Source organism: Notolepis coatsorum (assembly GCF_963971535.1).
Source record: "Notolepis coatsorum genome assembly, chromosome: 4".
In the NCBI taxonomy this organism is placed as follows: domain Eukaryota; kingdom Metazoa; phylum Chordata; class Actinopteri; order Aulopiformes; family Paralepididae; genus Notolepis; species Notolepis coatsorum.
In genome coordinates, this window is record NC_140168.1 from 151,291,752 (window position 1) to 151,580,109 (window position 288,358).

The 288,358-nt window shown below is 44.7% G+C and overlaps 1 protein-coding gene across 1 annotated transcript; it reads left to right on the plus strand.

Moving 5' to 3' along the window:
* Positions 1-4,694: 4,694 nt before the first annotated feature.
* On the plus strand, positions 4,695-180,474 carry LOC311226733 (uncharacterized protein; the record flags this gene model as incomplete). Its single annotated transcript, XM_084312143.1, has 46 exons — positions 4,695-4,847; positions 22,785-22,844; positions 24,636-24,671; positions 25,087-25,158; positions 31,117-31,173; positions 32,020-32,100; positions 51,835-51,894; positions 55,290-55,361; positions 58,954-59,016; positions 59,141-59,212; positions 59,328-59,396; positions 59,945-60,001; positions 60,227-60,298; positions 64,254-64,325; positions 64,821-64,883; positions 64,983-65,048; positions 69,854-69,922; positions 71,651-71,719; positions 73,163-73,219; positions 73,393-73,464; positions 75,140-75,211; positions 87,390-87,455; positions 87,550-87,618; positions 122,194-122,256; positions 123,828-123,896; positions 124,166-124,237; positions 124,331-124,399; positions 124,490-124,558; positions 124,675-124,737; positions 125,881-125,949; positions 126,046-126,111; positions 126,372-126,410; positions 127,128-127,199; positions 127,296-127,367; positions 127,579-127,638; positions 132,096-132,167; positions 132,268-132,324; positions 134,965-135,039; positions 136,220-136,282; positions 138,065-138,127; positions 140,147-140,221; positions 140,333-140,372; positions 140,456-140,507; positions 160,212-160,626; positions 161,297-163,339; positions 180,463-180,474. The coding sequence occupies exons 2-46, from the start codon at positions 22,797-22,799 to the stop codon at positions 180,472-180,474; spliced, it is 5,184 nt and encodes a 1,727-aa protein (XP_084168269.1). The 5' UTR covers positions 4,695-4,847; positions 22,785-22,796.
* Positions 180,475-288,358: the final 107,884 nt, after the last annotated feature.

Genomic DNA, 288,358 nt, shown 5'->3' on the forward strand with positions numbered 1-288,358 from the left:
ATCAGAGAAGACATTGTCCCAGGGACCCCATCAGAGAAGATATTGTCCCAGGGACCCCATCGGAGAAGACATTGTCCCAGGGACCCCATCAGAGAAGACATTGTCCCAGGGACCCCATCGGAGAAGACATTGTCCCAGGGACCCCATCAGAGAAGACATTGTCCCAGGGACCCCATCGGAGAAGACATTGTCCCAGGGACCTGTTATATATGATTTAATCCAGAACTCCACAACGCTATATACTGTAGGTGGAGAGACACCAGAGGAGAGCAGAATAGTCATTCCATAGCCTTTCTCATGGTACTACACCCGTTTAGCTGCGTAACCACTGTCTTAAAGGATAAGATCAGTGTACTATTTTGACATAGGTCCTACAGTTTGACATTCTTGCCTTGATAATTTTTTTCATTTTATCATTACGGTCACATTTAATGAAAATTGCATTTTATCATCAGGGTTGTCACGCTTTGCTCTGTTGTGTTGTTTTTTTTAGGCGTTTAAGGTGTATTTTCACATTTATATTAAAGTATATTTGAACCTGCTGCCAGCCTAGGTTGAATGAAGCCAACGGTTGATGAAAAAACTGGCTACACTTCTTAGTAGTGGGAATAGATGAACAATACTTTTAGACGATTGTATTTAATCACTTACCTTTTGAGACCACTGTTCAAAGAATAAAGTCTATGACGACGGAAGCACGTCAAGACTTTCCATTACATTGCCAGGCGTTATAAATCATTGTGTGTTGTATACGGCATCGGTTGGATGTCTGTTTTGTTTTAATTAATATAATGTATGTTTTGTTTAATGAATGTTTGTTTTTCATTGATTATCTGAATGGGACTGTGTAATTTGTGTGATAGAGATTTGATGTATGAAATGTATCCAAAATTGCTAATAAAAGAAAGGAAAAACATGCTTTTATTCTTTAAATTGAACCTTTATTTTTTTAAGTCATTAAGAATTAAGAAAAGATTGTGTAGGGGGGACACTGTACATTGGAATACTGACAAAGCCATACTTGGTAATTTACTGTACAGCTGGGTTAGGACATTTGTAGGGGCCAGTTTCGAATTGCAGTCTCCCGTAGGTGTTCTTTGAGAGTGTTTTTGAAAGTGGGTAGTGATTCACATTCCTTTACAGCTTTGGGTAGGGCGTTCCACATTGATGTGGCATAATTGCGAAACGTGTTTAGTCCCTTGTTTGAGCCGAATCTGGGTTTAACATGCCCCCCCCGACACTCAACTAACCGCCTCGGACAGTCCTTCATACCAGTGGCCATCAGGCTCCACAACAGTGGGCAGGGACCGCTGGCAGACATCCAACTACTGGGAACTTCCATCACTGAGTGTGTCTGACTCCCACCTTAATGGACTACCTAAACTGACAATATATAACGTATGAAGTATATCACGGCATACATACCTTATGCATACTGCACCCTTTGTGTATACTGTATACTTACTTCATCAGAGCATATATTTAGCATTGTTACCATTTTTTGATTATATATATTAGATTATATTATATATATATATTATTGTAACTATATTTATTGTAGGGCATACATACCCTCATCTTGCACCTTGACATGTTTACACTGCCTACTTGCCCATATGTGCATGTCCAGAGTTAATTATATTGTTTACACTGCCTATTTCTATTTTTACTTGTGCACTGTACTATAATTATATGACCTGTATCGTGTCTCCTACTACCTGTACCTCCCCTCCCCCCTCCTCAAGGGGATCAATAAAGGAATCTCTTATCTTATCTTAGGATGGCAAATACTTCAGTTAATTTCCTTTTACCTGCTACTGTGCCGTTATTCATTCTGACTTTATTTGTTCAATGGCCAGGATATAACCTCATTTGTCATATTGTCCTTCAACAATGTTTACCTTTGCTTAGAGCAGGGGTGGGCAATTATTTTTCCCGGGGGGCCGAATGAGCAACTGAAAATATGTTGGAGGGCCGGGCCAAAATTCCAAACTCAATTATGCATAATATAAATTTTATTTCTATATAAAAAGCAGTAAATGGCATTGTTTTGACCCCTGGTAAGAGTGTATGTTATTATTTGGCAATTAAAAGGTGAGCTTTCAAAAATATAATTTATTCAAATAGAATTTATTTCCAAAATGATAAACAAAATGTGAAACATTAATAACAAAGGGCATGTATGAAAAAGTGCTATACAAATAAAGTTATTATTTTGAGTTTCATATACTATTGAAACAAGGATTTTCTTAGCTTTCTAAAGACATCACATCATCTTATAGCCAAAATAAACAAGACATGAAAATTGTCCCAGTAGCCTTTTTTACTCGACATGCCTATATTAAACATTTAATGTTTTCAGAACTGTGCAAAAAAAAGAAAAAAAAAGATCAAGTGTCCCATTTCACTTGTTATATTTCCACATTTTAGTGTTCTTCAGCTCTTTTTTTTTTTTTCATTCAGTGTGATAAATCCAGTCTCTGTTGAGCTTTAACAAGTCCATCCAAGTCAGGTTGCATGTCTGAGGTGGAGATGCGAAGCACAGCTGCCAGATGTTCATCAGTGAGAGAGGATCTGTACCTGGACTTGGTAAACGTCATGACTGAGAATGTCTGTTCACATATAGGTGGATCCAAAGAGAACCAACATCTTCTGAGCATGTCTCCTCATGTTTGGAAAGTTCTCCTCCTTGAGAGCAGAGTAGAACTCTAGCAGTGATGCTGACTTAAAGTGCTCTTTCAGTAGTGAATCAGACTGCAGGTCAATGAGTTGAAGCTGAACATCAGTGGGTGCACTATCAACACTGCAGGTAAAGGGAGAGGAAACCAGCTGCATTTCATCCTCAATCTTTTTAAAATCTTGAAAACGCCTTGAAAATTCATCATGCAGTGCTCCCAACATTGATGAGTACCTGTGCCGGTGATCAGCTGATGGTTTGACTTCTTTCAGGGTTTTCATGTGTTTGAGATTGTTGCTGCCTAGTTGCCTTGAAATTAATTGCAACTTTGTCATGAAGGCTTTCACATGGCTATGCATTTCATGAGCAAAAATGCCCTTGCCCTGCAGTTGTGTGTTCAGTAGGGATGGGTACCGTTCACATTTGAACCGATACGGTACCGGTACCTGTGAATCGATACCGGTACCCAACGGTACCTTTTTTCTGTACTTTAGTCTCTAAAAATTTAATCTACCTACCTCAGTTGTGAAAAAAGAAATCCAAACTTCAAATAACCACACTTTCGACCGTTTTCGGCTTGCCCCGGCTGCTTTGTTGTTGAATCAAGTCAAATCATAGGTAAGCGTATATTGTGCGTGTGAACGTTGACATGAAAAGAAAAAAGTAAAAAGATTTTTTTTTTTTTATTATCATGTAATCTTTCGCGGGCCGGTCAGAATCATCCAAATTCTGCGGGCCGTACAATGCTCAGGTCTGGCTTAGAGAGTTCCACAATCAGTCTGATTGATTGATTGATTGATTGAAAACTTTATTAACAGATTTCAGAATGCATGGTACAATACAGTACAGCTCAATACACACAATTGTTAAGGGGATGCAGACCAGAGAATGACTTTCGTCTTGTTTACATCAGGGTCCCCCATTTTCAATTCATCATATGACATACATGACATACAGATAGACAGTAGGCTACTGCTACATCTAGCAGTAGGTAAGATATGTACCCATTCTGCAATCTGTTAAATAAAGTTTTCATTCATTCATTCATTCATGTGAGCGTGGCAAGGAAATAATGTACCCTGCTGTAGTAGCAAGCACTTACATGTCTGCAATGGCCACGTTTGACCACAGATTAATTTGTATATCATAACAGTTTACATTCCAGTATTTTAACAAATGTGCTTTACTAAATAGTGACACTGGTTGAGATACCCAGTTGAATGAATGAATGAAAACTTTATTTAACAGATTGCAGAATGGGTACAATACAGTACGGCTCAATACATACAATTGTTAAGGGGATGCAGACCTGAGAAAGACGTTTGTCTTGTTTCCATCAGGGTCCCCCATTTTCAATTCATATAGACATATATGACATACATGACATACAGATAGTCAGTACTGCTACATCTATACATTTATGACATACCAGATTTGCAAATACAGTACTGTTTGTGATACAGAAGGAGTCAAGAAAAGGGAGTATATACATTTGACGTAGAAACTGTACATTGGAGGTTGGGTGGGGGGGGTTGGGTACATTGGGATATTGACAACCATACTGGGTAATTTACATTGGAGGTGGTTGGGGGGGGGGGGGGCGGGGGGCATACTGTATAAACAAGTAACACTGTACATTGGGGGGGGGGGGGAGGAGACACTGTACAAACAAACACAATTGTACATTGAACTATTGACAAAACCATACTAGGTAAAGTTCCCACCCAAGGTTGAGTTTACTCATCCAGTATCCATCTGATGTACGTTTGGTACAGACTCTCACTTCAGGGTTTCCTTAGAACTCGGTGAAATAAAACGACATCCTTTGTTGTTTACAATGAAACCAGCTTTGATGAGTCAGAGTCAGTCACACACAGGTAGGTGAACGAGCTCATAAGTTCCATACAGACAGGTAAGCCTACCCCCGGGCCACGCCCCATTCCAAGACCACGCCCCATCCCCAGGTGAATTCGGACCCACAGAGACTGGTGAGACAACAGAACAGAAGGTGAGACAATAAAAGGCTACTGTACTGTTCTCATATCCTCACTGGCGCTGGCTGGTGGAACGACGTTAGCTGTTATAGCCCAGATCTGATGCGAGCTAGCGATCCTCGGAAACCTTACATTGGGACGAATTTGAAGCCCAGCATCACCATTGTGCCAAAAACGTGCGCAGTTACGCAAATCATTGTTTACTAAGGTAAGAAGAGAGGCGCACATAGCGCGGCTGGGTCTGTTTACAGTAGGGTGTGTGCTGAGTCTTGGTTCGACTTGTAACTCGATGCAGATGTGTTTCCGTGCTCGCAGACTCCGGGGCGGGTGTGGCTAAAAGAAACTCCTGGGAATGTTTGGGGTTTTGACAGAGAAGGAGTTGCCTATCTATGTTACTATGTACGATGGGATTTGTCGACTGGAAATTCGAATAGGATTTAACTTTTGAGTTGTATTATTTTGGTGTAGTAGGTGGGTCTCCCAAGTTTGCCATCATGTTACAAATTGTGAAACAGCTGTACTTACGTTGTGGAGTTCTGTCCCTGAAAAAATCCTATTGCTTGATTGATTGATTGAAAAGTTTATTAACAGATTGCAGAATGGGTACAGTACAGTACAGCTCAATACATACAATTGTTAAGAGGATGCAGACCTGAGAGACTTTCGTCTTGTTTCCATCAGGGTCCCCCATTTTCAATTCATTATATGACACACATGACATACAGATAGACAGTACTGCTACATCTATACATTTATGACATACCAGATTTTCAAATACAGTACTGTTTGTGATACTAAAAAAATCCAGAAGAAGAGTATATACATTTGACATAGAAACTGTGCATTGGGGGAGGTTGGGTAGGTGGGGTGGGGCCAGTGGCGGACTGGGACACAAATTCAGCCCGGGACATTCAGACGCACCAGCCCACACACCAGCCCACACACCGGCCCACGCACCGGCCTCGAAACCGGCCCACACAACGGCCGTTATGAAACACTTGTCCAGGCTGTGGCTAAGGAGTCAACATCAGGGAGACCAAATCTACACACCGCCCCTAGATGTGCACTCATGCACAGTGCACACACACACACAGACACACACACATACATATACCGTTACTTCCTGTCATTGGCATATGTTTTTTTTTACTAACATCTTAGTGCCTCATTAGCCTAGGGATTAAGGATACATGAAGTATTAACTACACCATAATATTATTGAGGTTTTGATCCATAGAAAGTAGGGATGTCCGATATTATCGGCCGATATCGGCATTAAAATGTGATATCGGAAAATATCGGTATCGGTTTTTAAAAAAATTATATTTTTTTTACATTTCTATAACCTTTATTTACCCAGGCAAGCAAGTAAGAACAAATTCTGATTTTATTTATTGTCAAAAGTATGCATAATGTTGTGTTAATTCCACAACAAGAGATATGTAATGTTAATTACCTGAAATTATTCAATTTTTTGGGGCGGGAAACCCTGCATATATCGGTATCGGTTGATATCGGTATCGGAAATTAAGAGTTGGACAATATCGGTATATCGGTATCTGTAACTGAGGGGTACAATTCCCTGACTGTATTGATAAGTATGGTATCATTAAACCACTACCGCTTTATGTACTTTAATTACTGGCCATACAGTACACGATATCTAAGTATGATGAACACTTTCCCACATATGAAATCAGGTCCACACAAAGGTATAAGTCAAATATTTAATATATAGCAAAAGGTACATATAATAATTACTTATTACATTTATGATTTGAATTGAATGCTCTTGTAAGGCAAATGAGTACTCGTAGGCAAATCAACACTGAATGTCCAATATCTGGTTACACAGGAAGCAAGTATACAACCTGGCTCTTAGGGGATTATATCTATGGTCACTTAATGATTATAGCTGGATAATATACTGCAGGGGTCCCGCCGGTTGTAAGCCAGTAGGGGGGGTAGGAGAGCCGTCGGCTGTATCCCGTCTGGTCAACGATTTCCAGGGAGAGTTCAGGTACAGAACACAGTGCCCGTAGAACCTTGATCCGCAGATGAATACACTTGGGCTCTCTTGTAGACGATAGCTGTAGCTGTAGCTGTAGGTCCACAACGGAGAAGAAGCGAGGCGACCTCAGTCTGGTCTGAGCGCCGTCTCACCTTGGCTCCTCTCGGGGTAAATCCAACACTCACCGGTATTGGCGATTATCCGCTCCACAAATCAAAGCACCAAAGCAAATAGATATTCCATGCCGTATAGGGCTCAGCAGTCGTCGGGGTAGGTAATCCAATGTGCAGGTCCACTCGTCCTCGCCCAGAACTCCTCGGATGAAAGCACCACACGTGGTCTGCCCAACCTGGTTAAGACTCTAGATAACGCGAGGAAACGATGGGGGTGCTGCTCACTTTAGAACTCTAACAGAACGATGCACCATACATAATAGACTATTATTACTTAATAGAAATACGGTGCCAAACTCTGGCAATTCAGCTATTAATTCGCATGAGGTCTCACTGCTATTCTAAGGCCAAACAGGCCGTACTACACCGCACGCGGTATCGTGGGGTGAGGCTTCACGTCTTGTTACTTAGTTGGGTAGAAGGGTAAAGGACTAAGAGGAATTCTACATTTCTTGCGCCATATTTATATGCACGGTGGACAAGTAGTGCCGCTCTGCTTTCGGTAGCCGTATTCCTGCGCGGAGCTGAGGCTAGTAAGGGCATGTCTCGTCGGTACCTTTGAACTTGAACGCCAGGGGCTTGTCCCTGGCGCCTGGTCCTTTTGTCCAATAAGAGAATGAACTATTATGGGCTGTAGTAGAATAAAGGGATATTCCGTATATATGTACAAGGAATATACAAGGGATATCAAACGATATACAAATACTATTAAATATATATCCATAAATAAATATATATATTCGGTTTAATCTGATCCTTCACAACAGTATCGGTAAAAAAGCCAATATCGAGCCTCCCTAATAGAAAGGTCTGTGCTACACAATTTCAGTTAGATTGGATTTATTGTCCTTTAATTTGGCACTCATGACATTAGTTGCTTGCCGTTTAATCAACATCGAAAGACCCCCCACTTCCTCCCAGACACCCATTCCAAGAGCCTGTTCTCTCTCTCTCTCTCTCTCTCTCTGTGTATGTGTCTCTCTGTGTGCGTGTCTCTCTCTCTCTGTGTGTCTCTCTCTGTCTCTCTCTCTGTGTCTCTCTCTCTCTGTCTCTCTCTCTGTGTGTCTGTCTGTCTGTCTGGACTGGGCTCTCTCTCTCCCCTCTAAGGTACATCTTATTTAAGCATGTAAAATGGCAACTAATCAATTCAATCAATTAGATTACCAATATTATATCAACATGAACATTTGGAAGGGAACATAATAGTATTTTATTTGAGTATTTACTATTATAATATTAGTAGCCGATTAATTTGCAGCCCGTCCTAGGTTCTGATTGGCTCTCTAGGTTAGCACTTTAACTTCTGATGCTGTGGTGGGCACTAGTCCTAACATTGCTAACTAAACTTTTAGTCAGAGAAAAAACGTCACGAGTCACGACTATTTACGTCCACGTGCTGTAAGGAATCAGGAATACGGAAAGCACATTGTCTTGTAATAGAATGACTGAAATCACTGCAAGAGCTAGTATAGGCTAGCTAGCCCTCATGAACCGGCAGACACCAACAGTAGAATATGCACTAGGCTACTGCACGCACCTGTCATGTTACTGTTGGTTCCTTCCACTTGAACTTCATCATCATTAGCAGCAGCAGCTACTCTAACGCCAGCCCTTCCTCTACTAAACATGTCTGTAATTTTAGAACATTGTTCTGCGTCTTTTACTAGCAATTTAAGTTTTTTAATTCTAGCTTTTTCAGCTCCACCCTTTCTTTTTTTTGCATTCTCCATTTCTGCGCTTCTAGGCCTACTCGCGGTTGGGAGGAAACGTGAATCTCATTCACTGATGTCTCATGTCTCATTCAAGACTGGCTAACAAAAGCATGTCTTTCACTTAACACCAAGAAAACAGTGTGTATGATGTTCACAAAGTCACCAGTAGAGGATGTGTTTCTGGGAGAGGCGGAGCTGGACATTGTACATTAATATTGTACAAAGTATCTTGGGGTCACATTGGACTCTACATTGACCTTCAAAAAGTCATGTGAAGAAAGTGACAAACACAGTCAAGTTTAACATCGAAAAACTTCAGGCAGATCAGGCCCTGCCTGCCAGTTAATGCTGCAAGGATGTTTCTGCATTCAATGATTTTATCACTGTACTTTTATCGAGTACTGTTTTATCAACTGGTCTCTTTCATATGTCACTACTCTTACACCAATAGAATTACTCTACAAAAAAGCCATAAAAGTATTTGATAGGAAACCAATTTATTTATGCGGCACGGTGGTGTAGTGGTTAACACTGTCGCCTCACAGCAAGAAGGTCGAGGGTTCGATTCCCGCTTGGGGACCAGGTTTCCATGATGCCAGTTACCCAGGTGGGGTATCTCCCAGGCCTTTCTGTGTGGAGTTTGCATGTTCTCCCCGTGCTCGCAAGTGTTCCCCCCCCGATAAGATAAACCCAATGGAAAAACATGCACAACAACAAGATCGCTAACGCTGTGGCGTCCTTGACGAAGACGGACAGGAGCACTTGGATTGGTCCCCTGGCGCGGCTCACGTTGACGCCTGTCTGCTCCCGGCTGCCCTTGGGGGGGAAGGGCGACGGGATGGGTTAATCGCAGATACGAATTGCATGCATGCATCGCATGTGTGCCAATTGATGACCTCGGAGCAGGTCCTAAATTATCCTAAATTATCCTTAATTTCATTTCATCACTGTAATGTTTTAGAAAAACATAACATGCTAAGTTTCGAGAATTTCCATGTTTTCAAATATACTTACTTTATGTACAAGGTTCTGCATGGACTTGCCCCTCCCCCATTGAATGGGTTCATCCAACAGAAAGCAGACACTGGCATTACCACCAAGGCCATCAGTAGAGGGGACTGTAAGGTGCCTTTTCGGTATAAAAACTGTGTTCTCTGTTAAAAGTGGTAACTACTGGAATAGCCTACCAGTTGTGATTAGAGAGTGCCCTACATACTCCATGTTCAAGACCCATCTTAAACTGCATCTTAAGGCAAACCAGAACTGTGATCATTTTTAATCTGATTTAGTTTATGCAACTTGTTTATTGTTTTATTGCCGGCCCACACACCGGCCCACATAATGGCCCACACACTGGCCCACACACTACATCGGCCCACACACCGGCCCACATAATGGCCCACACACTGGCCCACACACTACATCGGCCCACACACTACACCGGCCCACACACCGGCCCACATTAGTGGCCCACACACTGGCCCACACACTGGCCCACACACCGGCCCACACACTGGCCCACATTAGTGGCCCACACACTGACTCACACACTGGCCCACACACCGGCCCACACACTGGCCCACACACTGGCCCACACACTGGCCCACACACTGGCCCACACACTGGCCCACACACCGGCCCACACACTGGCCCACATACTGGCCCACATACTGGCCCACACACTGGCCCACACACCCGCCCACACACTGGCCCACATTAGTGGCCCACACACTGACTCACACACTGGCCCACACACCGGCCCACAGACTGGCCCACATACTGGCCCACACACCGGCCCACACACCGGCCCATATACTGGCCCACACACCGGCCCACACACTGGCCCATATACTGGCCCACACACCGGCCCATATACTGGCCCACACACCGGCCCACACACTGGCCCACATTAGTGGCCCACACACTGACTCACACACTGGCCCACACACCGGCCCACAGACTGGCCCACATACTGGCCCACACACCGGCCCACACACTGGCCCACATTAGTGGCCCACACACTGACTCACACACTGGCCCACACACCGGCCCACAGACTGGCCCACATACTGGCCCACACACCGGCCCACACACTGGCCCATATACTGGCCCACACACCGGCCCACACACCGGCCCATATACTGGCCCACACACCGGCCCACACACTGGCCCACATACTGGCCCACATTAGTGGCCCACACACTGACTCACACACTGGCCCACACACCGGCCCACACACTGGCCCACATTAGTGGCCCACACACTGACTCACACACTGGCCCACACACCGGCCCACAGACTGGCCCACATACTGGCCCACACACCGGCCCACACACCGGCCCATATACTGGCCCACACACCGGCCCACACACTGGCCCATATACTGGCCCACACACCGGCCCACACACTGGCCCACATTAGTGGCCCACACACTGACTCACACACTGGCCCACACACCGGCCCACAGACTGGCCCACATACTGGCCCACACACCGGCCCACACACCGGCCCATATACTGGCCCACACACCGGCCCACACACCGGCCCATATACTGGCCCACACACCGGCCCACACACCGGCCCACATTAGTGGCCCACACACCGACTCACACACTGGCCCACACACCGGCCCACACACTGGCCCACATTAGTGGCCCACACACCGACTCACACACTGGCCCACACACTGGCCCACACACTGGCCCACATTAGTGGCCCACACACTGGCCCACACACTGCCCCCCAAAAAAAAAAAGTAAAAAAAAAAGTAATTTTTTTTTTTTTTTTTTTTGGACCAGCCCACTTTGGTTCCGGCCCATCGGGATTCGTCCCGAACGTCCCGATGGCCAGTCCGCCACAGGGTGGGGCTGTACATTGGAGGTGGGGGGGGGGGGGGGGGGGGGTTGGGTAGGGGGGGGGGACACTGTACATTGGAATACTGACATACATTTGACATGGAAACTGTACATTGGAGGAGGTTCGGTAGGTGGGGTGGGGTTGGGTGGGGCTGTACATTGGAATACTGACAAAGCCATGCTTGGTCTTTATTGTACAACTGGGTTAGGTTAGGACATTTGTAGGGAGTGTGATCTGGGAGTGGTGGAGGATGAATATCATTTTGTTTTTTATTGCCCTTTGTACACCACTTTGAGGAGGGCTTTATTTGAAAAAATTCAAATTGCAAACCCAGATTTGTTTTGGCAGTCTGAGAGCTGTATGTTGAGTTGTTTTTTTGTGGAGGACATCTTCGGTTTTGCAGGATTTTTGGAGAAGGCATGGCACCTGAGACAAAACACACTGTATCCTATATAATTGTATTTGAATTCACCTTGTTTTTCTGTTTATTTACATTGAGTACAGCTTGTGTTATATTACGTTTTATTGTATTTTCTTGTATTTTTCTTTTTTTATGGCCATCTTGGTCTATGTCATTTGTTAAGTAATTGGTAAAGTATATTATTATATACTTATTGTTATGTGTCTTGTAAGCCCATATGGGCTGGGCATACATCTGTATGTAAGACACGAAAATAAAAAATATCAAATCAAATAAAAAATGTAGGGGCCAGTTTTGAATTGCAGTCTCCCGTAGGTGTTCTTTGAGAGTGTTTTTGAAGGTGGGTAGTGATTTACATTCCTTTACAGCTTTGGGTAGGGCGTTCCACATTGTTGTGGCATAATTGCGAAACGTGTTTAGTCCCTTGTTTGAGCCGAATCTGGGTTTTACATGATTTGTGGAGCTCCCTCTGGTGTTGTGATCGTGGTATTCACTGACCTTTGGGAAGTATTTTGACATGTACATGGGTACCTTGGTCGTGTAGTGTATCTTGTAGACCAGGCCCATTGCAAGTTGCTCTACTCTGTCGTCTACTCTAAGCCATCCTAGGTTGGCAAAGTGTGCAGGGGTGAGGTGGGTTCTAGGAGTCAGGTCAAGCAGTAGTCTGACTAGTTTGTTTTGAGATGTTTGTAATTTGGTTTTTAGTGCCTTTGAGGTGCTTTGGTACCATGAGGTGCAAGCATAGTCGTAGTACCCTTGAATGAGTGCTCCTGCCAGAGTCTTCAGGGTATTCTTGTTTACCAGGGAGGAGATCCGGTACAAGAATCGAGTTCGTTGATTGACTTTTTTTATTACATTGGATGCCATTTTGTCACAGGAAAGATTAGCCTCTAGGATGGAACCCAGGTAGGTAATTTCATCTTTCCTTGTGACAATATTGTCACCCACTGTAACTGAGAAGCCGTCTGTTTTGCTGAGTTTGTTATTTGAACCGAAGAGAATGGACTCTGTTTTGCCCATGTGTAATGATAGTTTGTTGTCGGCAAGCCATATGCAGATTTTGCCTAGTTCCGAGCTGAGGGTTTTTTCAACCTGTAACTTGTTCTTGTCAGAGACCAGCAGGGCTGAGTCGTCCGCAAACAGGAACAAGTTGCAGTCACAAGCTGACGACATGTCATTTGCATAAATTAGGAACAGTAGTGGTCCTAGTATGCTTCCTTGAGGAACACCACAGTTCACTGTGAGGGGGGGGGGATAGGGTACCGTTTACCTCCACCATCTGTTCTCTCCCCTCCAGGTAGGATTGTATCCAGTTCACTGATAAACTATCAAAACCAATTGCTTTTAGCTTGTCAATCAGAATGGTGTGATTGACAGTGTCGAAGGCCTTTTGTAGGTCTAGCATGACCATGTCGCAGTATTTGCCCGCGTCCACCTCTTGCTTGATGTGGTCGTTCAAATAGAGAAGGCATGTGTCAGTGGAGTGGGATGTTCTGAAGCCAGATTGGAATTCGTAGATTAGATTTTTATCCGTAAGGTACTTTTCGACCTGTTCGTATACTATTTTTTCCATGACTTTCGAGATGGATGTAAGGATAGAAACAGGGCGGTAGTTGCCTGGGTCTAATTTGCTGCCCTTTTTGTGCAGGGGTGTTACTCTCGCTATTTTGAAGTCCTTGGGGACGTGTCCCTGTTTTATGGAGAGGTTTATTATGTGTGTGATGACTGGGGTGATGGCGGCTGCTGAGTCTCTGAGGAATTTGGAGGGGATGTTGTCATGCTCGCATGTACTTCGTCATATTTTGTAGACCTATTGTTTTCACAAGTGTATTTTTGGTACTTCTCCAAATAGTTACAGAAGTGTTTTTTTTGTGTCAGTTTCATTATGAGCTGCCCGTGTATTAGGCTAAGAAGTTATGGTATACTGACACAGTAGGCCTACTGTATGTCATGGATGTCTTGATTATTTGAAAATGGGGGACCCTGATGTAAACAAGACGAAAGATTTTCTCTGGGCTGCATCATCCTTGATTGATTGATTGAAACGTTTATTAACAGATTGCAGAATGGGTACAGTACAGTACAGCTCAATACATACAATTGTTAAGAGGATGCAGACCTGAGAGACTTTCGTCTTGTTTCCATCAGGGTCCCCCATTTTCAATTCATCATATGACACACACGACATACAGATAGACAGTACTGCTACATCTATACATTTATGACATACCAGATTTTCAAATACAGTACTGTTTGTGATACTAAAAAAAATCCAGAAAAAGAGTGTGTATATACATTTGACATAGAAACTGTGCATTGGAGGAGGTTGGGTAGGTGGGGTGGGGCTGTACATTGGAGGGGGGGGGGGGGGGGGGGTTGGGTAGGGGGGGGGACACTGTACATTGGAATACTGACATTTGACATAGAAACTGTACATTGGAGGAGGTTGGGTAGGTGGGGTGGGGCTGTACATTGGAGGTGGGGGGGGGGGGGGGGGGGGTTGGGTACATTGGAATAATGACAAAGCCATGCTTGGTCTTTATTGTACAACTGGGTTAGGACATTTGTAGGGGCCAGTTTTGAATTGCAGTCTCCCGTAGGTGTTCTTTGAGAGTGTTTTTGAAGGTGGGTAGTGATTCACATTCCTTTACAGCTTTGGGTAGGGCGTTCCACATTGTTGTGGCATAATTGCTAAACGTGTTTAGTCCCTTGTTTGAGCCGAATCTGGGTTTTACATGATTTGTGGAGCTCCCTCTGGTGTTGTGATCGTGGTATTCACTGACCTTTGGGAAGTATTTTGACATGTACATGGGTACCTTGGTCGTGTAGTGTATCTTGTAGACCAGGCCCATTGCAAGTTGCTGTACTCTGTCGTCTACTCTAAGCCATCCTAGGTTGGCAAAGTGTGCAGGGGTGAGGTGGGTTCTAGGAGTCAGGTCAAGCAGTAGTCTGACTAGTTTGTTTTGAGATGTTTGTAATTTGGTTTTTAGTGCCTTTGAGGTGCTTTGGTACCATGAGGTGCAAGCATAGTCGTAGTACCCTTGAATGAGTGCTCCTGCCAGAGTCTTCAGGGTATTCTTGTTTACCAGAGAGGAGATCCGGTACAAGAATCGAGTTCGTTGATTGACTTTTTTTATTACATTGGATGCCATTTTGTCACAGGAAAGATTAGCCTCTAGGATGGAACCCAGGTAGGTAATTTCATCTTTCCTTGTGACAATATTGTCACCCACTGTAACTGAGAAGCCGTCGGTCTTGCTGAGTTTGTTATTTGAACCGAAGAGAATGGACTCTGTTTTGCCCATGTGTAATGATAGTTTGTTGTCGGCGAGCCATATGCAGATTTTGTCTAGTTCCGAGCTGAGGGTTTTTTCAACCTGTAACTTGTTCTTGTCAGAGACCAGCAGGGCTGAGTCGTCCGCAAACAGGAACAAGTTGCAGTCACAAGCTGACGACATGTCATTTGCATAAATTAGGAACAGTAGTGGTCCTAGTATGCTTCCTTGTGGAACACCACAGTTCACTGTGAGGGGGGGATAGGGTACCGTTTACCTCCACCATCTGTTCTCTCCCCTCCAGGTAGGATTGTATCCAGCTCACTGATAAACTATCAAAACCAATTGCTTTTAGCTTGTCAATCAGAATGGTGTGATTGACAGTGTCGAAGGCCTTTTGTAGGTCTAGCATGACCATGCCGCGGTATTTGCCCGCGTCCACCTCTTGCTTGATGTGGTCGTTCAAATAGAGAAGGCATGTGTCATTGGAGTGGGATGTTCTGAAGCCAGATTGGAATTCGTAGATAAAATTTTTATCCGCAAGGTACTTTTCGACCTGTTCGTATACTATTTTTTCCATGACTTTCGAGATGGATGTAAGGATAAAAACAGGGCGGTAGTTGCCTGGGTCTAATTTGCTGCCCTTTTTGTGCAAGGGTGTTACTCTCGCTATTTTGAAGTCCTTGGGGACGTGTCCCTGTTTTATGGAGAGGTTTATTATGTGTGTGATGACTGGGGTGATGGCGGAGCTGCTGAGTCTCTGAGGAATTTGGAGGGGATGTTGTCATGGCCAGTGGCCTTGTTCGGTTGGAGGGCGCTCAGTTTATTGAGTACCTCATCTGTAGTTACCATTTCCAGTTTGAAATCGTCTTTGTGGACGCCTAGGTTCTTTTTTTTTTGTATTTTTTTTTTATTATTATTTTTTAAACAAACACATAAACAAACATGACAACACACGATAAGATATACAAGCATTAGTTGACAGTGCACATCCAATGAAATCACATTTTAGTTAATTGTCTTATATAGGATATACCCTTAATACCTGTTATCTAAAAACCTACACACATATGCTCCAGCTTGTACCCCCCCCTCCCGGACCCCCCATTGGATAATCCATCCATTTTCCCTCGCTCCTGACCAGACATTACCATTATATGCTAGCTTTTATTTTCTCCACCACTTCTAACCACAATGTCATTTTGGATTCATTGAGACCCAAAATTCTTGCTGTAGATATTTCTTGATAGATCACATCGAGATATGTAATAATCCAGACCTTTCGGCAAATTTTTTCCGGTTGGAACCATCGTGATGCTATCAGCTTTTTAGCCACTGTGATACCCGATAAAACCAATCTCTTTAGCTGTGGATGTACTGCACACTCAAAAACATCATTCAGCAGTAATACAGAGGGGTGTACAGGTATATTCCAGGTTAAGAGATTTGATAATTGCTGGGTCACCTCTTTCCAGAATATCTTAACTGGTGGGCAGTCCCAGTACATGTGCATAAATGTCCCCTCGTCCCCATTTGTACATAAGGAGCATTTGGAGTCTTGTATAAGACCCATTTTTTTCAGTCTTATAGGAGTCAAGTATGTCCTGTGAATATAGTTAAGATTGATTTGTTGATGGTCCGGGTTCCTTGATGTGAGTCGAACATTTGCCCAGGCTTCTTGCCAATCAAAATCACTTTCCAGGTCTGGTATATCCCTCCTCCAGACGGAGTCTAGGTGGAGGGTTTCATATGAGGACGTTAGTAATTGATGATAAAAATCTGAAACAAAACCTCTTGATGTCTCTCTTTCATAGAAGAATTTGTGGTATCTGTGGTGTTCAATTGGTTCCGTTAAACACCTTGAGTCTTCAAACATAACAATAACTGTATGTAAAAAAGATGTGTGGACTTGGTGAGATTAAATTTTTTCCGTATTTCTTCATAACTACAAAAACCCTGTTTGTTAAAAACATCCCCTAATGAGTGTATGCCTTGCTTTTCCCATATAGGGAATCTTATAGGTTGTTTTCCAATCAAGAGTGCATTGTTCATAAGGGAGTATGATTGTGCCATTTATGTGGGTTAGGATATTTTTTTTGTGTTTCACGCCATATCCGGATCGCATGAGTAATTATGGGGCCAAATTTCCGTTCGCAATGCTTGATTGATAGTTTAGTGTATGCTATGTCCTTCAGTCTATGTGGGGCTACTATGTTTTCTTCTCATTTTCTCCAGGATACTAATGCTTGGGGATCAAACCATGTTGTCAATGGACTTAATGTGTACGCCTTAAAATAGTGGAAAAAATCTGGAAATGCCATGCCACCGTCTGCTTTATTTCTCTGTGCGGTGGATCTTTTTATACGTGGTGGTTTGTTATTCCAAATACATTTTTATGTGAAGGAGTGTAATTTTTTCCAGTAACCCTCTGGAGGAGGTAACGGTAGCATTGAGCTGAAGAAGTTGATTCTAGGTAGTACGTCCATCTTAACTATTGATATCCGTGGACGCCTAGGTCCTTGTAGTATGCTACTTAGTACTATGTGTTCTACCCCATACTGCCCTGAGTGGGAGGGTAGTTTGTTTACCAGTGTTGTGGCTATGTTTGTGAAGAAAGTGTTTTAAGTAATTGGCTACATCCAGTTTGTCTGTGATGAGCGTGTTGTCCGTCTTTATGTTTATGTTTGAGAACCTGGTTTTAAGTTTTTTACTGCAGCCTAGTTGATTATTGAGTAATTTCCAAAGTTCACGTGGTTTATTTTAGTTTTCCTCAGTTTTGTCATTGATGAATTTTTTATTTGCAGTTTTTATCATGGAGTTTACGTCATTTCTTAGTCTGTTTTTTTTTTTTTTTTTTTTTTTTTTTTTTGCGTTTATCGCTTTTCTGGTCAAGCATGACCGACAGAAACCGGTTGAAAATGGGATGTAGAGCAGGGGAAGACATTCTGAGAAATGACGGCGGGTCCGGGAATCGAACTCGTGTCCCCCAGATCCGTGACGAGCACGGTTTTCCCCAACGCAGAAATAGCGCAGAGATATGCGGTGAGCTACGGGAGCTCCCTAGTCTGTTTCTTTCTAGTTTGAGTTCAGTCACGTGGGCTTGGAGTTCACTGCTCGTGCTTTTGGTAAGCTTTGACTGACTTTTACGAAACTCAGAGCATTTTTTGTCTCTGGCTTTCATAGTGGTCAGTATTTCAGTGTGCATCCACGGCTCAGCGCGATTTCTTACCCTGGTGGTTCTTAGGGGGGCCATGTTGTTTAGTATTGTTGAGAATTTGGTTTTGAAGCCAAGCCAGGTTTCTTCAACCAGTGTACCATTGAGTTCATCTGACCAGTCCAGGCTCTCCAGTTCAAGGTTAAAGGCCTCGCTAGAGTAGGTTTTGAGGTCTCTAGATGTGACTGTTTTGTGACGGCCAGCCTTTTGCTTTAGCTTTTTGCGGGTACAGAATATCATATAATCACTTAACCCGCATGCTATAACCCCTTTATTGGAGATCATGGACTTGTCGGAGGTCAGGATGAGGTCAATGGTAGTCTGAGTTGATTCACACACCCTTGTAGGTTGGGTGATTAGCTGGCTGAGGCCGTGCAGATCACAAAGCCTACTGAAGGCCTTGAAGACGGGTGCTGCTTTACGTAGCATGTCCGTGTTCCAGTCCCCAATAAGGATTTTTTCTACGCCCTCCACCCCAGTTAAACACCCATCAAGTGAGTCATAGAAGCCACTGTGTTCTGGCGTTCTATAGATTGTGCCTATTAGTACTGATTTTGCCCTTTCAAATAAGATTTCAATCCATACAGTTTCAATCTCGTCATGGTTAAGGTCAGTACGGTTGCTGAATTTGGTATCTTTGTGTATATACACACAGACACCACCTCCATACTGGTTTCTATCCCTCCTGACGATTGAATAGTCCTCGATTTCTATCTCTGGATCCTGAACAGATGAGCCAAGTTTTGTTTCTGTGAAACAAAATATATTAGCCATACCATTTAAAAACAAATGTCTGATTTCAGCCAGTTTGGGTTTCAAGCTGTTTATGTTTAAGTGAAATATGTGAAGTCCATTTGAATTTGTTATTTCATTAATGTCGTCTAGTTCAAAGTGATTTTCCACTGTGGTGTGTGGTTGATCTTGTGGCGGTAGGTGGGGAGGGGGGGATGGGGTCCTGTGTTCATTGTTGTTAGGAGGGGGGGTGGGGATGATCCTTTGTCCTCTGCTGGTGTCTTTGGTCGGTGTGAAAGCCCGCAACGTGGGGGGGGGGGGGGGGGGGGGGGGGGGGGCCTGGTTGCTGTCCTCCGATGTGTCTGGAGGCCCTCCGTTGTGGGGGAGGGGGGGTGGGTCAGCCCTATGTGCTGGCCCGGTTAGTCTAGCTGTCCTGGCGGGGCTAGCCGAGTCAACCGGAGGGTCCCTGGTGATCACGTCCCGCGCTGATATGAGTCCCCTGATTGCAAGCTCTCTCCCTCTCGCCTCTCGGTTCCTCTGCATGGGCTTCGGTGAGGGGATGTCGCCGCCTGCTGGTCGGTTGGTGCATCCGCTGACTGTTGAGGAGCTGTGTTTTTTTTTTTTTTTTATACTTTGACCAGTCAGCTGGTTCTTTTCACGTTTATCGCTTTTTTCTGGTCAAGTATGACCGACAGAAACAGGTTGAATGGGGGGAAAGACACTCTGAGAAAGTACGGCTTGTCCGGGAGTCGAACTCGCTACCCCAGATCCGTGACGCGCACGGTTGTCCCCGACGCCGAAATAGCGTTCGAGGTACGCGGTGAGCTACTGGAGCTCCCCGAGAGGAGCTGTGTTTATGTAGACGCCGTCCTCGGCCGGCGATGGTGTGAGGATGAGCTGTTTATTCTTCGCCTGTTGGCGTGTTAAAACAGGTCCTGGGTTTTGATGGATGTCTCCAGACAGGAGCAAATACAATAAAAACATCGATTTTCTATCAAACTTGCCTGTCGGGGGTAGTTTCTTTCTTTCGGGATTCGCCGTCAGCAGTCTGTGAATAGTTGCAACTCCAATAGCCGGATGTTTACTCTCCGAGCCATTCAACAGGTAAAAGTCACAATGGGACTGTAGATTTTCGCTTTTGTTGCTTTCCACCGCCGTTTCCTGACGATTCTGTGCTGAATTCAGGCACACGTCTGTAATCCATAGTATGGCGAGCAAGAAATGCGCAAATATTCCCGTATATCTTCTTTTTGCTGATTTTTGTTGTTGGTTTCCATGGGAACAGCAAGAGCTGGATATTCTGCGACCGTTCATGTCGAGAGCCGGAAGCCACCTCTTAACAATTGTGTGTATTGAGCCGTACTGTATTGTACCCATTCTGCAAATCTGTTAATAAAGTTTTCAATCAATCAATCAAACACTGTTAAGGAGGTGGAGATAACAGCCAGAGCAGAATGGAGACAGCAATAACAACAACATTGTGTCTTGAACTCATTATGGAGTCTTCTCAGGGAACAAAATAAGTACCCGCCAATGGCGGGCAGATTTAAGGTTTGGCGACTAACAATGAGAGGTCTGCCCGCCACCTGGCGTGTAGTTCATATCGATACTCTTATTTTGAAAATCCTGTGCGGGTCTCATTTCCTCCCCAAGCGCAGCTCCAGTCATAATATCTATGGCTCCGGCAGCTAGCAATGTTCGGTTCATATGATACTCTTATTTTGAAAAAACCCATGGCAACTCCGCGAGTCATATCCGCCCCAGTCCGTGCTTCTGCTCTCATTAAAGCCCAGCAGCGCTACACAGCAGTGCGGCTATTTTGCGATCCTTTGCATCGTCGCCATTCCTTTATGCCCACATCGCCCGAAATGAGCGTTACGTTAGCGTAAGCCAGTGGTTCTCAAAGTGGGGGGCGCGCCCCCCAGGGGGGGCGCAGAGGCATGACAGGGGGGGCCTTGAGATTTATATATTTTTTTTTATTTCTTTTTTTAATTACAAAAAATTATCACTAAAGTGCTATCTGTTGCAGCTGCACTGTTCTCCATGAAAATACCATATTTGGATAAGTTTGACCATTTCTCAAAATCTGAAAATCATTATTTAATAAAACACAGAAAAGGATCACCAAGTTACTCTCGATAAAAAAAACGTTACAAACAACATTGAGACAAACTTCCTGACACATCTCCATCCAAACTCTTGGAAGAACTAATTGAAATCTCATCTGATACCACCTGGAGAGCTAGTTTCAGAGTGTGGTGCTGAGTACCAAGTATCTCATGATGCAGCAGTTAAGGTGTTGATACCATTCAGCACCACATATCTGTGTGAAGCTGGCTTTTCATCCATGACGGCTCTGAAAACAAAATATAGGGCCAAGTTGAGCCTTGAGGATGACATGCGTGTTGCCTTGTCAAAGACTGATAGCAATAAAGACTGTTTGCTTATTTCCTATGTTCGTTTTGTAAATTCCCAGTCACTGAGTGAAGATCTGCTGTTTTGCAAATATGTCAAAAACATGAGCTCTTCAAAATTATTGACAGTTACCTGACGGAACATGGACTGAAATGGGAGAACTGTGTGGGCTTTTGCTCTGACGGTGCGCAGGCCATGGCAGGGAAAAGGAGGGGGCTACAGGCGCTCATCAAGGGGGTCTCGCCAAACGCGCAATGGACGCACTGTAAATTCACAGAGCGCCAGCGTCAAGACAGCTTAGCCCTGAGCTGAATGAGGTTTTGACAAGTTATAAACGTGGTAAATTTCATCAAAACCCGAGCCCTGAAAGCGCGCCTGTTCTCTGCGCTGTGTGAGGAGATGGGAGCTGACCATTCTGCAGTGCTGTTTCACAGCGAGGCAAGGTGGCTCTCGCGAGGGAAGGTGTTGTCAATTTGAAAGGTCACGATATTGGTGTTATTTCAATAAATTTAAACATGGCCCAAGATATTTTGGTCCACCAAAGGGGGGCCTGACAGAAAAAGTTTGAGAAGCACTGGCGTAAGCTAACAAGCTAATCCTGATCAGAGGCAGAGCCAGAGAACAGCAGACAATGTGGACTGGGGAAAGGGTGTGTGTGTGTGTGTGTGCGTGCGTTTGGAAAGACGATGAAGTCAGTCAGGAGTATATTATAGTAAACTGAGGATTACTGAGGATGGACAGATAATGATATTCAAATATAAAAAAGTTTCGAGAGGAGTGGAAGTTTGAAGACAGACTAGACTACAATATGATGCGGGGGTGGTGAGTTGAAACAGTGTGTGTGAATGAATTAATGAATTAATGAAAACTTTATTTAACAGATTGCAGAATGGGTACAATACAGTACGGCTCAATACACACAATTGTTAAGGGGATGCAGACCAGAGAAAGACGTTTGTCTTGTTTACATCAGGGTCCCCCATTGTGTGTGTCCCAACCGACCCCACTTCTATGTTTCAATAAATTATTTGCATTTAAAACTATTAACGCTGACTCATTCCTTCAGTCCACTCAAAATTATGCTAATATTCCTTATGTTGTTTATGATATTAATTGAAAATAGCATATGAGAGTATTATAGTAATAATAACACATGGCGATATACTAAAAAGCTATTTATAATTTTTGGCTGGTAAAAAATCTGCCTGGCTGGTAGTTTTTTAAATCTACCAGCCAAATGGCTGGTAAGTCAAAAAGTGAAGTTTGTTCCCTGAGTCTTCTTCTCTTCCTGTGTTGTGTTCCAGAGGGGGGGTTAGATGGAGCCATGCACCGTGAAGCCACAGGTGAAGAAGAACACGCCGTTGGTGAGACGACACAGCATACACTTCTGTTAATATCGCTCAGCCTATAGGCAGTGGTAGAAAGTAACTAAGTATTTTTACTCAACTGTACTTAAGTACAATTTCGAGCTACTTGTACTTTATGTAGTATTTTAATTTTAGGTAAATATTGTACTTTTTACGCTACTACATTTATCTGAACCCACCAGTTACTAGTTACTCTGAAGAAAAGGATTTAGCATAGAAAACATCTATATACAAAATAAATAATGTATGAAGATTATATATTTTCACATTTGAAGCCTGTCGACTTCAAGAGTACGTAATCAGAGAGAGCAGCATAACTGGACCACAAACTACTTTAACATAACCTTTAATCAGAGCAGAATAACTGGACCACATACCACTTTAACATCACCTATAGAGGTCAATGGATACACAAACATCATGTAGAATGTGTCCTTTTACTTTAGATACTTAAGTACATTCAATAGCAAATACTTCTCTACTTTTACCTAAGTAGAATTTGAATGGAGGACTTTTACCCCAGTACTTTATCTGAGTATTTCTACTTTTACTTAAGTAAAGGAACTGTGCAGGGATGTGCACAGGACTTTAGAGGGGCAGGTGCTCAAAGGCTGAAAAGGGCACTACACTTGTGTGTATATATTAACCGAGCGCGCAAGCGTGGTTTTTAAGGGCCCTTTTCGGGCGGGGGCCCCCCTTTTTATGCTTTTTGGGGGGTTTTGGTGATCAAATATTGAATATTGAACTATAATAATCAGTGCAGGAGCTCACTTATCCTTGAAAGACACTTTTATCACTGACTTAAAAGGCCCATACATCTCCATAAATGTTCAGGGGGGAGGGAATAAGTGCTTACCCTACAGACCCCAAGAAGTGCTGTATATTCTGTATTGTTTAATATAAATGCATTTTTTATTCCAATCCCGATTTGTATTTGAGATTCCCAAATCCCATCGGACTTGACTTCTTCGTGTCCCTCAGTGAGTGTAATACCAGCATTCAACTGTATGCGCCACAGCGGTTTCTATCATCATCATCATCACCACCCACGCTATGCATAAAATATATAGGTCCGCGGAGAGGCACGCTGAGGAGGCCGTGCAAACTGCAATGGAATATGGAGCATCTCTCTCTCTTTACCTAATATTTTGATTCTATCCTGACATTTTTCAGTTGGAAGGGCAGTCTATATGCGTAACGGTAAAAAAATAAACAATTTCAAAAAGGGCACTTTTTTGACGAGGCTAAAAAAGGCAGGTGCTCAAGCACCCCATGGCCTCTATGTGTGCACGTGCCTGGAACTGTGTACTTCTTCCACCACTGGCTATAGGCTGCAGAGAGCAATGCATCCCCCTCTTCACTGCAATATATTAAAATTAATTCCAAACGCCTTGTGATTAATGAAAACAAATTCTAATGGTGGATGAAAACAAATTTGAAGTCACGTTACTGTAACCTGAATGAATGAATGAAAACTTTATTTAACAGATTGCAGAATGGTACAATACAGTACGGCTCAATACGCACAATTGTTAAGGGGATGCAGACCAGAGAAAGACGTTTGTCTTGTTTACATCAGGGTCCCCCATTTTCAATTCATAGCGACATTTATGACATACACAACATGCATGACATTTATGGCATAGGGACATACATGACATACAGGTATTTAGTACTGTTACATTTGTGACATATACGATATGCAAATATACAGTACTGTTACCCATAGATCCTGACAGAGAGTATATACATACATACAACTTGCTGTTTCTCATTCTCTCTCCATAGCCAAGGACACCTCCAAAGCCCGTAACAACACCTGAGGTACTGTGATCCCAGACCTTTGGTGTGTTGGAGATCTGGTGTGGAGATTCAGTTTTCAAACGAGAATCTTTATATTGTGTTGGAGATTCATGTGAATAGATCAATAGCAAATGTGAAAACAAACAAAAACCCTATGTTTATTATATTAGTTTATTTGATGGGGACAAATCATGAACATTAGCAAACATGACTGTAAATGAATGAATGTTTGTAGATATATCTTTTTCTTCTTTGTTTACACTGTTATTGCAGACTGATGCAGCACTGATAAAGTTCCTAGTAAATATTCCCCTCTGGGACAATAAAGTTTATTCTTATCTTATCTTAAATGTGCCAGAGTTAGCAGATCAAAAGATCAACAACAACAACAACTAGATGGATGTGTAACTATTGTATTCTTACACCATCTTTACAGATAAATGGAAATGTGTCCCCTGAGATGCACGGCCGAGCAACACCAGGCGTCCCTGCACGACCTGCTGATACTGTAAGCGATGTTCATTCTCACTGCTCCCGCGCTCGAAACCTCTAGTTCTCAAGCCCTTTCATGTAAAAAACACACAGATTGATACATAATAAGGACCTGCTATTGATCAGATTTAGTCTCGGGGACCCTCATCTGAGTAGACTTTAGTTGTTAGATATATATTAGTTGGTAGATACGTACCTTATGCATACTGCACCTGTGTATACTGTATACTTACTTACTCATAGTATATATTTAGATTATAGTGTCTATTGTAACTATATTTATTGTAATGCAAATATAACTGATTTACACTTTTACACTGCCTACTTGCTCAGAGTTAATTATATTGTTATATTGTTTACACTGCCTATTTTAACTTTTCTACTGTACTATAATTTTATGACCTGTATCATGTCTTCTACTATTACCATGTACCTGTACCTCCCCTCCCCCACACTGCTATGATGCCAGGACCTTACTTTGAGAACCACTTCTCTGAATTAAACTTAAAAACAACAATTCAGGGACTGGGTCTGTTCGTGCTTAGAGAACTCCATCTACACCTCTTCCCCGTCCTTCCTCATTTTATCATGCATTTCTTTGTCCACCATACAAGAAGGTCCTCTACATACTGTTTTCTATATATCTATTGCATAAGAGCTGTGTGCCAAAGAGAAGGGAGGAGACACAGAGGAAGCAGCTTAGTGTGATTGAGATGTTACGCCATTATAGTAGTGCTTGGAGGCTGGTACACCATTATAAATGGTAAATGGCTGCTTTTTTATATAGCGCTTTTATCCAAAGCGCTTTACAATTTGTTACTCACATTTGACCCATTCACTCATACATTTACACACCGACAGCGGAGGCAACCATGCAAGGTGCCAACCTGCTCATCGGGAGCAATTAGGGGTTAAGTGTCTTGCTCAAAGACACATCGACACGCTGCCCGGGAGGAGCGGGAATCGAACCGGGAACCTCCGGATTGCCAGACGACTGCTCTACCTCCAGAGCCACTGTCGCCCCTATTCTAGTAGCACTTGGAGGCTGGTACACCATTATAGTAGCACTTGGAGGCTGGTACGCCATTATAGTAGCACTTGGAGGCTGGTACGCCATTATAGTAGCACTTGGAGGCTGGTACGCCATTATAGTAGCACTTGGAGGCTGGTACGCCATTATAGTAGCACTTGGAGGCTGGTACGCCATTATAGTAGCACTTGGAGGCTGGTACGCTTATAGTAGCACTTTGAGCCTGCTACTCCATTATAGTAGCACTTGGAGCCTGTTACTCCATTATAGCAGCACTTGGAGCCTGTTACTCCATTATAGCAGCACTTGGAGCCTGTTACTCCATTATAGCAGCACTTGGAGCAGGGGCGGACCTAGCACATTTGGCGCCCTAGGCGAGCTTCACCACTGCGCCCCCCCCCCCCCCCCCCAAAATCAAAACATCTTAACCCATTCACTGCCGCGCTACCAAACGGTTAACCCTTTTCACTGCGACAATACACAGAAGGTTAACCCTTTCACGACCGTCGGTTGTGTGATAGTAAAGGGTTAACCCTCTGTCGTTTGGCAGTAAAGTACTGCACCTTTATTTTTTACAAGCAAGAACAAGAGCTAAGAATAAATGTAAAGTGCACACTAAAGAATTAAAACAAATAAACAACTTGGCTAACACACAATAATAATAATAACAATAACAAACAATAAAAGAATGTGCAAATTTGCTTTCAAAGAAAATTAAGAAGAAATGGAAAGTGCACACTAAAGAATTAAAACAAACAACTTAGCTAACAATCAATAATAATAATAACAAACAATAAAATAACATGCACATTTGCTTTAAAAGAAAATGATGTATTGTAAAATATGTTACACATATATAATCAAAATATAATTGCTAAATAAACAAACAAATAAATAAAAATTACAAATTCACTTTGTCTGAAGAACTATTTACATTCCACTCCCTCTCCCTATCATCACACTTCAAGGTTAGCCTGTAGCTCCTACTGGTTTCCATTTACAGTGCAATCCTTCTGGCCTTTCTCGCTGCAAAGTCATCAATCACATCATCATATGAAATCTGCCCACCAACCTCATGGTTAATACTGATTACAGCCAGACCACTGAGGCGTTCTTGAGCCATGGTTGACCTCAGGTATGTTTTCAAGAGTTTTAATTTGGAAAAACTCCTCTCAGCTGAAGTTTCAAGTTCAAGTTTCTTTAAACTTGTCATACAGAAGTACAGAATACTTTCATACAAAATGCTTCTTACTGTTACGCTCCAGAGACTGTGCTAGACAAGATAGTATCAAATAACATAGTATAGCATGTAAATTAGAAGTAGAAAATGAGGTCACAGTGTTCAGTATAGACATATGTACAATGTTCGATGCAGAATAGACGTAACTGAGTTACCATATAATATACAATACTATGCAGTGTACTAATGTACAATACTATATAGTGCAAAGCAGAAATGGGATGAGGTACAATTTAGGTACAATTTACAGTAAGGTGTACGAGTTGTAGTGCAATCCTTTATCAATAAATATAAAGTGTGGGGAGTGGGTGCTACAGTGTGTTTGTTTAAAGTGAGTGTGTGCTATAAAGTGTGGGGAGTGGGTGCTACAGTGTGTTTGTTTAAAGTGAGTGTGTGCGTGTGGATGTGTGTGCTATGTGCGTTTGATGGTTGTTGTTGTGTAGTGTTCATTGTTCGTTGAGCAGCCTGATGGCCTGGGGATAGAAGCTTCTTCTGAGTCTTTCTGTGCTCGCCTTGAGACTCCGGTATCGCTTGCCTGACCGCAGCAGTTCAAAGAGGCAGTTGTTCGGGTGACTGGAGTCTTTAATGATTCTCTTAGCCTTGCCCCTGCACCGCTTGTTGTAAATGTTCTGGAGGGTGGGGAGCCCCCCTCCGATTGTGCGTTCGGCTGAACGTGTCACTCTTTGTAGTCTGCTTCGGTCTTGTGCAGTGCTATTCCCAAACCAGGAGGTGATGTTGCCAGTCAGGATGCTCTCTATTGTACATGAGTAGAAGTTCTTAAGGATCTTCTGACTGACTTGGAACTTCCTTAGGCGCCTGAGGAAGTAGAGGCGTTGTCGTGCCTTCTTCACAACACTGTCAATGTGTGTGGTCCATGTCAAGTCCTCGGATATGTAGGCTCCGAGGTACTTAAAGCTGTTGACTCTCTCAACCGGTGCCCCGTCGATGCTGAGGGGGCTGTAGTCCTTGACCCCCGACCTCCTGAAGTCCACAATCATCTCCTTTGTTTTGCTGACGTTCAGGGAGAGGCTGTTTTCCTGGCACCATCCCGCCAGGACCTTGACCTCTTCCAGGTAGGCCCTCTCGTCGTTGGCAGAGATCAGGCCCACCACCACTGTGTCGTCAGCAAATTTGATGATTGTGTTGCTACTCCGCTGAGCCACACAGTCGTGTGTGTACAGGGAGTAGAGGAGGGGACTCAGAACACAGCCCTGGGGGGCCCCTATGTTGAGGGTGATGGATGAGGAGGTGCAGTTGCCTGCTCTCACCACCTGGGGTCTGCCCGTCAGGAAGTCCAAGACCCACTGGCAGAGGTCATAGTTCAAGCCCAGGTCCCTGAGCTTGGCTATGAGTTTGGAGGGGACTATGGTATTGAATGCCGAGCTGTAGTCGATGAATAGCATTCTCACATAGTTCCCCTTCCTCTTGTCCAGGTGTGATGCTGCTGTGTGCAGCACATGGGCTATGGCGTCCTCCGTGGACCTGTTGGGGCGGTATGCAAATTGCAGGGGGTCCATGTTGATGGGGAGGGAGGAGCAGATGTAGCCCTTTACTAGCTTCTCAAAGCACTTCATGTCTATGGAGGTGAGAGCTACAGGGCGGTAGTCGTTGAGGCAAGCAGGCTTGGATTTTTTGGGTACAGGGATAATAGTGGACTTCTTCAGGCAGGTGGGGATGACAGCCTGTTCTAAGGACAGGTTAAATATGTCAGTGAATACCGGGGCCAGTTGGTCGGCACAGACTTTTAGGACGCGGCCGGGGATGCCGTCCGGTCCGGCTGCCTTCCTGATATTCACTTTTTTAAAGGTCCGCCTCACCTCATGCTCTGTTACCCTGAACACTGAGTCTCCATCAGCAGCAGACCCCCCCTCCCCCATTGCCGTGGCTTGTGGGCTGGTGTTGTTATTACCAGCATCAAACCTCGCATAGAAGGTATTGAGGTCATTTGCTAAGGAGATGTCACTGTTCAGTTTGAGGGAGGTGCCTTTGTAGTCTGTCATCGTTTTGAGCCCCTGCCACATAGCTCTGGAGTCAGCCTGTTCAAACTGGAGTTCAATTTTATCTCTGTAGCGCCGTTTGGCCTCTGTCACTGTCCTCCTTACGTTGTATCGCGCCACCTTGTGGTCATTCATGTTGCCTGCCACCAGGCCGTCGTTGTATGCTTTGGTGCGCGCTTTCAGAGCTTCACGGACTGATTTGTCTACCCAGGGTTTTTGATTTGGGTAAACTCTAATTGTGGTAGTGGGGATTGTTTCTTCCACCAAAGTACAAACATAGTCCAGCACTGTCTCCGTGTAGACATTAATGTTATCTGTGTCGCGGAACACGCTCCAGTCTGTGCACTCAAACGCAGCCTGGAGCGTCCCCCCCGACTCCACATCCCATTTCTGCACCTCTCGCGAGACTACAGGTGAAGCTACTGTTACTGGTAGCGTTGCACTGATCCACAGAGCAATACACAAGTTGGGATATATTTCTGTGAGCTGCTTTGTGTGTATGAATTTCAACAACTCAAGAGTTGTCATGCTCTTTGATGGCAAGTCAAGTACATTTTCCAACTCCTGAGCCAGCTCCTCATCCAAATCATATTGCCCTCCATGGTTTAAGGTGTGTACAAGTGCCTCTGCTTGCTTCATCAGCTCTTGGTGTGGCAGGTCTTGTAATTTGTACAAAATTGCATACCTTTTACCTTGGCACGTTTCTTTTCTTCTTTTTTTATACTGCGACCCGGATGGCTTTTGTCTCTTCATAGTTCTCTAACATTAGTCTTTCTTTCCTCAACGCTCAATTCTTTTTCTCCTCATTTTCTATTTTTCTCCCATCCCAATTTAGCCGTGCCAATTCTCCCCTCCCCTGACTTTAACGTTGCTCACATGTGCCCCCCACTGGCAGATTGTAGGGAGGATAGAAGCCTGTCACATGTCCCCTCCGATACATGTGGAGGCTGCCTGTCACATCTTTTCACCTGCCAGCGCGGACTCTCATTTTGGCGAGGAGTAACGTGTAGGAGGCTCACACTGCCCCCACCATTTTCCTGTCTCTGCTGTGCAGGCGCCCCAACCGACCTGTAGGAGTCGCTGTTTACAACGTCCAGATTACCACCCATCGACTACCCACCCGCTAACTCTGCCAATTGAGTTAGTATGACGGCCGGCCCAAGCCGGAGGCAACGCCGACAGCCAGATTCGAACCCGGTGTATCTTGCGTTGGTGACGAGCGCAATGTCCGCTGCGCCACCCAGCCGCCGTCGATGCTCAATTCTATAAACACTTGACCGATACCCATCAATGCACAGCGCTCTAGCATGTTCTGACTGTGAACACCTAAATCTGAGGCTCAGACCGACCGACCGTTTTAGATTTTTGGCTCATTTTCCCTTATGTTAGAATTTTTTTTTATGTAAAAATAATGGTTGCAAATGTAGAGGGGGGCGCCAAAACTGGGACAAGCAAAAAAAAAATAAATAAAAAAATATTATATCGCCTGTAGGAAGCTCCGCCCCTGACTTGGAGGCTGGTACGCCATTATAGTAGCACTTGGAGCCTGCTACTCCATTATAGCAGCACTTGGAGGCTGGTACACAATTATAGCAGCACTTGGAGGCTGGTACACCATTATAGCAGCACTTGGAGGCTGGTCCACCAACCCCGGGAGGAAAGAGATGAGATATATTTATTTCTCCCTGACCTTGTGTTTTCTTCCAGGAACTGAGTAGGACCCAGAACCACATCAGGCGGAGGATGGTCATGGAGGTGAACGAGGTAGGCTTGTTTTTTGAATGAGGTAGGCTTGTTTTGTGAATGATGTAGGCTTGTTTTGTGACTGAGGAGGACAGATGGACAGATAGATATTGGATAGGTAGATATGACATTTACTAATAATTATATATATCTGTCTGTCTGTCCAAGTTTCTATATGTGTCTGTCCAGTCAGTCAGTCAAATCAAATGTATTTGTATAGCCTGAGATCACATGGAATAGCCCCCATGGGCTGTACAAGTCAAGAAGAAACCTCACAAAAGATCAAAAACAAAAACCACCATAAAATCCAAATATGCAACACTCCCAGACATTCCCCAATGAAGATAAGGAACGACTCACTAAAAACCTAGCAATAGGAGGGAAAAGCACTAAGTCTATCTATCTGTCTGTGTGTCAGTCACATACTCTCACACACTCACTCGAAGGACATTCATAAAATATATTTAGAAAATAGTGTTTTCCAGGATAAGTTATGGAAAATGATATATGTCCAAAAGGTTTTGGTAATGTTATGGAAATGTGTTAATATTGTGTTTTCAACCGGTCAAATGATACATGTCAAGCTAGTCTGTTGCACACGTGTGTATGCATGTGTATGCGTGTGGATCATCACAGGCAAAAAAGTATTTCAAGAATTCTTCCATTATAAGAGTTCATTGAGGTGTGATGGATTTATCATACTCTAAACACTGAACACTTAAAGAGATTAAAGTCACTACATAACTTTCAAGATATCCAATTCAAATTCAAAGTGTGTGTTCATGGTGTATGGAAGACATTCCACTTGTGCGTGACCTCCTTGAATGTTCTGCTGAGATTAAAACAGCCTATTCCTGCCCCTACCAGGCCAATGGGAACGTGACACAGCCAGAAGCTAAAGGGAGACCGGCGGTGACTCCCAGGGTACCACCGAGACCCACTGACCAGGTACGGTGCACCAGAGTACCACTGAGACCCACTGACCAGGTACGGTGCACCAGAGTACCACCGAGACCCACTGACCAGGTACGGTGCACCAGAGTACCACTGAGACCCACTGACCAAGTACGGTGCACCAGAGTACCACTGAGACCCACTGACTAGGTACAGTGCACCAGAGTACCACTGAGACCCACTGACTAGGTACGGTGCACCAGAGTACCACTGAGACCCACTGACCAGGTACGGTGCACCAGAGTACCACTGAGACCCACTGACCAGGTACGGTGCACCAGAGTACCACTGAGACCCACTGACCAGGTACGGTGCACCAGAGTACCACTGAGACCCACTGACTAGGTACGGTGCACCAGAGTACCACTGAGACCCACTGACCAGGTACGGTGCACCAGAGTACCACTGAGACCCACTGACCAGGTACGGTGCACCAGAGTACCACTGAGACCCACTGACCAGGTACGGTGCACCAGGGTACCACTGAGACCCACTGACCAGGTACGGTGCACCAGGGTACCACTGAGACCCACTGACCAGGTACGGTGCACCAGGGTACCACCGAGACCCACTGACCAGGTACGGTGCACCAGGGTACACCCAGAACCCGCCCCCCAACCAGTTGGTGATTTTATTTTTTATTTTTTTATTCTTTTTTTAAACGTGTGTGTGTGAGAGCAAGAGAGAGAGAGAGAGAGAGATAGTTCTCCAACTTGTGTGAGTTGCAGTGATCTCCTGGTTGTTCCCCACCTAGGTTATCTAACTATTGCGCTGGTGCAACTAGAAACACTGGCCTGGCCGCGTGAATATTAAAGGCAACCAACTTGTGTTCAGCTTTTCTCCGATTGGCCACGACCCCCCGCCCCCTTTTGCCGCGAACGCGGCAGCAGAGGTCCCTGCAAGGTCCCAAATTAAATGAATGAAGCGCGCAGCGAACGCGGCAGCAGAGTGTATAATGTTATTTCGCAGAGTGTATAATGTTATTTCGCGGAGCATAATGTATAATGTTATTTCGCCCGTTTGTAACGTCATAACATCAGTGGAGGCCGTTTCGCCCGCTGGAGGCTGCTGACTGATTAATACGCAGCTCTCTTTATTTCGCGGAGCATAATGTATAATGTTATTTCGCGTTTGTAACGTCTGATGCTGACTGATTAATAATAAGCTCTCTTTATATCTCCAGTGATAAAACCCAGTGCTCTATGATACACAGCGTGGATGGGCTTTCAGAGCATAATGTATAATGTTATTTCGCGTTTGTAACGTCTGATGCTGACTGATTAATAATAAGCTCTCTTTATATCTCCAGTGATAAAACCCAGTGCTCTATGATACACAGCGTGGATGGGCTTTCAGAGCATAATGTATAATGTTATTTCGCGTTTGTAACGTCTGATGCTGACTGATTAATAATAAGCTCTCTTTATATCTCCAGTGATAAAACCCAGTGCTCTATGATACACAGCGTGGATGGGCTTTCAGAGCATAATGTATAATGTTATTTCGCGTTTGTAACGTCTGATGCTGACTGATTAATAATAAGCTCTCTTTATATCTCCAGTGATAAAACCCAGTGCTCTATGATACACAGCGTGGATGGGCTTTCAGAGCATAATGTATAATGTTATTTCGCGTTTGTAACGTCTGATGCTGACTGATTAATAATAAGCTCTCTTTATATCTCCAGTGATAAAACCCAGTGCTCTATGATACACAGCGTGGATGGGCTTTCAGGTGGAGGGAGGCGCATGCATGTACATAATTTCACCATAATCAAATACAGACTAATTGTGGATTATTGTACAATGGTCTTCTTACTGGCAGCAGAAAAGCATGATTTGTTTCTGGAGGCTGCTGACTGATTAATACGCAGCTCTCTTTATTTCGCGGAGCATAATGTATAATTAACCAACATTATACAACGGCATGCAAATTTCTCGATTCTGATTGGCCATTTACACGTCTTTATTGGCAACAATCCACGGTCCTGGGCTCAGGACCCGCCCACAACCGAATCACATATCACTCCCCGGCTCACTCCGGGAGAAAACAAGATCGCGGACAACAAATGGATATGTTGATAGCACCATAACGACTAAATATGAAGCGATTCTGTCAAGGGGAATGTGTTAGTCCTTTAAACAATGTTGGATGATGTAATTGATGGGTCTTGAGTCAATCTAGAACAAAAGAAAAATCGCGGATTGATTGATTGATTAATTGATTGATTTAAATTTCTACTTCCTTCCCACTGACTGCAGCGTTCACTCTCACACTGTCCGACGCTGGCGTACCCACAAACACACACACACACATACACACACACACACACACACACACACACACACACACACTGTGACACACACACACACACACGCACACACGCACACACACACACACACACACACACTCCTGTCTGCAACAGCGGGGGAGTCAGACTGAGAGAGAAGCAGCGCTGTTTTAAGTGAGCATGGTCTATTGAATTGATTGATTGGTTGATTGCTAATTTTATTACTGTACCCCTGGTTTCCAACTGGTTAAGTTTAGGCTAAAAGAAATAAATAAAAAAATAGGGCGAAGAAAAAGTTTTTTTCCTATAGGGCAAAGAAAACGTTTTAATTTGTTTTACCTACTTTATATAGAAGCATCTAAGAATGAAGTTCTATGGAAAGTAGGTCTGCATTCCCTTAACAATTGTGTGTATTGAGCCGTACTGTATTACCATTCTGCATCTGGTAATACAATTTTCAATCAATCATTCCAATAATACACAGTTGGATGTGTTAGTTGGTTGGATGCACTTCAAGCTGCTTCCACATGAGGCAACTTCTCTCAATCATTCCAATAATACACAGTTGGATGTGTTAGTTTGGTTGGATGCACTTCAAGCTGCTTCCACATGGAGGCAACTTGTCTTTTTTGTAGTTGTGGGAACTACTTTTTCTGGCGGATGGTTTTTTCAATAAATCTTCGATTAATGTGTGTTTATTGTATAGAAATAAGGTTGGATGAATCTGGCAGTTGTATAAAAGCTTTACACCACTTGTAGTCGTGATTTGTGACCAATAAACCATGCCTAGGGGGGTCTAACGACCCTCGGCTGCGCCTCGGGCCTAACGACCACCCCTAGGCATGGTTTATTGGTCACAAACCACTCCTGCGCGTGATGTAATGCTTAAACATTAACCAACAACGAGGCACAACGAGGCATTGAGGCATGAACCAACGAGCACCTCTCAGTCAGAGCACCTGGGGGAGCCTCATGCGCATGCGCGGCCGCGGTCACTCTCTGCCGCGTCTCGCTGCCGCGTCCTCTCTGCCGCAGGGCGTGTGCTAGGGCGGTCATGTGGCCGTGCGGCCAATCAGGGAAACGCTGAACGAAAAGCTGAACACAAGTTTGTTGCCTTTAATATTCACGTGGCCTGGCCTGCTTCTAAGTTCAGTGGCCTGGCTGCAAAAAATAAATAATAATAAAAAAATTTTATTATCATCTGGCGACCCCCCCGCGGCGGCTCAAAGGCCGCACCCCCTACCGATTTAAAGTTCCAACGTGCCTGAATACATATGCATAAATGTACCATCATCACCGTTTGTACATAAGGAACATAGAGAGTCTTGTCTAAGTCCCATTCTGTTCAATCTTATAGGAGTCAGGTATGGCCTATGAATATAATTAAGATTAATTTGTTGATGATCCGGGTTGCGTGACGCAATTCGAACGTATCACCCTGTCTGGAGGAGAGCGATACAGGAAAGATTTCAGAGTTAATTTTACCTGTAATAATCATGGCTGATGGGTCTTTGTATAATACTTTTATCATATCAATGAATCCGTTTCCTAACCCCATCCTTTCAAGTACTGCCCATAAATAAGACCATTCCAACCTATCAAAGGCTTTCATCGCATCCAAGGACAACATCGCTATAGGTGGAATGGCATCCTTGCTGGCGTCTAGCACATGTAGTAACCGTCTTATATTATCCGTGATCAGGCGGCCTCTTATGAAGCCAGTCTGATCAGGATGAACTAAAGATGTCATATGCTTTTGAAGTCTGATGGCTAGTACCTTGGAATACAGCTTGATATCGGTTCCGAGGAGGCTCAAGGGTCTATAACTACCACAATCGGTGGGGTCTTTGTCTTTTTTAAGGAGGACAGATATGAGTGCAATATTGTCGATCTTATGGAAATTCCCCTCCTTGATTGAGTATAAAATCATATTAAGTAATAGGGGTCCAATTACATCCCAGCATGAGAGGTACAATTCTGGAGGGATACCATCCCTTCCAGGAGCTTTACCAATTTGCATTTCAGATATAGCCTACCTAAGTTCATCTAGTGTGACAGGTGTTTCTAACTGTTTAGTAGGGCTGACCTTCGAAGCTTTTTTTGGCAATCGAAGCTTCGGGGCCGAGCTTCGATTTTAATTCGAAGCTTCGGGGAAAAAAAATAAATAAAAAAATATATATTTTTTTAATATTTTATTTTTAATATTTTTTTTAAATTTTTTTTTTATCTTATGTTGTGGGACTTGTACAGCACTTTCGTAAACGTTGTTGTTTTTAAATGTGCTCTATAAATAAAGTGGGTTGGATTAATTAATTAAGTAGCCCCTTTCGTGACTGACGCATCCAACAAGGTTTCACTCGGCTGTGTGATTTAATTCAAGGTGGATCGCTGTTGTCGTTTGAACAACTTCAGATTTCATGGGAACTACCAATCCCCCAAATCAAGAATGTTTAAGATGAATGAAGTAAGATTTTGATTATTTGAAATATGGCCTGTGTAGACTAAACTATGCACAGAATTATGTCAGTCTACAAGGTCCGGATTCTACATGGTCCGGCAATGTAGACCTTGTAGACTCCACTACAGACCAATTATCAGTGAATGTTCATGCATTTTTAAGAAGGGCTACTTCCACAAAAAAACAAAGAACTCACCAAAACATCTCAGTAGCACCTTATCTAAATGTTATATTTCATATATGGAGATTCATATTTATTTATGTATTGCATGCATTTCTACATTTTATTTCCTATTTTGTTTATTCATCCCAGTATCTTTCTTTCTTATGTGTGGAATTCTACAAGGTGCGCGCACACACACACACACACACACACCTACACACACACACACACACACACACACACACACACTTACATTTAGTCATTTAGCTGACGCTTTTATCCAAAGCGACTTACAAGTTCTGTACGACAAGACAGCAAGAAGGGTACAACTCTATCAGCTGAGTAACAATGTTCATCAAAGTGTTGCGTGTTACAGTGTAGGTTAGTTTATTAGGACAAGTGCATGACAGTAAGGTTAGTCACGTTTAGATTTTTTTTTTTTATCATTTCAGATAATGGTTGAAGAAGTGAGTCTTTAGTCGACGGCGAAAGATTGGACGGGATTCGGCTGTCCTAACTGGGATGGGTAGTTCACACACACACACACACACACACCTACACACACACACAAATCGAAGTAAAAAAAAAAAAATTAATATATATATATATATATTTTTTTTTAAACTTCGATTTTTTTTTTAATGTTCGAAGCTTGTGCCATCGAATCGAACGTTCGAAGCTTCGAAGCATTTAAGACAGCCCTACTGTTTAGCGTCTTCCTCTGATAGTTTAGGTAGGTTAATTTGATTAAGATATATATCCATTTTGTTTTGATCGAAAGCCATTTCTGATTTGTACAAGTTGGAGTAAAACTCTTTGAATGACTCGTAAATATTTTTGGGGTCTGTAACAAGTCCTTGTTGGACCTTAATAGTAGGGATATCTGCAAATTTTGCGTTGGCTCGTATCTTCATAGCTAGTAGGTGACTTGGTTTAGAACCATGAAAGTAATAATGTTGTCTTGTGCTACGTATTTGAAATTCAGATTGTTGTCTTAAAATGGCGTTAATCTCTTTTTTTAACACATTAATTTGAGATTCCAATTGAACCGAGTAGTTGTATTGTAAAGAGGAAAATAACGATGAGTAAAGCGTTTCCAGCTCTACCAATTTTGAACAACGATTCTTGCGTAGTTTGGAGGCAAAGACCATAGTGAAATCCTTGATAAATCCCTTTACCGACATCCATAATATTCTGGGGTCCTGTACCGAACCCGCATTCTCCAGCAGGAAATTAATAAGTTCATCTTTGAATTGTATAATGAATTCATTGTTTTTCAGCAATATCGAGTTAAATCGCCATCTTGGGGCTCGGGATGACAGTATACCAAATGATCCTTTTAGGAGTAAATAGCTGTGATCTGGGAACCATTTCCACGTCATAGTTATCAAATAGTCTAGGGGATGCAAAAACATAATCTATTCTGGAGAATGTCTTGTGTCTTGTAGATCGACAAGAGTACTCTCGGGCCGTGGGGGTTGAGTAATCGCCATAGGTCATTTACACCTGTATTCTTGGACCAATCCTTTAGTGCATTAGATGCATGTTTCTGATCATTGGAAATGGTGGGATAAGAATTATCCATCCCGGGATCCCAAATGGCATTAAAATCTGCGCCAATTATAAATGAATATTCAGGAAGGTTTAACATTGTTCTGGTGAGTGTAGTGTAGAAGTTAGCATCGTAAAGATTTGGGGCATATGCCGCTACCAACGCTATTTTTCTGTTACTGTATACAATTTTAGCTATGGTTAATCCGACCATCTATATCAGACCATACGTCCTGCAATTCAATATTCAACTTCCGTTTCGCGACTATAGCAACTCCACGGGATCTCGTTTCAAAAGATGAGTGGCTAATGTTATGATATATGTTGTCCGCTAGCATTACTTTGTCATCCACTAAAAGGTGCGTTTCGCTTAAAAGAGCCACATCAACCTGTTTGTTTTTCATCAGTGTAAGCACGCTTTTGCGTTTATGTTGTTTGTTTAGTCCCCCAGTATTCCAAATCATTATATTCAAACTAGCCATAATCTAAGCAAGTTGTTGTGTACTTGTTTGTAATTCGTCTGGAGTACAAATTCACAATGGATATATATCCAATTATTGAGGTTGTTGTGAAGGGCCAGATTAAAGCCGAGAATCTACATTTATTGTTTTATATACATTGTATATTATTTATATATACACGCTATATCCCTTTAAGCCTGCGTGTAAATCATAGTAATATTCACTTCCCTTATAGTAAAGCCCCCTGACGGCGGCGCCAGGCAGTCTCGCACTCAGACAGGTGCAAGGGGCGAGTTTGGGGCAAGTCAGGACATGCCCTTGGCAGTGTATTGATTCAGGGCAAGTGGTTAGGTTTGTAACTAGAAAGCCACTTAAGTATATATGCTGGCGCAGGTGCGCACAGCAGAAGTTCGTCTAAGCAAGCAGTGTGACAAGTTCGGTAACAGTGAAATGAGCAGCAGTGCGTCTAACAGAGCGTTGAGAGCCATGTGCGAATAGAATAGTAAAGTGTCAGAGCTTAATGCAGTAACGTCAAGTTCGACCTAATTTAATGTGAAGTAAATAGTCGTTCCTTTATTGTATGTGCACAGGAGCACCAGCGTCGGCGATTGCAGAACCATTACTGGTTGGATTATATTGATTTGGAACGTGTTACCCTGAGAAGAGCCTCGTTGATTTCCACTATCGTTTGGGATTCAACCTCGTGAGGATTACCACTCGGGCTGGCCTCGTGGTCAGAGGCTGGCTGGCTGTCATCAGTGCTATCGAGCATTTGGATTACAACTATTGCTTTGCTGCTGATCGTGGGATTTACAAGGACCGACTCCTGTACGTGGAGTCTCTTTATTCTTCATTGAATCAGACTGAGTATCCGAACATTCCTCTACCCTCCAGGCCTTACACCCCGGAGGGAACCCATTGTCTCCAGGCGGTACCAGCGTTGCCTTCTATAGTTGCTATTATACGACAGGTGGTGTCAACTTAGACCCATCGTAGGATTCCTGCTATTCTTAGTGACTCATGCTATTGACTGACTTTACGCATATTCTTCGCCATACAAGCGCGACCCTAATTCTCATTCTGTAACCTAATGTTGCATAATAATAAAATACCCTCAAATACTATTTCATTGTCAATGCCGTGTTCTTGTGAGTGTTCACCATCTATATTCGATGTACTGTCTGGCCAGTAATTAAAGTACATACCTAGCAGTGGTTTAATCTATCACAATCTTTAATACAGTCAGGGTTTTGTAACCCCTCAGTTACAGAGGTCCTGTTGAGAGCCGAGCTTAAAAACATACATATATACATATAATCCCCTGAACCCCCCTCCCTTAAAGAGCCATACAAGGTACCTGTGTTCGTTTGACACCCCCTTTGCGTACAGCTCCACCCTCCCTTACACGACCGGTCAGCCCAGAATGAGCCATTTATCCTTAACTTTCCTATGCAAATTGCCATAGGATCTAAAACTTTTTATTCTACCTTAATAGAATGTCACCCGTGGCCTAGCCACTCTCCCGTTAATATAATAAAATAAAAATGAAAAATATGCCTCAATTAGTATATTCATTTAAACTTTCTACTAACATGTATAGGTTAAAACATATCAAAGACAGAAAAAAAATAAAGATGTTTAGAACTAGATTATAGAAATCCCAAAAATTTTAGAACATCTGCTTAAATCTTAAAATAACTTTGCCAAGCTTACACATCTAGATCAGGGGTTCCCAAACTTTTCAGGCCAGTGCCCAGAAAATAAGGCGTCAGAGAGCCGCGGCCCAATGGACATCGTCAGGCCTTTTTTTCTTTTTTTTTTTGTCATGTGACCGATTTTTTAAGCCAAATATCACTTCAATCCTTTTAAGTTAGTTCAAGTTAGTTATTCATTTATATGTGCTATTTATGAGAGGGCTAACTTGTTGCAAAATAATAATGATAATAATAATAGCCTCATTAAAATACTATTGTTGCTTCGGTTGTTTTCAGCGTTTTATGTGCATAATCTGTTATTTAGTTTGAAATGTTCGTTGAAATAAGTAGATTTTTCGTTTTTGTTTATTTATTAAGTTAATATAAAACCATATAGTCACATTTTAGAATACAATAGAATAGAATTTTAGAATACAACTAGAAACACTGTCCTGGCCTGCTTCTAAGTTCAGTGGCCTGACAAAAAAATTTAATAAGCACCCGTGGCTGCTCGCGGCCCACCTTTGGGTCGCGACCCCGACTTTGGGAACCACTGATCTAGATGAAAAGGAGGTTTTTAAATACGTGTATGCAGTTCGTCCCCCGAACATGGGTGGGCAGTAATCCGCTATGAAGGTTGTTGTTCTTCCAGATCTGGTTCATGTGCAGGTCACATACTGATGTTAATGTTCCAGGGCATTCCTTGAAAAAGTCCAGAGTATTCCAGAATGTTAGCAACCGATCATGACTTGCAAAAACTGTTGTTTATGTTCCAGGGCATTCTTCATGCCATAGAGTGATATCATTCTAGTATATTCCAATATGACACAGAGCGTTGAAAAAATCCAGAATATTCCAAAATGTCAACAACAAATCATGACCTGCACAAAACCATAAATCTAACGGGCCCAAACAGCGAACCTTTATATAAATATAGTGTCATAGTGTCTCGTATTAAACTATTTCTACATCAATGTTATCAAAGCTTGTTTGATGCCGTTTTTGGTGTCCGAGCTATAAAAAAGTTATCCAACGAAGATAAAAAAAATATATGAATAAACGTATCCTCCACGTTGTAGTGGAGGCGAATGGAGCCAGACCCTTTTTCCACTTTCATCCATGATGTAAAGATTCGCTGGGTAGCGTAGGGTAGGACGGAATTTTTTTTCAAAGAGCTGAGACATCACAACCTTGTAACGGGCTCGTAGGGTTATAGCCTCCCGGCACATATCCTCGTAGAAAAACACTTGTTTCCCGTTGTGTAGCAGATTTCCCCTCTTCTTTCGTGCCTCCCGGATAATCGTATCTCTTATTCCAGTTTTACGCAGGCTAGCAATAATCACCCTCGCTTTATTGCTGTTGTTGTCTCGGGTGCCAATTCTGTAGCGTTGATCCACTGTCGGCGTTGTAGAGAGGATATCTGGAACTAGAATTTCAGCTAACACTGTAGCGAACGAGTCGTCTGTGCAGTCAACTGATTCATCCAATCCCACTATACGGATATTAAATCTACGGGAGTGATGTTCGATTTTGAATAACTTAGCTGTTATCTTCTCGTTGTTGTCATATATCTTATGCGAAAGCTTCTCGACAACCTCTTCTATCTTCTCCGTTAGTTCCGTGATACCGTCATGTAGAGCCTTATCGCCCTTAGCAAATTTCAGTGTATGTTCGACCAAGGTGGCTTCAACTACAATAGTGCGTTCGGTCTGTACTGCAGCCGCTGCTCTTAAATCTTCGAATTTGGCTTCGATAGATTCTTTGAAAGCGTCAGCCTTAACGTCAGCCTTATCAGCCTTGGCGTCAACCTTATCAACCTTAACGTCAAGCTTATCAACCTTATCGGTTAAGATCTTTATTAGCTTAGCCAGAGACTCGAAATCGGATGATGTATACTCTATATCTGTATCGGGTGCGGTGGCGGGGGCAATGGAAGTGGTGACATTAGCAGTTGTTTTCTTCTCGATCTCTCCTGCCAGTAATGCGTTGGTGATTTCATACCTGGTTGCACTGTGTTTTAATGACGCCACGTGCACGCACGTTCCCGTGCGCATGCGCATACATGTTCCCTTGCGTGCGCACACACTAAAGACAATGCCTAATTGCCTCTAGGAATGGAATGTAACACATTTCATTCACAAGTTTTGTGTGAATGTATCTGAGGACGTGCATCAGTCGAGTGCAGTGCATTCCTGTGCACGTGCTGTGATGTATGTGGCTGTGGGTGTTTGACTACCTCACCATTCCTACTCCTGCCCTCTAGGGGGAGGGCGAGCACTTCTTAACACTTTGGATGCCCAACCCGAGTTTTCTCGGGTTTACCCCCCGCGGGTTGAATGCCCATAACGAGAATATTCGTTTTATTTTATTTTATTAGCGATCTGAATTCATATTTCATCAACCGTGTCTACCGTTGGTAAATCAGCCACTCCAGGCGCTCAGATGTGAAAAAAGTGCCCCCTATCGTCTCCCAGATGGTAATTCACCCTTTTGGATTGGACACAATGAAAAGGCATGAGAAAAAAAGACCCGGACTCCACATTTTACTTCTCACGCATGTGACCGGAGTCGATCAGCTTCATTCTGGACCCTCAGAGCAGCGGTATTATGTGTTGTACAGTATACGCGGTGGATCAATAAAAGGATCGATTTTCGGAATGGCGATCAGGAATTGGAATAATCCATTTGGATACCATCTGATCTCAGGTAAGGAATCTATTTTTAGCAGTATTAGGATAATCAGACCCGTTTTCACGGAGATATAAGCTTTTTCTTTTTTTTTGATATGGCTGTTTGACTCTAAGAGCGATCAGGAACTGAGAGAATCGATTTTCAGCGCGCGGCACTAGCGTGCACACGTACACATATACTATCGATAATCTAGCGTTTATTTGAAAACGATTCATAAATAGGCCGACAAATGACAACGTTCTAGAATATTACAGTACGGGGCGATTATCATGGAATCCTCTTTTTTTTCGTGAAAACGAGGGGTTTTCTAAATGCTATGAAACGGAAATGAACCAATTAAAAAACAATCTGCTTCGACAATGTTGACTGGAAATAGGTAATTGATAATGCGACGGGCAGATTAGACACATAGCCATAATTTAAAACATAGATTAGGCGATATTAATGCTAACATTGAAGTGGATGTGGGCATTCAGGCACTAAATGTGCGCCCCCTGCTGGGCATTCAAAGTGTTAAGGTGACAGCTCAGGCCGCTTTGGGCGTTGTTGTTATGGCAATAAAGCTAGCTACAGCCATGGTCTGTGGTACCTGTGAACAGCGTATTCCGTGTGATTAATATGCTACCATTGTCCGGAGACACATATATAATAAATTGGCGACGAGTACGGTTCATCCAGTGACTGCACTGGTTCAAGATAATCCACGCTAACGCTGGTTTAATGACGGAGCGGGTTGACGAGGAAACCACGCTAACGCCGGCTAGCGAAGGAGCTAACGTCGGCATATCTACGGGGCAATCACACAGAGAGATGGCTGGTATCATCGGGCATATCTTGGCTTTTGATGAATCGACGGAGCAGTGGGCGACTTATGTGGAACGGTTTGAACATTTTGTGGCTGCAAATGACATTTCCAATAAGAAGAGGCTCCTGGTGTTTTTGAGTCTAATAGGATCAACAACATACGGATTACTGCGCAGCTTAATTGCTCCAGATAAACCGGGGGATATAAATTATGCTCAGACTGTGCGAGTATTGCAAGCCCATTTTTCTCCCAAGCCCATTGTGATTGCGGAAAGATTCCGTTTCCATAAAAGACGTCAATCAGAGGGGGAGACAATCGCCCAGTATATTGCAGATTTGAAAAAGCTGTCGGAGCACTGCGAGTTTGGCGCGTACCTGTCAGAGGCTTTGCGATTGGCCAGAAGTGAAGCTGATGGGCTCCACCACAACTACTAAGACTGTTCAAGTGCTGCAGGGGTTGTTCAGTCGTCATGGACTGCCAGAAGTTCTGGTTAGCGACAATGGGCCACAGTTCATTTCATATGAGTTTGCGTCTTTTCTCAAGGGAAATGGAGTGAAGCACATGCGCTCTGCTCCTTTTCACCCGGCCACGAACGGTCAAGCGGAGCGCTTTGTACAGACGCTGTGCAGCACAGACTGGATTTGTTTCTGCTCCGCTACAGAAATGCTCCCCACGCCACGACTAATGAATCTCCTGCTGTGCTTTTCCTTCGCCGCAGACTCCGCTCCCGCCTTGACCTCCTCAAACCCAGTGTGGCGGCGGTGGTGGATCAGGCTCAGACAATCCAGCAGAGCCCAGTTTGCCAGAGACAAGGACTTTGCATCGGGAGACTCTGTGCTGGTCCGTGATTATAGACGGGGAGAGGATAAGTGGATGCCAGGGGTGGTGGTCTCCCAGGAGGGGCCAGTGTCCTACACAGTCGGGGTCGGCTCGCGGCATTGGAAACGCCACACAGAACAGATGCGGGCCTGTGACCCGATGCTACTCACCTCAGGGGAGCCAATACCACCAGCCCCATTGGCTCAAACTGCTACAGTCCTTATGCCAGATCCAGTGACCGTTTCCCCAGCGGGCGGACAAGAGTCCTCCCTAACCGGTCCCCAGTCACGCACACTGAGGCAACTGACTCAGAGCCAGCCAGAACATCCACAGAGACTAGTAGGAGGTACCCGGTGAGGGTAACTAGGCCCCCTGATCGCCTCACATTGTGAGCGGGACATTCTGACAGACTCAGTTGGGCTATGGGGGTTATTGCACTATTGTATTTTGGTGTTATATTATGAGGGGTCATTCCGGGGGACTTTATCACTGTATTAGGTACCGGGTTTGGAAGTGGGGACAGCAATACAATTAAGTGGGGAGGAGTGTGATGTATGTGGCTGTGGGTGTTTGACTACCTCACCATTCCTACTCCTGCCCTCTAGGGGGAGGGAGAGCACTTCTTAAGGTGACAGCTCAGGCCGCTTTGGCCGTTGTTGTTATGGAAATAAAGCTAGCTACAGCCATGGTCTGTGGTACCTGTGAACAGCGTATTCCGTGTGATTAATATGCTACCATTGTCCGGGGACACATATATAATAGCGCGTGCATGTGCGTGCGCGTGCTCACAGAGCCGGTTGCTCGGCGTGCAACCCCGTCCCATGACCAACGCACCCAGAACCCGCCCCCAACAATGCAGTCTTCTGCGACGGCGCTTCTCATTCAGGAAGTGTTTGCTGATTGGCTATCATAGTTGCACTGAATTGAAATGGAAGGTGGGGGGGGGGGGGGGGGTGTTAGGGAAGGTGGGGGTTTTGTGGTGGAAGACTGGTTGATTCAGGGGACACGGGAAGACTGGTTAGATCAGTGGACAATGGGATTGATCACGGGTAGACAGGACGTGGGTATTGGTGGACAATAGTCTGACTATAGTAGGTGTGGGGGGGGTGGATGACAAATGGGAGGAGGGTGGAGACATACAATTTCTACTACACTACTATCCCACCACAGAACAATATCCACCTAACATAATGTCATCCGGTACATCATTTCTTTGTTTGTTTATTTATTTATTATTATTGTATTTTTTTTTTACATTATTATTACCTTTAAGTCCCGACTCAAAACCGACCTGTTCTCCCAAGCATTCAACCTTCCCTACCCATAACCACCCTCCTTCAACCTACCACCTTCCTTTCCCCTGCCCTACTTTCTCTCCGTCTCCTGCCCCCCCTCCCTCCCCTCGGTTTCCCTTACTTACTTCCCTGATTGTCTCCCCTACTTCTTCTGTATTTGTTGTTTGTTACTCGTGATTTTATGTTTTTGTGTATTCATACTGTTCCCTGTTTCCCTGTGGTTCTCTGTTCTTTGTTTTGCCTATTGTCAGCAACTTTGGGTTCTTGAAAAGCGCTATACAAATCAAATGAATTATTATTATTATTTTTATTCTGTCACAACTAGTATTTACAAGAACTCAACTCTGGTTATTCAGTCAGTGGTTCGAAACACCGTAGCATCACACTTTTGATTTTATTTAGCATTTAATTTACCGGTACATAGCAGTAGCTCTGGTTCTGTTAACGGCACTGAGCCGGGCTTTTCAGCTAGACGTGCCGGTCCATGTGTTCCGGGAAGATTTCAATGTCCCGGACAAATGAGAGAGATTCCAGTCAAATATTATCTGTTTATTGAGCTTATAGCAATAACGTCATCATTACCCGATGCTCACTTGTCAATCAAAGCACTGCAGCAGCTCTCTCCTCATAGTATTTTTATTGAATTTTTTTAGACTTTTCTGTATTTGTCACCCATCCCAATTTAGTCGTTATGCCAATTCCCTTCCTGGTCGTTGCACGCATTGCCCCACTGTCTGCCTGGGGAGTTTCACTGGGGAACGTAACACGTGCGGTTCACGCTATTTCCCCCAGATCCCCTCCCTGCTGAACAGGCGCCCCGGCCGACCAGTAGGAGTCGCAGTTTACCACGACCAGGACACACACCCCACCGGCTTCCCACCCGATAACACTGCCAATTGTGTTAGTAGGGATGACTGACCAAGCCGGAGGTACCGCTGACAGCTGGATTAGATCCCAGAGTCTTTGCGGTGGTAGGCGGGTGCTTAGTCCACTGCGCTACCCAGCCGCTCCTTCCTCATAGTATTTCTTGAGAAAAAAGTGTCTTGGTTCAGCCAGGAGTGTGTGGGCCCCTGTAGCATCACTCTGTCGGCCACAACTTCCATATCAATAGTCTATGAACGCTATGCGAATAATACAAATAATAATTATTAAAATAATTGCGAGTCCCTTGTTTGAGCCAAAAATAATAATAAAAAAATTCTATGAATGACTTTAGAAGAAGAGGAGGAGGGGTTGTCTCTTATCTACAGGAGTCATGTGACTTAAAAGGAACATGCCATCATTTTGGGAAATTACCTTACCGTCTTCTCCAGAGAGAGACAAGAAGATAGTTTCCTCTCTGTGCGTTCAGGCATTGTCCAACTAACACTAATACGAAGTGTATTGTGACATGTTGGCACAATTTGGAAAATGCACAAACATGAACCATTGTTTTTATCTTGATAACGATATGGTAACTCTCATGCACACACACACACGCCTCACAAGATTTCAGAGAGATTTGTGTTTGAGTGGACATATACTTGGTAACCAAATAATAATTTAATCACAGGATACTATATCCCTATTCAATATCCCTCTTGAATAATAAGAGGGAATTGTTTTCGCAGGACATTATCAATGGAGAAATTTGAAATACGTGAGACTTACCAGACAGATTAATACCGGATAATTACCGGATAACGGACCCCTGGCATTGAGTACATGATGGTACCAGATTGCCTTCACCTGTACTTGTATTATTAGTTTACAGTAAAGAGCTTGTCATATTAGAGACGTTTACAGTAAAGGACTGACTTGGCAAACTTGAGGTGTCATGTTTCAGTGCTGTTGTCTGTCCTGCCTCCTGGGTGTGGGTGTGTGTGAGAGAAACAAGGGGGGGGGGGTGGTGAGAGAAACAAGAGCGAAGCAGAGAGGGGGGGGGGGGGGGGGGGCAGGTACACGGCTCCACTATAACTCTGTTAGGAGTTCTGGAAAAAAGAACAGAAAAATTCTATGAATGACTATTTAGAAGAAGAAGAAGAGGAGGAGATGTCTCTTATCTGCAGGAGTCATGTGACTTAAAGGAACATGCCAACATTTTGGGAAATTAGCTTACCGTCTTCTCCAGAGAGAGACACGAAGATGGATACCAGTTTCCTCTCTGTGCGTTCAGTAGAAAGCTATCTGGCTGCATGTTAGCCTAGCTTAGCACAATGAATGGAAGCGGACATGGCCGGTTAGCCTTTCGGAGAGGTGTTAGTTGGACAATGCCTAGGCTAACCGGCCATGTCCGCTTCCATTCATTGTGCTAAGCTAGGCTAATGTGCAGCCAGATAGCTTTCTACTGAACGCACAGAGAGGAAACTGGTATCTATCTTCTTGTCTCTCTCCGGAGAAGACGGTACGCTAATTTCCCCAAATGTTGGCGCGTTCCTTTAAGGACACTTGGCCACGCTGCCCGGGAGGAGCCGGAAACTAACCGGGAACGAACCTTCTCATTACCAGACGACCGCTCTACCTCCTGAGCCACTGTCGCACCCGTCATGAGGGTTGTTTCAGTGGATATTGCTTGAGTGGTGATGGTGGTGGAGACTACTTTGATCTGATTTGGACATGGTATATGTTGGACGGGTTAGTCGTTTACTACTGCATTGATGGTTGTAGTTACAGATTTAAAGGGAATGGCACTCAATGTATTATTCTTATTCTTCAATTTCCATCATTATACTGTATTTGTGAACACATAAATACTCTCCCCCAAAACCAGAGGCCAGAGAGCTAAGACTTTAACTTGTGATGTCATCAAGATGTGAAATACGGGGTGTGGCTGGGTAGCACAGTAGACTAAGCACTCGCCTACCACCGCAGAGACTCTGTGATCGAATCCTGCTGTCAGCGGTACCTCCGGCTTGGTCAGTCGTCCCTACTAACACAATTGGCAGTGTTAGCGGGTGGGAAGCCGTGGGAAGCCGGTGGGGTATGTGTCCTCGTTGTTGTAAACTGCGACTCCTATTGGTCGGTTGGGCGCCTGTTCGCGTCAAAACTACCCTCCAGTTCCGCGGTCTGCGATCTGATTGGCCACTGACGTTTCTGGTCATGTGACATCGACATCTGCGCCAATCGTGTGACGCCTGTTTCTATCACCGGTTAAGCTTAGGCACTCTTTCGAAGTTGGTTAAGGTTAGATCTTGTCTTAGAGCAGGGCGATAGAACACCAGCCCTGATTCCAAACTCTAACCAACTTCGAAAGAGTCGCCTAAGTTTAACCAGTGATAAACTAGGCGTTAGGTAAGTTAGTTTGCAGGCTGTTCGAGGCGGAAATAGGCGCAGAAACAGGCGTCACGCGATTGGCGCACATGTCACATGACCAGAAACGTCAGTGGCCAATCAGATCGCAGAACACGAACGCGGAACTGGAGGGTAGTTGGTAAAAGTATTGACGCCGCCTGTTCAGCAGGGAGGGGATCTGGGGGAAATGGCGTGAACCAAGTTCAAGTTTCAAGTTTCAAGTTTCTTTAATAGTTGTCATACAGAAGTACAGAATACTTTTATACAAAATGCTTCTTACTGTTGCGCTCCAGAGACTGTGCAAGACAAGATAAGTATGAAATAAAATAACATAGTATAGCATGTAAATTAGAAGTAAAAAAAAATGAGGTCACAGTGTTCAGTATAGACATATGTACAATGTTCGATGCAGAATAGACGTAACTGAGTTACCATATAATATACAATACTGTGCAGTGTACTAATATACAATACTATATAGTGCAAGGCAGAAATGGGATGAGGTGCAATTTAGGTACAATTTACAGTAGGTGTACGAGTTGTAGTGCAAATCCTGTATCAATAAATATAAAGTGTGTTTGTGTGATCTAAAGTGTGGAGAGTGGGTGCTGCAGTGTGTTGTTTGTTTAAGTGAGTGTGTGCGTGTGGGTGTGTGTGCTGTGTGCATTTGATGGTTGTTGCATAGTGTTTATTGTTCGTTTAGCAGCCTGATGGCCTGGGGATAGAAGCTTCTTCTGAGTCTTTCCGTGCTCGCCTTAAGACTCCGGTATCGCTTGCCTGACCGCAGCAGTTCAAAGAGGCAGTTGTTCGGGTGGCTCGAGTCCTTAATAATTCTCTTAGCCTTCCCCTTGCACCGCTTGTTGTAAATGTTCTGGAGGGTGGGAAGCCCCCCTCCAATTGTGCGTTCGGCTGAACGTGTCACTCTTTGTAGTCTGCTACGGTCTTGTGCAGTGCTATTCCCAAACCAGGAGGTGATGTTGCCAGTCAGGATGCTCTCTATTGTACATGAGTAGAAGTTCCTAAGGATCTTCTGACTGACTTGGAACTTCCTTAGGCGCCTGAGGAAGTAGAGGCGTTGTTGTGCCTTCTTCACAACACTGTCAATGTGTGTGGTCCATGTCAAATCCTCGGATATGTGGGCTCCGAGGTACTTGAAACTGTTCACTCTCTCAACCGGTGCCCCGTCGATGCTGAGGGGGCTGTAGTCCTTGACCCCTGACCTCCTGAAGTCCACAATCATCTCTTTTGTTTTGCTGACGTTCAGGGAGAGGCAGTTCTCCTGACACCACTGTGACAGGTTCTCTACCTCTTCCAGGTAGGCCGTTTCGTCGTTGGCAGAGATCAGGCCCACCACTACTGTGTCATCAGCAAATTTGATGATGGTGTTGTTGTTCCGCTGTGCTACGCAGTCATGTGTGTACAGGGAGTAGAGGAGGGGGCTCACACGTTACGTTCCCCCAGTGAATCTCCTCGCTGTCAGGTGAAAAGAAGCGGCTGGCGACTCCACATGTATCAGAGGACGCATGTGGTAGTTCTACACCCTCCCCAGGCCGACAGTGGGGCAATGCGTGCAACGACCAGGAAGGGAATTGGCATAATGACTAAATTGGGATGGGTGAAAAAATACAGAAAGCTCAAAATATATATATAAAAAAAAAGATGTGAAATTCTTAGTTGCTCCATAGAAAATGACCGGGAGACTGATTTTGTGGACTCCCAGAATGGAAGAGTCAGTATTCAGACCCAAAAGAGCTTTATTCTATCAGCGGCTAGTATGAAGAATAGAATAGAAATACTTATCCAGAGGGAAATTCGGCTACTCTGTATCATCACTCTTATAACAGTAAATGTTCACGTATCCTCAAAAAATAAAAATAAAACAATGCTCCCAGTCACTTCTACCACCATCGCAGCATCACAGGTTATTATCCTAATAATTTGGCTTCTAGCGCTAGGAGGGTCCTTCCACGCTCACAGATACTGGTTGGACTGTCCTTGGAAATAGCATCCATAAACTCTTACTGTAAATTGAACAATATTCCCCTTTAAGTATCCGCTGTCGACTCTATCTCTCTGTCCTTCGGTTTCTGTCCCTATCGCTCTCTCTTTCTATTTCTCTCTCTCTACCCACCAACCCCCCCCCCACCCGCCTCTCTCGTGTTGCAGTGTTGTGATGCGCTGTTGACGGAACGTTCTAGGCTGATATAATTGTTTTGCATTTGTTTTGCCAGGTCAGCAGTGTGGACAGTGATGCTGAGGACGCAGAAGAGAAGGCATCTGAACCCTCCCACGTATGTCCAACAACGCCAACACTCCCCGTTTCCATGGTTACTGTGTAGTTAGACACAGTTAGTTTTGTGTTGCTACCATTTGATTATATTAGATTAAATTGTATTGTCATTGTACGAACTGTACAACAAGTGGCGTCTAACTTTGGACTATCGTTCATTGGACCTTGGCTGAATATTTACAGAATAATTTTGCCTGTAGTTGCACGTATAATAAAAGTATAATATTTTCACAAAATCACATTTTGTCACTGTCTAATTGTATTGTAAATATGTAAATTAGGGAGTTGTAAATGAAAGATCCCCTCCAGATGTATTTAAAAATCTTTAAACATTTTCTATTGGAATCACAATTTATATAAATATGTTTATTTAAAAATCTTTAAACATTTTCTATTGGAATCACAATTTATATAAATATGTTTATTTATTTTTATTGAAATTTTTTTATTTATAAAAATGGATCAATAGAGACTACATAAAATGTCTCGGCAGCATCTCTACACCTTTACCCTCACACTTTCAGTGCCCATGACGTCATAACTCGTTTTATCAGCCCAATGCCTTTTTTATTAGCGATCTGAATTCATATTTCATCAACAGAGTCTCCCGTTGGTACAGCAGCCCCTGTAGGAGCTCAGATGTGAAAAAACCGCCCCCTATCGTCTATCCCTGTGTAACTGCAGGTCAGTCACTTAGACTGACCTGGGATCAGTCGATATGTAGAGGTGGAGCCAGCTGGCTCCTTGAGCTGGCAAGCTGTCTGCTCAACATGGAAGTCATCGCGGGACGGGAATCAGCCTGGAATATATATTCACAGTAGCCAATACTCAATCAATAAGTGTGATCGATATTTGGAATGGCGATCAGGAATTGGAATGATCTTTTTGGAGAACATCTGATCTGAGGTAATGAATCTATTTTACCAGTCTTGGGATAATCAGAGTTGTATTCGCTGAGATCTCAGCGTTTGCCCTATGTGTGATGTGTCTCTGTGTGTGCGATCGCTGATGAGGAAATCAGAGAATCGATTTTTCAGCTTGCGTATCTAGCGTGCATACGTACACATATACTATCGATAATCTAGCGTTTATTTGAAAACGATTCATAAATAGGCCGAAAAATGACAGTTTTTGTGTATTCTAGAATATTCCAGTAAACAGCTTTTATCATGGAATCTTTATATTTTCCTTGAAAACGAGGGCTTTTCAAAATGCTATAAAACGAAAATGAACCGATAAAAAAACAATTCGCTTCGACAATGTTGACTGGAAAACGAGTCATTGATAAGCGACGGGCAGATTAGACACATAGCCATAATTTAAAACATAGATTAGGCGTTTTTAATGCTAACATTGAAGTGGATGGTGGGCATTCAACCGGTAAATCAAGGTTAAGCTTGGGCTCTGAAAGTGTTAACTTAATATACAAGGATCTATGAATATGCTAATTGCCAACAAGCAGCCATTGGTTGGTTACATTTACCAGGAATTCCAAGTCTACAATTTATGTCAATACCTACTCATCGTTTCTGTGTAGCTCAAGCTAAAGGTGTAAAGTTACCACATGTTGGACCATGAGAGGTTTGCCCTATTAGTGATATCACACATAACAATCTGTACAGTCCGTGATGAAGAGGAGTTAACCATAAGTGAAGGGGAACTTTAAAGGCTTACTTCAACTTCCTGTTGGCAATCTGACCACCACTCTCCCCATGTGTTTTTCAATCTGACCGTCACTCTCCCCTGTGTTTTTCAATCTGACCATCACTCTCCCCTGTGTGTTTCAATCTGACCATCACTCTCCCCTGTGTGTTTCAATCTGACCGTCTCTCTCCCCTGTGTTTTTCAATCTGACCATCACTCTCCCCTGTGTGTTTCAATCTGACCGTCTCTCTCCCCTGTGTTTCAATCTGACCATCACTCTCCCCTGTGTTTCAATCTGACCGTCTCTCTCCCCTGTGTTTCAATCTGACCATCACTCTCCCCTGTGTTTCAATCTGACCATCACTCTCCCCTGTGTGTTTCAATCTGACCGTCTCTCTCCCCTGTGTTTCAATCTGACCGTCACTCTCCCCTGTGTTTCAATCTGACCGTCTCTCTCCCCTGTGTGTTTCAATCTGACCGTCACTCTCCCCTGTGTTTCAATCTGACCGTCTCTCTCCCCTGTGTTTCAATCTGACCATCACTCTCCCCTGTGTGTTTCAATCTGACCATCACTCTCCCCTGTGTGTTTCAATCTGACCGTCACTCTCCCCTGTGTGTTTCAATCTGACCGTCTCTCTCCCCTGTGTTTCAATCTGACCATCACTCTCCCCTGTGTTTCAATCTGACCGTCACTCTCCCCTGTGTGTTTCAATCTGACCATCACTCTCCCCTGTGTTTCAATCTGACCATCACTCTCCCCTGTGTGTTTCAATCTGACCGTCTCTCTCCCCTGTGTGTTTCAATCTGACCATCACTCTCCCCTGTGTTTCAATCTGACCATCACTCTCCCCTGTGTGTTTCAATCTGACCGTCACTCTCCCCTGTGTTTCAATCTGACCATCACTCTCCCCTGTGTTTCAATCTGACCGTCACTCTCCCCTGTGTGTTTCAATCTGACCATCACTCTCCCCTGTGTTTCAATCTGACCGTCACTCTCCCCTGTGTGTTTCAATCTGACCATCACTCTCCCCTGTGTGTTTCAATCTGACCATCACTCTCCCCTGTGTGTTTCAATCTGACCGTCACTCTCCCCTGTGTGTTTCAATCTGACCGTCTCTCTCCCCTGTGTGTTTCAATCTGACCATCACTCTCCCCTGTGTTTCAATCTGACCATCACTCTCCCCTGTGTTTCAATCTGACCGTCACTCTCCCCTGTGTGTTTCAATCTGACCATCACTCTCCCCTGTGTTTCAATCTGACCGTCACTCTCCCCTGTGTGTTTCAATCTGACCATCACTCTCCCCTGTGTGTTTCAATCTGACCATCACTCTCCCCTGTGTTTCAATCTGACCATCACTCTCCCCTGTGTTTCAATCTGACCATCACTCTCCCCTGTGTGTTTCAATCTGACCATCACTCTCCCCTGTGTGTTTCAATCTGACCGTCTCTCTCCCCTGTGTGTTTCAATCTGACCGTCTCTCTCCCCTGTGTTTCAATCTGACCGTCACTCTCCCCTGTGTGTTTCAATCTGACCGCCACTCTCCCCTGTGTGTTTCAATCTGACCGTCACTGTGTTTCAATCTGACATCACTCTGACCATCTCTGTTTCAATCTGACCATCACTCTGTGTTTCAATCTGACCGTCACTCTCCCCTGTGTGTTTCAATCTGACCATCACTCTGTGTTTCAATCTGACCGTCACTCTCTCCTGTGTGTTTCAATCTGACCGTCACTCTCCCCTGTGTGTTTCAGGACAAAGGAAATATATTCAGTGGAATGTTCAGGAAATCTCCCAAAACAACAGAAGCTGCACAGATGGAAGAGGTGATCAGTCTTTTTCCTGATAATTGTGGCAGATTATCTCTTATAATATTTGATTATGTCAACATCAGCATCAAACCCAGCCACGCCCCTTTTCACTGGACAAAGTGTCTTAACACATTGAGTGCCACGCCCCTTCCGGGAAGTGCATAGGCCATGCCACCCATTAACCCCATGTAATCGCTTAACTTGTTTGTAGAGCTAAACCTATATTTTATATTATAGCTATGGATCTAATAACGCTGTCTATTGTCAGTGGGTTTCTTCCGGTCAACATGCAAAAAAACAGATAATTTTTTCATCCAAACATTTCCGTTTTATACCGTGGTGAATATGAGTATAGTTGTAGAGTGATCCTGTGTAATCCCAGGGAACTCCGTCAAACAGCCCTTTAGTGAAATTCACTAAACACGTTGCCATTTCTCGCCTGATTATTGAATCATCCTGAAATCAATGCTAGATTATTGGTATTATGTTTCATCATGCATGCACGAAAGGGGACGGGGGGAAACCGGCTCTCCGTGCTTTGATCGCAGCCAACAGCACACACACCAGAGCATGTGAGCGGAGCGGCGCGACCGAGAAATCCGCTCTTCGCTCTAGACGGCTTGTTCCGCTCCGCTAATCGCTCATGTTGATCCCGCCGCCACGCCACTCAGCGCTCCGCTCACCGCTCACCTTCATTTACGAATCGAGCGCTCCACAGCTCGCTCAGCAGAATATTTTTTTTGGAGCATGATGTAAATTAGCTTGATTTGACCAAACTACACCAGTCTACACCCCCTGGGCCCCTTAACAATTGTTTGTATTGAGCCGTATTGTAATTGTACCCATTCTGCAATGTTAAATAACGTTTATCCATTCAACTAGCTCTACTAAGCCATGGTAGCTAGCCTAGCCACAGTGCTATGGTCGATGCCATTCACGTTAGCATGTAAGCTAACAACAACAACAATGGCGGATTATACTTTGGTCTTAGCAGGATGTGAGTGACGGTTCACCCTTCTCATTGGTTGAAAATGGCCTTCATGTTTGTACATCGCCACCTGTTGCTTTGGCATTGTACTACATGTATATTACATCAGTTTCTGAGCGGCCCGGAGAGGAGGAGAACTCTCGCTCCGGAAGTTGCGCCGACCCATTTTAAAACCCGCTCAGTCGCTCACTTCAAAACCACCTGCTCCACTCCCCGCGCCGCTCCCGCGCTGCGCAGCTCACATGCTCTGACACGCGCGCACGCTGCGATCGCAGGAATTTCTTTTTCCGGATCAACGCAAGATTGATAATATATAGTCCTTACCTTGTCTATGATGTACTGCAAAAAGAATAATCCAATGATCTGATCGCCATTCCAAATACTGGTCGCGGTAGTGTGTCCCACGTTATCCAAGAAAATGAAGGGGGGGCGGGGGAGCCTCGTCGATGCATCGTTATGAGCGCTTGCCTTGCTGGAGTGTTTAGACCCCCCCTGCACGCTGCAGCTCGGCCAGGAAAACAAACCACATCGTTTCAAATGGAGTGCAATAGCTGTCGCAAGGCGTTAGGCGGCGGTATCGCACCGTTGCGGTCTCAGACAGAGTGCAACACAGTCCTACACCATAGCAGGATGAATTATGAATGGAATAGTGAATAAAAGAAATAACTATCATAATAACGAGTATACTCGTTGTTGGCGGCCAACGATTGGCGGGCTATAACGAGTTAACTCGTTATTGGCGGCCATTGTGTTAATGACACCCAGTTTGTCGTCAATTAAATGTTCCCTTTTATGTTTTGGCTAAACTGGAAAAATGGATTATGTACAATACCGGTAGAAATCCTTGCCATGGTGGTAGAGGTTTGACTCTTAACGGATGTACTGGTAGAAGGCTACTTTTAGGCTCTTTGAATGTATAAATACTTTGTCACATTTACAAATGTAACACACAATGCAAACAAAGAAGAATAATTAGTTAGAAAGAAAGGTGCCTCATTTCGACGGTTTGGTTTATAAAAAAAAATGGACATTGAGCAGAAAACTATTATCTGCAAGCAAGAGACACGAGCATCGCTAGCTGAAAATTTTTCCAGTGTATGACAAGAAAGCAAGCGGTGGAAGGACATTACAGATTCCATAACGTAGTACCTGTGTAAGGACATAGTGCCAACAGTCGAGCGAACAGGGTTTAAGACGGTCCGAGCATCTAATATCAGTCGTATTTGTGACTAAAATAGATGTGCGCGAACCGGAACAATTATTTAGGAGCACATGTGCAAGTAAAGATAGCTGACAGTTCAATGAGCTAAACAAACGTTAGCTGCTAATGTCAACTAAGCTGGTCCCGAAACAGTTAAACTAACCCTGGAGTTGTTCTTATCGGAGCACTCAGATAGTTAGCAGAGATAGTTACAGTATGATGCGCTCCAGCTCAAATGGAAACGGTGAGGAAGAAAAAACAGGAATGGACTAATAAAGGGGCGGACTGGATTTGATCTGTCATGCACTGTCACTCTTTTTTTTTTTTTTTTTATGATTTATTTTTTGGCGTTTTATCGCTTTATTTCTACTGGGCAGTCCAGTAGGGAGAGACAGATGAGGAATGGGAGACAGAGTGGGGGGAAGACATTCGGCAAATAACGACGGGTTCGGGAGTCGAACCCGGGTCGGCTGTGTCGCGGCTGAGCGCGCTATGTGGTTCGCCACTGGGGCGCCCCGCACTGTCACTTTATTAATGATAATATAAAATATGGACTGGTAGAATCATGCATGAATGAATTGGAATGGAACTGTCTTTTAAAATGACTGCCACATGAACTGCACTACACCTTAGGGGTTGCACAAATGGTTTATAATGACTTAGCTATACTATTAAATGTCTTGCATATTGCACTGTTGTGCCGCCCTTGAGGATACTGCAAATTTCGCTGTACGTTGCTCTGCTGTGTATAATGACAATACACTGAATTTAATTGAATGGGACAGACTGCTGAGCCCAAGATACCAAGATTTTTTGCTATCTCGCTGTACGTTCAATGATTTTAAGAGTCTTGTACTGCTCCCAAAGCATTTTTTATTATTATTATTATTATTATTATTATTATTATTATTATTATTATCATTATCATTATCATTATCATTATCATTATCATTATCATTATCATTATCATTATCATTATAAGAAAAACAAATATACTGTGATATATATATATATACCGTAACTGTCCAAAAAACGAAATATTATGATACGAGTTTTAGGCCATACTTCCCACCCATAATACAATAGTACATTGTATGACATAATAATAATAATAATAATAATAATAATAATAATAATAATAATAATAATAATAATAATAATAATAATAATAATATATTCGATTTGTAGGGGCGCTTTTATATTTGTGGAACAAATCTCAAAGCGCTACAGTGTTGAAGAACATAGAAATTAGCAAGAGAGTAAAAAAGAACATAAAATAACTGAGACTAAAACTAGTAAGGGAGTAAAAGGAACATGAAATGTGAAGGGCTAAAGCTAGTAAAAGAGTAAAAAAAAAAAACATGGTACATTCTATGAAATAAAGCCATTGTATTAAACTAGTTAATCTGGTCTTTCAGGATAAGCAGTCACTTCACAGTGACCTGTCGGGTAGCAGTGACAATCTGTCTGACATCTCTAAGGTGAGGTTCACCTACAGAATTATTCGCCTGGAAAGGAAAAGGATTGTGACGTAGTTGGTGTTTTATAACGGGGGCCATTGATGGTAGATGTAATAAACTGGTTTGCACTGTGTGATGTCACCAGGAAAAGGGGGGGCTTTTCAGCGGAATCCTCCGGAAGTCTCCCAGACCACCTGGAGAGGGGACACCTGCTCAGGTAGCGGGATATTCTTTTTTTGTATTTTGTATTTTATTTGGAAATAAAAAATGTGTTATTCGTTTTTGTGCGTTCACACAGGCTCTGTTGAAAAAAAAGTTTTGTTGGGTTTCAGGACAAGCGGTCGCTACACGGTGAGCCGTCTGCCGGCAAAGACAGCTTGCCAGAGGACAACAACACTAAGGTGAGGCTAAATTACAGACCAGACGGCCTACAGACACGCCGTGAGTCACTGTACAGGTATGGGCTATTGTTGCCCGGGCAACAGCCCGTTTACTCTGATTGGCTGAGTTGCCCCTCTGGAGAGCCTTCCTTTTTACATAAAAGATTAACAAGCAGCTCCGCTGCAAATAGAGGGAGGGGCAAGAATGCACAGCGACACTGCCCCCCCCCCCCCCCCCCCCCCCGGTGACCCCATGGTTGAAAAACGTCACGCTAAAGTGCCCTTTTGAGTGGCAAGAACGAGAGGACCTGCCCTTCCAATGGTCTAAACATGACCATGTGCCCCCACATTTGAAATATGTCACGCTAAAGTGCCCTTTCGAGTGGCGAATATTTTATACTTATATACTTTTATATATAAGGGGGGGGTGCCCTTTTCCCAGAGCAATAGCTCCTCCAAATGTCTGTGCATGGCCCTGTTGAGACCAATACTGATGAAGTATTTTCTTGTGGTGCGTCATCAGTGTAAAGGAAACACTGATGTAGGATACTCTGCTCTGTTCCTGCTAGGAGAAAGCGGCCGTGTTTGGCGTAGTACTCAGGAAGACCCCCAAAGCACAAGAAGAGGTACGGTCGAGTCCCCAAACAGAACACAATGAACTTTGTTTGTTCCATTTGTTTTGACAGTTAAAAGTTAGAAATTCGGTATCGTGTTCTCAAGATTCTTTCAATACCGGGTTGTATCGATATAGATTTTTGGTCGATACATCAGTGACATTCTTTTTTGATACCCGAGACCTAATAGATTTCTAATGATTTTATTTATTTATTTATTTATTTATACATTTTCAGGAGAATCTCTCTACCCAGAAAGAGCTCTCAGACAGTAACGACAGTCTGTCGGACGTCACTACCAGCACAAAGGTGGGTTGTAAGAACAGAAAGAAGGAATAGAAAGGTGTCTATAGTTTTAACTCATCCAGCGGCATCGCTTAACGAGCTAGGGGGCGCTAGAACGCCATCGCTTTAATCAATGGGGAGACTGCGAGATTTGCGAGTGCTTAAAATATATCTTATATTATAGCTATGGGTCTAATACACCCGTCGATTGTCAGTGAGTTGCTTTTTTATTTTTATTTTTTTTTATATACCGTTTTGAATATAAGTATAGTTTTGCTGATTCTTAGTAATCCCAGGAAAATACGTGATAATAGCGTTTTAGTGGAATACACTAAGTAAACACATTGTCATTTTTCGCCTGATTATCGAATCTTCCTGAAATCAACGCTAGATTATCATTATTATCCTTCCTCGTGCATACATGAAATGGCCCTCGTAGCGCGGCACTCCCCCCCCCCCCCCCCCCACCTCCTGCACCCAACGGTAAACAAACAGCCACACACACACACACACGGACAGCTTCGATCGCGGTAGAAAGAAATATCAGATCAACGCAAGATTTAATATATAGAGTCCTTACCTGGTCTCTGATGTAATGCAAAAGAAATAATCCAATTATCTGATCGCCATTCCAAATACTGCTCATGGAGGTCCGTCCCACATTGCCCGGCATTGCATAATGCTGTAAACGCTAGTCCTGCCAGAGTATTTAAACCCTGCCCGCATGGCTCAGATCGGCCCAGAAAAGAAACTACACCATTTCTAATAGAGTGCAATACCGGCTGGAAGGCGTAGGTGGCGGTATTTGCCCTTTTGCGAGCTCAGACCCATTCCCAATGATCAGGCTGGATGGATGAAAATGAATGGATATAGCTAATAAAATAATTAAGCATTACATCATGCGACGGAGTGTGTTATATAAATTAGATCACGCCTATGGGTGGTTGTTAGGCCCGAGGCGCAGCCGAGGGTCGTCAGACCCCCATAGGTGTGATCTAATTTCTATAACACACGACTTCAAGTGGTGTAATACTTTTATACAATGGCCGAATTCATCCAACCTTATTGCTATACAATAAACACACAGTAATTGAAGCATAATGGAGATTTATTCACAAAACCATCCGCAGAAAAAGTAGGTAAAAAAAAAGAAAGAAAAGTTGCCTCCGTGTCTAGAAGCAGCTGGGAGGTGCGGTGCTTGAAAGCATGCCATCTAACAGTGAAGTTACCGGTTGTTATTTGATTGATTGATTGAAAATTTTATTAACAGATTGCAGAATGGGTACAGTACAGCTCAATACACACAATTGTTAACACATTGGTTGCCAACAACGAGATTTCTCGTTATTTCTCGCCATGCGTTGGTTGCCAATAACGAGATTTCTCGTTATTTAATCGTTATTTCTTTTATTAGCGATATCCATACATTTTTCATCCATCCAGCCTGCCGTTATCATTAGGAATGGCTCTGAGCTCGAAAAGGGCAAATACCGCCCCCTATTGTCTCCCGGATGGTATTGCACATCATTGGATTGGAGTCGATGGGACTTGCATCAGAAAAAATAACTCTGGTCCACATTTTACTTCTGGGGCATGCAACCTGATACTAGTGCATTCATTGAGGGGACTGGAAGCAGCATCGATGATCTGTTTTGGACTATAACATTGGATCAATAAACGCGATCGATATTTGGAATGGCGATCAGGAATTTGATTCATCTTTTTGCAGAACATCTGATCTGAGGTAAGGACTCTATGTTACCAGTTTTGGGTTAATCAGAGTTTTTATTCACAGCGTTCACAATGTGTGTGTGTGGCGTTAGGCGCTGAGCGTGGCACGAATAAATGATTTTTCAGCCCGCTTTTGTATCGTGCATAAGAACACAAATACTCTCGATAATCTAGCGTTTATTTGAAAACGATTCATAAATCAGCCGGAAAATGACAACGTGTTTTGTGTATTCCAGTAAATGGCTATTATCGCGGAATCTTTTTTTCTTTCTAGAAATCTCCAAAACTATACTCGTATTCAAAACGGTATAAACGGAAATGTACTGATGAAAAAACATCCGTTTCGTACATGTTGACTGCAAGCAAGTCATTGATAAGCGACGGGTGTATTAGACCCATAGCCACAATTTAAGATATAGTTTAATCGCTCGCAAATGTGCTAGTCCTCCCATTGATTAACGTGCTGGCATCCAAGCGATAATTCGTCATATCCGGCTGGCAACCAAAGTGTTAAGGGGATGCAGACCAGAGAAAGACTTTCGTCTTGTTTATATCAGGGTCCCCCATTTTCAATGCATCATAACATAATATGACATACAGATAGACAGTGCTACATCTATACATAGGTTGCTACAAAGCATGCCATCTAACAGCGAAGTTAGCGGTTGTTATTTGATTGATTGATTGAACATTTTATTAACAGTGAAATGACAGTGTCCTTTTGAAGGAGAGGGAGGTTCTACAACGCATGCCATCTAACAACGCACTTCCCGCAATTTATATTTTGTTTCACAATGAGTCATGACCAACCAATTACATAATCTAACATTGTGTAAGTAACTAACACATTCCACGTGATTTTATCGTTTTTGAATGAGTCGTTATGACTATATCAATACATCCATTCATAAAGATTATTGTCCGCCATCTTGGTTTCATTCCTAAAAACACGAACGGCGGAGTGATTCGGAAACAAAGTAATTTGGTTGTGGGCGGGTTCTGGGATCACGTGGAGTGTGTTATGAAAAATAACAACGTCTGAAAGAAGTGTTTCAGCCAATCAGAATGCCATTGTATAAATAACGATTAAAACCCGACTTTTCTCGTGATTGGCGCTGAACGGTTGGCGAGTTAACCCGACTTTTTCCGTGATTGGCGCTGAATGAGTTAAGTGTCGCATCCTGACTGGTAACATCACCTCCTGGTTTGGGAATAGCACCGCACAAGACCGCAGCAGACTACAGAGAGTGGCCCGTTCAGCCGAGCGCACAATTGGAGGTGGGCTTCCCACTCTCCAGGGCGTTTATAACAAGCCAAGGCTAAGAGAATAATCAAAGACTCTAGTCACCCAAACAACTGCCTCTTTGAACTGCTGCGGTCAGGCAAGCGCTACTGGAGCCTCATGGCCAGTACAGAGAGACTCAGAAGGAGCTTCTATCCCCAGGCCATGCTCAATGACAATGACACTAGCTGGCGGAAGAAAACCTTGTAACTCCAAAAACCCAACTTTTCAGGATATGAAAAAAACGAACACACATTTGAGGGCGAATAGAGTTACAAGGTTTAGACAGATGATCGGTCTAATGCTTTCCCATTGTTTAAACTTTGTAAAACCACACACACATATGGAGGATGATCTACTGAGTTGATTTATAAATAAAAAAAAAATGGGAGTTACGAGGTTTTCTTCTGCCGGCGTCGCTATGTAACAACCCATCATCTACACACACTGCACAGACACATCCACATGTGCACACTCACTTTAAACAAACACTCACCTTACCACTCACTTTATTCACTTTAACACACTTTATATTTATCTATTATTAAAGAGATTTGCACCACATTCATACTTCATTTGCACCCTACCCCAAGTTTTGTACCTCTGCATTCTACCTCACTGTTACTCATTTTACTCTGTATTGTATATTGTATATGTAATAATGTAAAGGTCCAGTCCAAATGTTCTTTTGTGATGTTTATTTAGAAGGTCTGACTGACGTAACCCAGTGAACCCACATTATAACAATCCATATGTATATTGACTTTACTTACTTTTTACTTACTTCTTAATTATTATTATTTTTTTTTTTTTTACTTACTTTATTTGTACTGTATGTAGCACACTCTCAGGGGCTCATACAGAAACAAGCATTTGTATTTTGTTCTGACAAATAATAAACAAACTTGAACTTGAACTTGAGGGTGAGTTAACGTCCTGAAGCTGAACGCTTGCTGTGTGTTTCAGGAGAAAGGAAACGTATTCAGTGGAATGTTCAAGAAGGCTCCCAAACCTGCGGAAGCCGCTCAGACAGAGGAGGTAGGTGGCCGACCTCCTCCTGACCTGCAGTAGTGATTGATGACGTAACATTTGTTAAAGGAACACGCCAACATTTTGGGAAATTAGCTTACCTTCTTCTCCAGAGAGAGACAAGAAGATAGATACCAGTCTCCTCTCTGTGCGTTCAGTAGAAAGCTAATACGTTTTCTCTAATATTTAATGTAAGGATTATCTTATCTGGCTGCCTGTTAGCCTAGCTTAGCACAATGAATGAAAGCGGACAGTGGCGGTTAGCCTAGGCATTGTCCAACTAACACCTCTCTAAGGCTAACAGGCACTGTCCACTTCCATTCATTGTGCTAAGCTAGGCTAATGTGCAGCCAGATAGCTTTCTACTGAACGCACATGGAGGAAACTGGTATCTATCTTCTTGTCTCTCTCTGGAGAAGACGGTAAACTAATTTCCCAAAATGTTGGCGTGTTCCTTTAACATCAACATTGATATCTAACTCGACTGTTTTTATTTCTTCACAGGACAAGCGGTCTCTACACAGTGAGCTCTCGGGCAGCAGAGACAGTCTGACTGAGAATCACAAGGTGAGTGCAAACCCAGTTTGATTATGTTCATGTAGCTTATTCTTAATCGGTTATGTTGAATTTAGAGGTTTTTATTTGAATGTCTTTTTGCCCATCTAGCAGGAAAAGGGGGGCTTGTTTAGTGGACTTCGCAAAAAGATGGCCAAAGCACATGGAGAAGTACAGGTGAATCTGCATTCCATCAAAACACTCATGAACACATACACCTCTTAAACTCTTGAATACACACACAAGACACGTGCACCCTGCACCTTAACTCAATCAGCGCCAGGGGTCGGGGCGCCAGGGGGTGCTAGAATGCCATCGCTTTAATCAATGGGGAGACTGCGAAATTTGCGAGTGCTTAAAATATATCTTATATTATAGCTATGGGTCTAATAGACCCATCGATTGTCAGTGAGTTGCTTCCAGTCAACATGCACAAAACAGATTGTTTTTTCATCCGTACATTTCCGTTTTATACCGTGGTGAATAAGAGTATATTTCTAGAGCATTCTGTCTAATCTCAAGAAACTCGAGCAAACGGCGCTTCAATGTATTTCCTTAGAAATCGTGCCATTTGTCGCTTGATTTATGAATTGTTCTGAAAATAATGCTAGATTATCGGTATTATATGTGTCATCATGCGCGAACAGAAGCGGGGGCTGAAAAATTGCTTCTCAGGCCATGGTTACTGTTACAAAGGGTCAGATTAAACCGAATATATATATTTACTGCTTGAGATCCCTTGTATAATATTTGTATATCATTTGATATCCCTTGTATTCTTTGTATATATACACGGAATATCCCTTTACCTGGGTACAAACCAGACCATAATATTCGTTCTCCTATTGGACAGCGACCCCTAGGCGCCAACGACCATACCCCCAATGGCGAGTTCAAAGGCAACGCCAAGGCATGTCTCAACATGTCCAGGTTTGCGCAGTAATACGAGACAGAACTGAGGTTGGCACTAGATCAGGGGTCAGCAACCTTTTTGACATGGAGTGCCTGTTTGAAATATAGTTGTAACTAGTGTGCCTCAACAATATGCCATGCATCGTAAATTCTTTTTCTCATAATCAGGTCTTTTTAATGATAATTTTTACATTATTACATCATTATTGTTATTGTTATTATTAACAATATTATTATGATGGTTGTATCAACCCTAAATCTGAGTTGGGGGGGGGGATGCAATGCAGACAAACAGCTGCATACAGTGCAACCATTTAACTCACATTTGCCCATTCATTTTTGGACACATCACACACCATTGGTGTGTGTACTGTACGTGTGCTGTCATAGCTCCACCTACAGGCCTAATGGAGAACACCAGGATGTGAATGGAGGGTGAATGTGAGGTATATCGTGTAAATAAGTTTTGATTGATCGCAAGACTACACTGTAAAAAATAAGTTACCAGAACTTAAAAATATTGAGTTCAGTTACTGTGCATTAAGGTTTTCAGTTTTCAATCCATAATAAGTTAACAGAAAAATAAGTACACAACCACATTATTTCAACCTAATAAAACTATGTTTATTGTCATTGTTTTAAGAACACAAGTTGACTTGGTAATACTCACATTTTGAGTAAAAAAAATGGCTTTTAACATGTGCAATGTTCAATGAAATAGAAAAATAAATAATACAATTTGTTGATTAATCCCACTGGTCACAATGGTGGCCGTAATAATGTTTTTGTTATAAGGCTCTGCAAATGTTACTGAATGATGTAGCAATGTATTTCCAGCTAAATTGAAATAATAAACAAATAAAGGGTCTCAATTAAATATGTGGTAGTAAAAAGAACCTGTGGGAGGATTTCAACAAGATAAATGCGACAACAGTGCAAAATATTTCACTATAATATTTCAAAGCAAAAAAAAAAAAAAAAAATTTAAATTATATTTTTTGATGCTGTCCCCTGTGCCTATGCAAATGCCCCCGCGTGCCTAGGGTTGCCTACCCCTGCACTAGATAATTCACCTTACGTATAAATACGGCGCAGGTGGAAACAGCAGCACTTCGTTCAACGTATCGTTCGTTCATTACCAGTAAAGCCTTCACCACGAGTCAACGACCAAGTGAAGTGAGCAACTTTGCGTCTAAATAGAGCACTTAGAACATGTGCGAATAGGATAATAATTGTTAGACTAGAAGTCTTTATTTGTCATGCAGTTTAACACACACACGCGAGATGGGCGACCCACAGGAACACACACACACATGCACTGAGTGTGCACATGCATTGTCGTATATAGGATAGTAAAGTGTCATAGTTTGGTGAAGTAACGGCAAGTTCAACCTAGTTTAATGTGACGGATAGTGCAAAGGAGAACCTACACCGGCGAATGCAGAGCCTTTTCTGGCTGGATTATATTGCTTTGGTACTGTGGCTGCTGGAGCAGAGAACCGTCTACCCCACTGTCGTGTGGGATCTACCCCTGTGAGGAGCACCTTCGAGCCCGCCTCTAGGACCAGAGGCTGGCTAGCTTTCATCCATGCTGTCGAGCATACTTGGATTATAGCTGTTGCTTTGTCTGCCGATCGAGGGGAGTACATGTGTCGACTCCCGTAGCTGGAGCTTCTTTATTCCTCGTTAACCCAGACTTTGCACCCGAACATTCCTCTACCCTGCCGGCTTACAACCGGAGGGAACCCCCTAGTGTCTCCAGCTGACTACGAGTGTGCCTTATGTAATTGCTATGCTACAGGTGGCGTCAGTTATACCCATCTTACTATTCTCATGGACTTACGCTCTTGACCTACTTTAAGTGTTCTTCGCCTTACAAGCGCAAGTATAATTCTCAATCTGTAACCTACCATTGCTTGCTCTAATAATAATAAATCCCTCTAACTAGAACTTTAGGTGTCATTGTCGTATTCTTGTGTGGGTGTTCACCAGATATATTCATGTACTGTATGGCCAGTAATTAAAGTACATAACTAAGTAGTGGTTTAATAATACCATACTCTCAATACAGTCAGGGAATTGTACCCCTCAGTTACAGTTACACTGGGCTAAAACAGCAACGTTCTATTTTCGAATGATTACGTTTGCATGTCCAAGTTAAAAAGAAACACAGTTTTGGCAGGAAACCGCGTTTTTCTAGTGGCAACGCTGAAAGGGTGTTTTCGTTTTGGAAACTCGGCGAAAACTCGCCGACAATGGTGCCATGTAATTTGAGTAGTAGAGACCTGCACGGTTATTTCCAGTGTTTACAGCAGAGCTGTCCCAAGTAGCTGCGGCTACCAATGTGTTGTGAAGTTATTGTTATAAGGAGCCCAGTCCAAAACTACAACAGTCTGCATTCCCTTAACATTTGTGTGTATTGAGCCGTATAGTATTGTACCCATTCTGCAATCTGTTAAATAACGTTTTCATCCATTTCTACTAGCGTTAACGTTACGACGTTAAGAGCCTCGATGCTACTATATACATGGAGAATGCCATTCACATTAGCACATCGGAGATCTTTTTGTGAGACTAAACTATTCGCTCTTGGTGGTAAATTGTGTTGATGTTGGTTATGTTTCATCAACAAATGAGAGGCAGAACACACAGTGAATGTATCCGTTTTGTTTATTGCACTTTTATTGCACTTTCTTTGTTGAAAAATAAATGCTACCTTGGCTAAATGGCTCACGCAAGGTATTTAAAGATGGTGGATTGTTATTTTTTAGCAGGAAGTGTATTGGCACGTTCAACTTTTCTGATTGGTTGAAAATGGCCTTTATGTTTGAACTACATCGCCACCTACTGCTTTGGCATTGTACTACATGTATATACATCACTGTGCTCAGGAGGCAAAACGAAACTGAATCTGAAAACTTAAAACGAAAACTGGCCCTAGTGTAACCGCAGCCTCAGTGCTTTGCCTGCAGCCAACGTCAGAAACACACACACACACGCTCCGATGGTGGCGAAAGAAAGATCGGATTAACCCAAGATTCGTAACATAGAGTCCTTACCTGGTCTTTGATGTCCTGCAAAAAGATTAATCCAATTCCTGATCGCCATTCCAAATATTGATTGCGTTTATTGTTCCAACGTTATATGTCCGAAAGGCATAATCCACGCTGCTCTCAGTCTCCCCAGTCCATGTGTTATAACGATACTGCATGCCCGAGAAGGAAAACCTGAACCGGACCTGTTAGATCAGCGTACAGCCCAAGGGGAAGGGATTTCAATGATGTGCAATAACGGCTGTAAGGCGTAGGCGGCGGTATTTACCCTTTGCGAGCTCAGACCCATTCCCAATGATAACATCAGGCTGGATGGATGAAAAATGAATGGATATAGCTAATAAAAGAAATAACGATTAAAACCCGACTTTTCTCGTGATTGCCGCTGAACGGTTGGCGAGTTAACCCGACTTTTTCCCTGATTGGCGCAGAATGAGTTAAGATGCACATACATTTTTATACAAGACACTTTCTGTACAAATTTACTATTTTATCTTATCTTACCTCGTTTTGATATTTAATTAGATTTTATCGTACTACTTATTGTTATTGTACACACACACACACACCCTGCACTGCACCTTATCATGCACATACACTACACGCAAGACACTCTCTGTATATAATTGACTATTTTATCTCATTTTATATTTAATTCGATTTTACTACTACCACCTATTGTTACCATTCTTGTATTCATTGATGTTTCTTAATTGTGCACTGTTGAGTCTGAGCTCGAAACACAAGAATGTCATTACCTGCAATGCCCCCTGTATTGTTGTGTATTTGACAAATAAAGAACTTGAACTTGAACTCAAGCACTCCAAAGAAGTGTGAGGACAATTGGCTCAGATTGTGACAAAGTACCATTGGGGAAATAGAGTCTCTTTCCATTACAAAAAGGCAGATTATAAATCAAACTTGGCTCGGGTACGAGAAAATAGAAAATTCTTTGCGTGGGTTTTCCATCTCTGACCTAAATAGGTCCCAAATGATTCTACTGTTGTTTTGTTTCAGGAGAATCTGTCCGGTCAGAAGGAACTCTCAGCCAGCAGGGACAACCTCTCAGAGACCACTACCACTAAGGTGAGTTGCTTTGTGAAGTAGCTATGATCCCACTGGAAGCCACTGTTAGAATCAGAATCAGAAAGGTCTTTATTGCCAAGTAGTTTTCACATACAAGCAATTTGCTTTGGTCGTTTTTGGTGCGACATTAACGGACAGACAATAACGGATATTATACAACGGCATGCAAATTTCTCGATTCTGATTGGCCATTCACACGTCTTTATTGGCAACAATCCACGGTCCTGGGCTCAGGACCCGCCCACAACCGAATCACATAACCCTCCCCGGCTCACTCCGGGAGAAAACAAGATCGCGGACAACAAATGGTTATGTTGAAAGCACCATAACGACTAAATATGAAGCGATTCTGTCAAGGGGAATGTGTTAGCCCTTTAAACAATGTTGGATGATGTAATTGATGGGTCTTGAGTCAATCTAGAACAAAAGAAAAATCGCGGTTTGATTGATAGATTAATTGATTGATTTAAATTTCTACTTCCTTCTTTCTACTGACTGCAGCGTTCTCTCTCACACTGTCCGACGCTGGCGTACCCACAAACACACACACACACATACACACACACACACACACACACACACACACACACACACACACACACACACACACACACACACACACACACACACACACACTGTGACACACACACACACACACACACACACACACACACACTCCTGTCTGCAACAGCGGGGGAGTCAGACTGAGAAGGAAGCAGCGCTGTTTTAAGTGAGCATGGTCTATTGAATTGATTGATTGGTTGATTGCTAATTTTATTACTGTACCCCTGGTTTCCAACTGGTTAAGTTTAGGCTAAAAGAAATAAATAAAAAAATAGGGCGAAGAAAACGTTTTTTTCCTATAGGGCAAAGAAAACGTTTTAATTTGTTTTACCTACTTTATATAGAAGCATCTAAGAATGAAGTTCTATGGAAAGTAGGTCTGCATTCCCTTAACAATTGTGTGTATTGAGCCGTACTGTATTGTACCCATTCTGCATCTGGTAATACAATTTTCAATCAATCATTCCAATAATACACAGTTGGATGTGTTAGTTGGTTGGATGCACTTCAAGCTGCTTCCACATGAGGCAACTTCTCTCAATCATTCCAATAATACACAGTTGGATGTGTTAGTTTGGTTGGATGCACTTCAAGCTGCTTCCACATGGAGGCAACTTGTCTTTTTTGTAGTTGTGGGAACTACTTTTTCTGGCGGATGGTTTTTTCAATAAATCTTCGATTAATGTGTGTTTATTGTATAGAAATAAGGTTGGATGAATCTGGCAGTTGTATAAAAGCTTTACACCACGTGCAGTCGTGGTTTGTGACCAATAAACCATGCCTAGGGGGGTCTAACGACCCTCGGCTGCGCCTCGGGCCTAACGACCACCCCTAGGCATGGTTTATTGGTCACAAACCACTCCTGCGTGTGATGTAATGCTTAAATAAGATAAAAAAGGTGGAATAAAATGGAATATGAACTAAATTAAGATAGAAGCACAATAGAATAGAATTATGAAATAAAAATAGGCCAGGGCTGTACAACTGTAAAATAAAAACGTCCTGGCCTATTTTTATTTCATAATTCTATTCTATTGTGAAAGGTATAATAACCAAAAATATTAGATATAGGAAGACATCTCCATGGCTACGAAGGTCACATGTTTCGCGTTTTTGTGCGTTCACACAAGCTCTGTTAAAATAAATGGTTTTGTTGGGTTTCAGGACAAGCGGTCGCTACACGGTGAGCTGTCTGCCATCAAAGACAGCTGGTCAGAGGACAACAGCACTAAGGTGAGGCTAAATTACAGACCAGACGGCCTACAGACACATGAGTCACTCGCTACACCTGGACGTGGGCTTTAGTAAAAATAAACGTATCTCTATAAACTCCAACTCCAACTGGTCCAGAACTACCGCATTATTACTAGAACTCCCTCCATCAACCACATCACTCCTGTTCTCCACCAACTTCACTGGCTGCCTGTTAAGTCACACACTGACTTACTCACTCACCTTCAAGGCCCTCCATAACCTAGCCCCTCCTTATCTCACAGAACTTCTCCAGTCCTACACTCCCTCTCGGTCACTCAGATCCTCCTCTTCCTTCCAACTTGTCACTGCTGTAAAGGAATGTAAATCACTACCCACTTTCAAAAACACTCTGAAAGAACACCTACGGGAGACTGCAATTCAAAACTGGCCCCTACAAATGTCCTAACCCAGTTGTACAGTAAATGACCAAGTATGGCTTTGTCAGTATTCCAATGTACAGTGTACAGTGTCCCCCCTACCCTACCCAACCCCCCCCCCCCCCCCCACACCTCCAATGTACAGCCCCCACCCACCCACCCAACCCCACCCCACCCACCCAACCTCCTCCAATGTACAGTTTCTACGTCAAATGTATATACACTCTTTTTCTGGACACTTTTTGTATCACAAACAGTACTGTATTTGCAAATCTGATATGTCATACATTTATAGATGTAGCAGTACTGTCTATCTGTATGTCATGTATGTCATATATGTTATGATGAATTGAAAATGGGGGACCCTGATGTAAACAAGACGAAACTCTTTCTCTGATCTGCATCCCCTTAACAATTGTGGCATATTTAATTTTAAGTTTATTATAACTGCTCCCCTACTTTGTAACATTGTGTTTATACTGTGTAATTGTATTTGTTTTTAACCCTGTACAGCGACCTTGGGTGCTTTGAAAGGCGCTTTCAAATAAAATTATTATTAAGACTCAAAGTTAACGCGTTCTTTTAAGTTATTTTGTGCATTTGTGCATTTTTTATTTGATGCAAATTTGCAATGCATGAGGGTCATCCTTTTGTGTTAAATGGTTGCATAAAGCAAGACTCATGTTGATAAGAGTATTAAAACTTGAAAAAGTTTAAGGTAGATTTAGCACGGATAAAAAATATGCGATTAATTTGCAATTAATTACGATTAACTATGGACAATCATGCGATTAATCAGATTAAATATTTTAATAGATTGACGGCCTTAATTATTATGATTATTATTAAACTTCGTGAGGGTGTTTCCCTCACACGTTTCCTTCTAAACGTCCTCTGACACAGTGTTTAAACAATGTGATTCTAAAACTGTTGAGACCAATACTGATAAAGTATTTCCATGTGGTGCGTCATCAGTGTAAAGGAAACACTGATGTAGGATATATGGTACGTTTGATTTGAAGCCCCTCTGCTCTGTCCCTGCTAGGAGAAAGCGGCCGTGTTTGGCGTAGTACTCAGGAAGACCCCCAAAGCACAAGAAGAGGTACGGTCGAGTCCCCAAACAGAAACAATGAACTTTGTTTGTTCCATTTGTTTGTTTTGACAGTTAAAAGTTAGAAATTCGGTTTGAATTTTTCAATACCGGGTTGTATCGATTTGATACCTGAGACCTAATAGATTTCTAATGATTTTATTAATTTATTTATACATTTTCAGGAGAATCTCTCTGCCCAGAAAGAGCTCTCAGCCAGTAACAACAGTCTGTCGGACGTCACTACCAGCACAAAGGTGGGTTGTAAGAACAGAAAGAAGGGATAGAAAGGCGTCTATAGTCTTAACACTTTCAGTGCCAGCAGGGGGCGCACGATTTAGTGCTTGAATGCCAACCATCCACTTCAATGTTGGCGTTAATAACGCCTAATCTATGTTTTAAATTATGGCTATGTGTCTAATCTGCCCGTCGCTTATCAATGACTCATTTTCCAGTCAACATTGTCGAAGCGGATTGTTTTTTTATCGGTTCATTTTCGTTTTATAGCATTTTGAAAAGCCCTCGTTTTCAAGGAAAATAAAAAGATTCCATGATAAACGCCCTGTACTGGAATATTCTAGAATACACAAAAACGTTGTCATTTTTCGGCCTATTTATGAATAGTTTTCAAATAAACGCTAGATTATCGATAGTATATGTGTACGTATGCACGCTGGGGCCGCGAGCTGAAAATCGATTACCTAATTTCCTCAACATCACACACACACACACACACACACACACACACATGGGGGACACGTTGATATCTCAGCGAATACAACTCTGATTATCCCAAGACTGGTAAAATAGAATCCTTACCTCAGATCAGATGTTCTCCAAAAAGGTCATTCCAATTCCTGATCGCCATTCCAAAAATGTATCACTACTCTCTACTATCGATTGGCTACTGTGTAAGGTATAATGTATAGCTACGAGGTCATTGTCGCAAAATAATTTACCGACACAGAGTTTAGAACACAGAGGCGCCTCGCCGAGGTGTTTTAAACGTCAGTGAAGGTCAATTATTTTGCGACAATGACCGAGTATAGGCTATACATTATCCCGCTTATTACATGGCATTATCCTGCTTATTACAACTTACTAACAATATACCTAATTCATTTTACACCATCGACAAGACGAGATCAAATGCAGACGCAGTTCTGTTCGGTCGCTCCGCACTCCGGCAGCCGGCAGGTGTGTCTGATTGGCTGCACTGATGCAGTGCGTCAGCTGCGCACAGCGGTCATTATTGCTCGGCAGAGGTCCGTTATCGAGTAATAACGGACCTCTGACGAGCGCTATTGACCAATCACAATCAAGCATTTTGGCGAATGTTAAAACGCCATGTAATAAGAATATATATTCCAGGCTGATTCCCTGAGAAAGGTTGACGTCTTCCACAATAGCTGCTTACGTAGGATCTGCAACATATTTTGGCCAAATAGAATCTCGAATGAGGAACTTTATAAGAAGACAGGCAGCTTGCATATGTCCCTCGAGATAAGGAGACGGAGTTTAAGATGGCTCGGCCATGTATTGAGGATGCCCAATGAAAGGTTACCCAAAGTTGCCTTGAGATGGACCCCAGTTGGGAAGAGAAAGAGGGGTAGACCAAAGAACACCTGGCGAAGGACAGTGATGATGGAGCTGAAGGAGATGGGTCTTTCCTGGGACGAAGCGCAGGCCAAAGCACGAGACAGGATTCAGTGGCAGTGTATGATTGCGGCCTTATGCCCCAACCGGTACGAAGAGGATAAGTAAGTAAGTAAGTAAGTAAGTAAGTAAGTAATAAAATAATAATAATAATTAGCGTCGTGGGCATTCAGGGGGGGGGGGGGGGGCTGATAAAACGTCATATCACGTCGTGGGCACTGAAAGTGTTATGGGTGAGTTACCGTCCTGAAGCTGAACGCTTGCTGTGTGTTTCAGGAGAAAGGAAACGTATTCAGTGGAATGTTCAAGAAGGCTCCCAAACCTGCGGAAGCCGCTCAGACAGAGGAGGTAGGTGGGATCGCCGGACAGGTTGTGTTTGTGATGGATCACGGTTTATGTGGGTTTTATTTTAGTTTATTCTAAGGTGCTTTGGCTTTATTTCGTCTTTCTGTGAGGCACAGCTGTCTATTTAGTCTTTCTGTGAGGGACAGCTGTCAATCACTGGCCTCTGCCGTTAATTGCCATGTGGCATGGCAGGTGTGTGGGCTTGATTGCCACCTGATTGGTGTCAGGTGTGCAGTGCCTTTAAGTAGGTTTGGTTGACTGTGTTTGGATGCTTGTCCATTTCATATTTTTCCCTCAATAGTAGAGGACTGTCCCAAGCTCATGCTTCTAGGGTTTTCTCTGTCTCTAGTGCTGTTGTTTTTCTTGTTGTTTTCAACGACTAGGCAGTGGTGGTTACTTTGAGTTTTTTACCCAGTTATTTTATACTGGTGTTTTGTGTTGCCTACAGTTTAAATTCTTATTTATTTTATTCTTGTGTTTTCCCCCACCCTCTCTCATCGCTCAGCGATTCCAGTGGTTACCCATCTGGGGTAACTTTAAGACTCCCCTTTTTGTGTGTCTGCATGTGTGCCTGCATGTGTGTCTCCAATCGGTGTGACTGGAACCTGCGCTTATCCTATATTCTCCTAGGTGGGGAGTTGCTCAGTAACACCAAGTTTGTTTTATTCATTCCATTCATTCAACCCTTTATTTATTCTCAAAGGACAATTGAGGTCACCCTCATTTTCAATGTCGTCGAGACATTTCAATGCATATATTTTTTATAATATAATAATAATGAATAATAACAACTATCTACATCAATTTGCTGAACAAATTTCTTGGTGAAGCACAAAATTATTATATTATATTATATTATATATTAAATTATATTTTTTAAACATCCCCAACGCTGCAACACCCCCATTCCTCCCAGGTGTCAGGCTCCTCATTCGCTTCCATTCATTTTGGGGACCATGTTTAAATATCATACTTCTGAAGTATAAACAAACTATGCTGCTGTGACGATTTCAATAAAACCATTCTGAGTCAATGGTACAGCTAAACTGTACATTGGAATATGGGTAAACATATCGGTCAATACCATTGTCCCGTGGGATTATGCCCCCTCCCTGCGGCGATATTAATATTTGATTAGAAACGCAAGCAAGGCTTGCCGGCGACTCATGTGGTCCTTGGGGGCTACCTGCCCGCGGGAACCGTGTTGGTGTATTACACACGTAAGGCCACAGCGGGCCAATGAATTCATAATCACTGTAAAATATATATATATTTTAAATGCACTCACCACACAACAGCCAAAGCAGTGACCGATGTCATCTTCCATTGAATATTGCTGCTTCTCCATCGTGACAAGTCCGACTCGAGTCGAGACACGTTCTTTTATCCCATGGAAAGTGTAAACAATTGACCACCCGCCCCCCTCCTCCTCACGAGCTCCATATAACGCGGAAGTGCAGTGATCTATTCCATGTCGCGCAGCTCCTCTCTGATTGAGTCTCAGACCGTCAAGGGCTGTCAATCATTCAACCCGCGTTCGTGAGTAGCGTGAGCAAAGTTGCACGGGCGGGGCTTAGATGACTCAAATAGCCTATTTTGATTGGATAATAGAATAAAAAGATTAACCCATGTGAGGGAAAGTTGCACTTGAGTGATTGAGGAAAACATTTCTAATAAAAAAAAAGAAATAATAATAATAATAATAATAAAACAAAATATATATATATATGTAAATTAATAATAATTATGAATTATGAGTGAATTTGTTTGTGTTTCACGTGTTGTCATGGAATAACTTCCACTGATACTACACTACATAGCACCCTTCACACATAGACCGCAGCCCAAAGTGCTTCACAGCAAGTACCACAAAATGAACATTTTGATATAAATACAACATAAAAATCTGCATACAGTCGACAGAATAAAAACAATGTATAACATGCAGACATAAGAATAGGTATAAAAAGGCGACGTGTAGCGCAGCGGACTAAGCGTCTGTCTACCACCGCAGAGACACTGGTATCTAATCCGGCTGTCAGCGGTGCCTCCGGCTTGGCCGGTCGTCATACTGACACAATTGGCAGTGTCAGCGGGTGGGAAGCCGGTGGGTGGACTCCTACAGGTCAGTCAGGGCGCTTGTACAGCGAGGGAGGGAACTGGTGAAGGTAGTGTGATCCTCCCACGCGTTACACTTCACCAATGAGAGTCCGTGCTGTCGGGTGAAAAGAAGCTGCTGGCTGTCTCCTATGTATCTGAGGAAGCATGTGATAGACTTCAGGGCTCCCTAGACCGGCAAGTAGGGGGAAAATGCGCGCAATGACCAGGAAGGGGAGGGGGGAATTGGCATAACGACTAAATTGGGATGGGAGAAAAATACAGAAAAATAGGAGGAGAAAAAGTAGATAAAAAAAAAGAATAGGTATAAAATAACAGTACTATGAAAAGTACTGTAGGTGTCTGTCATTTGTATTAATCCTATTTAACTGGGCCCTATTTAAACATTTGTCTGGCATGAAGTTGACCGGTACAGGCCATCGTTTTACTGATCGCTTTAGTATCGAGAAGCACTGTGCTGCCTCCTCTAACAGGCTCCAGTCTGTCTTGAAGCTGTGTGTTGCCTCCTCTATTTTCACACAGCTTTTAATGACTTTGTGCTTTCTAGTGTGGATGGGTATAATGCCCTAAATGTAGAGGAGCTTGTTGCACTTTTTAACTCCACTTGCACCAGCATCCTATACTCTATCGCCCCATTGAGGAGCAAACACCCTAGGGCTCCTTCGGAACCATGGATAAATAATGCTATCCGTGTGCTCAGACGCTCACGCTGAGAGAAAGTGGAAGAAGGATAAGTTACATGTCTTGTTTGGGATTCTAAAAGACTGTAAAATGGAGTATCAGAGAGCCATGAAGGCTGCTAAAACTGAGTATATCTCTAATCTTATTTCTAAGAATATTAGTAAACCAAGGGTTTTATTTAATACTCTTGACTCTCTTGTAAACCCTCGTGATACTGCCCCTGTTGTACCATCGCCTGCTCTCTGTAATGATTTTTTAAATGTCTTTGTTGACAAAATCTCATCTCTTCGGTCTGCACCCCCTCTTGCTGCCCCCGACCCCTCGGTTCCACCTGTGTGCCCAGCTGTTTTTGAGGAGTTTAAACCCATATCCTTGTCCTCACTGTCTGATGTTGTTCGTGAGTTGCGCCCCACAAACTGCCTCTCTGACAGTGTTCCCTCTCGCCTTTTAAAAGAGGTTTTTGATTTTAAGTCAGTTGGCTCTTTTATTCTTGTTTTGGTGCATGCTTGTTTTAGTTCAGGAATTTTTCCAACTTCTTTTAAACATGCTATAGTGCAGCCACTAATAAAAAAAAAAAACTTGGACCCTTCTGTTCTCTAAAATTTTAGGCCCATCTCGAAACTGCCCTTTCTGTCCAAAGTGCTGGAGAAAGTAATCTCCATCCAGCTGCAATCTTTTTTTAGAGAAAAACATCTATGAGATGTTTCAGTCGGGTTTTAGACCTTGTCATAATACTGAGACTGCTCTTTTAAAAATGTTCAATGTCCTTATTTTAACACTTTGAGAGCCAGCCGTGTTTTCCTTTTTTACCCCCTTGAATGCCCAAGGCCACTTCAATGTTAACGTTAATATCGCCTAATCTATGTTTTAAATTATGGCTATGTGTCTAATCTGCCCGTCGCATTATCAATGACCTATTTCCAGTCAACATTGTCCAAGCAGATTGTTTTTTTATCGGTTCATTTCCGTTTCATAGCATTTAGAAAACCCGGGGGGCGGAGCTAGGCGTTCATGGAGTAGACGTGTTTCACGAGAGCTCCCTTCTATCGTGCAAAATATACTTTTCTCCCCATTAGTCTTTATTTTATTTTTATTTGTTATTTGTCTGCTTGTTGAGTCGTCGAGTTTCAACTACTTTCGTCGACTTTTTTCAACTTTCTGCGATGTCGGTGGAGACCAGATCCATGAGCACACCAGCCGGCAAACTGCCACCGGATCTACCCTCGACGTCGCCCGGTATCAGTGAGATAAGTGAAGCTGTTCTCTCGGTCATGACCAAACTCCATGCAGACTTTGAGATACGCTTCGCTGAAACACAAAGGAAAGTGCAGGCGGAATTTTTTGATACCCTTCACCGAGAGATGTCAGAGGAAATTAGGTTGGCGGTCGATCCGTTGAGAGAAAAGATGGAGTCGATACATGCTGTCTCCTCGGCTAATGCTAACGAACTAGCCACCCTAACGGCAGAGGCCTCACTACAGGGCGAGAGGCTGGCGGGTCTGGAGACCTCCCTGCTGGCTAGGCAGGCTGAAGTTGCCAAGCTACAGTCGGTAATTGTGGAAATGCAGTCCCGGGAGAGACGCTACAACATCAGGATTGTTGGTGTACCGGAGGGCAGTGAGGGAGGCCGTCTCTCGGAGAACATGCCGGAATTGTTGCAGAAAATACTGGGGAAAGATGTCCTCCCCACCCCTCCCGTATGTGAGTCGGCCTACAGAGCGGGCAAGACCAGTCCTGGAGTGAACAAGGAGCCGAGGCCCATCATTGTCAAGCTAAACAGGCTTCAACAGAGGGAACTCATCATGCGGTCGGCCCGTGCCAGAATGGGTAAACTAGGTCTCGGCGATCACAAAGTGGCCATTTTTGAAGACTTTACGCCGGAGGTTCAAGCACAGAGAGGCGAATACAAAGTGGTCATGACCAGGCTATGGAAACTAGGCCTGAGGCCTACGCTATTCGCTCCTGCGAGATTATCTGTGCTGTGTAAGGGCGATGATCGTCGTTCATTTTGGTCGTTGGCTAAAGCGGAGGAATATCTCGGGGGGATAGCCGAGACTGTAGCTTGATAACTATGTCGGGTGAGTGACTCTGCGATGTGGGCCTGAATACATTGATAGGGCGGACTACTCACAAATGCTTGTTGTCATGCCCAGACAGGCTAACTGTCCACTGCCCATCCAAACTAGCGGGGCATCCCAATGTCTTCTGTTACTTGCTAATGCTGACCTCATGGTCGTACGTGTGTGTCGCCTCTATGAAAGCTAGCGAGCTAGCTGGACAATGTACATAACGGATTCTAGCGTACTAGGTGGGTTCATCACTAGCTTACACGCTAGCATCGGGCTAACTAGCAGGCTGTGTCTATCGCCCGCGCCGAGACATTCGAGACCCGTTAATGTTTACGTATTTTGGTTGTTGTGGCTGTTTAAGTGACATCGGTTTGCACAATTCAACGGTGATCGGGTCCTTAACTAACTTCTTGTATGCTTTACTTTTTATATCCAGGCTGTTTTGAGCTTTGGGCTCCAGTAGTAGAAGGTCGGTTGAATATATATATACAATATATGATAACAGGTTGTGTCAGGTATAGCTTATTACTATCCCCGGGTTAATGAAGGTGTTTAATTCTGTTCTTATATAGGTTTATGTCATTCCAGACTTTGTGCCTGACCAGAGGGGCTGTTACATGCGTGCACCTTGACAATAACCCTTTTTCCCTTTTCTTTTTATTGTTGCTGTCTAAATGACGTCTGTTTGCACAATTTAACTGTGATCCGATCCTGCCTTGGACTATCTGCTGGTATGCTTTAATTATTTTTTCTTTTTTTTTTTTTTTTTCTTTATCCATTTATGCTATAACATTGCGACATTGATACGCAGATTCGGAGGTAGATGGTTACAAGGATGATGTTGAGTTATTATATAATAATGGCTATTTTTTCCCTTATAGTTGTCTCATGTTAGGGCCAAGGCTCACGTGGTTTTCGACCGATATCTTTATTGAATTTAAATTTTTATTTTTATTTGTGTTTATTGGACTAGTGGGGGTTTAAACAGGGGTTTATCTAGAGAGGGGGTCGGAGTGGAGAGCGTCTTATTGGATCCATGATTCCAGTGGGAAATGATAGGAAGATGACCATCCTTAGTGGATGGGGCATAGGGAGGGGATTGGAGAGTGGGTATAGGAGGGTTAATATTAGGACTGGTGGGTTAGGGTTTAGAGTAGAAGGAGGGGGGGTTGTAACTGGGGTGGTATTTTTCTGTGTTTTATGTACTGTTGTCCTATATGTGTGTAATTGTTCCTCCTCTGAACTCCTGGGATTGACCGTCTGGGCCCGCCTGGATCAGCGCCTCTGTCCACGCATTTAGACAAATTCGACCATGGCTAAATTGAATATTTTAATTTGGAACGCAGGGGGTCTTAACGCCCCACACAAGCGTGCCAGTGTCCTTTGGTTATTGAAGAGAAGAAATATTGACATTGCTCTCCTTAGTGAGACGCATTTATTGGTGGGTGATGTGTCAAGGCTAGCAAATCGACAATATCACGTTATCTCCTCATCCTCAGCCGATGATAAGACAAAAGGGGTCGTCATAGTTGCAAGACGTAACCTTGATATCAAAGTCCTGGATGTGTGGTCGGACACAGAGCTAAGGATTACTATAGCAAAAGTTGAGTTCTCTCATAGGAAGATGGCAATAATAGCATTGTATGCCCCTAACACATTTGATTCAGCGTTCTATAATACAATCACGAAGAATATGTTGGAACTTACTGGATACGCTCTCATTGTGGGTGGCGATTTTAATGCATGCTGGGATGCGGAGATGGATGGGTCCGGGTCCTCTGAAACAAGCGACCAAAAACGGTCCTCTAAGGCCCTCAGGATGTGGGCCCAGGACACGGGGCTCGCAGACCTATGGCGCATATCCAATCCCACCCTCAAGGATTACTCTCACCTGTCAGCCAGACACAAAACCTTCTCTCGAATAGACTATGCATTCGCGTCCCCTAATATGTTTGATAGTTTCGACGTCTCATTGCATGTAGTCGATAACAGTAAAGACAATACAGCTCCATCCACAGTTCTGTCTTTGGATGCCATGAAGGCGTTTGACAGACTAGAATGGTCATACCTGTGGAAGGTACTTGAGGTTATGAGTCTTGGAAAGAATTTTATTCATATGATTAAAGTCCTGTATGCCTCGCTGTCGGCAATGATACTGACAGGCAAAAACTGTTCCACACTTTTCCCAGTCTCCAGATCTTCTAGACAGGGTTGTCCTCTGAGCCCAGGACTATTCGCGCTTTCCCTCGAACCATTGGCCCAATTTATTAGGCAATCGGAGGACATCGTCCCCATAATGATCAATAATACACCACACAAAATTGCTCTCTATGCGGATGACCTACTGATTTTTATGGACGACCCTTCCCGGTCGGCCACAAAATTATTGGGAATAATCGAAGACTTTGGTAAATTGTCACTGGATTGTAACTGTAACTGAAACAAATCAGCCTGCCTACCTCTTAATGAACTGGCCAAGGCGGTGCGACTACCAGTTGATATCCCCATAGTGGAACATTTTAAATACTTAGGCATAGAGATATTCCCCACGCTGAGTCAAACTACTAAGTACAACTTCACGGGTACTTATGATAAAATACGCCAGGATCTAGACAGATGGTCGTCCCTTCCTAACTCCTTACAAGCCTGGGCTTCCATAATCAAAATGAACGTCCTGCCTAGGATAAATTGTTAGCTCAATGATCCCCCTGCCCCCTCCAATAGACCACTGGCGCAAGGTACAATCGATGGTATCTAAGTTTATCTGGAATAACAAACGCCCGAGAATCAAAAGAGCTACTACTCAACATAGGAAACAAGATGGGGGCCTCGCAATCCCTGATTTTAAGCTTTATTTCTGGTCCTTTTCACTGAGACCTCTGATGTGCTGGCTAGACCCTGTAGATGCTGTATCTTGGCGCTCCTTAGAAGTGGCGGCGGTCTCACCGCTAAGATTGCAGGATGTGGTGTACTCCACTGTCCCTATTTCGAAATGCCGGCTGAGGTATGGACCGATCATAACTCACGTGATCCAAACGTGGTGTAATGTACAGAAGTCGTGTGGGGTTAAATGCCCATGGCACCTGGACTCTCCAATTTTTAATAACCAGCAATTACTTGTTGGGCACAAGCCGGTTAATATTCCTCAATGGCAGAGGAGGGGAGTTCATACTCTGGAGGATATTTATGATATATAACGGCCTCCGTGCGTTTCAGGACTTAAGAGAATTTTATGATCTTCCCGGCGAGTCCTTCTTTCTTTACCTTCAACTAAGGTCAGCGCTGAGGGCGCATGGCGTGCCGTGGGCTCAAGCTTTGCACCCACACCCCTTCCTCAGGCTCATAGTGGACAGGACGACCTCCAGAGGGTTTGTCTCAGACTTTTATACGCTCTTAATTCAATCCACGTATAAAGATTTATCATTGGATACAATCTGGCGTGTGGATATCCCGGAGTTGGACCCCGAGTTTGACTGGGATGATGTTTGGGCAAATGTGGCATTGTCTTCCCGCAACCCCAATCACCAGCAAATTAATTTTAATTATATTCATAGGACCTATCTTACACCTAGGAAGCTATTTGCTATGGGACTGATAACCGACTCTCGGTGCACTTTGTGCTCTCAAAAGGCCACTGGCACTTATATGCATATGTATTGGGATTGCCCACCAGTGGCCCGCTTCTGGAGGTCAATAACGGACAAACTTTCAGATCTGTGTGGCTTAACTATCCCATTCACAGCTGTTACGCTACTCCTGAACGATATAACAACACTACCCGCGTCCGTACAACTGAAAAGGGTTGTCCTAGCGGGCGTCACAGCAGCGAAGAAGCTAATAGCATTGAGGTGGAAGGAGCCTGAGAAGCTCACAGTGATTAACTGGTCCCTAACACTGTTGGATGTGATTTATCTTGAGATATCCACGGCGCGGGTGATTGGGGTGGGGCAGGCTGGAATTGACCTGTGGTTCGCAGCAGCTGAGAAGGTCAGGACCGCCGTGTGCGGCTGAGCGGGGTTGGGGTGCTTGTTCGGGGGAGTCCGGCGGTCTCATGGGAGGGGGAGGAGGAAATGTCTTGTCTGTCTTGTCTTTTGTTATGTCTTGAATTTAACTGGGGATTTTATTGGGGGGCAGCTATTTAGCTATTTCTTCACTATTTGGTAATTTATTAGATAGCACCCCTTGAAATTTTGAAATTTAAAAAGGTTGAACTCTATTTTCTTTTCTTTTTGTCTTTATAATTTATAAATTGTTATTTCTGTATTATTATTGTTTTTGTTATTTTCCTGTGAAGTTCTGTGTATTGTGATTGTGGTTAATGTGTTGTCTTGTTTCATGTGAATAATAATAAAAAAAAAATGATAAAAAAAAAGCATTTAGAAAACCCCTCGTTTTCACGGAGAAAAAAGAGGTTTCCATGATAATCGCCTTTTACTGGAATATTCTAGAACGTTGTCATTGTTCGGCCTATTTATGAATCGTTTTCAAATAAACGCTAGATTATCGATAGTATTATGTGTACGCATGCACGCTCGTGGCGCGCGCTGAAAATCGATTCTCCTATTTCCTGACGGCGGGCACAGTCAAACAGCGATATCACATAATCACATAAAAGCTTATATATCCGTGAAAACGGGTCTGATTATCCTTAGACTTGTAACATAGATTCCTTACCTGAGATCAGATGGTATCCAAATGGATTATTCCAATTCCTGATCGCCATTCGAAAAAATCGCTCATTTTAGTGATCCACTGTGTATACAGCAAAACACATATTCCCCGCGGCTCCGAGAGTCCAGCATGAAGCTGGTAGATGCCGGCTGCGTGAGTGAGAAGTAAAATGTGGAGTGCAGGTATTTTTTTCTCATTCATTTTCATTGAGTTCAATCCAAAAGGGTGAATTACCACCTGGGAGACGATAGGGGGCGCTTTTTTCCACATCTGAGCGCCTGATGTAGCTGAATTTCCAACGGTAGACTTTGTTGATGAAATATGATTTCAGATCGCTAAAAAAAAAGAAAATTGAAAATACGAGAATTCTCGTGAGTGGGCATTCAACCCGCGGGGGGTAAACCCGAGAAATCTCGGGCGTGGCATGCAAAGTGTTAACTGTGGACTCTGGGTGTGATGCCATTATGGTAACACTGGATTTGACCGCTGCCTTTGATACGCTGGATCATAAGACCCTTTTATCCCGCCTAGAACAGTGTGTTGGCATCAGAGGTGCTGCCCTTATGTTAATTCAGTCGTACCTGACTGATAGGATTTTCTCTGTCCATCTGGGTGAATTCTCCTCAAATGTGGCCCCTCTTTCCTGTGGTGTTCCCCAAGGTTCCATCCTGGGTCCCTTGTTATTTTCTTTATACATGCTGCCCTTAGGTTCTATTCTACGCAAACATAATGTCTCCTTTCACTGCTACGCGGACGATGTCCAAATTTACCTTCCTCTAAAAGTAGAGTGCAATAACTGTCTTGAACCTCTGCTGGCCGCTCTTGCCGACATTAAGATTTGGATGGATCTAAACTTCCCAAATCTTAATGACGGCAAGACGGAGGTAATTGTGTTTGGGCATGTGGACCGCTTGGGAAACTCGGCTGGTGTTTTAGGGCCCCTCGATGCCAAAAAACAAAATTCTATAAAAAGCCTTGGTGTCACTTTTGACAGGGATCTGACATTTATTTTTTTTAAGATTTATTTTTTTAGCGTTATACCAGGGATCTGAAATTTTATAAACGGATTGGGTCTGTGGTTAAAGGCTCCTTCTTTCAACTTAGGCTCCTGGCAAAGATAAAGCCCTACCTATCTCCCAAAGACCTGGAGAGGGTCATCCATGCGTTCATATCGTCAAGGCTGGACTACTGTAATGCTCTATATGTGGGTCTCGACCAGCTCTCCCTACGACGCCTGCAGCTAGTGCAGAACGCTGCTGCACGCCTCTTGACTGGCACTAAGAGGCGTGAGCACATCAGACCAGTGCTAGCTTCCCTGCACTGGCTCCCTGTTCGTTTCAGGATTGATTTAAAAATTGCGATGTTTGTTTTTAAAGCCTTAAATGGTCTGGCCCCTCAGTACCTAGCTGAACTTCTCCATGCTTGCACCCCAGTTAGAGCACTGAGGTCATAAACAAATTACTTTTAGATGTCCCAAGGTCTAGGCAAAAAACAAAAGGTGACCGAGCCTTTGCAGTGGCTGCCCCTAAACTGTGGAACAGTCATCCACTCCAAATTAGGTCTGCTCAGACCCTAGAAAATTTTAAGGCTCAGCTAAAGACTCACCTATTTTCTTTGGCGTTTGAGGCTTAGTAAGCCATATATCCCTGGTCGTGTCGTGATTGTTTTTAATGTATTGCAGCTTCTGATTTTGTGTATACTGTATTTGAATATTTTTGTATTTCTTCGTTTTTTATATTGTTTTAATGTATTGCAGCTTCTGATTGTGTGTATACTGTATTTTGTATATATATATATATATATTTGTATTTCTCAGTTTTTATATTGTATTTTTTGTATTTCTCTGTGTTATATTGTGAAGCACTTTGGTACAACTTCGGTTGGTTTTAAATGTGCTATATAAATAAAGTTGACTTTGACCTTGACCTCTAACCAGCTCCAGTCTGTCTTGAAGCTGTGTGTTGCCTCCTCTAATCAGCTCCAGTCCAACAAGGCAAAGTGTTGCCTTCAGAAACCATGAGACATATCCTTTTCTAAGACAGGAAGGAAGCCAAGACAGTATAATCAGATGTGTCTTCATGTGTTCTACTGCCGAAATGGTTGCAAACAAAATGCACAATGAATTTCATAGGCCAGTTACACAGTTACAGATGGCCCAAGGCAGTGTTGTAGTCGAGTCACTAAAATCTCAAGTCTGAGTCGAGTCTCGAGTCCCCAGTGTTCGAGTCCGAGTCACCAAAGAAGAGCCTGAGTCGAGTCCCCACTCCACTCTGGCAGTCAAAGAGCTGACATACAAATAAAAAAAGGTCTACATTAAACATAAATGACACAGCGGTCACCATTTCAAAGGGAGTTTCTTTACTTTGTGACACAATAGCCAAACAAATGCACTAGCCATCAATATCTTATGCCAAATGATTAGGGTCTACTACATACAAATAATAATTATAATGATCAGTTTCGAGTTCTCGTCTGCACCTTCCGAGTCCGAATGGCGTCGGTGCTCAAGTCCAAGTTGAGTCGCGAGTCCTGAAAATCAGTCCAGGACTCAAGTACTACAACACTGGCACAAGACTATGAAACACATTATAGCTTTTGATACAATGTGTGGTTAACAAAAAAACTGTTTTGTCTCTGCTCAGGACAACCGGTCACTGCACGATGAGCTGTCAACCAGCAGTGACAGTTTATCTGAGAAGAGCAATAAGGTGAGTTGTTTAATGCATTATTTATGAACACATTTGAATAACTTTTTGTCAGCAGACTTACTGCACGTCAACTCTCTCTCGCTCTCCGTTTCAGGAGAAAGACATATTCAGTGGACTGTTCAAGAAGGCTCCTAAACCTGCAGACGTTTCTCAGACAGAAGAGGTTGGTGTCCATCCTCGTACAATAGTGATCGATGAACTACATATGTGCCCAGGTATGGACTTCAGGGTCATGTTGAGGGATCTTAATTCTTTGAATTTTTTTTTACATATTATGAAAGTACAGATTCATACCTTCAAAATAATCCATCACTTGAACATTTTGGTGGGATACTTTTCAAGCTACTTCCTATGAATCATGGTGATATCACAAAACGTATTCAGTAGGGATGTCCGATATTATCGGTCTACAGATATTGGCATTAAAATGTGATATCGGAAAATATCTGTATCGGTTTTCAAATATATATATATATATATTTTTTACATTTCTATAACCTTTATTCGATCGTCTTGAAAACCATGTCGGTTTCTCAGAACATGTGCTGGGCTGGTTTAACCCTTAGAAGTCTAACCTAAATAGCTCCTCCTCCTGAGAATTTCCCCCTTTTTTTTTGTTACATAATATAAAATTACAGATTCATACCTTCAAAATAAGCCATCAATTGTCAAATTTGAGACGATAGTTTTCAATCAATGTCCTATCAAACATTCTGGTAAAATCCTAACACCTTTTCAGTATAGGACTTTGAACTAGATCCAAGTTCATTCAGCTATCTGATGAGAGAACTACACTCCCAGAATTCAATGTGATCATTGTCACTAGAACCATTTCACACCTGGAGCAAAGGCCCAGTCATTCCTTTGTTATTCCAGTGAATGGACCCAGCAGGAGGCCTAGCCTAGCGACAAGCGGCCACTACATAGTTGGGTATTGAAAAAATGCTCATATCCAAAAGTAGTAGATAGATATAGGTCATACATGTAGGTATGCACTTGTCCTAATATACTAACCTACACTGTAGCACTCAACACTTTGATGAACATTGTTACTCAGCTGATAGAGGTGTGCCCTTCCTCAATAAAGCCAGAGAGAGAGAGAGAGAGAGAGATGGTATTTACAGTACTGTACCATATCACATACCATATCACCTTTTGCAGCATACCATGATTACTTATATTGAGATGTTTCAGTACAGTGGATGGTACAGTATATACAGTAAAGTACAGTATATATAGTACTGTAAGAAAAAGAAGCAAACCAATAACAATTTGTGGTTGTATTTCTCTAGAATGAGAGAGAGAGAGAGAGAGAGAGAGAGAGAGAAAGAAAGAAAGAAAGAAAGAGAAAGAAAGAAAGAAAGAAAGAAAGAAAGAAAGAAAGAAAGAAAGAAAGAAAGAAAGAAAGAAAGAAAGAATTATTATTGCAGCGATTTTCACTGTTGACTTTTATTTTACTGGCCATCTTTGAACATGCCATATTTTTCTACTAACTGCCTGCTGGCAAAACTATGCTACTCGCTACAGTACCTGCAGATTAGACTACCTGTATATGCGCTGTCAACTCTCGCTCTGACTCCAACCCGTTGAAAGAGACAACACGCATTTCGTGAAGACCCGCCCTACTCTGCCTCTGATTCGCAGACTGTGGGTGGGGGGGCTGGATTCTGACGGGACTCTGAATATGATTGGACCAAAGCAGTAGACAGACACAGGCAGTTGGAGCAGTGCAGGCGGACAGACAGGAGCGGAGAATTTCGAGGATACCTGCTATACGCACTGATGACAGGATATATTTCCTTCCACTTGGTATCACTCTCGAATCACGTTTCAACCACTAACGTTGCTGCCATGAGCCTTCGCTATGGTAGCCTACAAGTGATAAAATAAATAAAACGCCCAACTCGCTGTACAAGAAATTCCTTCTGTGTGTGTGTGTGCTCTACTGGGCGCACCTTTCTACTCTAGAAAACTGCGAGATAACTCATCATAACTCGTACACACAAGCACTCTGTCTCTACTCATACAGTAGTTGATGTTTTAGCGCGACGTGGGTATATACACGGGCGAGGATGAAAAGCATGTTAGACTACTTTTTATTCATAAGTTAACGTTCCGTCGGGTCCGCGTGTATTCTCGAGAATGATAATAATAATAATGCAGGACCTCTTCAGATTATATTATCAACGACAGACAGTGAGAAACACAACCCCCCCCCCTCTCGCGCTGAAGAATATGCATATTAGATCACTCAGTGATTAACACCTATGCGCTGTGTGTGTGTGCGCGCGTGCATGTACGTGACGCGTTGTAGTTTCGGGGGAATACAGGGATATTTAGAACTATACAATTGAGCAAGAATTAAACATATTTACAAGTCGTATTATGTTTAGCAAGTAAGGATACATATAGATTACACTATTATGCACTCGAAATTGTCTTTGTGCTATTTTTACAGATTTTTGAAAAACGGGACTTCCTGAGCATTTGTGAGAGATTCTAATTCTTTTGTTCTCCGCCCACGGGAGCAATAGGCCCCGTTGACTTCTAAGGGTTAAAACATACATCAGAGGGAGGAAATTCTATGTTAAACTAGGAGATCACATGTCTGATATATACGACAACAACTATGGAGTTGCACAAGGGAGTTGCTTAGGTCCTTTACTCTTCTCCCTTTACATTACCGCTGGGTGATATCATCAGAGAACATAATGTAGATTTCCATAGCTATGCGGATGATACACAACTGTACATATCTGCTGAACCAAATGATACAGCGATTAGCTCCATTACAGACTGCTTACTGGCAATAAATAAATGGATGAGTAAGAACTTCCTGAAACTAAACGAGAACAAAACTGAAATTCTAATTATCGGCTCCAAAACTAAAAAAGAAACATTAATAAAGAACCTGGGGGCATGGCCGCCTAGTTATAGTTGAAAGTGGGGGTGCATTATTATTATTATTTTTTTGACAGGCAAGGGGTGGTTTTTTTTTTTCATTTAATGAACCTGTACGTGCAATTTCCTGCAATATAGAGCCTTCAATCTTGACCAATAAAGCTGCTCTTTTCACTATAAAACTCAGTTTATATTGCAGTATGATAGCCAATTACTATAATAATAATAATATATTAATATATATATATATATATATATATATATATATATATATATATATATATATATATATACTGTATATTGATTTTTCGCTCTTTTATTTTTATTAAATCAATCTCCTTTCAAATAGGCCAAGTTTTTAATAAGAAAGAGAGAGAAAATACCAACAAGGAACAATAACCGGGTCTGCTGTAAATATAGCCTATTTTGTGTCTTAATTTGTTATGTTATCCTACACTTTAAGCTGTCTGATATTTCCATTACCTGTAACTCTTGGGTCTCTTTCTCTCCTTCTCTGCCTCCTCCCTGAGTCTGCACAGTCACCACTACATTAAGGAGAGCAATACACTTATGAATACACTGAACATCATTATGAAACATTTCTATTGCACCCTTACTTACAATTCATTATGAATTGAAAATGGGGAACCCTGATGTAAACAAGACGAAAGTCTTTCTCTGGTCTGCATCCCCTTAACAATTGTGTGTATTGAGCTGTACTGTACTGTACCTGTAACTGAGGGGTACAATTCCCTGACTGTATTGAGAGTATGGTATCATTAAACCACTACTTAGTTATGTACTTTAATTACTGGCCATACAGTACACGGTATATCTGGTGAACACCCACACAAGAATACGGCTTAACAAAGAAAGTTCTATTTAGAGGTATTTATTATTAGAGCAGCAACAATAGGTTACAAATTGAGAATTATGAATTGCGCTTATATGGCGAAGAACACTTAAGTAGGTCAAGAGCGTAAGTCCATGAGCATAATAAGATGGGTATAACGTTAGGTTATGACTATAACCAAGTTCTGTTAGTTAGGGGCGATGCTTGGCATCACTACTGCACTATCTCGCGTACGTGCACGCGTACTGAATAAACCACAAATGTACCTCTAATACCAGTATTAGTCTGACCACACCCCTCATCAGCTTACCTTCATAAGCAGGTGTGTGGTCACCTGCTCTCCTCCTTCCCAAGCTTTCACCACAAGGTGAGGACAAGGGCTGCAGCGGCCGTCTGATGCCAAGCATCGCCCCTAACTAACAGAACTTGGTTATAGTCATAACCTAACGTTCTGTATCGTTAGTGGCTTAGCTTGGCATCACTACTGCACAAGGGAGGCCAAGCGGAGCCACTTGGCTGACAAATACACCCCGCTGACAGCCCCCCAAAACCATCAGAACAGGGAGGGCCGAGCCCCCCCGACCCCCCCTAATGGAGGGTATCCCCCCTATTAGAGGCTTCACGGGAAGGCGACGGACCCGACCGTGCGAAGAGGCACTCAAGCAACTCAACGCACAGGGTGAGCAGACCGTGGCCTGACCCCACGACTACACACACGCACAACCCGCATGCCACCCGGGAACGAACGGAGGAACAACCTCGTTACTGCCCCCAGAATCACGGGGCCAAGGGCAAACCCAACCCTGTGGCAAGGCCGTAGCAGCGGAGCGCGAAGGAAGACCCAGACCCACCAAAAGGACTGGACTCCCTGGAATGGGGGCCCGGAGAAGTCCATGATGCCAGCATCAAGACCCCACCAGGTGGGCACGTAGTGCCCCGCCCCCCACATCGCCAGCGTATTCGGACAAAGGCCCCTCAGTTACTGCACCTGGTATTCCCAGGCGGAATCCCATCCAAGTACTAACCAGGCCAGAACCTGCTTAGCTTCCGAGATCGGACGAGATCGGGCGTGTTCAGGTTGGTATGGCCGTAAGCCGAGCGGGCCCCGTCCCCCCAATAGTACACCGCCTGGCACACTGACCCTGCAGAACAGGCAGTCAGCATGGCCGTAAGCACACAAAAAGGTTAACCAACGGAAGCAGGCAGCGCACCGGGGAAAAACCAGGCAACAGGCTGTTAACCCTAGCCTGGAGACTGCGGACGAGACAGGCGCCAGAGGGGACAGCTGAACACAGCCGCCCCGGCGGAAGGAGCGTAAGCTGGCGGTGTTGCATGACCAAGCCTCCATTTAAAAACCCCCACCCAGAGGGGTCGAGGCAGAGAAGGCTGACACGATTGGCAGACGTCATGAACGTGCAGGGGCACCCTCAAACGGTGAACCCGGGAGTTGACACTGCTCCAACACACCAGGGAATCAACCACCTCGGTGTTACCCAATGCGGTGGTTGTTCCTATAACCCCTCAAGAAAAAACTCCAAAACACACCTGCGGGCATACACCGGCTATACCGCAGTACAAGTGTTTCAGTTTCCAAAAAGGGTTAACCCAGGCCTACGGATCGCAAACATCACTTCGGACCGGGCCTGGCGGTACGGGAAGCACAGGGTCACCAGAGGAGGTCAAAAAACCACCCCCACAGGCCCCTCTTCGCCATGCGTGAGAGAGGAGCGAAAAATAATGGAGAACCAGCCCCTAAGCACACCGTACCTGGTATTCCCCGGCGGTCTCCCAACCAAGTACTAACCAGGACCAACCTGTGTAGCGGCCGAGATCCGACGAGATCGAGCGCGTACAGAATGGCATGGCTGTAAGCCATGACGACAGTGCTGAGTAAAAACATACCCAACCAGGGTTTCCATAGCGCTCAACCCTGTGACACCCAGACCGACCCGGCATTTTTCCCCCTGAAAAAAGCCCAAGTCCCTCAGGGTACCAGAACAGCAGATCTGCATCCCCGGCGGACAACGGGTTCAACTGATCTGGACCAGCGTGACCAGAACCAGTCCCGTGCCCTAACCACGCCGACATGCCTACTCCAGGAGAAGGGCAGATATGCGTGTTGATCTTAACATGAAAAGAAGGCGCCACCCAGACGTTCGGACGAACCGCGCCTGGTGGCCCACCCCAAGGGCGTGAGACCCCACTACATATGTTCAGATCCATCCCGTCATCATCCCCCAGACATGAACGAGAATCCGTCGACAACCCACCCAGGTCATGGGATGTGGTCGTCGGAAGAGGAAAAACCCCCATCTCAGTTGCTTTATAAAAACGCTGTTTCAACCACAAGCAACCAAGGCGTGCCAGTCAATCGCCTGTTTACAGCGAGCTAGCACCATACGTGCGTCGGGACACACCCCCATCAATGAACAGGCTATTTAGACCTGTCATTGAATCCCCAAGGCGCCCAGGGGAACGACAAGAGGGGTGTGACACTCCCTAACTCCAACACTTCTGGAATAGAAAGAAGGAAGCATCAACAGTATGTATCCCAGTCTACACAGCCGGGGTAAAAAAATTTCACATTTTTACATCCCACCACCCTCCCATAGGAAGAGACGGGGATCCCCAGAGAGACTTCCCACGCGAGCTGTACAGATTGAAAAGAATATATTGCACCTTGAGCCATGTAAAAAACTGGTTTTAGGGCCTCCGGGGAAGAGGCACTGAACCCATACACACTCAATAAACGAATTGAATCGAATATACATACAATAGAAAAGGACCCTTCTAGAGGGTCCACTCACTTTGACAATCTGAGGAGGAAGGCTCTGTACTCTGATGGAGGCTTCCTCACATGGAAGAAGGAGTCCGAACTCACAGAAGGCCTGAATAGGCGCTTGGTGAGGAGGAGCCCTGACCACCCCCCCTGAAAACAGATCCATCACATGGACCTGAACAGCACACGGAAGTCCTACCAACAGAGACGCGCACGGTGACGTACTCTATGGCGGGGGAATTCCTGCGGTGCACACGCCCAATATACCAGGCCGTGGGACCAGGAACTCCCTCCCCCCCCCCCCCCCCCCCCCCCCCCGTAACGTGCCGAACCGCCACGTGACGGGAACCTTGAAGGACAGGGGGTGTACCCCTGACCGACAGAACAATGGGGAGAGGAAAGGTTACCAGTTCACCCCTTTACGACCCCACACCCATGATACGACGTAACGACAAAAAGAGAATATGACACAGTCATAGTCAGCTCTATGAAGCGTTTCACAGCTCCACACAGCGCATGAGCTAACCTGCCATCTGATTTTTACTAAGGAAAAACACAGAATAGAGAGGGCTCTAAGAACCCCGGTCCAACATACACATGTGCTTCTGTGGCCAGTACAACCCAGTTGTAGGTCACATGACACACACAACCCATCATCACCTACAAAAACTGGCAAAAACACTCAACAGAGGAACGCCGTTTTTTTCACAATGAGAGAATACATCATTCTTGATTAGTATCGACCACAGGCCTTGCTAAGCACACATGACAGCAACCAAACCAATTTCCCTTTAGGAAATAAGTTTCTCCAGCAGATTTAGCACAACCTCAGCAATCAAGCTAAGAGTTACATCGTATCCCTACCACACAAAAGACACAATTAATGCACAACATGTCTGATAGGAGGTGATAAAGTCCCCAGGGAACCGGGGGGGGAAACACAATCCTCCTATTTTACCCTCAATACGGCCAGTTAAAACAGGAAAACCTGTTAATGTGTGAACACACTGTTCATTGTCATTACAGTCTGAGAAAGAATATTCTTTTACTCACTTGTCACCAAGCATAGCTTCATAGGTTAGTTACCTTAGTTGTGAGTACACGGTCGTGTTACTCACACAACAACCAGATCATTACATCCCGTTTGCACGGAGAAGCTAACTGCCAGTGACAAAAACAGCTCACACACAACCCGCAACGTATCCTAAATGCATTGCAGCAACACACGTTTTGGGAAAAACACCGTTATTCACAATACATTTAGCAAAGTAAAACCAGAAGACGTGTTATGAGGTCTGGCCAACCCCGTACCTACCCGGAACGCAGATCAGCGAAGTGCAGTCACAAGACACCGTAGAACACAGCCGTCCTGTGTTTGTTCGATCCGGGCAGCGTCGCCGCTCCAACCAGTCGCTACAGTCCTCTTTGTTGACGCAATCCCCGTCCAGGCTCAGGGCAGGGTCGACGAACATCCCCTGTCAAGGATGACGTCGTGGTCAAGAGTGTAAAACATGTTAAAATCAAAGCACGTTCAACAGAATAGCATCAAGCTAACGGCTGCTCCAACCGTTCGGGTGCTATTGCTTCTGCTCGCGAGACGCCAATCTAACGACGCACGCGATCAGAAGCGAGCTCCCGGCGGCGCGCGAGAAGCTAAGCTACCCCGCGCCAGGCCATGGCCATAGCAGCAAGCTAACGTCACCTAGCGACCACGACATGCTAGCCCCGCAGCTAACAGCCGACTGGCTAATAGTAGGCCTTAAGCAGGCCATGCAGCGATCCAGCAGGCTAACGCAGCAGTTAACAGCTGACCGGCTAACCGTAAGCTATGAACATGTAAACAATGACATAACACTCACCCAGACAGGCCGCCGTTCTGAACCTCTCCCCACTTTTTAAGAGAAAAGAGAAAACAAGATGTCCACACCGCTTCACAACGGTGACATTACCACATCCGACGGATCAGCACAGTACCAACTGGCCTGTGTAGCTGACATTGAACATGAATCTGCCGCTATCGCACATTACATGCACATATCCCCTCGTGAAGGAATACTCTCATTTGGATATGAAAGATGGGGTCTTAACACGGTGACAGAGAGAATCCACTCGTCCAGAACACACAGGGATCACCAGTGTCAATGGTCGCGGCCCACTAGTTAAAACTATAATGGTCTCCAGACCAAGGCCTTCTGTCGCCTAGGTGGCTGAACAAAGGACCCCAGTCTGGGGCCGGTTTCCATAAACTTTGTCAAGTAGCCCCCATAGCACTAACAGACAAGTGGAGCCCGCCAGCAAACACTACTCACCCAACCTGGAACGCACCGCTTCTCACAACAGCGGCATGTCCGACAGTTCAGCTGTGGCCTGACAGGTTTCACCCCAACAAACACAGCAAGGAACTGCAGTTGAGAAGCATGCAGCGGCGTGCTCCCAATACGAAAACCGGTGGAGGGTTTTTAGAATGATCATCATCTTCCAGACCCTCCAGTACGAAGACAATATCGCCGTATTTTCTCGAAAATAGTGAGAGAGAAAATAAAGATATGATGTCAACGTATCCTTGTTTCCCAAAGCTGTTCCTAATCCAATTTCTTCCATCATGGTGTCAAGTGTGGGGATCTACCGAGGCACTTCTTCCTTGTGGTGAAAGCGAGAAGGAGGAGAGCAGGTGACCACACACCTGCTTATGAAGGTAAGCTGATGAGGGGTGTGGTCAGACTAATACTGGTATTAGAGGTACATTTGTGGTTTATTCAGTACGCGTGCACGTACGCGAGATAGTGCAGTAGTGATGCCAAGCTAAGCCACTAACGATACAGAACTGACGCCACCTGTAGCATAAGAATTACATAAGGCACACTCGTAGTCAGCTGGAGATACTAAGGGGTTCCCTCCGGTTGTAAGCCAGCAGGGGAGAGGAATGTTCGAGAGCAAAAGTCTGGATCAACGAGGAATAAAGAGACTCCAGATACAGGAGCCAGTGCAATAATCCTTTGGTCCGTAGACAAAGCAACAGCTATACTCCAGTATGCAAGACAGCATGGATGAAAGCTAGCCAGCCTCTGTGGTCCTAGAGGCGGGCTCGATGGTGCTCCTCACAGGGTAGATCCCACACAGCAGTGGGGTAGACGGTTCTCTGCTCCAGCAGCCACAGTACCAAAGCAATATAATCCAGCCGGAAAAGGCTCTGCATTTGCCGGTGTAGGTTCTCCGGTGTACATATCCAACGGTTCTCGTCTAGGACTCCTCGGATGGCGGCACGAGTTTAGGCCGCCCAGCCTGGATAAGTGCACTAGCTCGGTACGACGAACCGGTGGTAATGCTGGTCACTGTAGAACGGTAGCCGCACGATACACTATAAATAATAGACTATTACTTTACAATAGAATAAGTCGAACTCGACGATACAGCGTTAAACTCTGACACTTTAGCTATCTATTCGCACGCGGTTCTCAAGGCTCTATTTGTATCGTGGTGAAGGCTTCAACGTTTTTGTCTAAGTGCTTCTGTATCCACCTGCGACGTATTTATACGTAAGGTGAATAATCTAGTGCCAACCTCAGTTCTGTCTCGTATTACTGCGCAAACCTGGACATGTTGAGACATGTCTTAGCGGTAGCTTTGAACTTGCCATTGGGGGTATGGCCGTTGGCGCCTAGGGGTCGCTGTCCAATAGGAGAACGAATATTATGGTCTGGCCTGTACCTAGGTAAAGGGATATTCCGTGTATATATACAAAGAATATACAAGGGATATCAGACGATATACAAATATTATACAATATATCTCAAGTAATAAATATATATATTCGGTTTAATCTGACCCTTTGTAACAGTACCCATTCTGCAATCTGTTATTGATTGATTAAAAATTTTATTAACATATTGCAGAATGGGTACAATATAGTACGGCTCAATACACACAATTGTTAAGGGGATGCAGACCAGAGAAAGACTTTGGTTTTGTTTACATCAGGGTCCCCCATTTACAATTCATAATGAATTGTAAGTAAGGGTGCAATTAACACTGTGCAATCCATTATTTGTGGAGCCCGCCCTTTAAGTCTTTGAGCTATTAGGCTACTAGGGTTCTTACTTTGCGTTTTGGTGTACTGAAAAATGCTCCGATGTCTGTATTCTTTCTTTTTTCTGCCATGTTACCTGGTTGGCTGGACACACACACACACACACATTTTCATTTCAGGTATTGTACCTTAAGATAATTGAACATCTTGATTTACCGTAAATCCTCAAATATAGGACGGGTCTTCTATTTACCTCAGCTGCAAAGAGCACCAGGCCTTTATTAGAGAGGCTTATATAAGAGGCAGGCCTTAATTTCTAAAAATGACACTCATGGACATAATCCCTTAATTTTCAGACTTTTATTGCATTATTATTATTATAAAAAAAAAGTTAAAAAAAAGATTTTTTTTTGGGGGGCCCTCATCACTAAAGGCCCACGGGCCGCGGCCGTCGTTAATCCGGCCCTGCTCGTCTGCCATAGCGAACGTTAAAATTTGCAAACGAAGTCAACGTTATCCAGCTGACGACACCACATATCTAGATATATGACAACGTTAGCTAGCGGCTAGCTCTAAAGCTAACGCCAACCAGAGGGAAACTTTGTTATTATTATTATTGGTATGACCAGATGGCATTTCGGGACGTGAAACACTTTTATTGTATTGCGTGGTAGAACTTCTACCACTCAATAGAAGACATGTCTAACATAAATAATCTTAACAATCATAAACAACTTACTGGAAAATCCTGCCTGCCACCAAATGACACACTTCTGTGGCCTTTATTTACACTCAGCCTACCTGCAGCGCCAGCGCCGTGCGCCACTGTCTGCTCTGCTGGGGATTGGAGAGGCACTGGATCAAACCATATGGGGGAGCAGGGGGGGTGTCGCAATCTTTGGAAACTTAAAAACTTGCTATTAAGTGTCATTGCGTATTATTAATTTGATTGAAATTACGTAGTTATGGTTAGAAATATATATTGGGGGGGGATATATCAAATTTTTCATATGATCAAAAAGTGGTGGAGCAAGAGCATAGCTTTGCTCCCCCAAGTTCAATAGTGGGAGAGCATTTGCTCCGAGTGCTCTTATGGCCAGGCGTCTATGCCTGGGGGGACTAACCCCTTGGATCAAATCTGAGGTCACTAGTCTTGGGGTTATCATAGATTCAGAACTGAACTTCAATTCTCATATTAGCAAAGTGACGAAAACATCGTTCTTCCATCTCAGAAATATAGCAAAAGTACGACCATTTATTAATCAGAACGATGCTGAGAAGCTAATTCATGCATTCATATCTAGCAGGTTAGACTACTGTAATGCACTTTTCACAGGTCTCCCTAAGAAAACCACAGAGAGGCTTCAGCTAATCCAAAACTCTGCAGCCCGACTGCTAACTAGAACCAAAAGGAGAGAGTACATTAGTCCAGTCTTAGCCGCTTTACACTGGCTTCCTGTAACATTTAGAATTGACTTTAAGGTCCTTCTCCTTACATACAAAGCTCTAAATGGACAGGGACCTAGCTACATCGCCAACACTCTAATAAATTACACACCAGCAAGAACACTGCGATCATCAGCTGCTGGACTACTAGAGGCTCCCAGAAGCAGTCAAAAGAGGATCGGTAATGCAGCCTTTATCAACTATGCCCCAAAACTATGGAACAAACTACCCCAAAACATCAGGGAAGCCAACTCGCTAGACATCTTTAAAAGACAGCTTAAAACCTATCTCTTTGCTCAGGCATTTCACTGATAGATATCTGCTACCACCTAGTGGCAAGAGGAAACATCAGGGATATCCTGACACAACTTGTATTTACCTGCACTATTCTTACCCTGCCTACTCTTATACACTGCCTATCAAATTCATGTCGGTTATTGCACTTTTTACTTCTTACTGATGACTATTTTTAAACTGAATCATTTTAAACTATTCTTATTATTTGCTAGATCCAAATGTGAAACACTGTGATTATTTGTTCATGAATTACAGGAGTATTACTGAATAGAGAGCCTATTAGGATGCTAGATCCTAATGTGAAACACTGTGATTTGCCATATCTTGCTATGCTCGCTCATGCCTGTATTTTTTATGTCCGTTCTATTTTATAATTTTGACTATTTTTAAACTGAATCATTTTAAACTATTTTTACTATTTGAAAACTGTAAGCGGAGAGCCTATTGGGATGCTAGATCCTAATGTGAAACACTGTGATTCTACCTGTCTATCTGATTCTACCTGTCTATCTTTTTATGCTCGCTTATGCCTGTATTTTTTACTGTTGTGAAGCACTTTGAACTGCAACCTCTGTATGAAAAGTGCTATACAAATAAAGTTATTATTATTATTATTTACCCAGGCAAGCAAGTAAGAACAAATTCTGATTTTACTTATTTTCAAAAGTATGCATAATGTTGTGTTAATTCCACAACAAGAGATATGTAATGTTAATTACCTGAAATTATTCCGTTTTTTGGGGGGGAAACCCTGCATATATCGGTATCGGTTGATATCGGTATCGGAAATTAAGAGTTGGACAATATCGGTATATCGGTATCGGTAAAAAAGCCAATATCGAGCATCCCTAGTATTCAGAGATAATAGCCTTCAAGAGACAAGCAGGCTATTCGGTGACAATAGTGAAACAACTACAACACTACCCAGAATTCATTGTAATCCATGGCCCCCCTCTCTCTAGGGCAATTAACACCTGGCAGCTTTCCAGTCTGAGGCCCTTTGTTATTACAATGACTCTGTCTTGTGACACTGCAAACACAACACCTAGAGGAAAAAGTCATGATAGTTTATTAAAAAATGTGTGTGGTAGTGAAAGGTTAACCTTCTGTAGTGTGGTAGTGGAAGGTTAACCTTCAGTAGTGTGGTAGTGAAAGGTTAACTTTCTGTAGTGTGGTAGTGAAAGGTTAACCTTCTGTAGTGTGGTAGTGAAAGGGTTAGCCTTCTGTAGTGTGGTAGTGAAAGGTTAACCTTCTGTAGTGTGGTAGTGAAAGGTTAACCTTCTGTAATGTGGTAGTGAAAGGGTTAGCCTTCTGTAGTGTGGTAGTGAAAGGTTAACATTATGTAGTGTGGTAGTGAAAAGTTAACCTTCTGTAGTGTGGTAGTGAAATGTTAACCTTCTGTAGTGTGGTGGTGAAAGGTTAACCGTCTGTAGTGTGGTAGTGAAAGTGTTAACCTTCTGTAGTGAAAGTGTTAACCGTATGTAGTGTGGTAGTGAAAGGTTAACCTTCTGTAGTGTGGTAGTGAAAAGTTAACCTTCTGTAGTGTGGTAGTGAAAGGTTAACCTTCTGTAGTGTGGTAGTGAAAGTGTTAACCTTATGTAGTGTGGTAGTGAAAGGGTCAACCTTCTGTAGTGTGGTAGTGAAAGGTTAACCTTCTGTAGTGTGGTAGTGAAAGTGTTAACCTTATGTAGTGTGGTAGTGAAAGTGTTAACCGTATGTAGTGTGGTAGTGAAATGTTAAAGGGGAACTCCAACATTTTGGGAAATTAGCTTATTTAACATCTTCCCTGGAGTTAGACAAGAAGATACATACCTTTTTTGTCTCTGTGCGTGCATTTTAGCTTTGGGAATAGACGCTCCGTTAGCATAGCTTAGCTTCATCACTGGAAGTGAGGCAGGACAGTAGCCTTACAGTGCCTTACAGTGTATTGCAAGGTCTGACATTGACCAAATTTGATATGCATGACCTTGGTGGGCTCTAGGTCAACTCCTGAAAAGGGGGTCAATGTCAGACCTTGCAATCAAAAGTTAGGGGGCGCACTGAAATTATGGCAAGGGTTATTAGCCCCCTAACTTTTGATTGCAAAGTCTGACATTGACCCCCTTTTCAGGAGTTGACCTAGAGCCCACCAAGGTCATGCATATCAAGTTTGGTCAATGTCGGACCTTGCAATACACTGTAAGGCACTGTAAGGCTACTGTCCTGCCTCACTTCCAGTGATGAAGCTAAGCTATTGATTGATTGATTGATTGAAAACTTTATTAACAGATTGCAGAATGGGTACAATACAGTACAGCTCAATACACACAATTGTTAAGGGGATGCAGACCAGAGAAAGACTTTCGTCTTGTTTACACCAGGGTCCCCCATTTTCAATTCATCAGGACATATATGACATACATGACATACAGATAGTCAGTACTGCTACATCTATACATTTATGACATACCAGATTTGCAAATACAGTACTGTTTGTGATACAGAAGGAGTCAAGAAAAGGGAGTATATACATTTGACGTAGAAACTGTACATTGGAGGAGGTTGGGTGGGGGGGGTTGGGTACACTGGGATATTGACAACCATACTGGGTAATTTACATTGGAGGTGGGTGGGGGGGGGGGGGGGGCACATTGTATAAACAAGCAAAACTGTACATTGAGGGGGGGGGGGGGGGGACTCTGTACAAACAAACAAAATTGTACATTGGACTATTGACAAGACCATACTAGGTAAATTACTGTACATTGGAGGGGGTTGGGTTAGGATATTTACAGGGGCCAGTGTTGCATTGCAGTCTCCCGTAGGTGTCTCTTGAGAGAGGTTTTGAAAGTGGGTAGTGATCCACATTCCTTTACAGCTTTGGGTAGGGCGTTCCACATTGATGTGGCATAATTGCGAAACGTGTTTAGTCCCTTATTTGAGCCGAATCTGGGTTTAACATGATTTGTGGAGCTCCCTCTGGTGTTGTGATCGTGGTATTCACTGACCTTTGGGAAGTATTTTGCCATGTACATGGGTACCTTGGTCGTGTAGTGTATCTTGTAGACCAGGCCCATTGCAAGTTGCTGTACTCTGTCATCTACTCTAAGCCATCCTAGGTTGTCAAAGTGGGCAGGGGTGAGGTGGGTTCTAGGAGTAAGGTCAAGCAGTAGTCTGACCAGTTTGTTTTGAGATGTTTGTAATTTTGTTTTTAGCGCCTTTGAGGTGCTTTGGTACCATGAGGTGCAAGCATAGTCGTAGTACCCCTGAATGAGTGCTCCTGCCAGAGTCTTCAGGGTATTCTTGTTTACCAGAGAGGAGATCCGGTACAAGAATCGAGTTCGTTGGTTGACTTTTTTTATTACATTGGATGCCATTTTGTCACAGGAGAGATTAGCCTCTAGGATGGAACCCAGGTAGGTAATTTCATCTTTCCTTGTGACAATATTGTCACCCACTGTAACTGAGAAGCCGTCGGTCTTGCTGAGTTTGTTATTTGAACCGAAGAGAATGGACTCTGTTTTGCCCATGTGTAATGATAGTTTGTTATCAGCGAGCCATATGCAGATTCTGCCTAGTTCAGAGCTGAGGGTTTTTTCAACCTGTAACTTGTTCTTGTCAGAGACCAGCAGGGCTGAGTCGTCCGCAAACAGGAACAAGTTGCAGTCACAAGCTGACGACATGTCATTTGCATAAATTAGGAACAGTAGCGGTCCTAGTATGCTTCCTTGTGGAACACCACAGCTCACTGTGAGAGGGGGGGATAGGGTACCGTTTACCTCCACCATCTGTTCCCTGCCCTCAAGGTAGGATTGCATCCAGCTCACTGATAGACTATCAAAACCAATTGCTTTTAGCTTGTCAATCAGAATGGAGTGATTGACCGTGTCAAATGCCTTTTGTAGGTCCAGCATGACCATGCCGCAGTATTTGCCTGCGTCCACCTCTTGTTTGATGTGGTCATTCAAATAGAGAAGGCATGTGTCAGTGGAGTGGGATGTTCTGAAGCCAGATTGGAATTCGTAGATTAGATTTTTTTCCGCTAGGTACTTTTCGACCTGTTCGTAGACTATTTTTTCCATGACTTTCGAGATGGAGGTGAGAATAGAAACAGGGCGGTAGTTGCCTGGGTCTAATTTGCTGCCCTTTTTGTGCAGAGGGGTCACCCTCGCAATTTTGAAGTCCTTGGGGACGTGTCCCTGTTTTATGGAGAGGTTTATTATGTGTGTGATGATTGGGGTGATGGCGGCTGCTGAGTCTCTGAGGAATTTGGAGGGGATGTTGTCATGGCCAGTGGCCTTGTTAGGTTGGAGGGCGCTCAGTTTATTGAGTACCTCATCTGTTGTTACCATTTCTAGCTTGAAGTCGTCCTTGCGGACCCCTAGGTTTTTGTAGTAAGCTACTATGTGTTCTACCCCATAAAGCCCTGAGTGGGAGGGTAGTTTGTTTACCAGTGTTGTGGCTATGTTTGTGAAGAAAATGTTTAAGTAATTGGCTACATCCAGCTTGTCTGTGATGAGCGTGTTGTCCGTTTTTATGTTTATGTTTGAGAATCTGGTTTTAAGTTTTTTACTGCATCCTAGTTGATTATTGAGTAATTTCCAAAGTTCACGTGGTTTGTTTTTGTTTTCCTCAGTTTTGTCATTGATGAAATTCTTTTTTGCAGTTTTGATCATGGAGTTTACGTCGTTTCTTAGTCTGTTTCTTTCTAGTTTGAGTTCAGTCACGTGGGCTTGGAGTTCACTGCTCGTGCTTTTAGTAAGCTTTGACTGACTTTTACGAAACTCAGAGCATGCTAACGGAGCGTCTATTCCCAAAGCTAAAATGCACGCACAGAGACAAAAAAGGTATGTATCTTCTTGTCTAACTCCAGGGAAGATGTTAAATAAGCTAATTTCCCAATATGTTGGAGTTCCCCTTTAACTTGTGGGGAAAAGGAACTAAAAATAATTTATGGCAATGAAAACCTGACTTGTAGAGTCTAGAGATGCCATAGAGATGCACATTTCATGCATATAGACTAGTACACACACACACACACGCACACGCACACACACACACACACACACACACAAGATGTGTGACATGGCTTGGTTTCATGTTTTGAGGTACCTTCAATTATCTGTAAATAATACATACATACTGTATCTAAATAGATGAAATATTATTGTCCCTGAGGGCAAGTTGTGTTGTCTTGATATATCTACAAATAGCAGACGAATAGCCGGTTGCCTCTGGATCAATGAATGTCTAATATTGAATAATATTATTAGCTATTTTTAACATCCCTAATTCCAACAGTCAAGAGGCTTGTTTCAAATTGATACATGAAAAACCCCACATACTCAACAACATCCACCTCAAACACAACAAAAGAACAGAGCATCTCATGAACTTATGTCATGGACGTTATGGACTGTCAGCTGAACTCGCACCAATGCATAGGGAAATAGTCAGACATCCCAGAATTATTTCATAATACAAAGTTTCTGAATGGACGTTTGGATTAAAATCATCCCGAAGACAGCATTGGAACGTTTGTGAGCAGGGAACAAACTTAACTTTTTGACTTACCAGCCATTTGGCTGGTAGATTTAAAAAACTACCAGCCAGGCAGATTTTTTACCAGCCAAAAATTATAAATTGCTTTTTAGTATATCGCCATGTGTTATTATTACTATAATACTCTCATATGCTTTTTTCAATTAATATCATAAACAACATAAGGAATATTAGCATAATTTTGAGTGGACTGAAGGAATGAGTCAGCGTTAATAGTTTTAAATGCAAATAATTTATTGAAACATAGAAGTGGGGTCGGTTGGGACACACACACACACACACAATGGGGGACCCTGATGTAAACAAGACAAACGTCTTTCTCTGGTCTGCATCCCCTTAACAATTGGGTGTATTGAGCCGTACTGTATTGTACCCATTCTGCAATCTGTTATCATGTTGTTTCATTAATTCATTCATTCATTCATTCATTCACACACACTGTTTCAACTCACCACCCCCGCATCATATTGTAGTCTAGTCTGTCTTCAAACTTCCACTCCTCTCGAAACTTTTTTATATTTGAATATCATTATCTGTCCATCCTCAGTAATCCTCAGTTTACTATAATATACTCCTGACTGACTTCATCGTCTTTCCAAACGCACGCACACACACACACACCCTTTCCCCAGTCCACATCGTCTGCTGTTCTCTGGCTCTGCCTCTGATCAGGATTAGCTTGTTAGCTTACGCTAACGTAACGTTCATTTCGGGCGATGTGGGCATAAAGGAATGGCGACGATGCAAAGGATCGCAAAATAGCCGCACTGCTGTGTAGCGCTGCTCGGCTTTAATGAGAGCAGAAGCACGGACTGGGTCGGATATGACTTGCGGAGTTGCCATGGGTTTTTTCAAAATAAGAGTATCATATGAACCGAACATTGCTAGCTGCCGGAGCCATAGATATTATGACTGGAGCTGCGCTTGGGGCGGAAATGAGACCCGCACAGGATTTTCAAAATGAGAGTATCGATATGAACTACACGCCAGGTGGCGGGCAGACCTCTCATTGTTAGTCGCCAAACCTTAAATCTGCCCGCCATTGGCGGTTGGCGGGTACTTATTTTGTTCCCTGTTTGTGAGTATAGGCTCTGGCCAGAGTATCAATGAAATACGTTGCGCGCTCAGTGCTGTGGAATGAAGGAAATGCGCGTCGGGATCGGATTTGGATGTTGTTCTTTGAGGTTGTCTTACAAATGGAATGGTCTTTCCCCGCGGAACACAAGTTACTTAACGTTACACAGGTCGCGCTATGCAGATGCTTAGCTTGCTAACGTTAAGATAGCAGTGTAACTTAATGTTGCACTATGCATGCTTGATGAAAGCAGAGCTCTCTGTCCATTATCTGAAATGTGAGACATTTTCGCGATTTCTGAGGAATGTACCCTGCCGCATTACGTCTGGTTTGGTCACGTCGGGCCACATATCATTTGTTAAAGAGGCATTTAGCTGATTTTGAACCTGCATCCTCCTGTTGTGAAGAGGACACGTGTTCCGTGTCTCGAGGGCTCAAGAGGACACACTATTATCACCCAGAGGAGAGCAGACCTCTAGTGAACTGTAGACACTATTATCACCCAGAGGAGAGCAGACCTCTAGTGAACTGTAGACACTATTATCACCCAGAGGAGAGCAGACCTCTAGTGAACTACAGACCCAGAGGAGAGCAGACCTCTAGTGAACTGCAGACACTATTATCACCCAGAGGAGAGCAGACCTCTAGTGAACTGCAGACACTATTATCACCCAAAGGAGTGCAGACCTCTAGTGAACTGCAGACACTATTATCACCCAGAGGAGAGCAGACCTCTAGTGAACTGCAGACACTATTATCACCCAGAGGAGTGCAGACCTCTAGTGAACTGCAGACACTTATCACCCAGAGGAGAGCAGACCAATAGTGAACAGCAGACACTTATTTCATCAAATATTTATTCGACTTTCTTCCAGTTTGGCCGACTGCAGGTGAAAATGGTAGAGCAGATAGCTGCTGCAGTTAACTAGAAGTCTCTGTGGTTCATTCCAAAAGTGTAAAAATTAGGGATATCCCGATCCGATCACGTGATTGGGATCGGGGCCGATCACGTGATTTTCCGAAGATATTCAACAAACATGACCATGTTCACGTCTTAAACTCATACTGAGGCCTTCGTTTTGGTTTTAAATTGCATATCATCATTAATTAATTTATTGTCACACAGAGCAGAAGAATTTTGCCAAAACAAACCAATAGTATCCAGCTGCAGAACGGCAGACCAGCCACACTCTCAGACCCAATTTTTTATTTTTTTTAATCCCAATTTCTCACATTACATTCACCCTGAATGTTGACGTTATCCAGGTGAAAAGTTAACTTCATTCAAGCGAGGCATTGCAATCCTTGACATAAATCATTTGATGTATAATTAAATCAAAGGAAATGTGTTTGGGTCTGAGAGTGAAGCTGGTCTGCCGTTCTGCAGCTGGATACTATTGGTTTGTTTTGGCAAAATTCTTCTGCTCTGTGTGACAATTAATAAATGAATGATATGCATTTAAAACCAAAACTAAGGCCTCAGTATGAGTTTAAGATGTGAACATGGTCATGTTTGTTGAATAAAAAAAAAAAGGTAAATATATATATATATATATATATATATATATTTTTTTTTTTTTTTGATCGGATCGGGAAATATCGGTATCGGTAGATACTCAAAATCACATGATCGGGATCGGATCGGGAGCAAAAAAACATGATCGGGACATCCCTAGTAAAAATGCTTCCCTTCCTCCGTCCTCGATTCCTCCGTGACCTGGAAACTGAAAAATCGTCACCATATTTACATATTTACATACTTCCTGCTTCTGCTATGCAAGCTGCTTTTTACTGTTGCTCCGTGTTTTTCTGCCTATCGCTACCTTAATGATTTATTATAGCCCTTTCAACTCTAAATACTCTGTATGTTAACTCCCAGTTCCTATGGTACTTCTCCAGAACTGTGAATTTATTTAATTAGATTTATGACCGCAGTACTTCGTCGAAAGGACGAGTAGCGAGATCTCTCCGTGGGAGGACCAGCGAGATGAAGAAGTCTCCGTCTTATCAGCTAAACACAAAGGACTATGTCGGGCACTGCTGAAGGCGAGGATATTTATGAAAGGCGAGAATACTTCATAAATACCCCGGCTGAAAGACAACAAGGCTCACCATCACCACTAAGTACCTATCTTAGCTTCAGTTTAGCCTAACCTGAAAAGACAGGAAATAAGGGAAGATGCCAGGACTCGGCTCTCCTACAGAATGTACTAACTGCCTGAGGATGGGTATGAGGATTTTAGAGCTGGAGGCTCGGGTTTCTACCCTGTACCAAATTCAACAGGATGAGCGACTCCTTGACTATTCATGAAGCTACTACAAATATAGCCAACGATACCATGATTGAGACCTGGCCTAGGCTAGTAGCTACAGAACAGCACCACCCAAAAGACGGTCCTTGGCACAACCTAGGAGCTAAACCAAAGCAGTGGACCACCGTCGAGGATAAAAAGACAACGAAACAGGAACACAACTATTACCTCACCCCCGGTACCGCCAGGAAATAGTTTCAACCTACTCTCGGAAACACACATCAACACCCAAAGCAAAGAGACTTAGAAGCGTGGTTAACGACGCTAGCGAAGCAAACGGCGAGCTTAACGGAGCTCACGCTAACGACGCTAATAGCAGGCATACCGGAACTCACACTAACACTAGCGAAGCAAACAGCTGGCATGCCGGAGCTCACGCTAATGCTAGCGACGAGACGACGAGGACAACAGAGCCACGAGCGACGCAGCTAGCAAACACGACCCAGATTGAGCTAACGGCTAACAGCGAAGAGACTACCATGCGCCGAGGAGCGCTATAGGAACGTCGCAGTAGCCGACGCCGAAGGTACAAGACTAGCGTTAACATGACTGCTATTGAGAAAGCTAGTGGTACAGCTAGCGAGGCTATTTCACCAAGGCCACAGGACTGTGGTAAGAACCGGCAGACTAGGCCTAATCCAAAAACAAACGGCCCCAGAACTGTTGGAAAGAAAAATGCTAACCTCACACAGAAAACAGACTGCATACTGATTGGAGATTCCACAACAAGGTATGTGGAAATGGCAAACACAGAAAATACATGTCTAGACAACACATCTGTGAAAGAACTGTCCGAAATACTTCCAACACTCATCAGACCAGGCATAACAAAACTTGTCATTCACTCTGGATCGTTTGACATCCTGCGAAAGAAAATAGGCACAGAGACATTGAAAGAGGATTTCACACGTTTAATGAACACACTAGACAAACATCAGTCTGTGTACATGGACACTGATGTGTTCATCAGTGGTCCAATTGCATGATTTCGCAGAGGACAAGAAGCCTTTAGTCGACTCCTAAATTTGTATTCATGGTTAGGGTCTGCCTGTCTTATACACGGCCTGAAATTCATTGACAATTTCAATGTTTTCTGAAATAATCCAGAACGCTTTCAAATAAATGGCTTCTTCCCAAATCGCTTAGGATCGAGGCTTATTGCAGCAAACATACGTCATGCCTTAGTGGCCTCCAAGGACATCAAACTCATACCAGCACAAGAGATAATCACAAAGGACACAATCTCGCCACGAGGTGCAGCAGCAGCACAAGGCGTCCTCCCCTCCCCCCATATCACACAAGGCCATCTCGTCTGATCAAATGTCCCCGAAAGAGCTAATCAAATCAACCCACCCTGCACTAGAGTACAGTACAGTATAGTACAACCACCATGCCATCTCTCAAAACATACCGGTAATCATAACCAGCCAATGGCATGGTAAAAACTATACACAATCAATGCGCACACCTGCTATTAACCTCAAGGCCTTCAAGATCAAACCAAAGCAGATCCCCTCTCAAGAAGCCCAACAAATAAAATTAGCCCTCCTACTTGTCAGATCGCTGAATAACAAAACATTTTTAGTAAATTATCTGATTAAAGAAAATAACTTAGACTGCATCTGCTTAGTGGAGACATGGCTCAATAATGACACAGCTACATCAATAATGATAGAGGCCTGCCCACCAGACTATAGTTTTCATCAAATACCGAGAAAAAACAGAAGAGGAGGAGGTGTTGCTGTAATTTTCCCCTCAAAGCTCTTGTTTAGAATCACAGAACTAGGTGAGTTCATGTCGATGGAGTACCTTACCATTGAACTCAAAACAGAATCAACCATTATCGTCACAATATATCGCCCGCCTAGACACTCACCAATATTTATACAGGAACTCTCTGAACTGATTTCATTATGTGTTACCGGATACGATAAGGTGATCCTAAATGGAGACCTGAACATCCACTTTAATAAAAAAGACTCCCGAACCATAGAACTCAGTAATCTGCTGGATAGCTTTGATCTAACACAGCATATAACAAATGCAACTCACAGGCTTGGAAATACACTAGACCTAGTCATAACAACAACTGGGCTAAGCATAACAAATTTCTCAATAACTGAATTACCTCTCTCCGACCATCACTATATATTCTTTGACACACAAATAACCCTTTCTAAAACAAAAAAAGAAATCACAGTTCAAAAAAGGCTCCTAAATGACAAGGCTGAATCAAAGTTCATTAATCTTATCAGACTACATCAGGGGTCAGGAACCTTTTTGACTGGGAGAGCCATAAAAGCCAAATATTTCTAAATATATTTCATTGAGAGCCATATAGTATTTAGAGTTAGAGAGTTCCCATGTTTGTGGTGCTGCAAAGGAGCAGACATGTAGTACCCTGTAGTGCCATGTAGTACCCTGTAGTGCCATGTAGTACCCTGTAGTGCCATGTAGTACCCTGTAGTACCCTGTAGTACCCTGTAGTGCCATGTAGTACCCTGTAGTGCCCTGTGGTACCATGTAGTACCCTGTAGTGCCATGTAGTGCCATGTAGTGCCATGTAGTACCCTGTAGTGCCATGTAGTACCATGTAGTACTCTGTGGTACCATGTAGTACCCTGTACCCTAACTAAACTACCCTGTAGTAAACTACCCAGTGGTACCATGTAGTACCCTGTACCATAACTAAACTACACAGATTAATCTAAAGGTCAGTCCCCGACCAGGTGAGATCAGGGTAGGTTGAAGGAGAGAGAGAAAAGATGAGTCTTAAGCAGGGATTTAAAAGCTTCGACAGAGCAGGCGCCCCTGATGACGGCAGGTAATTTGTTCCACAGGTAGGGAGCGCGGTAGACAAAGGCTCTGTGGCCGGCGGATTTCTTTTTAACCCTAGGGGTCGATAGAAGCCCCGCATTTTGTGAGCGCAGAGCACGAGCGGGCGAGTATCGGGAGATGAGATCGGATAGATAGAGCGGTGCAAGCCCATTTAAAATTTTGTAGGTGAGGAGTAGCACTTTAAAGTCAGAACGGGCTTGGATAGGAAGCCAGTGTAGGGCGGACAAAACTGGTGTGATGTGATCAAATTTTCTAGTTCTAGTTAGTATCCGTGCAGCCGCATTTTGCACGAGTTGAAGATTTTTGATGCTTGAATTAGGTAGGCCTGAAAAAAAGTGCATTACAGTAGTCCAGACGTGATGAGACAAAAGCATGAATCAGGGTTTCAGCATCAGCCAGAGTGAACCACATAATCATGACAGCTCTTTAAATAAAATGGTAGAAAATCTCAACGATGCACTGTCATCTGTATTAAACTCCCCCACTAAAAACGAAAAAGAAGAAAACCAGAGCCTCGCCCTGGTTGAACTATAATGCGGTCAACAAAGAAAAAAGGAAATGCCGTGCGGCAGAGCGAATATGGAGAAAAACAAAAACCACCATCTGCTGTGATATATACAAAGATGCTTTAACTGCCTACAACAACCATCCGCTTAGCAAGGAAAGTAGACTACTTCTCTAAAATCATTACAGAACATGCTGGAAACTCTAGAATCCTTTTTTCCACTATTAATCTACTACTAAACACTGCCCCTACACCTCCTCAGTCATCAACGGTTAAGAGTGAAGAACTTGCACTATTCTTTAATAACAAAATAACCTTGATCAGGGCCAGCATTACTCATGATGGAAATAAAATGTATTACAGCAAACCGCGCAATGTAACCATGAGAAGATTCACATCCATCACATTAGACGTACTCTCCAAAACTGTCTCAGAATGCAACTCATCCACCTCGGACATCGACCCTATACCAACAGCCTTCTTCAAACGGGTGTTTAATAGTATCTCAAGCCCTGTGCTAGATATCATAAACACCTCCCTTAGAACCGGTACTTTCCCAGATGCCTTTAAAACAGCAGTTGTAAAGCCACTACTAAAAAAACTTGGATAGTAATGTAATGGCAAATTATCGTCCAATAGCGAACCTACCATTCATTAGTAAAGTACTCGGAAAGATAGTTTCAGTTCAAATTAATTCCTTTCTTGAAGAAAACAACATCTTAGAAGAATTTCAATCGGGATTCAGAAAATACCATAGCACTGAAACTGCCCTCACCAAAATAATCAGTGACCTCAGGCTAAACTCTGACGAGAGTAAGATCTCCATCCTTATCCTGTTAGATTTCAGTGCAGCATTTGATACAATTGATCACGATATTCTAATTCAGGGGTGCCCAACCGTTTTTGAACCAAGATCTACTTTTTAATTTACCACCTAGCCGAGAGCTACCAGCCAAAATTGTATATTGTAAGCCATCATTTGAGGCTTTATAAAAGCAGCATAATGAACACAAATCTGTCAGTGCCGAGTCCGACCTCATTTGTTTGTTAGTTGAAAAGAGTTGTGACTGGTTTACATTGTGCTTAATCTTTTCTTCTCTCACTTTGTTGTATAAGAAAAGGTTTGGGTCATAATGTATTCCGCGGAGAGTAGACCCGCTAGACCTACTCTTCACCACCGGTTCTCCATTCCCGCCTCCGTCGTGCGCTTCGGTGCTGGGCTGTTGCCACTCTCGTGGTTGCCGACCCAGCCCGGGAGACTGCCGGTGGATAGTTTTCCTCACCGACGAGCCGAGGGTTCGGTGCCGTCGCTCCGGCGATGGCCTGATCTCGACTCTGGTTCCTCTGGTTCTGGGGAATCGCCCGTTGATGAACGGGGGATTGTTTTGGAGCCGGAGAATTTGCGACGAAAACTTTTTGCGTCTGCTCGCTCGCGTCGCAAGATGGTGGCGTGCAGACGCGAACGGCCTGGGTTTGGGGAATTGCTGGAGACCAGCGAGGATGCGTCCGACTCTGGATTTCTGATGGAAACTGAGGACTTCATGGAGGAGGCGGACGGATTCTTGTATGATGGTCCCGTGGAGGAGAGTATCCCTCCTCCGGAGACCCCGGAGGGGGGAGAAATGGCTCCATGGGGCGCCTTGTTCGAGGATGTCGAGGAACCACCTTGGCCTCATCAGCAGGATGCCCTACTGTCGGCCGCATCGGATTGTGGCTCCTTGACCAGTCGCAGCCTGCTGTATGCGAGGGATGCAGGGTCAGTGTGGAGGAAGGTTCGCAGGGGGAACTGCGGGCCTTGTTTCCCGAGCTCATGGCGGTAGCCGCCACCGCAAACGGTGTGCCGCTGCCATTGCCTGCACCTGTCCCTGATGACCTCATAGGCCATCCCTGGCAGCGTCCCCCAGTGAGAGGGGTGGACGTTGTCTACCCATTTTTCCCATCGATGGGGGCCTATGTTCGTCGGGGTCAGGCGGTGTCCAACATCATGGGACTAACTCCCGCCTACGTACCAGTTACGCGGGTGTCGGGGTTAGTCAAAGGTATGGGGGAGGGCGTGCCTCGGCTTGACAATCCGATGGCCGCGCTCCTCTGTCCGGATATGGTGTGGGAACCCCTATGCAAGCCGGTCCTCCAGGGGAAGTCGGCTAGGCGATTGGCTTATTGGGGTGACCAGTCATTCATCGCTGGTACACAATCGCTGGCTGCGGCGTCTAACATCGCCCACCTGGCTAGATTTGTATCGGGGATAATGACGGGCGGCACGGATCTGAACGAGGTAAAATGCGATCAGATCACCCAGGCTGCGGGAGCTGTCCTGCACCTTTCCCAGGTGCTGGCCATAGCCATGGGGAAAGTGCGCGCCCTGGCCACCCTGGGCCAGCGTCACCTTTGGCTGGAGCAGGCCCGTGTGCCAGAGAAGAAGAGAGCCCCTCTTCTGACGGCCGCCCTCTCCGACGCTGGCCTGTTCGGGAAGGCCCTGCAATTGATGACCTCAACATGCAGAGAAATGGCAGAGGAGAGATCCGTCCTTCAACCCCATTTTCCGCCTCCCGTCCTTGCCGGTGGGGGCAGAAGGCTTCCGCGACGTCGAGCTGTCTCCGTCGCCGCTACCACTGCCTCCGCCGCCGCTGCTGGCCCTGCCAAGAGGGCCGGGGGACGAAACGGCGCTTCGGCCACCGCCGGCCCATCCCAGACCGGAGGAGACGGTAGGGAACGTCGTGTCCAGCAGACTGTAACCTACCGTCCCTCCGGGGCTCCCCGGGGTGGCAAGACTCGAGCGGCGCGAGGTGGCAGACGCCGTTAGGAGTGACTTTTTCCCCTCTGTGTCCCCTTCCCTACACCCTTCCCGGCCCCTCTGTGATATTGTGCCTTACACTTTATTAGTTTTAATAAAAAAAGTTCCCCGACATAAGGGGGACTGTGTTTGGCCGAACAAATTGTGTGTTTCTTCATACAAATCATATGGTGGGGTTGTGTATATATGAATCTACCCTGTTTACGTTGGGGGGTGAGTTGTGTTGTGTTACGAGGTTAAGCAAGGTCTGCAACTTACACTCGGTAATAGGTTCTATTTAGCTTGATGCTCCACATGCAATTAGAACTGGTGTTATTCCATTGCTTTAACTAAGTATATGTGTTTTCACAATGCTGTGTTGTTAGTTGCAGTAATGCTCGTACGCACACTTTTCACGGCCTAGCCGTTACTCTCGTTCGGCGTTCTTTCCTATGTATGACATAGGCAACGGGTATGGGATTCACGCACAGGCGACTTGTGTTTTGTTGTAAACCCTTTTACACTTTTTGTGGGTAGCAGGCATTGTATTAGCTTATGCTATGCATTGTTTTCTACCGGAGGTTTTTCAAGATGGCTACGGTTGTGTTTCTGTGTGTAGGGATAAAGGGTGTGTTTTCGGGAGGGGGTGTCGAATAAACCCCTCCTTTTTCCCACTTGATTGGTTTAGAGGGTTTTTTGATCTTTTCTGCTGAGCCAGTCAGGGCCAAGCCAGTGCTTGACAGGGGGGGGGGGGGGGGGGGAAGGGGTATTCTACCGACTCCTGTTATGACAGGATCCGGTGGGTTTTTTCCCCGCCCGTTGTAGCGTTGTTGCTATGGCTACGCCTTCCATGAGCTGGTGTCTTAAAGATGTCGAGGTTGGGCGCAGGGCTTACAGGCCTGCTGCGCCCGGTTTATGTGTCAAACCATCTTTTTTCTTGACCGTAGTCTCATGTGGGAAGGTGTTTCTGGGAGAGTCTGGTCTTACACTCTGATTAAAAGGAGTGACTGGATTAAAATCATGTGAAAAACAGGGTTTTTACTCCCAGCTGTGCAGTTGGGTCATACGGGTGATGCCTTTTCTTTATTTTTATAAAGAGTTGAATGTGTCTTGATGGATTGGAAATGAGGGTCCCTGATGGAAACAAGACTAACGTCTTTCTCAGGTTTCAAGTTTCAAGTTTCAAGTTTCTTTAATAGTTGTCATACAGAAGTACAGAATACTTTCATACAAAATGCTTCTTACTGTTACGCTCCAGAGACTGTGCTAGACAAGATAGTATCAAATAACATAGTATAGCATGTAGTTTAGAAGAAGAAAATGAGGTCACAGTGTTCGGTATAGACATATGTACAATGTTCTGAGTTACCATATAATATACAATACTATGCAGTGTACTAATGTACAGTACTATATAGTGCAAAGCAGAAATGGGATGAGGTACAATTTAGGTACAATTTACAGTAAGGTGTACGAGTTGTAGTGCAATCCTTCATCAATAAATATAAAGTGTGGGGAGTGGGTGCTACAGTGTGTTTGTTTAAAGTGGGTGTGTGCTATAAAGTGTGTGGAGTGGGTGCTACAGTGTGTTTGTTTAAAGTGAGTGTGTGCGTGTGGATGTGTGTGCTATGTGCGTTTGGTGGTTGTTGTTGTGTGGGGGAGGATCTATGGTGGTTGTTGTTGTGTAGTGTTCATTCATTGTTCGTTTAGCAGCCTGATGGCCTGGGGATAGAAGCTTCTTCTGAGTCTTTCTGTGCTCACCTTGAGACTCCGGTATCGCTTGCCTGACCGCAGCAGTTCAAAGAGGCAGTTGTTCGGGTGACTGGAGTCTTTAATGATTCTCTTAGCCTTGCCCTTGCAACGCTTGTTGTAAATGTTCTGGAGGGTGGGGAGCCCCCCTCCAATTGTGCGTTCGGCTGAACGTGTCACTCTTTGTAGTCTGCTTCGGTCTTGTGCAGTGCTATTCCCAAACCAGGAGGTGATGTTGCCGGTCAAGATGCTCTCTATTGTACATGAGTAGAAGTTCTTAAGGATCTTCTGACTGACTTGGAACTTCCTTAGGCGCCTGAGGAAGTAGAGGCGTTGTCGTGCCTTCTTCACAACACTGTCAATGTGTGTGGTCCATGTCAAGTCCTCGGATATGTAGGCTCCAAGGTATTTAAAGCTGTTGACTCTCTCAACCGGTGCCCCGTCGATGCTGAGGGGGCTGTAGTCCTTGACCCCCGACCTCCTGAAGTCCACAATCATCTCCTTTGTTTTGCTGACGTTCAGGGAGAGGCTGTTTTCCTGGCACCATCCCGCCAGGACCTTGACCTCTTCCAGGTAGGCCCTCTCGTCGTTGGCAGAGATCAGGCCCACCACCACTGTGTCATCAGCAAATTTGATGATTGTATTGCTACTCCGCTGAGCCACACAGTCGTGTGTGTACAGGGAGTAGAGGAGGGGACTCAGAACACAGCCCTGGGGGGCCCCTATGTTGAGGGTGATGGATGAGGAGGTGCAGTTGCCTGCTCTCACCACCTGGGGTCTGCCAGTCAGGAAGTCCAAGACCCACTGGCAGAGGTCATAGTTCAAGCCCAGGTCCCTGAGCTTGGCTATGAGTATGGAGGGGACTATGGTCTGCCTCCCCTTATCTTTTTGTGTGTATTCCTGTACTGCAGTCTGTTGGGTACATTTTTTCATTCATTCATTCATGGAGTTGATTGCATCTCGCCCCTCTTGTCGTTTCCCTGGGCGTCTTGGGGATTCAATATGGTGGTCTAAACGGCCTATTGTTGATGTGGGTATGTCCAAACGCACACATAGTGCTGGCTCAGGATGTGCTTTTGGGCCATTTGCTGACTGGCGCGCCTTGTTTGCTTGGGTGAAACAGTTTTTATGGAGCAATTGGGATGGGGGTTTTTCCTCTTCCGACATCCTGTGTGTTGTCGATGGGTTCCCGTTCATGTCAGGGGATGATGACGGAATGGGTCTGGACATATGGGGAAGGGTCTCACGCCCTAGGGGTGGGCCACCGGACGCGGTTCATACCGACACGTCTGGGTGGCGCCTTCTTTTTTGTGTTGGGATCAAACGCGCACATCTGCCCCTTCTCCTGGGGTTGGCAGGTCGGCGTGATTAGGGCACAGGACTGGTTCTGGTCGCGCTGGTCCAGATCAGTTGCACCCGTTGTCCGCTGGGGATGCAGATCTGCTGTTCTGGTACCCTGAGGGACTTGGGGTTTTTTCAGGGGGAAAAATGCTAGGTCGATCCGGGTGTCACAGGGTTGAGCGTTATGGGACCCTTGTTGGGTGCGTTGTATTCTGCACTGTCGTAATGGCTTACGGCCGTGCCGACCTGTACGCGTCCGATCTCGTCGGATCTCGGCCGCTGTACGGGTTGGTCTTGGTTGGTACTTGGTTGGGTGACCTCCTGGGAATACCGAGTGCGGGGTGCTGGGGCTGGTCTTCCATTTTTTACGCTCTTCTCTTGCGTTTTGGCGCTGAGGAGCCTGTTGGGTGGTTTTAACCTCCTCAGGGACCCTGTGCTCCCCGTATCACCGGGCCCGGTCCGGGGTGATGCTCGTTGACCCGTAGGCCCGGGATAGCCCTGTTGGGAACCGGAACGCGGGCTGCGGCGGTGCCGCAGGTGTGTTTCGGGGTTTCTTTCCTGAGGGGTTATGGGACCAACCATTGCATGGGGTGATGCCTGGGTGGTTGGTTCTCTGGTGTGTTGCTGCAGTGTCAACTCCCGGTTCTCCGGTTGAGGGTGCCCCTGCACGTTCATGACGTCTGCCGATCGTATGGGCTTTTTCTGTGGGCAGCTGTCAGGGGCCGAGTGGTCTACGGATCCCACTTCTGACGTGCTGTTTGAAAGCTTGGTTATGCGACAACGCCAGCTTACGCCCCTTCCGCCGGGGCGGCTGTTTCAGCTGTCCTTTCTGGCGCCTGCCTCGTCCGCAGTTTCCAGGCTTGGGTTGACAGCCTGTTGCCTGGTCTTTTTCCCCGGTGCACTGCCTGCTTCCGTTGGTTAACTCTTGTGTGTTATGACCATGCTGTCTGTCTGTTGCAGGGCTTGTGTTCCAGGCGGTGTGCTGTTGGGGAGGACAGGGCCCGCTCGGCTGAGGGGCCTTTTGTCCGAATACGCTGGCGATGTGGGGGGCGGGGTCACTAGGTGCCCCCCTGGTGGGGTCTTGATGCTGGCATCATGGACTTCTCCGGGCCCCCATTCCAGGGAGTCCAGTCCTTTTGGTGGGTCTGGGTCTTCCTTCGCGCTCCGCTGCTACGGCCTTGCCACGGGGTTGGGTTTGCCCTTGACCCCGTGATTCTGGGGGCAGTGACGAGGTTGTTCCTACGTTCGTTCCCGGGTGGCATGCGGGTTGTGCGTGGGTGTAGTCGTGGGGTCAAGCCACGGTCTGCTCACCCTGTGCGTTGGGTTGCTTGAGTGCCTCTTCGCACGGTCGGGTCCGTCGCCCTCCCGTGAGGCCCCTAATAGGGGGGATGCCCTCCATTAGGGGGGGTCGGGGGGGCTCGGCCCTCCCTGTTCTGATGGTTGTGGGGGGCTGTCAGCGGGGTGTATTTGTCAGCCAGCGGCTCCGCTTGGCCTCCCTTGTGCAGTAGGTGATGCCAAGCAGAGCCCCTTAACGAAACAGAACGTTAGGTTATGGCTATAACCAAGTTCTGTTAGTTAGGGGCGACGCTTGGCATCAGACGGCCGCTGCAGCCCTTGACCTCACCTTGTGGTGAAAGCTTGGGAAGGAGGAGAGCAGGTGACCACACACCTGCTTATGAAGGTAAGCTGATGAGGGGTGTGGTCAGACTAATACTGGTATTAAAGGTATATTTGTGGAATGTTATTCAGTACACGTGCACGTACGCGAGGGAGTGCAGTAGGTGATGCCAAGCGTCGCCCCTAACTAACAGAACTTGGTTATAGCCATAACCTAACGTTAATAAAGAACCTGGGAGGACTAACCCCTTAGATCAAATCTGAGGTCACTAGTCTCGGGGTTATCATAGATTCAGAACTGAACTTCAATTCTCATATTAACAAAGTGACAAAAACATCGTTCTTCCATCTCAGAAATATAGCAAAAGTACGACCATTTATTAATCAAAATGATGCTGAGAAGCTAATTCATGCATTCATATCTAGCCGGTTAGACTACTGTAATGCACTTTTCACGGGTCTCCCTAAGAAAACCACAGGGAGGCTTCAGCTTATCCAAAACTCTGCAGCCCGACTGCTAACTAGAACCAAAAGGAGAGAGCACATTAGCCCAGACTTAGCTGCTTTACACTGGCTTCCTGTAACATTTAGAATGGACTTTAAGGTCCTTTTCCTTACCTACAAATCTCTAAATGGACAGGGACCTAGCTACATCACCAACACAGGCCAGCAAGAACACTGCGATCATCAACTGCTGGACTACTAGAGGCTCCCAGAAACAGTCAAAAAAGGATTGGTAATGCAGCCTTTATCAACTATGCCCCAAAACTATGGAATAAACTACCCCAAAACATCAGAGAAGCAAACTCACTAGATATCTTCAAAAGACAGTTTAAAACCTACTTCTTTGCTCAGGCATTTAAATGAAAATTCCCATAAAATTCATGTGTCTATTCTATGCAAATTTTATCTCGCTATCTCCTCCCTCCTCTCTGCCGAGACAACTCACATCTCCACTCCCCAGACTGTCGAGGTCGTCCTATCACCAGCCCTCACTGCCTCCCTATAACCGGTTTAGACGTGTCGGTTCTACCTTCTTCAACGGACTTGACTCCCTACTCAAACTACAATATGGACCAACTAGCAATCGCTATCGGGATCTGGATCTGTACAAGCAAATTTTATCTCGCTAACTCCTCCCTCCTCTCTGCCGAGACAACTCACATCTCCACTCCCCAGACTGTCAAGGTCGTCCTCACCCCCCCCCCCCCCCCACAATCTCAAGTGTGCTGGAGATAAGAACAGAACATAGCGTTCCTCCTACGCGTGTTGCACTCGCCCCCACCCCCCTCACCCCCGGCCCTGCTGATATGAATTTAAGACTGTGTGCCATTATTACTACCAAATGTAATAATTGTGAAAGCCCCTTGAATATTGAATATTACTATAATGAAGAGCACTGCTCTGTTGTAATCCAAAATTGAACTATTTTATATGATACCCTGTTGTATGTCTGCTCCATTTTATAATTTAAAATTGAACTATTTTATCACACTTTTTACTTCTTACTGATGCACTGCTCTGTTGTATGTTAAATACCCTGTTGTATGTCCGTTCTATTTTATAATTTTTAGACTATTTTTATTATTTGTATTACTGAATGACACTGTAAACGGAGAACCTATTGGGATGCTAGATCCTAATGTGAAACAATGTGATTTATCTCTATCTTTTTCATGCTTGCTTATGCCTGTATTTTTTACTGTTGTGAAGCACTTTGAACTGCAACTTCTGTATGAAAAGTGCTATACAAATAAAGTTATTATTATTATTATTATTTAAGGCTGTTATGAAGCCGTAGGAAAGTCTCCTCGCTTGTCGTCTCCAGCGGAGGACTTTTTCTTTTTTGGAAGATCTCTGATGTCGGCTCTTAAACGTACCTTTCAGAATGGCACGTGAGTGAACATGGTCCTTCCATTCCTTCTAAAATCAAATCGAATGTATTTATATAGTCCGAGATCACATGGAGTTGCCCCCATGGGCTGTACAGGTCTTCTTGTACAAGTCAAGAAGAAACATCACAATAAATCCAGAACAAAAACCACAATAAAATCCATAATATGTGACACTCCCAGACTTTCCCCGATGAAGGTAAGGAACGACTCACTAAAAACCTAGCAATAGGGAAACAAAGCACCACAGGCGGTGTGGAGGAGAGAAACCTCAGATGGGCTGTTCAAAGGGGGATCCCCCAACAGGATGTCTGTGATAATATAGTGTTGCTATGGATGATAGATGGATGGAGAATAGAACAGGCGAATAATTGGTATGAATGTATATATACATGTAATGAAACGCATCACATACAAGGTAACAATAGTATCTAAGGTACAGAAGAACATTTAAAAAAATATATATAAATAGAGCTAAAATCTTTTCTTTTTTTTAAAGCATAGGAAAACTGAGAGATGTAGAGTGGATCCATCGCACCTGTGATAGTTAGAACCGGTTTGAGGAAGAATAGCCACTGCTGTCGACGCCGTTAGCCACATCAAGGGCGGTGCAGGGAGGATCACACCACCTTGACCGGACCTACGTTAGTTTCCTGTGACGTATCGCAGAGGAACCGAGGGAGAAACGAAAAGGACAAATCTATGAACCTCTGGACCGGACCCCTGCTCTCCTACGAACATTGAGCATTAATATCAAACTTTATTCTTTATGATACCCACTTTATTACGCAGGACAAGCGGTCTCTGCACAGTGAGCTCTCAGCCAGCAGTGATAGTCTGTCGGAGAAGAACAAGGTCAGTCAGAGTTCAAGTCTAGTTTGATTAGCCTTGCATGTGGCTTTTCTGTCAATGAACTATTGAATAATGTTGAATTTAGACGTTTTCATTTGAGCTCCAATCGTGATCCCATTTTGAAAGCCTCATTGCCCGTTCCTCAGGAGAAAGGCGGGTTGTTCGGTAGGGATGCACGATATTGATTTTGACACCGATACCGATAACTTTATGCTCCTCAAGCCGATAACCGATACCGATAACCGATATTTATTGTATTATAATTTTTTTTAAATGTATATATATATTATTTTTTGGATACATTTTGAATCTTTTTTTAGTATTTATAAGCTCCGACGTCATCGGTACTGCTATCGGTACTCGAGAAATTATGGAGTTTTTTTTTGAGGAATTTAAACGTCGCAAACTAATCTTGTTGGCCGTTTTCTATATCTCTCCTGCCTCGGTGTCTCTGCCTGGGCGAGGAGCGGGCTGTGCTGTGCTCACACACACACTCACTCACACACACACACACACACGGGTGCTGCCGAGTACAGACAGCTCTGCTCTCATCATGGCGGACAGAACGAAACGTTCAAAAGTCTGGGTCTATTTTACTAAAGTCGATGCTGACAATGCTCATTGCCACAACTGCAACAAGACATTTGCCAGTAATGTACAAGCGCTACTTGTCAATGTGGCTGGCGGGGAGCTAACGTTAGCTCCGAGTAGAATAATGGCTGACAATCCGGAAGTAAATAAACTAATGAGAGCTTCCGATTGGTGGTAAGAAGAAGAGGTGGGTGCAAGCGGTGGGACGTAATTGGCAGATCGACTGTCTGCCTCCGAATGTAACGTGACTACGTCACAGTCAAGAAAGGGAGCGCTGGATTTGTGAAAAACTCCCTGTTCCTAAACCACACGCTATCAGTCGTACCACAGTACTGGCAAAACGGGAGGAGGCTATAATAAAAACAAGCGCCCTTCATCCAAATCCACCCACACCGGATTTCTTTTAACCAAAAAATTGGCATTGCCAGCAGGCTTTAGACTACACTGCAACTACATTTAAAGCTACAGAGTCCTCCTTGCTTGTAATAATAATAATAAATTACAGTTTTCATGTGTTTTTAAAGGCAACACTCAACTCTCAAACCTTGGATTCCTAGCAGTTTTTTTTTTTTAAACATCTGCACTCACAGAAGAAGTAGAATGTCTTTAACGTGTAGCAGCAGACGATAGACAAACGTGGTTCAGCTTCATCAGAGTTTACACTGCCTGGGCGGACATGATTATATATATATATATATATATAGACAGAGTAATTAATACACAGCACCTATACAACATCTGAGCTCAGTATCATGAAATCTTGGTAATCCATAATTACCACAATAAACACAAATCATCAAAAAATATTAAACCACATATACGATTAGAAAATGGAACATAGATGATACAAAACTTGAAAAGACCAACCGCTAGACTGGTGGAATTTATATATTTACAAGAAACAATTCAATTTTTTTTTCTTATGTGATCAGGGGCCACTGCCCTACAGGACTCTAACCTAACGTTTATTTTCTCCATTTCAGGACGGTCTCTCTGGACAGAAAGCGCTATCCGCCAGCAATGACAGTCTTTCGGAGAATAATGCCCCAAAGGTGAGTTGTGGAATGTTCCATGATTTGTAGACAGACACGGGTTGAAAGGAATAGTTGGCTTGATCTGATCAAGACCAAATTAAATGAAAGATTCAAATCAAAGGTGTGGTTTTGTATGTAAGCCAATGCCCTCCCCTCGTGAAACTCGCATGACACATTCCCCGGAATTAAAACGAGTTTTTTATGAAATGTCTTTTTGTATGATCCGTGTCTGATCACGGACTGTGAATTAACTCCTCAAAGCTAAACAGTTGTTCTGTGTGTTCCAGGAGAAGGGAAATGTATTCAGTGGAATGTTCAAGAAGGCTCCCAAACCTGCGGAAGGTCCTCAAACAGAGGAGGTGAAAGTAAAAATAGTGGCTGATAAACTGCACATTTGCCATTTTGAATCAAGCATTTATTAATTCATTAACATTTATTCTTTTCTATTTCAGGACAGTCTCTCTGGACAGAAAGAACTATCGTCCAGCAATGACGATCTTGCAGGGAATCCAGCCCCCAAGGTGAGCTGTGGAATGTAAGACCTTGTGTTTTATTGAGCTCACTTAGTATTAATTGTTACCATCTAGCTAACATTTTCGCCGTCTTTTTAGGAGAAGAATATCTTCAGCGGAATGTTCAAGAAAGCTCATAAACCATCAGATGGCCTTAAAGTGGATGAGGTATTTTTCCGTATTGTATTTACTGGTGCGAGGAGTGGTCCCAATACTTCTATGTACTATTGAAATGTTTTGAGACTTTTTGCTCTGATATTTATAATTTTCTGGTTTCAATTCAGGAGTTAGATGTGGACGTGGACAAGAAACTATCTGCTAGCTCAGATAATCTCTCTATGTCTAAGGTACTTCAATCATAATATCTCACTCACTCACTCAATCACTCACTCAGATGGGTTAGGGTTACGTACTTAAAGGTGGGGTCGTCAATTTCGGAGAAATGAGGGAGTGAGATTACATGTCCAGCAGAAACTGTCTGCATCACATATTTTTTTGATCACATTTACATTTTTTTTGTATAGAATATAAAACAAAACATGACGGCATATAATACAGGAATAATAATCATAATAATAAACAGAACAACACCAGACAATAATAACAATAATGACAATAGAATAACAGTAGAATAACTAAAGTAATACAAATAATAAATACAGAACCTAAAAATGAAAACAAATTATATTATCACAAACACCACAAAAGACATTGGACATTTCCTCCCCCACTCCACCCCCCCACCCCAGGACCCCTCAGGATCAACACCCCAACCCCGCTCCGCTGCTAGATAGTGGCCTTAACCTTCTCGGCCGATGCGACCCACAGCTCAATTCTGGCCTGTCCCACTCCAACATGTGCAGTACTCTATTTCTGCTGGACATGTAAACTCTTGCTCATTTCTCAGAAATTGCCTACTCCACCTTTTAACTTGTAATAATAATAATAATTTCTTACATTTATATAGCGCCTTTCAGGAAACCCAAGGTGCTTAACAGAGGAGGGGGACAAATTAAGGGGAAGGGAATCAGAGGAACGATTGGGTAAAAAGAGGGTAGTCGGGCAGAGTCATTCATACATTTGGTGAAGAGGTAAGATCTGAGTTGAGATTTGAAGCAGTCCAGGGATGTAGCGTTGCGGATGTCTGGAGGGAGGGAATTCCAGAGGGTGGGTGCGGCAACAGAGAAGTCTCTGGGACCGACAGTACGCAGGTTGGTGGTGGGGATGGAGAGGAGACCAGAGTCAGAGGACCGCAGCCTCGGGGTGGGATGTAGTGATGGAGGAGGTCAGCTAGGTACCAGACTTTTGTGTTTTGAATGAAGTTCTGCACGCAAAAAAAAGTAACGCATGTGGTTAAAGTACTGTTACTTCGGTAAACAGAGCATACTGAAATGAAGGTCCCGTACTGAAACGGTTCGGTACGAATACGTGTACCATTACACCCCTAATATATGTATATGTTGATAGTAACACAATGTGTTGTCGTTCAGGAGAAAGCGGGAGGCTTTGCAGGCCTGTTCAAAAGGTCATCCAGCATCGATGACATGTTGGATAATGAGGTCAGTAATCTGTGATTATGTTCAAATGAATACATAGTCAAATTGGATCACTTTTCATAACTGGTCTAAAACTACAATAACATCTCTGCTTATCAGGAGAAAGGAGGGCTGTTCGCTGGTCTTCACAAGAAGACCCCCAAAGCACCAGGAGACTCTGAACAGGTGAGCGTGTATCACTATCTACAGGCTGTGGTGGTGTTCTCTCTCAGACTTCTCTCTTATTTCTTTCTTTCTTTCTTTCTTTCTTTCTTTCTTTCTTTCTTTCTTTCTTTCTTTCTTTCTTTCTTTCTTTCTTTCTTTCTTTCTTTCTTTCTTTCTTTCTTTCTTTCTTTCTTTCTTTCTTTCTTTCTTTCTTTCTTTCTTTCTTTCTTTCTTTCTTTCTTTCTTCATTTTACTTAATTTGTCCATTTCTTCCACTCCAGAAAGAGCTCTCGGCCAGCAGTGACAGTCTGCCAACGAAGGTGAGTTGGGGAATGCAGTGAGTGAGCCTGATGTTTCAGCAGGTAGTAGCCTGATGGAGTTAATATCACGACGTGTGTGTGTGTGTGTGTGTGTGTGTGTGTGTGTGTGTGTGTGTGTGTGTGTGTGTGTGTGTGTGTGTGTGTGTGTGTGTGTGTGTGTGTGTGTGTGTGTGTGTGTGTGTGTGTGTGTGTGTGTGTGTGTGTGTGTGTGTGTGTGTGTGTGTGTGTCTCTGTGTGTGTGTGTGTGTGTGTGTGTGTGTGTGTGTGTGTGTGTGTGTGTGTGTGTGGTTAAACCAGCTGAGGGGACTACAGCAGATGAGGTACAGTAATGATTTGACTCACTATACAGCAGATGAGGTACAGTAGGGTAATGATTTGACTCACTATAAACACAAGCTACGTCATATCTATAGCAGCTGATCTTGTTAACCTTCCTTTTCTCTGTATAAATTCAGAGCTTATTATTATGGATTGACTATTTAATTTGCAATGGACCCATCTCAAACTCTGACCTCTTTTCTTTATCCTCCAATCACAACGGTTGCTTTGGAAAGAATAGGGTGGAGTTTGAGATGGGTCAATTATGTTGGTTGTTAAAACATTTCAAAGCTCAGTTGTGGGGTTATTCATCTGCAAGTGTCTAGTATTGATTTCTGATTCATTTTGTGAATGAATACCTTGTCTTATTTCCTTCTTTTTTTGTTTTGTTTTGTTCAGGAGTCCAATCTGGCCACGGACAGGAAGTTGTCTAACAGTTCTGACAATCTGTTAGACGCTGCCACACAGAAGGTATTTTGATGTCAAATCGTGTTCTCAGCCTCAGTCCGTGTCCTTTTTGACTGTCTTGTGGGGTCGTTACATCATTAAAAATGTCCCGCGTTTCAGGAGAAGACAGGGGGGCTGTCTGGCATGTTCAAGAGGTCTCCTAAACCGGCCCCACGCGCCGCTGCTGCTAAAGTAGGTTAACGCTTCATCTGACCATGATGTCTGTGGTGGGAGTCGTGTGTGAAATCTTCATCTGACCATGATGTCTGTGGTGGGAGTCGTGTGTGAAATCTTCTTCTAACCATGATGTCGGTGGTGCGAGTCATGTGTGAAAGTTATGTTTTTTCTAACCATGATGTCGGTGGTGGGAGACGTGTGTGAAAGTTATGTTTCTTCTAACCAGGATCCTCTTAGTGACACGAAGGGACTGTCTGCCAGCTGTGACAGCCTCACAGAGAACAAGGTGAGAGTTGTGGAATAATACTTCTGAACAACTCAACATGTGCCATGAATGGGGGGAATACTATCGAAGCACCTCTATAATTCATTCAAACCTTTATTTCGTCTCGAAAAGACAATTGAGGTCATTTTCAATGTCGTCGAGACTTTACAGACATTTCAATGCACAAATGTCTACAATATAAGTTATAACAATAATAAATATCAATAACTATCTATATAGTACTTTTCACACATGGACCGCAGTCCAGAGTGCCCCACAGCAATTAGTATAAAATGAACATAAAATCAGCATACAATTGACAGAATAACAAACAATGCATAACTTGCAGACATAAGAATAGGTATAAAAGATGGCGGCTGGGTGGCACAGCGGACATTGCGCTCGTCACCAACGCAAGAGACACCGGGTTCAAATCCGGCTGTCGGCGTTGCCCCGGCTTGGGCCGGCCGCCATACTGGCTCAATTGGCAGAGTCAGCGGGTGGAAGTCGATGGGTGGTAATCTGGACGTTGTGGACAGCGACTCCTACAGGTCGGTTGGGGGACGCCTGCACAGCAGAGACAGGAAATAGCGGGGGTAGTGTGAGCCTCTGAAAAGATGTGACAGGCTGCCTCCTCGTGTACCAGAGGGGACACGTGATGCAAGGCTTCTATCCTCCCTATGACCGACCTGTGGGGGGCATATGCGAGCAACGTTCAAGACAGGGGAGGGGACAATTGGAAACAGCGAAATTGGGATGAGAGAAAAATAGAAGAAAATAAGGATAAAAAGTGGATAAAAAAAAAGAAAAACGAATAGGTATAAAAGTAGTGCAATGTAAATGTGCAGACTTAAGAATAGGCATAAAATAAGTACAATAGTACATAATACTATCGAAGCACCTCCATAGACCTGTTCGCTGTCCACGTCAGACTCAGTGATCACACGCATCAAGGAGGCAAAGGGAACCTAATCCTGGTCAGAACAACGGGGCAGACTACACTATATTTGTATTTGTTAGCCATGCTAGCGATCTAAACAATCGATCCATGCCAAAGCTAGATATGTAAAAGGTGAAAGACTCCCACTCACAGCCATGCTGATTTGGCAAAATGACATCCAGACGTTTTAGTTTGAAAGAGTGTCATGGTTTATCCATAGAGCCCTGTCATACTTTTGTAGGCTGTAGCGCAATAGCTTGTGCATCTAGTGGGCAACTTAGTCACGTGACTCAGTTGATATTGCTGATTGGCTCAAACACGGTATGTTTGTATACAGCGAACATGTCTATAATACTATCGAAGCCCTATCCCAATTCCCTTCGCTCGGCCATACCCCTCGTTTTGGAGTGCCCTGGACTGGGTAGTGGCACTTCAGAACGGAGCTACAAGGGGTAGGGGTTGAAATCTTTACCTAGGAAACGGGACACCCCTTGTTACATTAACAGTAGTACAATAATGTAAAGGACTTACATATGTCTGTAGTGATACACTTACTTAGGCCTTTAAATTCCCAAAGGAACATAGGCCATCGACGAAGCTCCTCCATCCTCTTCGGTCTTGTGCTACATGTATCTACATATTGTGGCAATTCCAGGTGTAGGGGTTGCAGAATAAAACAACAGACAGTCCAGTTGTGGTTCCCAAAATATTATTTAGCTTTATTTTTAAATCAAACACAAACAATCTACTGTTCTCCTTCCTCTAACTTAAGTTAAGTTCTCCGCTTACCGGTCTGTCTCCTCGCACCTGATGTGAGAGAGTGAGCGTCTGTCTCCTCCCCCTAATGTGAGAGAGTGAGCGTCTGTCTCCTCCCCCTGATGTGAGAGAGTGAGCGTCTGTCTCCTCCCCCTGATGTGAGAGAGTGAGCGTCTGTCTCCTCCCCCTGATGTGAGAGAGTGAGCGTCTGTCTCCTCCCCCTGATGTGAGAGAGTGAGCGTCTGTCTCCTCCCCCTGATGTGAGAGAGTGAGCGTCTGTCTCCTCCCCCCTGATGTGAGAGAGTGAGCGTCTGTCTCCTCCCCCTGATGTGAGAGAGTGAGCGTCTGTCTCCTCCCCCCCTGATGTGAGAGAGTGAGCGTCTGTCTCCTCCCCCCTGATGTGAGAGAGTGAGCGTCTGTCTCCTCCCCCTGATGTGAGAGAGTGAGCGTCTGTCTGTCTCCTGATGTGAGAGAGTGAGCGTCTGTCTGTCTCCTCCCCCTGATGTGAGAGAGTGAGCGTCTGTCTCCTCCCCCTGATGTGAGAGAGTGAGCGTCTGTCTCCTCCCCCCTGATGTGAGAGAGTGAGCGTCTGTCTCCTCCCCCTGATGTGAGAGAGTGAGCGTCTGTCTCCTCCCCCTGATGTGAGAGAGTGAGCGTCTGTCTCCTCCCCCTGATGTGAGAGAGTGAGCGTCTGTCTCCTCCTGATGTGAGAGAGTGAGCGTCTGTCTGTCTCCTGATGTGAGAGAGTGAGCGTCTGTCTGTCTCCTCCCCCTGATGTGAGAGAGTGAGCGTCTGTCTGTCTCCTCCCCCTGATGTGAGAGAGTGAGCGTCTGTCTCCTCCCCCTGATGTGAGAGAGTGAGCGTCTGTCTGTCTCCTTCCCCTGATGTGAGAGAGTGAGCGTCTGTCTCTTCCCCCTGATGTGAGAGAGTGAGCGTCTGTCTCCTCCCCCTGATGTGAGAGAGTGAGCGTCTGTCTCCTCCCCCCCTGATGTGAGAGAGTGAGCGTCTGTCTCCTCCCCCTAATGTGAGAGAGTGAGCGTCTGTCTCCTCCCCCTGATGTGAGAGAGTGAGCGTCTGTCTCCTCCCCCTGATGTGAGAGAGTGAGCGTCTGTCTCCTCCCCCTGATGTGAGAGAGTGAGCGTCTGTCTCCTCGCCCCTGATGTGCACTTGTCTCCTATTTCCTCACTTTCCTCAACACTCGCATCCCGTCGTGATTGGCTAGCTAGCTGGTCTTGATCATAGATATATATAGAACACTAGATAGCTTACCCGCGCTGCCGGCCAATGGAGAGTGACGTCACTGAACCGCCGCCATCTTGCTCGAGTCAGCCTTGAGTGAGAGTGAGTGAGCTGCACAGACAAAAATACTCATAACTCGCTGAAATATTGATGGATTTACAAACGGTTTGGTTTATTACAAGCATTATTAACGTGGCTATGATTCAAGCGGTTTGTAAAAAAAAACATCTTTAAAAAAAACATTTTTATAAGTATGCAGTATCATAACTACATCTTTGATGTTTATAGCAAACCAACCCGTTTGTAAATCTGTCAATATTTCAGCGAGTTATGAGTATTTTTGTCTGTGCAGCTCACTCACTCTCACTCAAGGCTGACTCGAGCAAGATGGCGGCGGTTCAGTGACGCTGGTGACTCCGCCTTAAGCTATCTAGTGTTCTATATATATCTATGGTCTTGATGGCCTACTAGCTGCAGGTGCGCCTGGAAGCAGATCTGGGCAGAGCCTAGCCACTGTGCCGTCACATTGAATAATTTTTGTGTAAATAATGTAATGTAAAAAGGGTAGGCAATTATAACCCTCGGCTTCAGCCTACACCTTTTCGGTAATTTTATTTTTATTTATTTATTTTTTAATGTTCTACTACTATGCTTTGTAAAAGAAGACCGAAATAAAATCATTCATTCATTCATTCACATAACTCCCTTCAATCACCAAGCCCAGTGGTGGCTGGGGGTTGCCACAGTATGTATGTATTGGTTTTTATCATGGCCTAGAAGCGTAACGTACAGTGTAGTTATATATAATAATGACACATATTTATATCAAACACTTTATTTACAGCGTATTTAGAAGTTGATGTTAATCGTGTGCCGTGCCATTTAAAAAGATCTGAACTGAAACGTAGTGAAACTGAAATATTTGGAAATATGTAAAAGATCTGAACTGAATTATAGGGAAACTGAAATAAATGGAGGGATAGGGCCATGGAGGGATATTGGGATAGGGCCATGGAGGGATATTTGGATTGGCCCTTTAACTCACTCACTCACTCACTCACTCACTCACTCACTCACTCACTCACTCACTCACTCACTCACTCACTCACTCACGGTTAGCCACTCTTCCCATAGTGGCGGCTCACAGGCACTTTGTGTGAGACCGGTTCAATCAATGTGAGAATGTGTGAGACGGTTCAATCAATGTGAGACTGGTTCAATCAGTGTGAGAATGTGTGAGACCGGTTCAATCAGTGTGAGAATGTGTGAGACTAGTTCAATCAGTGTGAGAATGTGTGAGACCGGTTCAATCAGTGTGAGAATGTGTGAGACCGGTTCAATCAGTGTGAGAATGTGTGAGACCAGTTCAATCAGTGTGAGAATGTGTGAGACCGGTTCAATCAGTGTGAGAATGTGTGAGACCGGTTCAATCAGTGTGAGAATGTGTGAGACCGGTTCAATCAGTGTGAGAATGTGTCAGACCGGTTCAATCAGTGTGAGAATGCTTCACATCTATGACACTGTGTCCTTGTTTTCTCTGCAGGACGATCTGTCCACAAACCGCGAGATGTCCGCCAGCAACGATAGTCTGAGTGACGCTCCACCCACCACCAAAGTGAGTCTCGTATGATGTCATATCCCCTCTGTCTTTTACCAATGTCTCTTCGGTGTCTCATAGTGACATTGTGTGTGTTTGCTTGTTTTTTTTGCCACAGGAAAGAAAAGGAGGCCTTGGAAGAATTTTCAGGAGGCCACCCAAAGCGGAGCAACAGGTATATCCTCTTAACGGTGCCGTGACGGAATCGCTCCACTGCTCTAGTTCTCTGCTCGCATGGCGGTTTATTTAGGGCTCAGTCACATCTAATCAGACAGGTTGGTGTGGGGTGGGCCATTTGTGTGCCCCCCCCCCCACACACACACACACACACACCCCTCCCTTTCCTGCCTTTCGGTCCTCAGCGTGGGGAGTTGCAGGAGCTGATGGTTTCTTGTTGGGCGTTCTGATGGTTTCTAATGATGTGACTTCAGATGGTGGAGTACGACTCGGCTCTATGTTTGAGTTTGAGTTTGAGTTTCAATGTATTTTTAGAGACGGACGATGTACATTAACCATTTCACTGCCGCACTACCAAACGGTTAACCCTTTCACTGCGACAATACACAGAAGGTTAACCCTTTCACTGCCACACAACAGCAGGTTAACCCTTTCACTGCCACACTACAGAAGGTTAACCCTTTACTATCACACTACCGACGGTAACCGTTGGTAGTGTGATAGTAAAGGATTAACCTTCTGTAGTGTGGCAGTGAAAGGGTTAAGGAACATTTTATAAAATAGAATGTAAATGTACCCAATTGTAGCCAAAAGGCTAGTTTTCATTGGCAGTCCCCCTGTCAGAGATAATGTACCTATAGTACACAAAAGATTAAAACACAAGTACAAACACATTAGCAATAACATACATAATTTAACCCTTGCAATATACACAGTTTAATCCCCACATATTATCAGTGTTCACATCTTTGATTATCTATCAACCCATTCCTAAGATTATACTTGAAGGCGTTGAATGAAATGGACTCTCTTTAGTGTTCTGTGAGATTTTATTCCACTCAGGCGCTGTTTTATAAGAGAAAACCAATTGCCCAACTGTTCTAGAGGAGTTCATAATAATAATAATAATTCATTACATTTATATAGCGCTTTTCTAGACACTCAAAGTGCTCCCCACAATGTAGGGTGGAAATTGCCTCCTTCACCACCACTGGTAGCACCCAACCTTGGGCTAGGCAGGCTCAATGGCTGCCATATACTGGCACCAGGCACACGTCACACTACACTACACAATGGCTGAACAGCTCAGGAGACGGGGATTGATATCAGCCAATTAAGGGGAAGGGATGATTAGGTGGCCTTGATGTCAGAGACCTGTTTGGGAATTTGGCCAGGAACATCGGGGAACCCCTATACTCTTTGCGATAGGCGTCCTGGGTTCTTTAACAACCAAGATTCAGTCAGGACCTCGGTTTAGCGTCTCATCCGAAGGATGGAGTTGTGGTAACGTCTAGGGCTGTCTTAAATACTTCGAAGCTTCGAAGCTTCGTTCGATGGCACAAGCTTCGAACATAAAAAAAATCGAAGTTTAAAAAAAATATCTATATATATATATATTTTTTTTTTTCAAATTTTTTTTTTCATTTTTTTTTTGTGTGTGTGTGTGTGTGTGTGCATGGGGCCATTAGGTGGGGCCGGGGGACAAATACACTGGAGGAAAGTAACCCAGCTCAGCACTGCCCAAATTATATCATCACTATTGGCTGTTTGAAGGATATCATCCTCAAACACATATACATCACCTACACGCCTATTCTCAGTCCTTGCCCCACAATGGTGGAATGAACTACCCACCCCAGTTAGGACAGCCAAATCCCGTCCAATCTTTCGCGGTCGACTAAAGACGCACTTCTTCAACCATTATCTGAAATAAAATAAAATAAAATAAATCTAACCCTAACTAACCTTACTGTCATGCACTTGTCCTAATAAACTAACCTACACTGTAACACGCAACACTTTGATGAATATTGTTACTCAGCTGATAGAGTTGTATCCTTCCTGATGACCTGTCGTACAGAACTTGTAAGTCGCTTTGGATAAAAGCGTCAGCTAAATGACTAAATATAAATGTGAATGTAAATGCCTTGTAGAATTCCACACATAAGAAAGAAAGATACTGGGATGAATAAACAAAATAGGAAATAAAATGTAGAAATGCATGCAATACATAAATAAATATGAATCTCCATATATGAAATAGAACATTTAGATAAGGTGCTACTGAGATGTTTTGGTGAGTTCTTTGTTTTTTTGTGGAAGTAGCCCTTCTTAAAAATGCATGAACATTCACTGATAATTGGTCTGTAGTGGAGTCTACAAGGTTTACATTGCCGGACCTTGTAGACTGACATAATTCTGTGCATAGTTTAGTCTACACAGGCCATATTTCAAATAATCAAAATCTTACTTCATTCATCTTAAACATTCTTGATTTGGGGGATTGATTGGTAGTTCCCATGAAATCTGAAGTTGTTCAAACGACAACAGCGATCCACCTTGAATTAAATCACACAGCCGTGTTGGCTGCATCACAGTCACGAAAGGGGCTACTTAATTCATTAATCCAATCCACTTTATTTATAGAGCACATTTAAAAACAACAAAGTTTACCAAAGTGCTGTACAAGTCCCACAACATAAGATAAAAAACAAAAAAAAATTAAAAAGAATTAATTCATTTTTTTTAATTCGAAGCTTCGAATTAAAATCGAAGCTCGGCCCGAAGCTTCGATTGCCAAATTTTTTTTTGAAGGTCAGCCCTAGTAACGTCTCGCCTGCCCGCGTCTCTTCCTCAGGACGCCGAGGACATGGAGCTGGCCGGGGGGGGCAGCCAGCTGAAGCGCAGGAGGACCATCAAGAGGAAGACGCGGGTGAGTTGTGTAGTGGAATGTAATAATAATAATAATTTTATTTGTATAGCACTTTTCATACAGAAATTGCAGTTCAAAGTACTTCACATCAGTAAAGAATACAGGCATAAACTAGCATAAAAAAGATAGAGAGGTAGCAAGGTAAGGTAAATCACAGTTTTTCACATTAGGATCTAGCATCCCAATAGGCCTCTCTGTTTACATTCAGTAATAAAAATAATCAAATAGAATAGACAGAGTAAAAAGAAGGGACTGGACACCTGGGGAGGAATGGGGGAAGGGTGAAGGAAAGATTCGTGAGAGATTAAGGAGGGAGTGGGGAAAAGTTTGATCTACCACAATTGCATCCTGTAAAGTAAAAATGAATATACTCATGTAAAGTACATGTAGCTAGAAATTGTACTTAAGTACAGTACTAGAGTAAAAATACTTAGTTACTTTCCACCACTGTGTCTACATGCTAGCTGTACTAACTAAGAATTGTGGGATAGAAATGATCATGTAAATGATAGAAATGATCATGTAGGAATGATCATGTATTAATTATAGAAATGATCATGTAGAAATGATCATGTAGAAATGATACAAATGATCATGTAGAAATTATAGAAATCAACCGACCGTTGGTAATTTTAGTATTCACACAAATCTTTTTGGAATCCTTCTTTATATTCAAGATTCGTCCCTCACATGCTGAAAGATAAATCATGTAAAAATAATAATGTCCATATCGTCATCTTCTTAAAATAATGGCTTATGTCATATTTTCAAGTTATGAGAAAAACTAAATAAACTGAACCATATAGACTATGATGTTTATTAATCATTTCACAACTGGGTAGGAACAGCATAATCTTCTTAAGGATGTAGGCCGTTTTAACAGAGGTGGCAGCATCATGAAGAGATGACTTGGGTAAAAAAATTATGTTTCTCAAAAAGTGACTTAAGCCATGATTTTAAGGTGAGAGAGTGAGTGAGGAAGGTGAGGATATGTATCATTACATTCAAGAACAAATAAGTTATAACATTTTCTGTCAATATCCTGCAGCTCTAGTGTGTACCATTCATAGTGGATGATGTTTATGAGGGTGGTGGTGGTGGTGATGATGATGATGGTGACGGTAATGGTGACATGCTCCAGTTGCTGTTTTTCTCAGTTGGATGCATTTATTTTCCGTAGGTGGTGTCATTCAGAGTGAAGAGAACACTCCCCAAACTTCCCAAACTCAACCCGGCCGGGCAGGTATAGTAGTATACTGTATAGTAGTAGGCTACTGTTGTTCTCTGCTTGTTACCCAGTTACTTCTCACTCTGCTGTTCAGATCCCCCCCCCCCCCCCCCCCGCCCCCCACCAGGTGGCGGTATCAGACAGTTGCGATCTCAGACACATTGCCACACAGTACCACAGCCTTCCAGGATGTTTTATGAATGGAAATAACGAATAAAAGAAACAACGATCATAATAACGAGTATACTCGTTGTTGGCGTCCAACGATTGGCGGTCTATAACGAGTATACTCGTCGATGGCAGGGAATGAGTTAAGCAAGGTAATTAAAAAAATATAATAATAACAATAGAGAACAAGATGGTAAATATATAGGCTACATGAAAGGAATGTTGGATATTCACATGCTTATTTACAGAATGTAGAGCAGTGGTGCCCAACCAGTCGATCGCGATCGACAGGTAGATCGCGGGCTGATTTCAAGTAGATCTCGATTAATAAAATTAGAGTATATAATTTTTTATTTTTTTTGCAAAATCAACTCTGCCTCTCCTTGTTAACTACTATTTTGGCTGGTAGCTCTCGGCTAGGTGGTAAATTAAAAAGTAGATCTTGGTTAAAAAAAATTTTGGCACCCCTGATAGTGTCCATTCTATTCCACTATAGTTACAGTATATCACCGCAATTGTGTTGAGTGCTTATTTATTTATTCACTGCCTTTTGTAGAGATTTTATTTATTTTAGGATATTTTTGAATCATGACTATAAATGTGCAACGTAATTGAAATATTCTCGTATTTATTATTATTATTTAAATCCGAGGATGTCTGTAGAATCGATGAGAACGCAATCACCAATTATTTCTCACTACCGGTAATTAAACCCTTAAGAACACGGGTGCACACCAATCTGGTCTATCGACGACTGCTTTTCCATGTTCTTAAATCCTGATAAATCCCAGATAAGAAACCATTCAGGAATGCCAGAATTTTCCCGAAATACATTGTATAGATCACGTTCTAACCTCTACCACATCTAATATATACACTGTAAAGATCACCTTTCTAACCTCTCCCATATCTAATATATACACTGTGAAGATCACGTTCTAACCTCTACCACATCTAATATATACACTATAAAGATCACCTTTCTAACCTCTCCCATATCTAATATATACACTGTATAGATCACGTTCTAACCTCTCCCATATCTAATATATACACTGTGAAGATCATGTTCCTACTTCTCCCATATCTAATATATACACTGTAAAGATCACATTCTAACCTCTCCCATATCTAATATATACACTGTAAAGATCACGTTCTAACCTCTCCCATATCTAATATATGTACTGTATATACACTTTAAAGATCACGTTCCTACTTTTCCCATATCTAATATATGTACTGTTTATACACTGTAAAGATCACGTTCCTACTACTCCCATATCTAATATATACACTGTAAAGATCACGTTCTAACCTCTCCCATATCTAATATACTGTAAAGATCACGTTCTAACCTCTCCCATATCTAATATATATATACTGTAAAGATCACCGTTCCAACCTCTCCCATATCTAATATATACAGTAGATCTAATATCACCGTTCCTCAATTTCACTTCTTTACTGTTTCTTTTGTTATTTCACCACATAGGCCTACTGTAATAGTGACAATAGAGTATATCTAAGATCAGCTGCAGATCACTGATGCTCTTTGAAGTGTTCTGAAACAGGTTTGTTGCCATGGTGATACTACACCACTTCAAAGTTTCTCTGTTTCTCCCACAGAGCGAAGGGAAGCTGCCAGTCCTCGACGAAACTATGGAAATGCAGGATCTGATCCCGATACAGGTTAGCAAGAACTTCCAGTAGCTATACATGTACTACAAAGGATAATACAGGTTAGCAAGAACTTCCAGTAGCTATACATGTACTACAAAGGATAATACAGGTTAGCAAGAACTTCCAGTAGCTATACATGTACTACAAAGGATAATACAGGTTAGCAAGAACTTCCAGTAGCTATACATGTACTACAAAGGATAATACAGGTTAGCAATAACTTCCTGTAGCTATGTACTAACCAACACTATTCAAGTTTGCTTTTAGTACAAAAATGCAGACAATGAGGTACAAATATGCTAAAAAGAAAAAAAATGCAAAGATGAGGTATGAATGTAGTGCAAATCTCTTTAATAACTCCTTCTGAGTCTTTCTGTACTGGCCATGAGACTCTGGTGGCACTTGCCTGACCGCAGCAGTGCAAAGAGGCAGTTGTTTGGGTGACTAGAATCTTTGACTATTCTCTTGGCCCTGCAACGCTTGTTAAAGAGCGGTGAAGATAGGGTGCATGTGACAACTTGTGAATGAATCTTCTCTAAATCTGGACTCAATGTGTTCTAATTGGACATACTGTAGCCATTGCACCAGTCATCCATCAGCATTTGAGATTCTGCATTTTGGTTCTTCAACCTAAGAACTTCTTTTCAATTATATACAGTCAGGTCCATAAATACAAGATTGGACATCATCACAATTGTCATAATTTTGGCTCTGTACACCACAATAGATTTGAAATGAAACAATCAGTATGTGCTTTAATAGCAGACTTTCAGCTTCAATCTGGGGGCATTTACATATACTGTATGTGCCCCCTCCTTTTTCAGGGACCAAAGGTAATTGGACAATTGGCTGCTCAGCTGTTCCATTGCCAGTTGTGTGTTATTCCTCATTATTTCATTTACAAGGAACAGATAAAAGGTCTAGCGTTTCAAGTGGGCTATTTGCATTTGGAATCTGTTGCTGTCAATAATGAGGTCCAAAGAGCAAGCCATCGTTGGGCTGAAAAACCAAAACAAACCCATCGGAGAGATAGCAAAAACATTAGGAGTGGCCAAATCAACTGTTTGGTAAATTCTTAAAAAGAGAAAATGCACTGGTGAGCTCAGCAACACCAAAAGCCCCGGAAGTCCACAGAAAACAACTGTGGTGGAAGAATAACAGTTGGCCAGATCAAGAACACTCTCCAGGAGGTTGGCGTATCTGTGTCAAAGTCAACAATCAAGTCAAGTCAAGTCAAGAGTTTTATTTGTCACGGCATACAAGTATACAATGAAATGCGGGGGGTCTTGCCCGCAACGATGTGCATAATACAATAGTAATATATAATGGAATCCAATAGAACGACATTGTGCTATACAATGCTATATTATACAATCTCAAGTTATACTATACTATTCTTAAAGTGACCTTTCCTTTTGTAAAGTGACCATAAGTGTGAGCGTGTGCAGCATGAGTGTGTGTGTGCTCATGTTAAAGTGGCTGCTAGTGTGTGAGCGTGTACAGTGTGTGTGTGCTCATGTGTGCTTGTGTGTGGAGAGTTCAGTGTTCAAGGCTCTGATGGCCTGGGGGAAGAAGCTGAGCCGAGTAGAGTCAGAGGGTTCAAAGAAGACTTCACCAGAATGAATACAGACTGTTCACCACAAGATGTAAACCATTGCTGAGACTCAGAAACAGGAAGACCAGATTAGAGTTTGCCAAAAAAAACATTAAAAAAATAAGTCTGTACAGTTCTGGTACAACATCCTATGGACAGATGCGACTTGTCAACTTGTACCAGAATGATGAGAAGAGAATGGAGAAGGAAACAAACTTCTCATGATCCAATATAGAAACTAATTCCTACACTGTTCACCTGATTCGGATGTCAAATTAAAGCTGAAAGTCTACACTTAAAGCCATTGTGGTGTACGTTCAGGTGTTCGTTTTACGTCGTCATCATCAACTTATATCTAGTTTATATCTAGATTCATAGTTAAGCCATCTTTTTATTTACCCCTACATCACACACGTGTGCTGTGTGTCTTTCAGGAGAGCACAGAGGAGACGGAGGCTGTGGAGATGGCAGCTTACCCCACAGAGGGCAATCCTCTGGAGTCTGAAGAGGTGTGTGTCTCTCTATTGACTACAGTACGCCTGTCTTGTCTCTCTAAAAATGAGTCTTCATTTTAGTCTCTTCTCAATCACCTGAATTCTGTCTTTTTTTTTTTCTCTCAGGAAAACGACGGCTTACTCGACTGGTGGAAGTCGGTTGAAGGTGGGTGTGATGGCGTTCAGTGAACATTTCTTTGTGTTTGTGTTGAAACTGCTGATTGCATTGTTCCTCTTGTGGTTTTTCAGGTTGGGCGGAATGGAACGAAGCGTCCAATTTCCAGGAGGAAGATGAGGAAATGTGAGTAGCATCCACTCCACCGTTTACCTTCCCCGCTGCTTCAAGGACCATACCGGTCTAATTCTGACTTCTCGTCTTTACTGGAGAGTGGCCCCGTCTTTATCTTTGTAGGTGTATATGTTGTGTGCAGGGTTCGCACAAGGTCCTTGAAGTGCTTGATTTTTGACAAAAAAAAGTCGAGGCCTGGAATTCAGATTTCTTTCCCTATAAAAACAGCATTTAAAAGTTAATTGTATCCTTTTAAATGCCCTTTTAAATTGAAAAATAGTTCTTGGAAAAGTACAGTATTTGAAAGTCCTTGAATTACATTTTGCAATGTCTGTGGGAACTCTGGTGTGTGTTTTAGCTGATATCAGCTTACCTTACTAAACGCCATTGATGTTGAAAAGGGGTGGAAAATACCCCAAGAGACTTGAAAGTTGTTTGAAAGTTGCTAGGCAACATGATGTAACTCAGCCTTCTGAAACCACTGCACTGATATAAACCCTCTGACTCGACTAGAAGCTTCTGAAACCACTGCACTGATATAAACCCTCTGACTCGACTAGACTCTTCTGAAATCACTGCACTGATATAAACCCTCTGACTCTACTAGACGCTTCTGAAAACCACTGTACTGATATAAACCCTCTGACAAACTTCCATATTCAGTTGTTATTAACTCCCAGTTGCTGCGAGAATTTAAATGGCTTGTAATAGAGTGAAATGGGGGCGACAGTGGCTCAGGAGGTAGAGCGGTCGTCTGGTGATCGGAAGGTTCCCGGTTAGATTTCCGCTCCTCCCGGGCAGCATGTCGAAGTGTCCTTGAGCGAGACACTTAACCCATTGAGTAGGTTGGCACCTTGCATGGTCGCCTCCGCCGTTGGTGTGTGAGTGAATGGGTGAATGTGAGTAACAAAATTGCGCTTTGGATAAAAGCTGTTATATAAATGCAGCATTTACTATTTACCAAACGGTAACATTAGTGAAAATAAATAATACAGTGATTTTCACAAAGGTAAATTACCTATGCCTAGTGACTTTCAAGTTTTATGGAACATATTTTCAACCCTTTTCAACATCAATGGCAGAGTGAAAGGTAGGCTGAGATCTACCAAAACATACACTTTATACACCTATGAACACAACATCAGTTAAAGACAGGGACCATCTCTGGTGATGATAAGTCAAAATGAGACCGGTATGGTCCATTAAAGAGGCATGTCACCCATTTTAAGAATTCACATTGTTTTCTTAGCTTTTTTCAAGTTTTTCCTGTGCCCCAGGACCATTCAGTCAGTATTTATGTACATGTACCACATTCTCCTGAAGTTATTTATTATTTTATTTATTTGTTTATTTAGGACAGGACAGGACAGAGCATATTACTGGACACTACAAATAAATGCAGTGTAAATACACCGGATTTAGCAAGGATGCTAATTTTCATCCGCAGTCCCCACACAAAAAATCAAAGAAATCAAAGATTTGCAATATCACCTGCATGTGAAAACTGGGGCTGCTCCATAGACAACGCGGAGTCGTGGAGTCATTAAGTGTGTCTCACACCCAAATTAGGTTAACGTTCTGGTTTGTACCTAGACAGTAGACAGCCACAGACCCACTTCACTTGGGTGTTAGAGCTCACATAAACATTCTATGGGCCCATACATTAATTTACTGTCTATGAATATCTCAAAAGAAATGTATAAAAGTTATACCTCCATAAATCTTTTCATCTACATCATTTCATTGAACTATAATTAACACGACAGCATCCTTTTATGAGATATATATATATATCACAATGACAAATTCAAACTCATTACATTTAAATACAATTCACAAGCCAAATTAATTAGTCTAAGACTGTTTACCATTAGTTGGTTATGTATAAAATTGTGTGCAAAATAAATCAGCATTTTTATTAATTTATCTATTTTGGTGAAATTACCCTTTAACTCTTTGGACGCCACGGATTTGAGCATCGTTTGTTCCTACCACGCCAACACTCTAAGAGATAGGAATAAGTGGCAGTGTTTGCAGGGCTATATCTATATTCTATATTATAGCTATGGATACAATACTATGGCCCATATGACATCTACTATCTATCGTTAAATCTTTTCATCCATACGTTCTCGCCTGGACACGCTACTATTTACAAATCAAATGTATATATTAGGTATTATGTTTCATCATGAATGCATGAAAGGGGGGGGGGGGGGTCGTTTTTTTATGCTTTGATCGTCACCAACGGCATACGTTGTGCAGGGCTGTACACTGCGAGCATCTCGTCGCAAATTGCCCCCTAATCTGGCCGGTGCGAGTGGAAAATATCATCTGGGGGCAAGCTTGCGAGTAGTGATTGCAACCCTTCATTCGCATTTCACTCCTAAATTAATCCATACAAATTGGATAAAACATTAGCCTACAACCAGGGCATAATGTTGCGGTTGTAATTTTATTAGACAGACCAGCGCGGACCTTTAATAACATGCAATTTGATTGACACAAGCAATGGGCTAACGTTAGCTGCTATCCACGGTACCATTAGGATTATGCTAAGCTACCTAGCGTTAGCTGCTGCTAACCCTGGACACCAGTCAAAGCGGACTCCACAACACTAGTTCCATTCAGGAGGAAAGGGGGTGGGTTATATTGACAACGCTTGACAACAGAAGTTTAAACATAACTTCATATTTATTGGTTATTCGTTTCTGTTACTGTATATCATCCACTTTCCATCTCCGTCTGTTAAACGCTTCCTGTTTACATTCGAGTGTGACGTCATCACCTACGGCAGCTTAGACGATCAAACGCGAACCTAGAACAAAACCCGGGGGGGGGGGGGGGCTGGCTCTCTCATTCGTTCTCGCCCCCTCTCTCTCTCTCTCTCGTAGCCAAACGTTACAGACAGTATAAATACTAACTGGATAGTTGATGATATAAACATTTAATTTCATTATCTGAAATATTCTAAAATCATTAAGTCTGCTATAAGCCATTATCCCTTTGTGTGTGTGATTATTATTTTCTCACAGTAGTGTGTGTGTATATATATATATGTGTGTGTGTGTGTGTTTGGCTAAAGTGGATAGAAAACACAGTACTGTGCAAAAAAAAGGCACCCAAAAGTTTTTATATAAATGGTCTTAGATGTAAATACATTTTTTATTAGTGTGTCAGTAGACTACTCTTAGTACATTTTCATTAAATTATTTTTTAAAGCATCTTCATGGTTTAATAATGCAAACATATGTTGCAGGGACTGTAAACATATTGGCATGACTGTATGCATCAAAGGGTTAAATCAAGCATTTTTAAGTGCTTTAGAGGAAATGTCAAAATATTGCGATATATATCGTGTATCGTGATATGGCCAAAAAATATCGCGATATCATTTAGAGGCCATATCGCCCAGCCCTACTATAATGGTAAAATAGTTATTTAAAAATGTGCCCCTAAAAAATATTCTTTGCCCCTAAATTTCTCATTTAGGGGCAAGTGTGCCCCTAGTGAAAAAGCTTAGCGTACAGCCCTGACGTTGTGGAGTAACGTTACACACACACACGTTGCGATCGAGGTGAAATCGTGGTTGGATCGAAGCAGGATTGATGTCATATAGTCCTTACCTTCACTAGGAGGTACCCCAAAAAGAATATTCCAATTGTCTGATCGCGAGTCCCAGTATTGGTGTCCATCGTGTCGCCAACATAATCCCCCACAACAGATGCATCGGGGGCATTTGACGCTTCTCAATGCGATCGGGATAACCGCTCGACTCTCATGACAAAAAAAACGGCACCCGGAGACATTTGAACGTAACACACGCCAAGATATAAGGTTTCAAAGGGTGCTCGATACTGCCACCTGGTATGATGCGGCCGGTATTGCACTTTGGCGATCTCAGGATGATTCCCCATGTTAACCCCGATGTCTGTGTGCCTGTAATGAATAGAAATATCGAATAAAAGAAATAACGATGAAAACCCGACTATCCTCGGGTCTGGCGCTGATTGAGTTAACACCTCCCATATCATCCCTCAAATCAAATAGATTGGAATAGCCCGAGATCACATGGAATTGCCATGTCAAGTCAAGAAGAAACATCACAATAGATCCAAAAAAACAAACATAAAATCCATATATGTAACACTCCCAGACTTTCTCCAATGAAGATAAGGAACGACTCACTAAAACCTAGCATTACAGAAAAAAAGCACCACAGGCGACGTGGAGGAGAGAAACCTCAGATGGGCTGTTGAAAGGGCATCCCTCAACAGGATGTCGGTGATAATATAATGTTGCTATGGATGATGGATGGAGAATAGAACAGGCGAATAATTAGTATGAATGTATATATATACATGTAATGAAATGCATATACATACATACATGGTAGCAATAGTATCTAAAGTACATTTTAAAATAAAAATCAATAGAGCTAAGAACAAAAAAAGCATAGCAAGCACTGGTATGAAAATAAGATGAAGGCTAAAAGTCAAGGCTCGGACCTCAAAGTATCCGAGTCACTCTCCCCAGGGGGCAGGAGAACCGCTCGGATCCAGTTGAAGTAGAACGGGCATGGTTAGATGCCAGTCAACTGAGGGCGATGTAGAGCAGATCATCGCGCCTGTGGTAGTCCATGGGCCAGACCAGATATCGGTGCCACTCGGGGTGAATAAACTTGCATAAAATTTTTTCAAAGATCTATGTCTGTAGATGATATTTTGGTATGATAGCCGTTCCAGAGTGGTAGCTTTATAATAATTATTGAGTCATGAAGTATACCCACCCCCTCAGGAAATTGCATTTCAGATGCTGGCGCATATCCTGTTTAGACTCACGTAGAGGACATCTGTCAATGTTTCACAATATTGTGTTATCATTTTAACCCTTGTGGCTTCCTAAGGATTTTGACAAAAATGGGCCTTAGATCAAAGCCATATAATTTTAACTGTTTACTATTTAAAAAAAAAAATTCCCCCCATGATTAACATTAATAGCCCAATCTCAAGATATCTGTAACAAATTACATATATTTAGGAATTTTAACCACTCAAATTCGTGTTCGTTTGATATCACGTCCGTTTTTATTGATAAAAAACGGATAAATAGTCATATGTATCATATTTCTATACATTTCTGATACCACATTACAGCGTATGTAAACTCGACGAAATACCTCTGAATAAGAATCTGCCATTAGAAAAAAGAAAGCTTGACTAATTCGGTCAGAAATAGCGGAGACGTTAACCTTTTGTAAGCACTGATTATTATATTATATTCTGCGGGCGAGCATGAGTCATTCTCCCGGTATAATTCTGAACAGGGGTCGCTGTCGGTCGAGTACCAGAGCCCTTCCGCGAGTGGACACTTCCTCATTGAAGCGACGCGGGCCTGGGGGAATCATTTTTCAGCTTATGACATGCGATATGAGAGAGGGAAGTGGAGCGGGGGTGGATGGTATGGTCCTTTTGTGTTGAGCGCTGCCTCGCAAGCCCCCCCCACCCACTGGATCAGAATTGTGCAATTTGAGCCACCTTCCCCGGCATGAGGAACGCCCCCTGCCTGCTTAGTTTCTGGCAAAGTGAGCTGTAGAGTAATTGTGCCACCGTGTGTTCTACATCGTGAACAGCAGCTTTCAAAATTCGTCCTAGCATTGCATTAGACATTACACATTGCATTTGGTAATTCTATCTAGAATTGAACGAATGAGAGCAGATTAAAAATGCCTTTTAACACTTTAATCGCCATGGGTTAAATTCATAATTTACCATCCCTCGCCAGCTCTATTTGTCTATGGAGAAGTTCCCCTTCTTTGCAGGGCTATAACTTTTTAAATTCTATTGCTAAATTGCCATTATTATGGCCCATTCAATGTCTTATATGTATTGTTCAGGGTGTAGCAACGTTAAACTTTTTCATTCACATATTCATACTAAAATATGGTCTAAAGTATAAGTATGTTTTTATCGTTTTCTGCAGCTTTCTTCAGAACGTGATTTATAGCCCTAAATGCATTATATTGATGATCAAATACAGTTTGGTAGGAATCTGTGTGAGATAAAAAATTTCAACTGGACGTGGTTCTAGAAGTTTCTACGCATCATCTGATGATGACCAGATGGGCGGGGGATTGTTTATAATTCCGTGGGCAGCGTTAGATGATTCATCCAGAGTGGGTCATATGTTCATCATAGCAGTTTATATGGAACACGTTAGAATATAACGCTGAATCTTACCGTGGCTTCCTCGCGCCGCTGGCAGATGAGCGTGGCATTTTTTTTTTTCTATTATGGGATGGAGAAATGCCCGATCCATTTCCAGGTTGTATAATAGTATATACGTCCAAATCATGTTGTTTTTTCGAGTTATTTGCACCGATCGATGTTCACTGTGTCAATACGGAGTCTCTCTAACGATAGCCCGGACCACATATGGATGAGCACTACCGGTTCAAAGGTTAATTTCCGGTTGGCGATCTGCCGATCGGCCACCAGATGGCGCTTTTGAACCGCTAGAGAGTTGAGTGGAGCTTTGCAGTGTGTCTCAGGGCTCCGGAAAGGAAATATGATTTCGATGACAGCTTTTTGAAATATTGACATCAAAGACGAGTTACGGCGTCTTCGGCAGAATGAGCATGGCTAGGAATGACGTGTAAACTCGTCCACGGCGATCATAGTGTTAACATGGGATCGGTGCTGATGAAAACGGACGCCAGGTACAGCGTTGGGTACCCTATGCTAATAACCTTTGTTTTAGAGCGTTTCAAATCATAAGCTTTTGACATAATGAAAATATATGTAAAATGAAGATATTTTCCCAATTTCATGAAATAATAATAAACACAGACACCGCTGTGCTCACACACACACACACAAAAAAATTCCAGAAAGTAGAAAACGGTACCAGGAATGGACAAGGGTAGGGGACTATGTCATCTTTCATTCAAGCTAAGATGTGAATCTTTCTGATCAATATAGAGGTCACTGGAGCTCTTTGAACAGTCAACAATACACATTTTTACACGATTTTCACCTAAATGATATACTATCTTTTAGCCTTGTGTCATCTAGGAGCAACAGAGACACAAAATACAATATCTACAACACTCTCAGGACCATAAGGATTCAGGAAATGTATACCAATTTATTTATTTTATGAGTTAAAAAAAAAGAAAAAAAAATATATATATATTTATTTTTTTACAATAAAGTTTCATAAAAATCATAGTCAAACCTTTAGTATTATGGATATTAAACATGCTGGCAGAGTACATGCATCCATGTTGTCATGAACATTTTAATTAAATAAAGAAATTCCCATATCCATAGTCGCCGTTGGAAGAGATAAAATAAAAAAATAAAATAAAATAAATTTCCTACCTACTCATGGCCAGATGGCGAGTATATCAAGGAGGCTTTTCTCTGTAGCTCAGATGTTTTGTTTGAAGGCTTGCCAAGCAAAGAGACAATCAAATCAAGGATAAAAGATATCCCCATGTCAGCTCGAAGTGTCGAGCGACGCATCAACGAAATGTCAGAAAATATCAGAGAACAGCAAACAGCTGGATTAAAAGATGCTCCGGTGTGCAGTTTAAAGTGACCAACTACAGCCCCCAGATAATGGAGCTCAGTAAAGCAAAACTGTTTGTCTGCATTGCACCCCCGTCCCAACTCAGATTTAGGGTTGATACAACCATCATAATAATATTGTTAATAATAACAATAACAATAATGATGTAATAATGTAAAAATTATCATTAAAAATACCTGATTATGAGAAAAAAAAATTACGATGCATGGAATATTGTTGATATGGCACACTAGTTACAACTATATTTCAAACTGGCACTTCATGTCAAAAAGGTTGCTGACCCCTGGTCTAGATGGAAACATAGGTCCACCTGCATAGGGTGGATTTTTTTTTCACCACCTGTTTTTTATTAATCCTTGAAGTGTCTATTTTAAGATTCTGACAGGTAACAGGTTGGAATAATGTCCCATGGGGTTTATTTTTAACCCTATCCTGAACCAAAACCTGAAAAATAAGAAAAAGAAAACAGCATAACTTTTGAAGTTAACAACATATAGAGACAAATTAAAACATTTTCCCAAACAAGTTTGACCCAAGGAATTCAGTACAATTGTTATTTTTAAGATTCAAACACATCTTGATTAAATTTCAGGACAGAAAAAGCAAAAAACGTTCCCTTTTTACTGAAATGTAGTGCATTGGACGAGATCGATTTAGGTTAACACTTTGGGTGCCATGGGTTAAATTCATTATCAACCGTACAGTAGGTTGCCGGCTCTATTTGTCTATAGAGAAAGTCCCCTTCTTTGCAGGGCTATAACTTTTTAAATTCTATTGCTACATTGCCATTATTAGGGCCCATTCAAAGTCCTATATGTATTGTTCATTGTGTAGCAACGTTAAACTTTTTCATTCACATATTCATAGTAAAGTATGGTCTAATGTATAAGTATGTTTTCATCTCTTTCTGCAGCTTTCTCCAGAACGTGATCTATAGCCCCAAATACATTATATTGATGATGCAATACAGTTTTATGGCAATCAGCGCGATATAAAAAATTCCAACTAGACGTACTTCTAGAAGTTACTACACGACATCTGATGTTGACCGGATGGGCTAGGGGGCGTTTATAATTCCGTGGGCAGCGTTATACCAATCATCTAATGTGGGTCAAATGTTGATAATAGCAGTTAGTATCGAAGACGGTAATTTTACACGCTAAAACTCACCCCAGTCTCCGCGCGCCGTTGGGCGATCATCGTAGAGTAGAAATTTTACCATTATGGGATGTCGATTTACCCGGTCCATCTCCAGCTTGTATAATGGTATATACGTCCAAATCATGTTGTTTATCGAGTTATTGGCAATCGATCGCTATGTAGTGTGTCGAGATCGAGTCCCGGGACCTATAGCGAGTGCCCGGAAGTAATATGGCAGACCAGCACAATCTCTACGGCACTTCCTGTTAAGCGATTGCGCCGATCGGCCACCAGATGGCGCTCCTGAACCGCCAGAGAGCTCAGTGGGTCCTCCTGGTGGATCTCAGGCCAGCGGAGGGGAAATATGAATCGGATCCCATATTTTTGAAATATTGATATTAAAGACGCTGTAAAGCGTCCTCGGCAACTTGAGCATGGCCGGGAATGACGCTTTTAAGCGTTTTCCGGCAGTCAAAGTGTTAATATTGGAAATAATATTGTAATAAAGATTGTCTCCATGCTGTTATGCCCTAAATATTATAGTTTAGCATAAACAATTATATAGAGACAAATTAACACATTTTCCCATGCGATTTTGATCAGTGATTTATTTATTGTTAAGGTTCAAACTATATGTTTTCATATGCACTGGATATCATGGACTGGATATCTTCTTTGTTGACAACATTCAAGTATTTTTTTCTATTTGTATTTGTACCCTAAACTACTAATCATCATCATCATCACTAAAACAATTGTCAAAGTCTATCTCTTTGATCTCCATCTCTTCCTCCGCCTCATCACACTCGTACTCTCCATCCTCCTCATCCATGTTATTTTTTGCGTAATCTGCCTCCTTATCAAGAGCCAGTACCTCAACAAGAGAAGGACAGAGGATGGGTCCAACCGTCCAGACAGGTTCTAACACCTCCTCATCCATTGTTTTTCCCAGTCCATACTTTGATCATAGGCTTTGGGCCTTTTGAATATTGGCTGTTCTGCTTTTTTGTAGCAGGCGACTATGAAGTTGGCTCGCTGTACATGTGGGATGAGACGGACCTTGGGGGGAGGCAGGCGTTCAATGTCTACTTTGGAGTTTGCATCCAGGACTTTATCAGCACCCATCATTTTCTGCAGCATCTTGGCTCACACAGCATCAACTGACTTCATCCAACCATGGCCATCCATAATGCATGTGAAGGACTCCATCTCCTGTTGGAGCTCATCTGTTACCAGCGACAATGTGCCAAGCTTGGAAAAAGCATTCTGGAATCTAGGGTTCTTCTGCAGATTATTCAACGGATTCACCCGTCTCTTTCCTTTGAAAGCGCTGGCACAGTCATCCCCAGAAAAGTCATAGTATCCCAGCAGAGTGCTGCAGTACTCTGAGTCCAGAGACTCAGCCAGTTCGGACACATGTATTAGCTTGCAGTGCCATGGTGCCAGTGCTGTGGTCCAGGTATCTGGAGAGGTTGGTCATGCTGACATGGTAGATGAGGATCATCAGTATATAGAGGTTGGTCATGCTGACATGGTAGAGGAGGATCACCAGTATATGGAGAGGTTGGTCATGCTGACATGGTAGAGGAGGATCATCAGTGTATGGAGAGGTTGGTCATGCTGACATGGTAGAGCAGTGGTTCCCAAAGTCGGGGTCGCGACCCAAAGGTGGGCCGCGAGCAGCCACGGGTGGGCCGCGAGATGATTTAAAAAAAATAAAATAATTTTTTTTTTTTTTTTTTTTTTTTTTATTAAATTTTTTTGTCAGGCCACTGAACTTAGAAGCAGGCCAGGACAGTGTTTCTAGTTGTATTCTAAAATTCTATTCTATTGTATTCTAAAATGTGACTATATGGTTTTATATTAACTTAATAAATAAACAAAAACGAAAAATCTACTTATTTCAACGAACATTTCAAACTAAATAACAGATTATGCACATAAAACGCTGAAAACAACCGAAGCAACAATAGTATTTTAATGAGGCTATTATTATTATCATTATTATTTTGCAACAAGTTAGCCCTCTCATAAATAGCACATATAAATGAATAACTAACTTGAACTAACTTAAAAGGATTGAAGTGATATTTGGCTTAAAAAATCGGTCACATGGCAAAAAAAAAAAGAAAAAAAGGCCTGACGATGTCCATTGGGCCGCGGCTCTCTGACGCCTTATTTTCTGGGCCCTGGCCTGAAAAGTTTGGGAACCCCTGTGGTAGAGGATGATCATCAGTGTATGGAGAGGTTGGTCATGCTGACATGGTAGAGGATGATCATCAGTGTATGGATAGGTTGGTCATGCTTTCAGAAAAAATAAATAACGCACATCCTCCGTTTGTTGGTGCTGAGCCAAACTGTAAAAACAGTAATACATAAGAACAAAGCGGGGCTCGCAACTCACTTGTAGTTCCAAGGTGATTTAATAGACAAAAAAGGCAGTACGTTTCGACCTTACCGGTCTTGAGGAAGACCGGTAAGGTTGAAACATCGCATCTGCCTTTTTTTGTCTATTAAATCACCTTGGAACTACAAGTGAGTTGCGAGCCCCGCTTTGTTCTTAGGTTGGTCATGCTGACATGGTAGAGGAGGATCATCAGTATCTGGAGAGGTTGGTCATGCTGACATGGTAGAGGAGGATCATCAGTATATAGAGGTTGGTCATGCTGACATGGTAGAGAGGAGGATCATCAGTATATAGAGCAGGGGTCAGCAACCTTTTTGACATGAAGTGCCAGTTTGAAATATAGTTGTAACTAGTGTTCCATATCAACAATATTCCATGCATCGTAATTTCTTTTCTCATAATCAGGTATTTTTAATGATAATTTTTACATTATTACATCATTATTGTTATTGTTATTATTAACAATATTATTATGATGGTTGTATCAACCCTAAATCTGAGTTGGGGCGGGGGTGCAATGCAGACAATGCAATGCAGACAAACAGTTTTGCTTTACTGAGCTCTGTTATCTGGGGGCTGTAGTTTGTCACTTTTATTAAATTTTTTTATTTGATCTCTTCCCAAACTCATAAAATAAATAAATTGGGTCGCACCTAAATCGGCAGGGTCGGTTGGCAACCGGAACCAAACCATTATTTTTGTTAGGCCTAGGGGTGTGCAAAACAGTCGACTTACAAAAAAGAACCTGTGGGAGGATTTCAACAAGATAAATGCGACAACAGTGCAAAATATTTCACTATAATATTTCAAAGCGAAGTAAAAAAATATATATATATATATAATTATTTTTTATGCTGCCCCCTGTGCCAATGAAAATGCCCCCGCGTGCCAATGCGGGCACGCGTGCCTAGGGTTGCTGACCCCTGATATAGAGGTTGGTCATGCTGACATGGTAGAGGAGGATCATCAGTATATAGAGGTTGGTCATGCTGACATGGTAGAGGAGGATCATCAGTATATAGAGGTTAGTCATGCTGACATGGTAGAGGAGGATCATCAGTATAGAGAGGTTGGTCATGCTGACATGGTAGAGGAGGATCATCAGTATATAGAGAGGTTGGTCATGCTGACATGGTAGAGGAGGATCATCAGTATATAGAGGTTGGTCATGCTGACATGGTAGAGGAGGATCATCAGTATATAGAGGTTGGTCATGCTGACATGGTAGAGGAGGATCATCAGTATATAGAGGTTGGTCATGCTGACATGGTAGAGGAGGATCATCAGTATATAGAGGTTGGTCATGCTGACATGGTAGAGGAGGATCATCAGTATATAGAGAGGTTGATCATGCTGACATGGTAGAGGAGGATCATCAGTATAGAGAGGTTGGTCATGCTGACATGGTAGAGGAGGATCATCAGTATATAGAGAGGTTGGTCATGCTGACATGGTAGAGGAGGATCATCATTATACAGAGGTTGGTCATGCTGACATGGTAGAGGAGGATCATCAGTATATAGAGGTTGGTCATGCTGACATGTAAGAGGAGGATCATCAGTATATAGAGAGGTTGGTCATGCTGACATGGTAGAGGAGGATCATCAGTATATAGAGGTTGGTCATGCTGACATGGTAGAGGAGGATCATCAGTATATGGAGAGGTTGGTCATGCTGACATGGTAGAGGAGGATCATCAGTATATAGAGGTTGGTCATGCTGACATGGTAGAGGAGGATCATCAGTATATGGAGAGGTTGGTCATGCTGACATGGTAGAGGAGGATCATCAGTATATAGAGGTTGGTCATGCTGACATGGTAGAGGAGGATCATCAGTATATAGAGAGGTTAGTCATGCTGACATGGTAGAGGAGGATCATCAGTATATAGAGGTTGGTCATGCTGACATGGTAGAGGAGGATCATCAGTATATAGAGAGGTTGGTCATGCTGACATGGTAGAGGAGGATCATCAGTATATAGAGAGGTTGGTCATGCTGACATGGTAGAGGAGGATCATCAGTGTATGGAGAGGTTGGTCATGCTGACATGGTAGAGGAGGATCATCAGTATATAGAGAGGTTGGTCATGCTGACATGGTAGAGGAGGATCATCAGTATATAGAGGTTGGTCATGCTGACATGGTAGAGGAGGATCATCAGTATATAGAGGTTGGTCATGCTGACATGGTAGAGGAGGATCATCAGTATATAGAGGTTGGTCATGCTGACATGGTAGAGGAGGATCATCAGTATATAGAGGTTGGTCATGCTGACATGGTAGAGGAGGATCATCAGTATATAGAGAGGTTGGTCATGCTGACATAGTAGAGGAGGATCATCAGTATATAGAGGTTGGTCATGCTGACATGGTAGAGGAGGATCATCATTATACAGAGGTTGGTCATGCTGACATGGTAGAGGAGGATCATCAGTATATAGAGCAGCGTTTCCGTTAGCCGGTAATTACCGGTATTTGACCGGCAAAATCTGTTGAAGTCCGACATATTTCATCTCTCCGGTCTTAATGTCCGGTGAAAATAATTCCCTGAGTCTAAGCACAATTTGATTATTTGAATTGTATTAAAATAGGCTAAAATTAAATAGCCTATGCGATGAACGAAACGATCATTACATTTGTTTCCTCTTTGCTTTTAATAATGACAACGACGTCGTCAGCGAGAGCTTAGTGCTGGGTGTGCGAACTTTTGTGAAGCTGCAGAGCCAGAGCACTATCAGCACAATGCAGTATTCCAGCAGTACTCCAATTCAGCCATTTTCAGCCAATGTTGGGTGGGGGGCGCTGCTGTGCGGTTCCCAGAAAAGAGCCAATAACAGCTGAATCAGCTTCTCTGCAGCGCCATACTCTTTGCAAATAAGTCGTTGCGAGGTGGAGAGAGTCGTCACGCAAACCACGATAATGTTGCCGTCTCTCTGCTTTCTCAGTTCTTCGCTTGATATAATTAATACAAATGTCCAATATAACGGAATTCGTTAGCTCATAAAAATGTGATTATAACAGACTGCTGTTTAGTGTCGGACCGACTGCCCACATACGCGGTCTATTTTATTTCAAGTCAGCAGCAGCACGGAGTATCGAGGGACTTATTTTATTTGGAATATATTAATGACTGTATACGCAAAAGTAGCCTACTTTTAAGTAATACTATTATAAATCTACATGCCTTGAGGATGACATTCTTTATATAGCCTGCCTATCGATTGTTTTAAAGCTCAATAAACTATGACCGGAATTAATCTCATTTGTCTGGTAGATTGAAATCTTGCAGGTCACGGAGACCGGCAACAATTTTTTCTAACGGAAACCCTGATATAGAGGTTGGTCATGCTGACATGGTAAAGGAGGATCATCAGTATATGGAGAGGTTGGTCATGCTGACATGGTAGAGGAGGATCATCAGTGTATGGAGAGGTTGGTCATGCTGACATGGTAGAGGAGGATCATCAGTATATAGAGGTTGGTCATGCTGACATAGTAGAGGAGGATCATCAGTATAGAGAGGTTGGTCATGCTGACATAGTAGAGGAGAATCATCAGTATATAGAGGTTAGTCATGCTGACATGGTAGAGGAGGATCATCAGTATATAGAGGTTAGTCATGCTGACATGGTAGAGGAGGATCATCAGTATAGAGAGGTTGGTCATGCTGACATGGTAGAGGAGGATCATCAGTATATAGAGGTTGGTCATGCTGACATGGTAGAGGAGGATCATCAGTATATGGAGAGGTTGGTCATGCTGACATAGTAGAGGAGAATCATCAGTATATAGAGGTTGGTCATGCTGACATGGTAGAGGAGGATCATCAGTATTTAGAGAGGTTGGTCATGCTGACATGGTAGAGGAGGATCATCAGTATATAGTAGTGGTGGGGGAAAAAATCGATACGTAGTAGTATCGCGATACTTTGCGTGGCGATACTGTATCAATACAGGGACGCCAAGTATCGATATTTAATTATTCATAAAATAAGGAAGTTGCATTGTTCATTTCAATAGCTGTAATAGTACAGTAGTCCACACACACACATGTGCATTCAGTTAAGTTGGAATATGACTGTAATACAAACAGTTCAGTTTGTCAGGTACATACAACACAGATTACAGTTTTTACATCTGTCTGCTTGAGAAAATACCATGTTCTGCAATAAAAATGATTGAAGTGAGATGAACAGACTGAACTTTATTTTATTAGATAAAACATGTTGACAGTTTTACTTTGCAGTAAAAAAATAAATAATAATAATAATAATCGCAATATTCGCTATATATATCGAGTATCGCGATAGTAACGTATCGCGAGATCTCTGGCGATTCCCACCCCTAGTATATAGAGAGGTAGGTCATGCTGACATGGTAGATCATCAGTATATGGAGAGGTTGGTCATGCTGGTAGAGGAGGATCATCATTGTTTGTCTTGGCAAAAAAGCCATCGGCAGAGCCAAGTGCATGAGGCGAGAGGGGGTAATGCATGAGTTCTTGGACGTTGATGGGCATATCCAGATCCAAAGTAGACCTTGAACACCTGCCTCCTCCCAAGGTCTGTCTCATCCCACATGTACAGCGAGTCAACTACCATGTCAGCATGACCAACCTCTCTACTATATACTGATGATCCTCCTCTACCATGTCAGCATGACCAACCTCTCTACTATATACTGATGATCCTCCTCTACCATGTCAGCATGACCAACCTCTCTATACTGATGATCCTCCTCTACCATGTCAGCATGACCAACCTCTATATACTGATGATCCTCCTCTACCATGTCAGCATGACCAACCTCTCTACTATATACTGATGATTCTCCTCTACTATGTCAGCATGACCAACCTCTCTATACTGATGATCCTCATCTACCATGTCAGCATGACCAACCTCTCTATATACTGATGATCCTCCTCTACCATGTCAGCATGACCAACCTCTCTATATACTGATGATCCTCTTCTACCAGCATGACCAACCTCTATATACTGATGATCCTCCTCTACCAGCATGACCAACCTCCATATACTGATGATCCTCATCTACCATGTCAGCATGACCAACCTCTCTATATACTGATGATCCTCTTCTACCAGCATGACCAACCTCTATATACTGATGATCCTCCTCTACCAGCATGACCAACCTCTCTATACTGATGATCCTCCTCTACCATGTCAGCATGACCAACCTCTATATACTGATGATCCTCTTCTACCAGCATGACCAACCTCTATATACTGATGATCCTCCTCTACCAGCATGACCAACCTCTATATACTGATGATCCTCCTCTACCATGTCAGCATGACCAACCTCTATATACTGATGATCCTCCTCTACCATGTCAGCATGACCAACCTCTATATACTGATGATCCTCCTCTACCATGTCAGCATGACCAACCTCTATATACTGATGATCCTCCTCTACCATGTCAGCATGACCAACCTCTATATAATGATGATCCTCCTCTACCATGTCAGCATGACCAACCTCTATATACTGATGATCCTCCTCTACCATGTCAGCATGACCAACCTCTATATACTGATGATCCTCCTCTACCATGTCAGCATGACCAACCTCTCCAGATACTGATGATCCTCCTCTACCATGTCAGCATGACCAACCTCTCTATACTGATGATCCTCCTCTACCATGTCAGCATGACCAACCTCTATATACTGATGATCCTCCTCTACCATGTCAGCATGACCAACCTCTCTATACTGATGATCCTCCTCTACCATGTCAGCATGACCAACCTCTATATACTGATGATCCTCCTCTACCATGTCAGCATGACCAACCTCTCCATATACTGGTGATCCTCCTCTACCATGTCAGCATGACCAACCTCTATATACTGATGATCCTCATCTACCATGTCAGCATGACCAACCTCTCCAGATACCTGGACCACGGCACTGGCACCTTGGCACTGCAAGCTAATACATGTGTCCGAACTGGCTGAGTCTTTGGACTAGTACTGCAGCACTCTGCTGGGATACTATGAATTTTCTGGGGATGACTGTGCCAGCGCTTTCAAAGGAAAGAGACGGGTGAATCCGTTGAATAATCTGCAGAAGAACCCTAGATTCCAGAAGGCTTTTAGTCAGCTTGGCGCATTGTCGCTGGTAACAGATGAGCTCTAACAGGAGATGGAGTCCTTCACATGCATTATGGATGGCCATGGTTGGATGAAGTCAGTTGATGCTGTGTGAGCCAAGATGCTGCAGAAAATGATGGGTGCTGATAAAGTCCTGGATGCAAACTCCAAAAAAGACATTGAACGCCTGCCTCCCCCCAAGGTCTGTCTCATCCCACATGTACAGCGAGCCAACTTTGATTTTGATTTTATTACGGATCCCCATTAGCTGGTGCCATGGCAACCAGCTAGTCTTCCTGGTCGCCTGCTACAAAAGAGCAGAACAGCCAATATTCAAGAGGGCCAAAGCCTATGATCAAAGTATGGACTGGGAAAAACAATGGATGAGGAGGTGTTAGAACCTGTCTGGACGGTTGGACCCATCCTCTGTCCTTCTCTTGTTGAGGTACTGGCTCAGAAAGTGGAGTCAGAAGAGCAAGAAGCTCTTAATAAGGAGGCAGATTGTGCAAAAAATAACATAGATGAGGAGGATGGAGAGTACGAGTGTGATGAGGCGGAGGAAGAGATGGAGATCGAAGAGATAGACTTTGACAATTGTTTTAGTGATGATGATGATTAGTAGTTTAGGGTACAAAATACAAATAGAAAAAAAGACTTGAATGTTGTGTCAACAAAGAAGAGATATCCAGTCCATGATATCCAGTGCATATGAAAACATATAGTTTGAACCTTAACAATAAATAAATCACTGATCAAAATCGCATGGGAAAATGTGTTAATTTGTCTCTATATAATTTTGTATGCAAAACTATAATATTTAGGGCATAACAGCATGGAGACAATCTTTATTACAATATTATTTCCAATATTAACCTAAATCGATCTCGTCCAATGCACTACATCTCAGTAAAAAGGGAAAATAGAGATGTGATGTTTTTTTTCAGCGTTTTTTGCTTTTTCTGTCCAGAAATTTTATCAAGATGTGTTTGAATCTTAAAAATAACAATTGTACTGAATTCCTTGGGTCAAACTTGTTTTGGAAAATGTTTTAATTTGTCTCTATATGTTGTTAACTTCAAAAGTTATGCTGTTTTCTTTTTCTTCTTTTTCAGGTTTTGGTTCAGGATAGGTGTAATAAAGGGTTAAAAATAAACCCCATGGGACATTATTCCAACCTGTTACAGTACCTGTCAGAATCTTAAAATAGACACAAATAGGATTCAAGGAAAAACAGGTGGTGAAAAAAAATCCACCCTAGTATGCAGGTGGACCTATGTTTCCATCTAGACTATAGTGGCTGTTCTGTATAGTTTAATAGGAGCCTAATACTGCTCTTCTAATTTAAGGCTCACAATGACCTGTAACAATGAAATAGTATAGGCATATTATACATTTCCCGAATCCTTATGGTCCTGAGAGTGTTGTAGATATTGTATTTTGTGTCTCTGTTGCTCCTAGATGACACAAGGCTAAAAGATAGTATATCATTTAGGCGAAGATCTTGTAAAAATGTGTTGTTGACTGTTCAAAGAGCTCCAGTGACCTCTATATTGGTCAGAAAGATTCACATCTTAGCTTGAATGAAAGATGACATAGTCCCCTTTAAAATGATACCGAACACAATATTGTGAAACATTGATAGATGTCCTCTACGTGAGTCTAAACAGGATATGCGCCAGCATCTGAAATGCAATTTCCTGGGGGGGTGGGTATACTTAATGACTTGATAATTATGATAAAGCTACCTACCACTCTGGAACGGCTATCATACCAAAATATCATCTACAGACATAGATCTTTGAAAAAATTATATGTAAGTTTATTCACCCTGAGTGGCACCGACAAGTGAAATTTTGGCCTCTGGCCCATGGACTATGGCAGTCAGATCCAGTTCGAGGTAGAACAGCCGCTGCAGTCGACGCTGTTGGCCACATCAAGGACGGCGCAGGGAATATCAATCAATCAAATCCTTTATTTAACCAGATAAGCATTATTGAGATTAAAATCTCTTTTTCAAGAGCGATCTGGCCAAACAAGGCAGCAGAAAATTTCAACGTAAAAAAGAACATCACAATAAAATACAGATAAAACATTCACAGCAAGCTCCAATTTCAGGCAAGTTATCAAACACAGTTGCACTGTCCGAGGGAACTGAATTCGTAGGATTTTAAAATGGCTTTAAATTCTCCGAGGGTGACCAGTCCTGGTAATTTTAAGTCCTCCTGTATCTTGTTCCATGATGATGGAGCAGCATATTTAAAAGCCCCTTTTCCCAATTCAGGGAACATCCAGTTTTAGAGCAGCTTGAGAACAAAGGGCATACACTTGTATTGCTTAGTGCACAGAAGCACGCTTAGGATCACACCACCTTGACCATCACACCACCTTGACAGGCCCAACAGGGTATGTTTATATATATATATACATGTAACACATATACATGTCCTCCCTCAGGGCCGTGGAGCTGGTCGCCGACCGCGTCTTCATGGCGGCCCGTCTGTTCGTGCGTCTCTTCAACCGGCACGGCGCCTCCCTGCAACAGCGCATCCTGGAGATCTTGGCGCAGGCGGACGCCGCCGACTACTTCCACAAGAAGACGGTGACGGCGGCGGTGGGCGGCGGCGTGGCGAGCGTGGTGGGCAGCATTGCCACCATCACGGGGCTCATCCTGGCGCCTTTCACCTTCGGTGCCTCCATCATCGTCACAGCGGTGGGCATTAGCGTGGCGACAGCCGGCAGCCTCACCTCGGCCACGGCCAACATCACCGACACGGTGCACTCCAACATGGATGTCAAGAAGGTGGAGAAGATGATCCAGGGCTACCAGGAGGAGATGACAGACATCCGGGAGTGTCTGGAGTTTGTGCAGGTACGGTGGGGTGGGGGGGTGTAACGGTACACAAAAACCACGGTAGGGTACGTACCACGGTTTTGAAGTCAAGGTTCGGTGTGGGTTTTCGGTACAGTGGGGGAAAGTTTGGCTTTCCATGTTCCACTCAGAGGTGATGTAGTGTGCAGTAACTAATTGTATTTGTAGGGCTGTCAACGAATATTCTATATTGAAATTAATAATCGACTTGTAAAAAGAAATATTATAATAATAATTATATTAGATTTTGAAAAAAAACAGCCCCCGGTGGGCGGTCGTTAGTGGTTAACATACCGTTGTATTTGTACATACAGTACGAATACAGTACAGATGTGATGCCTTGTGTTGATTTGATGCTTAGACACACACACACACACACACACACACACACACACACACACACACACACACACACACACACACACACATGTTTGTTTATGTGAAATATGGGGACATTACATAGACTTACATGCATTCTGTAACTAACCGTATCCATAACCTAACCCTAACATAACCTAATTTGTGTTATGGGGACACCCAAATTGGTCCCCATAATGTTTTTGGTACCCATTGCGTGAGTGTGTAAACAGGTCAGTGTCCCCTGTAGTATAGCAATACAAGTACACACACTCTCCCTCAAATCCTCCTTCCCTGTGTCCCTTTCTTATAGGAAGGTATGGACACTCTCCAGATGTGGGACTTTGAGAAATACACGGAGAGTGCCGCGAAGAAGGCCCTGAACCACAACATCAAGCATGTGATGAAGGAGGGCGGGCGAGCCGGCAAGGCCCTGATGATCAACACCGACAAGCTCATCAGCACCGTGCAGGTGCTGGGTGTGGCGGGTGGCGCCGCCAAGGCCGCGCAGGCCATCAGCATCACTACGGGGGTCATGTCGGCGCTGTTCCTCGCCCTGGACGTCTTCTTCCTGGCCAAGGACTCCCGCGAGCTCCACAAGGGTGCCAAGACCAAGTTCGCCACCAAGATCCGCGAGGTGTGCAAGGACCTGCAGGACGGCCTGTTGGAGCTCAACAAGGTGAAGAGCCAGCTGCAGATGACCATGGACGGCATCGAGCTGGAGGAGTTCGAGGAGTTCAAGGAGGTCGAGGTGGAGGTGGACGAGGAGCTGGAGTCGGACCCCGTGAAGCTCGCTCAGCTGGAGCAGGAGCTGGACCTCCTGGAGGAGAACCTGGACAAGAAGAAGGTCCTGGAGGAGCAGAAGAAGGAGAGCGAGAGGGAGAAGGGAGAGGCGGAAGGTAGGGAGGCCAAAGAGAACGAGAGTAAGAAGGAGAAGGGAGAGGTGGAGGGTCTTGAGGCCAAGGAGAAGGAGAAAAAGAGGGAGGAAGGAGACAAAGATGGCAAGAAAGGTGGAAAGGAGAACAATAAGGAGAAAGAGGAGGGTAAGAAGAAGGCCAAGGAGGAGTTGGAAATTAAGAAGAAAGGAGAGAAGGAGGCCAAGGAGAAGGAGAAAAAGAGGGAGCAAGGAGACAAAGATGGCAAGAAAGGTGGAAAGGAGAACAAGAAGGAGAAAGATGAGGGTAAGAAGGAGGCCAAGGAGGAGTTGGAAATTAAGAAGAAAGGAGAGAAGGAGGCCAAGGAGAAGGAGAAAAAGAGGGAGCAACGAGACAAAGATGGCAAGAAAGGTGGAAAGGAGAACAAGGAGGAGGGTAAGAAGGAGGCCAAGGAGGAGTTGGAAAATAAGAAGAAAGGAGAGGTGGAGGGTAAGGAGTCCAAGTCTGTAATGCTGCCGGAGGAGGAGCAGAAGGAGAAGAGCCAGAAAAGCGGGAAAAAGGTCAGAGAGGAGGACAAAAAGGAGGAGTCAGAGAAAGGAAGAAAGACAGAGAAAGAGCTTGAGAACTGTGGCATGACAGAGAAAAGCTACAAGGTCATCCACAGGAATGAGAAGACGGAGAGAAAACCAGAGAAGACCAACGAGGTCGGGAATGAGAAGACGGAGGAGAGGAGGAAAGAGACCGGCGGCAAGAGTGAAAAGGAAAGGGACAGACCCACGAGCGGATCGGGCGACTCGAGGAAAGACATTTCGAGCAGAAAGGTGGATTCCGAGAGGACGAAGAGGGAGAATGAGGGGAGGAAAAAGGATGAGTGGTACGGGGGAGAAGAAGAGGCGGGGAGCACGAGGAGGCACAGCAGCAGGAGCGAAAGGGAGAGACTCCAAGCGAGGAGCGAGAGAGGAGAACGAGGGAGCAGAGGAGAAAGGGGTGAGTCGGAGAGGAGGACGAGGGACCGGGGAGCGGACGCGGAGAGGAGCAAAGACGAGAAGCATGATGGGGAGAGGGTGAGCCAGAGGTACGAATCTGACCTGAGAGCGGGCGGCGAGCTCAATAGAGACGGGGAGAGGGCGAGCCAGAGGAACGAATCTGACCTGAGAGCAGGCGGCGAGCTCAAGAGAGACAGGGAGAGGGCGAGCCAGAGGAACGAATCTGACCTGAGAGCGGGCGGCGAGCTCAAGAGAGACTGGGAGAGAGCGAGCCAGAGGAACGAATCTGACCTGAGAGCGGGCGATGCCGCGAGAGGGACGCCGGCCTCGCGCGACAGAGATGCGGTCAGAAGGGAACATTCCGGACGGGAGCGAGGGGGCCACAGGGAGAGAGGAGGAGGAGGAGGAGGAGGAGGAGGAGGAGGAGGAGGAGGAGAGGAGAGAAGAGGGAGTAAGATTGAGAGCGGCGGGGAGAGGGGCTTGGGGAGAGAGGAGGTGGAAGGGAGTCAGGGGAAGGAAAGAGACAGAAGCTCTCGCTCACATGATGGACTATATATTTAAATTAAATACTTAACGATGTATTCATGACTTTATAGCCAATGTCGGTCTTTACTTCTGGTGTTTTTATATCGGGGTAAAAATAGCCATATTGTTGCCCATTTGGGCATTTGTACTGTGCCTTTTTAATGGACATTTTGTCTGTACTTGAACTTACTTTTTGGGTGTTTATTGAATCTTTCCACTGAAAAGCCCAGTGATGGTATGAAGATGCTTCTGGGGGGAAACTTATTATGACTATTTTTTTTTAAAACTGTGTGGTTTCATTCAGGGTCTGGAATCTACATGGGAGTAGTATGTTAGAGTATGAACCCCACTAGTATAGCCTATGAAGCTATGTCTCTTTGTTGTTGCCTGTACACAAAAAAAACGTACAGAACACATCACTCAATGCACTTTAACAGGACTTTTCCTGCTACACGTCCGTACCCTCAGGTTTACCTTTATCACTGTTGGATATTCTGTGAGCAAACACATTTCTACATTTAGCAGTTTCTGACTCAATTCAGTATACATATGTGCCTATGGAAAACATAGCTCATCGTGGTTATTATTGGTGTATTGGTGGTGGTCAGCCTGGTGTTTTCATATTGTTCAGTGTATTTTCTATGGTGCTGGTTTCTCATTGTGAAAATAAATAAATATGTACCTAATGTACATGTCAGTATATCGTCAACTATGTTGCTTCAGTGATTGACTGCTGAATCACATGTGAAGCATAACTCCAGATGGATTGCTTGTGCCTGTATCTCGCACGTTCTCTCTACAAAAACAACTTCCTGTACTCGCCACTTGGTGGCGGTAGATCATCGATGATGAGAGATGGAAATGTTACATGGAAATAGCAGGGGACAGTATTCAGACCACTGCACGTGTGTGTGATGGGGAAACCCCCTTAATAAACAATGGGACTTCATATTTATTGTTGACCAGAAATACAGGGGGTGAAAGGTGTTGCTTCTATACAACACTAGGTGGCAGATGTCACTTCAGATGCAAGTCTTAAAATTACTCCAGTTAAATTTGTACTCAAATTTGAATAAATAGTTCTGTGCATGTTCTGAATCAAGTATATATATATATATACTTGTGTGGCACTGCAGAAATAATAATAGCAAATAATTTGATGAGCTATCAGCCCATGGTTTGGGGATGGTTCCTTTTTTTATCATAAAATAAAGCTTGCATTATTAAATGATGTAGAAGATGGTCTCCAAATAATATTTTACTGTAATGACTGAGCTATATTAATTATCACACGCCAAAGCACCCTAGCCAGCATGCTGATTTAAACACCCTCTTTTTATTTCAAAGGTATTCAAAGAAGATTTTGTGATCTTCATACCTCTGCAGACTGCAGTGTTGGAACACAATCTGATTATGAAGTGCAGAGAAGCTTGGTGCTTTAAGAGAAATGAGAGTTGCTGCTTGTCGGAACTCCTCTTTCAACAGACGTGCTTTATCTTTGTACAGTGACGGTTCCTTTCAATGTCAGCCTTTAACAACGACACCACAACTGCATCGCCGTTAATGCTTTTCATATTTCATTCAAAGGGCTATGTTGACTTCAAGAGAAAAAAATACTTCACTCTTGTATTACTTCAGAAAAACCACTTGACTCAAAGGCCATCAAAAAGACGAGACTGTCTCACGTCTGGGTTATACAGCTTGATGAGTTAAGATAGGCATTAGACAAGTTATTGTTCACAATGTTAAAGGAACACGGCAACATTATGGGAAATGCGAGTACGTAAGAATATATACCAATTTCCTCTGTCAATAGAACGCTATCCGGCTGCAAGCTAGCCTAATTTAGCATAAATTAATGGATGTGCGTAAGGACCAGCTAGCCTAGCTCTTAGCCAAAAACATCTCTCCTGATGTTGGCTAGTGGTTCGTATCTGCTTCCATTCCATAGCTTTCTACTGAATGCACAGAGACGGCAAGCGCATTTCCCATAATGCTGGCATGTTTCTTTAAGCGTTTTTAGCCCTTAACTCAATTAGCGCCAGACCCGAGGATAGTCGGGTTATCTCGCCATGCGTTGAGCGCCAGGACCCCCGAAAACCCGAGTATAGTCGGGTTTTCATCGTTATTTCTTTTATTCTATATTTTTATTCATTTCTCTCACACAGACCTTGGGGTTACCATAGGGAATCACTCTGAGATCGCTAGAGTGCAATACCGGCCGCATCCAGGTAGGTGGCAGTATCGCCCACCCTTCGAAACCTTTTTTTCACACAGTGTTACATTCAGTTCAGTTCAGTTCAGAGTTTTTATTTTCCACATGGAATAATACAATCATAGTTTCTTCATTAAAAAATCATAAATAGCCATTCCATGGACAAAAGGAGCAGGAAGAAGAATAAATCTTATAATTACCTGCCCCTTATTCCTAAACTAACATGTATTTTCTTAATGGTCGGCGTATAACCTTATTTACACAAATAATCATTTATACCATTATAAAAGAAACAATCCACAGTTAAACAAGAAAAATTTAAATAATAATAATAATGATAAAGAATAAAAAAGAAAAGAAAGAGAAGAGAAAAAAAAAGATCTCACTATTCAGATCACATTTTGATTTTCATACTGACTAAATATTTTTTTTGTATACATTCTTTTGAATTGATAAACACTGTTACATCCCTTAAGCTCGCTATGGAGAGAATTCCATAACTTTACACCAATAACTGAAGGACACATCTGTTTAAGTGTGGTACGTGCAAACTGATGTTTAAAATTGTATTTTCTCCTACTAAACTCACTTTCTAAATGAAAAAGATTTTGTAGTTTTTCTGGCAGTGTATTATTTCTTGCCCTAAACATAATTAACATTGTTTGAAACTTAACCATGTCTTCAAGTTTAATTATTCTAGATTTAATAAATAATATATTTGTGTGTTCTCGATAACTCACTTTATGTGTGATTCGTACAGCCCTCTTCTGTAGTATATATAATGGTTTTATATTTGTCCCATAAGTATTCCCCCATACTTCAACACAATAACTGATATAAGGTGAGATGAGTGAGCAGTAGAGTGTTCTCATTGCCTCATACTCTAACACATCCTTTACTTTATTCATAACAAAAATACTCTTGGACATCTTTTTTTTAACGTGTGCTATGTGCGATTTCCATGTTAATTTATCATCCATAATCACACCAAGAAAACGAAATTCATTAACTCTCTCTATATCAGCTCCATCTATGGTCAGTACTATATTTTCATCTAGTTTTCGATTGCCAAAAATCATAAATTTAGTTTTTTTCAGATTCAGTGATAGCTTATTTACATCAAACCATTTCTTTAGCTTTGTCATTTCATACACAATATATTCAGCTAGTTCCTTTAAATTATTTCCAGAACAAAAAAAATGTGTATCATCAGCAAACAAGACAAACTGTAATAGTTTTGAAACATCACAAATATCATTAATATATAAAAGAAAGAGTTTGGGCCCCAAAACCGAACCTTGCGGTACCCCACATTCAATCTTCATGAGCTCAGATTTGACATCTGCCAACTGCACATATTGTCGCCTATTGTGGAGATAACTACTCAACCATTCAAGAACCATTCCTCTCACACCATATGAACGTAATTTGGAAATTAGAATATTATGATCTAAGGTATCAAATGCCTTTTTTAAATCAATAAACACCCCTATTGTTAATTTCCTTTTATCTGTTGCTGTTGTTATTTCTTCAATAATATTCATTAAGGCAGTCGCTGTTGATCTGTTTTGCTTAAAGCCATATTGGCTTTCGCTCAGCAGTTTATTCTTTTCCACAAAACCATCTAACTTATGCGAAAACAGTTTTTCAAGCACTTTCGAGAACTGTGAGAGCAATGACACTGGTCTATAGTTAGTGAAGCTGTGCTTATCTCCTACTTTGTAAAGTGGGATCACTTTTGCTACCTTCATCCTGTCTGGAAAAATACCTGTCTGAAAAGAAAGATTACAAATATAACAGAGAGGTTTGATTATACAATCAATTGTCTTCTTCACTATAATCATATCTATCCCATCACTGTCAATGGATGTCTTATTCTTTGACTTTAATACAATGGACATGATTTCTGCTTCACTGACATTTCCTAAAAACATAGACTGCAGTACTTTACTATCTCCTCTCCATCCTTCCTGTAATGGTTCATCGTGTTTTTGAATGGCATCTGCCAAATTTGGCCCCACATTCACAAAAAAATTGTTGAATTCAAATTGAAATTGAAATTTATTAGAAGGATAAGCCCCGGCCTTGAGATATGTTATTTCGTTTTCGAGGGGGTCTTTCGGCTGTCTCCTGTCTCCGGGTGCAGTTTTCTTGGTCAGGCGAGTCTAGCGGTTCACTCGATGGCATTGGAACGCATCCAATGCCCCCGATGCATGTGTTGTGGTGGATTATGTTGGAGACACGATGGACACCAATACTGGAAATCGCGATCAGACAATTGGAATATTCTTTTTGGGGTACCTCCTAGTGTAGGCAAGGACTATATGACATCAATCCTGCTGTGATCCAACCATGACTTCACCTCAATCACAACATATATGTGTAACATACTCCAGAACGTATGCCGTTGGTGACGATCAAAGCATCAAAAAACACCCCCCCCGCCCCCTTTCATGCATTCATGATGATACATACAGGGGCGTCCATTTGGTATGGCAAGGTATGGCACTCGCCATACCTTGGCAAATAAAAATGTAAAAAAGAAAGAAATTTTTTTTTTTAATTTTTTTTTTACAATTCTTTATGTTGATTTAGAATTTGAATGTCAACATTATGAACGAAGCTTCGAACTATTCGGTACAGCCCTAGCATGTTTTGATATCGTCAATTATCTCACTTTTACTAGGTGACTTTTGCTGTGACTAACTGAAATATGCCCAAAAATAAAGGAAAATGGACATAGGGAAGTTTTTTTTTATCAAAGGGCAGCAGAGACAAGTGATACAGGGACACAGGTAAGGTCTGGCTTAGTGATTATAATAGTGCAGTTCAGCATTCAGTAACCCATACTTTTTGTGAATGTGTTTTTGATACTACATTCTGTTGAACACACACCTCAAAACCGTACCTAAGGAAAATTGGCTCAATTGCAAGAAAAGTAATAGACAGTTATGATATTACATTCTGCATAATTCGTATGCAAAATATTGTGGTTCCCTGCTTTAGTCTGTTGACACATTTCTATACTAAAATGCTTGTGTAGTCCTGTGTCATACCTAAATGTCATATAACTGAATTGTATAGAAACAACTCACCAAAAGTGACTATTGCACAACTGATTTGACAAAAAAATCCACCAAGGGGCTTCACCCCCCCCACCCCTCTTCGCCATACCTTGCCTTTTAGTGAAAGGACGCCCCTGGATACATAATACCCATTATATACATTTGATTTGGAAATAGTAGCGTGTCCAGGCGAGCAATGCCAAAGCTTTTAGTAAAATTCACTTATTCCTCCATAGCGCCGTTTTATGGAATTAACCAGGATCACTCTGAAACTATACATAATACCGATAATATAGATTTGAAATAGTAGCGTGTACAGGCGAGAAACTGCAATGCTTTTAGTGAAATGCACCCATCGTTTTCTGGGATTAGACCGGATTACTCTAAAACTATACTCATATTCACCACAGTATAAAGCGGGAATGTATGGATGAAAAGATTATTTTTCGCGTTTTAGCGCTCTCGGCGGCCAGCGTTTTTGGGCGGAGCGCTCCCAGTGCCTAAAGTTGAAACTAGTTCAACTTTTGGAGAGGAGCGGCGCTCATCAAGGTAACTTTTTTCGACCGACCAATCAACATCGAGCAAGTGGCGGAGCCGGGGCGCGTGAATATTAAAGGCAACCAACTTGTGTTCGGCTTTTCTCTGATTGGCCGCGCCCGCCGGGGCAGTCGCGAGATGAGATGCTTCCAGCTGCAGCCGTTCAGACCAGCGCTTACAAGCCCCGCACATACAAGCCCCGCACATAGCAACCCCTCGCTTCCATTGGCTGATTTTGGTGACGTGATTTTGGGTCACGTTGCACGTTGCACTGCGGGATTGATTGATTGATTGATTGAAAACTTTATTAACAGATTGCCGTATGATTTGGGTCACGTTGCACTGCGGGATTGATTGATTGATTGATTGATTGATTCATTGATTGATTGATTGATTGATTGATTGAAAACTTTATTAACAGATTGATTGATTGATTGAAAACTTTATTAACAGATTGCCGAATGGGTACACGTGACCACAGGCCCTGATTGATTGATTGAAAACTTTATTAACAGATTGTAGAATGGGTACACGTGACCTGACCGATTGATTGATTGATTGATTGATTGATTGAAAACTTTATTAACAGATTGCAGAATGGGTACAGTGACCGATTGATTGATTGATTGATTGATTGATTGATTGATTGATTGATTGAAAACTTTATTAACAGATTGCAGAATGCAGTACAGCTCAATACACACAATTGTTAAGGGGATGCAGACCATGCAGTACTGTTACATTTGTGACATACAGTAAATATATACAAGGGGGAGGGAACTGTACATTTATGATGAATTGAAAATGGGGGACCCTGATGTAAACAAGACGGAAGTCTTTCTCTGGTCTGGATAATCACTGTTACCACTCATCATGCACTTTATTTAAAATATTCTGTTATGTACAGTGTTATATGTGTTTCATGTATGTATATATTGTACTACGGTCTGTGGGAGCTCCCCTGAAATTTCACTCACGGTCATATAAGAGTTTTAATGTAGAAGGTTTTATTAATGAAATGTTGGGTATAAACTGGGAGGAGGTATGTTGTGAGGATGACCCAGAGGTTGCACTGGACTTATTTATGTCAGAAACAAATCAGCCCCATGGATAGATAGTAGCTTTTAATGAATTTTAATGAATGAGAGAGACATACTGTAGCCAAAAAAGCATCAGTGTGTTCCAGTTCTGCAGATGACAGACAAAAGTACCGTTCCTTACGTAATCAAGTCACAAAGTTAAATAAGGTGAGAAAAAGGGAATATTTTAAACCATGGTTATATGATGTGAGAAATGATGGTAAAAATCTATGGAATGTTTTAAATCAAATTATGGGTAGAAAATCCAATGTCTGTACATGGTACATTAAAACTCTTATATGACCGTGAGTGAAATTTCAGGGGAGCTCCCACAGACCGTAGTACAATATATACATACATGAAACACATATAACACTGTACATAACAGAATATTTTAAATAAAGTGCATGATGAGTGGTAACAGTGATTATCAAGTCCAGGTAAGTGCATGGTGCACGTGAGGGGACAGTCAATGAGCGTTTAACAGTCTGACTGCTTGGGGGAAAAAGCTGTTCTTAAATATTTAACTCTTGGCATGTATGGACCGGTATCTCCTCCCTGAGGGAAGGAGCTGAAAGAGGTGATGTGCTGGGTGAGACTGGTCCTTGATGATACACTTGGAGCGGTGGAGGCAGCGGGAGGTGAAGACGGAGGTGATGTTTGATAGAGGAGTCCCGACAATCCTGCCTGCCGCCTTCACCACCCTCTGTAGAGCCTCTTGCTCTGCCTTTGTGCAGCTGGATAACCACACAGACTTCACACAGACTGTCTGTACAATACTGCTGTAGGCCTATAATACTTATGTAAATAAGTAAGGCAATTGAAATATATCTGCAGTACAGCTCAATACACACAATTGTTAAGGGGATGCAGACCAGAGAAAGACTTCCGTCTTGTTTACATCAGGGTCCCCCATTTTCAATTCATCATAAATGTACAGTTCCCTCCCCCTTGTATATATTTACTGTATGTCACAAATGTAACAGTACTGCATGGTCTGCATCCCCTTAACAATTGTGTGTATTGAGCTGTACTGCATTCTGCAATCTGTTAATAAAGTTTTCAATCAATCAATCAATCAATCAATCAATCAATCAATCAATCAATCGGTCACTGTACCCATTCTGCAATCTGTTAATAAAGTTTTCAATCAATCAATCAATCAATCGGTCAGGTCACGTGTACCCATTCTACAATCTGTTAATAAAGTTTTCAATCAATCAATCAGGGCCTGTGGTCACGTGTACCCATTCGGCAATCTGTTAATAAAGTTTTCAATCAATCAATCAATCTGTTAATAAAGTTTTCAATCAATCAATCAATCAATCAATCAATCAATGAATCAATCAATCAATCAATCAATCAATCAATCAATCCCGCAGTGCAACGTGACCCAAATCATACGGCAATCTGTTAATAAAGTTTTCAATCAATCAATCAATCAATCCCGCAGTGCAACGTGCAACGTGACCCAAAATCACGTCACCAAAATCAGCCAATGGAAGCGAGGGGTTGCTATGTGCGGGGCTTGTATGTGCGGGGCTTGTAAGCGCTGGTCTGAACGGCTGCAGCTGGATACTATTGGTCTCTGCTCAGCCCTCAGTCTCTCTTCAGCCAGCAGACTAAAGGTGGACACTCAGCTCCCCCTAGTGGCGAATTACAGGTTTTTACAGGAACACCTTGTGAGAATGGTTCATGTTTAACATAGCTTTAACATTAGTTCTACATTAATAAAGTAGTCAAAACGTGGGCCAAAATGATGGCAACTTCACATTCACATAGTGTTACTTGGGTGTTTACAGGGAATATTAGCTAGCGTGCGTTAGCTAGCTAACGTTAGGTTAGTGCAGAACTATCCCCTTTCGGGAGCACCGTGCGTTAGCTAACGTTAGCTCACCACTAAAGCAAATGACAGACGGAAAATAGGCCCTAATGTCCAAAATAGCGAAGGTGCCTCGGCCTAAGGTACTTACTTTTTCACTGAAAGACATATTGGTTATTTTTCAACAAAGAAGAATGAATGCTATATAGGTTAAACCAGAGCTAGAAACTCATACAAACATATTTGCTCCACATGCATGCGCACTATGAAGCCCCGCCCATCCGAGCTCAGACCCCCGAAGCCCCGCCCATCCGAGCTCAGACCCAGAGAGATTGGGCAGTGTGGCTCTGCAGATATACCCTACTCCATCTATGGGGCACTGTGTCAAAGAAGAGGGAAGACAAGCAGGAAAATTAATGGGAGGCGATGTGCCCTCACAGAAAACTCAACACACGTCATTCACGTCATTAGCGAAGCTGACATGTGCAATAGCAACCAACTGCTTAAATGTTAGGAATGGCAATCAAATATTTTCTCAATTTGATGTAAAAACTAGCCAAATAGTTAGCTTAGTTTACCCTAGTTTGTGAATTGTCAAAAAAGTTAAAATATGTCATCAAGAGGCTATACTATGCACCCAAAATATAATATTTAACACATTTTTTTGTTTAAAAAGAGTTTAAAATGTCAGTATGTTTCTAAAACCCTAAACATGACAAATATGTTGCTCAATCAAATAAGCATCCTCTAATATTACTGGTATGAGCAATTTTACGTTTTATTCCATACATTTTATAGTCCCTTGTCCCTTATTTTCCCAGGGCTGGTGATGGAAGTAAATGTAGTTGTGTCTTGCATCCTCCCCGTGTCTGACTGTGTGACCTTCTTATATTGTGACATCACATTACGTCACATCCCCATACTGTCTGTATTTAGACTCACGTTGTAGCTGACAGCTAACTCTATAAATAGAAACAGAGAATGTAGTATAACAATGTGTGATATGATATAAAATGCAGATCTATGACTTATTTTTTGTTGTATTTTCAAATGTATTTTGTTACAAATTACATTGGGATTTTTAAGGCCTGCCAAAATCCTTAAATGCTGCATGAATTATTTATGAACGGTTAATTGTTTGTGTCTACGGTACATTATGTTTTGGTCAGTGTCATGTACAAAGGTCTGATGACCATATAAAATATACCTGGAGCGCGGGCTGTACATGAAACCAACCCGTCCAGTAAGGTGCTTTAAGCACAGGTCCCGGTAAACAACAAATGCGTTTTCCAAAAGGTAAATTATATTTATTATAACACAAGAGGGGAATGAAACCCACAACAAATAGACAAACAAGGAAAAGGGTAATGGGAGAACAAACAAGGTACGTATAATAAGCTAAACCCAAGCCCTAGTGACCTAGTGTCACCGGACACAACCACAAGCCATGTGGTTGGCAGTCTGGGAATCACCCAGCAAATGTACACAACGTGCACAACACAATATAGTTCCACACAGGGAAACAGTGGCAAGTGAACTAGAGGCCAACAATATATATATGCCCCCTTAATAGAGGTAATCGGCACAGAGGCCAACAATATATATATATATATATATATGTAACGGTTGTGACAACGTCACCTCAAACTTCGATGCCCCGAGTGGGAGTCGAACCCCGGTCAACCACACCGCAGGCAGCAACACAGACCGCTATACCAAGAGGTGAATCCACTTCTAAGTACTGGGTCTATGCGTCTTTTGAGGATGTGAGAGTGAGTTTAACCCATAGCACCGCTACTCACCCCAGCCCTTCTTGACTGCGCTTCACGATACCATCCGTTACATATATATATATATAACAATCCCACAATGGGGAATCCACACAAAGTGGTAATAGGTACTGTACACTATAGCTCCACACAGGGGTGGCAAAAAGGCAGAAGGCCCAATACATAGATATATATATTAACTAATTCCACACGGGTGGCAAGTGGCACAGAGGCCACAATATATATATTGTGGCCTCTGTGCCACTTGCCACCCGTGTGGAATTAGTTAATGTTGGAGCCAAAAAGCCTTTCTGTTTATTTCATTTTATTTGTACTCACGGTGCAGAGGTGTGGCATTTTCAGTCACCATGGCAACCACCACAGGGGTTGGTTACCCATTTATACTGATCAGTGGGTGACGAGCGGCAGGTGTGCAAGGGGATAGCCAAACAGTTTTTGACCGTGTTCGTGTTGATGTGCCGTATAGGTCGGCGTTCAGTGTTATTAGTAAAAAGAGTTTTTGTATATATTTTTTGGTTGATAATGGTCAATAAAAGGATTGGCATATCGAAAATGATACAAGCACTCTGGACATTGAATTCTTCAAGCACACGTCTAACTCAAGCCAGCCCACTTGCCCCTCGCAGTAGGCTTATAGGTAATGGCTCTACAATATATATATATATATATATATATATATATATATATATATATACACTTACCTGGTAGCAACACCAACACAGACACAATGCCTACCAGGTAAGTAGTGTGAACATGAGAACACACAATAGTGACAATAAGGCCAACACAAGATCAATCCACACAACAGTGGAAACAAAGGGCAGTATTATAATAATTCCACACAACAGTGGTAATTCAAGGGCAACCTCCAACACTATGGTCACTGGCAAATGACTCCATGAGGCGCCAGGATGTGTGTGTGCTGTCAGGCTTCATCCACCCGCCCCTCAAGGCTGTTGCCGTCAGCTGCCACTCATCAGGCAATCAGCACTCTTCAGTGTAGGGATGGGCGGCACCTGACAAAGAAAGAAAGGGACAGGCATTAGCTACCATGAAACACACACATACAAAACATAACATGTCCTATACTAACCTGATGTTCACATGGTGTCACAAATACAGTAATAATGATAATGACCAACCCACGTACCCATGTACGTCACAGTCAGCAAAGGTGTGCTATATATACTGTATGTCAAAGAAAAAGCCATGTCATTTACCGTCTGGAGTTCTCTTCCAACTCATAGCAGGAACTCAGATTCACTACGCTTATAGAAAAGAAAGACAGTTATCCCAGGAGAAAAGGGCGAAGGGGGAGGGACTTATAGAAAAGAAAGGCAGTTATCCCAGGAGAAAATGGGGAGGGGCTTATAGAGAAGAAAGGCAGTTATCCAAGGAGAAAGGGGCGAAGTGGGAGGGGCTTATAGAGAAGAAATGCAGTTAGCCAAGGAGAAAAGGGAGGCTGGAGGAATCTCAGAAGCTAGGAATCTGGGCTCAGTTTCGTGTTGCACATGTGTGCAGTTGCGTAGGTGTTTTTTTCTGCGTGATTTTTTTCCGTAGTCTATGTTTGCGAAGACACTCTCTGATTGGCTAGCCGCGTACAGCGAAGACCATCTCTGACTGGTTTAGCGCCGAAGGGTCTCTTCCGCATATTCAACAACAATTGATATGTTGTTCCCTAACCCTAACCTTAACCCTAACCCTAACCTTAACCTTAACCCTAACCCTAACCCTAACCCTAAACCTAACTCTAAGCATAACCCACTTCGAAAGAGGGCCAAAGCATAACCACTTTGAAGCAGAGAATATATATGTACAAGACGGAAGAGACCCTTCGTTGCTAAACCAATCAGAGAGGGTCTTCGCTGTACGCGGCTAGCCAATCAGAGAGCGTCTTCGTAAACATAGGCTATGGAAAAAAATCACGCGTGTTTTCCCAAGAGCTTGCCCTTCCTTCCCAGAATGGTCAAAAGTGAAACGGCGGTCATGGCAGTCAAACAGGAAGTGATGTCGTCACGTCTCTTGGCATTCCTGTTGACTCCGGAAAAGGCATGTTTGAAGAGCAGCATCTGCGCGTGAATATGGAACATAGCTGCTGTGTGTGTTTTTGTAGCAGACTTGTGTTGTCGGCTGCATTTATATCCATTTCACATGCACTTCGTCCAGAACATGTGGGTAAATGTTAATACTTTTAAACCTTAAAAGCAGTGCCTTTGAGGCGGCTACGTGGCGTAGTGGGCAAGGCGCTCGCCACGAATGCGGAGACGCTGGACTCGCCTGTTCGAGTTTAGCTGGTCGTTCATACTAATACACATTGGCCGTATTAGGGGGTGGGAAACTGATGGGTGGGGATCGGGCGTTGTGGACAGCGACTCCTACAGGTCGGTTGGTGCGCCTGCGCAGTAGAATCAGGAAGTGTCGGGGGCAGCGTGAGCCTCCCACGCGTTACTCCTCGCCACTGAGAGATCGAGCTGCGCAGGTGAAAAGATGCGACTGCTGTTACCTCAAGTACCGGAGGGGACTTGTGCTATGTATGACTTAGTCCACATTGCAGCTGGCTTGTGGGAGGCAAGAAACAGCGTTCGTGACAGGGGAGGGTTGAATTGGATGATACGAAATTGGGATGGGAGGAAAATATAGAAAAATGGGAGAAAAAGTGAAGAAAAAAAAAGCAGTGCCTTTGAAACCTTTCCTTCAGGTAAATCAATACTTTTAAACCTTTCCTTCGGGGTAAATCACTGCCTTTTAACCCTTTCCTTCAGGTAAAGCAATGCCTTTTAAACCTTTCCTTCAGGTAAAGCTGTGCCTTTTTGCTGAATACTGTGGTGTAGGACATGTTGTAAATCACCTTTTGAAAACAAGTTGTGAAATAAAATAGAAGGAGAAACAAGGAGGAGGAAATTAAAAGCACGTCCTGTCTCATTTGCTCCCGGTAACTATATCACCATCTCTCCCTCCCTCTGTTTCTCTCTCTCTCTCTCTCCCTCCCTCTGTTTCTCTCTCTCTCTCTCTCCCTCCCTCTGTTTCTCTCTCTCTCCTTCCCTCCCTCCCCCTCCCTGTTTCTCTCTCACTCACTCACACACACACACACACACACACACACACACACACACACACACACACACACACACACACACACACACACACACACACACACACACACACACACACACACACACACACACACACACACACACACACACACACACACACACACACACACACACACACACACACACACACACACACACACACACACACACACATATTCTCCAAGGCAGATAACACACTATTGTTCCTATGGCACTCCCAGATAGTAGAATCAGCCATGATCTGTCTCCCTTTGAAATATTGACAAAGAGGAAATGCAGCGTTGTTGAAACCCCCTCCTCCCCCTTCCCTTTCCTCCTGTGTCTTTCCTTTGCGTTTCCGCTACCTGCCAGCTCCCGTTCTGCCGTTACTAATCACCTCATCAGCCACATATTGGCTCTTGAAAGGGGAAATGGCTTGTTGCTGTTACCTAAGGGGCCTAGGAGGCAGAGAGAGAGATGTGAGACACTAAGGAAACCTGTATGGTGCGAAAGAAAAATAAAGGAAGGAAGAAAAGACTGCCGCCTGCCTCTTATTCAGTCATCACACACAATACAATATGCACAGTCGCTCTACGATGAATTTGGGCTATATTCAAACTCGTTTACTCTCTCACTGTCAAACTAAATGATGAATGAATGTGTGTGAGATTATGTGCGAAATAAATCATTTTTTTTGTGTAGTTCCCCTTTGTTAAGCATCAAAGTCAAAATGTATGGATTTGACTTTTAGACTACACCACTAACCGTGTTCAAAACGTATCAATGGAATGCATGAGGGGAGCGAAAATGCCGTCTTGCAAAATGGATTAAAAGCTTTGATGATTACAGTATGGGCTTATATTCCTTTCAGAGTCAAGAGCCACAGAACATGCAGTAAGCTTTTTACTAGTGAGGTTTCTCCCCACGACACCAGGGCCCTCATTCATCAACGTGGACGTAGAAAATGTTCTATTTCCACACGTAAGCACAGAATGTAGAATCAGTGCACGCACAGAAAAATCGGGATTCATCAACCGTGCGTACACAGGTCCTATGCTCCTCCGTGTTGATGAATACCACTTTGTTCTACCGTCAATGCTTGTGCATGATTATCCATATATGGTCATGAAAGTGAGGAAACACCCCCCATGGGATGTGAAATAATGGACTGACCCGAGCGGAATTCTGAGAAACTTCACAGAGATTGTTCACTGCTGTCGAACCAAGAAGACACAACGCGTGTTATGGGATAAATAAAAGGCGGACTTGTAAACGGTGATGTCAGATATCAACGGCTCCCTAAGACCATTGCTGCAATTCTGCCTGGACAGCTCAAAATACTAATAAAGACCGTTCGTTGACCACTGTTTGGCGTTGGTTGTGTGTCATTATAACCGTGCTGTAATATGAATGCCTTTATTAGTTGTGTTCGATTGGCTATATGATTTTTAGAGGCATCTATTTTGTTGTCGGTATTACCGACAACAAAATAGATGCCTCTAAAAATCATATACTATTAGGTAGCCTATATGAATTACATATAATAGCAGCCATAGCCTACATTATGCAACAGTAACTTGCGCATACCAGTGTACGCGACGGACCAGTGTATACCTTATATCATATCATATTCATATAATAGTTTACTCTATCAGCATACCAGCATGTAATATGTTCTTTGTTAGAACTCAACTCGTTATTATTTTGCACATAGATTGCAGAAATACGGGAACGTTTTGATTTACATTAAAAGGCTTTGACATTGTAAAACTAAATACGTGAAATCCTGTAAGCATAATACAAGTCATATCACCCACACGATATGCTCTGTGTCCAGAGCATGTATGCTTTTCATTCATTTAAGACACATTATTGCAAGGGTTTTGTAATACACATACACCCTGGTGTCATTGCAATGCGTTTTTTATTCTTTCTTATACAGTAAAAAGGGGGAAGAACACTATATCGTGGGTGTTCATATGACTTGTATTCTGCTTACAGCTTCGAAATTCCACTTGTTTCGTTTAACGTAAAGCCTTTTAAATATAATCAAAACGTTCCCGTGTTTCTGCGGTCTGTGCGCAAAATAATAACGAGTTGAGCTACGCGGAGCCAGTACACCCAGTACACCCCGTATATTCCGATAACGCTATATAAACCATGCTGCATTCATTCTGAGAGAAAGATCTATTATTCCAAATGCTATTTATAGGGTTTTGACCATAATTACACTACTGTTGCTATTTCACAATGAACTATAATGGATTACGGGGGTCATACAGAACATGTGCCAGTGTCTTTATTTCCGCCTTGAAACTAATGCAGAACTGAGGAGCGCTTATGCGTAGTAACGATATTCTACCACTGGGCGTCAGCTAAGTGTGCTCCGACCTGTGCGTACACGTAAGCACGGAGTCAAGTTCAAGTTGAAATTGATGAATCCCACTCTTTGCTTAGAAATGATCGTACGCACAGGTTAAGCACAAATCTGTGCGTAAGACACGTTGATGAATGAGGGCCCAGGACTCTAATTGGCGGGAGGCAGGCTCTTTCCTACCACTACTGTACGTGAGTGTGTCCTGTGTTTTTTTTTATCTACTTTTTCTCCTCCTATTTTTTTCTGTATTTTTCTCCCATCCCAATTTTAGTTGTTATGCCAATCCCCCCCTCCCCTTCCTGGTTGTTGAGCACATTTGCCCCCTACTTGCCGGTCTAGGGAGCCCTGAAGTCTATCAGATGCTTCCTCCGATACATAAGAGACAGCCAGCAGCCTCTTTTCACCTGACAGCGCGGACTCTCACTGGTGAAGTGTAACGCGTGGGAGGGTCACACTACCTTCACCAGTTCCTTCCCTTGCTGTGCAGGTGCCCTGACCGACCTGTAGGAGTCGCTGTTTACAATGACCAGGATACCACCCACCGGCTTCCCACCCGCAAGCCGGAGGCACCGCTGACAGCCGGATTCGATACCAGTGTCTATGCGGTGGTAGACAGACACTTAGTCCGCTGTGGTACCCGGCCGCCATAAGTGTGTCCTGTGTTTGAACCTTTTGACCAAATCAAATCAAATGTATTTGTATAGCCAGAGAACACATGGAATAGACCCCATGGGTTGTCTTCACAAAAGAGAAAAAACAAAAACCACCATAAAATCCAAATATGCGACACTCCCAGACTTTCCCCAATGAAGATAAGGAACGACTCACTAAAACCTAGCAGAGAAAAAAAGCACCACAGGCGGCATTGGAGGAGAGAAACCTCAGATGGTGGATCGTTGGTGCCCCCCTCCCCTCCCTCCAGGACATTTACAATACACCCCTGGCCCGCAAAGCACTACGCATCGCGGGCGACATCACCCACCCCTCACAACACTTTTTCACTCTCCTGCCCTCCGGGAGGAGAATGAGGAGCCTCCGAGCCAGGACCAGCAGACTGAAAGACAGCTTCATACACCAGGCGGTCAGGAAGCTGAACTCTCTCCCAGCTCTCCCCCCGCTCTCACTCTGCCACCACAGGCTCTGGACTAAGAACACCCCCCCCACCCCCCCCCACACACACACACACACACACACACACACACACACACACACACACACACACACACACACACACACACACACACACACACACACACACACACACACACACACACACACACACACACACACACACACACACACACAGCTCTCCTCCCCTCTCTCTTACTCTGCCCCACTCTGGACTAGCCCCCCCCCCCCACTGACACACACACACACTGCCACTTTAGTAACTCACTGCCATTTTGCTGCCATTATTTTAGTTTACTGCCATATTTATATTTACTATGTACCACTGCTATCACAGTTTAGTTTGGAACCCGATGTGCAGACAAAGATAAATGGCAGACAGGTCTTGATAAAACCCAAGGGGGTATATTTAATAAGAATAGTCAGTGTCCAGGGGTCGATACACGGGGGAGATACTCATATAGTCCAGGGTGTGCGCGGGGGCAAGAGAGTCAGACAGGCGGGGGTCAGAGCGGGTACGGGATAGTCAGCCAGGCAGGGGTCAGAGCGGGTACGGGATAGTCAGCCAGGCAGGGGTCAGAGCGGGTACGGGATAGTCAGCCAGGCAGGGGTCAGAGCGGGTACGGGATAGTCAGCCAGGCAGGGGTCAGAGCGGTTACGGGATAGTCAGCCAGGGATCAAGACAGAGTAGAGCACAGAGAATCGTCAGACAGGCGGGGGTTCAGAGCAGTTCCTTGTGAGCCAGCCAGTGTCTCCAGGACTTCACCAAGCAGACTGAGGAGAGAGGACGAGAGCACAGAGTTAAGCACGGTCAAAGAACATGAGATCCAGGCGAAGAACTAGATAGAATAGTGAAAATGAGCAAAGTAACATGACTAACTGGTAACAAGAGTTTACGATCTGGCAGCTTCTCAACACCTGGGGCGGGGTTATATCCCCGACGTAATAGGCCCACAGACGTCAGATCAGCTGCCACGCTGAACAATGATCACGCTGTCTACTTGATCAATAATGAGAGTGGGAGAAGGGGAAAGAGAGAGAGAGAGAGAGAGAGAGAGAGAGAGAGAGAGAGAGAGAGAGAGAGAGAGAGAGAGAGAGAGAGAGAGAGAGAGAGAGAGAGAGAGAGAGAGAGAGAGAGAGAGAGAGAGAGAGAGAGAGAGAGAGAGAGAGAGAGAGAGAGAGAGAGAGAGAGAGAGAGAGAGAGAGAGAGAGAGAGAGAGAGAGAGAGAGAGAGAGAGAGAGAGAGAGAGAGAGAGAGAGAGAACTGCCCGACAGGAACCATGACATGGCCATGTGGCAATAAAAGGAACTTGAACTTGGACAACTGCTGCTAGAAGATTTGCACTAAGTTCTCTTTTACCTCTATATTTATTTCACTCATTAATTTCATTTTAGCTACTGTAATATTGTATATAGTCCTGTACATTGTGTGTGTACATTGTGTCCTATATGTTCTTTATGTTTATATTAGATTTTTTTATATACACCGTGGGAAGGGGGGGAACGCCAATTCATTTTTCTGTATGTCTTGCACATGAAGGAAAATGACAATAAAGTTGACTTTGACTTTGATGCGCTGTTCAAAGGGGATCTCCCAACAGGATGTCAGTGATAATATAGTGTTGCTATGGAGAGAATAGAACAAGCGAATAATTGGTATGAATGTATATGTAATGAAACATATATATTGTATATATTATATATAGGATTCTTAATAGGACTAGTTGTTAAAGATCCCTAAATATTCAGCACAACAATTGAATGAGGTTGGAGTGGGGTGGAATTTGGCAATGATCACGTGATGATCACCAGTACGACACATCTTCAGTTGTGTTCCCCGACCTCATTGGGTGTTTCGGCCATTTATCACAATACACCCTCTGCCGAGGTTGGCCCACCACAGGCTGATCAGGCCTGGGTGTGTGTCGCACAGTGGCACCACGTGTTCATTTAGCAGCCCATGATGCGTCTCTACGTTTCAGCCACAACCAGTGACTGCTCCGTTCTGCTGCAGTGGCAAGTTCTTTGATTGCCTTTCGTTGGGCCTGTCCTCTGATCCCTACTTCCTTCAGGAGCCTTGTGGTGGAACTGGCTACAAAGCCTCTGCAGCCCACCTCCACTGGCCACACCTTCACATTCCAGCCCCGCCCCTCTGCTTCAGCTGCTAAGTTGGCATATCGCAGCCTCTTCCTTTCAAATGCCTCATCGATGGCTTCCTCCCATGGGACAGTCAGCTCAACGATGAAGACACGCCGGCAAGATTTGGACCAGAGGACCAGGTCTGGGCGCAGGTTGGTCGCTGCAATTTCAGATGGGAAGGTAAGCCTCTGGCTGAGGTCTACCCGCATTTCCCAATCCCGGGCTGCGTTCAGTGGGCCTGAGTTCGGAGGTGATGGCTTGGTCCGCCGTTTCTCCCCTTCCCGGATGAAGGTTGTTTTCCGTGGGAAGGTAGTTTGGGCATTTAGAGGCATGGCGTTGGTGGTTACTCTCTTGTTCTCAAGTTCGGCAGCCAAGCACTTCAGTACCTGGTTATGGCGCCAGGTGTATCTTCCTTGAGTTAGACTGGTCTTGCAACCCACTAAGATGTGTTTGAGGGTTGCTGGGGCTGCACACTGGAGACAGGCTGGGTCCTCTCCATACCAGAGATGTAGGTTGGTTGGTGAGGGCAGGACATCATATGTGGCTCTGATGATGAAGCTTAGCCTATTAGACTCCATGCTCCACAGTTCGTTCCACGTGATTTTCCTCCTCTCCACGCCCTCCCACTTCATCCACCGGCCTTGCTGGGCTTGAGAGACTGCCTTGGCACACCTGGCTGCTTCCTCCTGGTGGCGCACTTCCTCCACCACCATGTGCCGCCGTTCGGTTGGAGTAGCCTTTTGCCATGTGGGTGTAGTTGCTTCCAATCCAAGGCCCCCTCTGCCATGTTGGACATGCCCCACTATATCCCGGTGTCTGAGGGCGGTCTTTGCCACTGCAACTGCTGCAGATGGCTTCCATTTCCTCCCCGTTGCTAGGGTTGGAGCAGCACCTCTGACGAATGGATCCCGGGATTCTGTGAGAGTCATTTCCAGCCTTGATTTGGCACATTTGTACTCCTCCACCAGGCTTGAGATTGGTAGGGAGAGGGCTCCGTTGCCATACAGGCCTATGCTGCTAAGGCCTCTCGGCAGTCCAAGCCACTTCCTCACATGTGCATTCACCAGTCTCTCCAGCCGATTGGCATGGGATAGAGTGACCTCATAGATGGCAATTGGCCACATGAGACGGGGCAGCAGTCCAAACTGAAAGCACCACAGCTTCAGCTTCCCAGGGAGAGCAGTGTTGTTGATCTGCTTGAGGCCACTGATTGTATCCTGCCTGAGTTGTTCCACCTGCTTCGAGTCTTTGAGTTCTGCGCTATACCAGCGGCCAAGGCTTTTGATAGGCTTTTCCAGAACAGTTGGTATTGGCTCGTTGTTAACGTGGAACCTCTCATTGGCGAGCTTGCCTTTGACAATGGAGATACTGCGGGATTTGCTTGGTTTAATCTCCATTCGTGCCCATTTGATGTTTTCCTGGAGTTTATCCAGCAGGCGTTTGGTGCATGCCTTTGTTGTTGTTATTGTCGTCATGTCATCCATGTACGCCCTGATTGGAGGAAGACGAAGCCCGCTCTTCAACCGTTCCCCTCCAACCACCCATCGGGATGCTCGAATAATGAGCTCCATTGCCATGGTAAACGCCAGTGGAGAGATGGTGCAGCCCGCCATTATGCCTATCTCGAGGTGCTGCCAGGCAGTTGTACTGGCCTGTGCTGTAACACAAAACTGGAGGTCTTGGAAGTAGGCTTTGACCAGCCTTGTGATGCCCTCTGGGACTTGGAAGAAGTTGAACGCTGTCCACAAAATCTCATGAGGCACTGATCCGAAGGCATTGGCAAGATCTAAGAAAACCACATGCAGGTCTTTCTTCTCCTTCTTGGCCGTCTGCAGCTGGTGCCAGATGACACTTGTGTGTTCCAGGCATCCTGAGAAACCACTTATCCCTGCCTTCTGCACTGAGGTGTCGACAAAGTTGTTCTTCTGCAAGAATACTGAGAGCCTCTGGGCCACAACACTGAAGAATATCTTTCCTTCCACATTCAGAAGACTGATCTGGCGGAACTGGTCGATGGTTGAGGAGTTCTTCTCTTTGGGAATCAGGATCCCTCCTGCCCTTCGCCATGCCTTTGGTATAATTCCTTTTTCCCATGCCACTTTCATTAGCTTCCAGAGGTACTTCAAGACACCCGGAGTGTTCTTATAGAGCCTATATGGAACGCCGTTGGGCCCAGGGGCTGAGGCTGTTCTTGCCCGCTTTACTGTGCTCTCAACTTCGCTCCATTTGGGGGGCCTTGTTTCCAGTTGGTGCTCAGGTGGTTGTATTGGTGGCATGTCATCCGGAATGCTGGCTGGCACATGCCTCTGATTGTCAGAGTAGGTCTTCCTCAGGTGATCCTCTAGTTCCCTTATGGGTACTTTGAGGGTCCCAGTTTTCTCCTTGACAAAGAGATCTTTGACAAACTTGTAGGGATCTCTGTAGAAGGTGGTCCTCATTCGCTCTTTCTTCTTGTGTTGCTTTCTCAAGCATTCTGCTCTTCGCAGTGTTGCAAGACGCTGCTTGATGTCCCCCTGTAGAGCCTCAAGTCCTTTCCTTTCCACTTCTGTGGCCTTCTTCCACTGCTTTCTCAGGCACCTTCTTTCTTTCACAAGTCTTTCAATCTCTTGTTGTCTCCTGGACTTGAGATGAGCTGATGGTTCCTTCTGTGTCCTAAGGTTCTGACTTTTCACCCCAAATCTCTCTGCTCCATAGCTGTAAATGATTTCTCCAATCTTGTCCAGCTTTCTTTCCACGCACCCTTTCAGACCTTCTAGAATATGGATAAGGTCTGTGTCGGTGGTTTCCCACTCCTTTTTCTGGCAGGATTTAGGCCACAAGATTTGAGGCTTTCGTCCGTTCATCTTCCTCTCTACTGCTGTCTGTGGCTGGATGGGCTCTGGACTCATGTCCGTTGGTGGATCTGTGCCTGATTGAGCTTCGTCTGGGGTTCTGATACCCTGTGGACTGTGGTGAATATCCTGCCGCTGGGCTTCACTCGACTGATTTGGCCTACCTCTGAGGAAGTAGTGGTCAATGCGAGGCCCCTCGCTAAGCTCTCTCAGGCACTTTTTCCTGCCCTGGTGGATCTTGAGACCCCTCTCTGATGTTATCTTTTTCCAGCCACAGGTGCAGCTTTGTAGCTTGTGTCCTGCCAGTGCGGTTACTCTGTCAACTACTGTGCTGATCATTTGATTCGTTGTCGTTTCCGTTCCAGGGTCTGTTACCGTGTGGTCCGCCGGTGAGTATATATATATATACAAAACAATAGTATATTCTGTGCCTCCATTCATTTAACACCAGCTGTCCCTCATTATAATTAGTCTCTCCCAGAGTTCTGTTTTTTCTTTTTTCTTTATTAGTCACAGTTTTGTTTGGTCGTAGTTATCAACACCCTTTATTTTAAAATACCCTGATGAAGGCCCTGTGTAGGCTGAAACATGTCGGTTTATTAAAAAAATCTCTAAATAATGTGAGCCATAAAATAAAGGCATTTTAAAACTTGTAGAGCTGCCTTGGATTTCAACTTTTTTATAAAGGTAACAATAGTATCTAAGGTACATAAGAACATATATTTTTTTTAAATAATTATAAATAGAGCTAAGGACCTCCCTCTAAAACTACTCTTTGACCTAATTTATCTAGGGAAGACTGCACCTTTTCAGCCATGCCCTGTGTAGTGGAAATTGTATGTACCCCCCCACACCTACTATGGTACCCCATCAATTCCCTTCTCCCCTGATCAAACCTAAACCTCACCACCATACCTAAACCATCCCCCTTTTACGGCCCCTTCCTTTGTGTCTCAAACTCCCACCCCCTTCCGGGTCAGCCCCTCCCCTTGAAGCACCTAGCCCCGCCCCCAATGTCTCACCCTCCTATCCAATCACATCCTCCTACCCACCTGGTCACATGGCCCCACCCGTCTCTGTCATGTATAAATGTCCAGGTATAGGATTTTCACTATAAAAACATATTTCTAAAAGACCGGAAGTGGTTGAAAATTGCCCGGATTAGCCTTGAGCTAACGATCTTTGCCGATGCATATATTCCATTCTCAATGTACAAAACATTACCCGTCTATATAACGTTGATAAAGTGTGTGTGTGTGTTTTGGTGGACATTGGACCGCAAAGCAGAAAATACATTGCAGTTACAGTAGCTAAATAGTTAGCTGCCCTTCTTTCTCAAACCGAATGTATCACTAGTTTCCAGAACTGATGTGATAGTAACATGGTCGTGGTGTGAATTACCTCTAAATTAAAGTATTTTTGGATGACACAACAGTAATAAGTATGATGGCATGTACAATAATGCTGTATATACCCTATGTATATCTATTCTTAAGAACCTTGGTGTTGTCCTCGACGACCAGTTGAACTTCTCTGCTCACATCGCAGCGACAACCAGAACCTGCAGATTCCTCCTGAGCAACGTCAGAAGGATCCGCCCCTTCCTGACAAAAGAAGCCACCCAACTCCTCGTCCAATCAACAGTCATCTCCCGCCTCGACTACTGCAACGCACTGCTCGCTGGCCTCCCGGGCCACTGCCACCAAGCATCTTCAACTCATTCAAAACGCAGTGGCCCACCTGATCTCCAACCTACCGAAGTCGGCCCATGTCACCCCACTTCTTAGGGACCTGCACTGGCTCCCCATTGCTGCACGTATCCGCTTCAAGGCCCTCGACCTAGCATACCATGCGGCAAAGGGAACTGCTCCTGCCTACCTCCGGTCAATGGTCTCTAACTACACACCCTCAAGACCCCTACGCTCTGCATCTTCTGGCCGCCTCAGACCTACTCCTATCCGAGCTCCGGGAGGGTCATCAAAGAGAAGCCGCCTATTCTCAGTCCTTGCCCCACAATGGTGGAATGAACTACCCACCCCAGTTAGGACAGCCGAATCCCGTCCAATCTTTTGCCATCGACTAAAGACACACTTCTTCAACCATTATCTGAAATAATAAAAAATAAAAAAGAATCTAACCCCAACTGTTGTGAAGGATCAGATTAAACCGAATATATATATTTATTTATGGATATATATTTAATAGTATTTGTATATCGTTTGATATCCCTTGTATATTCCTTGTACATATACACTGAATATCCCTTTAGTCTACTAACAGCCCATAATAGTTTCATTCTCTCATTGGACAAGAACTTGGCGCCAGCAGCCAAGCCCCTTGGTTCAAGTTCAATCGTGCCGACGAACATGTCGTTACTAGCCCCGGTTCCGCGTAGGAATACGTCTGCCGAAATACGAATGGTACTATTTGTTCACAGCGCATATATATATGGCGCAAGTAAAGTAGAACTTCCTTTTAGTCCCTTAGCCCTTAGTTCTTTACCCTCCAACCTAGTGGCAAGACGTTAAGCCTCACCCACGACACACGTGTGGTGCAGTATGGTCAACTTGGCCTCAGAATGGCATTGAGACATCGTGTGGATTAATAGTTGAATTGTCATAGTTTGGCACTATACCGTCGAGTGGGACGTATTTCTATTAAGTTAATAATAGTCTATTATGTATGGTGCATCGTTCGGTTAGAGTTATAAAGTGAGCAGTACCCCCATCGTTTTCCTCGCGTTATCTAGAGTCTTAACCAGGCTGGGCAGACCACGTGTGGTGCTTTCATCCGAGGAGTTCTGGGCCAGGACGAGTGGACCTGCACATTGGATTACCTTACCCGGGCGACGGCGAGCCCTACACGGCTTGGATTATCTACTTGCTTTGGGTGCTTTGATTATGCCATGGATAACAGCCAACACTGGTAAGTGTTGGAACTACCCCCGAGAGGAGTCCAGGTGAGACGGCGCTCTAACCCGAGTGAGGTCGCCTCACGTCTCTTCGTTGTGGACCGGCAGCTACCGTCTACAAGAGGGCCCAACTGTATTCATCTGTGGACCAAGGTTCTGTGGGCACCGTGTTCAGCACTCTGAATTCTCCCAAGAAATCGTTGGCCAGATGGGATATCGCCAGCGGCTCTCCTAACCCCCCCCCCCCCTACTGACTTACAACCAGCGGGACCCCCTTTAGTGTATCCAGCTATAATCATTTAAGTACCATCGCTATAGTTCCCTAAAGAACCAGGTTGTATACTTGCTTCCTGCGTAACCAGAGATTGGACATTCAATGTTGATTTGCCTACGAATACTCATTTGCCTTACAAGTGCATTCAAATCATAAATGTCATTAAGTGAACGTTGTATATACCCTTTGCTATATATTAAATATTCGATTTATACATTTGTGTGGACTTGGTTTCATGGTGGGAAAGTGTTCATCATATCTATATCATGTACTGTGTGGCCAGTAGTTAAAGTACATAAAGCGGTAGTGGTTTAATGATACCATACTTATCAATACAGTCAGGGAATTGTACCCCTCAGTTACAATTGGTCCTTCGAGCCGGAGGGTAACTAGTGTAATATTAATATAGTGTTATTAATATTGAAATGGCCTATGATGAACACTCCACGAAACGGTCCTCCTAACGTAGAACGCCCGCGGCGCAGACGACAGCCACCTCAGTACTTAGAGGATTACGCTGTCAGTCAACTACCTAGCCTTCTACAAACGGTAAACGCGGTAAAAGTAGAAAGTAAAATTATGTCTGACCTTAACGACCAGGTTACCCCGACCACAGAGGCCCTAGTGGGTTCTAATGTAACTGACCAAGCTCACGGTGGGGACCAGGAGGGAGCTGACATGCCTTTACCCCCCGCCAATACCGAAGAAGTAGTCCCCGACCAGCCCCGGGAGGAAGACAACCCTACAGAGAGAGAACTCTGCACGGAACAAGATGAGGAGAGCGCCGAGGAGATAGAGCTCCAGGACTCCCCAACGAGTACAGCCAGGAGCGGCTCACCTCTACAACCGTCTTCCCACAGCGAAGCGGAGAGGATGCTATCACAGGCGTTCCTCGTCAGCCTGACAGCCTCTACCGAACGCGATCGACTCCAGGGTGAACGCGATCGACTTCAGGGTGAACGCGATCGACTCCAGACACAGCAACGGAGCGAAGAAGAGCGCATACGCCTGGAGATGAGACGCCTTCAGACGGAAGAGAATATGGCAAGAGACCGAGCAGACACCCAGCGTGCCGCTGCCGGTGCCCAAAGAGAAGCAGAGCGCGACCTCGCTCTCATCCAGCGCGAAACCGAGCGCGACAGACTACAAGCCGAGCGCGACAAGCTACAAGCGCAACTAATGGAGCAGCTGATCCTCAAGGCAACACCCTCTCCCTCCGCCAGGGGTTCAAGGAACTCGTCGAGACAACAGTCCAGGGCAGCGTCTCCTAACCGAGCAAGCGACCCTGAACTTGACCAACAGACCAAGCCTATACCCCCCGCAGACCCCCTTCCCAGACCGGTCCAAGCGAGACCCAGCTACAAGGAAGGAGCAGCATACACTGCGGAGAAGCTAAATAAACGACTACAGGATCTAGAGGACCTGATAGAAGAAGAAGAGGGAGAGGAGGAGAACCAATCCCGACGACAGCACAGTACTCCACCGGACCAGGAGGTCCAGTACAGCCCAGGCTATACCCCCGCGGCGCTGCGCTACAGACCCCCGACTCTATTCACGGGTGAGCATGACGCACGACCAGCCCCGAGGAATAGCACCTGGACCAGCGGGCCATGGTACCCTGCCGGTACCAGCCCACAGAGAGGCGCAAGAGGAGACTCGCCTAGGAGGCCTCTCCCCCAACGCTCGCCGATGTATCAGCCATCCACGGCGTCATACATTGCCACACCGACGTTTCCAGACTTCACCTATGAGAATCGAGCACAGTACACGGAGCTCCGGATGTGCTTAGAGACAATGATGGTGGATGTCGCTGATGAACGCCACAAGTATGCAATATTACTGAAGCACCTGAAAGTACCCCGAGCGCACAATATAGCGCTAGCCTATGCCACCTCTACGACCCCATACACCGCGGCTCTAGCAGCGCTGGACCAGAGATATGGACGTATATGGGATTACGTAATCCAAGAGATAAGGTATATTGACCGCCTACCCCCAGCAACAGACAATCGCTCATTAGACGACCTGTCTATAAAAGTGCAGTCCCTGGTAGGGATGCTGGGAGCGCAACGAGAAAAGGGTATGCACGAGCTATACGCCAACTCTAACGTCGAGAGGATTTTAGAGAAGCTGCCACCCGCCAGACAAGAGCGCTTCAGGCGGCAGAGAGACCACCGTGATCCTAACGGTCCCGAACCATCCCTCCTCGATCTAGCCGACTTCCTGGCGAGAGAAGTCAGCATCTTACGACTGGATACGTTCGTGCGGAGCACACCAAGCTCCAGAGAGGGACCCAGGAGAATAAACGATGGAAGAAGATCAGTGACTGTCATGCACCAATCAGAATCAGTACCGAGCAGTAAGAACCACAGTACCCCCTCGAGGAAAGAGAAGTGGAAGATGGTGTGCCCGTACTGCGAGAAGGAACACTGGCTGTCACAATGTGACCTGTTCACCAAGATGAATGCAGAAGAAGTGAGTCAATGGATAAAGTCCAACAGGCGCTGTTACCGATGTGCGCGCAGTCACATGGCAGCCGAGTGCCGCCTAAAGAAGAGGTGCAGTCGGTGTGACGGAGCCCACCTAGATGTCCTACACGACAGTAACAGAAGAAAGCCTGCACCTGCACCATCGAGCAGCACCAAGGCAAGTGTCATGTACATTGACCCCGCCAGCAGCAGCGGCGCCCAAGTGCTCTTAAAGGTAGTCCGTGTAACATTGAGCTACCAAGATAAAGTCATGGACACTTACGCCGTCCTTGATGACGGGTCAGAGAAGACCCTCCTGCTCGCGTCCGCCGCGGCCCAGCTGGGACTGCGGGGGAGCGAGAACCAAATGACGATTCGGACAATAAGAAGAGATTTAAAGACGATAAAAGGCGAGAATGTCTCCTTCACTATCGCAGCAAGCGGGCAGCCAGAGCGACGGTATAGGATTACAAATGCTTTCACCAGCCAAGAAATAGGACTATCACAGTACACCTACCCCATCGCCAAGCTGATGGATAAATATGTGCACCTGCGTCAACTACCTATCCCGCTCATAGACGGCGCCACCCCGACCCTGCTGATAGGCTCCGACCATGCAGACCTCATAGTCCCGATAGACCGGGTCCATACAGGACCCAGAGGCTGTCCTGCAGCAGTCGAGACCCGCCTAGGATGGACACTACAAGGCCCCCTCGCTAAATCTCTCAACCGAACAGCAGCCACTAGCTGCCTCCACTCCAGAGTGACAGAAGAAGACACCACTCTCCTGCAGCATGTCGAGAGGCTATGGACACTAGAGACAATGCCCTTTAAGAACGAAAGGAAAGACATTCGTTCTAAAGAAGACATTTACGCCATAAACCTCCTCGAGCAAGGGACAAAGAGAGTCACAGTCGGCGGAGTGATGAGATACGCAACTCCACTCCTGAGGCGAGAGGGAATTCCCACCTTTCACGCCACGAAAGAAGCTACGGAGCGGTATCTATTGAACACAGAGCGGCGCCTAGCCAAAGACCCCGCTCAAGAGAGTGTGTACCGCGCTGAGATTGAGAAGCTAATCAGCAGCGAGACCTGGATGGCGACAATCCCAGGAGAAGCCCAAGAAATGACACTAGGACTAGTCTGGCGCTTCAAAACAGACTCGCTCCACTATAGACACAAACCCCTGACCACGGAGCAGGGAAGGTCGACGGCGATACTGACCACCAGACGGAGTGTGTACAGAACACTCGCCAGACAATATGACCTGTTGGGATGTATTCTACCTTACACCACCAGGGCAAAGATGATTGTACGAGCACTATGGGACAAGGACCAGGGCTGGGACGACCCAATACCCGCACCCCTTGCCTCCACATGGAGAGAGTGGGAGACGGAACTCCGCTCACTCCCAGGCGTCAATATACGCCGCAGCTACTTCCCACCCACAGTGAGGCCAGAGACATGCAAGATGGATCTACACGTCTTCAGTGACGCCTCCGAAGTAGCCTATGGATCGGTGGCCTACTTGCGTGCCCAAGAGAAGGGAGGAGAGATACACACTGCTTTCATCCTGGCTCGCTCAAGAATAGCCCCACGAAAGCAACAATCTATCCCGCGTCTAGAGCTCTGCGCAGCCCTAGCAGGAGCGCATCTAGCCACGTTAATCCAACGTGAACTCACCATTCCGGTGCACAGAACAATCTTGTGGTCAGATTCCACGACAGTACTCACATGGATCAAGTCTGATTCATGCAGATACAAGGTCTTCGTGGGAGTCAGAGTCACCAAGATTCAAGAGTTAACAGAAGCAGCGAGCTGGCGGTATGTGGACACCAAACACAACCCAGCTGACGTCATCACCCGGGGAATGTCCCTAGATGACCTCACCCGTCGCAACATCTACAGTGACGGACCAGAGTTCCTCAAGCTCCCGGAAGAAGAGTGGCCTACGCCCACCCCACGGGAAGCGAGTAAAGAGGAGGCTGAGAACAAGAAACCTATGTTCTGTGGACTGAGCACAGTCGCCTCCACAGACCACAACATAGATGATTGCATTACCCTACAGAGTGCGCAGCTAAAGACATTCCTGTGGCACCACCCAGAGATTCAGCCCACTGCCGACATTTCAGCAGCTGACTACGAAGAAGCAGAACTTCTTCTACTACAACGAGCCCAGAGAGACTCGTTCCCCGACGAGCTAGACTGTCTACAGGGAGGAAAGCCCGTCCCATCAGACAGCAGACTGCTCCACCTGGCACCCGAGAGTGACGCCCATAATCTCATCAGAGTGGGTGGTCGTCTGCGGAGAGCCCCCGATCTACCGGATGACGTTAAGTACCCGATAGTCTTGAACAGCCGACACAAGGTCACAGAGCTGATCATAAAGAAATACGACGAGGATGTACACCACGCAGGAGCAGAGAGAGTCTTCGCGGAGATCAGACGTCGCTATTGGATACTTCAAGGGAGAGAAGCAGTGCGACGCTTCCAGCGAACCTGTCTAGACTGCCGAAAGTGGCGCGCGCAGCCCAGCATACCCCGGATGGCTGACCTACCTCCCTGTCGCCTCCGACTCGGCGACAAGCCATTCCACTCCACAGGCATGGACTGTTTTGGCCCGTTGTATATAAAGAAAGGAAGATGAACCGAGAAGCGGTGGGGTATTGTATTCAAATGCATGACCACCAGAGCGATACATATCGAACTCCTTCCAACCATGAGCACAGACTCATTCCTTATGGCCTTCCGAAGATTCACATCACGGAAAGGAAAACCGTCTACATTGTTGTCTGATCACGGGACAAACTTCAAAGGCGGAGAAAGAGAGCTGAGAGAGAGCTTCCAAGCTATGGGCCCAGAACTTAAGACCCACCTCGCTCCATCCCAGATTGACTTCCAGTTTAATCCCCCGAACGCACCCCACTTCGGTGGAACCTGGGAACGAGAAGTACGTTCTATAAAGACAGCCCTGTACGCCGTGCTTGGGGCCCAGACTGTAGCGGAAGAAGTCCTAATGACAGTCCTCACGGAGATCGAGGGAGTATTGAACTCCAAGCCCCTCGGCTACGTCTCCAGTGATATAGCAGATGTCGACCCAGTCACCCCCAACACACTCTTGATGGGGCGGCTGGACCCCGCGCTACCCCAGACAATGTACAGGCCTGAAGAAGCGAACGGCCGAAGAATGTGGAGGTACAGTCAAGTACTAGCTGACAAGTTTTGGAACAGCTTTCTACTCCACTACCTACCGTCTCTACAGACCCGCCAGAAGTGGGTAAAAGAGAGAGACAATTTGACAGAAGGAACAGTCGTCATGATTATCGACCAGTCACTACCCAGAGCTATGTGGCCGGCTGGCCGTGTAAGCAAAGTGATCACCGGTGCCGATGGCAAGGTCCGAGCAGCTGAGGTGCTCGTCCAAGGGCGAACTTACACACGACCCGTGGCGAGGCTAATAGAACTGCCCAGACTCCCAGACACTATCGATGACGACCATGACCCCACGACTTTGTGAGTTGACTGACCCTTACAGCGGACCTTGAGTGGTAGACAGTGCGGTTAATCTGTCTCTGCTTAGCTAATTAGGTGGGACTAATTAGGGGGCGGCTGTTGTGAAGGATCAGATTAAACCGAATATATATATTTATTTATGGATATATATTTAATAGTATTTGTATATCGTTTGATATCCCTTGTATATTCCTTGTACATATACACTGAATATCCCTTTAGTCTACTAACAGCCCATAATAGTTTCATTCTCTCATTGGACAAGAACTTGGCGCCAGCAGCCAAGCCCCTTGGTTCAAGTTCAATCGTGCCGACGAACATGTCATTACTAGCCCCGGTTCCGCGTAGGAATACGTCTGCCGAAATACTAATGGTACTATTTGTTCACAGCGCATATATATATGGCGCAAGTAAAGTAGAACTTCCTTTTAGTCCCTTAGCCCTTAGTTCTTTACCCTCCAACCTAGTGGCAAGACGTTAAGCCTCACCCACGATACACGTGTGGTGCAGTATGGTCAACTTGGCCTCAGAATGGCATTGAGACATCGTGTGGATTAATAGTTGAATTGTCATAGTTTGGCACTATACCGTCGAGTGGGACGTATTTCTATTAAGTTAATAATAGTCTATTATGTATGGTGCATCGTTCGGTTAGAGTTATAAAGTGAGCAGTACCCCCATCGTTTTCCTCGCGTTATCTAGAGTCTTAACCAGGCTGGGCAGACCACGTGTGGTGCTTTCATCCGAGGAGTTCTGGGCCAGGACGAGTGGACCTGCACATTGGATTACCTTACCCGGGCGACGGCGAGCCCTACACGGCTTGGATTATCTACTTGCTTTGGGTGCTTTGATTATGCCATGGATAACAGCCAACACTGGTAAGTGTTGGAACTACCCCCGAGAGGAGTCCAGGTGAGACGGCGCTCTAACCCGAGTGAGGTCGCCTCACGTCTCTTCGTTGTGGACCGGCAGCTACCGTCTACAAGAGGGCCCAACTGTATTCATCTGTGGACCAAGGTTCTGTGGGCACCGTGTTCAGCACTCTGAATTCTCCCAAGAAATCGTTGGCCAGATGGGATATCGCCAGCGGCTCTCCTAACCCCCCCCCCCCTACTGACTTACAACCAGCGGGACCCCCTTTAGTGTATCCAGCTATAATCATTTAAGTACCATCGCTATAGTTCCCTAAAGAACCAGGTTGTATACTTGCTTCCTGCGTAACCAGAGATTGGACATTCAATGTTGATTTGCCTACGAATACTCATTTGCCTTACAAGTGCATTCAAATCATAAATGTCATTAAGTGAACGTTGTATATACCCTTTGCTATATATTAAATATTCGATTTATACATTTGTGTGGACTTGGTTTCATGGTGGGAAAGTGTTCATCATATCTATATCATGTACTGTGTGGCCAGTAGTTAAAGTACATAAAGCGGTAGTGGTTTAATGATACCATACTTATCAATACAGTCAGGGAATTGTACCCCTCAGTTACACCAACTAACCTTACTGTCATGCACTTGTCCTAATAAACTAACCTACACTGCAGCACTCAACACTTTGATGAACATTGTTACTCAGCTGATAGAGTTGTACCCTTCCTGATGACTTGTCGTACAGAACTTGTAAGTCGCTCTGGATAAAAGCATCAGCTAAATGACTAAATGTAAATGTAAATGTAATGTACTGTATATATATATCCACATGTGTCTACATACCACATACTACAACTCTGTACATACATCTGATTAGCATTATTACTCAGTAGTACTGATTTATATATTTTAAACAATATAATGAATTAAAGTTGTTTTATTTGTCACATAAGGTACATGTACATTAGTGAAACACTTGGTTCTGTATGAGCTTCCTGAGATTGTGCTTCAGTTTACAATTTGTCACTACACACTGACTAGTACACTCAGTGTTGGGAAAGTTCACTTTCTACATGAACTAGTTCAGTTCACAGTTCAATTTTTTTTAAATGAACTAGTTCAGTTCATAGTTCAAACTTAAAAAAATTGACTAATTTAGTTATTTTTACATATATTTTTTTATTATATATTTTTCACGTACAGTTACTTACATTACAAAAACACACATTGGGACAAGGGGGGGGGGGGGGGTCCTCCAGTTCATCTCTATGCCATCATCCACCACACCATAAGCAAGCAAAAACAAAACAAAAAGAAAAACAAGCAAAAAGGAAAGCAGACCAATGCACTTGCCTCGAGCCCATTCACATGTAGACATACATATATTTATTTGTTCCTATCCTAGTTCTGTCCATACAATGGGGCACTGGGCCTTTAGAAGGATCCGATACATTTCAGCAGGAAAATAGACTAATAGTGGGGCCCACACCTCCTGAAAGGAAGCGTCGTTGCCTCTATGCACAGAGTCTTTCATGGGGTAGCAGCACACCGAAGATCTCTCTATACCACATTTGTAAAAATGGAGGCTTATCCTTAATCCAGTTTATCAGAATGCATTTCCGGGCTGAAGTTTATATAAAAAAGAAGCCGTGAAGCTAGACCAGCACTCTCAGGTTCAAGAATTTAATGGCAGCCTGAAACAAACATGTTTCGGAATTACATATTCCTTCTTCAGTGTTATAGCTTGCGGGCTGAAGTTTATCAAATAGTTTGAATTGTAAACTCTTTTAAATGCATACGCCGACGTCTAGAGGTAGAGTCTGACTCTGACTGAGCGAGTGCTGCTGCAGCTCTCGGCTTCTGCGCGCAGATTCCACTGTTCCACTGCTTGTTGTGAGGAGGAGTCTGATGACGTAGCAGGGGGTGACAGGCGTGTTGCCAGATCGGGTGGTTTTACGCATAATTTTTAAGCCTGTTTACAGTGTGTTTTAACTGAGTTTTCGGCTGAAATGCATTATGAAATATGGCACATCTTTGAACGCCGTTATAATAGAGTGCTGAGAATGAACGCACTTTTGAACTCCGTTACACAGGGCTGAGAATGAACGCGTTCTCAATTACGTTCATTTAGCGGATATACAGTACGTTCAGTTCAAGTTCGCCCAAAATACGAACGCGTTCACGAACGATCGTTCATTGAACGCATTCAGGTACATCACTGAGTACACTATACACTGACAGTACACTACACACTGACTAGTACACTACACACTGACTAGTACACTACACTGCACTGAAAAAATGGGAAAGAGCAGGTCTTTGAATTTACACGAATACAGTTAGTGCATTCAACTAATTCATTTATAATCCTTTTGTGATCATGTTTTAATCAAGTAAACTTCCGTTGTTTATGGAGAATGTTGAATTTACTGGTTTCTCTCGCGTTGATTGAAAACTGACAACTCAGTTAAATTGAGTAGAGTCACCAACCGGAAATAGTATACCGGAAATAGTATTCGACCGCCAGAAAGTGTGATGGACTCTGAGAGAAGAACTGAAAATTCGCCTTTTGAGAAAGAACTCCCGAATTGAAAGTAAGTTCATCAAATTGATTTATGTTGGTGTTCAAGTGGGCACTGGGCGACATTTCCTCTATTAGTCTGTCTATCAGACAAGCGTTGGGTTAGCCACTGGCTAGCTACACAGCATAAAATGTTTGGACAGCTCGTGTTAGCTACAATAGACAAGCTAGCTAACGTTAGCTACAATAGACGAGCTAGCTAATGTTAGCTCTAGACAAGCTAGCTAACGTTAGTTAGTGCCTCTAAGGTATGATTATAGCTGGGTAGCTAGCTAACGTTAGCTATAGACAAGCTAGCTAACGTTAGCTATGGTTAATTAGGGCCCGGTCACACATGTGCGAAAAATAGAATGGGAGGCGCATTTTCTCCCGCAATAATTTTGTGAATGTGTGACTGCCTGGGCCCTAACGTTACCTAGCTAGCTAGCTAGCTCACTGTGTTATATTGTCTAACGTACAGCTTGTGTTACCTACAATAGACAAGCTAGCTAACGTTAGCTATAGACAAGCTAGCTAACGTTAGTTAGTGCCTCTAAGGTATGCTTATAGCTGGGTAGCTAGCTAACGTTAGCTATAGACAAGCTAGCTAACGTTAGTTAGTGCCTCTAAGGTATGCTTATAGTTGGGTAGCTAGCTAACGTTAGCTATGGTTAATTAGGGGCCCGGTCACAATAATTTTGTGAATGTGTGACTGGGCCCTAATGTTACTTAGCTAGCTAGCTAGCTAGCTCACTGTGTTATATTGTCTAACTACTAGCTAGCTAAATGAAGTCCCATTGATGAATAGAAATAAGCTCAACACTGCAGTGATCAGTGAAATTATTGTTTGTTTCAGGTTCATGGTGTCTACGGTCAAATTGTCTCCTTGTATTTAAAGTTATATCCATTAATTATGAATTGATAGCACTAGTACATTTCCATGTTTTGAATTGTTAGTGCAGTAGACCTTTTTATTATAATTAGGCCTAGAGATCAGAGCTTTAATAATGTAACTAATGATGGTCTTGATTTATGTTACAGGTGCTGGGAATGTACATGTAACAGAAATTATCAAGTAGGTCGCAAGCTTTTGCATCACTATTAAGGCATTCAGGGGCGTAGCTGTAGATTCTGGGCCCCATGAAAGAATGTATTTGTAGGCCCCCAATTAATGCAAGCGTGCGTCAGAGCGCGAGCGGAATTTTTTTGGGACATTTATTTATTGATGAAAACGCATAATATGGTTTTTACCTATACATTCGGATCAGCAGTTCAGCACCTGCACTGTTGGTGGGTGAGCCTAGTAAAGGATGTCGCATTGCGTTCATCTTCAATGAATGGACCAATGCAATAGTCTACCAAAGAACCTTGAGTCGCACTAGGCTGGGAACAACCCTGGGTCAAGTGATAGTAAACTGGACTGGACGAACAACATCGAGGCCCTACAGGAAGAGACAGAGCAGACTGTTCTTCCTGGGAGGGCTCAGGTCTTTTAATGTCTGCAGCAAACTGCTGCAGATGTTCTACCAGTCTGTGGTTGCTGGTGCCCTATTCTTCGCTGTGGTATGCTGGGGGGGGCAACACCAACACAGACAAAATAAACAAACTGGTCAAAAAAGCAAGCTCTGTGGTGGGAGCGGACCTGGACAGTCTGGAGGTGGTGGGGGAGGACGAGGAGGAAGCTGTATGCTATCCTTGAGAACCCCTGCCACCCCCTCCATGATGAGCTGACCGCAATGCGGTCCACGTTTAGCCACAGACTTATCCCCCCCCCGACATACCACAAAGCGCTTCGGGGCAGTCCTTTGTGCCGGTGGCAATCAGGCTCCACAACCAGGCAGGGCCAGGACGGGCCAACTGCCGTGGACTGGAGGAGCTGGGTTGTGGACTGTAACCAATTAATTGTATTATTTAACATCATGATTGGACTTGTTTCTTTTTCTTTTCACCACTTTTAGCTCTATTTTAGCCCTATTTTAGCTCTTTTTATCCCTATGTATTTGTCCATCTTGTTTTTAACACATACTAATAAGTGTATGTTATGTATTAACTGTTTCCATTAACTGTTTTTAAATTTCTGTTATGCTGTAATGGACATCTGAATCTCCCCTTGGGGATAAATAAAGGTTTTCAATTCAATTCAATAGCAGATCTTCTACCTCAGACACCACTACAGGTGGCTCAGTATCTGTGGAATCCTGTGTCGGAGCCTCACTTTGTCCCTGACATTGACTGTCCATAGCTGCTTCCTCCTCATCTGTGCTGCTTTCATGGTCCTCAACTTCTTCTTGTACTACTTCTGCCTCTTCACCTCTGCTCGCCTCGTTGGCTGCCTTGCTCGAGTATCCATAGTGTACATGATTTATAAAATGTCCTATAATAGTAATAACACAGTACAGCTCGAGCTATCTCTTAATTGTTATAATAATAATAATAATAATAATAATAATAATAATAATAATAATAATAATAATAATAATAATAATAATAATAATAATAATTTGTATAGATATTTTCCAATTGCTCAAATCTAGCTATAGCTACTGTAACAACCTCAATTTAATGTGCCAGTGGTCAATGGTATTGCAATTACTGGAAGAACTAGAGTAACTAAATGTGAATATTACCTAACGTTGTATTCAATGCATGGCAAGCATATTTTAAAATCTGTGTATTAACCCCAAGCCCTGCTGCTGCTTACATCCCTCTCCTTCAACTGGGAGCTGGCCTGAGGGAAGGGGACAAGGGGTACTGATCCTGAAGCCGCATCTGTGCATTAGAGCAGTGCAATGTTACCATGTAACAATATACAGGTTAGGTTAGCTAGCCATAGCAAAAGGGCATAGCTGCTGGATACAAATTCACTGGGCTCATCTACACTCAATCATCAAATTTTTTTTATAGCAACAGGTAGCTGATGAATTGAAAATGGGGGACCCTGATGTAAACAAGATGAAAGTATTTCTCTGGTCTGCATCCCCTTAACAATTGTGTGTATTGAGCTGTACTGTATTGTACCCATTCTGCAATCTGTTAATAAAGTTTTCAATCAATCAATCAATCAATCAATCAATCAATCAGCTAACGTCAGCCACAAAATGTTGGCCAAGCTGTTATGGGCTTCAAAACAAGTTCTGTGAATAAATACCTTTCTTGTGAAAATACTTGGTGACTCTTGCAATGCTGATGTTTTTTCTTTCGTTTCTGAGCTCCTGAAACATGAGCTGTAGACATTTTCCTGTCACTCTGACTCTGTTCAAGCTGCGCGCTGTGCGCTGCTGTGTATGTGGACTGAACCATGCAATGAAAGAAGGGAGGGGTGCTCATATTGTCAAACAAAGTAACAAGCACCTGTTTGTTTCTTTTGTGACGTTTTTCTTTAATACAGGCAATTATACTTTTGACTCAACTACATTAACTTACTTTAGGATAATAATAAAACCATATTAATAAAAAGATAATAATAGTGTTCTCTGGGCCCCCCCCCCCCAGTGCTGGGCCCTTGGAATCATCCTAATCTACCCCCCCCAGCTACGCCCCTGAAGGCATTCTTTAACAGCATCATAACACATTAAAACACATTTAGCTGGTTAGTGTTTGTCCTTGTATTTAAAGATATATCCATTATTTATGAATTGATAGCACTAGTACATTTCCATAATGTTTTGAATTGTTAGTGCAGTAGACATTTTTATTATAATTAGGCCTAGAGATCAGAGCTTTAATAATGTAACTAATGATGGTCTTGATTTATGTTACAGGTGCTGGGAATGTAACAGAAATTATCAAGTAGGTCCCAAGCTTTTGCATCACTATTAAGGCATTCTTTAACAGCACCATAACACATTAAAACACATTTAGCTGGTTAGTGTTTGTCCTTGTATTTAAAGATATATCCATTATTTATGAATTGATAGCACTAGTACATTTCCATAATGTTTTGAATTGTTAGTGCAGTAGACCTTTTTATTATAATTAGGCCTAGAGATCAGAGCTTTAATAATGTAACTAATGATGGTCTTGATTTATGTTACAGGTGCTGGGAATGTAACAGAAATGATCAAGTAGGTCCCAAGCTTTTGCATCACTATTAAGGCATTCTTTAACAGCACCATAACACATTAAAACACATTTAGCTGGTTAGTGTTTGTCCTTGTATTTAAAGATATATCCATTATTTATGAATTGATAGCACTAGTACATTTCCATAATGTTTTGAATTGTTAGTGCAGTAGACCTTTTTATTATAATTAGGCCTAGAGATCAGAGCTTTAATAATGTAACTAATGATGGTCTTGATTTATGTTACAGGTGCTGGGAATGTAACAGAAATTATCAAGTAGGTCCCAAGCTTTTGCATCACTATTAAGGCATTCTTTAACAGCATCATAACACATTAAAACACATTTAGCTGGTTAGTGTTTGTCCTTGTATTTAAAGATATATCCATTATTTATGAATTGATAGCACTAGTACATTTCCATAATGTTTTGAATTGTTAGTGCAGTAGACCTTTTTATTATAATTAGGCCTAGAGATCAGAGCTTTAATAATGTAACTAATGATGGGCTTGATTTATGTTACAGGTGCTGGGAATGTAACAGAAATGATCAAGTAGGTCCCAAGCTTTTGCATCACTATTAAGGCATTCTTTAACAGCATCATAACACATTAAAACACATTTAGCTGGTTAGTGTTTGTCCTTGTATTTAAAGATATATCCATTATTTATGAATTGATAGCACTAGTACATTTCCATAATGTTTTGAATTGTTAGTGCAGTAGACCTTTTTATTATAATTAGGCCTAGTGATCAGAGCTTTAATAATGTAACTAATGATGGTCTTGATTTATGTTACAGGGTTAGGTGCTGGGAATGTGGAGATGTAAGGGGTGCACAGAAACTGTATCAAGTAGGTTCAAGCTTTTGCATCACTACAGGTTAAGGCATCCACGATTTGGAAGTAGTTATCCCTTTCCATGTACGTACCTGCACTACCCATGTACATTTAAGACGTGGAATGCCATTATTGTCCACCACAATAAAACCCATTCCACTGGGGTCACTCGGAAAGAGAAGGCAATATTCAGTTGCAGCCTTTGTGCTTGCAGGGATTTAGCATCAGAGAAGGATTATTTTTGTCATATAAATGCACATCTCAAAAGAAGTGAGACGGTTGATTGTATGTTTTTAGGCTGTGACTTTAAAACAAACATTTCTGGCACATTTAAGTCACACAAAAACAGAAAACACTGCCATCACACATTGGTTGATTTTAAACCTGGAGTGATTGTAACTACGATAGCATCTCTGCATGAATTGGAGGCAAATAGTCAGGAGTGTGTAGAGCAGTCAGATACTGCCATTCTTTCAAGTAGTCATTCTCATACTGAGTACTAGCAGGAGGTCCTGGTACTGCATGGCACTACAGGGTACTACATGGCTCTACATGGCTCTACATGGCACTACATGGCACTACATGGCACTACAGGGTACTACAGGGTACTACATGGCACTACAGGGTACTACATGGCACTACAGGGTACTACAGGGTACTACGGGGTACTACATGGCACTATGGGGTACTATAGGGTACTACATGGCACTACAGGGTACTACATGGCACTACAGGGTACTACATGTCTGCTCCTTTGCAGAACCACAAACATGGGAACTCTCTAACTCTTCCCCCCCCCCCTCTTTCCCCCCCCCCTCCCCCCCCTCCCCCCCCCCCCCTCCCTCCCCCTTCTCTCTGAGTGCCCGTCTCCTGGCGCTGACTAAGGTGATGGATGCCTCGGGGTCTTGGCCAAGATTGTAGTGACTGCTCTACATGCACCTCTGAGGCCTTGGATCAGTTATTCACCGCCGTCTGTCCGTGGTCCTGTCAACTGATTAACAGTATTAACAGACTGTTAACAGATTAACAGTCAACGCGGTTTCATTGCTGGGTTAAGTACTTCTATTCTATTCACATAATACGCTTACTTCATATATCTACTCCATTCACATATATGCCTACCACTTGTATCTATTGCTATGTTCGCCTACTACAATCTCATGAGCTGTCTAACGCCTGTCCCGTCTCCCTGTCTCCCTATGACTTGCTGTCCTGGAGTGTTGACCGGAGTGTTGGACGTCCCGTGACGAAGGCCGGGAGATTGCGACCCCCTCTGCGTGCCCCCCTGTCTCCGGAGGTCTCGTAGTGGTGACCGGAGTGCCGGATGTCCCGCGATGATGTCGGGGAGTTCGCGACCCTCTCTGCGCCACCCCCTATCTCCCTGTCTCCGGCTGTCCCTGAGCAACGACCGGAGTGTTGAATGTCCCGTGACTAAGACGGGGAGGACGTGACCGTCTTTGCGCCGCCCCTGTGCCTCAAATAGATCCGCTATCAACTCTATCTTTAATCTTTCAAAATGTTCAGTTGCTATCGCTATTAGCTCTATCTTTAATCTTTCAAAATGTACAGTTGCTATTGCATGCACTCATCTGTGTTTCACCACACACATGAGTGCATGCTTACCAACTGTCCGTCTGCAACACTACTATCACCAACATCTAAGAAGGGAGATCCCCCCTTGAATGGCCCTTCTAAGGTTTCTCTCCTCCACACTGCCTGTGGAGCTTTTTTCCCTATTGTTAGGTTTTAGTGAGTTTTTCCTTACCTTCGCGTGGGGTATGTCTGGGAGTGCTTGCATTCTTTCATTTATTTGCATTCATCTAAAAATGTTTGGACCTTATGGTGTTCTTGTTCTGTTCTTGACTTATTGTTATGTTTTCTTCTTGACTTGTTTAAAGAAGACCTGTACGGCCCATGGGGACATTAACGTGTGTTGTCGGGCCCTATAAATAAATTTGATTTGATTTGATTAGGTCATAGAGCAAGGATTTGCAGCTGCTTTGCTGAAGTTGGAGCATTTGGTCCATGTACCAAGCACTGCTCTTGATGTGTTTTTAGGGGAACTCCATCATTTGATTTCTTCTGCACCTGTTCCATTATCTTGTGACATTGACATCTTTCATCAGAAAAACCTCACTGTTGATGAATGTACAATTAGAGAAACTGTTAATGCAATTTATTCTGGTAATCCTGTGCAAAGGTCCATACAAAAAGGTGGCCCCCTAAGTACAGCACATCTGCGTAAGCAGTATTACAAGGAGAGCCAGTGGAATACATTCTAGATAGTAAAAACAAGCGCAGTTTCCAATATGTCCCATTATTGAAGTCCCTGCAGCAACTGTTGGGTCGAAGGGATATCATTGATAACGTTGTTGAGTGCCATCAAAGACAGGAAGGCACATATCAGTCCTCAAGAGATGGTTCCCTATTTAAGGGTAATAGTTTCCTCGCTGGAGAAAAGCCAACTATCATCCTAAATTTGTATGTGGATGACTTTGAAACCTTTAACCCCCTTGGCACCTCACGAAAGAAGCATAAGCTTTGTGCTGTTTATTGGGTGTTGGCTAACTTGCCTCCGGGTTCTCATTCCTCGTTAACATCGATCTACTTGTCAGTTTTGTGCAAAACCGATGATGTTAAAATCTATGGTTATGCAAAAATCTTTGAACCGCTTCTACAAGATCTGAAAACTTTGGAGGAGCTGGGTGTTTATGTCCCACTGTTGGGTGAGTCAGTTAAAGGTACAATATTCAGTGTAGTGGCTGACAACCTAGGAGCACACAGTGTCGCTGGATTTTTGGAGAGTTTTTCAGGGGAATACTACTGCAGATTTTGCACAGGAAAGAGCAGTGATATTCAGCAACATTCCGTTGCATCTGGTGCTTTCAGTCTGAGAACCAAGGAGCTCCATCAGGCCCATGTCAAACAAGCCCAAGATACAGGGACATTTTGTTGTGGAGTGAAAAGGGAATGCGTCTTCACAAATAATGTCTCTCATTTTCACGTCATCTTTGGCTATCCACCTGATCTTGCCCATGACCTTTTGGAGGGTATAATCCCTGCAGAGCTAGCTCATTGCTTAAGAGTGCTTATATCCAGAAAGCTTTTCACATTGGCTGATCTGAACAGCGCCATTCTGAAGTTTCCCTACAAATGGGCCTCATGTAGTGTCACAAAGTTTCTCCAGCAGAAAAACAGTGGGAGGAAACGCTCATGAAAATTGGAGTTTGCTCCGGTTCTTACCTTTTTTGGTTGGTTCACTTGTACCTGAAGATGAGCCTGCATGGCTTGTTCTTATGGATCTGAAGGACATCACTGAGCTTGTAGTTGCCCCTGTACATAGTGATGACTCGCTGGCTTTTTTAGAAAGTAAAATCCTAGAGCACAGGCAGAGATACCAGGAGTTGTTCCCTGCCATCAGGCTGCTACCAAAACACCATTATCTGGAGCACTACCCCCAGATGTTTAGGCTGTTTGGTCCACTTGTCGGACAGTGGACAATGCGATTTGAGGCTAAGCATAGCTTTTTTAAACAGGTTATCAGACACACAAGCTGCTTCAAGAATCTGCCCCTCTCTTTAGCCTCAAAGCATCAGATGATGATCGCTTACCATCTGAGCTCTCCATGTCTGAGCAAGCCTAAGCTAGAGGTCTCAGCTGTATCCACTCTACCAGTAAACTTACTCAAAGAGGAAATAGCACAAGTCATCAGGCAAAAGTTCCCTGACACGACTGAGGTTCAACTTACACAGTGTGTGACAACCAATGGCATAACCTATAGGAAGGGAATGATAGTGGCCCACAGAGCAGAAGGGGGATTGCCTGAATTTAGTGAAATTGATCAAATCTGCATTTTACAAGAGAGTGTATTCTACATTGTCCAAGAGCTTTGTGGTTGGTACAGAGAGCTTTATAGAGCCTTCGAACTCAGCCCAGCACCCATAAGAACATTCACTTTTGTGGCACTCTGTGAACTCCTGGATACTTATCCACTGGTTGACTACAAGATTGGATCAGCCCGCATGGTGACATTGAAAAGGCATATTGAAATAAAAGGTCTGTCTGTCACCGTCACTGTCTGTCTGTCACTCACTCTCTGTCACTGTCACTCACTCTCTGTCACGGTCTATCTCTGTCTGTTTGTCACTCACTCACTGTCTGTTACTGTCATGGTCTGTCATAAAAGGTGTGCTATCAGGGGGGAATGGGGGTTGTTGGGGAAAAGGTAGTCTCACGTTAGTGGAGAGAGGTCTGGTTTTCATTCACAAACTTACTGTACTCAATGCTTGAAAAGTAGGCTTTTACCACTTAATTTGAAATCTGAAATGTATGGATGTCTGATGTCTAATAACTTTTTTTGTGTCTCTACAGAGTAAAAGACTTTGAAGATGGCGACTCCTGTGATCCTTAAGATCATCTTGACTGATGGCAGCTCTCAGAGATTGACTCTCTCCCATGGATTCCCTGCATCCGTTGATGGCCTTCTTATTGAAGTGATGAAACAGTGTGGACTTCAGGGCAGCTTCAGACTTCAATTTAAGGACTCCTTGTTTGGAAATGATTTCCTCCATTTCAGAACTAGAAGACAAAGGTACTCTTAAAGTTGTGGATATGTCAAGGCCCATTGTTCTCTATCCAGTCCTAAACCCCCAAGCTCTCGATCCTTTCTCTGGAAATACTTCTCTGCTCTCGTCGGATGGATCTATGGATACAGATATACTGTCATCGAGTGAGTCTACAACGTCCTTGTGGCCTACTTCTTCTCAAGTGCCTGAATCTGTGGATCCAGATGTACTGCCATCAATTGAGTTTAGGAGCTCACGGTCCTCTTGGCCTGCTGTTTTCCACGTGCCTAAGTTCCCCTATGATGCTGAAATAAAACTTGAGCAGGCAAATTTAGCTTATAGTCAAAATGGCACTGTACTTACCCCTGATCCCAAGTTGAAGTCAGCCATCCTTGATGGTTTAGTGCAGGAAATTGTTCTGTATAAAGTCTATGTCAGTGATACGGAGATGGAACAAACAGCCCAGAGTCTTATCAAGGCACATCCATGTTTAACTGAGAAGGGGTCCAGCACTGGATATGGCGCATGGAAGATGAGTTTAAAATATAAATTGGGTAACTACCGCAGAGAGCTGAGACATCTGGGCTGCCCAGAGGTGACGGTGAACTCTTTAAGAAACAAACCAACAGGAAAGCGTGCAGCCTTTGGTGTCAAAAAGGCCAAGAGAGCAGAGGTTAACTTCTGCCCACCATACCCATCAGCAGAAACGGAGGAAAGTCTGGAGGCCATGCAGAAAGATCTACTCTTGGATGTGAAGAAGAGGAACAACAGAGATGTTGTGAAACTGAAGATGGAGAAGACTTTCGCACATAGAAGACTTGAAGTCATCCGTGATGCACCAATGGTGGAGCCTTTCATGGCAAGGTGGCCAGCTCTCTTTGAAGTCAGTGAGGTATGGCTTATCTCATCTTGGATTTGCTGTTGATAACGTTACAAGGGAAGTGTTACATTTTACATTTTACATTTACATTGTGTTGGGTCCATTGTCAAACTGCTAATATGATTTTATATTTCGTTGTGCTATATCTCCCCCTTCCTGATCGGCTGTATATATAACAGTGGCTTTCTACCCTCTAACCATTTTATTCTGATTCCTGTGCTTTTTACCTGTCTTCAGATCAATGCTGAATTCAAGAAAATCACCACCATGCCACTTCAGTCCAAGTTCCTGTCTCAGCTTGATCTCCACTCTGACAACCTGACGAAGCTGTTCCAAAAGAGGGGAGGACAGCTAGGGGAAAAGCTCAAAAGGCAAATGGCACAAATGGCTGACATAAGTGCTAACTGGTCCCACTGTCATGAAAAACCTACAAAGTTTTGAATTATGGCTGTTTTGGGGGAATTCAGATTTTTTTTATTGGAGGAAAGGCTATGGAAATGAATTTTTTAGTTACCACAAATGATTGGTAAAGAGGGCAATCAAATTGTACAGGAGGCCATGAGTGCTTTATTTTTCATCTTTTTCCTTTCACTATTTGCATCTTTTTGTCTCAGTTTGAACCTTTCCTCTAAAATGAGGTATAGTACAGCTTTCAAACCTCTAGTGGCGCGTTAATTTTTCAATACTGGTATACCGTGCAACACTACTCACAGCAAGGCTTGTGCCATCGTAGGAATCCTACTGTTATATTCTCAGAGAAATATGTCATATAACAGTTTGAACCAGTAGTTGACTCTAAAATAAAGCACAATGGCTGAATTAAGACACTAATCAAGAAATGTTCCTTTCATTGTGATGACGTGGATGCTGGACGAGAGTGTATCCTGAAGGGACTGTGTATCTACATGGGTGAAGATCCAGAAAGCCTTGTGCGAGAATATGTGGTATGTAGGCCTACATGAATCAGTGCTTATTTCTTTTCTCATTTGGCCTTGTAGTCCATGCAGAGTAAGGTCTGACCCATGACTAATTGTAACAGAAAGTATCTTCACTTTTATGTTTATATTGATGCCACTGTCTGTTTGTCAGGGCTGAGACATATTTAGCCACAGACTTATCCCCCCCCCCCCCCCCCCAACATACCACAAAGCGCTTCGGGCAGTCCTTTGTGCCAGTGGCAATCAGGCTCCACAACCAGGCAGGGCCAGGACGGGCTAACTGCTGTGGACTGGAGGAGCTGGGTTGTGGACTGTAACCAATTAATTTAATTTAATTTAATTATTTAACATCATTATTGGACTTGTTTATTTTTCTTTTCACCACTTATAGCTCTATTTTAGCCCTATTTTATCTCTTTTTATCCCTATGTATTTGTCCATCTTGTTTTTAACACATACTAATAAGTGTATGTTATGTATTAACTGTTTTTACTGTTTTAAAATTGCTGTTATTCTATAATGGACATCTGAATCTCCCCTCAGGGATAAATAAAGGTTTTCAATCAATATAAGGTGTTAGCCCTTGTTTAACCTTTGTCTGTTTTCTACAGGGTATGGATGAAGACGTCATCAACAAGGCCATCGAAGACACCACTGTGGGGATTTATGTTCTTAAAGATCATGCTTCAAGTGACGAACCAGAGAACATAGGAATTATCCTCGAAGGCACCAAGATATTGGAAGGTCTGGATAATGGCGCATTAGCTGTTGCAATGCTGTTCGGACTGATGTATGCCTTAAACCTCAGCTACCCTTTGCAGCTCCGCTACACCTTTGAGGTAATCCAAAAGATTTTCATGGAACTGGATGGAGGTAAACTTTCAAACAAGGCACTCGCTCTAAAAAACAGGCTATTTCAGTGAAAGCACGTTGAAAATGTTAATTAGCTAAAAACTTGTTGACCGACGGAGAGAAACAAACAGAGACAGACAGACAGTGATAGACATTGGGCCCACTTGTTCTATGCGCCGCCGAGGCATCTTAAAGGAAAACTCCAACATCTTCCCTGGAGTTGGACAAGAAGATACATACCTTTTTCGTCTCTCTGCATGCATTGGGCTTAGGGAACGCCTGAACCGTTAGCCTAGCTTAGCTTCATCACTGGAAGTGGGGCAGACATAGCCTAGTTTACTACAGTCAGGAAATATACTCCAAATACAACTCCCAAATGTTCCTGTAAACATGTTGTGACCTGTGTATTTACCACGTCTCCCAGTCACACAAGTCACACGAGTCTCCCAGTCACACAAGTCTCCAAGTCACTTGTGTGACTGGGAGACTTGTGTGACTTGGAGACTTGTGTGACTTGGAGACTTGTGTGACTTGTGTGACTTGGAGACTTGTGTGACTGGGAGACTTGTGTGACTTGGAGACTTGTGTGACTGGGAGACTCGTGTGACTGGGAGACTTGTGTGACTTGGAGACTTGTGTGACTTGGAGACTTGTGTGACTTGTGTGACTTGGAGACTCGTGTGACTTGTGTGACTTGGAGACTTGTGTGACTGGGAGACTCGTGTGACTTGTGTGACTTGGGGACTTGTGTGACTGGGAGACATGTGTGACTTGGAGACTTGTGTGACTTGGAGACTTGTGTGACTGGGAGACTCGTGTGACTTGTGTGACTTGGAGACTTTTGTGACTGGGAGACTTGTGTGACTGGGAGACTTGTGTGACTGGGAGACATGTGTGACTTGGAGACTTGTGTGACTTGTGTGACTTGGAGACTCGTGTGACTTGTGTGACTTGGAGACTTGTGTGACTGGGAGACTTGTGTGACTTGGAGACTTGTGTGACTTGTGTGACTTGGATACTTGTGTGACTTGGAGACTTGGAGACTTGTGTGACTGGGAGACCTGTGTGACTAGTGTGACTGGGAGATGTGGTAAATACACAGGTTACAACATGTTTACAGGAACGTTTGGGAGTTGTATTTTGATTGTATTTGGAGTATGTTTCCTGACTGTAGTGAACTAGGCTAGATGTCTGCCCCACTTCCAGTGATGAAGCTAAGCTAGGCTAACGGTCCAGGCGTTCCCTAAGCCCAATGCATGCAGAGAGACGAAAAAGGTATATATCTTCTTGTCTAACTCGAGGGAAGATGTTAAATAAGCTAATTTCCCAAAATGTTTGAGTTTTCCTTTAAGATGACCTGCTATCAAAATGTCTCAATCAAACCTGCACCACCTCGCCGTCTGTTGTTATTACATAATTTATTTCATTGCTTTTTATAAACATACGCACTTAAAGTTTTTCAATTTTTCAGCAAATCTCTTCATTACACCAATACTGTTGTGCTGTCAGAACAGTATTATGTTTGTAGGTGAAGTATTTACCTATGCTGTCGATGCAGGGTTTACTTGTTGTTCAAGTAAGTTCAAGTTACTTGTTGTATTTTGTATTTCTCTTCATCCATTACTTAATCTTACACCAGATGTGTATCAACAGTAGTTTTTTTTCCTTATTTTCATTTGTTTGTGGTAACTGTAACTGAGGGGTACAATTCCCTGACTGTATTGATAAGTATGGTATCATTAAACCACTACCTGCTTTATGTACTTTAAATACTGGCCACACAGTACATGATGTAGATATGATGAACACTTTCCCACCTGATGAAACGAAGTCCACACAAATGTATAAATCGAATATTTTATATAGCAAAGGGTATATACAACGTTCACTTAATGACATTTATGATTTGAAATGCACTTGTAAGGCAAATGAGTATTCGTAGGTAAATCAACATTGAATGTCCAATCTCTGGTTACGCAGGGAGCAAGTATACAACCTGGTTCTTTAGGGAACTATAGCGATGGTACTTAAATGATTATAGCTGGATACACTAAAGGGGGGTCCCGCTGGTTGTAAGTCAGTAGGGGGGGGGTTAGGAGAGCCGCTGGCGGTATCCCATCTGGCCGACGATTTCTTGGGAGAATTCAGAGTGCTGAACACGGTGCCCACAGAACCTCGGTCCGCAGATGAATACAGCTGGGCCCTCTGGTGGACGGTAGCTGCCGGTCCACAACGAAGAGACGTGAGGCGACCTCACTCGGGGTAGAGCGCCGTCTCACCTGGACTCCTCTCGGGGGGGTAGTTCCAACACTCAGCAGTGTTGGCTGTTATCCATGGCATAATCAAAGCACCCAAAGCACGTAGATAATCCAAGCCGTGGAAGGCTCGCCGTCGTCCGGGTAAAGTAATCCAATGTACAGGTCCACTCGTCCTGGCCCGGAGCTCCTCGGATGCAAGCACCACACGTGGTCTGCCCAGCCTGGTTAAGGCTCCAGATAACGTCAGGAACGATGGGGGTACTGCTCACTTTATAACTCTAACCGAACGATGCACCATACATAATAGACTATTATTAACTTAATAGAAATACGTCCCACTCGACGGTATAGTGCCAAACTATGACAATTCAACTATTAATCCACACGATGTCTCAATGCCTATTCTGAGGCCAAGTAGGCCTTACTGCACCACACGTGCGTCGTGGGTGAGGCTTCACGTCTGTTACTAGGTTGGAGGGTAAAGGACTAATGGACTAAAAGAAAGTTCTACTTTACTTGCGCCATATATATATGCACTGTGAACAAATAGTACCATTCGTATTTCGCCAGACGTATTCCTACGCGGAACCGGGCTTGTAACGACATGTTCGTCGGCACGATTGAACTTGAACCAAGAGGCTTGGCTGCTGGCGCCAGGTTCTCGTCCAATGGTAGAATGAAACTATTATGGGCTGTTAGTAGACTAAAGGGATATTCAGTGTATATTGTACAAGGAATATACAGGGGATATCAAACGATATACAAATACTATTAAATATATATCCATAAATAAATATATATATTCGGTTTAATCTGATCCTTCACAACAGCCGCCCCCTAATTAGTCCCACCTAATTAGCTAAGCAGAGACAGATTAACCGCACTGTCTACCACTCAAGGTCCGCTGTAAGGGTCAGTCAACTCACAAAGTCATGGGGTCATGGTCATCATCGATAGTGTCTGGGAGTCTGGGCAGTTCTATTAGCCTCGCCACGGGTCGTGTGTAAGTTCGCCCTTGGACGAGCACTTCAGCTGCTCGGACCTTGCCATCGGCACCGGTGATCACTTTGCTTACGCGGCCAGCCGGCCACATAGCTCTGGGTAGTGACTGGTCGATAATCATGACGACTGTTCCTTCTGTCAAATTGTCTCTCTCTTTTACCCACTTCTGGCGGGTCTGTAGAGACGGTAGGTAGTGGAGTAGAAAGCTGTTCCAAAACTTGTCAGCTAGTACTTGACTGTACCTCCACATTCTTCGGCCGTTCGCTTCTTCAGGCCTGTACATTGTCTGGGGTAGCGCGGGGTCTAGCCGCGCCATCAAGAGTGTGTTGGGGGTGACTGGGTCGACATCTGCTACATCACTGGAGACGTAGCCGAGGGGCTTGGAGTTCAATACTCCCTCGATCTCCGTGAGGACTGTCATTAGGACTTCTTCCGCCACAGTCTGGGCCCCAAGCACGGCGTACAGGGCTGTCTTTATAGAACGTACTTCTCGTTCCCAGGTTCCACCGAAGTGGGGTGCGTTCGGGGGATTAAACTGGAAGTCAATCTGGGATGGAGCGAGGTGGGTCTTAAGTTCTGGGCCCATAGCTTGGAAGCTCTCTCTCAGCTCTCTTTCTCCGCCTTTGAAGTTTGTCCCGTGATCAGACAACAATGTAGACGGTTTTCCTTTCCGTGATGTAAATCTTCGGAAGGCCATAAGGAATGAGTCTGTGCTCATGGTCGGAAGGAGTTCGATATGTATCGCTCTGGTGGTCATGCATTTGAATACAATACCCCACCGCTTCTCGGTTCCTCTTCCTCTCTTTATATACAACGGGCCAAAACAGTCCATGCCTGTGGAGTGGAATGGCTTATCGCCGAGTCGGAGGCGACAGGGAGGTAGGTCAGCCATCCGGGGTATGCTGGGCTGCGCGCGCCACTTTCGGCAGTCTAGACAGGTTCGCTGGAAGCGTCGCACCGCTTCTCTTCCTTGAAGTATCCAATAGCGACGTCTGATCTCCGCGAAGACTCTCTCTGCTCCTGCGTGGTGTACATCCTCGTCGTATTTCTTTATGATCAGCTCTGTGACCTTGTGTCGGCTGTTCAAGACTATCGGGTACTTAACGTCATCCGGTAGATCGGGGGCTCTCCGCAGGCGACCACCCACTCTGATGAGATTATGGGCGTCACTCTCGGGTGCCAGGTGGAGCAGTCTGCTGTCTGATGGGACGGGCTTTCCTCCCTGTAGACAGTCTAGCTCATCAGGGAACGAGTCTCTCTGGGCTCGTTGTAGTAGAAGAAGTTCTGCTTCTTCGTAGTCAGCTGCTGAAATGTCAGTGGTGGACTGAATCTCTGGGTGGTGCCACGGGAATGTCTTTAGCTGCGCACTCTGTAGGGTAATGCAATCATCTATGTTGGGGTCTGTGGAGGCGACTGTGCTCAGTCCACAGAACATAGGTTTCTTGTTCTCAGCCTCCTCTTTACTCGCTTCCCGTGGGGTGGGCGTAGGCCACTCTTCTTCCGGGAGCTTGAGGAATTCTGGTCCGTCACTGTAGATGTTGCGACGGGTGAGGTCATCCAGGGACATTCCCCGGGTGATGACGTCAGCTGGGTTGTGTTTGGTGTCCACATACCGCCAGCTCGCTGCTTCTGTTAACTCTTGAATCTCGGTGACTCTGACTCCCACGAAGACTTTGTATCTGCATGAATCAGACTTGATCCATGTGAGTACTGTCGTGGAATCTGACCACAAGATTGTTCTGTGCACCGGAATGGTGAGTTCACGTTGGATTAACGTGGCTAGATGCGCTCCTGCTAGGGCTGCGCAGAGCTCTAGACGCGGGATAGATTGTTGCTTTCGTGGGGCTATTCTTGAGCGAGCCAGGATGAAAGCAGTGTGTATCTCTCCTCCCTTCTCTTGGGCACGCAAGTAGGCCACCGATCCATAGGCTACTTCGGAGGCGTCGCTGAAGACGTGTAGATCCATCTTGCATGTCTCTGGCCTCACTGTGGGTGGGAAGAGCTGCGGCGTATATTGACGCCTGGGAGTGAGCGGAGTTCCGTCTCCCACTCTCTCCATGTGGAGGCAAGGTGTGCGGGTATTGGGTCGTCCCAGCCCTGGTCCTTGTCCCATAGTGCTCGTACAATCATCTTTGCCCTGGTGGTGTAAGGTAGAATACATCCCAATGGGTCATATTGTCTGGCGAGTGTTCTGTACACACTCCGTCTGGTGGTCGGTATCGCCGTCGACCTTCCCTGCTCCGTGGTCAGGGGTTTGTGTCTATAGTGGAGCGAGTCTGTTTTGAAGCGCCAGACTAGTTCTAGTGTCATTTCTTGGGCCTCTCCTGGGATTGTCGCCATCCAGGTCTCGCTGCTGGCAGCTTTGTCCGCGGGGGAGAGGCTGCGCAATACGTGCGGGTCACTGCTGGCCCACTGCCTGAGATCAAAGCCGCCTTTGATCAGGGAGGCGCGTAGCTTGATTAGGAGAGCCTCGGCTTCTTCTTGAGTCGAAACGCTTTGTAAACAGTTGTCCACGTAGAAACTGTTCTTCACACTGTGTCGGACCTCTTCATCTGCTGCTGGGTCCTCTGCGACGTGTTTCTGTAGTGCAAATGTAGCACAGCACGGGCTGCATGTGGTTCCGAAGGGGAGGACTTCCCACTGGTAGATGGCTGGGTTCTCATCTCCGATCCTCTCTCTCCATAGGAACCGCAGCAGGGGCTTGTCCTCCTCCACTAGTCTCACCTGCAGGAACATCCCTTTGATATCCCCGCTGATAGACACCTTGTCCTGGCGGAAGCGTAGTAGCACGCCTAGTAGAGAGGGGCCGAGTGTGGGGCCGGGCAAGAGCTCTTTATTCAGATTTTGCGATCCGATCTGGTAGCTGCAGTTAAACACAATGCGATCCTTGCCGTTGTGGTGGACCTTGTGGTGCGGCACGTACCATGATTCGGTCGTCTGATCGGCCTCTTCAATGTCAATCTTTGTCACGTGTCCCGCTGTGATTAGCTTCTCAATCTCAGCGCGGTACACACTCTCTTGACCGGGGTCTTTGGCTAGGCGCCGCTCTGTGTTCAATAGATACCGCTCCGTGGCGTCTTTCTTTGCGTGAAAGGTGGGCATTCCCTCTCGCCTCAGGAGTGGAGTTGCGTATCTCATCACTCCGCCGACTGTGACTCTCTTTGTCCCTTGCTCGAGTAGGTTGATGGCGTAAATGTCTTCTTTAGAACGAATGTCTTTCTTTTCGTTCTTAAAGGGCATTGTCTCTAGTGTCCATAGCCTCTCGACATGCTGCAGGAGAGTGGTGTCTTCTTCTGTCGTTCTGGAGTGGAGGCAGCTAGTGGCTGCTGTTCGGTTGAGAGATTTAGCGAGGGGGCCTTGTAGTGTCCACCCTAGGCGGGTCTTGACTGCTGCAGGACAGCCTCGGGGTCCTGTATGGACCCGGTCAATCGGGACGATGAGGTCTGCATGGTCGGAGCCTATCAGCAGGGTCGGGGTGGCGCCGTCTATGAGCGGGATAGGTAGTTGACGCAGGTGCACATATTTATCCATCAGCTTGGCGATGGGGTAGGTGTACTGCGACAGTCCTATTTCTTGGCTGGTGAAAGCATTTGTAATCCTATACCGTCGCTCTGGCTGCCCGCTTGCTGCGATAGTGAAGGAGACATTCTCGCCCTTTATCGTCTTTAAATCTCTTCTTATTGTCCGAATCGTCATTTGGTTCTCGCTCCCCCGCAGTCCCAGCTGGGCCGCAGCGGACGCGAGCAGAAGGGTCTTCTCTGACCCGTCATCAAGGACGGCGTAAGTGTCCATGACTTTATCTTGGTAGCTCAATGTCACACGGACTACCTTTAAGAGCACTGCTGCTGGCGGGGTCAATGTACATGACACTTGCTTTGGTGCTGCTCGATGGTGCAGGTGCAGGCCTTCTTCTGTTACTGTCGTGTAGTACATCTAGATGGGCTCCGTCACACCGACTGCACCTTTTCTTTAGGCGGCATTCGGCTGCCATGTGACTGCGCGCACATCGGTGACAGCGCCTGTTGGACTTTATCCATTGACTCACTTCTTCTGCATTCATCTTTGTGAACAGGTCACATTGTGACAGCCAGTGTTCCTTCTCGCAGTAGGGGCACACCATCTTCCACTTCTCTTTTCTCGAGGGGGTACTGTGGCTCTTACTGCTCGGTACTGACTCTGATTGGTGCATGACAGTCACCGATCTTCTTCCATCGTTTATTCTCCTGGGTCCCTCTCTGGAGCTTGGCGTGCTCCGCACGAACGTATCCAGTCGTAAGCTGCTGACTTCTCTCGCCAGGAAGTCGGCTAGATCGAGGAGGGATGGTTCGGGACCGTTAGGATCACGGTGGTCTCTCTGCCGCCTAAAACGCTCTTGTCTTGCGGGTGGCAGCTTCTCTAAAATCCTCTCGACGTTAGAGTTGGCGTATAGCTCGTGCATATCCTTTTCTTGTTGCGCTCCCAGCATCCCTACCAGGGACTGCACTTTTATCGACAGGTCGTCTAATGAGCGATTGTCTGTTGCTGGGGGTAGGCGATCAATATGCCTTATCTCTTGGATTACGTAATCCCATATACGTCCATATCTCTGGTCCAGCGCTGCTAGAGCCGCGGTGTATGGGGTCGTAGAGGTGGCATAGGCTAGCGCTATATTGTGCGCTCGCGGTACTTTCAGGTGCTTCAGTAATATTGCATACTTGTGGCGTTCATCAGCGACATCCACCATCATTGTCTCTAGGCACATCCGGAGCTCCGTGTACTGTGCTCGATTCTCATAGGTGAAGTCTGGAAACGTCGGCGTGGCAATGTATGACGCCGTGGATGGCTGATACATCGGCGAGCGTTGGGGGAGAGACCTCCTAGGCGAGTCTCCTCTTGCGCCTCTCTGTGGGCTGGTACCGGCAGGGTACCATGGCCCGCTGGTCCAGGTGCTATTCCTCTGGGCTGGTCGTGCGTCGTGCTCACCCGTGAATAGAGTCGGGGGTCTGTAGCGCAGCGCCGCGGGGGTATAGCCTGGGCTGTACTGGACCTCCTGGTCCGGTGGAGTACTGTGCTGTCGTCGGGCTTGGTTCTCCTCCTCTCCCTCTTCTTCTTCTATCAGGTCCTCTAGATCCTGTAGTCGTTTATTTAGCTTCTCCGCAGTGTATGCCGCTCCTTCCTTGTAGCTGGGTCTCGCTTGGACCGGTCTGGGAAGGGGGTCTGCGGGGGGTATAGGCTTGGTCTGTTGGTCAAGTTCAGGGTCGCTTGCTCGGTTAGGAGACGCTGCCCTTGACTGTTGTCTCGACGAGTTCCTTGAACCCCTGGCGGAGGGAGAGGGTGTTGGCTTGAGGATCAGCTGCTCCATTAGCTGCGCTTGTAACTTGTCGCGCTCGGCTTCGCGCTTGGTGAGATCTGCTTCTCTTTGGGCACCGGCAGCGGCGCGCTGTGCGTCGGCCCGGTCTCTTGCCATATTCTCTTCCGTCTGAAGGCGTCTCATCTCCAGGCGTATGCGCTCTTCTTCGCTCCGTTGCTGCGCTTGGAGTTGTTCGCGCTCGATAAGCATCTGTGCTTGGAGTCGATCGCGTTCACCCTGAAGTCGATCGCGTTCAGTAGCGGCTGTCAGGCTGACGAGGAACGCCTGTGATAGTATCCTCTCCGCTTCGCTGGGGGAAGACGGTTGTAGAGGTGAGCCGCTCCTGGGTGAGCCGCTCCTGGCTGTACTCGTTGGGGAGTCCTGGAGCTCTATTTCCTCGGCGCTCTCCTCCTCTTCTTCCGTGCAGAGTTCTCTCTCTGTAGGGTTGTCTTCCTCCCGGGGCTGGTCGGGGACTACTTCTTCGGTATTGGCGGGGGGTAAAGGCATGTCAGCTCCCTCCTGGTCCCCACCGTGAGCTTGGTCAGTTACATTAGAACCCACTAGGGCCTCTGTGGTCTGGGCAACCTGGTCGTTAAGGTCAGACATAATTTTACTTTCTACTTTTACCGCGTTTACCGTTTGTCGAAGGCTAGGTAGTTGACTGACAGCGTAATCCTCTAAGTACTGAGGTGGCTGTCGTCTGCGCTGCGGGCGTTCTACGTTAGGAGGACCGTTTCGTGGAGTGTTCATCATAGGCCATTTCAATATTAATAACACTATATTAATATTACACTAGTTACCCTCCGGCTCGAAGGACCAATTGTAACTGAGGGGTACAATTCCCTGACTGTATTGATAAGTATGGTATCATTAAACCACTACCTGCTTTATGTACTTTAAATACTGGCCACACAGTACATGATGTAGATATGATGAACACTTTCCCACCTGATGAAACGAAGTCCACACAAATGTATAAATCGAATATTTTATATAGCAAAGGCTATATACAACGTTCACTTAATGACATTTATGATTTAAAATGCACTTGTAAGGCAAATGAGTATTCGTAGGTAAATCAACATTGAATGTCCAATCTCTGGTTACGCAGGGAGCAAGTATACAACCTGGTTCTTTAGGGAACTATAGCGATGGTACTTAAATGATTATAGCTGGATACACTAAAGGGGGGTCCCGCTGGTTGTAAGTCAGTAGGGGGGGGGTTAGGAGAGCCGCTGGCGGTATCCCATCTGGCCGACGATTTCTTGGGAGAATTCAGAGTGCTGAACACGGTGCCCACAGAACCTCGGTCCGCAGATGAATACAGCTGGGCCCTCTGGTGGATGGTAGCTGCCGGTCCACAACGAAGAGACGTGAGGCGACCTCACTCGGGGTAGAGCGCCGTCTCACCTGGACTCCTCTCGGGGGGGTAGTTCCAACACTCAGCAGTGTTGGCTGTTATCCATGGCATAATCAAAGCACCCAAAGCACGTAGATAATCCAAGCCGTGGAAGGCTCGCCGTCGTCCGGGTAAAGTAATCCAATGTACAGGTCCACTCGTCCTGGCCCGGAGCTCCTCGGATGCAAGCACCACACGTGGTCTGCCCAGCCTGGTTAAGGCTCCAGATAACGTCAGGAACGATGGGGGTACTGCTCACTTTATAACTCTAACCGAACGATGCACCATACATAATAGACTATTATTAACTTAATAGAAATACGTCCCACTCGACGGTATAGTGCCAAACTATGACAATTCAACTATTAATCCACACGATGTCTCAATGCCTATTCTGAGGCCAAGTAGGCCTTACTGCACCACACGTGCGTCGTGGGTGAGGCTTCACGTCTGTTACTAGGTTGGAGGGTAAAGGACTAATGGACTAAAAGAAAGTTCTACTTTACTTGCGCCATATATATATGCGCTGTGAACAAATAGTACCATTCGTATTTCGCCAGACGTATTCCTACGCGGAATCGGGCTTGTAACGACATGTTCGTCGGCACGATTGAACTTGAACCAAGGGGCTTGGCTGCTGGCGCCAGGTTCTCGTCCAATGGTAGAATGAAACTATTATGGGCTGTTAGTAGACTAAAGGGATATTCAGTGTATATTGTACAAGGAATATACAGGGGATATCAAACGATATACAAATACTATTAAATATATATCCATAAATAAATATATATATTCGGTTTAATCTGATCCTTCACAACAGTAACAGTTCACAGTATTTTGTATTTGCCTTTTAAATCCCGTTTATGCTGTTAAAGAATGCCTTAATCTGTAGTGATGCAAAAGCTTGGACCTACTTGATGTTACATTCCCAGCACCTAACCATGTAACATAAATAGAATAGAATATAAATACTTTAATCATCCAGAGGGAAATTTGGCACTACAAATTGTTCACAGTAAACATTTAGGTAGACAAAACAAATCACAAATAAGAACAAAAAATTGCCTAAGAATAAAGAATAAAATAAAATACGGTCCGGGATTCACATTTCCTATGTAATGTATGTACATGCTAATATAAATACAGTAAAAAATAGAGATCTACATTAAGTTTATAAGTGTAATATTGACAATGTTGTTTTAAAAGTAAAAGTCCAGGAAGATGGTAACCGTCACTCTGTGCTCAGTGATGCAGTGAGGCACAGTGATGCATATATAGTCTGATCACTGTGCATCACTGAGCACATGAGTGACAAATCAAGTCCATTAGTTACATTATTAAAGCTCTGATCTATAATTATAATAGAAATATCTACTGCACTAACAATTCAAAACATTATGGAAATGTACTAGTGCTATCAATTCATAATTAATGGATATATCTTTAAATACAAGGACAAACACTAACCAGCAAAATGTGTTTTAATGTGTTAAAGAATGCCTTAATCTGTAGTGATGCAAAAGCTTGGACCTACTTGATAGTTTCTGTTACATTCCCAGCAGTATTTATATGCTGTCGATGCAGGGTTTACTTGTTGTATTTTGTATTTCTCTTCATCCATTACTTAATCTTACACCAGATGTATATCAACAGTAGTTTTTTTTCCCTTATTTTCATTTGTTTGTGGTAACAGTTCACAGTATTTTGTATTTGCCTTTTACAGTGAGCATATGCACTTTATAGAGAACCACTGAAACATTATACTACAGGTAATGTTGTTGTTCCCAAAACTACACTGCGGAGCTTCAAACACACCAAGACACATACACACAACATACACACACATTTGTATAACACCAAGACACATACATGCAACATACGCACACATTTTGATCACACCAAGACACATACACGCAAAATACACACACATTTCTATCACACTAACGTACCAGGAGTTCTTAAACAACTAAATTAAAAGAGAATTAAAACAAAACATACAACTGCCACCCATTTAAGGTCCCGAACAGTTTTAGAAACATTGACTATCTATTATTATATATTGACTATAGCCACTGCTGTTGTTTACCTCATTGTTCAATAAAATTTTTAACATTTTTGGTACATAACTCTGACTCTTTGCCTTTTTTGTCAATGCCAAAACATGAACAAATCAAGTTAGATTTACATTAAGAAATCAAGTTGTGTTTTGAACAAATCAAGTTAGATTTACATTAAGAAATCAAGTTGTGTTTTGAACAAATCAAGTTAGATTTACATTAAGAAATCAAGTTGGAGTTAGTGTTAACATTAAAGTATGTTAACATTACACAATTAAATTGTGTTTACTGTAATGACAAATATGTTGAATCAACATGTTTATTTTAAGTAATCTTAATGTGAATGCAATATGTTGGGTTCACAAGCAATAAATAAGTAAGGAGAACGAGGAAAAGTATGTCAGTTGGACATATTCTGATCATGTGGAACCAATGTACACATTAAAATCAAGTAAATCCAATAAACTTTTTTTTCAGTGCACTTGAAACACAGGTGCATTCAGTGTGTAGTGTACTGTCAGTGTGTAGTGTACTAGTCAGTGTGTAGTGTACTATGAGATTAATCTTTATGGGTTTCTTTATAACAGGACGGCATATCGCAAGAAAATAGTCACAGCCAGCAACTTTTGGTTTGGTGTTGAAAGCAGTGAAGAACCCAAGACCCACCTGCAGGCGGCGGAGAGAAAGGATTTCTTTCTAGAACGTTAGGTTATGAATATAACCAAGTTCTGTTAATAGTGGTGACGCTCGGCGTCACTCATGCACTGTCCTCGCACACGTGCACGCGCACTGAATAAAATTCCACAATGTACCTTTATCTCAGTATTCGTCTGACCACACCCCTCGTTAGCTTACCTTCATAAGCAGGTGTGTGGCCATCTGCTCTCCTCCTTCCCAAGCTTTCACCACAAGGTGAGATCAAGGGCTGCAGCGGTGTCGGACGCCGAGCGTCACCACTATTAACAGAACTTGGTTATATTCATAACCTAACGTTCTGCATCATAGTGGCTCTCGCTCGGCGTCACTCATGCACAAGGGAGGCCGAGCGACAAATACACCCCGCTGAAGGCCCCCCACAACCATCAGAACAGGGAGGGCCGAGCCCCCCCGACCCCCCCTAATGGAGGGCACCCCCCCTATTGGAGGTTCCCGGGAGGGCGACGGACCCGACCGTGCGAAGAGGCACTCAAGCAACTCAACGCACAGGGTGAGCAGACCGTGGCCTGACCCCACGACTACACACACGCACAACCCGCATGCCACCCGGGAACGAACGGAGGGAACAACCTCGTTACTGCCCCCAGAATCACGGGGTCAAGGGCAACCCAACCCTGTGGCAAGGCTGTAGCAGCGGAGCGCGAAGGAAGGCCCAGACCCACCAAAGGGACTGGACCCCCTGGAACGGGGGCCCGGAGAAGTCCATGATGCCAGCATCAAGACCCCACCAGGTGGGCACTTAGTGACCCCGCCCCCCACATCGCCAGCGTATTCGGACAAAGGCCCCTCAGCCGAGCGGGCCCTGTCCCCCCAATAGTACACCACCTGGCACACTGACCCTGCAGTACAGGCAGTCAGCACGGCCGTAATAACAAGGCTTACCACGGAAGCAGGTAGCGCACCGGGGAAAAAACCAGGCAACAGGCTGTTAACCCGAGCCTGGAGACTGCGGACGAGACAGGCGCCAGAGGGGTCAGCTGAACACAGCCGCCCCGGCGGAAGGGGCGTATGCTGGCGTTGTCGTCACCATGACAAACCTCCCTCAAAGCGAAGGCTGACACAATTGGCAGACGTCACGAACGTGCAGGGGCACACTCAACCGGGCAACCCGGGAGTTGACACTGCACCGACACACCAGAGAACCAACCACCCAGGCATTACCCTATGCGGTGGTCGGTCCCATAACCCCTCAGGAAAAAAACTCCAAAACGTACCTGCGGCACCACCGCAGTACCCGTGTTTCAGTTTCCAACAGGGTTATCCCGGGCCTACGGGTCAACGAAAACATTACTTCGGACCGGGCCCGGCGATACGGGGAGCACAGGGTCCCCCGAGGAGGTCAAAGACCACCCCAACAGGCCCCTCTTCGCCACGCGTAAGAGAAGAGCGAAAGAAATGGAGAACCAGCCCCAAGCACCCCGTACTTGGTATTCCCAGGAGGTCACCCAACCAAGTACTAACCAAGACCAACCTGCGTGGCGGCCGAGATCTGACGAGATCGGGCGTGTACAGGTTGGCACGGCCGTAAGCCATTACGACAGTGTAGAATACAATGTACCCAACAAGGGCTCCATAGCGCTTAACCCTGTGACACCCGGACCGACCTGGCATTTTCCCCCCTGAAAAAAACCCAAGTCCCTCAGGGTACCAGAACAGCAGATCTGTATCCCCGGCGGACAATGGGTGCAACTGATCCGGACCAGCGTGACCAGAACCAGTCCCGTGCCCTAACCACGCCGACCTGCCAACTCCAGGAGAAGGGGCAGACATGCGTGTTGATCTTAGACATGAAAAGAAGGCGCCACCCAGACGTTCGGTGCGAACCGCGCCCGGCGGCCCACCCCCAGGGCGTGAAACCCTTCTACGTATGTTCAGATCCATTCCGTCATCATCCCCCGATATGAACGAGAATCCGTCGACAACCACACAGGTCGTCGGAAGAGGAAAACCCCCATCCCAGTTGCTTTATAAAAACGCTGTTTTAACCCCAAGCAACCAAGGCGCGCCAGTCAGTTGCTTAATGTCCAACAGAACATCCCGAACTAGCACTATGTGTGCGTCGGGTATATCCACATCAATAAATAGGCTATTTAGACCTTTCATTGAATCCCCAAGGCGCCCAGGGGAACGACAAGAGGGGTGAGATGCAACCAACTCCAACTCTTTATAATAATAAAGAAGAAGCATCAACAGTATAAACCCAAACTGCACAGCTGGGAGTAAAACTGTTTACATTTTTACATCCAGTCACTCCTTTTGTCAAAGAGTATAGACCGAACTTTCCCAGAAGCCTTCCCACATGAGTCATAGTTATGAAAAAGACATGTCAACTGTGAGTCACGTGACCAACTGACTCAAGTTTACACATAAAATCGAGCGTAGCAGACCCATAAGCCCTACGCTCTAACCCGACACTTTAACACCACAAACCTTACGTAAATATCTTAACTCACGGAAGCCGTCGCCATAGCAACGTATATGCTATGACGGGGGGAAACCCTGTACACGACTCCTGTTTGTAATAGGAGTCGTGTCAGGACAACCCCCCCCCCCCCCCCCCCCCCCTACCAAGACGTTGAACGGCTCGGCCCTGACTGGCTCAGCAGAATGAGAAAAATCCCCTAAACCAATCAACCCTTTTTCCCTACACACCAAAAACAACTGTAGCATTTTGAGACCTTCGGTAGAATGCCAATGTATAGCATAAGCTAATACAATGCCCGCTACCCACAGACTGTGAACAGGATTTATAACAAAACAAGTCGTGTGTGTGTGAATCCTACACCCGCTTTCTATGTCGTACATAGCAAAAACACTGACAGAGAGTAACGGCCAGGCCGTGGAACGCGTGTGTACGAGTATTACTGCAACTAACACAACAGTGTTGTGGATCAACATTACTTTGCTCAAGCAACGGAACATACCACCAGCTTCTACCTGCATGTGGAGCGTCAGGCTAATAGAACCTTTCTATGACTGAGTGTATGCTTGCAGACCTTGCTTAATCACACAACACGACTCATCTCTCAATGTAATAATGCAGATTCACATTTCGCAACCCCATCATATGTATTGGTGAAGAAACACACAGTTTGTTTGGCCAATAATATAGTCCCCTTTTTAGGGAACTTTTTATTTATTTTTACGGCACAAAATCATGAGGGGGCCGGGGAGGGTGTAGAGGGGACCACAGGGGGAAAAGTCACTTTAGCGGCGTCTGCCGCCTCGAGCCGCTCGAGTTTTGCCACCCCGAGAAGCCCCGGCTGCTGGTCACGTCGTTCCCTACCGTCTCCTCCGGTCGTGGATGGGCCGGCGGCAGCAGAATCGCCGTCTCTCCTCCTGGCCTTCTTGGAGGGGCCAGCAGTGGCGGCGGAGGCAGTGGTAGGCACGGCGGAGGGAGCTCGACGTCGTGGAAGCCTTCTGACTCCACCGGCAAGAACGGGAGGCGGAAAATGGTGCTGGAGCATGGACCGCTCCTCTGCCATCTCTCTGCACGTTGAGGTCATCAGCTGCAGGGCCTTCCCGAATAATCCAGCATCGGAGAGGTCGGCCGTCAGAAGAGGGGCTCTCTTCTTCTCTGGCACTCGAGCCTGCTCCAGCCAAAGGTGGCGCTGGGTCAGGGTGGCCAGGGCGCGCATCTTCCCCGAGGCTATGGCCTGCACCTGGGTAAGATGCAGGACAGCTCCTGCCGCCTGGGTGATCTGATCGCATTTTACCTCGGTCAGACCCGTGCCGCCCGTCATTATCGCCGATACAAATCTAGCCAGCTGCGCGATGTTAGAAGCCGCAGCCAGCGACTGTGTACCAGCGATAAATGACTGGTCACCCCAATATGCCAATCGCCTAGCCGATCTTCCATGGAGAACCGGCTTGCATAATGGCTCCCACACCACATCCGGACAGAGGAGAGCGGCCATCGGCCTATCAAGCCGTGGCATGCCCTCTCTCATACCTTTGACCAACCCCGACACCCGCGTAACTGGTACGTAGGCGGGAGTAAGTCCCATGATGTGAGACACCGCCTGGCCCCGACGAACATAGGCCCCCATTGAGGGGAAAAATGGGTAGACAACGTCCACCCCTCTCACCGGGCGACGCTGCCAGAGATGACCTATGAGATCATCGGGGGCAGGAGCAGGCAATGGCTGCGGCAGCGGCACGCCGTTTGCAGTGGCAGCTACCGCCATGAGCTCGGGAAACAAAGCCTGCAGTTCCCCCTGCTGACTTTCCTCCACCGAACCCGCATCCCTCACATGCAGCAGGCTTCGACCGGTTGAGGAGCCACAGTCTGATGTGGCTGATAGCAGGGCATCCTGCCGAAGAGGCCGAGGTGGTTCCCCAACATCCTTGAACAAGGCGCCCCAAGGAGACATTTCTCCCCCCTCCGGTGTTTCCTGGACGGGAGGGATACTCGCCTCCACAGGGCCTTCAAACAAGAATCTATCCTCAGTTTCCATCGGACATGCAGAGACCGACGCATCCTTGCTGGTCTCCAGCAATTCCCCAAACCCAGGCCGTTCGCGTCTGCAGGCCACCATCTTGCGACGTGAACGGGCAGACGCGAAAAGCTTGCATCGCAAATCCTCCGGAACCAAAAGAACCGGCCGCTCAACAACGGACGATTCCCTGGAACCAGAGGAACCAGAGTCGAGATCAGGCCACCGCCGGGGCGACGGCACCGATGCACCGGCTCCTCGGAGAGGTAAACTATCCATCGGCTGTCTCCTGGGCTGGGTTGGCAACCACGAAAGTGGCAGCAGCCCCGCACCAGCACGCACGACAGAGGCGGGAATGGAGAACCGCTGGTGAAGAGTGGGTCTACTCTCCGAGGTAGACATTATGACTTAGCTTTTTCTTTTTGAATAGTTATGAGAGAAGAAAAAACTAAGCACAATGTAAACACGTCTCAACTCTTTTCAACTAACAACACGTCAAGTGGGGATCTACCGAAGGCACTCCTTGTGGTGAAAGCGAGAAGGAGGAGAGCAGATGGCCACACACCTGCTTATGAAGGTAAGCTAACGAGGGGTGTGGTCAGACGAATACTGGGATAAAGGTACATTGTGGAATTTTATTCAGTGCGCGTGCACGTGTGCGAGGACAGTGCATGAGTGACGCCGAGCGAGAGCCACTATGATGCAGAACTGAATGACAACTAATAAACAAACTTGAATTTGAAACTTGACCTTGCATTCATGACCTGTTGTATGTAGTGCAGGATTTAATTCTGAATGTTTAGATTTATGTTCCATTTTGGGGGAGCTGTTTTACGGTTGAAGCCTGTGGCTTCTGTTTATTTCCTTCCTAGAAGTGCCTCCTGGCCGCAACGGAGAGCGGTTGGAACGATCAAGCACTTCGTCTCACCTTCATGAGGGGTCTCAACGACGCTGTAAGGGACCAGCTCGCGACCCGTGAGGAGCCTGATTCCCTCGAGGACCTATTCAGCCTCGCCATTCGCATCGACGGACGCCTCCGGGAGAGAAGGCGTGAGAGAGCCCGACTGGGACCCCCAGACGTCCCCCAGACCCCCTGCACTCGTGACGGTACTGCGGTCCGTCCTGCTCCCTCCACAACTGGTGGTTCCTTCCCCTCCCGTTCGGTGCCCGAGGAGGAACCCATGCAGCTGGGACGCTCACACCTTAGCCAGGCTGAACGGGAGGCCAGGTTCAGGTCCGGCCTTTGCCTCTACTGCGGCCGGGATGGGCACCGTATCTCCAACTGCCCCACCCGGCCAAAAGACCAGGCTCGCCGGGACCCCGGGAAATCCAGGTGAGCCGTTTTTCTCGTTCCCACACCCGTGCACCACCTAGCCGTCTGATGAGCGTCACCCTGGCCTGGCGACGGTGGAGGCACTCATTGACTCGGGTGCTGACGAGAGTTTCCTGGATTTTGAGTTTGCTACCCAGGCCAACATTCCACTAGAGGACCTCGTGAGACCCTTGGAGGTGTTCGCGTTGGACCTGCACCGCCTGGCTGACATCACTCAACGCACCTGTCCAGTCCTTCTCACCATTGCTGGTAACCACATTGAGAGTTTTTTATCACCAGATCCCCTCTTGTCCCAGTAGTCCTGGGTCGGCCCTGGCTCGCGCTGCATGAGCCCCACATCGCCTGGTCCTCCGGTACCATCAGGGGGTGGAGCTCCTCCTGTCATGCCCAGTGTCTTCAGGCGGCGTCCTGTCCCTCGCCCCGGAGATCCCTTTGTGAGCCGCCCCCGGACCTCTCGACTATACCCCCCGAATACCACGACCTCGAGGAGGTTTTCAGTAAGTCCCGGGCTCAGGCCCTTCCGCCTCACCGGCCTTACGACTGTGCCATCGACCTCCGCTCTGGGGCTCCCCTTCCCGGCAGCCGCCTCTACAGTCTGACCGTCCCTGAGAAGGCAGCGATGGAGAAGTACATCTCTGAGTCCTTGGAAGAAGGCCTCATTCGGCCTTCCTCCTCCCCGGTGGCGGCCGGTTTCTTTTTTGTTGGGAAGAAGGATGGAGACCTTCGACCCTGCATCGACTATCGCCAACTCAACAAGATCACCATTAAGAACAAGTATCCTCTTCCTCTCATGAACTCCACCTTCGAGCCTCTCACCCAGGCTACCGTCTTTACCAATTCATCGTGGAGAGCGGCTTGACCCGAGCTGACCCGAGCAAGATCCGGGCCGTGGAGGAGTGGCCGGAACCCACCTCTCGGAAGGAGCTACAGAGCTTCCTCGGGTTCGCAAACTTCTACCGAAGATTCATCCGGAACTACAGCCAGGTGGCGGAACCACTTACCAGGCTAACCTCTCCCGCCCTGCGGTTCGACTGGTCCCCAGCGGCTTGTGCTGCGTTCCGTTCCCTCAAGAAGAGGTTCACCACCGCCCCGGTCTTGCTCCACCCAGACCCCAAGAGACAGTTCATTGTAGAGGTGGACGCCTCGGATACTGGACTAGGGGCTATCTTGTCTCAGCGGTCGGCAACGGACCAGAAGGTACATCCGTGCGCCTTCTACTCACGTCGTTTCCTCCCTGCCGAGAGGAACTATGACATCGGCAATCGGGAGCTGCTGGCGGTTGTGGCTGCCTTGGAGGAGTGGCGTCATTGGCTAGAGGGGGCAGAGGAACCATTCACCATTTGGACGGACCACAAGAACTTGACGTACATCCGTGCTTCCAAGCGCCTCAACGGCCGGCAGGCAAGATGGGCCAGCTTCCTCAGTCGGTTCGACTTCTCGCTGACCTTTCGCCCTGGTTCCCGCAACACGAAGGCCGACTCCCTGTCCCGGTTACACTCCAAGGGGGCTCCAACCACTGAGGATCCGACTCCCATCCTCCCAGAGGCCAGGGTGGTGGGAGTGGTCACCTTCGGCATTGAGGGGTTGGTAAGGCGTGCCCTACGCTTCCATCCCGCTCCCGGCAATGTACCTGTTCGTCGCCTCTTCGTCTGCGCCTGCAGCAAGGCCTCCCACCAGGCACCCTCCGGGCTATTGCAGCCGCTTCCCATTCCGAGCCGCCCTTGGTCCCATGTGGCATTGGACTTCGTCACGGGTCTTCCTTCGTCCCAGGGGAACACGTGCCTACTGACCGTGGTGGATCGGTTCAGCAAGGGGGTTCACCTCGTGGCCCTTCCCAAGCTTCCCTTGGCTGCCGAGACAGCGGACCTCCTGACACGCCATGTGTTCCGCCTCCATGGGTTTCCCCAGGACGTCGTCTCGGACCGGGGGCCCCAGTTCACTTCCCAGGTATGGCGGGCTTTTTGCAAGGGATTAGGGGCAACGGTCAGTCTTTCCTCTGGTTATCATCCCCAGACTAACGGACAAACGGAGAGGATGAACCAGAGCGTGGAGTCTGCTCTTCGTTGTGTGGCTGCCGAGAAACCCGCTTCTTGGAGCCGGTTCCTCCCCTGGGTCGAGTACGCCATCAACTCCCTGGTCAGTTCCGCCACCGGCCTCTCACCTTTTGAGGTATCCCTGGGCTACCAACCCCCTCTTTTCCCTGCACAGGAGTCGGAGGTGGCAGTTCCCTCCGTACAGGACCATCTCGACCGGTGCAGACAGGTCTGGGAGATCACCAGGACTGCACTGCTCCGGTCATCGGAGCGCGACAGTCGTGGAGCTGACCGGCGCCGGATCCCTGCGCCGACGTACCAGCCTGGGCAGAGGGTGTGGCTGTCCGCAAGGGACCTTCCGCTTCGATCCTCGGCCAAGAAGCTTAACCCCCGGTTCGTCTGTCCTTTTGAGGTTCTGAAGGTGCTCAGTCCCGCGGCGGTGAGTCTTAAGCTTCCTGCGTCCATGCGCATTCACCCCGTTTTCCATGTGTCCATGGAAGTGTCCATGTAGTTAGAAGATGCAGAGTGTAGGGGTCTTGAGGGTGTGTAGTTAGAAGATGTAGAGTGCATGGGTCTTGGGGGTGTGTAGTTAGAAGATGTAGAGCATAGGGGTCTTGAGGGTGTGTAGTTAGAAGATGTAGAGCGGAGGGGTCTTGAGGGTGTGTAGTTAGAAGATGCAGAGCGTAGGGGTCTTGAGGGTGTGTAGTTAGAAGATGTAGAGCGGAGGGGTCTTGAGGGTGTGTAGTTAGAAGATGCAGAGTGTAGGGGTCTTGAGGGTGTGTAGTTAGAAGATGTAGAGCGTAGGGGTCTTGAGGGTGTGTAGTTAGAAGATGCAGAGTGTAGGGGTCTTGAGGGTGTGTAGTTAGAAGATGTAGAGCGGAGGGGTCTTGAGGGTGTGTAGTTAGAAGATGTAGAGCGGAGGGGTCTTGAGGGTGTGTAGTTAGAAGATGTAGAGCGTAGGTCTTGAGGGTGTGTAGTTAGAAGATGTAGAGCGTAGAGGTCTTGAGGGTGTGTAGTTAGAAGATGTAGAGTGTAGGTCTTGAGGGTGTGTAGTTAGAAGATGTAGAGCGGAGGGGTCTTGAGGGTGTGTAGTTAGAAGATGTAGAGCGGAGGGGTCTTGAGGATGTGTAGTTAGAAGATGTAGAGCGTAGGTCTTGAGGGTGTGTAGCTAGAGACCATTCTGGTGTATTGCTGGGGATACGAGAGTGAGGGAACTGAGATCAATGCGCTCATCCACCTCAGGTGCCTATTAAGTGGGCTGTTACCCACCCAACCTTCCCATTTAGCCGTCACTTAAGCATTACATCACGTGCAGGAGTGGATTCTGAAAATTAGACCATGCCTAGGGGTGGTCGTTAGACCCCCCTAGGCATGGTCTAATTTTCACAATCCACGACTACAAGTATTGTAATGCTTTTATACAACTGGCACATTCATCCAACCTTATTGCTATACAATAAACACACATTAATTGAAGATTTATTGAAAAAACCATCCGCCAGAAAAAGTTGTTCCAAAAAAGAAAAAAAGAGAAGTTGCCTCCATGTGCGCTGTTTTAAGTGAGCGTGGGTTATTGAATTGATTGATTGCTAATTTTATTACTGTCCGCCTTGTTTCCAACTGGTTAAGTTTAGGCCCTCTTTCGAAGTTGTTTAAGGTTAGAGTTTGGAACCAGGGCTGGTGGTCTATCGCCCTGCTCTAAAGACAAACTCTAACCTTAACCAACTTCGAAAGAGGGCCTAAACTTAACCAGTTGGAAACCAGGCGGACAGTAATAAAATTAGCTATCAATCAATCAATCAATCAATCAATCAATCAATCAATCAATCAATCAATCAATCAATCAATCAATCAATCAATCAATCAATCAATCAATCAATGCAATAGGCCATGCTCACTTAAAACAGTGCACCTCCCAGCTGCTTCTATTGAAAGTAGGTAAACATTTTTTTTAATTAATCAATCAATCAATCAATTTGCGCGATTATAATTTTTTCCACCATGACTCATGACCCATCAATTACATCATCCAACATTGTTTAAAGAACTAAGACATTCGCCGTGATAGAATTGGTTTTTATTTAGTCGTTATGACGCTATCAACATATCCATTTGTAAAGATTATTGTCCGCCATCTTGTTTTTTTCTACAAAGTCGCACGGCGGAGTGATAGTAATTCGGTTGTGGGCGGGTCCTGGGACCAAGAGCGTGGGATTATGAAAAATAAATACGTGTAAATTGACTGTTTCAGCCAATCAGAATCGAGAAATTTGCATGCCGTTGTATAATGTTTGGTACACATTGTTTGACTAAGATTATAGGCTACATCCAGTGGTGGAAGAAGTACACAGTTCCTTTACTTATGTACAAGTAGAAATACCCAGATAAATGAGTACTCTGGTCAAAGTAAAAGTCCTCCATTCAAATTCTACTTAAGTAAAAGTAGAGAAGTATTTGCTATTGAATGCACTTAAGTATCTAAAGTAAAAGTATGCATTCTAAATGACGTTTGTGTGTTCCAGTGCTTGGGAGCGTTCAACCCTCGATCCATTGACCTCTAAAAGTTATGTTAAAGTGGTATGTGGTCCAGTTATGCTGCTCTGATTAAAGGTTGTGTTAAAGTGGTATGTGGTCCAGTTATGCTGCTCTGATTAAAGGTCATGTTAAAGTGGTATGTGGTCCAGTTATGCTGCTCTGATTAAAGGTGATGTTAAAGTGGTATGTGGTCCAGTTATGCTGCATGCTCTGATTATGTCCCCTTGAAGTTGACAGGCTTCAAATGTGAAAGTATATAACCTTCATACATGTTTGTCATGTTTTCTATGTCAAATCTATTTTCTTCAAAGTAACTAGTAACTGATGGGTTCAGATAAATGTAGTGGAGTAAAAAGTACAGGTAACACTTTATAATACCACTCAGTTATAAGACCTTTATAAGGTATTTGTAGATAATGAACTAATCATGACCAAATCATTTATATACTATTATTATTATTATTATTATTATTATTATTATTATTATTATTATTATTATTATTATTATTATTATTATTATTATTATTATTATTATTATTATTATTATTATTATTATTATTATTATTATTATTATTATTATTATTATTATTATTATTATTATTATTATTATTATTATTATTATTATTATTATTATTATTATTATTATTATTATTATTATTATTATTATTATTATTATTATTATTATTATTATTATTATTATTATTATTATAAACTATTATTAAATCATTTATAACTATATTTGTATAACATTTACCAATTAGTTCTACATTATTTATAACTCATTATCAACATTGTTTGTACTTGATTTGTTCATCATTAAATAATGTTGTTTAATGTGTAGTAACACATTTGTAGATGCTTTGAAAAATGGATATGAAAAAACGACTATACTGTAACTCCATTTATTTTTCATGTTCAACAAATGATTTGTTAAGACATTCATAAAACATCTATAAATCATTTGCAGATGCTATTGTGTGCCCTAATCTGAAGTGAAGCCTATTGTTATGGTTTGACACCGACCCCAAACGCAAACGGCACAGAGAGAGTTGTTTCAGAGTTAGCCAAAATCAAGGGCTTGTTTATTTACTGAGTAAACAGAGAGAATTTGGTGGAGAACAGAACAAACTGGGAAACAGGCATGTGAGGAATGTTTGCTGCTCTGCAGCTTCTCCCGGGGGGTTACGTTTGTGGAATCTGTCCGTGACGTCTGAGCCGCTCTGCAGAATCCTCCCAGCATATACTCCGGGGTGGTGGCGGATAGGGAGAGAGAGAGTCCGAGTTAGCTCAGTGCACAATTGGAAACTGACAGGTGACAGGTGAAGTGACTTGTCCAAACAGATAAATCCAAGTGACAGAATCTTCGGTGTGAAACACACAGTGAGCAATGTCCAAACAATAAATCCAAGTGACAGAATCTTCGGTGTGAAACACACAGTGAGCAATGTCCAAACAATAATAAATCCAAAGTGAATATCCAAACAGGCAAAAAGGGTGAGAACAGTCTGAACGAAAAACAGGATCTCTTCAGTGCTTTAACACACACAAAAAACGATTGAATCCAAAAGACTGTCTTGCAAACACTCACCAGAGCGCTGTGCGTGAAGCGAGCGGATCAAACAGGGCGAGCGCTTCGTAACGGGGAAGCAGGTTCTCCAAACGGAATACTCCTCGAGAGTCCTGGGAGGCAAAGCACAGGGAAAGCAGCGACGGAAGGAAACGGCAAATGCAGAGAATATTTCAGAACGATCCAACATCAATAAATGGGGAATCAGGGTATATAAAGCCAAGGGGTGCTTAATGACAAGCTGTGACAGCTGCGGGATGAGATTGACCATTGCTCCAGAAGCGTGTGGTTGGGGGAGCACCAATCAAACGGCATCTACAGGAAGAAGCGTGTGGAGAGGAGAATGCAATTAATTAACCGAAATATCTTAAAGGAACAGAGCGAGTGGGTGAGCAGCGGACAAAAACCTCACAGTACCCCCCCCTCCACGGGAGCCACCCGGCGACCAGGCCGACCCGGCTCGCCCGGATGGGCACGATGGAAGTCTGTGATCAGGCCGGGATCCACGATGAGCTGTCGGGAGACCCAGCTCCGTTCCTCCGGGCCGTAACCCTCCCAGTCCACCAGGTACTGGAACCCCCGACCCCGCCGTCGAACGCCCATCAACCGGCGGACCTGCCACTGGGGGTGACCGTCCACCATCTCGGGAGGTGGTGGATCAGGAGCTGGAGGCATCAGGGGACTGAGGGAGACAGGCTTAACCCGGGACACATGGAAAACGGGGTGAATGTGCATGGACGCAGGAAGTTTAAGACGCAGAGCCGCCGGACTGAGTACCTTCAGAACCTCGAAAGGTCCGACGAACCGGGGGTTAAGTTTCTTGGCCGAGGACCGAAGCGGGAGGTCCCTCGCCGAAAGCCACACCCTCTGCCCAGGGTGGTACGTCGGCGCAGGAACCCGGCGCCGGTCAGCCCCACGACAGGCGCGCTCAGATGTCCGCAGCTGCGCGGTCCTGGTAATCTCCCAGACCCGTCGGCAGCGGTCGAGGTGGTCCTGCACGGAGGGAACTGCCACCTCCGTCTCCTGTGCAGGGAAAAGAGGGGGTTGGTAGCCCAGGGATACATCAAAAGGTGAGAGGCCGGTGGCGGAACTGACCATGGAGTTGATGGAGTACTCAACCCAGGGAAGGAAACGGCTCCAAGAAGCTGGTCTCTCGGCTGCCACGCACCGAAGAGCAGACTCCACGCTCTGGTTCATCCTCTCCGTTTGTCCGTTAGTCTGGGGATGATAACCAGAGGAAAGACTGACCGTCGCCCCCAATCCCTTGCAAAAAGCCCGCCATACCTGGGAGGTGAACTGGGGCCCCCGGTCCGAGATGATGTCCTGGGGAAAACCATGGAGGCGAAACACGTGGTGTGTCAGGAGGTCCGCCGTCTCGGCCGCCGAGGGAAGCTTGGAAAGGGCCACGAGGTGAACCCCCTTGCTGAACCGATCCACCACGGTCAGAAGGCAAGTGTTCCCCTGGGAGGAGGGAAGACCTGTGACGAAGTCCAGTGCCACATGTGACCAAGGACGGCTCGGAACGGGAAGTGGCTGTAACAGCCCGGAGGGTGCCTGGTGGGAGGCCTTGCTGCGGGCGCAGACCGCGCAGGCCAATACGAACTCCTTGACGTCGTTCCTCATGGTGGGCCACCAGAATCGACGAGCCAGGAAGGAGAACGTGCGATGAACGCCCGGGTGGCAGGCGAACCGGCTGGTATGGCCCCACTGGAGGACCCGGGACCGGACTGAGTCGGGGACGAAGAGACGATGAATCGGTACGTTGCTTGGAGCGCGATGGAAGCGTAGGGCACGCCTTACCACCCCCTCGATGCCCAAGGTGACGGCTCCTACCACCCTGGCCTCCGGGAGGATGGGAGTCGGGTCCTCAGTGGGTGGAGCCCCCTTGGAGTGTAACCGGGACAGGGAGTCGGCCTTCGTGTTGCGGGAACCAGGACGAAACGTCAGCGAGAAGTCGAACCGACTGAGGAAGCTGGCCCATCTTGCCTGCCGACCGTTGAGGCGCTTGGAAGCACGGATGTACGTCAGGTTCTTGTGGTCCGTCCAGATGGTAAACGGCTCCTCGGCCCCCTCAAGCCAATGACGCCACTCCTCCAAAGCAGCCACGACCGCCAGCAGCTCCCGATTGCCGATGTCGTAGTTCCTCTCGGCAGGGAGGAACCGACGCGAGTAGAAGGCGCACGGATGTACCTTCTGGTCCGTTGCCGAACGCTGGGATAAGACAGCTCCCAGTCCAGTATCCGAGGCGTCCACCTCAACGATGAACTGTCTCTTGGGGTCTGGGTGGAGCAAGATCAGGGCGGAAGTGAACCTCTTCTTGAGGGAGCGGAACACAGCACACGCCGCTGGGGACCAGTCGAACGGCAGGGCGGGAGAGGTCAGTCTGGTAAGCGGTTCCGCCACTTGACTGTAGTTCCGGATGAACCTTCGGTAGAAGTTGGCGAACCCGAGGAAACTCTGTAACTCCTTCCGAGAGGTGGGTTCAGGCCATTCCTCCACTGCTTGGATCTTGCAAGGAACAGCTCGGGTCAAGCCCTTCTCCACGATGAAGCCCAGGTAATCGACGGAGTCGGAGTGGAATCGGCACTTCTCCGCCTTGACGAAGAGCCGATTGTGGAGGAGGTGCTCCAGCACACGGCGGACATGCTGGATGTGCTCCTCGAGGGTCTTGGAGAAGATGAGGATGTCGTCCAGGTACACTACCACAAACTCCTCCAGCATGTCACGAAGGACGTCGTTCATGAGCGCCTGGAATACCGCCGGAGCGTTGGTGAGGCCGAACGGCATCACCAGGTACTCGTAGTGGCCCCTGGGAGTCTTGAAGGCGGTCTTCCATTCATCGCCCTCACGGATACGGACTAGATGGTAGGCACTCCGGAGGTCCAGCTTGGTAAAGACGGTAGCCTGGGTGAGAGGCTCGAAGGTGGAGTTCATGAGAGGTAGAGGGTATTTGTTCTTAATGGTGATCTCGTTGAGCTGGCGATAGTCGATGCAGGGTCGAAGGTCCCCGTCCTTCTTCCCAACAAAGAAGAAACCGGCCGCCACCGGGGAGGAGGAAGGCCGAATGAGTCCTGCTTCCAAAGACTCAGAGATGTATTGATCCATCGCTGCCTTCTCCGGAACGGTCAGACTGTAGAGGCGGCTGCCGGGAAGGGGAGCCCCTTGGCGGAGGTCGATGGCACAGTCGTACGGACGGTGGGGTGGAAGGGCCTGAGCCCTGGACTTACTGAAAACCTCCATGAGGTCGTGGTAATCGGGGGGTATGGTCGAAAAGTCTGGAGGCGGCTCACCAACGGACCTCCGGGGCGGGGGACAGGACGCCGCCTGTAGACACTGGGCATGACAGGAGGAGCTCCAGCCCTTGATGGTACCGGAGGACCAGGCGATGTGGGGCTCGTGCAGCGCGAGCCAGGGCCGACCCAGGACTACTGGGACAAGAGGGGATCTGGTGATAAGGAACTGGAGTCTCTCAACGTGGTTTCCAGCAATGGTCAGCATGACAGGGCAGGTGCGTTGAGAGATGTCGGCCAGGCGGTGTTGGTCCAATGCGAATATCTCCAAAGGCCTCACTAGGTCCTCAAGTGGAATGTTGGCCCGGGTAGCAAACTCGAAGTCGAGGAAACTCTCGTCTGCCCCCGAGTCAATGAGTGCCTCCACCGTGGCCCGTTGGTCCGCCCAGGCCAGGGTGATGCTCATCAGATGGCCAGGTGGTGCACGGCTCTGGGAATGAGAAAAACGGCTCACCAGGATCTCCCGGGGTCCCGGCGAGCCTGGTCTTTTGGCCGGGTGGGGCAGTTGGCGATTCGGTGTCCCTCCCGACCGCAGTAGAGGCAGAGACCGGACCTGAACCTCGCCTCCCGTTCAGCTTGGCTCAGATGAGAACGTCCCAGCTGCATGGGTTCCTCCTCGGGTACCGAACGGGAGGGGAAAAAACCACCAGTCGTGTTGGGAGCAGGGCGACCAGCAGTACCGTCACGAGTACGGGGGGTTCGGAGTACCTCAGGAGGTCCCTGTCGGGTTCTCTCACGTCTTCTCTCCTGGAGGCGTCCGTCGATGCGAATGGCGAGGCTGAACAGGTCCTCGAGGGACTCAGGTTCCTCCCGGGTCGCGAGCTGGTCCCTGACTGCGTCACTGAGCCCCCTCATGAAGGTAAGACGAAGTGCTTGGTCGTTCCAACCGCTCTCCACCGCCGCCAGTCTGAACTCCAGCACGTAGTCGGTAACCCCGCCGCTGCCCTGCCGGAAGGTACCCAACCGGGCTCCAGGGTCCAGACCACGGGCTGGATGGTGGAACACCCTGCGGAGCTCAGCCACGAAGTCTGGATAGGAGAAACAGAAGTCTGCCTCCATTGCCCAGGAGGAAGTGACCCACTGGGCTGCCCGGCCTGAGAGCAAGTTAGTCATATAGGCCACTTGGGCTCCTCTTGAAGTGAAACGACTGGGTTGATGACGAAAAACCAACTCACATTGCATGATGAATGTGGCACAATCCTCGAAGTTGCCGTCGAACAGCCGTGGTTCGGAGAGACGGGGCTCCCGAGGTGCGGGATCGGGAAGCGCGGGACCTGCCAGGGCTGCGGGGGATGCTCCAGCCAATGTTCCTGAAGGAAGTGGGGGTACAAGCAAGGCATTAACGGTGTCACTCAGCGTGTGTAGATGGAGGAGAATACTTGATTGCTGGCCTGCCAGAGCGGCCAGGGACCCCTGAATAGGCTGGACCTGCTCCCTGAGTTCCTGTACAGCAGCCGCAGCCCTGTCGAGTTGGTGACTGTGATCCTTGGTTAACTCGATCTGGCCAGCTAGTGCTGTTTTGACTCTCTCTGTGTCGGCTGGGGTCGTCATATTGGTTGGATCGTAATGTTATGGTTTGACACCGACCCCAAACGCAAACGGCACAGAGAGAGTTGTTTCAGAGTTAGCCAAAATCAAGGGCTTGTTTATTTACTGAGTAAACAGAGAGAATTTGGTGGAGAACAGAACAAACTGGGAAACAGGCATGTGAGGAATGTTTGCTGCTCTGCAGCTTCTCCCGGGGGGTTACGTTTGTGGAATCTGTCCGTGACGTCTGAGCCGCTCTGCAGAATCCTCCCAGCATATACTCCGGGGTGGTGGCGGATAGGGAGAGAGAGAGTCCGAGTTAGCTCAGTGCACAATTGGAAACTGACAGGTGACAGGTGAAGTGACTTGTCCAAACAGATAAATCCAAGTGACAGAATCTTCGGTGTGAAACACACAGTGAGCAATGTCCAAACAATAAATCCAAGTGACAGAATCTTCGGTGTGAAACACACAGTGAGCAATGTCCAAACAATAATAAATCCAAAGTGAATATCCAAACAGGCAAAAAGGGTGAGAACAGTCTGAACGAAAAACAGGATCTCTTCAGTGCTTTAACACACACAAAAAACGATTGAATCCAAAAGACTGTCTTGCAAAAACTCACCAGAGCGCTGTGCGTGAAGCGAGCGGATCAAACAGGGCGAGCGCTTCGTAACGGGGAAGCAGGTTCTCCAAACGGAATACTCCTCGAGAGTCCTGGGAGGCAAAGCACAGGGAAAGCAGCGACGGAAGGAAACGGCAAATGCAGAGAATATTTCAGAACGATCCAACATCAATAAATGGGGAATCAGGGTATATAAAGCCAAGGGGTGCTTAATGACAAGCTGTGACAGCTGCGGGATGAGATTGACCATTGCTCCAGAAGCGTGTGGTTGGGGGAGCACCAATCAAACGGCATCTACAGGAAGAAGCGTGTGGAGAGGAGAATGCAATTAATTAACCGAAATATCTTAAAGGAACAGAGCGAGTGGGTGAGCAGCGGACAAAAACCTCACACCTATTCATCATTAACAAATGTCTAATACAGTTAATTATTTGTTTACTTTTTCATCACCTGTTACAAATGTTGTAGACAGCTTTCGGATACACCCTTCTTTGTGACATCAAACAATGACAGAATTAGGACTATAGATAAATGCAATTGTATTAACATATAAAATACATGTGCATGACATAATAGATATGTGATGATGACACGACACACAAGGGTAATAATTATTTGTATTTTCAGGCTGTATAGGTGCCGATACAGCCTGAAAATACAAATAATTATTACCCTTGTGTGTCGTGTCATCATCACATACCGCAATATACTGAGCACACATTAGGAACAAACACATAATTCAAATGTAACGTTAGCACCCACCACATCAAGTACGTCTACACAACAAGAGTTGTAGGTCAGAAATGATGGAATAGATTTACCAACAAAAAAGGTGTTTAGCCTGCTCATACCTTAATAAAAGAGTGGGGCAGCACGAATAACTTGGCTCTGCTAATGTATTGTGCTTCCATTCAACAGACGGCAACACATGTGAAGTCAAGTCTCACTCACAGGCCAAACAGGTCCACTGACGATGCGGTCTCCCAAGTACTGCACAGCACCCTCTCTCACCTGGACCGTCAGAAGGGGGGCTATGTGAGACTGTTGTTCATTGACTACAGCTCAGCGTTCAACACCATAGTCCCCACCAGACTGGTGGACAAGCTGATCGAGCTGGGTCTGAGCTCCGCCCTGAGCGCCTGGGTACTGGACTTTCTGAGTGAAAGACCCCAGGCGGTCAGGGTGGGGGGTCAGACCTCCAACACCATCACCCTGAGCATCGGGTCCCCCCAGGGCTGTGTTCTGAGCCCCCTGCTGTACTCACTATACACACACGACTGTGTGGCCAAGTTCAGCTCCAACTCCATAGTGAAGTTCGCAGACGACACGGTGGTGGTGGGGCTGATCTCGGACAACGACGAGAAGGCCTACCGGGAGGAGGTTGAGGTACTGGAACGCTGGTGCCAGGACAACAGCCTGCTCCTGAACATTGGTAAAACCAAGGAGCTGATTGTGGATTATAGGAGAGGACAGCAGGAGACACACACACCACTGATGATTAACGGGGCTACCGTGGACAGGGTGAGCAGCTTTAAGTACCTGGGGGTCCACATCTCAGAGGATCTGACATGGTCAACACACATAGACACAGTAGTAAAGAAGGCGAAGCAGCGCCTCTACCACCTGAGACAGTTAAGGAAGTTCAGAGTATCGGGGAAGATACTCCAGTCCTTCTACTCAGGAGCTGTAGAGAGCATCTTGACCGGAAACATCACTGCCTGGTATGGAAACAGCACGGCACAGGACAAGAAGGCCCTACAGAGAGTGGTGCGCTCAGCCGAGCGTACCACGGGTATTGCACTACCTCCCCTGCAGGTTCTATACAACAAGAGGTGCAAATCCAGAGCCGGCAGAATAATGAAAGACCCCCACCACCCCAATAACAGCCTGTTCCAGCTGCTGAGGTCAGGCAGACGCCTGAGAACCCCAGCTACTAGGACAGAGAGGCTTAGGCTCAGCTTCTTCCCCCAGGCCATCAGAGCCTTGAACAATGAACATTGAGTGCCACAGAACACTGAACTATCCACACATAAGCACACACGCTCACACACTAGCAGCCACTTTAACATGAGCGGGCACACACTCATGCCGCACACACCCACTTATGGCCAAAAGGAAAGGCCACTTTAAATTAGTATAACAACAGTAACAGTGTATTGCACTACCAAAGCTACCTAGCATGTCCTATATGCTCTGTAAATAACTATGTACAGATACCGAGATGTCACACCATGTTACCTGTTACCTGTTTATTGCACAATGTTGTTTTTATTGGATTCTATTATATGTTGTACCACTGTATTGCACATCGTTGCGGGCAAGACCACCCGCATTTCATTGTATACTTGTATGCCGTGACAAATAAAACTCTTGACTTGACTTGACTTGTGAGACTTCCGTCTACATACTCTGTCAATCCCTGGCCAGGGTACTCCTGGGTCCTAGTGCCCCCCCACATTACAGTACTCGAGTTGTGAAAAGAAACAGGGGGGATGGTCAGGGCTGCAGATCTCATGACAAGTTTGGGGGGGACGCAGAGTAGGGGGGTCCGGGGGCATTGTCCCCTGGTAGAAAATTGTAATGATTTTAATACGCAAATTAAGCTTTTAGGAGTATTTTGAAACTAGAATTACGGAGCGGGAGTAGATACACTACTCTTGATAGCACATATGATTGGGGTGGACAATTCATATTTTTCCAAATTTGGCCGGTTCTGCAGCCATGGGGATGGTGGATTTTATCATATGGCGACATCATTTGTGCTGATAATGGCACAGAGGGTAAGACCAACTGTGTACCATAACCTTTGATTACTGTAAGCACAAAGATAATACATTTATATGTACATTTAGTAATTTAGCTGACGCTTTTATCCAAAGCGACTTACAAGTTCTGTACGACAAGTCATCAGGAAGGGCACAACTCTATCAGCTGAGTAACAATGTTCATCAAAGTGTTGAGTGCTACAGTGTAGGTTAGTTTATTAGGACAAGTGCATGACAGTAAGGTTAGTTAGGGTTAGATATTTCTTTTCTTTTTTCTTTTTAATTCAGATAATGGTTGAAGAAGTGCGTCTTTAGTCGACGGCGAAAGATTGGATGGGTTTCGGCTGTCCTAACTGGGGTGGGTAGTTCATTCCACCATTGTGGGGTATAGTAAAAGGGGTAAATGGTTCTACCTTTAAAAACCAGATGTATCTTGTACCCTGCGTTGTGTTTTGTCCGTCTGTTAAAACCCCTTCTACTTATAAAGACCAGCACGGTCTTGTTATAACAGCGGCGAGAGTAGGAAGCATCAATGAGGAAGCTGAGAATTGAGCTGATGTTAAAAATCCACTTTTATTTCAGAGTCCAAAAGTGAAATAACAAGGATTTAATTCAAATGGAAAAATGGATTGTGCAATGATTTTCAATGGTCGCAAACCCTATGCCGTTTGTCATTGAAAATCAGACTAATCAAAGGTAATTAAAGAATGGTCTTGTGGTCCCCTCGGTGGTCGAGTCTTCTTCCTAAGAAACAAAGAGATCCTGTTCTCGTTCTCAGCTCCCAACGGTCTTCTCTGGTTCTCGTTTCGCCGTCCTCTGCGTGGGTGGGGGTGGTCAAAAAGCGTCTCTTCGAAAAGGTTGTGTGTAAAGCGTGTCTTCCTGCTCCCGTGCAGGCTATTTTAACGCTTTGACTCCTCCCCCTAGAATACGCTAGAACTTACGTCAGAGGGGAGGAGTCTCTACTTCCTGATTGGCTAAGGCTAATGATATAAACGTATTTTAATTACTGGAGTAGTGAAACTTAATGTCTCCTGAAACATTTGGTCTCTATAGAGGGCCCACAGGATGTCTGCAGCCTAAGGCTTTGTTCCAGCTGCTTTGTGACACTTTGTATGTAAATTCGCTCAGGAAGATAAGCACTAGGCACTTTTTGTGGAACCAAATGTCTTCAGTTGTTACTCTATTTTATTGTGCTTCCATCGGCTGTGTCAATAGCACCGGCCTTTGAACTGGTAAGTTGGCACTCCCAACCTATTGTTTGCACCTGCTTTTCCCAGGGGGAACAGAGGCTTATCTAAAACAGGGAATGCTACCAGGGCCTCACTTTTAACAGACAGACCTCTCCTAGTATTTGAATGTTGTGACTAAATCCAGTGTGATGTACCGATCATACCCATTTCAATCTCCCAGTAGCTTGTTGACCTGTCTTGGGAAAATGCAGACTTCAATCATATTTTCCCACCCTTATTTTATAACAAGTTTGAGTAGAGAATTCTACCACAGGGGCAAGGACTGAGAATAGGCGACTTCTCTTTGATGACCCTCCCGGAGCTTGGATAGGAGTACTGTAGGTCTGAGGCGGCCAGAAGATGCAGAGCGTAGGGGTCTTGAGGGTGTGTAGTTAGAGACCATTGACCGGAGGTAGGCGGGAGCGGTTCCCTTTGCCGCACGGTATGCTAGGTTGAGGGCCTTGAAGCGGATTTGTGCAGCAATGGGGAGCCAGTGCAGGTCCCTAAGAAGTGGGGTGACATGGGCCGACTTCAGTAGGTTTGAGATCAGGCGGGCTGCTGCGTTCTGAATGAGTTGAAGAGGCTTAGTGGCAGTGGCCGGGAGGCCAGCGAGCAGTGCGTTGCAGTAGTCGAGGCGGGAGATGACTGTTGATTGGACGAGGAGATGGGTGGCTTCTTTTGTCAGGAAGGGGCGGATCCTTCTGACGTTGCTCAGGAGGAATCTGCAGGTTCTGGTTGTCGCTGCGATGTGAGCAGAGAAGTTCAACTGGTCGTCGAGGACAACACCAAGGTTCTTGGCGGTCAAGGACGCGGTCACAGCTGCATTCTCGACTGTGATGGAAAGGTCGGTCAGGTGGGAGGATTTGGCCGGCAGGTGGAGCAATTCTGTTTAGCTTAGGTTCAGTTTGAGGTGGTTGGTCGTTATCCAGGCGGAGATGTCGGACAGACAGGCCGAGATCCGCTCAGAGATGTGGATATCTGAGGGAGGGAAGGAGAGGAAGTGATAACAATGATAGGAGAAGCCATGAGATGTGATAATGTTACCCAGTGATTTAGTGTAGAGCGAGAAGAGAAGGGGTCCTAGAACCGAGCCCTGGGGGACACCCGTCCACAGGGGGCGGGTGGCCAACAGGGTCCCTCTCCATGACACTTGGTAGGAGCGGTCATTGAGGTATGATGTCAGCCATGTCAGCGCAGAGCCAGCCACTCCCATTCCTGCGAGGGCCGCAAGGAGGATCTGATGGTTGACTGTGTCGAAGGCTGCAGATAGATCTAGGAGAATCAGGACAGAGGAGAGGCTTTTCGCTTTTGCTAAGTGCCTCTGTGACCGCAATGAGGGCCGTTTCTGTGGAGTGGCCAGTCCGGAAGCCAGACTGATTAGGGTCTAGGAGGTCGTTCTGTAAGAGATAAGCAATAAGTTGGTTGGATACAGCATGTTCAAGTGTTTTAGAAAGGAAGGATAGAAGAAAGACAGGACGGTAGTTGCCTATGACGTGGGGTTCAGTTTTTTTTAATGCGCGGCGTGACTCTGGCCTGTTTTAGGGAGGTGGGGACCACCCCCGAGCTGAGTAAGGAGTTGATGGTTGCAGTTAGGAATGGGAGGATGTCCGGTGCTATGGTCTGGAGGAGTGGGGAGGGTAGCTGGTCCAGCTGGCATGTAGTCGGACGGTTCGACGTTACCAGTGTCAGGGTCTCGGCTTCTGTAATGGGAGAGAAAGATGACTTTCTTGAGGTTCTTGATTTGGAATGGGTGGGGGTTGGGAGAAGGAGCTGCGGATGTTCTCCACTTTTTCCTCAAAGAAGATTGCGATGTCTTCGGCAGAGAAAGATGAGGGAGGAGGGAGGACATGGTAGCATGCAGTTTGCGAAGATTCTTGGCAGAGGCCTCGATCCTATGGTGAAAGAAAGAAGCTTTGGCATTAGTTGAAACCTGTTGAAAATGGCGCCGCCACGACCGGCCGCCGTTCTGTTAGCTCCGTCGAGACTGTGCTTACTTTTGTTAATTTTTATAGTTTTAAGAGTTGTATTTGCACCAACTGTTGGTGCATTAAATGTGTATGACCGTCAGTCACTCATTGACATTGGATTAATGAAAACGTACCGACTGGATTGCTCTCTGGACCGGATTGCTGAACAACAACAGTGGCCCGCCGAGATCCTTTGTTGCGGCCGACGCCAGGAAAGGGGGAGACGACGTGGAAAGAGAGCTGGGGTCCGAAACAGATTGAGATCCAGGCGACACAGAACCACATTGCCCAGCATATTGTTGGCCAATGTGCAATCAATAGGAAACAAACTGGATGACATCAGAGCACGGATTCAATTCCAGAGGGACATTCGGGACCGCAACGTCCTTTGTTTCACCGAGACGTGGTTGACTCCGGACGTCCCAAACCATGCAATAGAACCGGCAGATCACTTCTTCGTTCTCCGCAAGGACCGAACGGCAGAAGAATCACTAAAGACGAGAGGAGGCGGCATAGCTTTCATGGTAAACAAGGAGTGGTGCGATATAGGCAACGCAAAGGAATTGTCTAACCACTGCTCCCCAGACCTGGAGTATATCACCATCAAATGCCGACCCTTCTTTCTCCCGAGGGAGTTAACGTCCATCATCATGATCGGAGTGTACATCCCACCACAAGCAAACACTGGGGCCGCACTTTCAAAACTACACGACGAGGTAAACAAACTACAGATAGCTAACATTGACGCTGCCATTTTGGTTCTGGGCGATTTCAACAGCTTCTTAAAAAGGTGTTGCCGAATTTCTATCAGCATGTGACCTGTCCCACCAGAGGCGAGAACATATTAGACCATGTATACTTGCAATTTAAGAATGGGTACAAGTCACAGGCTCTTAGTCCATTCGGTAAGTCCGATCACGCCGCCATCTTTCTTTTGCCAAAATATAAACAAAGTCTTAAGCGAACGCCGGTAGTATCGCGAGGAAAATGGGGGACCCTGATGGAAACAAGACAAACGTCTTTCTCAGGTCTGCATCCCCTTAACAATTGTATGTATTGAGCCGTACTGTATTGTACCCATTCTGCAATCTGTTAAATAAAGTTTTCATTCATTCATTCATTCAGGTTAAGCGTTGGACTGTGACGTCAGAGGAGACGCTTCAGGCTGCGCTGGAATGCACAGACTGGAATGTATTCCGTGACAACACAGCCAATATTAACGAATACACTGAAACGGTGCTTGACTTTGTCTGTACTCTGGTAGAAGAAACAATCCCCTCTACCACAATTAGAATCTACCCAAATCAAAAGCCCTGGGTAGATAAATCCGTCCGTGAGGCTCTGAAAGTGCGCACCTCAGCCTACAACACCGGGCTTGTGACAGGCAACATGAATGAACACAAGACGGCGAGATACAACGTCAGGAGAGCAGTAATAGAGGCAAAACGGCGTTATAGGGATAACGTTGAACTTCAGTTTGAACAGGCTGACTCTAGAGGTATGTGGCAGGGCCTCAGAATGATGACAGATTACAAAGGCACCTCCCTCAAACTGAACAGTGACATCTCATTAGCAAATGATCTCAATACCTTCTATGCGAGGTTTGAGGCTGTGAATAACAACACCAGCCTACAAGCCACGGCAATGGGGAGGGGGGGTGTCTGCTGAGGGAGATTCAGTGTTCAGAATAACAGAACATGAGGTGAGGAGGACCTTTAAGAAAGTGAATATCAGGAAGGCAGCAGGACAGGACGGGATCCCCGGCCGCGTCCTAAAAGTCTGTGCCGGCCAACTGGCCCCGGTATTCACTGACATCTTTAACCTGTCCTTAGAACAGGCTGTCATCCCCACCTGTCTGAAGAAGTCCACCATCATCCCTGTACCCAAAAAATCTACGCCCGCTTGCCTCAACGACTACCGCCCTGTAGCTCTCACCTCCATAGCCATGAAGTGCTTTGAGAAGCTAGTGAAGGGCTACATCTGTTCCTCCCTCCCCATCAACCTGGACCCCCTGCAATTTGCATACCGCCCTAACAGGTCCACGGAGGACGCCATAGCCCATGTGCTGCACACAGCAGCATCACACCTGGACAAGAGGCAGGGGAACTATGTGAGAATGCTGTTCATCGACTACAGCTCAGCATTCAATACCATAGTCCCCTCCAAACTCATAGCCAAGCTCAGGGACCTGGGCTTGAACTATGACCTCTGCCAGTGGGTCTTGGACTTCCTGACGGGCAGACCCCAGGTGGTAAGAGCAGGCAACTGCACCTCCTCATCCATCACGCTCAACATAGGGGCCCCCCAGGGCTGTGTTCTGAGCCCCCTCCTCTACTCCCTGTACACATGACTGTGTGGCACAGCGGAACAACAACACAATCATCAAATTTGCTGATGACACAGTAGTGGTGGGCCTGATCTCTGCCAACGACGAGAGGGCCTACCTGGAAGAGGTAGAGAATCTGTCACAGTGGTGTCAGGAGAACTGCCTCTCCCTGAACGTCAGCAAAACAAAAGAGATGATTGTGGACTTCAGGAGGTCGGGGGTCAGGGACTACAGCCCCCTCAGCATCGACTGGGCACCGGTTGAGAGAGTGAACAGTTTTAAGTACCGTGGAGCCCACATATCCGAGGACTTGACATGGACCACACACATTGACAGTGTTGTGAAGAAGGCACGACAACGCCTCTACTTCCTCAGGCGCCTAAGGAAGTTCCAAGTCAGTCAGAAGATCCTTAAGAACTTCTACTCATGTACAATAGAGAGCATCCTGACTGGCAATATCACCTCCTGGTTTGGGAATAGCACCGCACAAGACCGAAGCAGACTACAGAGAGTGGCACGTTCAGCCGAACGCACAATTGGAGGGGGGCTTCCCACTCTCCAAGACATTTACAACAAGCGGTGCAGGGGTAAGGCTAAGAGAATTATTAAGGACTCCAGCCACCCAAACAACTGCCTCTTTGAACTGCTGCGGTCAGGCAAGCGATACCGGAGTCTCATGGCAAGCACAGAAAGACTCAGAAGAAGCTTCTATCCCCAGGCCATCAGGTTGCTCAACGAACAATAACACTATGCAACAACCATCAAATGCACTCACAACACAACACACACAACACACACATCCATACGCACACACTCACTTTAAACAAACAACACACTGCAGCATCCACTCTCCACACTTTAGAACACCTAGACACACTTTATATTCATTGGTAAAGGATTTGCACTACAACCCATACCTCAGTACACCTTACTGTAAATTGTACCTCATCCCATTTCTGCTTTGCACTATATAGTATTGTATATTAGTATATTGCATAGTATATTATATATTGTACGGTAACTCAGTTACTCTATTCTGCATCGAACATTGTACATATCAGACCAGGCTGCAGAAACAAATGAGTGGGGGGGCATAAAATGTTCTCGGGGGGGCAATGATTTTTCAACATAACAGGTTCCCTTTCATCTGTTTCAGCTGGGACAGCGGCGCTGTGGCTTGCTTGGTGCTGCCCACAGTGCTGAACTAAACAGCAGGGAGGCAACTGAAAGATCTAATTTCTCTCTCTCTTAAGAACATTCACTTATACAAAAACAGACTGAACGGATATATATCTTTGGAGGGTCTCCATTTATTCAACACTTTTGAATTCACGGACAAACTGAACTGAACTGACAAAAATAAGGTGCATAAAAAAGCAAACAAAATTCCTCCACAGGCTACTCACCCATTATTAGTAGAGCCGAGCGGCAGTTAAAACACTGTCCCTCCACTCATTCCTGAACTTTTTTGTTAAGTCCTTCTCAAACTAAACACCTACTGTATGTGCTGCTGAGACTAAACACCTACTTTATGTGCTGCTGAGACTAAATACCTACTGTATGTGCTGCTGAAACTAAACACCTACTGTATGTGCTGCTGAAACTAAACACCTACTGTATGTGCTGCTTAGACTAAACACCTACTGTATGTGCTGCTGAAACTAAACACCTACTGTATGTGCTGCTGAAACTAAACACCTACTGTATGTGCTGCTGAGACTAAACACCTACTGTATGTGCTGCTGAAACTAAACACCTACTGTATGTGCTGCTGAAACTAAACACCTACTGTATGTGCTGCTGAAACTAAACACCTACTGTATGTGCTGCTGAGACTAAACACCTACTGTATGTGCTGAAACATCCTGATTGATTGAAAACTTTATTAACAGATTGCAGAATGGGTACAATACAGTACGGCTCAATACACACAATTGTTAAGGGGATGCAGACCAGAGAAATACTTTTGTCTTGTTTACATCAGGGTCCCCCATTTTCAATTCATCATGACATTTATGACATACACAACATACAGATATACAGTACTGTACCTGCATGGGAAACAAAATGCAGCATCTGCCTGAATTGAGTATTCCAGCCAGTCAAATCTTCCATACCAGGAGCTGCAGAGTGCACTGCAGAATGATATTTTTTTCCCAGAGAAAAGGCGTGTAGGAAATGTCTTGCTTTATTCTGTTGTTGGGCTTCTCAGTACCAAGATCTCTTGGCGCTGTAGTAGCCTGCAATGGCCCGTAGCTGCTCCTAGCATGAATGCTAGCAGTGTTGTTGTTGACATCAGAGCCCACGCTACTAGGGGGAGTGGCACTGCTTGTAGTCGTGTTATTATTCAGATGATCAGATCAGTGACAGTGCTGCTGTGGCCCGAACTGGCACATCCTCCCGCGCTGCCCGTTTTCTCATGATTCTCCGACCCAGCTGTCGTACTTAAAAAAACAAAAACGTCTGATGTCCATAATTATTCATTATATTTAGCTACGGTAACTTTTCAAAGATGGCGACGCCGGTATGAGTACAGTACACACTACTCTGCCTGTGATTGGCTAGTACGTTACATTGGCTAGGTAGTAGCAGAGCTCCGACTGGGTAGTAGGAAACTAGGAATCAGTGTAAGCCAATCACAGGCAGAGTAGGGCGGGTCATTTCGTAGTTCTTTGAGTAGGGTATATCTGCAGTGCCGCAGCCCCATACGGAGTTCTTTACCAGGCTTTATCTCACGAGGAGATAAAACTGGGAACGAGGTTAGTCATTTTGCCAGGGCGGGCACAGCTGACTCAGTGGGCGAGCCAGGCCCCCTAAAGCCCACCCATGGCGCCGGGTCTGGTACATATGTATATACTGAACACTGTATCTACGTACGTGACTTCTATTTTTACTTCTATTTTTACATGCTATACTATTTTATTTTATTTTATACTTATCTTTTGTCTAGCACAGTCTCTGGAGCGTAACAGAAAGAAGCATTTTGTATAAAAGTATTCTGTACTTCTGTATGACAACTATTAAAGAAACTTGAAACTTGAAACTAGTAATGGTTTTGGAGAATGTTAATAAGATGTTGTGATATGTGTCGATGTCAGCAGTGAGGCGTGACTTTCTATACTTCCTCTCAGCCGCTCTCAGGACCTGTCTTTGTTCTCTCACTGGATCTGTCAGCCATGGACTGGGTGATTTGATTTGATTTGATTTTATTAGGGATCCCCATTAGCTGGTGAGATAGCAACCAGCTAGTCTTCCTGGGGTCCACACACAAAAAAACATACAAAAACAATCACTATTGCAAAAACTTAATTATTAAAAGTCAGTACACACAATGCATAATGAAACTACTGTAACAATTAAGATAGCTAAAATTACATTAGTGTAAAACAAAAAAAAATTACTTTACAGTGTAAAAACAATTTAAAAACAATTTAACATTATTTTTTAAAGTGAATCTACTGTAAATGCAGCAGAGGTTCCGAGGCAGGCCATTCCAAAGAGTTAATGCTCTAAAAATAAAAGATCTCCCCAAAGCGCTAGTTCTAGGACCTGGCAATTCAAGCTGCCCACTACTGGAACCTCTAGTGTAATGCTTGTGCACAGTATTACTAAAAACAATCTGATTATGTATAAAAACAGGAGTTTTACTGCTCATGACCAACTTGAACAGCACAAGTATATTAAAAGACAATCTATTTTCAACATTAAGCCAAGAGAGGTGGGCATGCATACGGCTCACATTAGACCTTAGTGAGCAGCCCAGTACCAACCGTGCTGCCCTGTTCTGGACCACCTGGAGCTTCCTGAGGTCACCACTGGCAGCAGATGACCACATCGCAGAGCAATAGTCAAGATGACATAAAACTAAACTTTGCACTATCTGACATAAAAGGGGACGGGCAACAAAAGAAGCAGATTTCCTGGAAATACCAATTGCTCTTCCCATTTTTAAAACAATATAATTAATATGCTGAGACCAAGACAGAATGCAATCCAGCATCACTCCAAGGAGTTTAGTACTTTCAACTTGTTGAACTGCCGAATTACACAAGTTTAAATGAAGCTTTGGATTTGTAGATAACCTGTGCCTTGTTCCCAGCACAATACATTTAGTCTTGGAGATATTAAGGACAAGTCTATTACATACTACCCAGTCATGCACAACTTTAAGTTCTTTGCTCAAAACTTCATTAAGTACATTGCATGATGGTGCAGCGTAATACAATGTTGAATCATCTGCATAAAGAACTGTTGTAGCACATTTGGTAGCCCAAGATAGGTCATTAGTAAATACAGAGAAGAGCAAAGGTCCTAGGCAACTTCCTTGCGGAACGCCACACTCTAGACCTCTGCTACTGGACAGGCTGCCATTTAGATACACCTTCTGTGATCTAGAGGACAAATAACTTAGTATCCACTTTAAAGCAGAAGAGTTAAAACCATAACATTTAAGTTTCTCAACCAGTAGAGAATGGTCCAGCACATCAAATGCAGCACTCAAATCTAACAGCACAGCTCCCACCAACATAGAGTTATCTATAGATTTAAGCCAGTCATCAGTCATCTGTATCAAAGCAGTAGAAGTAGAGTGACCAGCTCTATAGGCATATTGAGAATCTGTTGCAAGCTTGTTGGAAACAAAATACTCTTGAATTTGTGAATGCACCAACTTTTCCATGATTTTGCTCAAGACAGGTAAAATACTTATAGGTCTAGAATTTCCCTCATTAAAAGCAGCTTTGGTATCCTTAGGTAAAGGAAAAACCTTAGCCTCCTTCCACATCTTTGGAAATAGGCCCACATCCAAACATCTATTCATAATATGACATATAGGAGATGCTATGATACCAGCAGTCATTCTCAGCACTTTACTATCCAGGTTATCTAGGCCTGCTAACTTACTATCAGGAAGAGAGCGGAGTAACCGCTCCACCTCACTGACTTCAGCCTGATGAAATTCAAATTCACACATTTTGTCTTTCATTATAATATACTTAATACAGTCATTTGTTTTAAGGTTGTTTGAAATATTCATAGCATGCCTTAGTTTAGATACTTTACCCACATAATAATCATTAAAATGATTTGCAATCTCACCTGGTTTCGTGAGAACAAATCCATTTGATTCCACTAAGGGTGTGCACACAGTTGCCTTTCGGCCTATCATTTCATTAAAAACATTCCATATTGGCGGTTAGGTGGCGTAGCTGAGATTGCGTTCGTCACCAACCCCGGAGCTGTTCGAATCGCTGTTCGAATGGCCTGTTCGAATCCAGCTCACAGCTCCGGGGTTGTCACCAGCTTGGCTGGCCGTTCACACTAATACAATTGGCAGTATTAGAGGGTGGGAGAAGCTGGCGGGGTGGGTCCGGGTCATTGTAAACAGCGACTCCTACAGTTCGGTCGGGGCGCCTGCTAAGCGCGGATAGGCCCTGAGTGGGATAGTGTGATCCTTCCACACGCTACGCCCTCTCAGGGAGGATCCGCGCTGCCAGGTGAAAAGAAGCGGTTGATTGGCTGGATGTGTGTCGGAGGAAGCACGTGATAGCCTCCACTCTCCCAGATGATCTGACTATGGGGGGTAAGTGCGCAGCGACCAGGAAGGGGATTGGGAATTGGCATACGACTAACATTGGGATGGGAGAAATCGGAGGAAAATGGAGGGGGAAAAAGATAAAAAAAACTAAAAAAAAACTCCATATTTGTTTGCTATCATTTCTCGCATCATATAACCTTTGTTTAAAATAATCCCTTTTTTTTACCTTGTTTAGTTTTGTCACCTGATTGCGTAAAGCACAGTATTTATGCCTGTCATCAATTGAACCAGAACTAACTGAGGCTTTTTTTGGCCATGTCTCTCTCTTTCATTAGGGTCCTGAGACTGCTGTCAAGCCATGGGGCAGATCTATTTTTTTAAGAATGTTTTTAAAGGAGCATACTTGTTTACAACACTCACATATCTTGACATAAATAAATCCAGGGCAGCTTCAGGGTCATCCTCACTACACACCATGTTCCAATCTATACTGGATATTTCATCAATAAATGAATCTTCATTAAATCTTTTATAGGACCGTGTTAAAATGATTTTAGCTTTAAGTTTTGGAACCTTTGTCTTTCTAGTGACAGCTATTATATTGTGGTCACTGAACCCTACAGGGACAGAGACAGCCTTAGAGCATTGTTCAGAAACATTTGTATAAATATGGTCAATGCATGTCCCAGAAATAATACCATCACTTCCTAGACTTATTCTTGTTGGAGATGCAACAATTTGAGACAGATTACAAGCATTTAACATAGAGAGCAACTTATTCTTGTTGGGACATGACTTCACCATCCAGTCTACATTCATATCACCTAACAAGAAGATTTCTCTATTTTCATCTGATATCTTGTCAAACATCTCACACAACCCATTCATATACATAGCATCTCCACTAGGAGGCCTGTAGAAACAACATACTAGAATTGGTTTTAAATAAGGCAAGTGGATTTGCACACAGTTTGCTTCAATGTCTTCCCTCATTAGATCATAACGTATTTTGGCAGGTAAATTATTTTGAACATAAATAGCCACTCCACCTCCAAACTTATTTCTATCTTTTCTAAAACCTGAGAAACCCTCAATAGCTACATTTGAATCAGAGAAGGACTCATCAAGGTGGGTCTCAGAAATAACAATGATGTTAATACAGTTATCTCTGACAATACACTCTACCTCCTGATGCTTATAACGCAGACTACATACATTCACATGAGCTAAAACCAGGCCCTTGTGAAGGCCTAACTTAATGCAGGGTATATCAGTATTGGATGTAGTCATAGCAATTGAGAGAAAACAAAAACAAAAATGAAATGAAAACACAACATCCTCCATCTAAAAGAGCCAGGGGGTCACCTTTGGGTGGGGAACGGCGGGCAGGTTTCTCAACGAGGGGACAGAGCTTGTCGAAGGAGGTTGCAAGGGCTGAGAGGAGGGTGGATGTTGCCATTGAAGTCACCTAGGGTCTATGGTTTGTTCTGATGACATCAGAACCAATACTCTGCGTTGTGAATTGCCCGTCCTAAAAACCCTGGTACTTTCAAAAGACCATAACTCTGGTCTTGTTCGACGGCAGCTAAGCAGGAGAAATGAAGGAGAAGTTGTACCAGCATCTGTTTAATTCAAAGTTAAAAGTGTAATCACAATGGTTCTGGTTCAATTAAAATAAAGAACGCTATTGGCTTTAAGGTACCGAAGCACTATGCCGCTTGCCCTAATAATAAAGCAGATTAAAGTATGAATTGTCTTTGTTCTCTGTTGATAACAAAGACCGTGTTCTCAGTTCCAAAAGCTTCTCCTCCGTGTGTTCCTTTGCTCGCGCCGTCCTCTGTGTGAAAAGGTGGGTGTGGTCCTGTGTTGTTCCGTTTCAGAGTGGCCTTACAGTCCCAGCACCCCCTTTTTGTCACAGGAGCGACGCCAAGCAGATGTTCTCCTCCAATCACGGGCCCCCCAAGTCCGAACCCGAAAGAAGGGCCGTCCCCTGGAGCCCACCAACCGTCTCCCTTGCCTCCAACCAAAGAATAGTTTTACTGTCTAAATTTACTTTACAGTTCTGTTTCACAATTCAAGATGTGTATTTTTGAATCGGGGATAAGCAGATGAACACATAGATACCATTTTCTACTCAAAACTGCTTTATACTTGACCAGAATCACAGTCTTTTATCATTGTATCCACTTGTATAGTTTCCTAATCATATTCTTTTAACTTAAGTCAATATCTATTTTATACAGTTATTATTCAGCACGTTAAGTATTTTTCCAATGAAGTCCAGAAGTGGCTTAATTTCAAACTCTGTGATATACATTGCATATTTCATATCATTAGACTCAGGAGAGCCTAATTTTCCTTAGAGGATAAATAAGACAAGCCAAATGGTGACCTCCTAGTGTATTTTAATCATTATCCCTTATCAGTTAGTTGTCAGTATTTTCTGGTTATTTTAGTACAACCTATCTGTAATATTTGTATTTTAATTTGGAGTTTCTTTTATGACTATAACCGTATTTTAATTGCTTGAACAGTGTAGCTTAACTCCTCAAACATGTGGTCTCTTCTACAGAGCCCACAGGATGTTCTGCAGGATTTTAACAGGCGCCTCCACTGTTTGGTGACACTTGTATGTTATTTCGTTCAGACAGATGGTATCAATGGACTGTTGGCGAAACCAACTGTATTCAGCCATTACCCTATTGTAACTAGTGTCTCCATCGGCTTGTGTAAATATCCCCGGTCTTTGAACTGGGGAGCTGGCCTACTTCCCCCAAGGGGAAGTAGGTTTAAATGCTAATCCCTTTCTCCCCCAGGGCCACTCTTAACAGCCAACCCCCCATTGTAAGGTTGTTCAGACTACTTTATGAGACTAGAACACATGATTTTAACCCAAGGTAACAGACATCCGTTTCTCTTAGCTATTTGAACACAAGTTTCAGGCAGAATTTAGATATATGGTTACCAAATACTACTGCAGTCCACACTTGGATAGAGATTAACTATCCTTAATTAGCTAGTATTATATGCTAACCATAGATCCCAACTTCTACTTATTGCGTTCCACTACCTGGATAAAATAAAACATTTTAAATCATACTTGGATATAATACATACGGCATCCCACACTTGGATCCTAAAAATCAAAACAACATTCTTTTTCTACATCTCTTTCCTATGTATAATTATCGTCACCCAAACATCTTTATTTTCAGTCCATTTTCATTCACTGTGTGCAGTGTGCAGTCTTTGACACTCTTTTTCGTACCAGGATCAATTTCCACTGGTTTCCATTGCGGGTGTCAAATTTTGACTTGGAACCAGGAGAGGGGTGGTCAATGTTTTTCTGGATTGACCTGGCCACCCCCTCCTCATTTCTCAGAGACGGTGCAGATCAAGACTGCTGATCTCACTCTTATTGCTACCACCAACTCTTGGCTTCAAAACAGGGAGGTAGAATCAGAAAGCCAGTTGACTTCCGATCCCTCCCCTTCTTCTGTCGAGGCCTCATGCCTCGTGCTGTCACTCAAATAGGGGCATGACCCCCTGCTGTATTGGCCTGTTCAGTTGAACCAGGAGCTCTTCCCTCGGGTGTCAGTTGCGTCGATCTCAGATGGGGTGATTAGATCTCCCCTCTGGCGCTGTCACGGCTGTTGAGGAGGTTGTGTTGTCTCCTACAGTCGTCGCTGGCTCAACCCCCGTCGACCCTCGGAATAGTGGAAGAGGTTTGATTCTCCCCACCCTCCGCCTGGTCGTTGATAAGGGCGATAGAGGCTCCACCCCCTCGCTCGATGACACCCGGTCAGTTGCTAAGGCCTTGCAGCCTGTCTGTTGACAGCCGGAGCAGTTGATGAGGCCTAGCAGCCTGTCTCCTCGTAGATTGCCTGTCGTTTGGCCTCTCTCGTTCCCCTCCGAAGCCTCAAGATTCGGTCACTGCGTTGGCCGGAACTCTCAACGCTTGAGAGTTAGGCTTCTCCTGGATCTCTTGGTACCCGCAGTGTTGTGGTTCCCCATGGAACCGCTGGGTAGACACTAGCCAGTGTCCTGGATCAACAGTACCGATGGAGTCCTTGGTCTTCCTCGTACCACACTCTGATGACTGCTGACTCCCCAATCTCCCATTCGTATCCTGCAGTGAGTATATATCGCTTCGGTGGACAGTGCAGGTTACTTCTATCACAACAATTGATTGAGAATCCATATTTTCCTCCCTCAGACACTCTTTACTGGTCTGAGTTTGACAACTTTCTTTTCTTTTCCAAATCATTTATCTATATATTTTATGGCTTCTAGATCGTTAATATTCAAAATTCAGAAAAATTCACATGGCTCTCATTATATTATGCTGATTATGCTGTCAAAACAGTATAACCCCACCCTCCTTTGATGTGGAATAACATTCTAAACATCATACCTCCATTCCTGGACAGCTGCCTCGGGGCCCGGACAGCCAATACTGACGAGACCTCTCCTCCAGTAGTCCTACACGCACGGCAACAAATCACAGTCCGCTTTAAACACACATCTTTCACATGCTCCGCCAGCCTCTAACAAGCCGTCAGAGTCCCCCACAAGCCAATTATCAATTGCACATGTCCACACCCTACACAAAGGCTATTTGGCCAATGGCGACCAAAACCTACTGAGCTTATCAATGTACAGAGAATCATGTTTCCCAACTCTTCACCAATCGCGACACAACCCCCAGATCCTAGATCTGGATTTTTAATGAGCGGAGAACAAAAACCATGAACCAGCTGTAGTGCATTCACATTGTTCTCAGCCCACCATATGGACATATACTACCAGTCCTGCTGTGTCGCGATTCCACCCAGCCTGTCAGGTCCTAAGAAAAAATAGAGAAAAGAAACAAAATAAAAGAAAACCATGCCAAAACCACAAATGAAACAATAAACTAAATTTGTGAGCCTTGCTTTTTCAACTCACTCTTAGAAACAAAATTAACCTATCATCTAGGGGCGTAACCACCCCTGTATATACTAAGAAACAAAATGAAAAAATCAAAAGAATAAACAAAATGAAAACTTCCGGCCTAAGGCAGGAATTGCTTGTAAAACACTAGGAAAGAAAAATAAGCAGAAATTAAAATAAACGCCTATATCTATTACTCATGATTGTTGATGTTCGTCTATCAATATTTCTTAATTTCTTACCCATGCAGTCCACCCTTTGACCAAACTGATTATTGATCAAGCATGGATAGTCTACTGATCACTAGCTGACGCAGTGTCACATCATTTCACTGTCTAATATTGAATACCTAATATTAACTGTTTAACCTAGTTCAGAGTCCACATGACCACAAAAGTCATTGCGGTGACAATTTTTCTCTCTTTCTCCCATCTGTGCAGCTTGGCCAGGCTGCACAGGTGGGAGACATCAAAAATCGTCCACCATACCATTCTCTTATGTTTTCCTTACTGCCACAGCAAGAGTTGATCAGAAACACTGTAGCAAAAAGGAAAATCCATGATTGGTATATTTCCCTACTGGGAATATTTGATTTGATGTTCTTGTTAGTCCGATTAGTTCATGCATCCGTCAGTTACTTCATCACTCCATGTTAGTCACCCATCCATTTTAGTAACTTCCACTCATGGCCTAATCACCTAACCCCTCTATATATTTTTTATTCTATTTTTATTCTAATCAGTAGTATATATTTTTTATTCAATTAATTCTATTTTTATTCTAATCAGTTGTATATATTTTTTATTCAATTCATTCTATTTTTATATATATATCTATATTCTTTATTCTGCCGGCGGCCTCTGCAGACATGACCTTTGAAAATGGTCCAGCAAACCTGTCCTTGTTTCCTCGGTTGTGGGACCCTGTGGGCCCCCCGCCTGTAATCGGATGGCCCTGGGTTCATCGGGCCCAGAGTCTGTCCTTGCTCTCTGCCATTACCGCCATGGCTCTCACCTCTGACAGTCCCTTCCTGGTCTCGCCCCCCTTGAGCCTGTTCTGGGGAGAAAACCACGTACCTATTTTGTTCAGCCACCGTTCTTTGAGCCTGCTGTTGGGAGGGGTCTGGAAACCTACCCCGCCCGAGGCTCTCAGCACCCTGTCGAGGCCCCGCTCCCTGTCTGGGCAACGGGGCACAGGGCATTGCTTGATCACGGCGGCCTAATTCCGACGCCCGAAGCATGACCTCAATCACTGTACCATCTAGCAGTACATTCTTTCTCGCACGTTCTTGCTCCAGTCTCTGCGTCTCGTGTGCGGCCTGACCAATCTCCAGCTGTGTCTTCATCAGGTCTCGATGCACTGCCTCATGTCGTCCGAACGCTGCTATAAACGCTCTCTGTTGTCTATAGGTCGACGCCTCTCCCCCCATCTCAGCGCTGGCGGTCTGACTTCCCATCTCCGGGCCCCGCCTCTCATCTTGACTCTGGTGCTGAGGGGGTTCTGGACCGGGGGGACTTGCGGGCTGTGGACACTGTTCTTGATACCGACCCTGGTTTTGCCCGTGTCCGCCTCTTCGTCTGTTATTCCATCGCGGACCTCCTCCTCTGGCTTGAGGACGATACTCTCCTCCTCGGGGTCGATATTCTTGGTCACAGTCCCTAGCTGTATGTCCGAGATTTTCGCACTACCAGCACACCACCCTGGCCCTTGCTGACTGGCTCCTCGTCCCCTGGCCACGCCTCTCAGTTTGGTGCTGATGTTGGGGGTGGGGGGAACCTGGGTAAGGGACACTGGTGGTCTGTAAATTGCAGTCACCTGCAATGGCCACTCCAGCGTGGATCGGCTCTGGTAATACAGTTGTCTCTGGATCTCTCTCCCCAAAGACCCCCTGTGTTGGAGTTAAAGACATTATTTCCAGTCCCTCCGTCACACTGGTCTCAGGAGGGGAGTCAGTCACATTCAAATCAATCAGGTTAACTGTTCAATTCGGTCAATGAAATGTCTGCAGAAGTTATCGCCATTTCCCCGCCATTGGCCTGACTACTATTGGCCATTTTTATATTGCTTCTATTTATTATACTATGGGTTAATGAAATAGACTAATTGTCGACTCTCGTTTTCGTTATCTTATTTTTTCTTCTAATTGTTCCTATCAAAGCTGGTGAAACCCCATTCACACTCCTTTCAAACACTTGTAATATCACCGTTTGGAAAAACCCGTTTCTCTGTACTTAAACTATTTTTACAAACTTGAGTTAATATCACTCAGTTATTTGGTGCAGACCGGAATTGACAAAACGCTTAGTGATACTACACCCAGACTTTTAACCGTCAATTGTTCCCTCGTTGGATTTTGGAATCGTCAGCACTGCCTCTGTCTGCCCTTGAGCAGCTATGAAGAAAGAAAGAAAAAAACATACACTTAATTATCAGTGGCATTTCCCTTTCACAATCCATCATTATCTTTAAGCATGGAATGTCGGGCATCTTCTATACTAATATCACTTTAGAGAGCGTTAGTGCAATTTTCTTTAGAATTTTAACGACACGGCCTTAGTTGTTTTCTGTTCTGTTGTCTTCATCGGAAAACTGGATCTTCCAATCCTTTTGTCATGTATCCGCATCACATGACTCTGGGGAACACTATTTCGCATCGGCCTCTTCCGTCTGTTGATCAATCAGAAATTTGTTATTCACAGCCTATCATTTCTAAACACTTGTGCTGGATATGGTAATTTAGGTGAATAAAATCACTTCTTCCACTTAATGAATTTGTAATTCCATTCTCATAAAATATTTAAACTCTTATTGCTCTGCAAATTACTATGTATATATGTAATCCTAACATTTCCTTCTATGTGTAGCTTTATTTATTTCTATCTGAGAAAGTCTAAAAATGTATTCCTCTCATATATCGCTTTTTACACTATGTGTAGCTGTATTTATCTTTATCTGAGGAAGTCTAGAATGTATTTCTTTCATCATTTCCTTTTACATCACAATATTCACATAATTTACTCATAATTAATACACATTCCCCCCATTTTAACACCTTAACCTCAGGTGCTAAACACCACGCTTCCAACTCACGAGGAATTAAACCAATTTTCCGTGATTTATATCACAGAATCCCTGTGGCTTGGCACAGTGTCCCCCAACCTGTTCATTAAACTACAGGTGCAGACACCATCCCCATCCTGAAATCCCCGCAGACCAATGATATCTCACCGGTCGCCATTCGCAGCCCTAGGCCCCCCTTCCAGTAGCGACCTGAAAGTGAAACCCCGGGCTCCCCGCACAAGGATACTCAAAATCCATCCTCAGATTCAAATTAACAACAGCAAACACCTTCACATAAATACCCACACATAATGCGACTCAACGCGCGTAGTGTGGCAGCGAGCTACAACGACGCAGTGCACACACGACGCCTCCACGTCAATGCGCGCAGGTAGATAGCGAGCTACGACACAGCTGTCTACCACCGCACGCCACAACGCCCGCAGTCCCCAGTGGGGGAATTGGGAGCTGGCACCCCCGTCGAAATGAAAAGATAAATTACACCTTCTTCGCCGAAATCTAAACACATCCGTGGCCGGCAGGAATCCTACCACTGAACCCCCAATGCATAACAAACCCTGGCACGTCCCCTCCATCATACGCCTCGTTCTTCTACCAACATCGTCATCGCAGGTGCAGCCGAGCAGAGCGACCCCTCATACGCAGGTCCATCTGCGCAGAGAGTCCCAAACCTAACCTCAAAGCACGCTCCGACTTACGGCCCACCATCATGAATGCAACACACAAGACACTGACACGGAGCCTCTATCACACCAGCCAGAGTTCGTCCAAACGCAAAGGAAGAAGCACGAGCGTCATGCCAACCAAAGCGTAGCGCCACTGGTCCAACACGACCGGCCGCCACCCAGGGACCACATCATACGGCCCCTATCGCCTCACTTCTCCGTTAAATCAAGGGACCGGAAGATGGCCGGAGACCCTGAGTGAGCCATAAAGCATGGCCCCACCGCCGCTGCCACGACATCATTGCCCTGACGCTGGCCATTACCCCCACCAGCACTAGAAACCTTGCAGAAAATAACAATAGCCTACTCCAGAAACCTACAGAAAAATAACCATAAACAATTAAACCAGTTCAAACAGGAGAGAAAGAGAGAGCGTAGAGAGCTTGTACCATTGTAAACTCGCACACTCAACCCAGTCTCACTCAGCTGCACACCTAACATGCATGAGTCACTACGCCACCTAGTGTACTTTTAACCACATACCACCCATTCTGCTCGCTCGCTTCACACACCACACATATCGTCCTTTCAAACCAGTGCGCATGCGCGAATCTCTCATACGGCCTACCAATTCAGTTTAACCATAAGTACATTATTAACTTCCTGTTATGGTTTGTAACCGACCCCAATCGCACAACACAAGACAGGTATGAGAGTAAGCCAAAAACAGGGCAAATATTTATTATAGAACAAAAAGCGGCACAGTCCCTTTAAGGGAAAACACAAAAACACTAGAGTCAAGGAAAATATGGAAAATGCGGCACTGTGCCTTTAAGAGGCGAACAGGCTAAGGGACTAAGGCTAAGGGCCAGGGCTAAGGGCCAGGGCTAAGTGTCAGGGCCAGGACCAGGGGCACTGGAGAGGGGGACAGGGACAGAGGCCCGGAGAGGCGGGCTGGAGACAGGGACAGAGAACAGGGTTAAGGCCTTGGACAGGGCGAGGGCCAGAGCTGCTTACAGGGATGAGGACAGGGTTCCGACGGCGGAGGCCTGGCACGGGGACAGGGGCCCGACGGCGGAGGCCTGGCACGGGAACAGGGGCCCGACGGCGGAGGCCTGGCACGGGGACAGGGGCCCGACGGCGGGGCCTGGCACGGGGATCCTTCTCCTCCTCTTCGGATGCTGCAGACGGGCAGCGCAGAACAAAGGGGGTCCCAGGGGACCGGGATGGGAACACGCCGTCCTCCCGTGGAATACTAGGGAGCGACGACGAGCCTCACCCCAGGAACGAGGATCACGAAGAGACGCCTTCCTCCCGTGGAATCGGGAGCGATGGCGTGCCGCCTTGACGTCTGGAGTGGGAACACTGGAAAACCTCCCGTAGAGAATTAGAGAGCGAAGACGGTGTCCCACTCCAGGCAAACGGCGACAGGTGGTGATGGCTGGGCCGTCGTCTCACGCCGGAGAGGCGGCAGGTGATGGTGACGTACAGAATGGTAACGTCCAGAACTCCATGAACACTGAACACAGATACAGATACAGAGTCCAGAACACAGAATCCAGAACACAGAACGACCCAACAAGGACTGGAGGGGAGTCTGCAACCTATGTACTCTCCCGAGGTGATTGCAAACTCCCAACAGGTGCGTGAAGGTAGAGGATCAAGGATGTCCAAGGGTGGGGGCTGGTGAAGAGTAGAGGAGAGTAAATCATCGCAAGGGGGGGGGCTGATGAGGAGAGTAGACAGGGAAAACACAGGAAAAAGGTCCAGGGACAGGCGAATCCTCACACTTCCATACCGCGGCCCACACCACGCACTCAACATCAATACTAACATTAGTCAACACTGCAATTCACACGACGCATTCAACATCAGTGACAACTCAGTTACACTGTAATATCATCCCATTCACAACATACAGCATTGAATAACCCTAGCAACATTTTAGCACACAGCCAGCCAGTCGCTAACCACGACTAGCGGGCCATATAGCATGTAGCTAGTTAGCCGCTTAGCTACGACTAGCGGCCTACTACACACCTAATAGCCTGCGAGCTACGACGAGCGGTACCTATAATGTCGAAGCAACTTTAATCTCAATATAAGCGCTAGTGTACAGATTTAATCCCTTATTTTATTAATCAATGTACAATATAAAAATAAGTCCTCATGTTATGTCAGTCACTCCTAACCTCTAGTCATTCAAACATTTACATTATTGATAAAATTCAAACATCCATTCAGATTTTGATCTCATGCTATTGTTATCAGATCGCCCCCGTGGCCATCTTTAAAGATTAACATTCTATGTTACAATTTTCAATAGCTTCCGCGCGACCATTTTTTATTTGCTCAAGCGCATTATTATACTATAACCGCAAAGGACGTTTACCTTGCAAAGAGCATATTGAAACGAATATTGTTACTAAGCGCTTTTTTTATTCGTCGTCGCGGGCCGAGACAGTGGAATTGGGCGTCCAGGCGAGCATGCCCTCTCAGGATATGTACCGAATATTTAACCTGTCTTGAACTCGCTTTCTCAGGGCCAGCCAGGCAATCCGATCCCCCTAACCAAGCCTAACACGGCCAGATTATGGTAGGATAGCTGCTACGTTTTGGTAAAAAATCCCCGCCCGTAGAAACACCGGGTATAATCGGCTAGACCGAACGAACCTCTAAGCTAATTGCATGCTCACCCAAAACTCAGCCGCCATCCGCCTATCCCCACCATCTGGGAACCCCGCGACTCGCAACAAGCTTATACCATATGAGCACCCTCTTAACATAACCACCCTTTCCCGCGGCCTGCAACGGTGTTGAACTGAAACCTGGAAACCCCATTCGCGTTCTTGCCGACATCCTGTACCCCTGCTTTCTGTCGCTTGAGAGGCGCCAGTAAACAAAGGCACGGCGTTAGCCCTGCAATCGCACATATCAAGGCCCACTCACCGTATACAGAACACGAAAAACACAACTCATCACTACACCCCCTGGAAGACGACCCACGATTGACTGAGCTAGCCGGGGCCAGTCATATCCAGAGCTGCACACTAACGTACCTACCCCATCACATAGACAATTTAGCAGTGATCAAACGCTATTTATCTAGTGCGGCACGTCCCCGTCTATTGAAGCGGAATACCTTGAACCTCCCGCTTCAAATCGATGCTCCCAATATGATAAACGAACGTTACGAATCCCCATTATAATCATTGCGCCCACCAAGAACCCTGCGACTGCCACGGAGCCCCGGCGGGCGTCCTCAGCAAGATTGTTGAGTCATACATCTCTAATGCAACCCCCGTTCGACCTGAACGCCTCGTACTTTCATTCATCACGGCCCCGTATTCACTCACCTGATCTCTTCGTAGATTCGCAGGAGACTGTTGTGATGAGTCTCCCAGGCACCGATTAGCCGAGAGTCAGAAAAGAAAAAAAGTCTTGGTGCATCAGGACAAGGGTCGACGGCACCAATTGAAGTCACCTAAGGTCTATGTTCTGTTCTGATGACATCAGAACCAATACTCTGCGTTGTGAATTGCCCGTCCTAAAAACCCTGGTACTTTCAAAAGACCATAACTCTGGTCTTGTTCGACGACAGCTAAGCAGGAGAAATGAAGGAGAAGTTGTACCAGCATCTGTTTTATTCAAAGTTAAAAGTGTAATCTCAATGGTTCTGGTTCAATTAAAATAAAGAACGCTATTGGCTTTAAGGTACCGAAGCACTATGCAGCTTGCCCTACTAATAAAGCAGATTAAAGTTTGAATTGTCTTTGTTCTCTGTTGATAACAAAGACCGTGTTCTCAGTTCCAAAAGCTTCTCCTCCGTGTGTTCCTTTGTTCCTGCTGCCGCCCTCTGTGTGAAAAGATGGGTGTCGTCCTGTGTTGTTCCGTTTCAGAGTGGCCTTACAGTCCTAGCACCCCCTTTTTGTCACAGGAGCGACGCCAAGCAGATGTTCTCCTCCAATCACGGGCCCCCCAAGTCCGAACCCGAAAGAAGGGCCGTCCCCTGGAGCCCACCAACCGTCTCCCTTGCCTCCAACCAAAGAATATTTTTACTGTCTAAATTTACTTTACAGTTCTGTTTCACAATTCAAGATGTGTATTTTTGAATCGGGGATAAGCAGATGAACACATAGATACCATTTTCTACTCAAAACTGCTTTATACTTGACCAGAATCACAGTCTTTTATCATTGTATCCACTTGTATAGTTTCCTAATCATATTCTTTTAACTTAAGTCAATATCTATTTTATACAGTTATTATTCAGCACGTTAAGTATTTTTCCAATGAAGTCCAGAAGTGGCTTAATTTCAAACTCTGTGATTCTTAATCATATACATTGCATATTTCATATCATTAGACTCAGGAGAGCCTAATTTTCCTTAGAGGATAAATAAGACAAGCCAAATGGTGACCTCCTAGTGTATTTTAATCATTATCCCTTATCAGTTAGTTGTCAGTATTTTCTGGTTATTTTAGTACAACCTATCTGTAATATTTGTATTTTAATTTGGAGTTTCTTTTATGACTATAACCGTATTTTAATTGCTTGAATAGTGTAGCTTAACTCCTCAAACATGTGGTCTCTTCTACAGAGCCCACAGGATGTTCTGCAGGATTTTAACAGGCGCCTCCACTGTTTGGTGACACTTGTATGTTATTTCGTTCAGACAGATGGTATCAATGGACTGTTGGCGAAACCAACTGTCTTCAGCCATTACCCTATTGTAACTAGTGTCTCCATCGGCTTGTGTAAATATCCCCGGTCTTTGAACTGGGGAGCTGGCCTACTTCCCCCAAGGGGAAGTAGGTTTAAATGCTAATCCCTTTCTCCCCCAGGGCCACTCTTAACAGCCAACCCCCCATTGTAAGGTTGTTCAGACTACTTTATGAGACTAGAACACATGATTTTGATTAGTTACTAAATTCCTTAACCCAAGGTAACAGACATCCGTTTCTCTTAGCTATTTGAACACAAGTTTCAGGCAGAATTTAGATCTATGGTTACCAAATACTACTGCACCATCTCTGTGGAGAGAGCAGAGAAGGTGTCACTCAAAGCTAGAGCGGATAGTATGTCAGAGGAGAGGGTGGAGGGGGATATGGAGGGCAGGTTGCGTCTGAGTGAGACGGTTTGAGTTGGGGTGAAGACCTTTCGGTTAAGCATGAGAGTTAGTGAGAAGGATATGAAGGAATGGTCAGATACATGTAGGGGAGTTACCGTGGTGTTAATGATGCTGGAGTTATGGGAAAATATGAGATCCAAGGAGTTGCCTGCTTTGTGGGTGGGAGGCATGGCAGTGGGAGTCAGGTCAAACGATTGTAGGAGGGAGACCACTATGACTGACTGAGATGAGTCAGGCAGGTTGAAGTCGCCCAATAGAAGGAGAGGGGTACCATCTTCCGGTAAGGAGCTTAGAAGCATGTCCAGCTCATCTGGGAAGTGATCGAGAGGACCTGGAGGGCAATAGAGTGTAACAATGGTGAGATTGAAAGGATTAGAGACAGATACTGCATGATATTTGAGAGGAGAGTGATAGTTCTGGGAGTGGTGTTAAGTTTGTAGGAGAGTGATAGTTCTGGGAGTGGTGTTAAGTTTGTAGCCCATGAAGGAGATGTCATGATACACTTCTAAAACAACATGCATGATGTTATTATGAATGTTTGGCACCTCAGAATTTGAGTCAGTCCCCGCCCGGGCTGCCATGGCACCACTGCTCTTACAGTTAGGGTCAAAAGTGGTTGTAATGGAAGTCTATGGTCTTGTAGGTTAACAGTCCCAATTTACCATTTTGTTCAATCCAACAAAGTCAAATGTGTTTCTAGAATATTGAATTATAGTGTATTTATGGTAAAAAAGCAGTTACTGGTATGATCAAAACTGGTATCTAAAGGGTTGATTTTCAATTGTGATTAATTAAATTAAACAATAACCCCTTCTGAAAAAAGGAGGTAAAGAATGAGAAAAATATTGATCCATCATAATTGTATTGCTGTTCAAATACAAATATTCAATCTCACAGTACCATTCCCAAAATGCTAATTGAAACTGCTTAGAAAAACAAATTCAAAATATATTCAAAAGTATACAGAAAATACAAAATAGGACCAATCTTGTCAATGGCTGCCTACCCCACTCTCCCCCATCTCATAGACGTTTCCAAAGATTTCCATAATTATGCTTTTTGTCCCCAATCTTTCTTTCGGTATAAAGATTCAGCACTATGGACAGGTCTGCTAATTTATTTGTGGATGACAAACAAATGCAATGACAAAATAAACAAAATACAATACGGAATAAACTAAATAAACACATTTTGCATATCATATCCCAATCTGAGCGCAGTTGGGATATCCAAACGTGGCAGTGGAAAAATATGGGTGATTTTGCGCAAGCTCCCACGCACGCGCCCGTATTCCGATCTGCGCAATAATATTCACGGGGTAGGTCTCCTCGTGGGACACAAGTTCCCAATGCATTGTCCCGTGGGATAATGCCTCCCTGCGGCGATATTAATTGAGGGCCGGATTTGCGGTGGAGAAATTAATCAGAATCAGATACAAGGAATTTGATTTGGTTGTTTTCGGTGGAACATTACAGACAGATAATACAATAAAGAGGTGGAGTAAAATTAAATGAAATATGAACTAAGTTAAGCACAATAGAATATAATATAATTATTAAATCAAATATAGGCTAGGGCTGTACAACATAATAAAGTGATTGAATAAAATTAAATGGGATATCAACTAAATTAAATATAGCACAATAGAATATAGTACAATTATAATAAAAAAAAAGAATTGGAATAGGACAGACAAACATATGCAATGGCGAAAGATAGTGACAAAAACAAAGGACGCAATGTGTCATGAAAATACAAATTAAGCAAGCTCTATACATTACAAAGTAAACTAAATACAATACGAAATGAACAGAATACTAATGGTGAAAAATACTGTTATGTCTATGCCTCATTTCGGGTTTATTTTTCCCCTTCCTGATATCTGCCAACAGTGCTGTCAGGTGCAGAGTGCTCCGCGAGCCAACTGTGCTGGAGCATATCAGGAGCAAACTGCATACATTAGGGCGTGTCTGCGCTAGTATTTCATCCGTGCAATGTCCTTTGTGGATAGCTCGCAAAGACAGAGCAGATACTGCGCGCTAAACTCGCACAGTTAAGGGTGCAATTAGCACCGCGCAATCCATTCTTTGTGGATTCTGCCCTGAATGTTGAAATAGCAGTAATGCTATGTTCATTGAAAAAATGACACAAGGGATGGAAGGGATGGGAAGGGGGGATGACCGTTTTAGAAGGGGGATGATATTGAGGGGGGATGCCATCCCCCCTCATCCCCCCTCAACTGGAGTACTTACACTATTATGTCATGCACATGTATTTTATATGTTAATACAATTGCATTTATCTATAATTCTGTCACTGTTTGATGTCACAAAGAAGGGTGTATCCGAAACCTGTCTACAACATTTGTAACAGGTGATGAAAAAGTAAACAAATAATTAACTGTATTAGACATTTGTTAATGATGAATAGGCTTCACTTCAGATTAGGGCACACAATAGCATCTGCAAATGATTTATAGATGTTTTATGAATGTCTTAACAAATCATTTGTTGAACATGCATGAACAAATAAATGGAGGTACAGTATAGTAGTTGTTTTCATATCCATTATTCAAAGCATCTACTACACATTAAACAACATTATTTAATGATGAACAAATCAAGTACAAACAATGTTGATAATGAGTTATAAATAATGTAGAACTAATTTGTAAATGTTATACAAATATAGTTGTAAATGATTTAATAATAATTTATGAATGTATATATATATATAAATGATTTGTTCATGATTAGTTAATTATCTACAAATACCTTATACAGGTCTTATAACTGAGTGTTATTATAAGGTGTTACCAAAGTACAATATCTCCTTTGAAATGTAGTAGAGTAGAGAGTATAAAGTTCCCTAAAATGAAAATACTCACATAAAGTACAAGTAGCTCAAAATTGTACTTAAGTACAGTACTTGAGTAAAAGTACTTAGTTACTTTCTCCTCATAGAGCTGCAGCAGCAGTGTACTGTAGCCCCTGAGCGTTTGTATCCCACACTACATCACGCCAGCCAGCGTGCTATTATTACCAAACTGTATGCTTTTCTCTTTGCCTTCATACGGGAACAACCTTCTTAGTATGGCAGGAGTCTACCGTTGACTTTTGATTAAGAACTTAATGCCAGCCTACCTTTGACAAGCCATTCATCACGGCTCTCTTTGTCGATCGTTGCTACACAGCTTGGCAGCATACGTGTATATAAACGACATACTTTTATACTACTACTTAATAATGAGGAACCAGGGTGAGGAAACGAATGGCGCAAAGTCAGAGACTATAAAACGAATGAAATTATTGTATTCTTATTCTTCTTCCTGTTCTTATTTTCTTTACTTTTGACTAACTAAATGTTCATTGTGAGCGATCTGTGGTGCCGAATTTCCCTCGGGATTAATAAAGTACTTCTATTCTACGCTCTACTCTACTCTACTCTACTCTACTCTACTCTACTCTACTCTACTCTACTCGACTCTACTCTACTCTACTCTACTCTACTCTACTCTACTCTACTCTACTCTACTCTACTCTACTCTACTCTACTCTACTCTACTCTACTCTACTCTACTCTATTCAGCCTAGAGAGAAAGCTGCTATATTGAATCATATGATATTCAAATATAGCCTATTTTTCTTGATTTAACAAGGGTTATACCGCTATATTTCAGCAACAACTTGCCTTTTTCATACCTATAAATCTTGAAACTCAAAGTATCAAGAAGAGCGATGCACAGCTCTGTTGTAAATGTTATTGTATATTTTTATTGAACTATTTTATCACACTTTTTTACTATATTTTACTCTTTTTTATTCTATTTTATAATCTTTATTACTGCCTATTTTTTAACTGAATCAAACCGCACTTTTTTACTCTGTCTATTCTATTTTATAATTTTTTATTACTGCCTATTTTTTAACTGAATGAAACCGTAAACAGAGGCTTATTGGGATGTTAGATCCTAATGTGAAAAACTGTGATTTACCTTACCTTGCTACATTTTTTATATTTTTTATGCTGGCTAATGCCTGTATTTTTTACTGCTGTGAAGCACTACAAAGCAATACAAATAAAGTTTATTATTATTATTGTAGAGTCTTATAAGGTATACATTTGTGGACAGCTTCCAGCGTTCCCTCGTCTCACCTTGAGCTTGCAGGTGGAAACTGAGCAGTCTTTCAAAAGTCTTGTGAGGCCAGTCATTAGATGGTGACGGGTGATATTTTAAGAACACTATATTTCTAGCGGGTACAAGTTGCCATGGTTACAGAGGACATACAGAAGAACCAATGTCCTGGTTTGCTTTCACAAATCATTCATTACATTATTACAAATGATTATTAATTTGTTCATTATAATCTCACAGCTTCCTGGAATCAGAATCAGAATCAGAATCAGAATCAGAATCAGAATCAGAATCAGAATCAGAATCAGAATCAGAAAGGTCTTTATTGCCAAGATAGTTTTCACATACAAGGAATTTGTACTTTGGTCGTTTTCGGTGCGACATTAACCGTCGCATAAATATGAACTAAATTAAGATAGAAGCACAATAGATTATAATATAATTATGAAATAAAAATAGGCCAGCTAGGCTGTACAACTGTAAAATAAAAAGGTGGAATAAAATAAAATGGGATATAAACTAAATTAAATAGCACAATAGAATATAGTATAATTATAAGTAAAAAATAATAATAATAATAATAATAATAATAATAATAATAATAATAATAATAATAATAATAATAATAATAATAATAATAATAATAATAATAATAATAATAATAATAATAATAATAATAATAATAATAATAATAATAATAATAATAATAATAATAGGCCAGGGCTGTACACTGTGGTATATATACACTAATAATAATACAATAATAGTACAGTGGGCTGTGCAATTGGGCAGTTATGTGCAGAAAGTATGAACAGTGAAGTATGAACAAGTATGTTTTGATTGTATATACAAGTATATAGTCCAGTAGGGGTGTGTAATGTAATGTTTTGTCATGGGTGGCTGTTGTAGAAAGAGAAACCAGCTGTGTTGGCTTCAGTATAGACTAGGAGTTACACAGTGTGCCTTCGAGCAAATTACCAGCCCGGCGTGTCACCTCTGCCAACTATTAGTCTATACTTAGTCCAGCCCCGTCATTATCTCAGCACGCTGATGTCATGGCCTGACTGCCACCGTGATCTGTCTATTCCCATCTGGTCTGTATGTGTGTGTGTGTGTGTGTGTGTGTGTGTGTGTGTGTGTGTGTGTGTGTGTGTGTGTGTGTGTGTGTGTGTGTGTGTGTGTGTGTGTGTGTGTGTGTGTGTGTGTGCGTGCGTGCGCACCCATGTGCACATAATGTGTATGAGAGAGAGCGATCATCTCTGTGTGTGTGTGTGTGTGCGTGTGTGTGCCCATCTGCACATATATGTGTATGAGAGAGAGCGATCATGACTGTGTGCGTGTGTGTGTGTGTGTGTGTGTGCCTATGTGCCCATATGTGTATGAGAGAGATCGATCATGACTGTGTGCGTGTGTGTGTGTGTGTGTGTGTGTGTGTGTGTGTGTGTGTGTGTGTGTGTGTGTGTGTGTGTGTGTGTGTGCGTACGTGCGTGCGTGCGTGTGTGTGTGTGTGTGTGTGTGAGTGTGTGTGCCTATGTGCCTATGTGCACACATGTGTATGGGAGAGAGCGATCATGAGTGTATGTGTGTGTGTGTGTGTGTGTGTCTGTGTGTGCCCATGTGCACATATGTGTATGAGAGAGAGCAATCATGTGTGTGTGTGTGTGTATGTGTGTGTCTGCATGCATACATTTGTAACATTTTCTCATGTGTTTATGTATAAATCAACACTTCTCCACGTCATCTGCGTCACAAGATGAGATACAATTGGGATGAAAGAAAATGTAGACGGACTCGTCACTTCGCTTTGAATGAAAAAAGAATCTCTCACTTCTATTACACGGGAGTCTCGAACACTTTACTCAATAATGCATCACACATCATTCTTAGACTGCTGGTTAAGAAAGGTCTTTCCCAGTATCCTCTGCTTTGATGATTGATTATTGATACAGTAGCTCTGGGCAGTGAAGGGAGACGTTCTGGAACTGGCAGGTCAGCTGTACGTACTGGACCAGCACCAGAGACACGGCCTTCATCACTGGTGTCAACAAGAACCAAAGACACCTATTTCTAAACAAGTGCAGTAAAAGCTCATGAAGGGCCTACCTCCAAACTCTCACCACTGTATCTTGTAGCTGTACTGCTGTGGAGGTAGCTGTACTGTGGAGGTAGCTGTACTGTGGAGGTAGCTGTACTGTGGAGGTAGCTGTACTGTGGAGGTAGCTGTACTGTAGAGGTAGCTGTACTGTGGAGGTAGCTGTACTGTGGAGGTAGCTGTACTGTAGAGGTAGCTGTACTGTGGAGGTAGCTGTACTGTGGAGGTAGCTGTACTGTGGAGGTAGCTGTACTGTGGAGGTAGCTGTACTGTAGAGGTAGCTGTACTGTGGAGGTAGCTGTACTGTAGAGGTAGCTGTACTGTGGAGGTAGCTGTACTGTAGAGGTAGCTGTACTGTGGAGGTAGCTGTACTGTGGAGGTAGCTGTACTGTGGAGGTAGCTGTACTGTAGAGGTAGCTGTACTGTGGAGGTAGCTGTACTGTAGAGGTAGCTGTACTGTGGAGGTAGCTGTACTGTGGAGGTAGCTGTACTGTGGAGGTAGCTGTACTGTAGAGGTAGCTGTACTGTGGAGGTAGCTGTACTGTGGAGGTAGCTGTACTGTGGAGGTAGCTGTACTGTAGAGGTAGCTGTACTGTGGAGGTAGCTGTACTGTAGAGGTAGCTGTACTGTGGAGGTAGCTGTACTGTAGAGGTAGCTGTACTGTGGAGGTAGCTGTACTGTAGAGGTAGCTGTACTGTGGAGGTAGCTGTACTGTAGAGGTAGCTGTACTGTGGAGGTAGCTGTACTGTGGAGGTAGCTGTACTGTAGAGGTAGCTGTACTGTAGAGGTAGCTGTACTGTAGAGGTAGCTGTACTGTGGAGGTAGCTGTACTGTGGAGGTAGCTGTACAGTGGAGGTAGCTGTACTGTGGAGGTAGCTGTACTGTGGAGGTAGCTGTACTGTGGAGGTAGCTGTACTGTGGAGGTAGCTGTACTGTGGAGGTAGCTGTACTGTGGAGGTAGCTGTACTGTAGAGGTAGCTGTACTGTGGAGGTAGCTGTACTGTGGAGGTAGCTGTACTGTGGAGGTAGCTGTACTGTGGAGGTAGCTGTACTGTAGAGGTAGCTGTACTGTGGAGGTAGCTGTACTGTAGAGGTAGCTGTACTGTGGAGGTAGCTGTACTGTGGAGGTAGCTGTACTGTAGAGGTAGCTGTACTGTGGAGGTAGCTGTACTGTAGAGGTAGCTGTACTGTGGAGGTAGCTGTACTGTGGAGGTAGCTGTACTGTAGAGGTAGCTGTACTGTGGAGGTGGCTGTACTGCTGTGGAGGACGTCAAGGGTCGTTTAATGGGACTTGTTGTGAAGGGCCAGATTAAACCGAATATATATATTTATTTATATATATATATTTAATTGTATTTGTATATTCTCTAATATTCCCTGATATCCCTTGTATATTCCTTGTACAATATGCATTGAATATCCATTCTAGCCTACTGAACATCCCATAATAGTCTCCATTCTACTATTGGTCGAGACCTTGGTGCCAGGCTGCCATACCCCTCAGACCCAGTTCAAACGTACCGCTCCACATGTACGAACAAGTCCTAGTTCCGCGTAGGAATCTGGCTACCGCACCACTAATGGGACTATTTGTTCATAGTGCGTATATATACTGCGCTACTAAAGTAGGACTTCCTTTTCAGTCCAGTTTCTTACCCTCCAATAGAGTCACAGACGTAAAGCCTCCCCGCGACGCCACGTGTGGGAGTAAGGCCAAGTTCGCCTACCATCGGTATTGAGACATCGTGTATATTAATATTTGAATAGTCATATTTGGCACTATATCGTCGAGTTGGACGTAGTCTATTAAGCTAATAATAGTCTGTTAATATATAGTGCTTCGTGCGGTGAGAATACTACCGTAGTCAGTACCCCATCGTTTCGGGCAGAGAACTGGCTGCTTATCCAGGGTGGTTGACCCCACGTGAAGCTGCACCCGAGGAGCCCCAGAGCCGACGAGCGAGTGGACCTGTATACCGGATTATTCTACCGACGACAGCCCGCCTTCCCAGGCACGGATTATGCTTTGTATACTTTGATTATTCCATGGATAAAGACCCCCGACACTGCCGTGTGTTGGAACCCCCCCCCCCCCCTGGAGAGGACGCAAGGTGAGGAGACGCTCTGCAAGACGAGGTCGCTTCACGTCTCTCCCCCGTGGACCGGAGAGAGCCGGCCCACAAAGAGTCCACCTGCTTTCATCTGTGGTCCAAGGATCGCCGGCGCATTGAACGGCACTACAGTGGGTTCACCTGGGATACCCTTGGCCGGATGAGGCAGCCGGATTCTACCCCCCCCCCCCTCCTACTCCTGTCGGCTTACAAGCGACCGGATTAACCCCCCCTAGTGTGTCCAGTATATAATCATTAAAGTATCATTGCTGTTATTCCTTAAACTATTCCAGGTCGTATATGTACCACCTGCGCCTTCAGAGATTGGACATTCTCTATTGATATACCGACGAATACTCTTGCCATAAAAGTGCATACTAATTTCCATTCATAAATGTGATTGATTTGATTAAGTGCTTGCTCTACACACCATCGCTGTGTAGAAATAAAGACCTATTTCTAATTCGTACATTTGTGTTGGATCCGTTTCATCTACGTGACAGTGTTCATCATAATATATTTATGCCGTGTACTGGGTGGCCGAATATTAAGTACAAAGGTAGTGGTAGTAAGTATCATATCTAGTAATACAGTCAGGGAATTGTACCCCTCAGTTACAATTGGTCCTTCGAGCCGGATGGTAATCAGTGTAATATTAATATAGTGTTATTAATATTGAAATGGCCTATGATGAACACTCCACGAAACGATCCTCCTAACCAACGCCCGCAGCGCGAACGACGGCTCCCTCAGTACTTAGAGGCTTACGCTGTCAGTCAACAACCTAGTCTTCTACTAACAGTAAACGCGGTAAAACTAGAAAGTAAAAGTATGTCTAACCCCAACGCCCAGACTACCCCGACCATAGAGGCCCCTACGGGCTCTAATGTAACTGACCAAGTTCACGGTGGGGACCAGTGGGAACCAGACATGACTTCACACCCCGCCAGTACTGAAGAAGTAGTCCCCGATGAGTCCCGGGAGGAATACAACGCTACCGAGAGAGAACTCGGCACGGAAGAAGACGGGGAGAGCACCGTGGAGATAGAGCTCCAAGGCTCCGCAAGGAGTACCCCGAGGGAAGGCTCCCCTATACAACCGCCTTCTCCCAGCGAGGCAGAGAGGACCCTACAGCAGGCCTTCCTCATCAGCCTGAACGCCGCTGCTGAACGCGACCAACTGCAGATCCAGCAGCGGAGCGAAGAAGAGCATATACGTCTAGAACTAAGACGCATTCAGAGAGAAGAGAATGTGGCCCGAGACCGAGCAGACAGCCAGCGAGCAGCTGCTGGTGCTCTACGGGACGCAGAGCGTGACAGACAGCAAGCGCAACTAATAGAACAGCTGATCAGACGGACAACACCCTCTCCCTCCGCCAGAGGCTCCAGGAACTCGTCTAGACACACCTCCAGGGCGGCATCCCCTAGCCGAGTAAACAACCCTGAACTTGACCAACAGACGAGGTCTATACCCCCCACAGACCACCTCCCCCCACCGGTCCAAGCGAGACCTAGCAACCGGGAAGGAGCAGCATATCCTGTGGAGAGGCTAAACCAGAGACTACAAGCACTGGATGACCTAACTGAAGACGAAGAGGAAGAGGAGGAGAACCACGCCCGACGACAGCACAGTACTCTACCGGACCAGGAGGTCCGGTACAGCCCAGGCTATACTCCCGCGGAGCTGCGCTACAGACCCCCGACTCTATACACGGGTGAGCACGACGCACGACCCGCACCGAGGAACAGCACCTGGACAAGCGGGCCATGGTACACTGCCGGTACCAGCCCATACCAAGGAGCGGGAGGAGACTCGCCTAGGAGGCCTCTCCCCCAACGCTCGCCGATGTATCCACAGTCAGCGTCATACATTGGCCCGCCTATGGTACCCGACTTCACCCAAGAGAACCGGGCCCAGTATACGGAACTCCGCATGTGTCTGGAGACCATGTTGGTGGATGTATTGGATGAACGCCACAAATACGCCATCCTACTGAAGCACTTAAAGGTACCCCGCGCACATAATATAGCGCTCGCCTACGCGACTTCCACCACCCCATACACAGCAGCGCTGGTAGCATTGGACCAGAGGTATGGGCGCATATGGGATTACGTGATCCAGGAGATCCGACACATCGACCGCTTACCCCCAGCAATAGACAATCGAGCACTGGACGACCTGTCCATCAGAGTGCAGTCCCTGGTAGGGATGTTGGGAGCGCAGAGAGAGAAGGGGAGGCATGAACTTTACGCCAACTCAAATGTGGAAAGGATCTTGGAGAAGCTGCCGCCCGCTCGACAGGAGCGTTTTAGGCGACAGAGGGACCACCGAGACCCGAATGGCCCCGAACCGAACCTCCTCGATCTAGCAGACTTCCTGGCGAGAGAAGTCAGCAGCCTACGGCTAGATACATTCGGACGGAGCACCCCTGGCTCCAGAGAAGGAACCAGACGACTAAATGATGGAAGAAGATCAGTGACTGTGATGCACCAATCGGAGTCAGTACCGAGCAGCAGGAGCCACAGTACCCCCTCCAGAACGGAGAAGTGGAAGATAGTGTGCCCCTACTGTGAGAAAGAACACTGGCTAGCGCAATGTGACTCCTTCCCCAAGCTGAACGCGGAGGAAGCAAGTCAATGGATAAAGTCCAACAAGCGCTGTTTTCGCTGTGCGCGCTCACACATGGCAGCCGAATGCCGCTTAAAGAAAAGGTGCACCAAGTGCGATGGAGCCCATCTGGACATACTTCACGACAGTAACAGACGGCGCCCTTCACCCGCACCATCCAGCCGCAAAGCGAGCGTCATGTACATCGATCCCGCCAGCAGCAGTGGAGCCCGAGTACTCCTAAAAGTAGTGAGTGTGACACTAAGCTACCAGAATAAAGTCCTGGACACTTACGCCGTCCTCGATGACGGGTCAGAGAAGACCCTGCCGCTCGCCTCCGCTGCGGCCCAGCTAGGGCTGCGGGGAAGCGAAACCCAAATGACAATTCGGACAATAAGATGAGATTTGAAGACGATAAAGGGCGAGAATGTCTCATTCTCTATCGCAGCAAGAGGCCAGCCTGAGCGACGGTACCAGATTACAGACGCTTTCACCAGCCAAGAAATAGGACTGTCGCGGTACACATACCCCGTCGCCAAGCTGATGGAGAAATATGCACATCTGCGCAAGTTACCGATCCCGCTCATAGACAATGCTATGCCGACCCTGTTGATAGGCTCCGACCATGCAGACCTCATTGTCCCGATAGACCGGGTTCATACCGGACCCGAGGCTGTCCTGCAGCAGTCGAGACCCGTTTGGGATGGACTCTCCAAGGCCCGCTCGCCAAATCTCTCAACCGAAGTACAGCCACTAGATGTCTCCACTCCCGAGTCACAGAGGGAGAAACCGCACTCCTGCAACACGTAGAGCGGCTATGGACCTTGGAACAAATGCCCTTTAAGAACGGAAAGAAAGACATTCGCTCTAAAGATGACATTTACGCCATTCACCTCCTCGAGACAGGGACCAAGAGAGTCCCGGTCAACGGCGTGTTGAGATACGCCACGCCACTCCTGCGGCGAGAAGGAATGCCTACTTTCCACGCCAAGACAGACGCCACAGAACGGTACCTGCTGAACACGGAGCGGCGCTTAGCCAAGAACCCCGCCCAAGAGAGTGTATACCGCGCTGAGATTGAGAAGCTCATCACAGCGGGACACGTCACAAAGATGGACAGTAAAGAGGCTGACCAGACCACTGAATCGTGGTACGTGCCTCACCACAAGGTCCATCACAACGGTAAAGACCGCATAGTATTTAACTGCAGCTACCAGATCGGATCCCAAAATCTGAATAAAGAGTTACTGCCCGGTCCCACACTCGGCCCCTCCCTACTCGGCGTTCTACTCCGCTTCCGCCAGGAAAAGGTGGCCATCAGCGGGGACATTAAAGGAATGTTCCTGCAGGTGAGACTAGTAGAGGCGGACAAGCCCCTGTTACGGTTCCTATGGAGAGAGAAGCCAGGAGATGAGCACCCAGCCATCTACCAATGGGAAGTCCTCCCCTTCGGAACGACGTGCAGCCCCTGCTGTGCTACATTTGCACTACAGAAACATGTAGCAGAGGACCCAGCAGCGGACGAAGAGGTCCGACACAGCGTAAAGAACAGCTTCTACGTAGACAACTGTCTACAAAGCCTTTCAACCCAAGAAGAAGCCGAGGCTCTCCTGATTAAACTCCGCGCCTCATTGATCAAAGGCGGCTTTGATCTCAGGCAGTGGGCCAGCAGCGATCCGCAAGTACTGCGCAGCCTCTCCTCCGAGGACAAGGCAGCCAGCAGCGAGACCTGGATGGCTACAATCCCGGGAGAAGCCCAGGAGATGACCCTGGGATTGGTGTGGCGATTCAAAACAGATTCGCTTCACTACAGACACAAGCCCCTGACTACGGAGCAGGGAAGGCCGGCGGCGGCGCCGACCACCAGACGGAGTGTGTACACAGCACTCGCCCGACAATATGACCCGCTAGGATGTATTCTACCGTACACCACCAGGGCAAAAATGATTGTACGAGCATTGTGGGACAAGGACCAGGGCTGGGACGACCCCATTCCCGCACACCTTAAATCCACCTGGAGAGAGTGGGAGATGGAGCTCCACTCACTCCCAGGCGTTAATATGCGCCGAAGCTACTTCCCACCCACGGTGAGGCCAGAGACATGTAAAATGGACTTACACGTCTTCAGTGACGCCTCAGAGGTCGCATACGGATCAGTAGCCTACTTGCGGGCCCAAGAGAAGGGGGGAGAGATCTACACAGCATTTGTCCTCGCCCGCTCGAGAATAGCCCCACGCAAGCAACAATCTATCCCACGTCTAGAGCTCTGCGCAGCCCTAGCCGGAGCGCACCTAGCCACGCTCATCCAACGTGAGCTCACCATACCGGTGTCTAGAACAATCCTGTGGTCAGATTCCACGACGGTACTCGCCTGGATCAAATCGGACTCATGCAAGTACAAAGTCTTCGTGGGAGTCAGAGTCACCGAGATTCAAGACTTAACCGAAGAGTCAACCGGAGAAACAGAGTGGCGCTACGTTGATACAAAACAGAACCCAGCTGACGTCATCACCCGGGGGATGCCCCTGGATGACCTCACCCGTCGCAATGTCTACAGTGACGGCCCCGCATTCCTAAGACTCCCGGAAGGACAGTGGCCCATGCCTATCCCGAGGGAAGCAAGTCCAGAGGAGGTGGAAAATAAGAAGTCTGTGTTCTGTGGATTGAGCACCGTAGCCTCCACCGACCCTAACATAGACGATTGCACGTCCATAGAGAGTGCACAACAAAGAACATTCCTGCGGTACCACCCGGAGTGCAAGTCCCCCGCTGATATGTCAGCAGCTAACTACGAGGAAGCAGAATTGCTTCTACTGCAGCGAGCCCAGAGAGACTCGTTCCCCGATGAATTGGCCTGTCTACAGGGAGGAAAGCCCGTCCCATCCGACAGCAGATTAATTCATCTGGCCCCCGAGAGCGACGCTCATACCCTCATCAGAGTGGGTGGTCGCCTACGCAGAGCCCCCAATCTACCGGATGACATTAAATACCCGATCGTATTGAACAGCCGACACAAGGTCACAGAGCTGATTATAAAGAAATACGATGAGGATGTACATCACGCAGGAGCAGAAAGAGTCTTCGCGGAAATCAGACGTCGTTACTGGATCCTACAAGGAAGAGAGGCGGTACGACGCTTCCAGCGAACATGTCTAGACTGCCGCAAGTGGCGCGCGCAGCCCAGCATACCAAGGATGGCTGACCTTCCTCCATGTCGCCTCCGAATCGGTGACAAGCCATTCCACTCAACGGGTATGGACTGCTTTGGCCCGCTGCACATAAAGAAAGGAAGAGGAACCGAGAAGCGGTGGGGTATTGTATTCAAATGCATGACCACCAGAGCGATACACATCGAGCTTCTCCCGACCATGAGCACAGACTCATTCCTTATGGCCTTCCGTAGATTCACATCACGGAAAGGAAGACCGTCTACCCTATTGTCCGATCATGGGACAACTTCAAAGGCGGCGAAAGAGAGCTGAGAGAGAGCTTCCAAGCTATGGGCCCAGAACTTAAGACCCACCTCGCTCCAGCACAGGTTGATTTCCAATTCAACCCCCCAAACGCACCCCACTTCGGTGGCACTTGGGAACGAGAAGTGCGCTCCATAAAGACAGCCCTGTACGCAGTACTTGGGGCCCAGACTGTGGCGGAAGAAGTCCTAATGACAGTCCTCACGGAGATTGAGGGAGTACTTAACTCGAAGCCCCTCGGATATGTCTCCAGTGATGTGGCGGATATCGACCCAGTTACCCCCAACACACTCCTGATGGGGCGGCTAGATCCTGCATTACCCCAGACAATGTACCGGCCTGAAGAAGCGAACGGCCGACGAATGTGGAGGTACAGCCAAGTATTAGCCGACAAGTTTTGGAGCAGTTTCCTACTGCACTACCTACCGTCTCTACAGACCCGCCAGAAGTGGGTAAAGGAGAGAGACAATTTGACAGAAGGAACAGTCGTCATGATTATTGATCAATCACTGCCCAGAGCTATGTGGCCGGCCGGCCGGCCGCGTAAGCAAAGTGATCACCGGTGCCGACGGCAAGGTCCGAGCAGCTGAAGTGCTCGTCCAGGGTCGCACTTACACCCGTCCCGTGGCGAGGCTCATAGAACTGCCCCGACTCCCAGACACAATCGATGATGACCATGACCCTATAACCCTATGACTTTGTGAAGTTGACTGACCCCTACAGCAAACCCTTATGTGTAAATAGACAACGCGATTAATCTGTCTCTGTTTAACTGATTAGGTCTGGGACCAATCAGGGGGTGGCTGTTGTGAAGGGCCAGATTAAACCGAATATATATATTTATTTATATATATATATTTAATTGTATTTGTATATTCTCTAATATTCCCTGATATCCCTTGTATATTCCTTGTACAATATGCATTGAATATCCATTCTAGCCTACTGAACATCCCATAATAGTCTCCATTCTACTATTGGTCGAGACCTTGGTGCCAGGCTGCCATACCCCTCAGACCCAGTTCAAACGTACCGCTCCACATGTACGAACAAGTCCTAGTTCCGCGTAGGAATCTGGCTACCGCACCACTAATGGGACTATTTGTTCATAGTGCGTATATATACTGCGCTACTAAAGTAGGACTTCCTTTTCAGTCCAGTTTCTTACCCTCCAATAGAGTCACAGACGTAAAGCTTCCCCGCGACGCCACGTGTGGGAGTAAGGCCAAGTTCGCCTACCATCGGTATTGAGACATCGTGTATATTAATATTTGAATAGTCATATTTGGCACTATATCGTCGAGTTGGACGTAGTCTATTAAGCTAATAATAGTCTGTTAATATATAGTGCTTCGTGCGGTGAGAATACTACCGTAGTCAGTACCCCATCGTTTCGGGCAGAGAACTGGCTGCTTATCCAGGGTGGTTGACCCCACGTGAAGCTGCACCCGAGGAGCCCCAGAGCCGACGAGCGAGTGGACCTGTATACCGGATTATTCTACCGACGACAGCCCGCCTTCCCAGGCACGGATTATGCTTTGTATACTTTGATTATTCCATGGATAAAGACCCCCGACACTGCCGTGTGTTGGAACCCCCCCCCCCCCTGGAGAGGACGCAAGGTGAGGAGACGCTCTGCAAGACGAGGTCGCTTCACGTCTCTCCCCCGTGGACCGGAGAGAGCCGGCCCACAAAGAGTCCACCTGCTTTCATCTGTGGTCCAAGGATCGCCGGCGCATTGAACGGCACTACAGTGGGTTCACCTGGGATACCCTTGGCCGGATGAGGCAGCCGGATTCTACCCCCCCCCCCTCCTACTCCTGTCGGCTTACAAGCGACCGGATTAACCCCCCCTAGTGTGTCCAGTATATAATCATTAAAGTATCATTGCTGTTATTCCTTAAACTATTCCAGGTCGTATATGTACCACCTGCGCCTTCAGAGATTGGACATTCTCTATTGATATACCGACGAATACTCTTGCCATAAAAGTGCATACTAATTTCCATTCATAAATGTGATTGATTTGATTAAGTGCTTGCTCTACACACCATCGCTGTGTAGAAATAAAGACCTATTTCTAATTCGTACATTTGTGTTGGATCCGTTTCATCTACGTGACAGTGTTCATCATAATATATTTATGCCGTGTACTGGGTGGCCGAATATTAAGTACAAAGGTAGTGGTAGTAAGTATCATATCTAGTAATACAGTCAGGGAATTGTACCCCTCAGTTACAGGACTCAACATCCTATTTATGTGACAAGTTGTCAGGCTGACAGGTGGTTCTACCTAAGTCTGTCTAAAGACATGTTGGTTAATTCAGCCACCATCTTGATTAACGGGGACTAAGAATGGGGAGTTTGTCCGTATGTACGATTATGTCATACATTTCATTGTTTTTCTTTCAAGTCACTGGTCACTCACTCACTCACTCACTCACTCACTCACTCACTCACTCACTCACTCACTCACTCACTCACTCACTCACTCACTCACTCACTCACTCACTCACTCACTCACTCACTCACTCACTCACATTAATTCAATAATTAACTCTCTTTATACCTATTCTTATGTCTGCACTTTATGCATAATTTTTATTCTGTCAACTGTGGTCCATGTGTGAAAAGTGCAATATAGATAGTTATTCATATTTATTATTATTATTATTATTATTATTATTATTATTATTATTATTATTATTATTATTATTATTATTATTATTATTATTATTATTATTATTATTATTATTATTATTATTATTATTATTATTATTATTATTATTATTATTATTATTATTATTATTATTATTATTATTATTATTATTATTATTATTATTATTATTATTATTATTATTATTATTATTATTATTATTATTATTATTATTATTATTATTATTATTATTATTATTATTATTATTATTATTATTATTATTATTATTATTATTATTATTATTATTATTATTATTATTATTATTATTATTATTATTATTATTATTATTATTATTATTATTATTATTATTATTATTATTATTATTATTATTATTATTATTATTATTATTATTATTATTATTAGTGTGGGTGACCTGGCGAAGCCAGGTTGCCACCCACACTGTTGTTAGTGCGGGTGACCTGGCGAAGCCAGGTTGCCACCCACACTATACATATCCATACTCTTTTTATTTATTTATTTATTTATTCCACCGATTTTGCAAACACTTTGCAACACGTAAGCGTTCGCGCCCCATACACGTGAAAGGTATCAAAACGAGCGGCTTGCCTATGGCAACACCGGTCTCCGAACTCGTAAAGTTTCACCGCACCGTCTGGCTACGAATCGACTTTAAACGGTAAAATTTCGGAAATACAGTGCAATTTAGAGTTTCAAACACTTTGAACACTTTGCAACACGTAAGCGTTCGCGCACCATACACGTGAAAGGTATCAAAACGAGCGGCTTGCCTATGGCAATTGCGGTCTTCGAACCCGTAAAAGTTTCACCGCACCGTCTGGCTACGAATCGACTTTAAACGGTAAAATTTCGGTCCCATTGGGAATGCATTGCATTTTAGAGTGTAGCAGCTGAAATAATCTTTTTCCCCCTACCTTGGGTGAATTGCGAGTGTGATCTCAATTTTGGACGTAGAAATAAAACAAACACATCAAAACGATGACACGGCTGTCATCCCGCTCACAATTAATGTGTAATAGTGTAATAGTGTAATAGTGTGTAATAGTGTAATAGTGTGTAATAGTGTAATAGTGTAATAGTGTGTAATAGTGTAATAGTGTGTAATAGTGTAATAGTGTAATAGTGTGTAATAGTGTAATAGTGTAATAGTGTAATAGTGTGTAATAGTGTAATAGTGTAATAGTGTGTAATAGTGTAATAGTGTAATAGTGTAATAGTGTGTAATAGTGTGTAATAGTGTAATAGTGTAATAGTGTGTAATAGTGTAATAGTGTGTAATAGTGTAATAGTGTAATAGTGTGTAATAGTGTAATAGTGTAATAGTGTGTAATAGTGTAATAGTGTAATAGTGTAATAGTGTGTAATAGTGTAATAGTGTAATAGTGTGTAATAGTGTAATAGTGTAATAGTGTGTAATAGTGTAATAGTGTGTAATAGTGTAATAGTGTGTAATAGTGTGTAATAGTGTAATAGTGTAATAGTGTGCAATAGTGTAATAGTGTAATAGTGTGCAATAGTGTAATAGTGTAATAGTGTGTAATAGTGTAATAGTGTGTAATAGTGTAATAGTGTGTAATAGTGTAATAGTGTGTAATAGTGTAATAGTGTAATAGTGTGTAATAGTGTAATAGTGTAATAGTGTGTAATAGTGTAATAGTGTAATAGTGTAATAGTGTGTAATAGTGTAATAGTGTAATAGTGTGTAATAGTGTAATAGTGTAATAGTGTGTAATAGTGTAATAGTGTGTAATAGTGTAATAGTGTGTAATAGTGTGTAATAGTGTAATAGTGTAATAGTGTGCAATAGTGTAATAGTGTAATAGTGTGCAATAGTGTAATAGTGTAATAGTGTGTAATAGTGTAATAGTGTGTAATAGTGTAATAGTGTAATAGTGTGTAATAGTGTAATAGTGTAATAGTGTGTAATAGTGTAATAGTGTGTAATAGTGTAATAGTGTAATAGTGTAATAGTGTGTAATAGTGTAATAGTGTGTAATAGTGTAATAGTGTGTAATAGTGTGTAATAGTGTAATAGTGTGTAATAGTGTAATAGTGTGTAATAGTGTAATAGTGTGTAATAGTGTGTAATAGTGTAATAGTGTAATAATGTGTAATAGTGTGTAATAGTGTAATAGTGTGTAATAGTGTAATAGTGTGTAATAGTGTAATAGTGTAATAGTGTGTAATAGTGTGTAATAGTGTAATAGTGTGTAATAGTGTAATAGTGTGTAATAGTGTGTAATAGTGTGTAATAGTGTGTAATAGTGTAATAGTGTGTAATAGTGTGTAATAGTGTAATAGTGTGTAATAGTGTAATAGTGTGTAATAGTGTAATAGTGTGTAATATTGTGTAATAGTGTAATAGTGTAATAGTGTTGCGGGTTGTGTCATTGCACTCAGTAGGGATATCCTCTTTGATTGGTCTATGTTGACCACTCCCCCGATCCTTAGGCCGCGCCCCCTTTTTGTATCCTTTCTTTTTGTATCCTTTGAACCGTTTGTCATAGAGACTCGCGAGAGACCCTCTCCCCCGTTGGCCGGCGGTGCACAGGCGTCACCCACACTTTCACAATTTCCCCCGCGCGGAATTGTCTAGTTACTCTTTTTATTATTCTTTATTCCACCGATTTTGCAAACACCGCTCGTGCCAGAGCGTTCGCGCCCCATACACGTGAAAGGTATCAAAACGAGCGGCTTGCCTATGGCAACACCGGTCTCCGAACTCGTAAAGTTTCACCGCACCGTCTGGCTACGAATCGACTTTAAACGGTAAAATTTCAGAAATGCATGCAATTTAGAGTGCGAGATCCACCGATTTTCCAAACAACACTCGTGCCAGAGCGTTCGCGCCCCATACACGTGAAAGGTATCAAAACGACCGGCTTGCTCCAACTCGATGTACTATTCGAACTCGTAAAGTTTCACCGCACCGTCTGGCTACGAATCGACTTTAAACGGTAAAATTTCGGAAATACAGTGCAATTTAGAGTTTCAAACACTTTGCAACACGTAAGCGTTCGCGCACCATACACGTGAAAGGTATCAAAACGAGCGGCTTGCCTATGGCAACTGCGGTCTTCGAACCCGTAAAAGTTTCACCGCACCGTCTGGCTACGAATCGACTTTAAACGGTAAAATTTCGGTCCCATTGGGAATGCATTGCATTTTAGAGTGTAGCAGCTGAAATAATCTTTTTCCCCCTACCTTGGGTGAATTGCGAGTGTGATCTCAATTTTGGACGTAGAAATAAAACAAACACATCAAAACGATGACACGGCTGTCATCCCGCTCACAAAAGAAAAATAAATGGAATTGGACATTTCTATCTCAACTGACGACCAT